Consider the following 250,646-nt stretch of genomic DNA (forward strand, 5'->3'; position numbering starts at 1 on the left):
TTCCCACACTCAACAGCTAACCCTGAGAGTTCAGCCAACACTGGCAGGCTCATCTTCCATTCCTCAGTGAAAAGTAAAAGTGCAAAATTTCCAGAATATATCCAGTTATGTACAGAGATTATAACACAAAGCTTATTTTTTTAAGATCAAATATTTTTTGCCACGCAGAATTTTATAATTGAGAGGCTCCAATAAAATGAAAGGGAGTTGTAGTTTGAATTCAAGTCCTAGGGAAGATACTGGCTGCTCCTAGCAGGAAGTTTTACTCCTAAAATACAGATACCCTGCATCTGTTTTATATATCTTAAATTCAAACAAACTGGCTGAGGTTATCTACTCTCATCCAACTTGATTAAGCTCAGCACACAAATTCCCCAAATCAATAGTTAATTAAAAAGAAGTGGCAATTTCTACATACTAAATTAGCTCATACCTAGCATTCTCCATTCCCTGTTCCAGTATATGTATAGCACTGGAGGAAAGACAACTAGTTCAACTGCAAGTTATTTTTTACATTTTAGGAGGCTTCCTCTGTCAGGGGGAAAAAAATTAAAAACACACCACAGCAACAACAAAGACAAAACAAAACAAACAAAAAAAACCACACCCAAAAAAACAGTCAAAAAGCAGAAAGCTTTACTAATGTTGAAGTTTAAAAAACAGATCACTGCTTGGTACAGCAAGACCGACAACTGGGGGCATTGCAAAGCTGTACAAGGCTTGACAAGCCTACACAAAGTATCCATATAAAACCAAAGCCGGAAAAATTTCATCCTATTCCTGGATTTCCTCATGAGCTGCTCTTTGGACCTTAAAGACATGAAAGTCCAAGAATGCAATGGAAATGTTTTCATTGCACTTGACATCCAAGTACAATGCAGGCAGAGGCGTGAGCTCGCCACAGAATCCCTCATCCTCTTAGGAAGGCTTTTGCTACTTTCTTGGTTTCTATATCTTACATCTTTTAAAGCTAAAGAAAATCATTATTATGCACCCCAATCTGGAGCTGGCAGATGTGGGGATTTGTGTGCTATTTGTATTTGTATTATGCCAACGTGAGCCGGTTCAAAATGCACAATTTAATTGCAAGTCCAGGAGGCACATTGGGCTTGCATACGGCACACACCCCTTCAGGTCTAACTCTCAGGACTGTTTGTAAATCAAAGCCCAAGGTCCTCCCCTCCCTTGCACTAAATAATCTAATTTTTCTTCTGCCAAAATTCCCCCAAGTTTTCCTGGGAGGCCAGAGGAGCTGGTGACACAGTGAGCCCACACCTCTGGCCTGAGCCTTGTCCACCCAGCCTGCTGAGATTCTTCATATTTTGTACATCTCAGCAAGATATTCCCCTTCCGACTTCTCCTCTGCTTGGCACCGGAATAATTTTTGGCTGGGGATGGGGGGTGGTTTGGGTGTTTGGGGGAAAGATTTCTTGTTTGCTTTTCCTTTTTAACCGTATGTGGAATAATGAATTATAAGTACCAAAAAAAGCTCTTTCAATATGCTCTTGACTATTGACATTGTCTCGTGCCAAGCCTGGCTTCATTCAAACCAGCAGCACTGAATAATTCCCAGCAGATGTTCTTCCCCCCGCCTTGTCACTCCTTCAAAGAAACATTTTTCCTTTTCAGAGGGCCTTTTCCCATTCTCCTGTACAGACTTGCAGGACACATCCTGCTGTGTGAGATCTTCCCCCCAGAACAGACATTTTGCTGCAGGGCTGGAAGACACTTGGCCCTTTCCTGCCACGACCTCTTGCAATCTTGAGATAAAAGAGGGAAGCAAAACCAGGGGTTGGAAGAACACCACTTTTATTCCTTCAGCTGATGCCAGCAGTGCTCTCAGCCATTCCAGAGGAAATCAGATATTCTATATAGCACAGTGCATTTGCCCCACCGTCACTTCACTCAGAGTTTGTCACCTTTGAATTATACATTTCTCTAATGCATTTAGGAAACATTTTTAAGGTTACAGACAACAGACTTCACATCAAAGAATGGGAAATAAACAAGGGAAATCCCTCTGGTTTTGTGCTTCTTTGAATTGCTCTTACATGGTAAGGACAAGCAGATTGCTTTTTTTTCCAAAATGCTTTAATACTTTGAGTTTCTGCACTTTCCATGGAAGTATGGAACTCAGTTTCATGGACACCCTTCACCATGTATTGTATCTGAGGATTTGTTTTAGGAAAAAGTCATGGCACCTTTATATGTGGATATATAGGCAAAAGTATTTCAGCTCTGAATTTAAAAGAAAAATATTTAATTGTTCTGAGGAAAATATATTTCTAGAAGGTAAGGCTGAGTTACAGAATATAAAACAATGTAGAAAGCCAGCAGCTATTATCCTGTGTCATCCTTATGATAAATATTTTCTCATATCACAGAACTGGCATGAAGAATTAGCACTAAAAATAGTTCTTTCAATACTTATTTCTGATTTATTTTACCTTCATTTGAAGGAAGACTTTAATTACTAAATAACCCAAATAAATTCACACACAATTTGGACAAGAGGGAAGAATTATTTCTACAGTATCACTGTAGTTGTTCCGGGGTTGTCAAATTATGCCTCAGCAGACAGAGAGGGACAGCTCTCACCAACCCAGTGAAAGAACTCAAAATATATTCAATTAATGGATGAATAGATCCAGAAACACAGTTTCGTGTTCTGCAAACAATACAAGCTCTCACATCACTGAAGAATACATGGGGCTGAAGAAGAGGGGAATTGCAAATATAATATAATATAATACATGTCATGTAATACATGGGGCTTGAACAAGAGAGATACACGAGAAAAATCATATTAGGTGATCAGAGCTCATTTTGTTTTCTTCAAAGCATGAACTTTGAGAAGAGTATTTTGTTCCAGGGGAACTGTGGTAAACAGGGAATGGCAGTCTTAGGTTCCAATCAGAGCAACACATCCAATGTGGGTGAACTCTGTAGACCAGTTGTCTTTATTTATCTACTTTTTGCTCAGTTAAAGCATTAAAAAAATAGACTACATTGGCTCCACTAAAAAAAATAATTTGGAATTATGATGAAACCCAGAAAAACACTGGTCCAGAAACAGAAACAAACTTGTAGAGTGATGAATGAACTGCAGTTAAAAAGGGCATGATAGGATTTTGTAGCACTGCTGTGGTGTAATGCAGAGTTCACCCTGCAAGGTACTCCTGGACAGGGATCATTGGTCTCAGAGGTTACTGTTTGCAGAAGGAAGTTTAGTCTGTTTAAAAGAAGTCATCATTAAAAACGCTGCAATTTGCACTTTAGAACTCAGCAATATTGACATTATCTTAACACTAACCATTCCTAACGCTGTCAGATCCATCTGCCTCGTGTTTTGCAAGGAGAGCACCAAAGGCCACCAGTCACTAAAGGTTTATGAAGGCAAATAGGTTTATTTAAATAAACTATGAGTCTACAGCTGTACTATGAATGATCTCTTCTTATGACCTCCTTAATCAGCAGTAAGGTTTGAAAGAGACTCAACAACATTTTGAAAATAATATTCTCTGGTGCCTGTTTTTCTCTTGCAAAGATATATCTTTACTTCAGTTGTTTTTTTCAGGCTGAGTAAGCCCATGAGGTATCCCCCAGATAGGAAAAATCTTCTCATTGCCTCTGAAGCACAGCCATGGACCTTTTTTACAGTTGGAGGGGTTTGCCTGCCACCGGCACCCCCATGCCAGGTCCCACAGCTCTGTCCAACCTCCCTCCTTGCCTGGCTGCCTGCAGGAAACACCAGGCTTTGGAGAGAAGTGTCACCCCAAAGCATCTGACTCCACAGGACCTGGATGCCAGAAAATCTTCCCAATCCCACTCTGTTAAGCTACATGGTAACAGTAAAAACTGAACAGCTCACGGTACCTTTCACATTTGTACAAAAACCACACCTCACACACCTTGTAGAGATTGGGAGGAATTTCAAGAGATAGTCTGCAATATCTAAGTCTTCCCAGTCAAAAAAACATAGCCAATGTTCCTAAGTTCAGCAGTCTTCTCACTGATTTCTTTAAAGAGCCATTTCTTGTGGCTCACAGATCAGACAGTGTCGCAGGGCAGCTGAAAAAAGCCATTTCTAATCTGACCTAAATGGCTGTGAATGCCCAAATTCCCGTGCCAGGGTTTGTTAGGCAGGAGATAGCCTGACTCTAACATGGTGAGTCCAGGAGGAGTAAGAACAGAAGGTTCATTTGTATAAATTAAAGAGTTCGAGTGAAGGAGACATTCATAATGTTTCTTAGCTCAGCCTCATACACTGTTTTGTCTAAAGTGCCATTCAAGAACACCATTCTTGAAATGGTGTTCAAGAGAAAGATTGGTGTGATTTAGTGGGCTATCCCTGCTAGTAAAAATCCTATAGGAGTGCTGTGTATGGATACTGCAAAAAATGAAAGAAACCAAAGATATATTTAGACCAAAGGTTACATGAACTAAAGCATTGGCAGCTACAGAACAGCAGCAAAACACAAATAAACATTGCAAACCTCATGTGTTGATTTTAGAGACATCTCTGTGTTTATACTCAAGAGTAAAGCTTGTCTAAGAGAAGGGACTTTACCATCTGCTACAAGTGGACTTGAACCTTCTTAAAATGAGCCTTTCTCATGGTGCATTGCTAATTCTCACTGGCTGTCACCTTTCACTGCCATTTGCTCCAGTTTAAACTGGGAATCAAGCTTGCAGATCAAAATGGCAACTGCAATTCCTCTGCTCTGACACAAATCATTAGATAAGAAAGGGCATTTGCCTCTTCCCATGTTTTGGGATGATTTGGGAATCAGGGAAGTGGAACTGTCATGTGCAGAGTGGATGTCATACATGACTGTGGGTACATATCAAAGCAATTCCTCTTTTGCAAAAGACCTCTTACAACAGACTGATAGAAATATCTGTAGGTGAATTAAAGGTGAATTGAAATATTTCTAGGTGAATCACTCCCCATGATTTATGGGGCAGAAGCAGGTTTGTCTAACCCATACAGGATTTTTTAAGTCGTTACATTCCTTGTGATCCACTGAGCAGGCCTATTTGCATAACTAGGTTTTAAATGCAAATCAGATAAAGAATTTTACTAAGTGGATGATTTGTACATTACAGCCTCTAGGTCTCTTGCAGAATTACTTTGATGAGGGAATGGTTCTTTAATTACGCTGAAGGCCGATTACCCCATTACAGCCATATTGTTTTGTGGATTGCATATAATTTTGCTGTTTCCAAAGATTCCCTGCCATAATTCTGAAGAAAATGCAAACAGCAAGCAGACACTTGAGACACATTAGGCAAGAGATGCTTTAGTGAATTCAATTTAAGCTGCAACATTAAAGTGATTTTGTTGAATAAAACATAATGCAATAATGAGCCTGTGTATGTCAACTCTGCAAAGATAATAGCTGGAAACTTCGCTTTGCTTTCCTCTTTTCCAGCTTTTCTCTTCTTAGGCTCATTAGTCAGAGACAATGCTGCAGCGAGAAACCTCTTCTAGTATAGGCTTTATTTCAGTTTAAGTAAATTCCCTACAATTGTATTTTACAGTTGAATCTAGAGTTAAAGGAATTCATTTGTGTCTGCTTCACATCAGCACTAATGAGATTACACATTATATGGCAGTTTTTTGTCCTTTTATGCCCAATGTTGGGGACAACATAATGTACAGATTTCCCTAGATCGCTTGGTGATGTTTGCTGCCTTTTTGGAGAAGAAATATTTACAAATTTATGCAATTAAAGGGAAATAATCTCAGTTGTACTCTGTACAGTTTTGCTCTACTTTGTGACACCCTTCTTGTCTTTACAGGTAACTGCACCGAATGTAACAAGGCAATAGCTCTTTATGTCCAGAGCAGGGGTTACTCATGATATTAAGGAGGCTCTCCTGGAGCTGCTCAAATCTGAATTACATGCAGGTAGGCTATTTATGACTGCAAGAATATTCACCTTTACCAGAAACAAAAGAAAGATTTAAAGGCAATATTAAAGAAAATAAAAATTATAAGGTTTATTTATTTATTTATTGCATCTTCCACCAGACCTCTTCTGTTTTCCAGAGCTAGCCTATTGCTTCAGATAGGTACAGCACAGCTACCAGGTTTTCCTTTCAATACCTACCAAAATGTCTATAATCTGCTGTTTGTAAGGGGAAAGGTGACTCCCAACACTTGTACCTGCCCTGGTTTTCAGTTATGGCTGTCTTGGGCTTTCATAGCTTTTATAGTTTTTTACAGTTTTAGTAAGAACTATCACACAGTTTGGTGACACAAAACCCTTTGCTACAGAAAACCCCTGGGATTCTATGGCTGTAGCATACTGGCAGCATTTCAGCTTTCATTTATTCGTGGAGTCATCATTTTATATGGAAAAGAAAGGTAATAAATCAAAATCTCAGCCATTCATCATTTGGAGGGGTGCCTCACCTTGTAAATTTGAATTGCTTTAATGGTTTGGCACCATTTTATTTTGTTTTCATTGAATGAAGAATGGCTGAGGAGAACAGCCAAGCTTATACATCACCACATATATGAATCAAAGGAAAAACCAAGAGTGAAATGTTTTATAAAGGCAAAGCAGTGAACGGAACAAAAAGAAAACATCATTTATAGGGGGGGGAAAGGCAGACAATCTTTGTTGCTTGAATTTAGACATTATGAGATGCTGTGCCTTTAGGTGATAAATAAAAGGCTCAGGGGTCTGCAGGGTGCCAACAGCTCAGTTTGGAAGTTGGGGATATCCCAGAGGTTTCTGGCACAGCTGTCCCTGGCAGAGCTGAACATCTCCTACCTTTGGGGGAAGATGGGTGAATTTGGTTGATGTGGAGAGTGGTTTTTCCATTTCTGCAATTAGGAAGTGCAAACACTTCCTAACCTGTCCCTACACTAAAGGTGTGCAGGAACTCCACGGGAGCAGCAACGCCAAAAGAGCTTTAGAGCTGATCAGATCTGTCTTGCAGCCTTCTTTGCTCTTATCTCCAGTTCTGTTCTCCTCACAAGCCCCATTTCTTTGCTGTTTGGGCCTGCAGAGTTATTTTCACTTAAAAAACAAACAATCATTTACATTCTGGATTACTGAGAACAACTTTATACCTTAGGTGGAGCAATAGGAAAGAGATCATGAATTCCAGGGGGAATTCTTAGGTTCTGCTAATTCAGAGAATGAAGATGTAGCACCAGAAATTATTTGCACTGCTAAGTGAAGGTTGTAGGGACTACAAATGACAGCAGATATGTTACTTCAGTGGAGAAATCAATGAGTGGGGCTCCATTCTCCTTTCTCTGTACCTTAATCCCTGGTGAGGGCTGTAGAGTTGGGTGAAAAGCATTCCCTCTTGTGCCAGAAAAGTGCTACATTTTCCCAGGGTAAAGAAGAAAGGAAGACTTTTCAATCAGGCATGTTTATCACAGGAAGGTGTAATCTACACTGCTGTCTATGGCATCAGATGCCCCATGCTGCTCACCTCAGATGGCAGCAGGAAAGAGACCTCAGCAATGGAAAAGTACAAGGGTGAGATCTGGGCATTAACCCCTTCTAAACAAACCACGGGAAAGGCTGCTCTGCCTCCTGCCTTGTGCCAGGTTTCATCTCCTGATTCTTCCTGTCTCTCTGAGCTGTTCTGAAAACCCTCGTGCTGCTGGCAGTCAGAGCAGGGCATTTGTGCTTTTAGCTCACACAGTGCCTTCAGCTGGGGTCAGAAATGGAGCAGGGACGTGAGCATGGCTCAGCAGCTGCCAGACAGGGCATCCCTGTTATCCCTAACTGCTCGTGTGTGACCCTTGGTAGTTGTGTCATCCCTGAATTGTTTTATTGAGGTAGCCCCAGGCCTTGTGCTTTGGTGGCTGATGGTTCAGACCTCCTGAGGAGTTACAAATTAATCAACTTTTTCCTTCTTCTACCATGTAACTGACTCATCTAACAGTGCCCTTTATTTGTACTCACAGTTTCTTCATTTTGTAATTTTTAGACCATTTTTTCAATATTTTAGGCAGTTCTAAGCTGCTTCCAGAGATCTTTGCAGCTTTACTGAGCACTTCTGATACCGAGGTAAAAATGTGTGGTCCAAAAAATGAACAAACGGTGCAGAACCAAGGCTTTATGAGTGTCCACCCTCCTGGTGAAGGAAACACAGGATGGAATCTGTGCTAATGAAGCAATATCAGCATCCTGGAGTACTTTTTCACAACATCCACAAATTGTTATTTTTCTTTCTCTCAGTTCGTTCACCCTACTGAAAATGCAGTGGCAGTGGCATCAGCACGTGTGAATGTCTTCAAGATTTTGTGTGCCTTGCTGTTTCACCTGTGAATCAAAATCTTTATTATTTATCACTAGCAAAACAAACTCTCCACAAGATTTAAAAATATGATATTAAAATAGGGAGAAAAAGCCAACAAAACCCTCCAAATTAAAAAAGAAACCCTGCGTTCAAAAGGAATCAATCCCATCTATGAAAGCAGAAAACGGGCTGCAGTTTGTCAGATATCTTTTTTTGGTAGAAGGGGACCCTCACACTAGAGGGATCCAGTGGTTGTTAGTATTCCACAGCAATATTCAGGACTTGGTAGACTATACAGATTTTTAGAGACTGATTATGCATTCTCTCTTTATTGGTGCCACGTCTGTAATATTTGTTTGTCCCTAGCTGACGCCACAGTAGGTGATATAAAAAAAGATGCATGAATAATTTATAAAAGTACTCAGTAGTCACCAAAGAGCACTGCTCTGATGATGTAGTGTGCACAAAGGCCTTGGATAATAATAATAGATTTTATATAATAATAGATTAGAGTGGAAAACATTGGAAGGATACATCTTGTTCTGTTTTTTGTGCTGCACTTCTAGAACTCTGGTAAATATAAGCACCTTAAGGTAGAAAGGAAATTTTCCAAGTAGAAGCATTTTGGAAGTCTAATAAACTTGAATGAGCTTTTGTTGAAGATCACTGAATTCCTATATTGTCTTAGCAGGTCCACTTGGACATCACCTGAAACCTTCCATCAGAAAGGTGTAATTCTGTTTGTAATCTGTCAGTAGAGACAGATGTGGATGGATGGTTATTTATAATCAGCAGGACCACATTTTTTTTAGAAAAAAATCCTTGGTATTATCCGTACTTTAAAATGGAAATAAATGGAGATAAAATGGAAATAAAACATGGTGATTTCAGTCCTGCATCTCCACGTTGCAGTTGCTGCCACTCAGAACAGTAAGAAAAGGGATTTCACTTCTGCACCGTTGATTGCAATAGAATTATTATTTGAGATGAAAATCTGGCTGGATATAGAAAATGTTCTGTTGGGACAAAAACTGCAGCTTCCTAGAGGGAGGTTCGTAAGAGTCTCCTTTCTGGTTCTTTCCACTTTGAGCCATAGGAAAGAGGTGTGGCACCATCAAAGACACCAACTCAGAATTTCTGAGATGGTTAAGCATAAGGTGGCCAGAGAAATCACAAAACTTTAGAGTCTGTATCTAGTCTAAATTTATTAAGAAAATGTCACAACATCTCTCTGTGCATGCAGTGTTCCTTGTACCTTCGGAGAAGAAAATGTGATCCTTTCATGAATGATTCAAGGTGGCTGAGGCTATTTTGAAACAGATCAATGAAAACTGACACTTCGACCCTTGGCAATTCAGGCTTTGCTCAAAGAGAAGTTAAGGTTGCCTTAACTTTTCCTCTTCTGTACAAATGTGAAGAGAATTATCAGGCTCCTTGAACAGAAGCCTGAGACAGAACTATGTTTCAAATTTTATTAAAGTCATTTCCACTAACTTGAATATCAAAATTCAGTGTGTTCTTGCTCATGTAGAGGAATGAGGAATCATGAAGCTTATGCCAAAGTATATTTTGGCTGTTTAAAGTGTGGGTTTGTGCAGTAGGGTTCTAACAGAGTGATGGTTTGGGCACCTCTTCTCTCTTCCCTTCCGCTTCTCCCCCTTTAATTACACGTCCAGTGTCTCACCTCCAGCCACCAGAGCAGACAGATGTCGGCAGGATCTGATCAATTCATTTAACTGGATCAGAAACTCACCCACTGTGCACAGGCAAGAATAAAAGGAATCAAAAAGTGTTGAACTTCAGCTCTTGTCCCATCAAAAGAAAATTTTGCCCCAGGTCAGGGAGTCCTGATGCTCCCAAACTTCAGTGGTGTGCAGCAAAATGGCATTCCAGGAACTGGGGAGCACTGGAAGCTGAAATCTACGAAGAACAACAACAGCAGAGAATCCAAGCCAACGTTCTTTGAGCAACAGGTATTAGAGAGTAGAGACTAATTAAAGTAATTAAAGACAAGGAGATTCCTGCCTCAGCAGCAGCAGGTTATGGAAAAGAAACTCTCCTAAGGGAAACACTTCATGTTCCAGACAGTTTGTGCTGGTCAGATGCGCATGAGCTGATGTAAGAGATTGAAGTAGGAAATATCGTAATTCTTAACTGATTTGGTCAAATTAATGGTCTTGCTTTTAAGTACATCTTTTAAACTGTTTAGAACACAATTTTGAATGCCAGAGGGATTATTCTTGCTGATCACAGCTATTTGATCTGACGTATTTCCTTTTCACTCTTCAGTTTAATTCCTGAAACCATCTTCAACACAATCAGGATTTGCTTCTTTAAAGATTCTTATCTTCTCATCCTTAGTCCCAATGACAGCTGAGCAGAAGTGTTTCTTGAGGTTATTTCCATATTTATCGGCCAATATCTGACCTTCAGGCCAGACACAGAATTTTGATAATAAAGGATGTCTCTCATATAACACGCAAATATAGGAATATTCAGATATCTGTATGCACCCTCCTGCATCTGCTCTGAGTATTCAGTATGGATGCTCTTACATGGCTTTGGAGTCTTTGTTTGTAGATTACTCCATAAAATAGCAATCTGTTCTCACCCATGGAGTCCCAGTGGATATCAGGCATTGTTTATAGTCTTGAAAGGTATACTGGGTTTAGTTTCTGAAAATCAGAGAAGTAACCCTGTCTTTATGGGCATGTTTTGCATTTACAGAGGCTTTCAAGTGCTCTAGACCTGCAGACAATAAGACATCTGTGATTCAAAAATCAGCATTGGTGATCTCACTATGATTTCTTCAGCCCCAGGCTGTAACCTCCTGTGGGAGTTTTTCCTGGCAACTCTGCTGAATCTGGCTGTGTTTGGAAAGAGCCAGAGGATGGAATTCATGCTTTAGAAAGTGACACTAATTAGAAGAGATGAACTTCAGAAAAACAAATAAATATGCACTTCCCATGTTAGCATCCTTGGAAATAAGCAGGTTAAAAAAAGAGATGATTAAGAAAAGAAACATGATTTACAGAAAGAATTGTCCCTTAGCAGAATGCTTACACGTATTTTCTGAACTACAGGAGGCTTTTAATACTGCAATTTGGCTCCTACACCAGCATAAATATTTCAAAGCATGCTTACTTCTTTCCTGTTAACTCAATTTTTCTTCAAATCCTTCTAGATCCCATTTCTTTTGACTTACACTTTCTTCTTATTTCCATACTTCTGGAAAGTCTAACATGGAATTCATGAAAAGCCACTGCTGTACACACAGGAAAACATTCATAAATATCTCACCTGACAGAAAGAAAAAATATTCTTTGATAATTGCAGCTCTGCTGTGGCTTTTCACTGTGCTTCAGTACCTCAGGCCAGTTTGAGACATTTAAACATTCATCCATACTTTTTTCAAACATGAAATTACTAATCCTCAATAGAACACACATTAGGTTTTTTCCCAAAATTAAGGCCCCCAGATTATCTTTTTGTTCTGAATTGCTGGATGTACCTCCTAGAGATTCCCATGATATAATCTAACAATTAAAGGTGGTTTATTTTGTTTCTCTTACTTTTACTGATTCTGGAGGGAAAAAAAACAAAACAGACAAAACAAGAACAAAACCCCAAAACCAAACAATCCAGGACTTTTTTCAATTACACTAGGCTTGCTATATTTATGATTCAAGAAAACATACCAGAAATCAAATGGTTTTAAGAAAAAAAAGCTCTCCTTTTTTGTTTAATCTCATGGACAGGTTTAACAGAGTGCCTGTTTCTCTAAAATGAATATTTTTTCTGGGTGAGCTGGGGATAGGTCTCGCGCAGATGTAACAGAAATGCATTCACCAATGTGTATTACAGCTTCCAAAGGTTTTGTCTTTGAAGTCAAAGTATCCTTGACAAAACAAGGTGCCTACAGTCATTTTGTGGAGCAACAGTGACATTTAGTGGTGACTGAAGCAATTCCTAAATTTTGTTGATCCCTTAATGTCGCTCTTGATCACCCCGGGAACATTTAGCATACGCTGTCACCCTCACTGAAATTCACACTTAATTTTCTCTTCCTTCTCTCCCCGTTCTTTTGTGTATTGTAATGCAGTGTTTGTAAAGGCATAAAAAGCTCTATTTCTATAACAAATCAACACAGATATTTTAAAAACAAAACTTCTTTGAGGATCTTCCTTGAAAATCAACTCTTTTGCGTATCATGATAAAACATTTAATAATCAGAGACATTTTTCCTTGTTTGAGGATGAGACTGAAGCAGTGCATCATACAGATCAAATTGCAAGGACTAGAGTTCCCTTATTTCCATTATTTCTCTTAATATTTCACTTGTTATGCCAACATTCTGGCATTAGGCTTGGATCACTCAGTTGTGGTTTTGCTTTGAGCCCTAAGCCAAGAAGGTCTTGCTCCTCCTAAGTCCATATTTCCTACTTCATAGCAAGTCCCTTTTGTGATGCAGATTTAAATCATGTCTGCAGAGCTGTGCACACTGAACTGGAGGATGAGCAGGGCCAGAGTTCTGCTGTCTGCCCTGCTCTGGCACCACAGGCAGGTCCCTTCCTGACGTCAGGAACACAAAGCATCATTTACCCTGCAGCACAACCCAAAGCCGTGGTCAGCCCCTCAGCACGAGTGAACAGCCAGCTCTGACAACGACCACAACAGTGCAAATTGAGTTGTTCTGGTTTAAAATAGAGTTTCCTTCTGGTGTAGGTTTTAGAAAAAACTTCAGCAGAGTGCCAAGAGTAGGAATGGTCCACTCTGAGCGTGTGCAGCCAAGGGTTTCAACACCAGGAGTACATTTTGGGACTTACACATCATTTCTCCCATTTCCATGGGAAGTTACAGCCTCTCTGAGTTCAGCATCCCCCTGACCTTTCCCTCCCTCATAATACTTGTGTGTGCATTCCCATGTATTGTGAGATGTCAATAGACCTCACTACTCACATAGAAGAAGCTTCTGTGAAGGTTAATATACCACTGCATGTGCAATTAAGCCTTTGAGCTCCTTTGGGATTTTAAGAATGAGATAAATGAGTGCTTCTTCTGTTTTGTTTCACTATGATTTCAGCCCTCCAGACAGGAGATCACATTTGGCAATGATCATATGGGCCTAAAAGGGCTTTTGGCCCTGGTTTCAAACAGAATTATTTAGTTTAGCCCATTGACAGGGTCTGCATATCTTCTGATGTGTAAACTCCAGAGAGCCCGTCCAGCGTCCCGTGCTGGATCTCTAATTCCCATGGAGAAAATGCTTGTTGGAAGAGCAAAGGAGAAAATCAGGCATCCAGGTAATGTCATTTTCAGCACAGCAGCAGCAGCTCGTGTGCTCCTCTTGTCCATATTGCAGGCTGCCATTCAGTGGGAGCAGCAAATTATTATCTACAGGATTGGAAGCACTGGAAGGGTAGTGATTAGAGACTTGAGGAAGAGTTGGATGGATAACACAGGTCATTTTGCTTTTTGACTAACCATGGGAAAAGGGACATGACTGCCTCTTCCTGAGACCACTTAATTAACTGAGCACATAATTCCTTGGTACCCACTTGAGCAAACATTTGCAGTTAGTGGCTCAGTTTGGAGAAAGCTTCAGGATACCTTTATGCCCAAGCCTATAAACAACTACAAAAACACAGCCCTGCAGCTTTCCCAGCCACGTACTTAAGCTAACATTCAAAACTCCTGAATTTAAAGAGCAGTTTGTTGTCTGTCCTGACCAAACTTCTCCCCTTTAAAGAGTTTTAAAAATGTTTTCTAGATACACAGCAACGAGTTACTTTCAGGTAGCACCATAATTTCTCTTAGAAGAGCTCAGCATTGTGTTTTATTGTAGTACTTCTCCCTCTGGTAATTTATTTTCTTCAGTCAGCCTTGTCCCCAGCTCGTGGTGCCCCTGAAGTTCTGGTGTGGCCAGATCAGTTCCCAGCAGCAGGAACCTCACAGCTTATTTGTGCTGCTCCATAAATACACTGAACTTTGCATTGCCCAGATAACCAGTTGGGAGGTCTGAATCACTCCATTCACAACCAGCCCAGCCAAATTAACCCTTCAGCTGCTTCCCAGCAGCATTGCAGCCACGTGTCTCCAAAAAGAGACTGGTTTGGAACTGTGAGGAGGCTGAAATGAGAGCAGTTCCTAGACATGTTTCCAATCCTGGGAATGGCAGCCACATGCTGCCTCCCAAAATGTGGTTTCCCACTCCCTCCACTCCCACACAAGGGATTTGCAATGTTGGTAAATCCTTAAACAAGGGTTCAGCACTATCAGCAAGGTCATGGAGAAGTCTCCAGAAGGCAGACCTTCTACACACATTGGGGGGTTTTGCAAGGCTTCAAGTCTTCTCCTAATCAGAGGGAATTTCTCCCTCAGTGACTTGGTCCAGATAAAATACTTTTCTAAATTTTTCACATTTATTTAGGCTCTTCCACAGATTGGAATCTTAAGCATATCACGATACATATATAAATAAATCAGTTATTAAAATGTTTTAGCATCCACCAGGATATCTAAGTATAACGGAGGATGTCATAGGGAGTTATATAAAACCCTGCCTAGTTGCTACTAAAATAACCGAGACCTTTCCTTTCAAATTGTCACCTGGGCCTTCTTTTTTCTGTTCCTTCAATCCATTTTCCTTAGAAATAACCTCACGTGATCAATCCAAATTGAATTAGGTGTGGATTCCACAGCAATCCCACAGCATCTTGGCTTGCTGGTGCAACCACTGGCCTGAATAACTTGAAATGCAAGGCAAGAGTTACGAAACAAAGTTAATCAGACAGATGCTAATCTTAAGAAATACGTTTAATATCTTTTATCTTTAGAAACACATGCATAATAACATTAAAATATTTCACAGGGACATAATTGGAACCATAATTGATAAGGAAAGTTATGAAAATATTTGTTTCATCAATTTCAAAAAGACCTGTAAAACTGGTACAATTCTGAAAGCAGAACAGTAAAGCTGAAAGAGTTCTTTTTATCTCTATAAAACCAAATATTTTCATACAGCATTTCAGAATAGGGGAAAATGTCAGAAGGTGTTTTTGCCACTTTTATTGCTGCTGTGATCTAAATAATTCTGTTCCAAGCCTGCTGGTTGGCACCCCTCAGCCCTGTGTGTGCACCACCTTCAGCTTCCACCCCAAGTTTTCTTCACACACACCACACTTGCTGGTTATAATTAAGGCAGGAAATATAACATGGCATCATCACAGTTTTCATTTTGGAATCTTGCTGATAGCTCTGGGCAGGTGCAATCCTCATTGTTATGGCAGACCCACTCTCCCTTTCACTGCTAATCATGGATTAACTGTGAAATGGGCCTGCATTCCTCTTTCCCACCCCTGAAAATGAAAAGTTCTCTGACCCACTCACAGACAGGGAGAAATCTTTGGAAAGCAAAACTTCCAGCTGTGCACTTGATTCCGGTAAAATTCTTGCAAACTGTGTGCAGACTCTTTGCTGTGCATCTGTTTGAGTCATAAGGTGAATGGTGTGAGGCACAGTCCTTACAGATCAGATGGGTTTTGAGATTCTTCTCAGCTTATGTCTGAATATTTACTCAAAATATTTAATCAAAATACATCCACATGTTTATGGCATGACAAGAACAACCCCGTGAAGAACCAGATATGCCACACAGCTCTAACTGAACAATAGTTCAAACTTCAGAGTTGCCTTATTTATAATTTCTTGGTACAACAAGGGAACAAATTGGTGGTTTCCCCCACTGACAAGTAAATTTTGCCTTTCTTCTGCAAATGTTTCTTTTGCTTCCCAGCAAAAAGCACATTATCCTATTGGTAATACTGTTAAACACATCCATGTTTCCTCTTGGACCTCATGATTTTCACAATTATAAAGTCACTCAGCACAACAGCCACCTTTTGGTTACCAGTACAGATATTTGATAAAAGTAGTAGGAGGCTGGGATAATGAAGAGCAAGAAGATGAAGATTACTTGAAAGGTATTTCAGAGAACATCCTTCTTCCATGGAAGGAAAACACAGCCAGGTTTGGGAAATGTACAGAGGCCTCTCTGTGTGCCCCAAAGATGGAGAGGAGAAGGAAAAGGGAGGTTGGAAGGGATGCAGGAAGGAACAGAGGTAGGTATGGAGGAAGAAGGGAATTGTGAGAAATTATAGAAAGGAGGAAAGGGAAAGGGAAAGGGAAAGGGAAAGGGAAAGGGAAAGGGAAAGGGAAAGGGAAAGGGAAAGGGAAAGGGAAAGGGAAAGGGAAAGGGAAAGGGAAAGGGAAAGGGAAAGGGAAAGGGAAAGGGAAAGGGAAAGGGAAAGGGAAAGGGAAAGGGAAAGGGAAAGGGAAAGGGAAAGGGAAAGGGAAAGGGAAAGGGAAAGGGAAAGGGAAAGGGGAAGGGAAGGGAAGGGAAGGGAAGGGAAGGGAAGGGAAGGGAAGGGAAGGGAAGGGAAGGGAAGGGAAGGGAAGGGAAGGGAAGGAAGGGAAGGGAAGGGAAGGGAAGGGAAGGGAAGGGAAGGGAGGGGGGTAGAAAGCAAAGGAAGGAAGAAATGAAAGAAAGAAGGGAGATGATGGAAAGAAGGAGAAAATGTGGGGATTTTTGATCGTGCTGGATGCAGCACAGTTCCTGCATGTCTGAGAATCTGGAGACCTTCACTCAAGAGAATATTATTTTATTCTTTCATAAACACAAAAAAAAGCCCTTTCTTTCCTTGGAAAATATGTACTAAACAAGTCTTGAGTGATCCCTTTTGTTCCCCACTGAAAAGAGGAGTCATGTATTTGCTATTTAAAGGTATCAGAAAGGAGAAAAAAATTTCAGAAACAAAAGCCCCTTCTAAGGTAGCAAACTGTGAGGAGGAGGAAGTAGTTTAGAAGAGAGATTTCTAATATTTGCTTTCATCAGAGCCAAAAATATTTGGTGGGATTTGGTGGGATTTGGCCTTTGCTCACATTATCTGTACAGTCAGAATTTCATTTCATTTTAATTACCTTTTGCAGAACATAAGGAGCTTCCACCTAAAGTTTGCCTTTCCCTTGGCCTCTGAAGGAACCAGCCTGAAGCACAAAGGGAGCTGCTGCAACCCTGGAGCCTGTGGGTGGTTTGGGTTCTCAGGTCTCAGAACTGCATCCAGATGAAAATCCTGCCTTCCCTCCAAGTGAGGTGGAAAGCAATGCACTCTGCAAGATGGAAAAAAACACAGGATACGTGTGCCTGCACCAAATCAGACCTGGAGACACAATTTCCTGCTCAGCACACAGCCAACACAGCCACCAGAGGAATAGTATTGGAGATAAATTGGAGCTCACAGGTCCCTTCCATCCGTCCAGAGGTCCCAGTCCTTTGTGCAGAGACATAAGACATTCCATAGGAATATGAGGAAACTTTCCTGGTGCTTGGAAGCATGAGGATTTATCTAGATTAGGGCTGAGCAGAGGAGTGAGCATTTACAGCTATATGGAAAAACCCAGCATATCCTCTTTCCTCCTTACAAGGCCTCTTTTTAAGCCATGTAATCGCTCAGAGTGAGACAGAGTTACCCCATCCAGCAGAGAGCTGCACAGACCTGTAAAGAACTGCTGGCAGCAGATTACCTGGGCACTCCCTGCAGCTACACCCTCACAAACGATGTTTGTGCACCTTCGGCACTCTGCAGGCAGGCAGAGAGGAGTTTCCACACTCCCCTGGGGTCTCTGCTCGCTGCCCACCATGGCTGGCTCGGATGAGGTTCCCTGGCTGGGAACCTGGAGACTTGAGATGTGTAACAGGATGTGAATGTGGGAAAAGCCTGAGCAAAATGCCACCAAAGCTCATCTGCCTCTTCCTCTGCGCTCTGAGTGCACCAAAGCTCTCAGGTAAATGACTGAACATCTTCACTGAGTTGAGCCAGAAGACAGAAATGTTGTGAGTAACAAAGTCTTTCGTCCTTTTGTTAAAGATGCCTCTGCAGCACTTAAGCCAAATGAGTATGAGGTCAAGTGATCTTGAATTTTAATTCTTTTTCTAAAATGAGTATCAAAATAAGCAAATTTCAAAGCAAATGGTTCTGTAAATTCTCTGTTCTGCAGGTCATTTATGAACTCCAAAGGGCAATTTCAGTTTGAAGGAATTTATTAATACTGTATTTATCCCTGCTCTTTTGCTGTTCTGTGGGAAGCTGAACTCTCAAGTCCTCTTTCAATGATGATCACTCTGAACACAGGGATGCTCTGCCTGTGGAGTGGATGCAGGGTCAGAGAGGAAGGATATAAAGTGCTAATTAATAGCTCAAATCGCTTCACTGAGGGTCTCCTTTACTCTGGAAGGAGGCTGTGCAATTGGTAATCTGCTTCTACAAGTAAATGCTACACTCCAGACACATCTCAGAGGAGCTTGGTCTCAAATCTCCTGGCTGCATTCCAGTTTGCAATGTCAGTCCTCTAAAAAGCAAACATGTCTTGCCAGTGTGCTTGGTTTTTCCCTAGTGCAGGCTTTTAAAATGTGCCATTTTAGGTTGTGACAACATTCTTCTTGTCTCATGCTCCATTTTTTTTCCTCTGCCTCAGAAAAAATCATTTTACAGCTGCCTCTCTATTTATCATTCTCAGATGCTAAGGACAGAACCCAGTGACAGCATCAAGTGGTTTCTGCTTGGAAAGTTAACTCTGTGCAATAGGGAAGATTATGGCAAATGTGTTTTAAAAGAGGACAGAGCTGGGCAACTATTCTTTGAAGAAATTTGGGCTTGCTTTTACTGTATTTCTGTTTAAGGCCTGGCTACCTGAGTGCTGTTTCCAGGCAGGAGCACAGCTGCCTGTGTGGGCAGTGACTGCCAGCCTCTCTCACACCGTGACAGAGAGTAGGAGGGAAAGGTGGCATAACTTACACTGTGTCTGTCACTCTCTTGGCCTTGACCTGAAATACAAAAAATTCATGTCCCAACCTCCTTTCTGAGCAAAGAACTTTTATTTGGTTGAATGTTTATGCCTTAAGCTCCCCCTGTGGCTGTGCAGAGCAGTGTGCTCCTGTCTAGCCCAAGAGTCTGGGCTTTGATGCCTGGGTGCTGAGGACAAAAAAAGCCCAGGGGGATGTACTGGGATCTTGCCTTTTGCTGTGAGTTTGTGTAATCACCAGATGAAGGAGGGGATGTCCCCAGAGCCTGCAGGTTGGAATTCTAGCCAAAGAGATTTTAGCATAATTTATTATCCCCTTCTAAATTGTTATTTCTAGGGCTTAGAGATGCATGGCTTTCATTTTCAACATTTACCTTACAAAGAAATTCCTTTATCTTCTCAGGATGTGATAGGCATTATTTTCTTTGTTAAAAGTATTTAGAATTCAGAATTCCCTTGTCAGATTCCCCTTCACTGAAATTTCCTCAAGTGGAGAGTCAGCCCATGCTCCAAGATATAAAAAGCTGGTGGCATTTTTGGCCTCCACATTAGCAAAAGAAGACTAAGCAATACAATGACTAAAAAGCCAATGCTTATTAGTGCAACAGGAAAGATTTCTCACTCTTACATATAAAATTTTAAGGCACATGCCAGGAAAAGCACAGATGAGGTAAAGCACTCCTGAACACTGTGCAGCACCAGTTCTGAGGTTGCTGTTTCTTCTTGTGTTTGCTGAACCCCTGAAAGGAGATGATATTATGAATAAAGAGGTAACTGTATTAATATTTTTACAGTGTTCATATACACTTAGCAGTAAGTAGTGATGATAGTAGTGATGAAGTAACAGCAAGTAATGAGGAAATATTATATTGTTCTATATTCACAGAGCAAGAAGGAGATCAAAATCTATCCCAGAGGAATGGAATTTTATCAGGGTTTATTTAAGGTATTTTAAACTGAAAAGTAAGACAGACAAATGTACTGGACTTGACCATGATTTTTTTTTTTAATTGTAATTCTCTAACACAAAGAGAATAAAAATACTAAATTAAAAGGCTCATCACCATTCTAAATGGAAATGTATTCTTTGTGTAACAAATGAAATTGAATATACTGCTGATAGGGTAGGAGACAAAAATGCTATTTACAGAGAAAATGTCACTTCTCTGGCATGACTGGAGACATTAGGGTGAGAGTCAATACCCTGGCTCGAGTGAGTGTAGTTTGGCTTGTCCTGTGAGGCTGCTGGTGAATCCAAAATCAGATGGAAATGTGGCAGCCCTGGGCTATCAGCCCTCCGGGTCCTGCCTGTGCTCTCTGTCCAGTTGGGTCCTGTACTTTGGATGATTGTTGTTCACTTCTCCTTCAAAATGAACAAACCAGAGTCAATGGATTATTTCAGCATTCAAACAACACACTGCACTGTTTATTCTCGGCGCTGTTTATGTAACCTGGAATTGTTAAACTTGCATTTGTTACAGTTGTTTTGTGGGCTGATGCAACAGATGGGTGGGAGAAACCATGAATATCATTTGCTTGGCTATGACACAGGATTATGTCTAGATCAAAAGTACTCTGGAAAAGCACGAACCTCTCCTCCAAATGATAACTTTAATGCCAAACAGAGACTTAAATCAGTGAACTGCTTCTGTAGAGGCACTTATATTGTCACTGGGTAAGGAGTTTTCCTAATAAAAGCAGGAAAGAATCCTAATTTCTGTATGAACTTTGGTGGTTCAGCTGAAGTGAGGTGACAGTCACCGTGCCAGTAGAAGACTCATTGGTTTTGACAAGAAAACAGTGCACTAAGCCAAGCATAGCCAGGAAATGAAGAGTGCTCTAACCAGATAGGAAACAACCCTTGGGCCATTAAAAAACTGATAGTCCAATTCAGAACTCTCTGCTTTTAAAATAGGTCTCTAGACAGTTTAATAATACAGGGTTTAGTCCTATGGAATGCCAAAAAATTTATATCAAAAATGTCCTAAAGTCAGGACTTAAAAAAATAGGAAAACATTAAGTGCAGTTCACCCCTGTTCAGACCTGGAACTTCACTGTGTCTGTGAGTCACGTGGAAAACCAGTGTTTGTTCATGTAAACGAAATCAGGTATGGAATTCACACACTCAGGTGTGCCAAGTCCCAAAATTAACATGGGAACCAAGCACAAGGAAAAGTAGCAAGAAATCTGAATGTTGAGAAGCATGGAGAGCACAAGAGACCAGATGGGTGGTTATGCTGCAGTGTGAAGGTCACTAAAGACTTTGCTTTTTTATTTTTTAAAGACTAAAAGTGCCTTGATTACAGTGCTTTGTGTGTATGGAGCCTCAGCCTGCCAGAACTGATAGAATGCTAATATGGCAGAGAACGGCTCTTCTGTTGCCTAAAGGACAAGGAAGAAAATTTCTCATGCCAGAGCAACCTGAATTTTATTTCAAAGAACAGCTGAGCATTGTGCCAACCTCTATGACTTACACCAAAGAATCAGAGTTGGCATAACAGTTCCCCACATCATTAGTGATTTTATGAAGATGTGATGCAGGAAATTAGACAGATGCTCGTGGACTTGTCAACCTGGTTTTGATCCTGGGTAGAACAACTGAATTACTGGTTAACTTTGAAAATATGGCTCAGAAGAAAACACCCTTTTTAGTGGCAAAGACTATTGGATGATAAACCTGGTTAAGTGAAATAAATTTAATGAAAAAATAATCTTCAGGTAACACACTGTGATAGCACAGTTACCTTGTTTTGGGAAGAGTGTTCACCAGTGAGCTGATAGGAACCACTCCATCCATTCCTCCCTCCCAGTGGTTCTTTGGGAACCATTCCCTGCTGAGCAGAGAGAATGGGATTCTCTTGGGACTGGAAAGTAGCAGAAGATGAGTGTTCCCACAGCGTAGTGCAGAGTGTGTCTATGGGGAATCCTGCCTCCTGTGCTCCAAACATTGCCAAGGATTTTACAGCAAGATACCCCAGGGTAAAATCAACCATCGCTCCGAAGTCGTGCTTTGGAGATCTCAGAGGAAAGTGGTAATTTCAGTTACAGAGCATGGAATAAGTTTAGTCTGTTAATAAGCTTTGATCACAGCATACAAGCCCTCACATTGTCAGAATCCTGCAATGTGAAGGGAGCTGTACCAGAGCTGGGATCTCCCACAGCAGTGAACCCAGCCTGGAAAGAAACAGCACATTTGGAACCACGGCCTCCTTGGAACAGTTTCTAGAGTGCAACAGAACATCTGGTGCTCGGCTTCATCAAATCCAACTGGAGGGCTTGACCTTTTCCTCACTGTTTTAGTGATACAGTGAAAAACTCTGAAATAAGGCAAAGGGACACTTTCAGCCGAGCTGCTCCATCCTTTCTTCTTCTCTGCAAAATACTTTCAAATACAGAAGTGACTGTAGGGAAGTGAAGAGTGTGTATTTCTGACGCAAAACACCATTTTGCTCTGTTCTTCAAAGCTTTTTTTTTTTTTCCCTAGTACATTCATTTTTTTCCTTTCTTTTGCTGGGAATTTTAGGAGGAGATGTGTTGTTGCCAGCACCTCAGAGTATCTCCATTCTTTCAACCAACATGAAACACTTCTTAACTTGGAGTCCTGTGATCGTCCAGGGAGCAACTGTGAGATACTCAGTTGAGTTTCAGGGGTAACTTCTGGATTTTTTTATTCTTTTTGCTCTTTGAACATTGTTTATCTCAACTTAAAGTTCTAAATTTTTGGATGGCCTGTGCATGTTCAGTTCACAAGCCTAAGAGAAGTTTGATGCTTTAGTACTGTTAACCACAAGTGGAGGAAAAATTCTTTTTGCTCCAATTCTGGGACAGTTTTCAGGTTAATAGATACCTGAGTAATCCAAGATGTGCATCAGTTCCATATAAGAAATCTGCCTCTATCCAAGAATTCAAAAGTTAAGAAGATTTGCAACATTTTATTTAGGAGAGGAAGGAGAAAACACCGAGATTTACTTTGTGTAAACCTTTTAAACATTTGACACACACCACAGGAGGTTTCTGACACATCTTGAGCTCTGACTTTTGTTACAAAATGGCTTTGGAATTCTGGTGTACCGGGGACGATGAAGTCAGAGGAGTGGGCAGGACCTGATGCATCAACACAGCATTAGCTGTCCCCACCTCCCACAATATTGTGCTGCATTTGGCTCATGAACTTGGCTCAGGGTGATTTTCTGCAGATAAGATCCAAAACACACCCATATGGTTTCAAACACCTGTGGTGTTCCCGCCCCAGTGTATCCCAGTACAGGTTTTACCTGGAAAGAGCCCACAAGCAGCCTTAGCTCATGCCACAGGTACATCTCCTGTCAGACTGCTGCCTGTCTTCTTCCTCTTCTCCTCAGGGAATACGAACGGGAATACGCCAACGGGAGCTGGATCCCCATCTCAGAATGCTCCCTCACCACAGCCACAGTGTGCAACATCACAGAGGACATCTCAGCCACCGTGGCCTACAAGCTGCGGGTCAGGGCAGAGCTTGGTGCCACAAGGTCACGGTGGGGCACCATGAAAGGCTTCTTCAACCGCGTCACGAGTGCGTCCTGCTCTTAAATTACATCTTTCGTGTTAAATTCTCAGAGTTAGGTGTTGAAGTGTTCTTCAGGTGCCTGTTTGTGTCCAGTGCATGCACAGAGCACACTCTGCTTCTCAGCTCCTCAAATTGGGTTGGAGGGTTTCCCTTCTTAGACAATGTTCTTGGACATGGCTTCGTCCCAAGGCAGAGCCAAATTCATCTTGGCTTGAGTTTCAAGGGTTTCCAAGACTGGCAAGATGACTGCAGGAATTTCTTTTTTCAGGTCAGTTGTTCTTACCCTTAAATTTAAAGATTTCTGATCAACTAGGCCTGTTGTCATTTTTAATCCAAGTCATGTAGTCACTTCTAAGGAGTCCAGAACCTGATCCTAAGGGAGCTTTTACTCTAGAAAACAGCCCCGTCACACTCTATCTGCTTTATGCTGTCCTGGAAATCCCGCTCCCTTCTGGGCATGCTTCCCCTGTCCCATGGTGTCAGATGTATGAAGAAACCCCAGAAGAGGAGAGAAAAATGGAAACCAGAGCATTCATTTCATCCTAGCAAGGCAGGACGTTTTCTCCATGTCCTTCCAAGTCCTGCAAGGCCTGAGGCCCAGCTCAACCCAAGGATCATGTTGCAGCCTAAAATGGGCCTATTCTTTCTAGAATTTCTCTGGAATCATTTCCTCTGTTCTCTGCCATGTAGTCAACTGCTTCCAGCAACAAAACCTGTGGTGAGAAATCTCTGCTGAGGTCACTGTTAGACGGTAGCTCTCAGTCTGGGATGGGCAGCATTCATCAGCTTTAGCCAGGCAAGAAATTGTCTGTCCTAAACCAGAACGGACCCAATATTAAAAATTCCTCCATCTTTGGAAGTTATTCACTACTTCATGGGGGAGCAGTCCTCACTCACGCAGAGGTCTTAGTCAAAGCACCATCAGAAGTGCCACCTAAGTTGGTGAATGTGTCTCTTTGAGTGGAAGTATAGTCTAGATAGTGCTTTAGATGAAAAATCCTTCCCTTTTCCAGCAGCTATGGAGGCACAGATAGAGGCACAGACAGCACAGTCAGGCAGAGACAGGGGAAGGACACTCCTGAGACCAACATGAACAAAAGCAGTAGCTTTCTCATGGTTCAGTGAAGTATTTGGCAGCTTTCCTGTGTTTTAGGGACCCCAAAACAGTCTTCTGACTAAGATGTGTCAGTTCAGAGGATAGAGCTTGCATTGGGATTCAATGTGAATATGACAGATGTTTAAAAGAGAAAGAAAAGTCACTCTTAAGTTCTTGTCCTTACACATTTTCACAGCTCACTTTGCCTTGTCCCTGCTCTCACACCTCTCAGGAAACCTGGCACTGAGTCTGAGAGGAGACAAGGGGTTCAAACACAGCCCACAGGTTCTGAAAGGGACTCACAGACACACAGCCCCCAGCACTTGAGACTGCACAGCCCCAGTGTCAAAGCCGCAGCATAGAAGCACATCAAGTATGGTAACTCTTTGATAACTCTGATAATCAAGTATAATCAACTTTGATAACTTTGATAATCAAGTATGGTAACTCTATGGTAACTCTATGGAAAACTCTTTGAAAAGATCTTCCTAAAGCCAACAGTTTAGTCAGTCTTCCTTCTTCATTTATCAACATTCAAATAGTTAGCTGGTATCCAGTGGGCCAGCACAGAGCTAAATAGAAATGCTCCTGTTTGTTTAGCAGTTGCATTTTGCAATGTGCTTTTGTTAATGCATTAGCACAATATTTGCCTTTAGCTTCCAAATGATATCAGTTTTTTAAAATTTTAAGACGTGGTGCTAAGGAGATTTTTACCTGGTTTTTTTTCATCATTTCATTTAAAAGTACAAAGTAGATTTCCAGGCCTCCCATTTGTGGCACACTCATCATGTACATGCTTGGATTTTATGTTTTCATATTGCTCAGTGTTAGTGGCAATTCACTGGAAATAAGAGCAAATTCTATTAAGAACATTTCTTCTATATGGCACTATGCATCACTCTCCTTCCTTTCTTGAAAGCAAAGAGGTTGAAACTGGTTTCAGCTACAGCAGAGGGGTAAAAAATGGCATAGATAATTGTGAATAATGGCACCAATAAATAGTGCAAATATGATCTCTGTACCACCTTGAACTTCCCAGTTCATAAATGTACAGTGCACAGGTCCATCTATGCTCGATTGATTCTCATTATTTCACTGATATTCCTCCCAGCAGAATGCCAGACAAAATCAAGCTTTGAATATCAAAGCAAGCAGGAAGAAAATCACCTAAAGATTTACTTGCATACATTTGCAAAACCTGAAGTCACAGCAGATCATCAGCCCAAGTCTACCTAAAACCATGCCGATACTAAAAGAAAGTCAGGATTCATGTGAATTATCCCGAGGCTCATAATGTTTTTTCCTCCACCTTTGAATAACTGCCAAGATTCTCATGAAAAGCAGTGGCTTCTCAGCTCCTGTTCTGTGTGTCAGTGCTGAGCTCATGCCCAGGAGCACAAGAGCTGACCTGCTCTGCTGTCCCAGCTTCTTTGGCCCAGCTGCTTCTGCTGCAGCTGTTCACGTGGGACCCTCAGGTCAGACAGCTCCTCCACTGGAGACAATTCAAAGCCTTTCAAGTTCTGTGCAGCTCAGCTATTGCCAAACTCCTGTTTGCAATGCCATTTATGGTCCTTCTCCTGGTGAGAGCCTGCTGCTGTATTTAGACACGCAGGGAAGAAGAGCAGACAGAAGTTTCTGCCCCACTGAAGCAGCCAGCTGTTCTTTCAGATTGTTATTCCACTGGTGATGGCAGCTTCTCTTCCTCTCCTGTCTGGGAAAACGGGGGGATTTAAGGGCTGTCTCTGGTGTGATAATGGGGGTCTCTGTGTTGGCAGCTTCCCTGACCCCACCTCTGCTGAGGGTCCTGGCAGATGGGTACCATTTACTGGTGGAGCTGGCAGACATGGGACCGGCCTTCCAGTTCCGGGTGCTCTACTGGAAGAAGGGCCACGAGAGCAGGGTGAGTTTGACCCCCAGGTTTTAGGCTATAACAGAGAGTGCCCAGAGGGAATGCACACAGACATTGCCCAGAGGTTGTTTGCCAGTCCCAGCTCCTGCTGTGGGGCTGAAGGTCCTGCCTGGAGTGGGTTTGCACACACCAGTGGGTTGCTGTGGTTTCCTCATGGAGAAGCTTGTCTGTTATTTCCACATTTCCTTCTCTGGGAAAAGGAATCCTCTCACATGCCTCAACTATAGATAGAAACCAGAAGTCAGGAACCAAAGGTGTTTGTGCTGACTTCTCTCTCTGAACCTCACCTGGTTTACTCAGACTGTGATTAAGGTGTCACACTGAGGTGCTGACAAGTTTTCTCCATTTTCTGAGCCAGAAATTGCAACATTAGTAGTCCTTGATGGATTTTTGTTCCATTTATTTATCTGTTCTGGCTTTCAGTCTATGTAAACTTCTAGCTTGTACGACTTCCTGCAATGAGGAATTCTGCAACATAAGTGTTGTGCTGTTGTCCCCAAAACTTGATTTGGGGATAGAGAGAACAATTATTCCCCATTCACTTCCCCTACCACTCTATTAGTTTTATATTCTACATCTTTTTCCAGGCCAAAGACTCCCAGGCTCCTTAGCTGTTCCCTGTGGAAGCCCTCACAGCTATTTTTGTCTTTACCAGGGTGGCAAGGGAGAAACCTGCACAGTCCAAGGTGCAGGAACAGTTTGTATTAGCACCATAAAACAAAACAAGTCTTCCCACTCCCTTGTCTCTCCAGCAATTGTTAATGTGACTACCACAGAGCTGACTGTCCCATGAAACCTGAACCCCAAGTTCCTGTTGCTGATGGAGGATGCTGTGAAAATGTAGGAGAAAAATTCTCACGAGCATAATTCCACATTTATCTGTGTTGAATTGCTTTTGTTGCTTTATTACAAGATCCTCCTGCTGCTCTTCACAGCTGTCTGTCACCTTCACTCTTGTGAAGCAGGTTTTTAGTACCACTAGCATGTATCAGTTTTCATTTTTCTTCCTGATCACCTCTACTAAAACGTGAGTCCCCACCATGACTTCCTGCCACTCTCAATTAGCAATTTATTCATACAAAAGTCTTTAGTCTACAAGAAGGCATCAGGAGCGGGACTGTTCCCTGTGAAATCCAAGTAAATGAGATCAACCTTGCCCGTGGGCTTTCTGACACCTTAAAAACAATCAATAGGTTTGTATCTGATGGTGTTTTATATCAGCTCTTCTTCAGTATGTGATCTTAATCACCCAAACAATAATTCCAAACTTCAGAATACTTTCTACCAACTGGCCTGTTGCAAACATTATTCTTGCTGGTCAATATGAGTCCTATGCTGGGACTCTTATCATTTTTTTAAATTATGGTTACATTTGGCATGTCTCATTTGATGCTTTTGCAAGAGGTCACCCCAGGTAGTCATACACCTGATTTTGGCCTTGAAATCTTTTCAAGCTAATGGCCCTCCATATCATGTTCTGTGGAGAAGGCTATTTTGGTGGTGGGAAGGACTTGCACTGCCAGGAGTGCCCTCCTGGCTTGTTGGAGTTTTTTATGTGTGTGGAGCTGGGGGCTGATCAGGCCTTCTGTGAGAGCAGGTTTTGCATCTGCAGCACAGCAAGAGGAGCAGTTGGGTAGCTGTTACCCATCCTCTCAAGGCTGGGGAGACTGGAAATAGCAACTTCATTTTGCTAGCAGTGAATGCAGACCTACTTATGGCAAAAAAAATAATGTCCTGCTGATCATATGCTGCTTAAGCTTTGCTGGAGTGTGTTACAGTTCACTCACCCCTCACCAGCCTAGTCCATCCCCTCTCTGAGCTCTCTGGCACAGCTCTCACACCCCATCACAGTATGGTTCTGGCACAGGCATGATTTTGGCACCCACCACACCCAGAAAAAACTCAGATCAGTTGAGGCCTCAGACATTCCCCTCCCACCAAGGCAGCAGGTTCTGGTCTAGTGTTGTGGCCCAGCATCGTCATTATGACTCTGGCTTACAGCTTCTTCCTTCCATCCCCTCCTGCCCTTCCAGGTGGGTGTGGGCTCATTCTGCACTCCACTGTGCTTTCTTGTTTGCTGCTTTTGTCCCTCTTTTGTTCTACTCACACAGGCCCCACTGACACCTCCTGCTGCTCCCTTCTTTTCTCGCTGGCCAAGCATCATGGTGATGTTAGATGATTTTCTGCGTTTTTCTTTTTTCTACCCTCTGTGTTCTTTACACATCTGTTTGGAGCTCTGTAGCCTATTATTGCATTTGCAGCTAGTTTTCCCAGTATTTCTCCCTGCCCTGATACACAGAAAGGCAAAACATATTCCAAAGTCCCTGTCCTATCTTGGTTCTCCCTGGGAACCAAGGCTGAAAAACAGCTCTTCCAGACACATTGTCATCAACAAAGTTCAGTTCCATCTGAGGGGAGAGGATTTAGAAGGGGCTTGAACTGGGGGGAAATTGCATCACTACTTGTGCTCCTAATTGGTGCTTTTTGTCAATTATGCTAATTTACTAAACTTATAAATCTGTGTTCACCCTTGGGGGGTGGGCTTTTGTGGACATTTTCCATATCTGCCCCTGGAGGCCTTCAATAAAATCAACCTTTATATCACCTCCTATGCTAATATTATCTCAAGAGTGTGCGTTGGTTCATTTATAGGCTCTCTAAGGCATCAGTGGTAGAGCTGCTCTTTGATGGCAGATCCTTGCCCTGTGTCCTGATGCTTTCTCTTCTGGGCCTGTGGCAGGTGCAGCAGAAGGTGATGAAAGAGGTGAACTCCATGGTTCACCTGGACACCATGGAGGCAGGAGCTGAGTATTGTGTGAAAGCTCAGACCCACGTCGAGGCCATCAACAGGAGCAGCAGCTTCAGCCCGACACACTGTGTGAGGGCTCAGCGTAAGAGCCAGCCTTCCCTCCTGCTCCCCTGCTGTAGTCATGCCCAAAGCCCTTCCCTTTGTTTCCACCCCAGTCTCCTGCCTTGTTTGCAGATGTGCTGCCCTTTTTTTCCTTGGGAGAGATAAAACAGGAAGACTCAGCAGTGCCACCCCCCGCCGCTGGCACTGGAGTTTGCCAGGGAGGGATCTCACCAGGGTGGGTGGAAGAGCAGCCACACAGGGTTCAGGCTGGCTGCAGTGAGTGCTTGCTCCCTACAGTCTCTCTGAGAAGTTTTGCTGCTTCTCTCGTTTCCAGGTGACACATCCGTGTGGCTGGTTACTGCCCTCACCTCCTCTGCTGGCTTTGCTGTGGCAGCTTTAACCCTGCCTTTCCTTACCTGGAAAATAAGCAAAATCTGTCAATATTCCTGCTGCCCCGTTGCTGTCCTGCCAGACACACTGGTAACTTTTTTTACTGTGCTTTGTTGGGTTTTAGTGTGCTGGGTATTCACAGGAGCATGGGGCAGGCAGAAAAAGCAGATTCCCAGGAAGCCTTGCCCATTTCCACGTGAGGAGCTGAGCTGCAGGGATCAAGCAGCCCTGAACTGGCTGCACAGCTGTCACTGCCTTTGGCCCAGAGCCCTGAACAGGGAAGATGCTCCTGGTGCTTCTGGGGAAATGGCTTGGGAGGCAGGGACTGACCCTGCCTGAGCAGCTGCTCCCTGAACCAAACAGCTGTGCCACTGTCAACACCGCTCCACGTCCCCTGCCACCATCCCTGAGCTTCTCAGCAACTTGCTAAAGATAAATCAATCAAAAGCTCCTCAGGAATATGTTTAAATGTCCAGTTCAAGTAAGAATGCAGGTTAGCAGCTTCTGTGGCTGTGGGTTCTCTGGGCAGCTATGGCAGGAAGGGTGAGAAGAACGCTTTTTGGGAAAAAGGACAAGTAGATTAACTCATTAGCCTGAGTGTGTTTGAGTGAGTGCATCTGTTTTCCAGAAAGAATCAGAGCCCCCCACCCAGCTGATCCTGCATGGCAGTGAAGAAGCTGAGAAATGTGACCTGATGGTGGTTGTGACGCCCTCAGAAGAAGTTCTCCAGCTGTGGATTCAAAAAACACTTTAGAGCACCCCAGAAAACAAACAGCCCCTTTGCAGCATCTTCATCCATCTACATCAAAAGCAAGTAAAGGTGACAGCTGCCATTTCCTGTCCTTCCCCTTCATATCCCCAGGAGCAGACATGAGGTGACCCACGCTCCCTTTCTTAGCCACATCGGTGCTCCCAAGGCAGAGCTCATCCTTCAGCCACCAGGATGTCACCAGAGCAACACATGGAGAGCCCAGTCCCTTAGTTCCAAATCATTTCAGCCTCAGTGCTTTTACCTCTGAGCTTTTTACGTGGCTAAACCAGCTGGAATGACCAGGGGGGAAAATGCAAACCCTGAAGTGAAAAGGGTGTTGGCAGTGAGTGGATGTAGCACCCTAACCTGTGCATGTGACAGGTCACAATGCTGCTGCCACCAAAACTTGCAGACAACACCATGAGGGATGCCTGGCTTTCACCAGTGCTTTGGAAGGAGTGATGTGGGAAACAGTCAGATTTCCAAGGTGGTTGGAGGGAGCACTGGGAACCTCCTGGGGAGCAGAGCTTTGCAAGACCAGCAGCATCACTGACAATGAATTGCTCCAATATCACCTAGTCAGGGTGTCAAAAATGCAAAAGCTGCTTAGACATGAAGGAAAAACCAGGACTGTCAGGGAGAAAAAAATTAGGGGTGAATTATTTAAATGAGAGACGATTGGAGTGGAGAAAGATTGGGAAAAGACAGAGAAAGGTAGGCTCCAGAAATAGCAAATGAAATGGGAAAAGAGAAAAAAAGGTGTGAATCGTGGTCAGGATGGTCCAGGGTGCCTGCTGGGCATCCCAGTGGTTCAACACCATGCCTGAAGCAGGACAGTGATTATTTCACATGAGGCAGATATGTTGCTGTGGTCAGGAGGACCAGAGTGAGGGGCAAATGCAGTGCTTATCTGGGCAAACAGAGGAATATCAGGCTGTATGGATCAAGCATCACAGCATTACCATTTAGTGACCGTTCCGGGCCTGATAACATCATTATCCTCCAGGTATCTGTCCTGTTAAGGAAGGAAATTGCAAAAGACAAGAGAAATTCCTTCTAAATACAAATAAATCACTGGTGTTGTGTACAATGCAATTATAGTTGTCACATTGGAAAAAAGTAATTTTTCACCTGTTAAGCAGAGACTTGTGTCAGCAGGGCATGAAAAGACATTGATCTGGGAAGCTTTTTTTTTTCAAAAGCTCTCAGTGGTTTTAATGAAATGTAAGACATCTCAAAGAATGTACCTTTTCCAGTTTCATTCTTGCAACCTTATGTGAGGCCATCAGGTGGCAACAAAGCACCGTGGAAAAGCAGAAGTGACTCGAGTCTCAGTACCGGTGTCCTGTCGAGGCAATGAGCTCCCTGGGTCCTGGCCAGCACCTCATTTTCGTGTTGCAGCCCACTTGCCCGGTTTATTCCTGTCTCATTAGCTTCTGTCTGGACAATACTGGAGTGCAGTGCTTTGGTGTTGAATTGTAAGATTGATTTTTTTGAATACTGGGCAAATTACAAGGTGAGAAAATCTATGCAGGTCTGGGCATTGAAGAATCACTGTTCATTACCAGTTTGTTGATAATTGGGAAATGCCTGGTTACAAGCACCCATGGGATGCTGGGCCCAGAGATTATTTGGAAGCAAAGAGGAAAAGGGCATCTTCATGGGCTGATATGCCAAGTGCCCAGCCCATCTCATCCTCCCTAAACCAAGCTGGAGCAGCAGTGGGAGGCAACCAGTGAGTGATTCTGGCAGCAGCCAGTGAACTGCCATGAGTTTGGGGAGGACAGACAGCACAGAACTTCAGCTCCTGCCAGGCTATGGGGCTCTTTGTCAAACACCCCCTTACACAGCTTTGCCCAGTGCTTGAATTTTCAAGAGCAGCTCCACATCACAGAGGCCTTGATAGTGAGGCTGGTTGAGGCAGCTCCTGTGCCTCACACTTACCCTTCTTTTATACCCCATTGATTCAGATGAGTTCAGTGTCTTCATTTCTAGACACCCCCCAGGGGTGTCCCCATGCAGGAAATCATCCTCTTGCTTGTCCATGCCGTAGGTCCAAGAAGCCTCAGCAACTCCTCCTATCTCTTCCCCCTGACACTGCTGCACTATCAGAATCACAGAATCAGAATATTCTGAGCTGGAAGGGAACCAAAAGGACCAACAAGTCCAACTCTTAGGTGAATGGCCCATTTGGGGATCAAACCCACAATCCTGGAATTATTAGCACCATCCTCTAACCAGCTATGGCAGTACCAGCAATTGTTCAGGGGTATATATAGAAAAGAAAGGAAATAAAAGGCCATTGAATATGAAGGGCTTTAAAAAAATATTTTAATGCATACTTTCCAGCTGCACATTAAGCATAGAGCATATGTTTCTTTCTCACTTGCAATAACAGATTTTATGTCCTTCCTCATTGCCAATAAAGCAGTTAAACTGTTGTAGAAAACTGCACAGACAACATTAAACAAAAGAAACACCCAAGAAAAAGTCCTTACAATGGGGACATGGGAGGGAATTGTGCAAGTACCAGTGCCACCTTAGCAGACTGTTCTCAGTTTACATCAGGATATTCCAGTTTATGGCAGTTTGAAGCCAAATTTGGGATGGTGATTGAAAATCCATGTTAGCTCTCTTATTTTGAAGTATGTGCTGCATTTTGCTAAGCCTGAAAATCAAGGCAGAGAACAAGAGCAACCAACTCCCCTGCCCGCCATGTACACAGGAGCAGGGTGACACTGGCGTAGACAGCTGCCATCAGGGACTCCTTAATCCATTTCTCTGCCATCCAAGAGATAATTTTGGCAGGGCAGCCACTGCCTTTGATTTTGCTCCCACCACCATAACACCACCTTGCAAAGAAGGCCCAGAGCAGTCCCCACAGCGAAGGATCTGTGCGGGTGAGCTTTGCTCTGCTCCTTTCCCTTCATGAGGTACTAAGTGGCTCCATTTCTTTCAAAATAAACTTTTCTACTTTTCTCAAAAAATGTTGCATGGAAATAAAGCACAAACCTGAATTGCCTTTTGAGTGAGTTTGGTTTTGTTCCACGTCACGTGTGGGATGTGACTCCAAAACCCCAATTTTTTCATGAAGACTTTGTAAAAACAGAAGAAATAGTAATTAGACCAGTTTTCAAAGAAAAAGTTATGAAAACCAGCATAAAAACTGTTGACCAGCATAAAAACCTTACCTGAACATTTGAGCAGAGTTACATACTGCTGCATTGACAAGAAAGCAAAGAATTCAATTATCTGTTCCATGACACTAACAGGCTGGAATATAGGTTAATTTTTCCTCTGGAGTCTATTTCATTAGAAGTACATTCCTTTTTGCAATTTTTATACAGTCCAGCATTTCCCTCTCCAATCAAACTGAGATCTTTAGCTTGATAAATTGCCCTTTTAAGTGTTTCCTGCATCATTACTTCATGTTTTGTCTCTTTTCTTACAAAATCTAGAAGTAACCAAACGCTCTACTTTGACTGCAAATCAGTTGAGTTGAGTTTCTTGTGAAGGTGGCACTCTGTCCTGCAAATGAACTGCTGCAAAAATAATAAACATCCAAAGCAGAGACAGATAATTATTGTTTAAAGAATTTGCCTACTGATGATTCTGTTGCTATTACAGTACAAAACTTCAGAAACAGAAAATTACTCAGTTCATGCCTCTTGTGGTGTTTCTCAATAAATGGAACTATTAAAAAAAATCCGAAATTACTAAATCAAGATATAAAAGCAATTAAAAGATGGCAAGGTTAAGTGAAATTGCCCAAGTAAATACTGCACATGGAGCCCTAATTTGGTTTCCTGCAGTGCACGGGCTATAATTTAGCTGTTATTACAGAAATGGCCCCATCTAAGGATTTTAACGTCCATGATTTGCCTGGGATCAACTCAGACCTTCGTTGAGAGCCAAGGACATGCTGTCCCAGTGCAGACAGTGGTCCTACCACAGACACCCTGCTCACCCCACAGCCCCAGTCCCCAGCGAGGGGCGGCAGCAGCTTCCACTTGATTTCCACATCTTCAGTGCTGGAATAAAGCAGAGACAGGAGGACACTGCCAGCCTGAGCTCTGCTGATGTGCCTGCATTTAATGGTGTTAAGGGCTGACTTGAGGAGGGTCTGGGTACAGATCAATATCTGATTTTTAATTTTTTTTTTTATTATCCTTTTTTTGATCAGACATCTGAGTCAAGAGCGTGAGGCCTATTTAAGGACTGAGCAGAGGTTTAAGTCAATACATTCCACCTGCCAAACAATTCACATTTGGCAGAACAGTTTTAACTGAGTGCTCTAAATCTGTATCAAATCCTGCAGTCTCTGTTAAGGGTGTTCTATTAACACACACAAATAGCAGGGGCCCATGAAACCTGAATGATTTGGGCACTACCAGCAGAGCACATGGTGGATGAAAGGAAGGTCTCTTCAAAAATGCACACAACCTTAGAGGTCAAGTGGAGAGGTAGAGTGTTACCTACCTGAGACCTTGCAGGATACTGAGAATAGAAATGACTTTTCTCCATCCAAAACCCAGTCAGGGAAGGGGTTGGAAAGAGAAAATATTCATGACCAGCTGTGAAGATGGAAATAAAACCCCAGCTCCCAAGCTGAGCAGTCAGTATGATACTGCTGAACATTTTCCTCCTGTAGCTTCATTCCCATTTGAGTTCCCCAAAGATTCATAACATCTTTCCTTTGAAGAATTGCTCTTTCATTTGCCCCTTTGCTGAGGCCACAGAGTTCACGTAGACCTGTGAGAGTGGGCTTTGATACCAGCCAGCTGCAGCTCTGTACTTTTTATCATATTGTGGTCTCCAAACCAGCCTTCCACTGCACCATCCCTCTCTGCTCTCTGCTGTGCTTTCATTCTGCTGAGTGTCCTGCTTGTCCTCCAGGTTGCTCATATATCTCCTCCCTCCTGCTGCTCTCCAGACAGGCTGATGGCTAACATTTTCCCTCTTTCTGCCAAGTCTTGGCCTTGACTCCCTCTTCTGCCATCTGCTACAACTTCATTGTGAAATTTGACATCGTTCCCAACACTCTGCTGGGTTTGGTGCTGCCTCAAAAGTCCCGCAGTTTGGAGGATGTCTCTCCCCATGACACTGTGTGTCATTTTGGGATAGTCTTACCCAGGCTTTCTCAGGCAGTTTGGCATTTTCCTAGTCACTTTTGCATACTCATTCACTTTTCTGCCAATGCACTGTGAAATGCTGTCCCCAGCCAGGCAGAAGCTTTCCGTGCACCAGCCTGTCATCCGCCTGTTGACCTTTTCTCTTTCCCTTGGAACAGTTATGCAATTACCTGGCTTTGCTCTGGAGAGACATCTTTGCCACTATGTTTTGCTTTTAGTATCGATCTCTTGATGTCTAGTTTGGTTGCTTTGTCTTCTGCTCTACTCCTGGGGGAGAGATTTCTGCCCAAACTGAGGTTTGGTCCTGAAATGTTTCAAACCTGCTGGCTGCATGTATAAATTTGTTGTGTTCTATAACTTCTCTCTCACTGTAGACCAAATGCAATGTCCTGTTACGTTCAGCTTCCAGAGCCAACCTGACCATCCTGTCTTCCTGTGGCAACCAAACCTTGCCCTCACCTTCAGCATCACTACCCTGATGTGATCATGGGCACATCCCAAGGGCCCTTGATCCCCTGGCTTGGAGTGCACCCCCAGTGACACAATGTGCACTCATTTTCTGCAGGTCTGCATAGCCCCATCAAAAAGCCACCCCTGCACATAAGCAGCCTCTCCTACTCTGCTCTGGTAAAGTTCATTTTCGCAAGTGCATTTTGCACAGGGTCCAATTTCTGCAGAGAATATACAGAAACATGAACCTCCAGGTACAGAGCTTGCTCATAAATATCTCCCTGATCACTCCTTTGTGAACTAAAATCCCACTGCAAATCATAATCTACCACTTAAAATGCCTGGACATATGGATGAATCCTAATTATGGGGAAAAAATACATGGACATACAAATAAGCAACATTATTCTTCATATAAATGATACCACATGCACACAGTTTACTCCTTTGCCAGGCAGAAACTGAAAACTACAGACATTTAAATGTTCTAACTTCTGTCCCTAAAAATATATTGATAAGAGAAGGGAAAAAAATGTCTTAAAAAACACAACAAGGAAGTAATATAAATTAATTCATCTGTAGTTAGTGGATCAGGCACTTCCAAAAGCACAGTGGGATATGACAATATATAACTTTATATGAATATGGAAATCAGATGCCTGGGTTATAAAAGAGCGTGTTTGGGTAATGAACCCTTTGACGTTTCTCAGCACTGCTCTGTTTGTTGTGGCCGCTTTTGCTCTGGGGCTGCTTTTATGCCAGGCCACGGTGTCCAGGAATATGGAAAGACTCACAAGCTGCCATTAAGGCTTTGATGTGCAAGAATGCTTCTTTAATTGCAGCAATAAAGAAAGAAGTGGGTTCTGCTTTTTGACTTCTTCTTAAGTGTGCCTGTAGCTTCTTGTAACAACTTAGACATATCAAAGTTAGCCTTAACAAAGAGTACTAAATCATAATTAAACTTTCATCTTAATCCAATCCAACTGTCAATTGTGAGGAAATAATTCTTGTGACTCTAAGACAGAAAAAATTTTAATTCAGGATCAAAAGTAGGATAGCATTACACCTAATTCACTCCCACCATAGGTGGACACATGTAAATAGCTCGTTGGGAATTGCCTTGGGAATATCTTGCTTGTTCAGCCCTGACCTTTTGGACTGCCTCTTCAGGCAACTTAGCCAGTCAGCTCTCCCAGACACGAATCAAGACATGACTCAGACCTGTCACTTCTTTTCATCTCCCTTCCTCTCCACCAGCTGCTGGAAGAATTAAATGCAGATAGCAGATAAGTACAAATCTGCTGGCATCCCAGTCGCACCCAGTTTTTACACAAAGAGCAGTGCTGGATGATTAGTCTGATGCTGTTTGGGACAGCCGGGGGCTGCAGGGACCCTGCTCGTTGCAGGAGGCGCCTGTAGTCTCTGAGTGGCACAGCCCCTCTGTCCCAGCCAGGATGAGCAATGCTGACAACTGATCACAACATCCAGAGCAGCTCCTCTGGAGAGGGCACTCAGGGATGTCTTGTCTACTGCCCAGTGACACTGGACCAAGGAAATTTTCATGGGTGAAGCAACAGTTTATTTTACCACTTTCATTTCTGTCAAGATTACTAAAGGTCTTTTCTACAGTACTGTCAGAAACCATTTTTTGCCTGGTTAGTTCAGGAACAGGGAGAATTTCCTGAGCAGTCTTCTTGTCCTTGCCTAAATGCCCATAAGCAAAGTAGATGAAAGACACACTCCAAGTCACAAGTTAAACAGAAGACCAAGATTTCCTGTGGCATCAATATTCAGGCCACCTTGACATGGACCCCAGGGGTCTGCCCCTTTGCTGAGGGCTTAATTTCTGTAAGAAAATCAGGGCTGTCCCTTGGCAGCATCTCTTAGATGAACAGGACTGTAAGGCCCAGCCTGTGTGCTCAGAGTGCCAAACATCACTGCTGAGCACAAACTGCTTTGGGTCAGAGCTCTGAGAAAAAGATAAAAACTGGGGTGAAAACGGCAAAAGGGAGCCTGAGTCTGGAGTGGAGAGAACACAAACTACTCCCAGGTGAGTAACACAATCTGGGGGAAATATGGAGAGTATTTCCATCCCAGCCCTCTTCTCCAAATAGAAAAATAAAAGCTGTTAAGTGAACTGAGGTAAGGAGAAACTTCCCATTTTGCTGGACAGAGCAGAGACAGGGGAGGTACGCTGGGGGCACACAAATAATTCATGTTTACCATGGCAAGAGAACAAGAGAAAGATGAGCTATGCAGAGGTCCATGTCAAGGGAGGAAAATTCCAACCAGAAAAGGACATTTTGAGCCATTTGCACAACAAATGAATTAAGCAAGTGAATTCTGTGGCTCTGTGGTGCTGAGGAAAAGCGAAGAGAAGCTGCCAGGAGGGGTCTAGTCCAAAGTGGCAGGAGAAGCTGGGAAGTCCAGTCCAGTGACAGCTGAAAAGGACAAAATAAACACACGAGGAAGCCTGGGAGGACAGAACTGTAAGAAATGAGAATTTAAATAAAAGCTACAGGGGTTTAAACTGTTGATTTAAATCTAGCATATAACCCCATGTGTTTGATGCTGCTGGTTCCAAATAAACACCCAGACTGAGCTGACCGTGTCCCCATCAGTACCAGAGGATCAAAAAGTAGGACTTCCTATCATTTTAGTGAATGGTGCCTCTGTTTTCCACTAGTGAAAAACAGAGCCTGATTGAAAGATTCCTTTTGCAAAAGCTATCATTACTTTAAATCCTCCGGGTCAAATTCTTTTTGTACACAAGTAAATACCGAGTAATAACAATTCGCACTGATCCTCTAAGAAATGCTAAAGGAAAAGGGGTTACCTATAACCTATGAAGGTAGTTTTTCTCACAACATCAGAGAAAAGTTATTGCTGCAAAAAGGTTTTTAAAGATTCTTGTAGCTACAGCCTGAAAACTACTCTTCTATAGCATTCAAACCCTTCTACGTTATCATTAAAGATAATACCACATAAATACTATTAAATCCAGGCATCTGAACTGACTTCTGCAACATATGTATGATCTTTCCATTTTTATACACAACAAATCTGGTAAACAGAGATTATATAAAGAGAAGTCATTGGAGTATTACAGCATGAGTATAGCACAGAGCAGTTTCCTTCTTTTCAAGTAATCCCAATTTATGCAGCCAGAGGAGTCTAACAATGAAAAAAAACCTGGTTTCTTTTAGGGAAAAAGAAAATTATTTATATTTTAAAATTCTCTGACTGAGCATACTTTACTTTGTGCTCAGTATTTTTAAATGCTTAAAATTCTAAAAGCTCTCTAGCACAAAAGAAATCAAACTCCTGCTTTACTTTGCCTTTTTTCTTTTAATTTACTGTCACCATGTCTGTTCTCAACAGCTCTGCCAGCCTGGAAAACAAGAATGAAGAAGATAAGGAGGAACAGAAATAGAAATATCTATTAGGATTAGGAGTAAAAACAAAATGTAAGAAGTATTTAGGACAAAATTATCCCAGATAACAAAAGTCTTGGATGCCCACCCCTCAGGGAGATAGGCACACAGAGAAACAGAGTGTGCAGGCGTTGGTGCTGCAGGCCAGAAAACACAATCCACAGGGCAATAGGTAGAGAAAATTTGTAAGAAAAGAGCTGTAAAGACCTGTATTCACACTTGGAGAAGTGTGATGATTCAGATGCTGGCAGCCACTTGAAAGACAGTCCTGAAGAACAACATCAGCTTTCTTGTGAAGGCTTTTTGTCAAAGTTTCAAGTGCTTTGTTTATTCCTCTTAGCAAGTGGATAACCCTGAGAAACACAGCAGTGCCACAAACACATTACTGAGTAAATGTCCTGCAACATAAAAATAATTGGAGTAATAATTCTGTGGTCCCCTGAATAGCTATCACCTCTATTTCTTGCAGGCAATTAAAACCAAGGAAGGCATGCTGATTATCTGCCTGCAAGATGTAATGCTGAAAGGGCTGGAACAGGGAGAAGTGCTGTGCAATTCCAACAGGACAAGGAGAGGCACGCTGCTAGTGCAGACCACAGGGGGAAAACCTGGCACTGAGGAGGTGGCACTCAGCAGGCAGAGGCAGGGGTAGGCAAGGCGAAGGCTCTTGGGTAGGGAAGGATCTGCAGTGCAAAGTTGTTTCACCAAACCTGCAGAGCTGCCATCACAATTGTTCTCACAGAGCCCTGTGAGTTTTCTCACAAAAGTTTTTTGTTAACTTTCTGGTTTTTTTATAACAAAAAATGACCAAAGCCAAGTGAGTGTAGAAATAGTGGGAAATCTCACTAAAGCTGGGCTCAGACATTCAGGACAGGCACCAAAAAGAGCCATAGCAAGTCCTGTGGGGGGGGCATCAGGAAGGCAGGAACAGGTCCTGGAAGCCTCAAGGAGAAACTTCACCTCATTCTTCCTGGACTTCTTCAAGGAGCTGGAGAAACTACCCCCACATGTCACGTCTGCAGGCAGCAAAGCACAGCACAAGCATTGCCTGTGGGCTCCATGAGCACTGCCAGTATGAGCCTGCTTGGCTGCACGGATATTCCCAGGGCTTGCTGGAAACCCACTGCTGGACTGCTCTGAGAGGCCACCAGCATCCCCACGGCCTTTGCAGGATGTCTAAACTAGGCTGGAAGGAAACAAGACTCAGAAGGCACAGAGAGCTTCTTCACCACAGAAAATTGCCTTCATCTACCAAGGAACAGAACGACTGTGTGACAAGTGTGGCCAACCTCAGTGCTGGACACAGGGGCTCATGGGTTCTACCTCCACCACCATCAGGTGCCCTGCTCCTCATGGCGCTCAGTGCTCACCAGAGAGCTGTGAGCAATGTGCAAAGGGGTCGGAAACTCTGTGAGCCAGCTGAACATTGTGAGGGCAATACAATTCTCTTTGGAAATGGGGTATTAAGTATTAAGTGTTCTCTGCTCTCAGCATTGCCATCTGGTGAGTAAAGCCCAGGGTTTGCTCTAATTAGTTCTGTCTACAAACAAGAAAATTTCCTCCAGACCCACTTCAACCAAAACATCTGCAAGCACTGTGTCCGGGAATAAAAGCCTGGGAAAGGGGCTCCACTTGGTGTTATGAAAGATGTGGGTTTCACACATCACACACTTTCAAACCCAAATTCCTCTGGGGCTGCCAGAGCAAGCCTCTGAAGAAAGAGATTTACACCATCATGCCAAAACCAGAATCAGCCCCTGGATTTACTACTCTCTAGCTCAGAGCAGAAATGCTAAAGTACCACTCCATCCCTCCTCCTCCTGGACGAATCTCTACCCTGTGGTACATGAAAAATGCCTTTCACAGCTCCACATAATAAAAATAATAATAATTCTTTTCGGGACTGAGCCGTGACGCCTCCCCCCAGCCCGGCGTGCTGCAGTGGGCTCCGAGCGGTGCCGGGGACGGTGGCAGCGGGTGGCAGCTGTCCCTGCCTCCTCCTGCCGCACGCTGAGCCGCTCCTGCCCATCCTACGGGAGCAGGGGACAGCGAGCCTGGCAGCCTGCAGGTGTCTCCCAGCGGAGGAGGCTGCGGAGCCCCTCGGGAGGATGATGTGTGGTAGCCGAGCAGATGTTCACTCGCCTCTGGTGCTCCTCGGGAGGCAGAGCCGCTCCGGTCCCCTCAGCGCGCTGAAGCTCCGCGGCTGCGAGAGATCGGCCCCGCTGCCGCGCCGGCAGCTGCTCCTTTAACGTACAAAGGCAGGGTTTCAAGTGAAGGGGAAGAATGGGAGTCTGGATGCAGAGCTTCCTTCACCGCTTCAGCAGCAGATTGGAAGAAGCTGAGAGTTTTGATGCCTGGACAACTGGATTCTGAATCGTGAGAAGCTTTGAAACCTCCCCCCCTCCCAAATAAAACAAACCCCTTTGACTTCTTCTCTCAGCAGGAGGGGGAGGGAGGGCGGATTTACCATGAAGACAAATCGAAGATGCAGAGCCCTGCTAGCAGTGAGTCTGAATCTGATGGCTCTCCTCTTCTCTACAACAGCTTTTATCACGACCCACTGGTGTGAGGGCACACAGAGGGTCCCCAAGCCGAGCTGTGGGAAAGAGAAGAAGACAAACTGCCTCAATTACGGCGGGAATGAGACTGCAAATGAGACGAACCAGAATGTGGTTCATTACAGCTGGGAGACGGGAGATGACCGCTTCCTTTTCAGGTATTTCCACACTGGGATCTGGTACTCCTGTGAGGAAAATATCAATGCTGCTGGTAAGTATAAAACAACTTCCTTCCAGCCTGTGTCGCTTTGTGTTTGCCTCAGTGTGATAAGCAACGGGCAAGCCGTTCTGGGCTGTATCTTAGAGCAGATTCGCCCTGCGGAGAGAGGCAGGATTTTAACAGTTCTTTGTTGAAAAGCAACCTGTTTCCTGCGAGAGCAGGGATTTGCTTGTTTACCTGCTGGCTGCTGCAGGGTCTGAGCTCTCCAGCCAGCTGAGCCCCTGAGCAGCAGCGTGTGCCACCCTCCCGGGCACTGCAGCCACAGACTGGGCAGCGCTTCCCCGCCAGCTGCTCCTTGGAGCGCTCGGAAGGCAGCGGCCGTAGTTGTTAAGGAGGTTCTGACATCTGACGGCAATTGTCCCCAGGACAATGGTCTGAATGGCAGGGGGAGCACAAAGGTCACGGTTTTTACCAGCTGTAGCCCAGCCTGCCTCTTTTCGGCTATCCCTGAAGTAAATGACCACCCGCGAGCCCTTCCTGGAGTGTATGTTCATCGAATAGAGAAATGCAGTTAAAGGGTAAAACTGGGCACAAGAAAGCTCTCTTCTGTTCCCTGCTCAGCCATTTACTTGCTGGGAACCACTCAAAAAGACATCTCTCCAGTTTATCGGGGCATTCATTTCCTCTGCTGTAGCCTGGCACTTCGCAAGAAATAACACACTGGAGGGTGGGTGGCAGGCAGCTGCCTTGGGACCAGTTTAAGTCTCAGCAGATGAAAACTGACAGTCCCTACTCCCAGAGCTGTCTGCTAGAGCTAACATCCACACTCTGCTTTTGAAAGAGCCCTTTTCTAGATTATGTGACGGAAAAATAAAGTTTAAAATGTGACACAGTATGAGATGATGGATTGTGGATATTTGTTCCTCTCTGGGCTGCTCCCACCCCATCCTGCCACTGCCCAAGGAGCAGACTGGGGAGTTGGTCCTTCACTGCTGGGAGAGAGGAACAGTTAACCATGGATGTGCTGTGTCTCTGAGAGCACAGCCCCTCTGGTAATGGGAAGTTTGTGGGATCATGGTAGAATTCTCTCTGAGAATGTACTATTAATTGGGGCAAACCTGGGAAACCTCTCAGCCTGTTTCATCCCAAGGGCTTGTGCATTCTCCCTGGTGTTTTTGAGGAGAATACTTGCAGAATTAGCTGCTCATTAAAACTCAATTTAATGTTAAAAAAAGGAAAGTTCATGAACTCCAACCTTGGGACTGCAACAGCTCCAGGCTGAAATGAGATCACCAAAGCAACACTCTTGATGTTAGAAAGAAAAACACAGAAAAGAAGATTATTTGTCTTACTGATTTGGGAATCAACTTAGGCCACAGCAGCCTGAGTGATCAGCCTAAGACTCTCTGAGCATCTTAGCTGGGGTTGGCACAATCAAGGATGCCCATATTTCTGGCAGATATTGAAATCTTTCCAAGTCAAGATTTATGTGTGAGATAAGTTGTAACTGTGTGACTCTAGCCCACTCAGAAAAGTGAGTTATCTGTGGGAGAAGAGAAACACAGTGATCTATTCTGTACCGGGTAAACAAAGCTGTGCTGTAGTGGGTGATTTCAGGAGAGAGTTGGAAGCGAGCTTTAAAAAGTTCTGGTGAAAGCAAGAGAGAAGGGGGTTGCTTCTCCCTCCCCACACGCCCACAGCAGCTCTATGAGTGTTTCCTCATTTGAAACACTAACCTGGGGGGAAGTATTCTTCAGTTAGCAGACTAGGAGTGACCAACCTTTGGAAATAACCCAAGCAGGTACAGGGATATTCTGGCTTAGACCGAGAGCTGCCTCTTTCAGATTTACCATGTCTTCTTCTGGTAAGGACGGGAACAATGTAATGGACACGGGTCTAAATTTGTCCCTAATAGTGCCAACATAAAATACTCAACAGCTCTTCACTCAGACTGATGGGTTTGTATTACCAGACTGTCAGAGTGTTGCCATGGCCTTTTGCAGCCCGACTGATGATCATTTCATCTGAGCCGCAGGGCAGCGAGGCACCAGCCAGCCCCAACTCAACAGCACAGGGACTGTGCTCACACATACAGCCCCCACTCAGTATATCTGTGGGGAATCCATCCCAGAGGCTCATCCCACCATCCTCAGCACACCTACTGACCCCAGTTCTGCAGGCATCACAAGTCACACAGTCGTGTGTGTATTAAATAGCCTTGTATTAATTCTGTTAAATAGTAGTGTATTAAATTAGTCAAAGTCCCCAGCTCAAATGCACTGTATGCTGCCAGCAGTATCTTTCTTACAGCTTTACCAGCAGCACACTGAAGTGACTGCAGCAGCCTTGCTCCAGGCAAAGTCCCTTCCACAGTCACTTACGGCCTCACACTTTGTCAGCAGAGCATATGGCCAGAGCCCATGGTCAGCACCATTCCCACAGCTCCCACCCCATCCCTGATTCCTCCCTGACTCATTGATGTCTGAATTTAGGCAACATGAGGAGAGACCTCATCACAGTCTACAACTTCCTCGTGAGGGGGAGAGGAGGGTCAGGCACTGATCTCTTCTGTCGTGACCAGTGACAGGGCCCAAGGGAATGGCCTGAAGTTTTATCGGGGAAGGTTTAGGTTGGATATTGGGAAAAAATTCTTCCCCCAGAGGGTGTTTGGGCACTGGAACAGGCTGCCCAGGGAACTGGTCACAGCCCCAAGGCTGCCAGAGCTCCAGGAGTGTCTGCACAGCACCCTCAGGGACAGGGTGGGATTGTTGGGGTGTCTGTGCAGGGCCAGGAGCTGGACTTTGATGATCCTTGTGGCTCCTTTCCCACACAGGGTCTTCTGTGATTCCGTGCTGGATCCCACCAGGCACGTGTGAATGCCAGTAACTCTCTCTGTGATCATGGTACTGCCAAAACTCTCCAGAGCCTCCAAACTTTCACAGCTATGAGCCCCATTCTTCCTCCAGCCACCAGGCTTTTGATTTCTCTCTCCTCCAGCCACACTGTCAAAACTTTCTGCTCCCTGCACTGGTGCAGCTGCAACACAGCAGATCTTGTAGTGCCACCAGGACCAGCTCCCAGCAGGCTGATGCTGCAGGGAACAGGATGCCAGGGCTCCCACTTGGCTGGAGGGGGTGGGACTCACACCTTAAAATGACATTTAGGCAGCAAGGAAACAAAATTTTTGAGTGTCTTCTCCTTCCCCCTGTTTATCTGCAATGTGCATTTAGATTCCAGAGGCTGAGGTGCAAGCAGCATGCCATCCACTTTGTGAAGAGCCCAGCGGAGCGTGCCTGCCTCTTGGTGCCAGTTTCTGGTTTCCACTGACAGCTCTAACAGAGATTGAATGCTGTGATTATTTCTGAAATAATTTGTGAATCTAGAGTTTATTTTTATCCAGCATGTCTAGGACAGCTCAAGAATTCAAAAAGCATTTAGTACCTGAGAAATGTAATTGTGAATCCCCTCTGGGAATAGAGGGACTGGAGCATTTATATTTCATTGGTGGGGGAGTCCTGTAATTATTTAGCACAGTTTCTGACTCAAAAGTGTGCTGAATCCCAGTCTACCAGAAGGAGGACAAGGTTCTCCCTTTCAGAGTGGGTTCAGTGCTTTGGATCCCACACAGGGGGAGGCGTCTTCTGTAGGAGCAACACACTCAGCCTTGGAAGGGGATGAAGATAAAGCTCTGCAGACTGTGCTGGCCATGAGTCCTGTTCTACCCTCACAGGCTGTACTTGGGGCCTCCTCCTGGGCTGTGAACTCCTTGACCATGGCCAGATGTCTCAGAGACAAGCTCACCAGCATTTAATTTCTTATACATGACTTTGAGCATGTATCTTGTTGCACACCCGCAGTCAGGGTCTGTGCTTGGGCACCACAGGGCACCTCACAAGGTACCACACAAGGGGTGCACTGATAGCAGCAGTGGTGAGCCAGCTGGTGGATTCCATGGCTCAGGAACACACATGCCATGAAAAAATTAACCCATGAAGTAGGCAAGGTGGCATATCATATCCTAATAGGGGAGTTTGAGAGCTGGGAAGCAATAACAAGTCAGTCAGTTTTGCTCAACAGTGTGTTTGCTTTGATGTTAATAGAAAAACACCATGAACTCAGACCTTGCTTTAGTTGCCAGTGAACAAACAAGCTCAGTATTGACATCCACAGTCAGAGGGGAAGAGCAGTGCCCAGTTGCCTTTTAAGACTACTGTCCCAATAACCAAGAGCTCACCATGCTCCCTAGAAATCGGGACACCAGGAATGGGTATGCATGGCTTGTTTTGTGGGTTTGGATTGACTTTTTTGGAGGGCAAGGGGTCTGTAGCTCTTTGTGTGCTCTGTACCACCTATTCCTCAGCACTGCTGAAGGAGTAGAGTGGAATTTAGATGGGATGCAAGGATGTGCCAAAATGGGCCAGAAGAGCGGGCATTGAATGCACCTTGAGGAGGAGCCAGAGAAGGAGAGGGGTTTATCCTGCAGAAATGAGTAAATCTGTGACATATAAAGACCAGAACTTGCCCCAGCCTTTCACAGCTCCAGAGTGGTTCTGCAACACCTTTGTCCCCCGCCCCCTGTGATAATCACACATCCCAGTGATTCACCACAGGTGGCTGGCCAGAGAGGGACTGGGGGAAAGCACCTTGTGAGTATATAATTAAAAGCAAGAGGACTTGGGAATTCTTGCTGGATTATGAGAAATACAATATAATTGGCATGACTGAAACCTGGCAGGTTTATTCGCATGACTGGAATGTAAAAATTGCTAGTTATAAATTGTTAGGAAGGAAAGAGTGGTAAAAGGAATGGAGGAGGTAGAGCTCTGTATTAAAGATAAAATTTCCAGTGTTGGAGGAACTGAACCCAGGGAACCACGATAATCTCCATCTGAGGATGTTGAAATAATTGGTACGTGAAAATGCAGGTTTAGAAGCAAGAACCTGTATATCACCTGTATTTAAAGAAAAGTGAAAAAACCTCTACAGGCCACTTGACCCAGGAATCTTAGGATAGTTTTCAGAGAAAGCACTCACTCCATGGCAACAAATAGGTTTTCTCAAAGGTATGGGTTTATTAAAGGTAAATTTTTTACCAAGATGAATCACTTCTCAGACAAGGGTAATGGATTAGATCCAGTCTCTGTGGATTTGCAAGAAAGCATTTGATGGAATGTCCCACTGAAAATTCTTTCCAGAAGAGCTGCAGACAGTGGGAAGGATGGTAAGGACGTGGAGAGAGAGGCAGGCAGGCTCCACAGTGGGGGTCACTGAACAGCCTGAGCCTGAGCTCCAGGATGGAAGGAAGGCCCAGTGCACAGAGTCGTCATGTTGGTGGGGACCAAGTGACAATGACAGAGCTCAGACAACACACATCATTGACTGCTTCCATGATTCAGGAACAAAAAGGCATAACAGTCAAAAATAAGTACTCCTTCCTGCAGAGCTCCCTGCCAGGGGATGTTGAGAAGGCCAAAACTGGGAGTTGCATGGATCCAGAGAGGAAACTTCCATTCCTGTTACTGACAGGACAATTTTAGAGCAATCCCAGGCTGGGAAGTCCTCAAACTGCTGCTGCAGTACTGGTGTGACAAGGGGAGTAGAGGAACAGAATCACCCTATGCCCATTCCTTCATTCTTCCCTAAATAACTGTCACTGGAGACAACACAAAGACAGTGGAGCAGGAAGACTTTTTGCATCAAATTGTGTTGCAGATTTACTTTATTTTATTGATTATCATGGGGGTAAACAGATTGTAAACTGACTAAAGAACAGTCTTACAAGGAGACTGTGGCAAGTAATACAAAAGGGAGAATTATCCCAATGGAGACCAGATATTTCTGGTTGTCCTCAAATTTGGTTTTGGGATGGATTCTGTTATTGCTGGGATTAGCAATCTAGGAAAAAAAGAACTAGGGATATAATTTGTGTCACCTAAAAAAATGAAGGGAAGATGAATCTTACAGCCAGCCATAAGCAAATGTAGGTGTCTGTGCCCAAACTGATCAACACCATCATTACAGTGGAGAGTAGGGAGCACTCCTTGGGAGATTACACTGCTCCTTCTGCAGGATGAACTAAAACCTGGGATTACATGTGTGCCTCATTGGCCAAAAGGGAATTTGTCTAAGATGTTGCAAGTCCCAGCACAGAAGTCTTAATTTGAAGAGAATAATCCTGCTTTGAATGTGCTTCTTATGTGTGCTGCCACACAAAATCTGGGAGTATTGGCATTACAGAGGAGAGATTTGTGTGCATAACTGGAGTTGTAAGAGCAGTGTTACATTTTACAGAAGGTTGAAAGCACCAGATGCCAAGGCCTAAAGCTCTGTGAGGTCACAGGTAGGCACCAATTGCAGGGAGAAGATAAGAACCAAGTTGGGAGCCAGTATTTGTCCGTGGGGTGGCTGAGAGCTGCCAAGTGCTGTGACATAAAGAAAAGGTTATTCTAGGGAAAAATCAGCACCACAGGCAACACAAGTGTGTTTTGTAAATGCCATTGTGCATAGGGATGCTAAGAAAAAGGAGAAGGTGAAATAGGTGCAGAGTGGGATTTCCGAGGTAGTTAAGGAAAAGAGAATCTCCTCCAAGAAAAGAAAGCTGGTGTTCTGTGCTATAACAGATTGAAGAGCTAGAGGGGATGTAGTGATACCTTACACATATAGGGATAAAGAAAGTAATATGACCTAAGCAACTCACAACTGAGGGGAAAAAAGTGACAATCCAAGGACAGGCTCCCAGACGGTGTGTCTGGACCTCACCTCCACAGAGGGCAGTGTGAGCAAAGGAAACCCATGGGCTGAAATGGAGGCTTCCAAAGTGCAGGAAGAACTGCAGGAGAGAAGAGGAAAGTTTCTGGCCTGAGGAACTTGGGGTGAGTCCTGTGTAGCTGATTTGTTGGTGTTTTAAGGAGGTCTGGAGGAGCCTCCTTGCCTCCCTGGCTCACACGGTGCCTGCTCCGTGACGTTCCTGCTCCGGGGAGGCTGCTGGGCACCAGTGGGAGCCAAGAAAAGAAATAGCTGCTGCCTGGGTGCCCATCACGTTTTCTGGAGGTTTTAATGCCTTGCCTAAAGCAGCAGGAATTGGCTCCAGGTGGAGGCAGTGTGTGAGGAGGCTGCTCTGCTGCTGCTGACATTATTACAGCTTCTCAGGATCTAATTGGTATGGCTGCTCATGCACTGAACATTAAACTGATGATCTAATTTGGGATCAGATGGGAAATCTCCCTCAGGCTAGATAACAAGGAGAGTAACAAATTTTTGCCTTCCTTTACAGCATGGGAAGGATCCACTGCAGAAAAGCACTTGTGAACTCCTCCTAACAAATCCCTGGTATTTTGCTTTCAGGATGAGATAGGCCCGGCCATAGGAATTTACAGATTTATTCGTGTTCCTCACGAGGACTCCTGCTCCCTTCCTGTGGTACATGATAGCTGTGATTTCTGTGGTGGTGATTGCTTTATTGCAGACATTCAGGTTTTTATAGGATGTTGGGGATATTTTGTGTCTGCGGTGCTCTGGGAGTTTCGGATTTTAGGTCCTCCTGATCCCGCTGGGCAGACGAGCTGTGTGAACATCTATCATCCATAAAACATGGCCATAAAGTCCCTGCAGGCTGAGCCTCATAACGGAGCAAAGTAAGGGGCCAGGCAGCTAACTACTGCTTATTAGATATGTTACTCTTCCTCACAAGTGTTTGGATGTGTCTGTTCTCAGACATTTAACCCAGTAGACTTAAAGGAAACATCTGAGGAGTTCTGGTAGTTCCTTGTAAATGGGATAAACTTCAAAGGGCTGGAAGATTAACACATAGGTCCCAGATTTCAAAGAGAACTGAGATGCTTTACCCCAGTGTCAGCGCAAAGTATGAACAGATGCATTCAGGGCTAAGGAAATACATAAGGGATGGAAGATCAATCATCATGGTATCCCCGTGGTTTTTAAATTACACCAGACTCAATCCTGATGTTAAAACTTTCCTTATGTGGAACTAGGGGAAGTGGCTGAGTGACAGATCTCAAAATTGGGACGTACAGGTTGTTGTGGTTTAACCCCAGCTGTTAATTAAGTACTGCTCAGTCCCTTGCTCCCTCCTGCCCATGTGGGGTGGGGAGGAGAGTCAGAAAAAGGTAACACCAGTGGGTTGAGATAAGAACAGCTTAATAACTGCAATAAAGTAAAATACAAAAACAAATAATAATAAAAGTAGAGGAAAGGGGAGAGAGAGCACTAAACCCCCCCCAAAACATGTTGCACAATGCAGCTGCTCACTGCTGCCCAGCCCAACCCAAAGCAACAATTGACAGCTCCTAGCAAGCTCTCCCCAATTTACATACTGAGCATAACATTCTCTGGTCTGCAGTATCCCACTGGACAGCTCAGGTCAGCTGTCCTGGCCATGCTCCCTGCTGGCATTTTGTGCACATCCTCAGTGGCAGAGCATGAGATGCTGCAAAGTCCTTGATTCAGATAAGCCCTGCTCAGCAACAACCCTACCACCACTGTGTTATCAACATTATTCTCATCCTAAGCCCAAAACGCAGCCCTGCACCTGCTAATAGGAAGAAAATTGACTCTATCCCAGCTGAAACCAGGATAGCAGGGAATAGGGTGCTTCTAGCAGGACCCTCTGTTAGTCCCAAATCGGTGAAATTCCAGTGTTCTTGTTGCTAGACCAAAAGGCAATATAAATCTTTGCTGATCTAGCTTAGAAAGGAATACAGAAGCCAGTGAGTAATAAGAAGCAGATGTAATTACTGTGGAATTACATGGCTTGTAGAATAGTCACAGGTAAACAGAATCCACTTTCATGTGTTCCTCCTTCTGTCTGGCTACGTTTGGTGGGGAGAAGGACTCAAACCATGCTTACAATGTGGAAAATCAGTTGAGAAGTAGAGACATTCCACCATGCTTAAAAAAACCCACATCATACAGCCTGATTTCACTGTGCATCACCCAGCCAGGCAAAAAACACTAATGAGAATTTGTTTCAGAGTTATTGTGTACATGCCTGGAAATAAGGTTCACAAGAGGAAATGCAAGCACAACTTTTTTTCACTTGATTTCAAAAACTGGATGTTCATTTCCAGTGTGCTGCAGTTCACTTCCTTTAAAAGTCATGAAGAAAAGGTTAAAGTTACCTGTTTCCATACCCCAAGCCAGGGATGCCTGCCTGGAAAAACAGGACATCTCAACTGAAAGAGCAAGCAGGGCAGGGACAGGAGGACAGGAGAAGGCTAGACTTCATGCAGTGAGGGACATACAGCAGCTGAATCCTCTGGGAAGAGCATTGTTTTTTGTCTTTCCCAGTTTTCTGGATGTCTCAAGGATCCTGGATTGCCAATATCTAGTTTATTTTGGCATATTCGCATTGGCTCAGGGTCAGCACAGTGTGGCAGATGGTCACCTCTGGGATGAGCAGGTGAAACCCTCCCCTTCACGTTCTATGGCTTCAAACGCTTAAAGCAACTCAGAGCTCCTTGATTTAATGAAGTCAGCTCTAATTTGACACCAAAATCATTGAAAACCTCTCAGCACTTCTGTTTCCATGATTTTCACAATCACTTGGAAACCAGAACTATTTTCCAGCTCTCCAAATGATGGATGTGTGTACACATCCTTCAGGTCTTACCAAGATAATCAGCAGAGTCTTGTGACTTGGCTGCGTTTCAATTAGACATGATTTGAGAGCAGCCTGTGGAGACATTTGCTTTTAGATGCTGTGTAAGATTATTCACGTCAGGGAGAGTTGCAGCCTGGAAGAAGCAGTTGCCATGGCATAGTCCCAGGCAGCACCGACAGCATTCCCAGCTCTGCCCACACTCCCTGCCCTGCACAGCCCTTCCCTGCTCCAACCAACCAAGAGGGAACCCCACGGTGTGAATGGGACCTCTCTGACAAAATTAGACACGTTCCTTCAGGAATATGCAAACTGAGGAAAAGTGCACGCCTGAAATGAAAAAAGTGGGAAGCTTTAAATTTTTCCACTTTTGAAACGTAGGAAGTTTGAAGGGATTGGATTTGCTGAAGGAGAACAGCAGTAGAGCATTCAGGTTTAAAAACAATCCCAAAGGCGATGCAGACTGTGAGTTGTCACTGAGAAATTGGGCAAATTCTCAAGATATTTAGAAGTAGCAGAAATGTTGATGGGCAGCAGCAATGAATGGCAGCTGTCAGACGAAGAGAAAATAATTGTCTGCATAGTTCAAGGCATATTTTTGTGCAATTCTGTGTGAATTTGTTTATTTTCCAGAAGAAAATATAGCTCTGGCAAAATCAACAGGGTCAACTGGAAAATGTTGATTTTACGGATTAACACTCAAATTTCATTAGGAAAAAAAAGTCAATTAAGTGCTCTGAGACAGCTTTAATCACAATTTGAATATTTCAGTTGGTAATTAACCTGATACAACTCTGTTTGAGTGAGCCCATTAACCTGCATTTTCCCTCATGTAGTACTTTTTTTCACTGAAGTTGTGTCGGAGTCCTCAGCCTCGTCTAGGCTGGGATCCCTTGAGGATTATGTCTTTTTTTAGACAAATACAATTATTTTACTCTCAGTAGATGATGTGGGATCTCATCAGAATCACATGACTCCAGATATAACTGGAGAGATAAAGATTTGTTAGGGCCTGGTGGGAAAAAAGGGGACCTTGTCTGTCATAGGCTGGGAGCCAGGGTGTTACTAAAAGGGAATGTTGTTCAAAAGAAATGTAATCATTTAAATTTCCATCATAACTGCACTTTTGAACTCATAAAATTTTATGCAGAAAAAGTGGATACAGACAGCGTTTTCTTTCTTCTTTTTTTTTTGGTGAGATGAAAAGCAGAGTTATAACAGAGTTCAGCCAGAACTACCAGGTTTCTTTTAAGTCAATTAACTAGAATATTTTCAGACCATGTCACTGCAAGACATACAAAATAGGATTTTTCAGGGTTGTTTTTATTTTGCTGCTCTCATTATTAATCAGGCATTTACCCCTGGCTCAGAGAGGAAAGAACTCAGGAATGCAGGACCAAAAAGTAGGATCCAGAACATCAACTTCTGCTCTTTGCTATGACAACAGCCATATTAGAAACAGAATATTGTCTTGAAGCTGAAGCGCTTTTTGGTGTTTTTTCTGCCCTCTTCCTGATTTCCAGTCTAAACCAACAGGTTCCTGACCTGTGTGAGGTCCTGAGGACAGAAACAAACAAACCACACCTTTTAGGTGGAAGAAGGAGCAGAATGTGGGTCTCACAAAGGCTTAAAGGCAGAGGGCACACAGGGCTTGGATGGACATCTGTGTGCTGGAGCTCAGACCCAGTTTATGTGCACCCAGACCTGCCTTACAGCTGCCCTGTGCAGCTCTCTAATTCCATGGGCCCAGAGAAGAGCTCTAACGCTGTCCACGTCATTAATTGTTGTCTTCCCTGATGGGGGAGACGTTCAGATGTGTGCCAGGAGACAAAAGGAGGCAAATGGGACTTCATGGCTTCTCAGTCTCCTGATAGGTGTTTATTAATTCTAATCTAAGGAGTACAAGCCACTGGCATGGCTTAGACATAGCACAGAGCAGAGAATGCAGCAAGAAGACAACTTAGCAAGATCTCACAGCCTTTTTAAAGGTAAATTACCCAATGAAAACTTAAAACACAAGGTATTTTCATTTTTTCACCACTGTCCAACAAGCTCCTAAATCACGTAGACAGGAACTGCGGAATTCTGTATCCAATCATCCCAAACCACTATTGCTGCAAAATATGGAGTTAGTGAAGAAGGAGAAAGAAGCTTTTAACTACAACTTATCCTCCATTTTGAGGTTTTCTACTTCTATCTATTTACTATGCAAATAGACCTAAAAACTCTAAATTTTTCACCCTGTGATAATCTCACATAGTATTGTATCACCTAATTCACACCATTGTCGATTCAAATTCTTCCCAGAGGCTAGGCAAATTTTCCCATGGACAAAGGTCAAAACCAGTACTGTCCAGGGGGGTAAAACCTTTCAAAACAGGCAGAGAAATATTCTTTGCATTCTAGGTTCCCACAGAGCTCCATGCTGGAAGCCACAGCCCGGCATGTGTGACGTACCCACAATATGTGCAGGGCAGGGCAGAGCAGGGAAGGCAGCCCAGGGCTCTGGAGGCAGCAAACCGTGTGACCTGATGGTTCTTTGGGACCTGTTTGTCTCCACGACAAGATGGGAGAAGTCTGTCTGAGAGGATGCTGAGCATGCCCACGAAGGTGAGCCTGGGGACTTTAAGGCCCAGGAAATTTCTTTTCTTTCATCCATTTGCTGCTGGGCCCTTCTCATCCAGGCTGGGCAAGTATTCAAACACTCACACACACACACTCCCACACACACACACGTGCAAGCCTGGCACTGATGTCTCTGACCACACAGACCCTCGGAGAGAGTTGTGCCTTCATCAGCAGCCACAGAAACATCACCCCCAGCACCAAACTTGCTCCTCTTCCTCCTCAGCCTGTCCAGGTCTGCAGATCCTGCTGAAACATGCCCACCCCTTCCCGCTGCAGATGCACGGGTACATCATTCTGGTGGTCCCTCAGATACTTTCATGGGCTGTACGTCTATTACTCATACAACCTCAAGACTCCTCTCCACCCACCAGCTCAGTCTTTCCAGATGTGTCTTCTCCCACGCTCTGGCTGCTCCAGTTTGAAGTTCCCCAGCAAGTTACAAATTCTCATAAACATGCACATATACAGAATTAGATTAATCAATCAGGATTAATTAGATTAATTAATCAGGATTAATTAGACGCAGATAAATTTTGGATTGGATAAATCTTACTAGTTCCCAGTCCTGCAGGTCCCTGTGACCCACATCCCTTTCTTGGGAAGGCCAGCAGAGACACAGCTGAGCCCGTGCACAGTCAGTCTGATTAGGAGGGAGTGTGTTTGCAAGGACTAGCACAGATGGTGTTTCCACCTCACTCTCGGGAAGTCACAGAAGAAGCTGGTACCAAGTGCTTTGCTTATAGCTGTTTAGGTGTTGGGCATCCCTCTCTCCTCAGCCTCCAGCAGCTCCCTGTCACTGCTGAGCTCTGCACGTGCACTGCTCATGGCCATCACTCCTGAGGGGAAGTGCAGAGAATCCAATCCAGGCCCCACCTCTTCTTTCTGCGTGAGTGAAGTGCAGGAGAGGTCACTCCTTGGCTTTCTTCTCTGACAGGATCACAGCTACAAACGGGTGAAGGCAGGACTCTCAGGGGATGAATCCTAGAGACTCTTCTTGTTGCTTCTCTGAACAGCCTTTTCTGTATTCTCTAAAGACTTTCCAGGAGCCTGGTTAGGAGGACAAGATGCATCTGGAAAAGGACAGCACAGCAGGATAAACTCTGCCAAGTCTAAAATTAAACTTAAGAGGGCTTAAGAGATCAGTTATACAAGATACCCAAAAATAACTTAGAATAAATCCTAAGAGGAACAGTGAAAGCACTGCTGACATCTTCAGTTCTCAGCGAGATGCATGTCTGCATGTGGAAGTGTGGCTGTGGTTTATAAATACCACCAGTGGTTACCACTGAAAACAGAGGAGGGTTTTCCAGTGCTCCAGCAGCAAGAACAACAAAGGGAAGTGTCAGGAACTGCTTGTGCAGTTCCTACCATGACCTTCAGCAGCAAGCCAGGCACAATCAGCCATCAAAAGTGAAGTGACATCCAGGCTCTTCTTTCCCTCCAGTCATTCTTTTTGCTATGGCTCCTAAAGGACTTTTTCTGGACACTCCAGCATTTTCTGTCCATATTATTTAAACTGGAGGCCTCACCACAGGGAGAGATGATGTTCTGGGCAAGTGGAATTTGAGGGAGGATGAGGTGCCTGTGACCACCCTCCCCACTGCCCTGCAGATAAGGCACCTACAGCCAAACACTGGTAACTCAGAGAAAGTCTGTCCCTTGCCAGGTGTCTAAAAGGCACCACCAGCTCTCAGAGCAGCCTGTGCAGTTTTTGTAGTTACAAAGGCCATTCCCCTGTGCCTGTCTTGGGATAACATTCTGGAGAGTCAGGTATTTCTTAAAGGTTTCCAGTTGGCTTTGGATTCACTGTAACACAAGTGAGGGATGATCAGTGAGAGCCAGTTAGCTTGAAGTCAGACTAAAACAAAACTGTGATAAAAGTAATAACTTACATCTGACAAACAAACAAACAAACAAAGACCCAAACCACAGATCCATATGGCTAGAATGAAAAATCCTGCTAAATCTGCTTATATCAAGTCCAGATCTAGAGGTCACTCTCCCTATATTCCCTTGTTTTCATGTCAATAAAATTCCTGGAGAACCTCATGCCCTAAAACTCAGAGGTTCTGGATGAGAATGTTTTCTACTTGCACCTTAGTATATTTTGTAGTCCACTTGTTTATCTGGATTTCTTGGTCAGGAGCCTGAAGTAAAGAACTTGGGGGAGCTGGGCTTGTTCATGTCCCTACAAACAGAGAAAGGATGAGTAGACTGGTGCCAGAGCAGCTACAGAAGTTTGGATTGGGTATAAGGAAACACTTCTCCAGATGTGGACCAGAGTGGGAAGAAACTCCATCTTTGAGTCACTAAGGGATGGGTATCACCATCCTTGAAGCATTTCGGAGTTTTAGTGGGAAAAGTCACAGCCCTGCTCTGAACAGGAAGTGTGCAGGGACGGTAATTTCTGTGATCCTTCAGTTATCTTTCCATCTACCTGCCCCAAAACTCACTCACTCACTCACTCACTCACTGACATTCCTCCTGCCCATATACAGCCTGCCCTGTCCACCCCTTTGGAAACAGAGATGATGCTTTGATAAGCCAAGTGTCCCTTCCTTTTCTTGGCTGTCCTCTGGATTCAGAAGGTAGAAATGCTTTCCCTGGACATATCAAAATGTTCATTACAATGTCAGGCAAACCTTTTCTTTTCTAGCTACTTATACACAGACTACAGACTATGTACACATCACTTCTCAGTGTACTTAGCATAGATTTAAAACTGCAAAAAGTAAATTTAAAGTAGTAAAAATAGCGTTAAAATAATAGATTCTTATCTCAGCTCAGCTATCATTTGAACGATTACATTTACCTCAATCTTGCCAACAAAGACACCAGAAAAATGAACACTTTATATTGGTTTTTACATATACTGAATTACAAATAAGAAAAAAATACACACTGACTTCACCATCACTGTGGCATTTCACTGTTTATTCTTTTTTAATGGATCACCTTTCCTAAATTAGTCTTTTCAACTTTGCAATTAAAAATGAGCACAGCTAATTAAAAACCCCAGCCTAGTCCTGTAGCTGCGTTTGCATCAACTAAAGTCTTAAAGAGCAAAATGGACTCTATTCCATGACCTCTGGCAGGACACCTTGGAGGACATCATGTCAAAAGGAACACATACACTTGGTAGATGGATGCATCTAGGGAAGAGGAATTATTTTATCATCTTTGAAGATACTGAAGAAGTAAAAAGAAAGGTCAAGGCATCCACCCTAAGATACATTTCCTGTTCAGAAGCTTCTCAAGAATTCCTGCAAAGCCAGAGGTGGGGTCCTAAACAGAGAGAGTTTAATTTACAGTGGAGCACAGGGAGTGGCACAGGCTGTGATGCTCAGAGCAAGGCATTTGCCTGCTTTTTAAACATTTTTTTAAAGTGTTCATACATTCGCTTATGTGCTTTGCTTTGTGCTTCAGGTTTTGTCAGTCTTAGCCACACGTGTCATCTGTCTATGGAGACCTCTGTGCCCGTGGCAGTGCCCCCCAGCCCTGGGATGTTTGGTCACACTGGGGGGGCACAGGCATTGTCTGGTGATGAGAAAGAGGGCAAAATTGTGGGTGAAAGAGTCCTGTGCCCTCCCAGTGCCACCCTTGTGAGGTGTTTGTCCCTGTGTCACTCTAGATAGAGTCCAGCACTGTTCCTGCCCTTGGGAAAGAGCAACACTGACCCAGAAGGGACTCAGCCAGGAAAAGATGTTCTTCACTCCCTGTAACCCAAATTCCTGCTCAAGGGACTGCAATCCCAAGGGAAGTCCAGCCCTTGAGCACAGCGGGTTTGGGCAGGATGGAGGCACAGGGAAATGTCTGTCCCCAGTGTGAGACAACCCCGAGGTCCTGCAGAGACTGGGCTGGGAGTGCAGGCAGGAGCCCCAGTCAGAAAGAGAAGGCAGAGCAACACCAACCAACTTCTGTCTCCTAAAACAATGCTTTTCTTTTAAAGGTGAAAAATGTCGAAGTTTTATTGACCTTGCCCCGGCTTCTGAAAAAGGTAAGACCATACAGCCAAGGCTTCTTCCCTTTTTACAAATTGCATCCGTGTTGTGTCTTGTTGTACCTGAGTGGCAGGGGAAGCACAGCTCCACAGGGACCTACATGTCATCCACATTACACACAGCCAGCTGAAACAAATACCAAGGGTTTATGACAGCTGTTTGCTCACTTTATGCAGGTCTGTCATTTATTTGGTCTTAACTCAGATGACTTTTTTCAAGAAAAATAAAGATTTATATTGTAAGACAGACATTTTCCTTCTTCCTCTAGTGAGGAAGAAAACACTGCACAGTCTCCTCAGGCCATGAAGACATTTATGATCAGAGAAATACAGTCACAGTACCAAACATCTTTTTGTGAGAGGAAATCATCCAGATGCTTCTTTGGTTGGTTTGCCCTTGTGAAAAGTTATATATTCAAGTGCACAGAAGCAGGCTGCAAACATTTTTCTCACCCTGGTATTGGCATTTAATTAATTAATTATTGAGATTTATTTCATTTTCAGGAGCAATTTACCCCACATTTGAAAATCCACAAGGGAAAAAAATATATGTAGAGTTCAATTAAAGTGAACTGAGCCCATCCTGGTCCCAGCTGCCCGCAGCTGACGAGATGCCCCATATATTTCACCAGACCACTTGAGACAATCCCAAAACCTTTCGGGCACAGGCTGCCTTCCTCAGGCTTGGTGGAGCAGCAGTAAGTGGAGTAAGGAACAAGGAATTTCCTTAATTTGCCCGAAATGCTGATCCACTGGAAAACAGGAAGAAAGTCAATTACTGCTAATAAAGCAGGGGGTTATTGCAGGGAGAGAAACAGTCACAGAGCCTCTGTGAAATTCATTGTAAGCAAACCCAAATAAATTACGCACACAAGGGAAGAGCAAGCCTGGGATTAGTGTCGCTAATGGGCTCCGAGTTAAATCTCACAAACAAATGGGACCTTGGGGCACAAAGGCTCTTACAAAACCACCAGCTCAACACTCAGCAGCCACCAGGAAACAAACTCTGCTAGAAAACACCACTAAAGGACTCAGGAGCATGGCAGAGAGCATCCTGTACAGTGCAAGCACTGCACACATCTGAGAGCTGCACTTTCCTGTAATCCAGTGGGGTATTTTGTGCTTTTTAGTGCAGCTCCCAGAACGGCAGCAAGGATATCAAAGCTCCAGAAAGTTCTGTACGAGGATGGGAGTAGGACTGCATCCTGAAGGAGAGGCACAGGAGATGAGATGGACAGTGATAAGGGTGTGAGAGGAGCCAAAGAGGCAGCTGGGGAGTGGAAGCTCCCTGCCCTTCCCATCTCAAGGGCTGTGGGCACAGCATGGGCCCTCCAGCACACGGAGCAGAGCAAGCACAAGGTGCCTGCTAGAAAGGCAGTGGGGTGGTTTTCTGCTTTATCCACTTTCTGTGGAACTTCATTATGGTGCATAATGCTTGGTGGCATCACCCACTCACTTTCCAAAACAGCATTTAGTGCTTTACTTTTAGGATTTCTTTTGGTTGTGTGAAATGCTGTCAGCATTTTTTTTTTCCGGGAGAATTTTAGAGTTGCTGCATGATGTCAGCACATATTTCTAGACTATTCTATATTTCTTTCTTGAGGAAGGAAGGATCTTACTGTGTAGTGCTATAAAGAAAATTCTATCTATTTCAGAAGGCTTTCCATGGAGTTATAAGGCATATTGACAGAAAGGGAGGGGAATGCTTTGCCAGTGATGGAAAGTGCTGACCCTCAGACTCATAAACAAAACGAGGTTAAATTCTCCAACTGTAGATCAAGTTGCACACTGCAACATGGTGAATCTGGAATTTTCACCATCAGTCTTGTACTCCCCAGAGCTACTTTCACCACATGTGAAGAGAAAATTGATGCCAAATTTACTTTCACTGAAGAATTCTTTAATGTCTTGACTTAATCTGCTCTTTTCCAGTTAGAGGGAACTTCCCATTCCTTTAATTTCTTCATCCCCTCACTCAACATTGACTTTAATGGTCAGAGGCTTATCAATTACTCAGTTCCAGCCAGTCCACATAAATGAGAAAGGATGAAATACTGTGAATAGCAGATTTGAGTTCAGTTCAAACATTGTGGTTTTCCCAGGCAATTGTGAAACTGGGAAATTTCGGACTAAACTTACCTTCACAATGAGATTGCAACTTACTCAGTTTCCGTTCATGTTTTTAGCTTCACTTACCACCAAAAAGTGCTTGTTTATCTGAAATGTCTCTATAATTTTGTTTATCTGAAATGTCTCTGCAATACAAGCTCCATTACTGCAGATGAGCACTCGGGTTTCCCAAAGTTTTCCTTTTAGTTGGTTTTCCCTGATCCAAAGAGGATCCCTGTCTGACCAACTTCTAAGCTAAATACAGGCTCTTGAAGCCTGTGCCTGCTTCTGAGCACATCATTTTTCACTTTTAAGACATGTTAAGAACAAACTTAGCGTAGTTGTACAGCCCATCTTTGCTTGAGTCCACCACCAATTAACAGCAAGGTGGTATTAAATTCCTCCAGATTATTTAAAACCTTCTGAATATAGAAAAAAAAAACCAAAACTATCATAAAAACTCACAGTAAATAAAACCATCTATGATGAGGTCTAGTCACATCCTTACCACAAACCTTGCATTCGTAAATGAGAATTCTTACAGTAAAAATCTAATAGTTTATGGCTGAGCTTCCTATCTTTATGCATTAGTGCTGGTCTCCAGTGTAGCTGGGAGGTGTATCTCTGATCAGTTATTGTACCCTTTTCATATATCTCACCAGTGACATGTACTAAAAGGAGGCAGCAAAATTTGGGGCAAACAGACCCACAGTATGGTATAAATAAGCATTTCCAACCCACACTATGAGAGCTTTTTCCTGCATTTAAGGCAGCTGCCAGCAATCTGTCAGAACCTCATAAGCCTAACATTGAATTTATTAGCTGTTGCTGGTTCTTAGTGCCAAATCTGCTTAACAAAATCAGCTTCATGATGGTAGATATTAACTAGGAAAAAAAAAAAACACAAAACATTTTCTCATTACAGTTTACATTTGCTATTGATAAAAATGATAGAGCAATAGCTGGTTACAGTGGCCAGGACTTTTAATGGATTCTCACAGAGCAGATGTTGGGGCCCACGAAGTGTGCTCTAATTTTCAGCACAGGCGTGAGCAGTAAGACAGCAAATATTTCCAAGAGGAGTTGGAAGGGAACTGTCAAAAAAAGTAGGCTGGACCTGGTATTTCAGTTCCCAATTGCTTCTGGGATATTCTCCACAGAACTTAATAAAAGTTTTGCTCCTGCTGAGTATTTTGCTGCCTGAGGAAGAAAAAGGTGAGTTATTCAGTGAGGGATGCTTTGTCCCTGTTGTGGTGCCCCACCAGAACACTGAGGCTGGGACACTCCCCACCACACTCCTCCTCCCACGGCAACTTCTGCCATCCCTTTCCCATGGTTTCAAATCTGTGCCCCAGAGAACTCCCAAGAGGCCATGGAGGATACATTCAAAAGGAAGAAACCAAGACCAAAAATTACATCTGGAAAACATGACACCACAATGGAAAGCAAAAGGTCCCATCAAATGATCAGATAAATGGCTTCAGGGATTTGATAACACCACAGCTGGACACATCCACGGGTGTTCCTCCCCTGCCTGGGGCTGTGTGGGGATTCCAGCTTCTGCATCCTTCTCTAAATTCATCACTGCCAGCTATCAGCCACGGGAAGAGCCGGAGGGTGAGCCCAGCCCAACTCCTTGTGCAGGGGAAGTCAGCTGGAAGCAGCACTGGTGCTGGAAGCATTTTGCCAGAGAAGAGCAGGGCTTTGCAGGAAATGTGCCCCCAACAGTTTTTGGGATGGTGCTCATGGAGGCTGTGACTTTCCAAGCACCTGGAGTGCCCACAGCGTGGAAATGAGGGGCTCTGGCCTGAGGAGCCCTGTGGGGAAGCTGCCTCAGGAACCGGCTCAAACGTTAGTGTTGGCTCAACACTTAGAGATGGCCACACAAACACAGGACAGGATTCCCAGGGCAAACTCTTCACAGGTGTGGCACAGCCTGGTCTAGGTTACTCCAATGCTCTGTAGCACCTGACTTTGTGGAATAATTGCCACAAGGAATGGCAAGGGAGCAGGCCGTCAGCAGCTGCCTGTATTGCACTGCTTCCTACCTATTGATAAACTCACATGCGTACAATAAACAAGACTTTTCACAGACCACAGAGGTAGAGGCAAGGCAAAACCCTGCAGAAGGAAAATGCTCATGGCTAGCAAGCACTTAACAGTCCAAAATCTTGCAGGGGGGCTTTTTAAATTAGAGACTGTCCTGGCAGAGGTAGGAGATGCTTCCTGCACGTCCTCTACGCAGCTCATGATGATGCATCCTGGAGAGATGAGGCAATAAAAATTCTGTATTGCCTAAAAAGTAGCTGGCAGAGCTAAAGTAGCACATGGCAAACAGCAAGTAAACAAACCAAGTCTCACCGAAACACAGCACAGGAAAAAGAGAAAGCTTAGCCAATTCTGTACATGCTCCTAAACCAGCACTCCAACAGCAATTAATGAGAAGAGAAAAACTAGATGCCTGATTTTAATGTATCCTGACATAATAGGTGTACCAGGAATTTGATGGGAGAAAGATAATTAGAGGAACAATAACATCTTGGTGCTGATTACACTGAAAGACAAAGCAGATGTCATGTACTAAAGCTGAATCAGAATAACGAGGTAATGTCATTAATGAGCAACACAATCTCTGTGGATGGATTCCATGTTCAGATAAAAAACACAGAATTATCTTAGTGATCACCCCTTGGGACAGCTTCAGTGATAGCAGGGTTAAACTTGATAGCAGAGAAGGTGTAAGGACAGAAAGCAAAACAGCAGGAGCTGACTCTAAAACCCCATGCACAGACCAAGAAATGTTATGCATGATGCAGAGACAAAATTTGGATTATGAACATGGAGAAATTAGTGGGAAACTTGTTACTCTTGCCTTACCCCTGCACTTGATTCAAAATATTAGGAAGAGATCCCTTGTAGGGTGACTAACAGATTCAGCAGCCTTCTGAAGCAAGAAAAGCGATTTTAGAAGTTGTGAAGAAGGGAACCCAAGAAAAGCAAGAGCTGATTAAAACACATTAAAATGCTCAGCTAGAAGGACAACTGAAGCTTGAAAACCTTAAAACCACTGGATTTACTGCAGGCCTCTGAACCAGGCACAAACCCTTCTCAGTCACTGACTGACTGAGAGCAAATGGCAGATAATGATCCATGTTGATAAATGCAAAGTGGGGAACATGAAGAGTCATCCTACCTTTACATATATACTGATGGGTTCTGAATTAGCTTTTCCCCTCAGGATAGAGTTCTTGGAGCGATGACAGACACTTCTATGAAAACATTAATTCATTGCTCTGCAGAGATTAAGATGAAAAAGAAATATTGGGATCGCCGTGGGAAATAAAGAACAAAACAAAAAGTCACCATGCCACCACAAGTACCCACAAGGTACCCACCTGCAGCTCCCTGTGAGCACCTCTCATCTCTCCCCTGCCAGCCTCAGCTCAAAGAACTTACAATAAAATTTAAAGACATAGAGAGAAGAGTGACATTTATGGTCAAAAATAGGGAAATACTTGTTTGTATGAGAAGGACAACGCAGAGCAGATTTCAGGCTGGAAAAGAGACAAACGAGACTTGTAACAGCCAAGTTAAAAAACAAACCTCCTTTTTTATGTACTGGGTAGATGTTCCCAAGAAGAAAAACAGAGGATCAATTTTCTAAGAGGAGCACTTAGAGACCTGCATCAGTAAAAAGAAATGTAACTGGGTCTCCCACAAGAACTGTATACTTTCCAAAACAGTCTCTATATTCTTCTTGAATGCTTCCTACTGCATTATTCTTCATGTATCTGCAATAGGGTAAATCCATACCCACACAGACAAATACCTGTGCACTTGTCATAGGAGAGCTATGATTAAGCATGCAGGAAAAATGTGTTGCCTGTATTTTATCTGTATTTTCTTACACTTCTGTTATGAATCTTGAAGTTAGTTTTAAAAGGCAATTAGACATACAAAGATGAAACCATTCTTACCATTCAAGCTAAATTTCTTATTCTTAAAGGAAGAAACAGGTTTTTTTTCACACTGGGGATGCCAAAGACATGGGGAACACTGGTCTGAACATCATTCATTTCTCAGCCCAGTGCTGAGGGTGGAAGTACATCACAGGCCCTGCACTGCAGGTCTGCAAAGGGAAATATTGAGCCCAAATATATTTAGTAAGGTACATGGGATAATTCTCCTTTAGAGTATTTTTCATCATCTTTTCCACTTTATTGCTCTACTCATTATATTACTACTACACCAGGAAAGAGAGAATATGGATACAAAGATAACCCACAGTCTGCTCATCATACACAGGATTCAATCTGCTCGATGCCAGAACCATCAGAAGCCGTAGAAAACACACCATCACAGAAAAGAGAATAATTTTATGAGTCACAGCTCCACCTCACCTTTCAAAATAAAGAAACTAATGAAGAGCTAAAGCTAAACAAAATCAAAACATGGCTTTTCCTCTCTACCCTCAGCAGGGGCAGGTATTTCTCCTCTGGCTTCTCATGTTCTGCAAAGCACAGTCTCTTGTCTGAGTGCCAGCCCCTTATCTATCCCTGCTGCCTGGTTTTGTTTACTAGAACAGGTATTTTCAGGTACCTCAGGTGACATTTAGGGTCATGCTTTGTCTCTGATGGCTGTGTGGTGTGCTCCTCGCAGTGTTTTCACTCTGCAGCACGGGAGGAGCGGGCAGATGGTCTGCTCTGATGTGATGCATTAACCAGCAGCGCTCAGTCCTGGTGCCAGCCACAACAACATGCTCAGGGTTTATTCCTTTCACCATTTTTTATTGATCACTCCGATATTTCTGGCTTGTAATTCCCAACATTGAGTAGCAGAGAAGAGCAAATGACTAAACCCATCCGAATGGCACTGGAAGAGAGAGGGAGATTTACATGAAGCTGACCTTGCTGCTCTTCCAAAGCAATGTGCACAACATTTCTCAGTGTGCACCCATTTGCCTTATTTTTACCTCTCTTCTCTCATGTGAAGAGGAGAGATTTAAGTGAGATCCAGGTGTCAGTTCCAACAAAGTCACTAAGTCTGAAAAAGCAGAGCAGTGACTCTAGAAACACAAGGACAGCAAAAACAGAGCAGGAGACACATGAGCAGAACATTTTGTTGCTGCCAACATGGACAAGGGTAACAAGTCCCCCATCTCCCTGGCTGCTGCAGCATGAATGGAGACCAAGGGGGAGAATGAAATGCTTTTGCACAAAGAAGAAATAGCACCTGCAGCAAGGCTTCCTCCATGCAAGTTCACACCACCCAGAACCAGGGCTTGCCCTCAGACGTGGTTCTTTTCCTCCCACATGGGGTGATACCTGTCTAGTTGACTCGTCACAGCCTCTTGTGGTTTCCCTATGTTTTCTGGCAGTTCAGGGACCTTGGGGACAATGACTGTGAACCTCAGGGTGAGAGGAGCGCTTTCTCCCCCAGGTAACAGCAGCAGTGTCTGGGTTAGCAGCTGCCAGTGGGGATGTGGGAAGGTTCCACGCTCTCCAGGACAGCATTGCTTGGATACTGATGTCTCCTCAGCTGCTCAGCAATGCAGCACTGCTTTGTCCTTCAAGTGCCACACTCTGGGTTTCATCTCAGTCAGGCACAAGAATCTCAGCGGTTGTTTAGGAGCACACGTTGCCCAGCTCCACTGCTTTGAGCAGATAGAAGGGGTTTTTGTCAGATATGATGCAGAAAACCCCCCAAAGCTTCTGCTTGCCTGCATCGGACTTTCTCAGACGGATCAGGGTTGAACTGGCAGAGGAGTGACTGGAGCTGGTGTCTCACCATAGCTCAGATAGACCCTGGCTGTCAGGGCAGACGTGTTACACTGAGTTATGAGGAACTCTAAACCTCTCCAAGAGTTCTCTGGCTGCCTGCAGCATGGTCCAGCCTGATCACTTGTTCACGTGGCAGAGTGTGAGAGCTCAGATGAGGTTGCTTTGGTCAGACCCCTGACCCTGTGAGGGCAGCTCTGCTCTGGGATAGGCTGGGATGCAGCAGCCACAGATACACAGGGAGCACAGGCTGAGGGGGTGGGTGGTCCTAAGGAGGATGAATTCCCACTGAGGCATTCTGAAGATGAGCTTGCCCCAATTAGGAAGCTAATTTTCTGTCCGAAAGGGCCCTCAGAAATCAATACCGATTCTGGACCATTTCCTCTTGGGCACTGCTCAGGAAGGCTGGGCTTTCAGCAGGCAGTGTCACACAGCATGGCAGGTAATACATTCATTTATGGGTTCCTTTATGCCGGATAATTTCCAAGCCACTCTCCAAAATGCATGGCAGACATTTCCAGGCACACAGTCCCTGCCTTTGCTGGGTATAACATGGTTAACATGACTCAGCAACATCATTCAGGAACAGCAATATGATTTTCCCTGAAAGAAATCCTTTAAGAGCAAACAGCTCATGTTTATGGATACAAAATGCTTTGAACTCACCCAGCAATTCCTCTGTTGGCCACCTCTTCAGTGTTTCCTTGAGAACATGCACCAACACTGCATCTTTGACAGTCATTTTCGTGGCCTGACCAGCCTGAAGGAGCATCCAGAAGAGGATTTCATTATTTCATCTGGAGATAGGACCTCAAAATTTGGCATCAGATCCCGTTGGCATAGTGAGCTGGCACCAAAACTCAACTTTTCTGATTTGACAAGTATGCATCAAACTCCATGGCTGCATGTGACTGTAGGTGGTAGGAGGTATAGATGTGGTTTAAACTCTCCAGAACTGGTTTGTTGGCTGCATTAATCTCAAAAACTCAACTGTAATTGAAATTATGGAACTTTGGTGTTCCAGAAACAGCAGCAAATGCTTGTTTATCATCCTGCACATAATCCCATCCAGGTGTTATCCAAGTTCTTGGTGTTTCAATCCAAATTGCTAACAAGCCTGGGCATGGTTTTAATAATGCAACACAAGAATCATCTCGGCATGTTGTGGGGAAAGAGCACAGAAGAACATTTCAGGCTTGACACGTCTCAGTTAACCAGAGCTCTCTCACGGAAAAGACGGAGTCAGAAACTGTTGCGGTTTTGTGTCAGGAAATGGCAGTGGATTTGAACAAGGAATGGACTTTGGCTGTCAAGCAGTCAAATTCAACTCAAAGCTCCTGGAAGTCATTAACAACGCTGTTCCTTGGGTTCCTTCATCAGGAACTCACTGAATGCCTCGAGTTCTTCTAAGCAGAATTCCCATGACTTTTATCAGAATCCCTGTTTCAAAGGAAGCTCAGCACTGGAGCTCCCTGACTCAGTGCTCCGTGGTGGGAGGTGACAGCATGTCCCCTTATAGTGCCTCCCTCGGTGGCCAGGGCTGACCTGAAATGATTTCAGGTTCTGTGAAGAACTTTGTGAGACTCATTTCAGGCAGAGGTAAAGATTCTTTATCTCACTGTCAGAAAAAAATGCTCCATTTGCTTCATCCATTCAGGTCTGTCTGCGATATCCTTTCTCTCACATGTTGGTTCAGGCAGATGCACTCAACTCGATCACCAGCTCTTGCAGAGATGCACTCAGATCTGTGGATCTTCTTTCAAAATGCTGCTGCTCCCTGCTGTCTGACAGAAAGGCAAGGAACAGATCTTGCCAGGTGGTTCATGAAGTACTCGAGTGCCTAAAACCCCAGTGATCTTGTGGGTAACAGTTCTCCTCTCAGCCATAATGAAGAGTGTGTTCACTTCACTGGGGAGTGCTGGAAAATTAATTTCCTTGGCATGTAACAATGCTGCTGCAAGGGCTGAGAGCTTGAGGAGGTGGCACTGGTGCTTCTCACCATGAACTCCACAGAGAAGACAGTCTCACACATTGATGAGGAAATAGCAAAGCTCAGACACAAAGTCCTGTAATGTCCTGGCTACTGTGCTGATCTTCTTCCTGCCCTGAGGTCTGCTGATATGAATGTGATATGATTCCTTCTGATGCAGGGGCCCTATAAGTTGATTTGTGTGAAATCTTTTGCTGAGTCACAGTTTTTAATCTCAAATTCTGGGTGAGCAACTGAGCCCAGGTCCTGTACTTTCAGGGATTTTGCTTCACAGGGAGGTTGTCCTGAAGCTGGTGACCCCTTTTCCTCCCGGAAAAGCCTCACAATCTGTGGTGCTCAGGTTCAGAGCAATCCCACCTGGGACTTACAGGATGTCTGTGGGGCGGGAGCAAAGATCCAAAGTGTCCCACAGTGCACAGAAGTATCTCTGTCATTGTCAGGAACACTGCTGAGGAGGTGACAGACTGGCTGGTGGAGAAGCACCAGGGACAAAAATGACAGGAAAAGATGTGTTAGAACAGGAGGTGGTGATGGTACTGATGTCAGTGGTCATCCAGATCGCAGTGCCCACCTCCCTGCAGCTTCTCAGACATCAGGGTGGGAGACACAGGACAACAAGCTGATGTGCCACAGAGATGTGACAGGACAGCGAGACAGGTCCCTGACACCTCCTGGCAAGGACAGAAAGGAACGTGCAAACCCAGCACATTTTTGTCACCTGAAAAAAGCCCAGCAGACATGAGGAGGACTTGACAGCTGGCATCCTCTGCATTGTTCCAGGGAATCCTGGAAAGACTGGCTGAATACTTTGTGTCTTGGTGCTTGCATGCTGGGTGGGCTCCTTGCACACACCCACCCTGGTGAGAACGTGTGTGCAGCAGTGCGACTGAAACCACTTTGGGTTTCGTTTTGCTTTAAAGTCGAAGACTCTCCTTTCCTGGGAGGTCTCACATTGGAATGCCCTTGGCACAGCAGCACATCCCAGCTGAGCTCCTTCCCAGCCCCTTCTCTGCACTGGCAGCTGTGGGTTTGTTGAGCAGGCAAGGCAAATGCATGGACAGGATGAAGACCAAGAGATGAATCTGTTGATTTATGAGATTACAGATCCTCAGTTACAGGCCATCCAGGTGGAACTCTCCAAGTGAACCAAGTACTGACTCTTCTGAAGGAAAGATTTTTCATGAAAGCTGAGTTAGGCCAGACAGATCCCTGGGGCAGAGGACACAGGCTGGAGGGGAGTAAGCAGACAGAAAAGATGACAGCAGAGAAGATTGGAAAAGAGAAAAATCCCCTGGAGAGCTTCTTTTCTGTCACCTGGAATGACTGAGGTCCCCTCAAGAGAAGGAGCTCTCTACTTTGCAGGTAGGAGGCTGTAAGAGATTGTGAGTGGAGATGATGCCAAGTGACTGCCTCATGAATCTCATGTTGAGAGAGGAGCAGTGGGAGATCACCACCAGCACAGAACAGAAAGACTCTGTCTCCTGAATTAATAACCTGAAGCAACTGTTCTGCTTCAGGCAGCCACAGGAAAATGCAAAACTCAGACGCAGGTTGCATTTACTGGGTGTTATTATTTCAGATGAAATTCAAAGCCAGAGCAGGCAGGACAGGACATAGAACTATGCAAACACCACATGTGGGACTTGCCTTTCCCCACATTAGATGTGCTAAAAAAAGGCACAGAGAAGGTATTCAGTTACCCCATGAATAAGACAAGAGAGTTTCCTTTGTAGATATGAAAAGGGCCCCCCCAAAAAGTAATAATTGACTGTGCCTCCAACAGCAAACTCACCCAGCCTTTGTGTCTGATCAGAAAAAGGTTTTACAGCAGAGCAAAGCTCACGTCTCATTGAGCTTTTCATCCTTTCCTTGCAAGGTTATCCTGCTGACAAAGCCACTCTTACCCCAGCCTTGTGGCAAGGGAAGCCAAAGCACTCCCTGTGACAGCAGCCACACAGTCAGGTGTTCCTTCCTCCTGTTCCTTTCTCCTTCCTTAGGAGGACAAAGGACACCAGCTGGGCCCCCAGACCCTCCAGGCTCAGCTCCCAGAGCCCTCCTGTCCCTCTGCACGTGTCTCCTTGCAATGGACACACAAACCCAGATGCTCCCACAGGGACATGTGCACCTCCCCAGCTCCCTGCTCCTTCCAAGCTCACTGCACTGCTGCCTGCAGCACCACCTTCAGGCACTGGTCCATAGGTGGGCAACAGGTAGAGTGGGCTGAGTACATCACCTGAACCCCAAGCCACCACCTGAACCCCCAAAACCATCAAGCAACCCTCCAGACCCCTCCTGAAGGGGTGCACTCCAGCTTCTTGTTCCCCTCTCCATAGGTACATCCAGGATTACCCCGTCCCAGGAGCAGAACCCAGCCTGTGCCCTTGTCAGATTTCATGTGGCTGGTGACACACCCAAATCTGCCAAGGTCTCTCTCTCTCAAGGGACTCACAGTCTCCTCCTAATTTAGGATCACAAGAAGCAAACTTCCTTAAGTGTGTCCAGGTCATTGATAAAAGCATCCAAGAAAATTGGCCCTAAAACTGAGCACCACCAGCCTGATATTATCCCATGGACTGCAGCTCTTTGAGCCCAGTTGTCCCCTCAGGGAAGCAGAGATGGAGCCACACCACAGTGGTGAGCTGCAGACACTGTTACAGCACTGCCCTGGTGTGCACAGACCACCAGTGGGTGTCCACAAGGGTTGAATCAGGGCAATAAACACCTGGGCAGGTGTGTTGTACATTAATATTCCAAGTGTGGGCTACATGGATTACAGCTCATTAGTTAGGGCTGTCTGCTGCCTCAGTCTGTGGGTCAGGTTTACGTCATCTAATTCTTCCAAATTCAAATCATTCCATCATTCTCTCATCATAGAAACTGATGGTTTGAGAAAATGAGGCAAAATGCCTTCTAAAGCCTGCTGTATCTCAGAACAACACCCTTGCTCTCTCTCACTTGCATTCCTTTTTGGAAGAGTGTGCCAGTTGCCTGATACCAAATTGACTAACAGGAGTGAGATAAGCAGCTGTTTGCTGTTGATAGATGCAATATTGCACACACAGCCACTGTGAGCAATTAAAAGCTTTATTTATTGCTATCTCTGTAGTGTGGTATAAGAACTCGAAAGGTCAGCTACAGTGGCAACAACGAATAGCACATACTAATTAGATGTAATTATAAAGATGAATTCCCAGACAAAATATGAGCTGGGATCAGCCTGGTCACCAAGAGGACACTCAAATGTTTGATAAAAGTGAGACTGCATATCTGGTTTTCTAAGCTGGACTGTAGGCTTTATCACACATGTGCTCTCACAGTGAGGAGAGAAGGTATTAATATAGTGAAGCCTGTAGCAGTCTCTATGGTTACAGCTAACATTTTCTAATATAAGCCATTGTCTTCAGATGCTTAACTTTCCATGTTTCAACTGCTTAGGCTGAAATTTTCCATCACTGCTCATTGTTTCCAGGTGAATTCTCTAGCAATCAGGTTAGCAAATGTACTGGAGAATTCCAGCAGATTCTCATGCTGAAACGGCAATTGGAAATTGGGCAGGGACTTAATTTTATCATCTGTTCCCATCCTCCCCAATTTACCCCATGGCTTGGTGACTTTCAAAGACTCAGCAGATCCTGCTGGAGGTTTTGAGCTGGAATTCCCAAGCATGACATCTCCTGGTGGTGAATCAGTCCCTGCTGGGCACTGCCCCGCGCTGCCAGAGCCCGTGCCCTGCACACTGCCCCCGAGTCCTGCAGAGCTCAAACAGGGCCCTGACCCTCAGGGCTGTACCCAGGGGCTGAGGAAACATGAGCCAGGCCGAGTTTTGCATCTGCAGCTCCTCATCTGAGCCTGTTATAAATATCTGTGCCCACCCTGCTGTAACTGTGGCAGTTTCTGTGTCAGCTCCAGTGGCACAAACCCTGTGAGGTGGATCCAAACACCTTGAGTGAGAACAGCCATCCTGCAGGACTCCAGTTTCTAACAACAGCCCCCAACCCTATGCTGTGACATAGGAATTTCAAAACCTGGACTGAAAATATTTTCTTTGTGGAAAAGAGGCATCCAAGCCTGTCCAGCTCCCAGCAGCACACAGACAGTCAGGTTTCCTGTGCCATCACCTCTGTGTGTGCTGGGCTCTGCTCATCTAAACTGTGGCACAGGGTGGGAAAATGAATTCTGTGAGCTGTGCCTTGGCTCAGAGGAGCCAAGAGGTTCTCACACATAACCTGCAGAGGTTCTTCAGCCAAGCTGAACAAGAACAAGCAACAGCTTGTTCTTTCTGCAGTCTCTTTACCACCTTGGCACTCTTCACATCTTCATTCACCACTTTTTCTATTTTTCAGAGTTCGGGCCATGGTTTGCTGAGTTTAAACTCTGTGAATCACAGAATCATTAAGGTTGGAAAAGACCATCAAAATCATCAAACCCAACCTTTGACCAAAGGCTCCCATGCCCACTAAACCACACTGGGAAGTGCCACCTTTACTTGTTTTCTGAACACTTACAGGCGTGGTGACTCCACCACTTCCCTGGGCAGACTGTGCTTAATAACTCTTTCAGTAAAGAATTTTGTCTCTATATACAGTGGGTGTGATAAACATTTTTTAAAAACCCAGATTACAGTTGGCAACCTTATAAACCAACCAACTTTTACAAAAAATTACACAGTTACTCCTAGATATTCCTGATTTCCTAATTAATTTTTGCCAACGTTAACCTCTTGAAAGTATTCCCCAAGTGATGACTGGTTGTCTCTCTTTGCCCTCAGGTGTGCTGTGGCTCTCAGTGGTGTCCGAGGTGTTGTACATCATGCTGTTGGTCGTTGGGTTCAGCCTCATGTGCCTCGAGCTCTTTCATTCAAGCAGTGTCATAGATGGGCTCAAGTTAAATGCCTTTGCTGCTGTCTTCACTGTGCTTTCAGGTAGGAACCTCCCCCTCCCTTTTCACCGCCTCAAAGCAAAATTCTGCAACTCTGAGAGAATAAAAAACCAGAGGCTCCAAGACTCTCTTATCCCCATTTCGCTATTGCAATTTTTCAATGTAATTTTTTGTTCCTTTGGCACAAAGACTGCATGATAAATTTGCCTCTTGCCAGGGAGAAGTGAATATCCTCATTCCTGATTTCACAGCAGCAACGCAGTAATTATCCTTCCCGCACAGCCATTACCACAGCTCCAGCCTCAGCTCCATTTGCAGCATCATCACACTCATTTTCCAGAGGAAACTTAAAAACACGTAACGCTGAAAATTCTTTTTTTCTTTGTTAATCCTGAAAGTAGGTGAAGGCTGGAAAACCAAAGAAAGGAGCTAATCTTGTTAATTAACCAAATTGAGAATGAAAAGGGTTCTAATAATGGCACTGAGGAGCAGCCCCAAGGGTGACCTGGGACATGAACATCTCTCACAACAACTGCTTCGGGCTATTTTCATGCTCGGTCTGTACTTGGGGCCTCTCACCATCTGAACTTGAGGAAATGCCCCTTTCCTTCTGTGAAGCTTTTTCTGGCTTGAACCCCCACTTTCCAGGATTCATACAAGCAGCCAGAGTGCTCATGTGAGCACTCCTGCATGGACCTCTCAGGCAAAAAGAATTCCTGCAATAGAAGTGCATTTTATTCTGCTGCATTTTATTCTGCTGCATTTCAGGCTGGAAGACGTTACAACAGGCAGTGTACATTCTGGGAAGGAGCTTGTATCTTCAGGGATAGCTGCAAATTGTGAAATAGTAACAAAAAGAAAAGGTCAGAAGTAAAGCTGAGTGACAAAAAAATCTGATAAGAACAGCCAAAGCATATTTTTCTGCTTTGGATATAATTTGGAACTTAAAAAAAAAAAAAAATCAGTTCCATTTTCAAAATCAAACTATGTGGAATTCTTCAGCATTCAATCAATTACTTCCATGCTGTTCCTCTCTCCCTTCACCATTAACTGCAGTTTTAAAGTTTTGTAAGAATGATGAAGTTTTCTTTCCTACACAACTTTCTATTTTTATTTTGGCCTTCCCTCTTCCTAAGTACATTGCCAAGATAGTCCAAATATAAACTTCAAAATTTACAGGGAAAAATGATAGAGGAATTGAAACAAGGATAAAACCCCAAACCCCAGCATGCTGCTAGCTGTTATTTTCAATGACGGGGTTATCAGAGGAAAGAAGAAAACTATATTTATTTAAGCTTAGCATATTTATAATGACATAGCTTAATAGAAATTAGGTAATGAAGGGGACTTTCCATTGGAGCATAACACTTCTCATTAAATTCATGCTTGAGTTCCCTCATAAAAGTTCAATGAGATCTCCACCTTCTCATAGCTCAACATCTAAAGGTTAGGAAAAAACATCCTAACAGTGTGGTCACTTATTGTTGTTCCTTAATCCCCTACCAGCCATTAAAAAAATACCCCACAACATCACAATTTTGGTATCCCTCTTAACCATACACAAACTAAAAAAATTACACGTCTCTCACGTAATATTTATAATAAAACATCTTAATTACTGTGATATATTCTATAAACAGCATTTCTAGTAAAAAATATCAGAAAATGGTTTAAAATACATTAGTCTTTTCCAAATACCCTTCATCTCCAGCTTTCCAAAGTTCCTTAACCTCTTCCATTACCAACACCTCCAAAGAGCTCTGGTCCTGCAGGGCTCATGATCTCAAGCCAGCTATAAATGGTCAGTGTTCCTGCACTGCCCCCCACTCCAGCACACCACCTTACCAGGATCTCCCATCTGCAAACACCTCTTGCCCCAGACCCTGGATGGGTGCAGGCATTGTGCCCTCCCTGCCCAGCCTTGAGCAGCCAGCTGGGGGAAAAGATGATCCTGTGTCACAGGCAGCTCATTTTAGCTCATTAAATGTACAGCAATATGGACCAGGGGGTATCCCCATGGAGAACTTGGCAAGGCACAGCTAAAATGGACCAAACCGAAAGTCAGGAAGCAGCACAACAAAAGATTTGCATTATTCTACTTTAGTTTGGATGTGGCACAACAGCACCAACAGCCCTGCCAGGTGCAGACCCAGCCCTGTCCCTCCCTGCCATTAGGCAGACAAAGCAAAGAACACCACGTTTCCAGGCTTTGGTGGTGACCTCCTCCTCACCTGGATCAGCGGACTGTCACCTCAGCCTCCCACACAGCCACAGGGCTGAACGTGGCTGAAACCCTGTGCAAGGTTTGCGTGACAGAACAGAGCAGCTCAGCCCTGCTGAGGCTCGTCCTGGCTGGGCCAAACCTCCTGCTGGCTCTGAGTGACTATGAACGGTCTCAGGGCAGTCTGTAAGATTTTATTAGGGTTGAAAAATTACTGACAGGACATACAGAAACAGTAAACCCTCAACTTAAGATCAAGGCACAGCTGTCAGCTGAAGAAAAATCCACTGATTTAAAAAGTTCAGCAGGCGCCCGGTGCATTCTGGAATTAAATACAACCAGAAATGAGCAAGGTGTGCAGCACTTTTCTGTGCTCCCATTAGGCCACCCACCCTGCCCAGATCTCATTTCTCCTGGAGTGAGTTGCTCTTTCCACCTCCTATCTTTGCAGTGTGTCACTCCAACAGGAGGCAGCTGAGCAAATCACCCCAGCTCCCTGTAACACAGTGTCTTCTCTCAGCCTCTGCCGTTGTTTGTATCAAATCTGACATTTGTCTTGCTGAAGGTCCTGCTTAACATGCCCACAACACAAACATTCCCCAGCTTCCCTCCCCCAGAACTGCCCTGAATCATCCAGGTGTCTGGGGAGACTAAGAGTGTTTTAGGTTTTGAAAGTAAGAAGGAAAGAAGAGACAATAATTCAGTATGGTTGGGGGAGGGAAATCTGGATCTTCCACGTACAGGAAGGGCAACCATGGAAAGAAGTAGGTGGTCAGAGAGAACAGTGAATGAATGGTGCAAAGTGTAACACACAGACCTCACTGTACCCACCAGGGCAGAATATGGGTGTTTCCAAGTGCCTTGAACTGCCACTGCAGCACAAGAGGCTTTTGCCCATCTGTAGGCCCCAAGAACTATTTGGGATATAGTGATCCAGCCCCACCTCCTTAGCCTGATCCCACACTTTCCTGAGCTCATTGGGGATCATCACCCTGCACTGCCCAGGTGCTATGGCAGGAACATCCCAAATTATTGTAGCTAGAAAATACTCCAAGCCTCAGAGCTGCTCCTGACCACCACTGCTTGAAAAGTGGGGTTTGATTTTCCTCAGAGGGATGTTTAAATATAAAGTTCAGGTGGTTTTTTCTGTTTAAACTGCAGGACCACACTGGCCAGCTAAAGGCAGAGCCACTCAGGCCACCCTGTGATTTACTGCAGCCTTGTTCTTTAATATCACAGGGCCTGAAGGCTCTAACACATTGTCTAATCCTCACCCAGTTGCAGTTCTCTCAGGGAGCTGTAACAGTCTCACAAAAGCAGCACCAGCACTGCACCATCAAAAGTATCCCAGTGGTGTCCTCTCAGCACACATCATCAGGAGAACCAAGCTCACTTCCTTGTGCAACTTGCAAGTGTTTTATGAGTGTTCAGATTCATAAATCTTAGCAACTACTGGGACAAAATATGGTTCTTTGGCATGAACACATTGAGTCTGCATTGCCTGCAGAAGCCTCTCTCCTCATTCTCACCTGAGGCCTGTCTGGGATGGGCTGTGAGATAGCTGTGGGTGGCACAGCCCTGGTTTGCAGCAGCAGGGTTGGTGGGGATGCTCATTGTGCAACATTTTCTTCAACAATTTTCTTCCTTCAACTCCTCTTTTAATTGAGAATTCAGTATGATGCAAAATATTGAGCTCTCAGTCATATCTTTCCTCTGCCCATGCAGCTCCCTCCTCCACAGTAGAACAGGAGGCATAAAAGTACAACAAAGACTTTTTTGCAGCTCTCAAAGCACTTCCAAGCAGTAGCTCCCTCAAGAATGAGAAAAAGCATTGGCAGAAAAATTCCTGTTCTAATCCCTGCTTCCCAGGTCTCTTGGGGATGGTGGCACACATGATGTACACTCAAGTTTTCCAAGTGACAGTCAGCCTTGGGCCAGAGGACTGGCGACCACATTCCTGGGACTATGGATGGTCCTTCTGGTAAGTGTCACCACCAGTTCCTCTCTTTTCTCTTTGGAGTTGTTCCATCACCCTGTTGGGAGGTGAATTGCACATATCACCTCCAATTGCCAGGAACACGCCTGTGGATTTCCAGCTGCCAAACTTGCAGGAGCACAAGCCCCCGGGGCTGTGCAGTTTTTGAGGTGTGGGGGACAGTTAGGGGTGGCTGTGCAGCAGCAGCTGTGCTATCAGCAGGTACAGAGCATTTGTAAATAAACAGCACCCACAATTACCAACACAGATTGAGCACTCTCATTAAAGTTCAATTTAGGAACATAATTGCCATGGCATTTCTGAGACTTTTAGACTTTTCTTTTTTTTCCCCCCTTGTTTTTAATTAATGTCTCAGTTGAACCTTACAGTGCAGCTTTTAACACAACTGCAGAGGAAGGTTCAGTGCTCCTGGCATGATGAGACTTCCCTGTGGATCATGGGGAGAAGGCTTGGGAAAATGGACATGGCATTTTTTTTTTTTACCTTTCCCATTTATCTTCTAAAATCTCATAAAACTAATTTGACCAAGACACAGCAACTGTGTTATATTGCTTGCAAGTTTATAAGAAGCTTAACAAGAGCAGGAGGCTGTGGAGAATAAAAATACCTGCAAACAACATCCCCATTCCTCCAGAGGCATCAGCCTCTTTGGATGGATAGAGAAAATACCTTCTTCTTGTCATTTCTAAATATAGCACATTATTTTCTTTCCATCTCAAAGCAAAAATAACAATCTTTGCTAACACCAGTAAATAAATATAAATACTTCTCATGCACAGCACTGCAGGGAATTATTAGTCTTTCCTTCTCACCTCTCTATGCTGTGTTTCATAGGAGGAGTTGCTACCATTTTAGCAACATGTTACGAAATACCAATCACATTATATTTAAAATACAGCTTATTTTGTGTCTCAATAATGAATATTTATTGCATGTGATGATGGACTTATAAATACATTGCATTCCCATATTTATAATATTTATAATATTTATAATATTTATATTAATATTTATAACAACTCTGTCACAATAATTGTATAATTTTCAATATATTTAAATAATAAGGCGTATTTGTCTTCAGTAATCTATTTTGTAATTTACTGCAATACTCAAACTTCGGAATGCTGTTGAATGTCTTGCATGAACAACACTCATTAGATTATTCTCCATCTTGTGCAAGCCAAGAGCCCCCATGGCTCAGAGTGGGCACCAGGGTCCCTCAGGGCATCCTGAGCTCTCCCTGGGCCCACTCATCCCACCCACACTCCCTGCTGGGAGCTGTGTCCCATAGAGATGGAGCTGGGAGCTGGTATCCCATGGGAGGTGGGTTTGGGAGCTGTGTCCCATGGCAGGTGGAGCTGGGAGCCGTGCTCCATGGGAGATGAAGTCCAGACCCCAGCCCTGTCCCAGAGCAGCCTCTTCCTCAGCTCTCCCTGGGCAACCACAGCCAGAGAGGGCACAGTAGGCTTTGGTTTAAGGACCAGGACTGCCCCTGGGTTAGGTCTCGCTGTGGAGGACTCTGGAGACACCCACAAGCAGGGAAATATGTGGGAGCAACATCCCCTCTGCCCGTATTGCTGGGGTGAGACCTCACTCCACACAGCCACTGTGGGAGCTGAGCTCCTCTCCAGCTACTGCAGCCACAAAGCTCCTTCTTGCATTTAGTAGTCTCCCTCCCTCCCTCCCTTCCTCCTTCCCTTCCTCCTTCCCTTCCCTGATGCTTCCAAGGCAGCACATTTATCCGTGCAGGATGTGGGGCACGGTGCAAACATTGGCTCTGCTGGGACGGGGGTGAGCAGCGGTGGCACTTTCAGCCTGCAGTGGTGCTCAGCAGCCTGAGGAAGGCCATGGGGTCCCTCATGCCACACTAGTGATGAGTAGCAGACCTGGAAAAGGAAGCTCTGGAAGGCAAATGAAGCAAAAACAAGGCTTCTGCCTTCCAGCTAACACTGAGCCACCACTGTTGTACAGACCAGAGAGCTTCAACCTCCCCTGACACCACCCAGACTTGAACATCTTCTTTAAGAAGGGTTAATCACAAATGCCCATCCAGCCTGGTGGAAAACCACACATGTAGGAATTATTTTCTGCTCCATCTGGGTTCTGGTGACATCCTGGAACATGAGCTTTGAGAACCCCTCACCCAGCAGCATAACCACCACCCTGATTTTCAGCCTGCTGTAAATGTGCCACTGCAGCACCCAGCCACAGAACACGGCCCAGAGAACTGAAACAGCCCTGACAAGTGAGGCCAGGGAACGCTGTCCCCATGGCCAAGAGTCAAAGGGTCTTGGGGATCCAGACTGCCATCCCTTTCCCAAGTGCCAGCGGGAAAACTAAGTTTTCTGTGACTCAACTTCCTCTCTATCAAAAGGGAATGATAAAAACACCCCTCCCCAAAATGAGCAGACTGTTTACAGTCTGCTCAGATGTCTCAGGGTTGGCCTCTGTTATCCTACCCCATTCCCAAGGCACTGGCAAAGCCTGAAGGTTGTTCTGGTCTCTGGCATGAGTCAGGAGTGGGCCAGGGGATTCTCCAGGCAAGGGATTTCAGTGCCTCTGAGGATCAGTAGCTGTTTAAGTTAAGACTCTCTAAAGAAAATAAATATTAAAAGCCTGAGCTGTTTAAGCCATGGAGGAACATGAGAGCCCAGCCCTGAGCGCAGCTACAGGAAGCTCTGTGGGTACAGTCCCACCACATCTGGGGCACAGCTGGCATGGACCATTAACAGCACTGCTGTTAAAGAGGTCTTCACCTAAGGCAGGTGTAACTCTTGAAGGTGGGACAGCCACTGCTTGCAATTCAAAATACATAGCATTTAACCAAGGTCCATAAAAACTAAAGCACATCTATCCTAATTGCCTAATTACTATAATTTCCCAAATGCCAGACACTGAGAGTCTTCATTCTGTATTTCCTTCTCTGAACCTTTCAACACTTCTGATTTCATGATTAGAAACCATCAGAAACATCCAAGAGAAGTTCTCCCTCAAATGTCATTCCCCAGGCACCTCCCAGGCACAGTGAGGTATGTGGATTTGGCTGGCTTCTTCCTGAATACTCTTTAGGAGCCCAGCTGGAAATGTTTGCAGCTGCTGGAGCTCTTCCACACACTCCACGTGGGAGGAAGACTCATGCCAGGAAGACTCAGGCCAGGAAGATGCTGTGCCTGGACACTCACACCTAGCACAAGTTCCCTTCCCACTTCTCCTCCCAACCATGGGAAACTTCAGGGAACTTTGTCACCCCAGGGGTCACTACATTTCCTTCTCATTTGATTGCATCTGGCAAACAGGTTCAAAAATGACAAGGAAGGAGCTGCCTCCACACATCTCATTGCCTCGGGAGTCCCTGCAGGACTTGTTATAAGCTGAATTTTGAAATCATTGAAATGAGCCATTTCTGTTTACTTGAGTCACTTTTTCCCTAGATTTTTCAGTCCATGAATATGTGCTCTTTTTCAAGTTTTGTCTAATTTGAAATGAGAAACTGCTTCCTTGTCGGCAGGTCCTTTGCAGAATGGGAAAATAGCTCATGCTGAGGGCTGTGTTGACAATGAGTATTTATAAGATAATGCTACTGGGGCTGGATTCTTTCTGCTCTGCATAATTCAGATCAATTTGTTACAGAAAAAGTGCAAAAAGGAGCAGGTAAAGTGTGTCACCATCATAGATGATGAAGTTAATCCAACTTAGTTAGGGAGCCACTGTGAAATATGTGTAGCCAGAGTTGATGGGCTGAGTGTGAAGCCAAGGGGAGCTTGAATGCAGAGAAGCTCTGCTGACAAAAGGAGGAATTCAGGGTCTTTTTTTGCAGCCTCATTTCATGCTCAAAAAGCATCTCAGCTCCTTGGGACCATGAGTCCCTCACCAGCCCCATCTGAACTTGAGGTCAGGGAGGGCAGAAGAACCTGAGGGGAAGCCCTGTCCACAAGCAGGGAACAGAGCACCTCCCAGCTGAGCCTGCTTGCCAGGAGACCCAGGACAACACCTGCTGCTCTTCCAGCTTTGCATTGGGCCAGTCTTCTTTTTTTCTTCCACTTTTCTCCCTCTGCCTCTCTGTGCTCCTGGTTGGTACTTGCAGGCATCCTGCCCCTGGCTGGCCAAGGTTGGCTGGCACTGCCTTCACACTGAGGGGGTCAGTCAGGAGACCCCCAGGTTGGGTGACTCCACAAAATGGAAGTGTTGTCTTCTATTGTGGTCAGGCTTTCAGAGACCAGACACAAGCCAGGAATGCCAGAAGTGTCCATGAACCAGGAAAGAAGGAAATACAGTAGTCTGATGAAGGCATGAAAAGCAGATTAGAAACCATCCCTGCAGTGGCATTGTGCAGCCAGTGTCCCATGGATGCTGGAAGACTGCTCCAAAAGACTCTCTGGGGCATTACTCCTTCCAGGAGTGTATGGATTTTAGGACTCGTCTGCAAGGCTCTGAGGCATTTCAGAGGGAAATCAGGAGGTGTTTGGCTCTGGTGTCAGAGTGCACCAAGTGTTCACCTTAGCACATGGTTCTCCATGGGATGAAGGCTGTGCCCAGCCCCAGCCCAGCCTCCTGCCTTCCTGAGCATGAGCCACAGGTCTTTCGAGGTAAGATGAGAAGAACAGGTTTGTCCCCTCCACCTTCCCTGCCTGGTCCCACCCTGTGTGTGTGTGTCTGAAATATGACATGAGCTGCTGTCTTAACCCAGCTCTGTCTGCTGGTTTCTCTCTCCACAGTCTGGCGTGGGGCTCTTTCACCTGCTGCATGGCGGCCTCCGTCACCACCCTCAACTCTTACACTAAGACTGTCATTGAGTTCAGACACAAGCGCAAAATCTTTGAGCAGGGCTTTCGAGAAGAGCAGAACTTCCTAGACCAGGAAGCCATCAAGTACTTCAGAGAAAGGTCAGTGCAGCCAGTCACTCGATCAGGGGAGGTTTCCACGGACTCTGCTGGTTTCAGAAAACCCAGGCTCTCACCCACTTCAGTGGGTGAAGTCTCTGAGACACCTGGAGAAGGCATGTGTGAAAGGCAAACGCAAAAGGTCCTCCTTGATTTGTTTTTTCTTAAATTTTGTGATGTCTCAGTGTCCACCCTTTCTCCTATACTCACTAAAAGTTTTTACAATATGCAGCCAATTCACAAAAAGCTGTGCTGCCAATGTAAGCTGATTTTCCCTCTCTAGAAAGGTAAAATTGTGGGGGTGTACCAAATGTGACATCCATCCTTTCTCAGCATGTGCAACAGGCACCTCCCAGTAATCCCAACAGCTGCTGAGGCATTTTCCAGCCACCACCAGGACACTTTGGGGTTGCCATCTCCCATGGTCACATGTCTACAATCCATCCCTGGCTTCTTGGCACAACCCATCCTCTGGAGCAAATCCACACAAACACAGCAGGAACACTGCACTGCACTGCAGGAACACCCACACGGTGCCACCCCCACTGCCACCGGGGTCATAGCTGGGCTGCAGTCCTGGTGCGTCCCAAGGCCCAAAGGTGCTCTGTCACTCTGCCCAGTAGCTGACCCCTGTGGCTGCTCCAGGGACCTGCTGCCCCCGTTCTTTGGTGAGAAAGTTAAGGCTTTGTTTAAAGCTGTGGATTGAGAAGAGCACACAGCTCCTGGGCTCACACAGCAGGGATGGGCTCCACAGGGTGATATACCTTCACAGGATGAAGAGCTGAGAAGTACAGAAAATCCTCACCAAAAGCCTATGAGCTGAAGTGATATAAAGATATTTTGGGGGCAGAAAATATAAGCAGGATGGATCTCTGTTCGTCAGACCAGTGGGGCACTTTCTCCGTGGTGGAAGAGAGTGGTTGGGAAGCTCTGAGGGGACAGAAGGTTTGGAATGATCAGCATTTCAGCAGCAGAGTGAGGAGCTCTCCTGGGAGGGCAGAACTAGAGAGCTTCCATGATTATAGCTTTTCCTTGGTTATCATGTTTGTTATTCTGTTGTTACAGTTATCCCCCTGCTAACGTCCAAGTTTTCACTCTACCTTTCAGACTGGAAGGAAAAGAGAAATGAGGCAAACAACCATGATTTTCCTAATTTTGCATTTGGACATGACAGTGAATTCTAAAATATTCTCTGTGGGAGAAAAGAAAGCCCAGACACAGTGAAGAGGAAGGGGTCAGTGTGTGCCTTGGGGTAAATCAGCACTCAGGGAGGGAAACCAGGCGAATTATTGAAGCGAGAATTGCAGATAAGAGCCCAGCAGAATTATAAGGAACAGTGTCTTGAGTTAGATTGGGAAATGCTAGGGAAACTTGTTCAAGTACCACTACTGCCCCTTCTGGAACAGTAAATAGCAAAATACATGGATGGCCCACAGGACAGTGACCTCTTTCTCTCGCATGGGTACTGTGGATTTGATTTGGGCTCCTCTTGCCCTCACAATATGACACAATCCCACCCCCAACAATTCCCTCCTCGGTCACCTCCTCCCCGCCCTTCCACACACACTTGGCACACACAGCTCAAGCATGTGGTGTTCCCAAACTTCATGATTATGACTTTCTTTTTTTATATCGTATTATTTTAATTGTTGTATCTGAATACATAATAGGAAGCCCAGAGACAGTGTTACCATGGGATCATTCTGGAGATTTAAAGCTGTGCAGCAATATACAAAATTTTTAATTTTTAAAGTGATCATATTCATGCCCAGCTTCCCTGCTGTGACCTGGGAATGCTCTGGCTGCAGGGGGTCCAAGGACTGTCCATTAGCAACACCCTGTTGCTGCATGCTGTGGGTGCCCTCAGTCCCACACAACTTCCCCAAGCTCCCATCTGCCTTTGCACAAATAGAAAATAAAATAAATCCTCTTTCCTTCCTGTGCATATACCCAGGGATACTTCACATTCCCTCCTACTCCTCCACCTCCATGTTCCTTTTCATACCTCATGAATAAAACCCTCCAGCCTTTCTTCCTTCCAGTTACTTTGCACATATCTTTACCCTTTCTGCCTGTTCCTTTGCCTCAGTGCACACTCAGCACCCCCTGGCCACACATATCCAACCTCTGTGCTGGACACACCCTGTGCAACAGGCACTTTCCTATATGTCTGCTGAAAATTAAAGCTTTATCATTATTCCCAACAGCTCCATTTATCATCTGGGACTCAAGGAAGGAAAGTGTCAGCCCCATTTTGCATGATAAAACCTTTTTGTCAGAATATTATTCTACAGGCCCCTGCTCCCAGGGAAGAAATTTGCTTTATGAAAAGTGCTGGCAGTAAAATGCTGCCAATCTTGCACGTGTTTCCTCAAATATATCATTGTATTGCACTTATTTTTAATTGCACGTAACTGCATATAACAGCAGAAGATTTGCTAGAAACGTAGATGTAAGAGCTGAAATGGTCCCTTGAGAGCTGCCAGCTGAACAGCTGTGCTCCTGTCCCCAGCAGTGCGGGAGGTGCAGGGGATGAGCCACATCATTCCATGGTTTGCTGGGCTGATCCCCCCTCCAGCAGCTCCCCATCCCCTCCCCTTGCACAGCAGCCTCGCCCTCTGTGTCCCTGCTGCTCCTTCACTTCACTCTCCACATCCCAAGGGCAGCCTCTGCTCTGAAGAACATAGGGAAGACCTTTAGAACCACATGAATGTCTGTGTACACTCCAAATTCTGCTCCACAGCCTGCTGTGACTCCACCTTAGCCAGCACATGGGGTTATCCAGCCCTGAGTCAGTCTCACAGGATCACATCCAAACCCTCTGCCTCCCTCTCCCCCAAGGCTCTGCCTCTCACCAGCCAAGCATCTCACTGTTCCTATCACTGGGAAAACATTTAAGCAGATGCTGAAAAATCAAAGATTCATGGTGTTGCATACAATTATTTCCTATCCGGACCTGGGATACTTTGAAAAGTCCAGACAAAACAGATTCTGTAGTTCACACCATGAAATCAAAAGATACTAGAGCTCTTCAGATATAACAAGTACAGTAGCCCTCAGGGTAACTCTGAGAAAAACAGGTCAATTGTACAGACTTGGAGGTATTATTCATGCTTTAAGTGTTCTATAAAATTATCAGAATTATCTGCAAAGTCAGCTTTCAGTCCTTGTCCTTTAAGTGTTTTTCCTTCCTTTCTTCTTGTCTTCCTTAGAAATGAATATTTGTCTATACCTTTGCTCATCTTTTTCAGGTTTTTAGTTAATTGTGTGTCAGTTCATAACAAGTATCTCTCTTCCATCCCACCCAGTTTCTCTTTCTGCTCTGTTTCACATGAATACTCTTGCCCCACATGGTCATGAGCACAGTCCCTTGTGTCTGGTTTACCCCAGCCAGGAGAGGAGGAACCCTCACTGCCCTTCTGCTTCCTTCCTTCCTGCTCTGAGGATCCCTCCAGAAAAGCCAAAGGGACAGGGATTCTTTGTTCTCTCCCATGGAGTCTGATAATCTCTGTGACAGCCAGCTGAAGGAATGGTGACAGACCTTCTCCGCTTTCCCTGCCCAGCTGTTTAGTAGCTGCTGCTTTAGCAGCTTTAGCTCTCCCCTGCTGCTTTAGCAGCTTTGTCCCTACGGCTGTGTAATAATTAAGATGCATTCACAAGAATTCTGCTCACACAACTGGCTCCACCAACACTATCATCACATCCATCCAGGCAAGGGCCAGCACAGCCAGCTTACCCATACTCAATGCCTTCCCCAAGTTTGTTCTCAGTTTCTTGCCTTCTTTTTTTCATATATTAAAGAAACCCTTTCAGCCACCCTCCCCAGCAGACTTTTCCCTTCTCCCAGGATTCTGGTGGATTTTGCTTTCAGGTAAAGAATGAAAAGTTTCCTCTCTGCTCCTTTGCTTTGCTGGGGGCAGGGCAGGAATTGCTGGTGGGGCAGAGGGAGCCCCTGGGCAAGGGGCACAGCTGCAGGGACAACAGCAGGAATAGCTGCAGGGATGACAAGGGAATGTCCGGGCTTGGGGTGAAGGTTCATGAGGACTGAAGCCTGAGGTGAGGGATAGGGGGCCTGAAAGGGTGGAAATCAAATCCAAGTGAGATCCTCCTGGAGAGCTCATCACTGCCTCAGGCAAGTAATGGAAAGTTTGTGAAGTGATGTGAGGAAACTGGAATTACCCATGGCCTTCTTTTAGTGAGGACAAGAGCAGCTTTTGGACGTGCATCCAGGCCGGGTCAGGGGTGCAGAGTCCCACTGGAGCTGAGGCCACTGCAGAGATGGGTCGGGGCTTATCCATGAGGGGACCCCAGAGATCAGCACAGCCCTGTCTCCAGTCTGCTATCCAGCTTCGTGCCCCTGTGAAGCAAATCTCACTTACCAGGGGCTGTTAAATCAACATATTTAGCAAGCAAATCTGGAAGATTCAACCTCCCCCAGCTCACCCATCCGTAGCACAGCGTTTGCAGCTGTCCATCAACACCCATTGTGCCACTGCAGCTGATTTCACAACATTTTTCTTGCTGACTGGGCCCTTACTCTGATCTGCAACACCAACATAAGCAGGCAGATGCTACTGGTGAGATTCTGGAATGAGCTGAGTTCAAACTGCCATCGATAGCAGTGCAGACAAAATGTCTCTGCAGGGACAGAAAATGTCGTTTTAACTGCTAGGAGCAGTTTGAAACAGACAGCAGGACCAAAGCTATTGCAGAGCTAATAAATCAGGACTATTCCCAACACTGTGAGAACCAGAACTTTTCAAATCATCATTTACACGCTATTTTTTCCCTCTTTGCACATTTCATATCGTACTCACAGCTTGCTTCCTCTAAGTCCATTGTGCCTGAGTCAGATGTGCAGATCATACCAACGCCTTCCAAAGACATGCCAGCCTTTTGCTCTGATTTCCTCCTCGGTCACCCAAGTACCTGAACAGGGTTTCAGTTACTGACCTAATGTCCCTCCCACTGGCAGAGTCAGTTCCTCTTCACACAGACACCGATATTTCCAATCTTCCCATTCCCCTTTCATCAGTGCACACGGACCAGCACAACCTCCTGCCTTGGCTTTTTTCTGTACTTTATTCTGCAACACAGGAAGCTTTATCCACAGAGCTGCTCCTCCTGGAAAATCACATGGACTGGCACTAAAATGGTGCAGCAGTAGCACCATCCCCACTTCCAACACACACATACAATGCTGTTGGTCCCTGGTGCTTAGATCCATCCTGAAGAGGGAAAGAGTGGAGAGATGCAGCCCTGAGCCCCTCATTTCTATTCCCCAAGGCCTCTTTACATGAGCTTTCCCCAAGAGGGGCAAGGCCAGGGGAACCAAGTCCTTCCTGAGCCCATTATGATCTCCGTGGTGGGCCTGGCTATAGATGGAGGAGCCCAGGTATGTTGGACTCTTACTGGTTTTGACCCTTCCGTTTGTGTACATTTGGGAGCAGCCTTTGTTTCTGTTAAAGGTGCTACTTCTATATTCTCTTTTCCAGGACTGAGGAGGAGAGGGCTGAGGCTGGGGACCTGAGGTTACAGTGCCTCCATAGCTGCTCCCCAAATAGTAAGTGACCATGGCTCGAATGTGTCCAGCACACAATGGCTTGTACTGTCCCCACGCTGGCTCCCCGGGGCTCAGAATGAGGTTTGGAGTAGGAAGCTATGGAAATAGAGGTTTGTTGCCTTCCCAGACAGCATTGCCCAAGAGATAACCAACCAGCATAAGAACAGTACAGAATTCTCCAGGATTCAATTTAGGATGTGCACATATCCTATAATTTTGTGTTATCTCAAGAAGCTGTGACTTCATAGTAGTTTAAAAATATGCTCTAATTTACACCTGTATAACTTTCATTATCACTACCTTTTTTCATCTATATTTATCACCAATTCATGATGATGCATGCTATTGAATATAAAAATGATTGAAAGCAGCTTTGGTAGACAATAACGTTAGTATAATTAATGCCATTTCTTGCACTTTCTCTGGAAATTGCTGTGCTTTTATTCAGTGTTTGCAAAAGCTCTTGCTTTAAGCTATGGGAATCAGTGGTTCAATGTACAGAGCAGTATTGGAGCACGGCTCCTGCCCTGCTCTGAATACTATACTTTTTCTTTACTCTCCAGGAAAGATGTGTGCAGTTTCATGCATCTATTTCCTTGGAAAGAAAGCAAGTGATCCTTCATTCAGCAGGAGGGAGCCTTGGGAGAGTGACTTGCTGGCTCTGCGCTGTTAAAATTTGGAAACCTCATGGCATTTTGCTGCCTCTGTCTTGCTGAGATGCACATCTCAGCCACATACTCATGGAAGCTTGGTGTCTGTAACCCCAACCCCTGAGGGTCCTGCTCCCTCACCAGACCTGCTGGAACAGCCCTCCTGTCCCATGTCACTGCAGGTGGTGTCCCCACAGGCATGATAGTGCTGGCACTGCTCTCCAGCTCGGTTTGTCATCAGCTCACTTGGTAACTCCTGCTCCTTGAAAATGGCATGTCAGTCATGGACCTTTCCACAGGCAGATCCATATCCTTCATTCTCACAGGCCTGAAAATGTCTATTGGTACAAAATTGATCTGGGTCATGTTTCCTGAGAAAATTCCTCACCTGCCAAGCTCCTGGCAGGTGCTCAAATGTGCTTATTTTATTATTGAAACCTGTCCAGAAGTCTTTGTTTCAAAGAACAAATAACAAGTCTTGACAATAGGTGTTCCAAGGAATGGGCTCTGCTGGTCCTGTGCCCAGCGCTGTCCCAGGTGTTTCAATGTTAAAGGACACAGAGCTCATCCCATAGAGTGCTAACAGTGCTGAGGAAGCAAACCACAAACGAGAAGCCCTGAGTCAGGTTAAAGAACAGTGGCCATTCCTCAATATTCCATCAGGCTCAGCCTCACATCCATTACCTTCTGTAATGAAATCAGATCAATATTAATGAAGTGACAGGAGTGAAGCCGTGCTCTCAGTTCACAGTTTACTTACAAATCCAATAGAAGCTGCAAAATGCTCATTATCCATGCTTATTAGGGAGGAAAAACCATTAGTTACTGCTGCTTGGGATGGCACAAAGCTTCACAATGCTCACATGAACCTCTCCTTCCTCAAGCAAGCCCACCAAGCCATAACTGGCCTGTGCCTGACCCCAGGATTCTCCTTGATGCTGGTTCCAGGGTCCCACACTCCCAGTCCTTGTCACATTCCCCATGCCAGGGACCCGTGGCCAGCAGAGGATTGAGAACGGCGAGAGAACGGTGTGAGAAGGGCTTGGCTGAAGGCAGAGCAGCCACCAAGGTCGCACTGACCCCATGGGTGGTGTGGAAGAAGGCGACATGTCATCAGGAACAGACCAACCCAGCAGCCACATGCCACCAGCAGAGGAAATGCCAGCAGGTCACTGGGAGCACTTCATGGACACTTCACACAGGGGTGGTCCTGTGCCAGCAGGACACCAGGAGGCACCACCTGGAGTTATTCCTGCTGCTCACCTCAACCAGCGCCTCATTCCCGGCAGGACCTGCCAGCTGCCCTCACCCAGGAGCACTCTGAGGAGGTTCTAATCTGAACCAAACAGCAGATAAGGAATACTGGCTCATCCTCAGGCATCATGAATCTTTCTGTCCTCCCACGAAGACAAAACAGGGCATCTGTCCTTGTTGAGAGGAAAGGACTTGGGGGAGTGTCGCTGAGGAGTGAAAGAGCAAAAGCTCTAAAGAGGAGAACAAGACTGAGCGATTGTGGAAGACAAACACTACCTGGCCAGGTGATTTTGGAAGAGAGAATGTTAAAGGTTTTTGAGCAGCCCTACAGCACTGTGGGAGCACAGGTAGCACAAAGGGCCTTATGCCAGGGGAGGATATCAGGTTCCTCTGTTGGCAAGACTGAGCTCTCCGTTTTGAGAAGCGGCCTTAAATTATAAATTCCATCGGAAGCTTGATTCCAGAGGCGCCTCAATCAGGACAATGCAATTATTCAGTCTTGATAATTCTACATTAAACCATTTAACGCCCATCACTAAACTATAATTTTCTTTTAACAGGGTTAAAAAGAAAATTATTTTATTAACTTTAAACCCCTTTAGCAGGGTTCAAACTTACCTGAGCTGGGCTGAGAGCAGCACCAGGGAGCTCTAACTATAACTTGGCTTCCTCTGCTCTCCCCAAGCTGCCTTCCTGTGCAAACATATGGCACTGGCCCCTATACATCTGATGCCCCCGGACATACCAAATTTAGCATTTCCAGACACTTTTAAAGCCTATTTGCTGTCATTTTTGACCTTGGAGGTCTCAACTTTTTCTTTCAGAAGTGCAGGGCTGGGAGATCTTGATGCTCCAGCCACTGCACAGAAATACAGAAGGAGAAGTTTTACATCGGGATTCTGTTGTTGTTGTTGTTGTTGCACAGTTATTTATTAGCAAGAAATGCTCACTGTTATTAGGCTCCAGATAGCAATAGTCCCTGATTTCAGACATCTGTATGTCCATGCCACTTCCATCCTTTCTTCCAGAGTTGTCCCACCATGAGGCATTAATATGAGGAGCCTGGATCCCACAGGGCAGGTGGGAGAGGTACAGATGGTAAATATAAAACAAGGGGCAAGAGAGAGGCAGTAGAAATATCACAAAGGACAAGGAGGGACAGGTGTGGTGGCAAAGCCAAAGAAGAGATAAATAGCCCAGAAGAGCAACAGCTCAGCAGGAAACAGCACATTCTTACTGTCTGTGGCTAAAAGCCTTGGTGTTATTTGAGGCAGATAAACCCAGGGTTCAGGACACCAGCTTCTCTTGTAGAAAACTGAAAGATTATTCAAAATTAATTCAGTGTTAAAGAAATAATATGTCACTGTTTTGGCAGCGTGGGCATTTCAGAAGGGTCACCTGACAAAGAGGAGGCCTTGAAAAAAATAGTTTTATTCTCATGTCATCACCCTGTAGGCATTTCCCCTGGGCCCATCCCACAGCTCCTCTACCATCCTCCCACCCCGGCTGTCTACAGTGAGATTTATGCAACCAGCCCTTCAGTGCTTCATTCTAAAGCATAGTGTAATTTTTTTCTATTCAGACAAGTTCATCAGAAGAACTCTAGGTTTAAAGCATGGTGGAAATGATTCATAAAAAACAAAGAATAACCACTGGGGGTTTTTTTTCCCTCAGTCGCAAGCGCCACGGAAGCAAAGTGGTGCTGGATGTGCAGGCAACTTTCAAATGTCTCCAAAAATTCTGTAGCACCAGCTGAGCTGGAGAGGGCAAGGCACAGACGGCAGCCAAGGTCACTGTGACAACGGGGAACATGCTTTATATGCTGAGCAGCACAGGCTGGGAGGCGGCAGACAACAAGGGCTTGACGCATTTGAAGTGTCGCTCAAAGTTGAGCCAAGGTTTCTCCTTGTGGAGGTACCTGACAGCTGCAATCAGCTGCCTATTTCATGTCAGCATTGATTCCAACTCCAGGTCTTGCAATTCTTCCTGTAATTTATTCAGTTCGTAGTGATTCACCACATTAAAAAACAGGTGGGGAAAAATCCCCTCTGATAAAGCACCATGGTTACGGGTCGAAGATCCAGCCTTGCTGCACTGACAGCAGTGGGAATCTCGTTCCTGTCTGCAGGCAAGGCCTTGCCCACTAGGAAATTCCAAAGCTAAAGGTCTCGGTTCTGTCCTCATTTACCTCTGCTAACATCCAGACTGACATTTCGCTTTAACATTGCTTCTTGAGCTACCAGTTTTTCTGCTTCTGAAGTAAGGATGATGATAAAAGTAAATGCAGTCCCATGGTGGAGCATGGCAGCCAGTGAAAACTAAGGGGTGGATAAGGGAAGCAAAATAAGCTGACAGTTTATAATACATTTTTGTTTCCTCCAGTGCACAGGTGAATTGAAAGGCTTCTTATATAAATTTCAGTGGGATTAGTTATGAAAAGTGCTTTCTGTCACTCTTTTAAATTGCATCTTTCAATAAATGCTTCATCTTCTACAGCTAATCCTGGATTTATGCAAAAAAACTCCCCAAACCACCACCCTGCTTCAAGCCAACCCTGTCCCACACTGCTAAACATGTGAAACAAAGTCTTTCAGACTGTATCTGCACCCTTTCATTGTGCATATTCTATTACCCCCTGGAATGGAGGTAGGGGCTGTTCTCAGTTCAGGTTCAGATAGTTTTACACCGTGGGATATTTGAGGATAAATACATGTAATTTTAACAACAAAAATGTTGGGGTTTTTTTTTAATTGCCTTTTTTTTAATTGCCTTAAAGTGGGGTTGTCTCTTGTCTCCCAAAAGGTCCAAAGCCTGAGCTACCGACCCTGACTTATGCAAGGAAGGGGCAGCAATCCCTCTGAGCCAAATAACTCTGGTTTTCCTGTAAAAACCTTTTCATTCATGAGGGACTCTCCGGCAACAGGCACTATAAAGTCAGTGGGAAAAGGGACAGCCCAGAGGCTCCAGTAGAAGAGAAGGATGGTGAGGTGGGACCCAGAGGGGAGAAAAGTGAGAGGACAAAGGGGAACTGGGGGAGGAGTAAATTCTTTTCATAGTTAGGCAGAACAACAGAATAACACAGTGTGGACAGGGACCCCAGAGGGCTCCAGTCCTGTGCTCCCAGAATGTCCAGGTTGGATCAGGCTGCTTCATTCATTGCCCAGTTGAGATTTGAACATGTCCAAGGATGGAGATCCCAATACCTCTCCTGGCCTCTATCCCACTGTCTGAACACCCTCAGGGTGAAAAGCTTTTTCTCATACAATTCCGGCCTTCCAGCCCTGTTCAGCCGGGTTAAGAAGGCAAGGCACTCCCAGGTGCTCCCTGGGACATGTATGTGCTTGTTTTCCCTCCTGCCCATTATATAACCCATTTTATGATTCCTTTTTGGCTTTGTTTTTATGCAGTAGCTCTGTAACTGTCTGCATTTCCAATTATAAAACCTTTATATTTGATTTAAACCTGATAATTAAGCTGTGATTTAGCAAATTAACCCTATTGAAGCCCAGAGGTGTGAGACATACTCTTTAGAACCTTAAATATTTGGTGTTTAATTGCATCCAACACTGAGAAAGGTGCAGGGAGGTGGAGATGTGATTGTGTAGCTAATTCAGGCCCCTAGTGCTGACAGGACAGGACCTCATACATCCCATCCAGACCAGGATTTGCTGCTGTCTTCCACCACGAGAATTCGCCAGATGCACAGAAAGACTCAGTTGGTCCCTGGCATCACTACGAAAGTTTGTCATGTCCTTTGGCTGTTAGAAATCCTGAACCATGATCTGCACTGTGGTTGCCTTTGTGTTCCCCTTCAAGGTCAAGGCATTTCTAGCTGCATTCCCCACCTTTCAGCACAGTTCCAGGCCACTAGGGTGGAACATCTTCCTCTCTTGCCATCAGGATTGACAAACTAAGAAAAATTTAGCCATCCCCTAATTCCCTGAGTTCCCAAGCAGCGCTCCCAGGAGGCTGAAGCATGAGGGCCCATGGAAGGAAGGCAGGTCTTCACAGTGGGCAGGATGGTCAGGGACAGGTGCTGTGGCCACCTGCAGCCAGGTTTTTATGTTCTCACAGTCATTGTGCCAGTAGCTTTCATCCCTTCCTGTCCTTCCCCAGCACCAAATCCTTGGTTCTCGCTGAGCTGTGTGACTTTTGGGGAGGAGAACGTGGATGTTCCAGTGATCCTCACACTGAGGATAGCTGACAAGTGCTCAGTTGGCAGCAGGGAGGAGCTGGTCCTGAATTTATGTGCCTTATTCTCAGATGCTTTGCCCTTGATCACGAGAAGCAGAGGGTTTTATAGGACACGAGAGGCAAATCAGCCTACGGGGAAATTCAGTTGTGGGAAACAGGCTTAAAATTGTCCCAAAACAGGCCTAAAATTGTCTTATAAGCCTTTAGCACAGTCCAGAGGAAAAAGTGTGTGTTTGTCTTTCTTCAGGGCTTCACAACACCCAGCTCTAAGTGTCACTAGCCCGCAGAGGAACAGGAGTGATCATAATGCTCAGAAAATACCCCCATTCGCTACGTCAAGCTCTTCCAGCAACACATCAAGCAGCTCTTCACTTTCATCAGAACCAACCAGCCAGATCTCCATGGTTCAGGATCAAACCCTGCTGGACATCACCTCCATCACTAGATTGGCCCCAGGGGAATCACCAAACCCTCAACCACTTGAGCAAAGAGATACAAATTTAGCAATATCGTGTTCCAGCCCACTCGGAGCAAGGACTATTCCAGCATCTTGCCCAGCCAGCCTCAGGCTCAATCTAACACCCAGCTCAGCCAAGCCACAGCAATACTCTGACTCCTCTCCAGTCAGCCCAGGGATCAACACAGCTTCCTTCTCTACCTTCTGTCCTCACACAGCACAAAACGTACAAGCTTCAGCTTCAGATCACACACTGACCCCAACCAGGACAAGCACAAGGCCTCCAGCAACAACAACTCCTGAAGAGAGTTCCCAGGCTCCTGGCTATTCTAAAAGTGAATTAAAGAATACAGGAAAGGGGTTTGAATCAGATCTGGAAGATCCTGATCATGAGAGGTATGTATCCAGACCACACAGGTGTCTAAGTCCTCAAATGACCCATGTTGGTATAGAATCATTAAGAACCCCCCATAAAAAAAATTAAATATCTTTATGATTCAGACATCCCCAGTGTTTGTTTTTCAGTAACTACCCTGTTCTTCCACTAAACCCTGTTATCCAGGAAGCAAAATGCCCTGTTCCCCAAACACTCATTTAGCTCTCCAGACCCGATGACAGACCTGGGCCAGGTCATCAACCTCAGCTCCTCCAACAGGGCACAGTTTTCAGGCGCCTCCTTTCCTTCCAAACGAGGCAGCACAACTTTCCCTTGTACCAGCAGAGAGAAGCTCTGCTGTCACTTGGAGCCTGACAGAGCAGAGCAGGGGATGGTGCTCAGCGACGTGGCCAGGATGTCCCTCCCAAACCTCCGCTGTCTGCTCTGACCCCAGGCAAGCTGGGCTGACCCTACTCCTCCAAGCCTCTGAACTCCACCCTGTCTCTGCCACTTCTTTCCTTGGCAGGAGATTTGTAACCACACAGGAATTCCAAGCCATGGAGAAAGAGCTAGAGGATGTAAAGGAAGACCTGAAATGCCTGAAGTGGAAGGTGAGACACATTGGTGAGACGGTGCAGCCCCTGGCCGAGGACAGCAAGAGGTACAACGGCTACACCCTGACGGAGCTCAAGGCCATGGTGCAGTTTGAGGACGACCCTTACAAGGCTGCCCACAAGATCCTCACTGCCCTCTTCAGCGATGTCTACTGGCCACAGCACCCAGCCACCGAGCAGGCCTGCAACTCCCGCTCCCTGCCCAAGCCCAAAATAGACCCAGAGCTGTACATGGTCTACTGTGATATTCTGAAAAGCATATTCCCTGGAATTAGCAGCCAGACCTTGAGGGAAGAGACACAACACATGCAGAAAAGCACCCAGAGAGCAGTGCAGTAGCACCAGAGCCCACAGATGTTGTGCAGAGTGCGAGGTCTCCGGTGACTTTAGAGGACTGGACTGTGCTAGGTCCCGTCGGCTGAGTCTGTCCCTTTTAGGTACGGATTGTCTGTAAAGGTGTTGGTGAGCTCTGAGCCCTCGTGCCACTTGCCCAACGACACAGAGTGGGAAGGCATCCTGGACTCTTCCCACATTTTAGAAAACAATTGCTCCTTTAGTGTCTCTTTCAATCTGTGGACGTTTCCTTGTTTCCAGCAACTACAAATGCTGACAAAAGAATCCCAAGAAGGTGTTGTACGTCCAAGCAAGGGCCTTCTCCCAGCCCCAAACAGACCAACCAACCAGCATCTGGGTAGTTTCTATTTTCTAGAGTGTATCATTCATTAAATGACATTACTTGTTAGAAAATAGTGCCTGTTCTTTTTTATTTATTTGTCTAAAAATGCTTTGCACATCAAATCAATCAGCATCATAACTTGAACATGCACTGGAATGAGACCTGGGCATTTCAAACCCTCCTCTGCCCAACTGAATCCTTGGTTTCAGGGGCACAAACCCAGGGCACGGTGGTGAGCAGCTGTGGTGAGACCACCCAAGTCCCCTTTCAGCTAAAGGGGGCCAGGGCACAAAACTCTGCCATGTGCTCCTAAATCACCAACCCAGCGGTGAGACAGGTGAAGGTCTGTGACCTCCAGCTCTCCCAGTCTGTGGTGACTGGCCTGACAGACCAGCTCAGATGTGTTAACCCAGATGAAAGGCTGGGGCCCCTTGCAAGGGTCCTTCAAGGGGAGCACTGCTATGGAGCCTGTGCCAAGGGATGGGAGCTGCTGGTCATGGAGGACACACAGGAAAATGGCCCTGGAGCTCCTTCCTCCCCACCTGGGAACCAGCAACTTGCCATGGATGAACAGTTTGTCCCCCAGGTTCTGCCCACAGGCCTGGCCTTGCAGCCTGTTCTGTAAAGGTGAGAGTGGAGGGGTGGAGGGATGTCCTTGTGCTACGTTGCTCAGTGCCAGTGGCAGCCACACTTCCCTGCCCCACTGGTTCCCCCAGTCCCTCTCAGAGTCAGTGACACTTCTTGGAAAGGGTCACTTCCCTGGTCTCAGTGTGACAAACACATCAAACCCCAGAACACATCCATCCTGCTGCTCCCTGCCAGGCCCCAGGGAGGCCAAGAGGCAACCTGAGAGTTCAGCCCACCTTCCCCTCTGCTGGGCTGCAATCTACCCCTAAAGCTTACTCCAAAAATAACAGGGAGGAGGAAAAAAACAATTACAAAAACACTGAAAGCAGATCATTCCCTGTGCCACCACAGATCCGGACACCTTGGGTGACGAGAAGGGGCCATAGCCACGCACTCTGTACCTGCTGGCCACATCTCCATGGGGACACTGGCTTTAGCGGCAGAGCTCCCATCCTTTCAGCAGGATGGTCTTTTTGGCTTAAGCTCCCTGTTATTAGCAATTTATTTCCCTTCCAAGATGCTGTGGAGACGCAGGCACACACACAGCCTCTCTGTGCCACACTGCAGCCAAGATTCACAGCCACAGCTGGCACCTCCAGGTACCTCCAGGGACAACAGGGCTGTACACAGCGTGTGCCCTTGGGACAGTGACAGCACCCAAAGGGACTGGGAAAAGCCAGCTCCCTCCATAGGTGGGCACAGGGGTGTGTAGGATGATCGGAGTCACTGGAGATGCAGTGTCCCCTCAGAGCAAATCACCCAGGCTGGGCCATCTCAAAACAAATGGAAGGCTCTGTGCACCATGGAAAAGGGGGTTTGAGTCTCACACAAACACCCCCCTGCATCCTGTTCTGCTTTCATGGCTCTTTCCTGTAGGAAAACATCCCTTTGGATCACATGGGTGGGACAAGGCTGATCCTCCTCCTGCAGAACTCACACAGGCACTGCTCCACACTTATTTTTCTACGGCAGACCAGACCCCCAGCTCTCTCAGAGGTCTCTTTTTGGAGCTTTCCATAACCTCCAGTGGACACTGAACTGACAAAAACACATTTAGCAATATCAATCTTTATACGTTGCATTGCCTGCCCTCCCTGCCTGTAAAACCTTAACACATTTGTTTCTGTAAGAGGAGGCTCTGTGGTATCTCATGTACACGAGGCCAGACAATATGCTCAGATTTTCTCTTTTAGCCTCATTCTCTTCATGCCTCAGATCCAGCACAAGTCCATGAATTATTTTTATTAGCCTTACATCATCAAGGCTGGTTCTGTCACATAGTGTCAGTTCTGGGTCCCTTTCAGGTTTCAGCATCTCCTTCTACAGGGTCAGTTGTGCTGTGAATCACCTCCACCACTTTGGAGCTGTGCATTAGGGCTTTTACCCTGATGGTCCTGGCTTTTAGCTATTCCAGTGGAATTTCCAGGTTATTTGCATCCAGCTGGAGCTGGCCAGTCTTGTCAGAGCTTCTATACATTATTTATACATTATTATTAGGTATCTGCACCTTCTGAGCCCTACAGTCTGTCCCAGAGCTTTGCCAGCCACAGCAGCCCAAGTGCTCAGCTGCGAGGGAAGGGGAGGAAAGCAGCAGGACAAACCCAATCCTCCTGTCCTTTACGGACTCCTCAATTCTTCCTTTCCCTCTGCTGCATTTACACCACTGAAGGCAGCTCTGCTCTGTGAAGATGTCTCAGTCTTCAGTTACTGCATTCTCTTTGTGACCCTTTCCTTGTACTTGAGGCACCTTTCCTGATTTTTATACAGGTAGAAAAATCCACTGATTTTCTACACATTTTCCTCTTGTTGATGTGCATTACCAAGTCCTTTCATCCTTCCACAAGTCTCAGCTTTCCTTGCTGCTTTGTTGCGGAGAGAAGCACAGCTGTCTACCCACAATCCCAAAGAGTTTTTCTGTGTCCAGCCTATTTTTCCTGTGTTCACCCACTCCTAACACAACAGGAGGGCAAGGGCTGGCTGCCCACACCTGCAGGAAGAGCCCTTCTCCCTGCAGAGTACAAAACTGAGTCAGCACAACCAAACCAAGACAGCAGTGTCTCAAATATACAGGCCTGAAAGCAATTTTTTTTGGCGTTGATTTTTAACATCCCGCGCTTGCCAGAATGTGCCCTGTTACAAGCTTGCTCTGTCTTAAGGCTCTAGGTCTTGCTGCCTGGTATTCAGACAGAAAAGCAATTATACAGCCCCATTATTGTGACAGTTAAAGAGATTCAGCCATTCTTGGACAATTCACACTGATTCGAACCCCGCCTGCATGGCTCCTTAGCATAGATTAGCCTTCTCTCCAAAATGTTATCACCTCCACTTGTATGGAGACAGGCAGGGCAGGCAATCAGACACACAGTGAAAAATTAGCCTCTCAATCCATGTTGCATTCTGTCTACTCTTCATTAAAATATTCTTTTTTCCTTGAACACATATTCTCAAGCTTGAATACCCAATACCCGACCAGATGACTTTCTTTCCTTTTTCCTCTTAACCACAGGCATTACATTTGCTATTTTGCAGCCATTAGTATCACACTCATTCAAGGGACGTGCTGGCTGTTAGGCATCCATCCCTGCCTGTATCCTGAGGGCCTCAGAGCCGTGGCACAGGCTGCCCTCCCCTGTGTCATCTCCCAGAGCAGATGTCTGGTCAGAAGTGTGAGGACGACGATACCTTTTCCAGCCTCAGGCAATCTGTAGTTTGCACTGATTGATTGCATTAAATAAGCAACCTATTAATATCCCCCCTGCTGTGGCTCGATGGGCTTCAGTTGGCAGAACAGATTCTACAGATAAGTTATGTTAAACAGAGGGTCCTGATGCATACTGCTCCTGGAATCAGAATAATTTCAGCTGGAAAGAGCCTCTGGAGGTCAGCTTGTCCAACCCCTCTGATCAGACAGCATTCCAGTAAAAAAACCTGAATAATAAACACTGTGCTGCAAAAACTAAACCATTGCAATAAAAACAAACTTCTAACAACAACAACAACAACAACAACAACAACAGATAAAAGAACTTAATTTACATCTGCATCAGTGGATAAAGAAGATAAATGGCAAACTTTTTGTAGCACTGGTTTGGAGGGCTCTTTGCTGGGGTTAGATCTACATGCATCACCAATTCATTTGTCAGCCTTCTCATTAATATCTCTAATGCATAATTGCAGTCAAAGTCACTCACTGAACCATGCATTTTATGACCTCATGGGTTACCCCTTCGTACTGTTAATAATAATATCCCTGCATAATGCAAATGCTTTATGCAAAACAAGTCCACCAGCTCTTCTGCTTTATGACTAAAATACAGCACAGCAAGTTTTAGGTAACTGTCTACATCTTGATATCAGCTATGGGTATCATCCATCCTGAATTGAGTCACAAGGGTTTGGGCAGTGCCATTAATTACAATTAATGCCTTCGCCATTAATCCTACCTGAATGCCTGCTCCTCACGATGTGTTCTCTACACATTTATACACCCAGTGCCTCTGGCACACTCCATTTCAACCTGACTTCAGAAATTTCCACAATAAATCTACAATCTTTGTTTTCCAAGGTGAAAGTGCCTCTCGAGAGGCTTCTCATTTCTCACATCCATCCGTTTCTGTGAGTGGTTACTTTTCCACTCTGAGTTGGAGCCCTCCTCCACGGACCTCTCCCCTCCTTGGAGTCTGACAGGGAAACAAGTGCCCTATAAATCATCTCTGGACCCTTATTCCCAACCCACAGGCAGGTGACAAAGGTGCAGATGTCCTGAGGGCCTTAATGCTGCTCCCCCAGGAACAACAGTGACACCAGGCCATCCCAAAGGGCTTCACACAAACACAAGGACAGAACACTGATCCTCCCAAGCACTGCCCTGAGAAATGCAGATCATAGCTTCTTGCAGATTTATTATGAAGAGTAAATTATCTGAGTGGCCCAAAGAGAGTGATTAAAATACACATCAATGTCTTGCTGGGTCAGTGGGTTCTGATCAGATCTCCCATTTTGTGTTAATATTCAGATACGTTACTACCCCAGAGAGATGAATAATAGTGGATATTTAATTTCTCTGACAATATTAAACATAATGAAAAGTCATACTATCATCCCACATCCTTCCCCATGAATTCTGGCCACAGACAGATCTCCTGTTGGTAATGGAAATGTCACTTTGATTTATCTATTCACCAACTAATCCTTACCAAACAATTTCCACTATACAGCAAGCCATCCCAAAACATTCCTTTGGAAACAAGCCAGAACTGACATTCACTGTAAATTAGTTTTTACCACTGTTTAGGCTCAGACCATTTCAGGTAGCTTTGCTACTTACTCTATTTTTAGCAGTGTCTCCAGCATACCAGGAATGAGGCAGATCATAAGACTTCTGCTAATCTGCAAATCTGAAATTATAGTTGAGAGATGGAATTTATTATTACACAGCTCAATGACAACAACAGAGATGACCTTTCTGCAATACCAGAAGTCTTATCCATGCTGATCTGGGCCTTTAATCAGGGCAGGGGAAGTACAGGGTATTACGTGTCAAAGGAAAAACTTTTTCCTATTAGGACAGTTAGGAATTAAAACAGAGTGCCCAGAGAGGCTGTGCATCCTCCATCCCGAGAGGTTTTCCAGGCCAAACCGATTGAAGCTCTGTGTAACCTGGTCTGACTTTTGTAAGGTTAAAAAAAAGGTGTGTAATTGCAGAAAGCAGTCAGGAACACCTTTGATGAATGGGAGCACAGAGCCAGGAATAATAAGAGGCAGGAACAGCCCCACTGGGGTGTTACAGGGCTGAGCCCCACCATGTCCCAGCACCCTGTGCTGGCCAGAGCATCCTCCTGCTGTGCTGGGGCTCCCTCGGCCCCCGGCCCTTTCTGATGAGACATAAAAGCTGTTTCCTGCTCAAGATGAAAGTTCTTTCCCCAGCTTGTTTCACACAGAAACCTCTGTTCTGGCAGCCAGCTCACGCTGTTAGGCAGAAGAGAATTCTCAGTGAGAGATAAAAGGGCTCATCTGTCCTGGCTCGGTGTGTTTACCACAGCAACCTTCTCTTCCCCCAGCAAAATGGTGCCCTTGGGTGAGGAGTCATTTCCCTGAGAAACCCTCCCAGCAGCTTCCTCTGTGTTCCCTTTCCCTTCTGCTGACCACACTTGCTCTGCAGCTCTGTTTCAGCTCCATCTGCACTGGCTGGGGAGAGTCTGGACACCAGCTCAGTCTGTAATTCCCACCTCCCTCCCTCTCTCAGGAGGCAGCAGCTGAGTTCCAGTCTCTTCCTGGCCCTTATGATGGCTCTGAGGTGCAGTGTCCAGACCTAAAACTTCCCCTTCCACTGCTCCCACCCCAAGCTCCTGCAGGGCCAGAAGACTTCCAGGTTGCCAATGCTCCTCTGCTGAGCAGGAGACTTGGGTATTTCTAAGTTCTTTTTAGCATTCCCTGACATTCAGCTTCACATGCTTAGCCCAGCACGATGTTCTGTCAAAATCCAGTGTGAAGCTCCTTTTCCAGTTAGATCCAGAGAAGCTGAGGAAAACAAGCAATGGAGCTCTGAAACGACAAATTCCATGATCCCAACCAGCACTGCTGCATTTCACTTCCTACATCCTGCAGCATCTTCTCTGAGAAACATGCTGGCTCCTATCCCCTCCCACTGTGTTTTTATCCTCCTCAAGCTCCATTCCATGTACCTCCTGCACAAGCAGGACCTTACCTCAGGTGCCACACTCCTGCCACTAAACTCCTGTAATTCTTTAATAATGTTGTTTCCCTCCATCATTCTTTTGGATATTTGATTTTACACTTGGGCGTGAGACCTGCCTGCTTTTGTAACTCAGGAGTTATGAATGCTCTGGTCTGGTTGACAAGGAGGTGATCAGTCACAGGTTGGACTCAATGATCTTGGAGGTTTTTCCATCCCTAATGCTTCTGTGATATCTTAGAGGGAAGAGTTGAGCGTGAGCTAATTGTATCTGTCTGATATATTTCCTTGGACTTATATTCCCCAAAAAGGCCCATCCTCTTTCCACAGATGGCACAAAAGCTGTGCATGCTGGCATTTTTGGAAGTCCCATGAGCAGTAGGACAGAGCCCAACACTAAGAGTTTGTGAGTCAAGTTGATTTTAGTCACACCAGAGACCTTGAGCGAGCTGAAAGCTAAAGGCAGGATCTCACTGTGGTCTCACTGCATAATTGAGACCTTCCAGAAATAACCAGAACACCTGGGGAAGGTGGCTCAGAGGTCATGAGGTGGATGTTTTCCTCTCCTAATTAGAGCCAAAGCAGTGAGCCATGGGAGGAGGCTTACAGGGTGTTGGAAGCAGTATTCCAGGCTGGGAAACTCCTACCCTGCTGCTCGGTGGGATGGTCAGTCCTCTCCTTCAGCCAGTAGCTCAGGAAGGGAACACCAGAGAGGTGTCGGACAGAAGGTCTACAGCCTGATTTCCCCCTTCTCCAGTAATTTCTAGGTCAATAAGAAGGAAGTCACCAATTGCAAATGTTTCCTTTTGGGCCCAGATCTTAACACTGCAGCACTTCACAGGGTCCTGAGCCAGGGTGATGGGAGCTCATGCTGTCAGACAAGGGTGGAAAATTGATCTCTTCCCAAGATTTAGAGGCCAGTTGGACAAGAAATTACTCCAGCTGGGCACTCGGTCCCCATTTCTCAGCTCTTCCTGCAGCTTGGAGATTCACTCTATAATTGCTTTCTTAGTCCACATTTTATCCTCAGCTGACAGAATTCCATTAGGGTGATACAAGCTGTGTGATAAAGGGATGTTTGTGTCTCACATGGGCTGTAAGTCATTTCTCAGCAAACAAGCAAATAGTCACAGAAATGGGCAAAGAGGCCACTGAGCCAGGAAGTCCCTTCCTGTGCTCTGAACAGCAGGGCCTCGGCCCACAGAGGGAAGCAAACAGTGTGTCACACCCCCCCCCTCTGTCTTCAGAGGAAACACCTCCAAAATGAACAGCTCTCCTGGAGCATTTTTGGGCAGACAACAGCCCAGCAGGCAGACACGCAGCACCGCCATCCCCAAAAATAGGGACCCCACACAAACAGGAGCCACGGTGCTGTGACACAGGAGTGGGAGACACCCCAGATCAGAGAGGAGGTACCCTTCATGTGGGAAACATAAGAAAGGAAACTAATCTTGCCACACATCTGAGCACATACGTCTGCAGAGTGTAACAGGTTGGTCACACCAGCAAGGCGAAGAACAGTGACTGAGCAGCACTTTCACAATGGATTTGACAGACAAATTGACCTAAGCATAATGATGCAGCTAAAAGATAGTCATGATGGAAAAAAAGCTAAAAAGGAACCCAGGAAGGTGCCTCAAATGCTGCAGTGTGCACAGGTTCAGTACCTGCAGTATGTGGTGAAGGACAATGGTGAAGCCATCACTACCTGGTGTGTGCTGGAGTTAACATTTTTTGAAGAATGTTGGAAGAGATTTGACTACTTCAGTGACTTTTACCAGAAGAGCAGTTCCTGTTGGAGCTCAGCCTCCTGGATCAGCAGCCCCAGAACACAGAGGGCAGCCTAAGGGACCCTACACAAGGTTTGGATTCCCATCACTCGCTGTATTCCCCAGGGTGGTGTGGAGCTGCAGCCAGCAGTGAGGACAGCAGAGAGCAGGAGGGAATGGGGATTGCCTCTCTTACCAATCAATCAAAGGAAAGCTGACTTCATCCCCCGCATGTGGCAGAACCCAGATGTCAACACAGCCCTTCATGTTTGCTCCTACCTGACTTCTGCTTTTCCTGGGAAGTGAGCTTTTCCTGGAAACTTAAGAAAGCTTTAAAACTCCCCATTCAACTTCCCTCACGCACTGCTTTCCCCCTCACAGCCTCACTGGCAGCAAGTCCTGTCTCTGGCCATTCCAGGGTGTTCCAAGACCTCCATCCAGTCTCACAACAGCCACTCATGGGCCCTGTCAGTGTCACCAGCCCAGCACACATCCCTGACGTGGTAGGGCTGGGCATCACCAGGGCAATGACACACCAGGGACATGGTAAAAATCCAGCAGGACCAGGAAATTTTACAGAGAACAGCACCACCTGAGCAGGATGCTGCAGTGCAATTCATGTCCCAGTCCAGCCTAAGCCATGAGCAGGGCTCAGTTTAATTTAGCTGCTGGATGTAGCTCCTGTGGGTTCATGGATGAGTGCCCTGACTCAGGAATACACAAGTTTCCATGTCTTCTATGCTGCCCTTTACACCCTGCATCACTGCTTGCTCCCTTATCCACGGACAGGTGCCTCTCCCTGCTGTTGAAATGCTCCCGGATTAAAGCACAAAAAGGCAGAAATTGAAAAGTTGCAGGCCTTCCCAGGCATTTCAGATTTCACTGTGAAGACTGACAAAAATATGTTTTTCTAGATCAGAAAGTAGGCAGCCTGGCATGTACTTCCTCACAGATTATTTCTTTATCCTCTGCCTTTCTCAGTGTCACTGTGGGACAAACAAACTCATTTCTGTTATCTTGATCCAAGCCCTTTAAATCCAATCACAACAGGTAAAGGTGAGCAACCATGGCATAAAGGTCTTTGCGTGGCCCAGATATTGAAACCGAGTGAAAGTTTATTAATTTACATCAAAGTCTTCAGCAAGAATTCATATTAATCCTTCCTTTTCCTTTGCTGTGCTTTTCACAATGTCAAATGATGTTACTGGGCACATCCTTGCTGAATTAGTCCTGCTGAAACTGTGCCTGACATTGACTCAAGTGCTCTGTGGGGATTTTCTTGATTGCATGTTTACTCTTCCTCTTGTCCCTCCTGCAAATGCCAGTCTGACATGAATGTACTTGTGAGCAGTTAAAAAAAAAAAGATGAAAAATGGAATAAACCCATTTTTTTAACCCTGATTCACTGAGGAAATGAGTCAAGTGTCTATGTTTGAGTGTATAGGGCTGACTAGGACTCTTAATTATCTTTGGTTATATAAAGGGTCATTACATCTCAGCTCCAATTAGGAGGGCAAACACTGACAGTTCCTACCCCGCAGAGATGAATGAAGTATTTTCTAAACATCATGCTGCTCTCTAGAATGACTGACTAGAACCAAGGACTCCATTAGGCTGTGCCTTGGTGGCTTTTGTCATCCCAGACAGCAGGCTGGCAAAGTCTTCTTTCACACACAGACACTGTAGGGGAAGACGTTCTACAACTTGACAATTTTTAAAAATATTTTCAAGACTATCATGGTCTTTCCACAGTGTGGCAGTTGTGGGGAATCTCTTGAAAGGGTACAAGGGCTGCTGGGAGAGGATGGTAAAGGTTGAAGCCACTGCACTGCCAGGCCAGCTGCACTGCATTCAGATTTCCAGGGGAAAAGGTGTTGAAAACTGGCTGCAGTCACCAACTGCGGTGAGGTGGCAGAGAAACACAAAGAGAACTGTGACCCATCTCAGCTTCACCAAATAGTTTGCAATAATTTCCAAAGCCTGGAGCATTGGGATTGAAAAATCATTAGTCCACCATGTGGGACTTGAGATGCTCCAGACAGAGGAGACAGGTGAGAACAGGAAGTCCTCTCAGCCTCACACCTTTCCAGATCAATAAGAAAGATGCTGTTTAGTCCCAGGAAACACAGCAGCTTTCATTTCTCTGCACACCCAATGCAATTTTCTTAGAGGAACAAACAATGTGACAGGCCCCATCCCATCTAGAGACTGCCCACATGACAAATCTGTGATTGTGCCTCCAGTCTTGAAAGCCCTGCTACACCCTCTCCCCTTCCAAACGCAGACATTTATATCTGCTCTGAGCACTTCCAATATCCCTCCTCTCAGCTCCTCCTATTTTTCATTTGGAGTTGCCTGTCATATGATTTGGAGCAAAAATTAGCACTTGGTTCTTGGTAGAACTACACCAGAAACAAACAAGGGGAGAGTTCTCAGAACAACTGAGGGTTCTTTAGTCAGTGCAGCTTGGGAAGAGTCCTTCAACAAAGTACACTGTACTCACACACACTATTTTACATTTAAAAGTAAAGTTTTGTATTTAGTACAAAATACATTTTTTTGCTCCATCAATACACAGAAATCTGGGAAATGCATTGTTATCTTGTGTCCTTTCAGCTCAGGCAACAGCAGTGAAGTTTTAATAAGCAAATATACAAAATATTACACTCCTGACAGGGCAGAAAGGGAAGCAGCACAGTTTGGTCCCAAACTGAGCTGCACCAGTATCTCTGGTTTATGTGTAAAAGCACATCCTGACTTCAGCATTCAGTTCTCTCTGGAAACAATCACAGAATCACAGACTGGCCTGGGTTGGAATGAGAAAGTTCTAAATGAAAATCCATGGAAGAAATGTACAGGTTGTCACGAACACCAAGTTTTCAGGGAAAAGTACATTTGCATAGCAAATCCTGCAGCATATTTATTTGGTTAGAGTTTTTATTTAAATTACTACATGTGCAGGGTATTTTTTGTTTAAAAATGCATTTCTCTCCTTACCTTCTGCTAATTAAAAGGCATTTACCATTTCTCAGAAGTGATGATCTGTTGCTGGCAACATCTGGTTAGTGCAGCACAGAGGCATGGCCTCGTTGTTCATATAAATTCAGGCAAAATAGGAGGAAAAAACATCGCTCTGTAGCAGGACTCTGAAGGATGTGCAGAGTGCCTGTCAATGGCACTCCAGGCAAAACACCTCACTTGCTTTTTCCATGGTAGTGAAATGATGAAAGAAATAATTATTTCACTGCAAAACATGAAAAGGTGACAGCTGAAATGCACTTATTAAACCTTGATAAACCCACTTCCTGATCTCCATTTCCTAAAAGCATCCATCACATTACTGCAAGCCCAGTGGAACCTGTCTAGGTGTCAGAAACAGTGTCAGCTCCTACAGACAGCCCTGGCATCAAAACATGCCCAGAGACAGATAGCAAAAGAGTATTTCCTCTAATAAGTGCATTTCCCAGACAACTATTTACAGGCATCAGAAATAAAGCAACACCTTCTAGTGAGGATCTTCGTGATCATCCAGCTAGGACCTAGGAATAAAAGCTTTAGAAATAATCTAAAAAACCTGTGGACCATCCTGCTTAACCTAAGTTCACAGTACTTGGCAGAACAGCTGTCAGCAGAAAGGTTCTCACTCTCTCCTTTATGTTCCTTCTTCCCTGGATTTTCAGTTAAGAGATAAGGGAGAAAATTCAGACAGATCATGACCAAAAGAACCCCAGGAAACTGAATTCATGCTTTAGATTTCTTTTTGAAGAAAACTTCCTGTAGCAAATAAAACTGCCTCTCACAAGAGGATGTGGTTCAGCAGCAGCAGACATGGAAAATCTTCCATTTGGAAATGCATATTTTGCAGATCTGGATTGCAACTACTTAGGGCCAGATGCATTCAGGACTTTCCTTGTTATCTTTTCCTCCTCTGCAGTCCTCTCTCACAGATGCAGGTTTTGGGGCGCAGAGCTGTCAGGGAAAATGAAGTGCAGCTTTAGGACTGTAGGCTAACAGTGAAACCAATGAGTAAAACGAGGAAGAAAAATGCCCATTTCCCTTTCCACCCCAGAATAAAGCCGAACTACTCTTTTCGGTGATGTTTCTTACATTGACAGTGAGTGCTGCCAGCTTTTTCACAGTCCCATGGAATTGCTTTCCTGTGCAATCTGCTCTGAATTCAGTGTTGACACTCTCCTGAGTAGGAGGCTGGACCCTCCCTCAGGGAGGGAACCCCCTGAGGTCTCCTCCAACCCAAATCATTCCACAAATCTGTGATCAACAATCCCTGTGGCTGATACCAGCCAGGACTACAGAGGGCAACAGGCCACCTTCAGCTGGTGACTTCAGAGGCTCTGCGTCCTTCATGCTGGAAAAGATGTGATGGCCATGGCAATGACAGCTGTTCTTTACTGGACAGGTCTGCTCTGGAACCCGGGATGACATTCCAATGGGCACAGAGATGTCCAGGACACTTTTGACAAGGCTAGTGTTAAATATAATAACTTTCAAGCTGGTTTTTTACAGGCAATGGCATTTCAAATCCTTCTCCTACAGAACTGTTATTAAAAGCCATCAAATAATATCTGTAACACTTTCTAGAGAACTAACTGGAGAAAGTGTCATGCTCAGGAGAGAAAACCAATCATGAATATACCAGCTTGGCTGAGAATTTGAGATGTATTTAGGGAGCTATTTTGAGTAATTTACAATGAACGACTTTCCTCAGACTATAAATACAATCTACTCCTTCTCCTTGGGAAAAAAAAGAGAGGTTGTCTTTTTAATTATCACTTTGTAAGCAAAAAGACCAACCAGAAAGACAGTGGGAGGAACAGAGTCAACATGTTTTCCCCCTTGTTACACTCACTGTGATTCTGGGTTTGCTCAAGGAGCATCAAGCAGCTGATTCTCAGACACATCTGCACCATCTCTAAAGCTGCTCAAAAGGCCAGTGGGGATGCAATGAGCCTATTATTCCAAAAGCTGTCAATGAACCTGCACAATTAACAGCCATTTCCAATTTATCTTCAGCCAGTTTCTTTGCTGAGGATTTCTGCATTTGTGGTGCTGTAAGCCACAACCACATCATCCCCTTTCAGATTTAGGTACAGAGTAGAAACCCACCAGGTGATGAAATTTGCAGTTTGTCTTTCTGTGACAGAAAAAGTAGAGCTAAATATACGTAAGACTCCCCACTTTTCCCAGTTTAAGTCCATAACAACGGTCATTATCCACACTGTGCCTGCAGGAATTGAGCAGAAGAAAAGCCTGGAAGACAGAACTTACCCGGATCAGCCACAACTTGTTTCTTTTTGCTGTTGGTGACAATCTCATTTTCATTCATCATTCGTACATCCTGGTCCTCCACATGATTGCTGAAAAGATTGAGATCAGCACAACAGCCAAAATAATCAACTTTGTGAAAAGTTATGAGAATCATGGACAAGGTTACCAAAGAAGTGATGTCTGGAGTCCTGGAGGCTGAAGAGCTCCACAGCACAGCCACACTACACAGGATTATCCAGACAGGAAAGGCATTCTGTCCTCATCCACCTGAAGGATTTCTTGCCAGTTTTAATTAGTGGCATTCATTCAGCCACACATTCAAATATAAATATCATATTCACTCTACAATTTTCAAGCCTGCATACACAGCTTGAACCACAAACCAAAGTGAGATTTTAAATCAGAGCTGTACAAAGGGGGTATAAAAAACCTGGTATGGAACTGCCACACTGCTTTGTAATTCTGAAATAGCATTATTTGAAGCTTTTCTGAACTAAACAGAATTCATTTACTGTGACAAGTTTTGCTTGCAGGTTGCTGCAAAATTTTAACCATTTCTTTTTGGGAAAGAAGTAATAACTTCAAAGGTAAATTAAACTAAACTAATTACAGGGGAAAACGTGAGCTGAATTGAAAGGTAAGGAAAACATCACTAATAACATCTCCCTTCCACACAGACAAAACATTTGTGCCTTTGCAACAAAAGAAGTGTATTTTTCTTTCCTCTCCAAATACAGCACAAAATGGGTTTCTACTGAAGAAAAATGTAATGTCTCTCAAACTGTCAGAGTGAATCAGGAGAGCCAATACTGAAGTAACCCAAAACTTACACTATTGATGATAATATCAGACTCAAGTTCAGGTTCATAAAATACTGAACAGTGACATGTGAAACAGAATAGGCCAACATCACAAGCAATAATACCTAAAAGCTCCAGAGCATTTTTAAAATGAAGGGATATTATCCAGCATGTTTTCCATTGCTGCTGGAGTACCCTGTATTTTAGTAGGGTAGGCAGTGGAAAAAAAGAGAAAAGATGATTGCAGACCAGGCTGGGAAGAAAGACCAAGAAAACTCCTGCAGAGAAGTCTGGAAGAGGAGAGGCTCAGCATGTTCTCTACTGGAAAACAGACCATGCAGTGAGTGTGACCCCAAAAACTCCTCTTTAAAGTAGATCAAAGGATGTATGTCTTATAAATACGAGCAAAGGAAGTCATGTAAAAAAGATCTGTAATTACAGCTGGTGCTTCCCTGCTTCCAATAAAATAATTTTACTCATAGAAAGATCTGAAGCTGAGGAAAGTAAAGGTTGATTTCCCTTCCTCCTCCTTTTTCTATCCCATTGAAAAATTTCTCAAAACTTTTATTTCCCCAAGGCATTCTCATTTCAGCAACTTTTTCACTTTGAGAAATTGTTCACCTCCAAATTTTACCATGACAACACAGCCACTCATACAAAAACATGAGTCTAACACAATACATCCAAACAATAACAATTTATTTAACCTCTGACAGCACCAGTGGCCAACAGCCAATGCTTTAGGGAAACACAAGAAAACAAACCCTGTAGGCAAATGTGAACTTCTGTCTCTAATCAGGGCATCTTATATTCTTTCTGCTTATTTCTAAATGTTTGAATATTCTTCTGAATGGATCCCACACCATTTCTGCCATACAAAACTCGCCCTTTCTTTCCAAGTGATGCATGTGCAAGACATTCTATTTGTCAGCTGTCCAACATACAAGAAAGTATTCATTTCTATGAGCCTTCATTTTTTTCACTTTTCAATCCCATTTAAAACAAATTATTCTTTCAATCTTTACTTTCCTTTCCAGGGACTGTTTTTTAGACCCTACCAATCCTGACCTTCTAAATGTAAGAGCATTTTTCACTGCATTTCATCACATTCTCCATGAGATTGCCAGCTTAGTGGTTTCAAAGTGTCATTACCCCAAACGCAATTTATTTCTCATTTTAGAAGTTCATTATTTTAGACTGTTTATAAAATAGTAGAGTTCTGGCTCCTTAATTAGCATCTGTGTCAAATCAGAGGAGTTTATTTTCTTTAATTTTGAAGCTTGTTTTTTTCATTAACTTTCTATTTTTTCCCCCTCTATGGAATGTCATTGAGATTTATTAATCCTCCTCTGTGGAAGCCAAACTTTTTTATTTTGTGTTTACAGGCTTTCATGAAAACATATGTAAATACACATCAGGAATGCCAGGAAGTGCTAAAAGATGCTTGCAAACAACGCTGGTAATTTGGTCCTCATATCTAAAAACCTACCTATTCCTCATCAAGTGAGGCCAAGGATGCTCTGGAAGGGGATTTTTCCTCAGCAATACACACATTGCTGGCATCAGTCACATAAAAGCAGCTTTTAAAGCCAAGATTCTTTGTCCCAGCCAAGATCCTCTCACGTACCTGATAACAGTTCTCCTCTCCTGATGGCAAACCCTCTCATCATCCGTGAAGAGGATGGTGTGGTAGGGGACCACGGGATCACACGTGGGGAGGATGCCTGACACCACATGGCTCACCATGTCCAGAATCCCATTGTACACAAGCAAATCATCTACCAGAAGCTAAAAATATTGAAGAAATCAACAAAAAATCCATCTAGAAATCAGGTCTTGCTTTCAGCAGTTGTCTCTAGCAATTAAGTAGAAAGCATTTTGCCCTGTTTGTTTCACAAGTCCGGTTATTAATTTAGCTTTTGTTCCTTAAAACTTCCATTTTTCTCTATTTGCTGCTGGAGTTGGATTTTTTTTTTCCTCCCCAACTTTTTTATCTTCTCACTGATGTTTTTTAATGCAGCTTTCAAGTAGGTAATTAAAAATGTATTTCATGTTTTACATAATTGCCATTCTATTCATTGCAGTGAATCACTCTTAAATCTAGGAATTAATGAATCTCACCTCACTTCAGCTGTCTAAAACTTGGGTTTGTAGTTCAAACTAGTCCTCCAGGCCTACTCTACAGTCAGTGGAAAAAGAGAAGTGTTATCCTGTCTTAAGACAATTATCTAAGAAAAAAATCAGATAAAGTTTTCTTTCCCTGGACAAAAAAAAGGGAGGACAGATGACAGGCATAGATTAGTCATTTTAATACTGAATGCAGAGTTAAATGAGATGAATCCCATCCTTTGAGATCACATGGAATGGCACTTCAGTAAACTGTGAGAACACGTACAGAAATGGAGCTGGCTGACGCACCAGGACATACAAAATGCACAGGAAAATGACTTACACCAAACTCTTTCACACCCCTCTGAGGCGTCTTGGCATAATTCCATAACTTGATCATTGACACCGTAGTAGGTACGTCAAAAATGACATATACCCTATTCACCTGTAAAAGAGAATTCATTTACATTTAACAGCACAAATTCCCAAAAGAAATTAAATTCTCATGCATGTTACATCAAAAGAGGTTCATGTTTAAAGAGATATAGCTGGAGGAGAGGTAACTGATGTTGAGGATGGAAGTTCAGCTATCATCCCTGCTGTAATTCCCAGGTGTTGGCTCTACCCCACAGCTGCGCTCTCAAAAGTACAGAAGATGAGATCTAGACTGTCCTCATCATCCTAGACTGCCTGGAAATTGGAAGAGGGGGAGAGAGACACTTTTACTGAGTATTTCATAAACCAAATACAGACGTGTCCTTAAGGATAAGACAAGCTGGTGCCTCTTCTGTTCTGTTCTATTCTGAATGGAGCCTGAAAGAAAGATGGAGAGACACCATCTACAAGGGTCTGGAGTGCCAGGACAAGGGGGAATGCTTCCCAATGCCAGAGGGCAGGGTTAGATGGGATACTGGGAGGGAATTGTCTCCTGTGAGGGTGGGGAGGCCCTGGGCACAGGGTACCCAGGGAAGCTGTGGCTGCCCCTGGAAGCATCAAAGGCCAGGTTGGACAGGGCTGGGAACAACCTGGTCTAGTGGAAGGGGTCCCTGCCCATGGCAGGGGGTGGCACTGGATGGGCTTTAAGGCCCCTTCCAACCCAAACCAGTCTGTGAGTCAATGATTTTATGATATTCTATTCCATTTCTTTCTACCAAATACGAATGCAATCCACCTTCCTATTGGCAAGACTAAAATTTCCCCTGTATGCTTTAAAGCTATTGCAGAAATGTTGCAATTTCTGTGTGTTATACTACCAGGAATTTAGAGACAATCCTCCAGATGCTTCCTAAACAATTACTGCTTGAGGTATTATTCATTTGCCTTACAGTGACGTTAATGTCAAGATGTTAAGACCAAAGATTAGGCTGCAGGAAACCAATCTTGCCTGTTACAGTTAATTCTATGCTTTTCCTTTCATGAGCCACTATATCAACTTTGGATCAACATAGCTTAAGCTTCATCTTTAGCATCCTCTGAAGTTTTAATCCTTTGATGTACTAGAGAAGATACTGTAGCTTATATTAAATCATTATGCTGGGGTTTTTTAACTGAAGAAAGAAAGCTAGAGTGGATCAATAGAAATGTTTGCATCTGTGATTTTCCACGAGACAACTGGGGCATTGTCTCCAACAACAACTGTTAGTCCCACAGCAAATTATATATTTGATTGAAAATCCATTCAAACAAAAAAATAAAATGACAGTCAGTAACAGGGGAACAAATAATTCAAATTCTGCTTATGTAAGTAAAGAATTTGAAAAACAGGAAATCACTTTTAGAATGAAAAAGGAAAAGGCATCTAGGAAGGAAAAGAAAGGCCATAATATCAATTCCCTTCAAGTTTTTGAACCTCCAACACATCAAAGAGCTACTGCAGCTTTCCAAGCAGCCTGCACTGAGGATGGGAGTGTTCACCAGCCCTGCTTCAGCAGCCCAGCTCCAGAGGCTGAGCATCAATAGGCTGATTGCCTCATCCAGCACCTCCTGGCTGAACAACCATCCCAGGGAAGATGGAGGAGGGAAAAGTACTCTGTGGATCTTACAAAGGTGTAATTTGTTACAGTTCAAGGACAGAAAACGCCATTAAATTGCTTCTGTCTCCTGCATTTCACATTATCAATTTACCCTTTAATGCTGGTATTTTGTGCTCTTCTGCAGTACTTTGGTGTCAGGCAGAACAACACAAAGCAGTGGCTGCACCTCTGAGAGAACTCCAAGGCCTGTTATTTTCCTTTTTCCCAAGTGAAACAGCCTCTGCAAGCATGTCTTTTGTAAGGACATGAGTACACTCAGATGGCTGTCAAATCAATCAGTCATCCTGTTATAATGGATATCTGAGCATCCCATCAAATTGCCAGGATTCAAGATATGGGATCTACACAGTAGGAGCCTCAAGCATTACACAGACTTTCCACTTTCCTAGGAAATGCAAGTGGTCACTATTCTCAAGTATATCTAAAAGCTTTACCTTAATTATAGCCCTGCATTACAACACATAATGATATAAATTAACAATTCCTGGCTTTTAATATTTTAATTAATAACTGCAACATATGGAGCCACGATTTTTCCAACACAGTAAGTGATAACTTACCACATGTCAGGTTTATACTTCGTTTTCTTTTCAAATCCATTCTCTTATAGGAAATAAAAAACACCTTAATTATGTCCATTACAGGCCCCTAAAAAATGTCCTTTCCCAAAACAACATCAGAACTCATCTAAGTTTATCTACTTTTCCTGTTTAGATTTTTGATATCCCATCTATTAAACATGGAACTTCTAAAAGGGCTGAATCACTTGTGGCCTTAGGACATGAAATGCTAAGTCTGCCATCCCTAATCTATAAATTTGAATTCAACACAGATAATGAGATTAAAAAAGAATTTCTCACTGCTGGAAAAACATTCATTGCATTTTGTAGAAATGAACCTAAAAGCACCAGAAAGGTGTTTATTGCACAGAAATCCTTCATCAGTATCGTCGTCACAGTAATTCAAAAACCATCTCTGGAAAATCTTCTGCTGTTGCCCCACGGAGACAGGAGATTACAAACCTGGGAAACCTCCATTGCTGCTGCCTGTGCAGTGCAGAGAGGCTGCACCAAAAACAACTTCTAAAAAGCAGTGATTTAGCATCACTTACTAATATCAAATTTAGCTACAAATTATATATGCTTCCCCCTTCCTCCATGCTTCCAGTTCCATCCACACACAGCACTAAAACAGAATGAAAAGGGAAAATGTACCAAACCAGGAAGAACTGGTGCCAGCCACATGTGTCTGCCATCAGTGGTGTCATTTACTCTGTCAATCAGTTTGTCTGGAGTCCGGATGTCTCCAGATACATCATCTAAAATGTTGACACTATCTGGAAAAGCAGCAATATCTGAAAAAAAACTTTAAGCATAAATAACCCAAAAAGGGATATTTCAGAAACATCATATTTAAAACTTTATGCTCTTCCCAACTCCATGAATGAGTTTCCACCACTACAGCAGTACTCCCAGGATTTCACAGCTGAGGAACTTGGGGGCACATTTTTAAAAGCAGGACAACCCTTAGATATTCTGGCATTCAAATTTATTTTTAAATTAGGAATCAAGTAACTAGCTGCATTTAATTTATTCTCAAATATGTACTTATGACTTCATCAGTAAAGTTCCATTATCAGTAATAGGCAATTCCCAGCTTTTTGGTGACAAAGTCCCATATTTTTACCATAAACTTGTGAAAATTCCTCATATAAAACATATCTCAAGAGAGTGTCTTTGCAGGAGGCAGTCATCACTCAGACTAGGTTTTGCTTGAGTTTCTCAAGGTTTGTGGTAAAAATCAGTAACTGTGTAATAAAACCTTTTTTCACTTCTTTGAGAGGGAAAGATTAAACCTCCATTGAACAGACAACCAGATTTTCTCTGTAAGAGAACATTTACATTTAAAACATATATGAATGTTAAAGACATGCAAAGAAACGTGGAGATGAATGGCACTGTCTTCAGAATTATGAATCCTGAGCAATCCAGTTTGAGGGACATTAATTTCCCCTTGTCCTGCTATCTAAAGTCTGTAAGAGTTTATAAAGAATTTAAGGAATGACACAGCAATGCCTCAAGTGTTTAAGAAAAGCTTGCTCCAGATTCAGTAGTGAATTATCACATTAAATACTGCACTAAGACAAATATGCTCTTTTAGGATCCTAATACATCCCATACACAACTGCACAGGCAGAACAAGTGATCATTCAAAACGAGCTGAGGTTTCTTTATCTGGCATTGTTTTGTACTGTAGAGCTGTACCAGGTAAGTTAAAAATCCCTGATTCTTAAAGACAATTTGTTACCACTTCTCAATTTCAAAATGCTTCTTGTCCATTGCAAATGTTTCAAGTTCAGGGTGTATCATACAAATCAAAACAGCACTTGGGAAAAAGCCTTTATTTCACTGAATTCCCTATTTATCAGGCAGTGAGGATCCTTAGAGACAAACGATTCCTGCAGCATTTGTGCTATTTATTCTTTCTAGGGGGCTAAGAATGTTCCTTTCCATGTACCTGAACTATGGGAGTTGTATGTTGGGGTATGAAGCTTTCAGCTCCTAAAAGACTTTAGCTGGTACAGAGCACCAAGTGTAACCCTGATGAACATCAATCTTCCAAACATGCTCTTCATTCCCTGCAAGAGTCAATAAATGCTGCCTTTGTAATACAAAAACAAAAGGGGGGACCTGATGAGATTGACAGCCAGACTGACAGTCTCACAGAATCACACCTGAAACCAGGCAGAATTTACCCGTGAGAATATGACAGTGAAATTTTGCAGCTTCAGTGAAACCCACAGAGAAGGCCAAGAAGATAATCAATGAGAGAAGATGTTCTGGACACCAGGAGAGGGTGTTCTTGTTATGGGACATTGAGAGTGTACAAGGAAGAACTCGTGGATAGTATGTAGCCGTTATACCTTTGCTTGCATAGCTGATTGTTTACTGCCTGAATGGCCATTGTTTGTTAGCCTTGTCATTGTTTGCTAAGCAGCCAATCTCAACAGGCCACAGCCATTGTGAAGAGGTATAAGAAAAGCAGAAGAGAAAATAAAAAATCTTTCTACCTCTCTTGACTATAGATTATGACTAGTGTGGCTTTTATGTCTGCCTCGACAAAGCCACAATGGGAGTTGTATGTTGGGGTATGAAGCTTTCAGCTCCTAAAAGACTTTAGCTGGTACAGAGCACCAAGTATAACCCTGATGAACATCAATCTTCCAAACATGCTCTTCATTCCCTCTGTTGGATATCCAAGGAACACTGAATCAAATTCAAACTCTCAGCCCTGATCTTCATGACTGCATTGGGTGTCTAGAACAGCCTAAATCTCCAGAACGAGAGTTATGAAAAATTTCTTTCTTGAGGCACAATGAAAGATTCCATAAAAAGAAAAAGCACTGAACTCAATGAATTTATAGCTCAGCAAACTTTCTGGTCTTTCCACACCACAGAAGAAATAAATGTCAAGAGCAGAAAATACCACGCCCTTCTTAAGCCTTCCCTTCTCTAACCTTGTCCTGCTTTGTTGGTGCATCCCATTCAGAGAAGAAATGTTCTGGAAGTATATAGAATCCATAAAAACATATGGAAACAAGGTTCATTGCCCAAAGACAGAGAAATAGAAGCAGAGTTAATCACACAGGACCTGGCAATCTGGAAGGGATGCCCTGTGACAAATGCCTGTGCATCAACAGGGCCAGAGGGGCTTGGTGTGCAAAGGATACTGTTTTCAGTCAGTAAGATTTGCTCTCCATGTTCATTGAACAACTCCAGTCCATTTAAACCAATGTAGTAGGGATCACCCCAACTCGTCAGGAGCTGAAACTGGAAAATAACTATAAAAAGCAAAATGCTATTAAGGAAAATATCGATACAGAAGCTTTGTCCTAACAGACAATTTAATCTGCAGTTTGAAAAATAATTGTGCAGCCCATGATGTCAGATGCTCTTATTTGCAGTTCAGGAGAAAAAGCTACCAGGGTATCTGAAAACAGGCCACAGATTCATATCTTATGTTTCATTGATTCATTCTTAAGCTGTACTTTATGGAAGCCTTTCTCATATTCTTGGTAGCTTGTTAACACCTTAAAGCACCAGAAAGTATTGGATTCAAAAAGCTCAGGACTCCTAAGCTTTTGGTATGTAACTTTGAAATACTCTTTATGACAAGGAAGATGACAGGGAAGGATACAACCACAGGGCATTAATGGTGCTTCATAGTCCATACTGGCTTGTTCCAGTGTCCTTGAAGAAGTCCTGCCAAAAAAACCCATGGCAAACCAGGTTTTTTATGTAGCCTTGGCTCATTCAGAAAAGAAGATAACAAATCCAAAGAAACAAACCTCCACAAATACCACTCTAACCACTCCACCTGTGATTATGGACCAGACCACCCTCAGACCTCACTAAAATCTGGTTATAGTTAAAACCCAGTGAAACTCTGCTCTAAGTGCTCCATGTTTTCATCCAGGAGCCTCACACAGTCACCTTCCACAGGGAATGTGAAATAACACTAAAACAGTGAAGAGAAATTGTTTGGTTCAGACAACAAAGACATCCGACTTTACCTCCTGTGTACTTTAGGAGCTGGCTGGGGTTGTAGATGGTCAAGAAAGAGAATTTCTTGGGCAAAGTCAAAGTGGCAGTTGCCTGGTCCCTTGCGGATAAGGAAGCCCTCCAGGGGCGAGATGCTGTGCCCATCCAGCATCACATGGACCACCTTAGCCTGGTTTAAAAGAACAAAACATAAGATTACATGACATGACATTACTTAAAATAGATTGCCAACCATTCCATTCACTTCAGTGACTGAAATCATTTCATTCGTTTAGCTGTACTCATTTCATTCCTCTATAGCATGACTTCCTTTGGAAAAAGAAAGCCTAACCCAGCAGATACCAGTTGCAATCCATAGTGTCCATGTCATCACTGACATTGATGGGGATGGGAGAGGTGAGGATTTGAGGGGGAAAATACTGAAAAAAAGTACTGACAGATCCTTCCATTACTGCATGTCACTAGATCTCAGGAAACTGAAGCTTCCCTTCTTCACAGAGAGGGTGGTCAAGCATTGGCACAGGCTGTCCAGGGAAGTGGTGGAGATCCCATCTCTGGAGGGATTTAAAAGAGGTGTAGGAGAGGTACCTGGGGACATGGGTTAGTGCTGGCCTTGGCAGTGTGAGGTTTACAGTTTGACATGATCACCTTACAGGTCTTTCCCAACCTAAACAATTCTCTGATTCCTGAGCCTGCAGCAGTATTTACACACATTAAGAGAGGGGGAAGCCTCAGCTTTCAAGTCAGCCCATGTCACAAAGGGGATTTGAGGAGACATCATGCACATGAATGCTCTGCTAAGGCAGCTGTGATTGCCCAGCTCTGGCTGAGGGCACCCTTCCAGAAATCCCACAGCCTGGTGCTCTCTCCAGAGCAGACTTTGGTGTCTGTGTTGCATTTACAGAAGCCTGTAATTCAGCAGTTCTATTTATCTTTGTGGCAGGTGGCACTTGGACTTCTCCAGGATCATGCAAACACATCTGCCAAGCAGTGCTGTGTGTAACCTAAGGGCATATGAATAAAGAAAAGGTACCTGTACCAGACAGAGGCAATTGAGCTGTGGCCACCTCAGAGATGTGAGCACACCTTATCCAGCCTCTGAAGGTTAAAATGAATAGTTCAAGCACATTTATGCAGATGAGGCAAGAGTCCTGGCCCCTTCACCCTCCCCCAGCTCCATATGGAGCTGCATCCATGATCCCAGGCACAGAACAATTCAATCACGCAGCAACAATTCATCACTGCACCTTGCTCTCTAATACATTAAATATAACTTAATGTTCATCACAAGCAGCATCTTTCACTAAGTACCAGTTTGTACTAGACTAGAGGAGAGGCTCAGTTCATTTCCATGAAGATTAATTAGGAGGGAATGTTTGTAGGACTACCAAGTGTGGAGAAATAACTATTTCTGGCTTCATCTTTAATACACTTGGGATCGAAGAAAGGAAATATCTTTTTCATATGAGAAACTCTTCTGCATGCTGCTTTCCAGCTGAATAAGTCTGCCAGGCTAAGGAGAGGAAGTGAGAAATCCACTGAAATACACTTTCCTAAACGGAAACTCATAGTGAATGGGAAGTCTGGAGAGTCAGAGATGAAATCTTACCTATTATACCACAGCTGCTTATATTTATGTGCCCTTTACAGCCCTCATTTCTAAGTAATTCTCATCATCTGAGGAGGCACTCAGCCGTCACATATTGCATTTTACAAATCGCATAACAAAGCTCTCACAAGGTGATTTTTCACAGAGCTGCAAATAGCACCCGAGTCTTCATTCTGACAGTCACTGCCATTACCCTCTCACACTAAGCTGTGAATAGAATCCCCCAGCCTGCAGCTGCCTAACAAATCATTCCATCTCACACCCAGGGACTGCTCCCTAGAAGGAGCAGCAATACTTCAAGAGACAGATGTCAGGATGCCCTGGGTTTACAGCCTAAAACCCCCTTTCCTGTGGCCCAGCAGACCTTGCATCTTTTGTTTTCCAAATAATTTATTTTATCCTTCTACAAGACTGCAGGTATGGGCTCCTCCTTTAGATGGTACCCACTAACCCTTATGGGACTTCCAGTATTCATGCAGGTAGACACCTGTATCAGAATCACTTTTTTTTTTTCCTACCTAGACGAGTAAACTGCTGGAAATACACATTTCTTCCTTTTTTTCTTGGTTTGGCCTCCAGAGACTAAATTCCATGTTAGATTTTAGAGATTTAACAAGCACTGCTCAGCAACAACTAAAATATCAGTTAAATTACCAACATTATTTTCACCCTAAATCTAAAACACAGCTCCTGGGAAGAAAATTAACTCTATCCCAGCTGAAATCAGGACATAAATGTCATTAAAAGGGAGTATATTTAGGTGGTAATGCTCAAAATGCTCCAGAACCCTCCTGTGTGTCAAATGTGCTGGGCTAATGCGATGGTGCAAAAAATCAGGGGCCCTGTGTTAAAATCTCTGAGTCAGCTGGGATTAATTGAAAGATCTTATGCTCTGGCCCTCTGGAAGTCTTTAGCACCACCAACCCCCATGCTGATATTAAAGGATGCCAGGCAGTGTTCATACTACAGCAATTCTTGGAAGGTAAATTGACATAAAGACACAGTCAGGCAACTTTGCCACTGTCATGCCCAATCCCAGGGATGATCCAGGCCTCCAACTTCAGTTCTAGAGGTTTTTCCAGAACTTTGCTGATCCTTTTTGTCCTGTCTCTCTCCAGTTTAATATGTGCCAACACTTTTATTCTTATTTATTGGCTGAATTTGGACTTCAAGAATGCAACAGTTGATTTTGGCATGGAAAATCTGGGAACAAGTGGATTCCTAAACTTTCTGTGCAATGAACAGCAATCTCTGGTTCATCATCATTATCGTTATCATTAAGTGTTATCATTACATGTGTAAGTACAGCAGGGAAAGGAGGGACAGCCAAACTCAGAGTGAAAAGGTGTAAAATTATCTCCATCAGGTGTCAATTGTCAATTCCAACAATTCGTCATGAAAAAAATATAAACCAGGCAATCTGCAAAAAGAAGAGAGGATTTAAGTTATACAATTTTAGCTAAATTATTTTAGCCAAACTGCTGGAAGGTGGCAAGTTTCCCTAATAAATGTTAAAATTTCAAAAGACTCTTCCTGGAAAAGGCAGTACTGAGTGACCTTCTGAACCTGAACTAAACAGAATTTCTTTGGAAGTTTTCCTCATATCACTCCCTGCATTTCAGGAAATACAGAATCATATGGCAGGTCTATATACAAGATACTGAGAGGATACCACTTCAGAATCATATATCCTGAAAATAATATGTACTACTGCATGTGTCTCCTAGAAAAATCAGCTGTGAAGATTTCTTTAAACCATCTCTGGCTTTTTTTTTTTTTTTTTTTTAATATCTGCTGTTTGTGGAGACAGGAATGCATTATACCTGCCACAAAATTCAGACTCAGACAATCTAGAAAGATTTATGATGTTCCATTAAGGCAGCTATATTCATTCATCACAGTACCAATTTTCCAATGCACTGCTGTATATTTTTGCTGGCAGTGCTCCTTTTCTTTTACTTACCCCTCTGTAGGTATCCTCTGGAGATTTATTGTAGTTCCAAAAGCGAAGCCCTGCAATACTTTCAGTTTTATCAAAATGGATTGTGAGCAGATGATCTTCTCCAAAAGAGAAGGGAATGAGCCACATATGGTCATCCTCCACTGTGATATTAGTGCCATCTATTAACCTACAAAGAGAAAAGTCCATTAGCTGCACAAAGGGAAAAGCTGGCTTCTCTCATGAAAAGCAGGGACTTTCCTAAGGTTCATTTCATTCTAGATGCCACTTTCAGCTTCCAGGGCTTCATGTGCCCTTGTGCATGCAATTAAAAAGCACAGTAAACATCAAAACAACATGCAAGTATTGAACTAAAGACAGTGGGGGGAGAAAAAACCAGTATTTTTTAGTTGGGTCTGCTTAAGGAAAAACAGCAAAATCCTTAGGTTTTCCCTGTGTGAACAGGGATGGGCAAAGGAAAGCTCAACTGCCTTTGTAGCAAAGTGGATGAAGGCAAAACTCTAAGCCCAGCCACAATATAATTTATTAATCCAGCTCCATGCCCAAAGCAGTGTATCTGGCACCCTGCAGGGTGTTTCTATGCCAACACAACTCTACTGGATCCGAGGAGGAACCGGATGGCAGCTGGATAACCCTGAGCAGGAGCAGGGTTTGCTCACATCCTTCATGGACACAATTAGGCACATCCCTGCTATTTTACAAAGCTTCCAACCAGCAGGACAATGTCTTTTCATAACAGCAAAGGCTTCAGGCTGACTAAATAAAGTTAAATCTGGTATTTTCTGACATTATATTCTCCTACCACAAACTATGCCACACAAAGATGGAGTAAAGGAGAATATGAATTAATTTTCCACTGTAATTACTTTGGTACACTGCCAAAGTAAGTATATACTTACTATTTATTTAAAAGTTTAATGGAAGAATGAGTGCCAGACTTGGCAATTCCTTAAAGAAAAAGATTTGAATAATGACTCTTTCACAGAGGAACTGATTAGGGAGTCCATGAGAGAAGACATAATTCTTGATTTGGTCTTGAATAGTACACGGGACCTATTCCAAATGCCACAGCTGAGAGCACTGCAAAGTACTCAAATTCAACATGTTTGCAGGAATACCCAAAGCCAAAAGAGCCTCTGTTTCTTGTGCCCAAAAAAGTTCTCAAGCAAAACAATCAAGAATGGAAAAAAAAAAAAAATTAAAAATATAACCCACTTACTAAGAAAGATGTTAGAAAGAAGGAGGACTTGAAACCTCAAAGCCAGCCTGGCCCAGTAGCAGGATAAACAAAGTTATTTTGGGCCATCTTTCAGCAAAATTCATGATCAAAAAAGCCCTAAAGTGATAGACTCATAAACTCTGGAAGGCTAAATTCGTATGCACAGGCCAAAAAAAGAGTCTGAAGGCTAGCAAGCAAAAGATACAATAAATAAAACCCCTCAAATACATCAGGAGCAGAAAGCTTGCCAGAAATTCTGTAGGATTCAACACATCACTAGTCTGCAAAAGGAGCATTCAGACAGTAGAAGGCACCAACAGAAAAGGTAAATGAATTCTCTGCATCTGGGTCCATCAGGGTGGGGTCTGGAGAGATTCCCCCACCAGAATCTCTTCATCACAGGGGATGTCATGGGAAGATTTCTTAGATCTTGGTGCCTACAGGAGAGATTTTCATACAAGATGGCAGAAGGAACAAGGAATTACCCACGAGTGAGCTTGATATCTGCATTAGTCAGATTAGCAGAAATTACAGAGTTAGTGTGCATGTAGATAAATACAACATTCTAAGGAAGATTCCAGAGCCTTTGCAAAGACAAGTCCTAATTCATAAACGTGGTCTCAGCCCATAAACACGACAGCAGACAAGATTACAACCAAAAATACCCTTTAAAATGGAGACATGACTCAGAAACAACAGGATGCAGCTTCAATAACATCCAAATGCCAAGTCCTCTCTAGATCTACAGCCTATAATTTCTATACTGCTGTCATTTAGATGCACAAGTTAATTTGAGGAAATATATTTGTCAATGAATAAAACTTCATTAGATTTGCCAAAAAAAAAAAGCTGCAAAATGGCCAAAAGAATGGCACCTATTGGTGCAATTCCTCAATACATCCTCACTCTTTGCTAACTTGAAAATTTTCCTTGAAATTATCCAGAAATCCTGCATAAATATCACTCAGTATGCACAGACAGATGCTATAGAACACCCACATTTCTTCCTGGAAAGTCCTTGGCAGAAATACCAACCAGGCATGTTCTCATCTCCCAACTCAAACACCATCTTTTGGAAACATCTCATTCATGTTTCTACAACAAGCTGTTCCTGGACAGCTTGTGAATTCCAAGAATGAGCAGTGATGGGATGAAAATCATGTTCACATAAACATGTGCTAACATAACAGAAGTCTATGGAAATCTGTCACTTCAGAAAATCTGATGTGAAATGCATCCCAAGTCTTTGGTTACTTACTTTTCTAATGTTCTGGAATCTCCTGTGTACTCTGGAAGATCATTTAAGTCTTGGGGTGAAGCAGAAATCTGTTCTGCATTTATTTTTAATGCTTGACCATCCTTTCCTATCACTTCAAGTCCTGTCAGCCCCAGGTAATGAGAGTCTCCCCAGGTCATGGTAAAGTTCAGTTGCAGGCCTGTAGAAAGGAATATACTTTTAATGTCTCTATAAACTTACTGGTTTGAAGTAATAAGCCAATATAAACATGCATGCAAACCCCAGTGATTAGCAGCATGTATATTTTGTACAGATTAAATAACTTTATACGCTGGAATTGGATATTTCCCGGCCTGTTTGTCCACCCCCATGTAACAGCAGCTTCTTTTCACCTGTGTCAGAGCCTTTCAATGTGCTACCAACACCTTGTTCACTTGAAATTACACAGCTGCTGATCAAGCACATTCCCAAGTGTCTCATTACTGGGACTGCACACTGACAGCCAGCGACACTCTTACGCAGTTACATGACAGATTTTGTGTATACACAGACACAGAGAAGACCCATTAGTCTGAAGTCTATCCATCATCTTTCACCAGCTAAGTGACTATGAAGATTCATACAAATCCAGCCTCTCAGAAATCCATACGTTTTTAGAGAACATCTACTCACAGCTAAAGCAAAGAAAAAAAAATTTGGTTTACTAATGTTTTAAAGTTATTTTCTTCACATCAGAACTGGACACATGGAAGTATTTTCTTGGCACAGCATCAGTGAAAAGGAGCAATATTGATTAGGCTGTATATCCAGAAAATAAACAGGGAAGAAAAGCTGGATGGACAAAAGGCTGAATGCGTATGTTCTGTTCCACCTGTTCTGTGCCTTACTGAAGAGATAGAAATAGCATGTACAGATATAACAAGTAATATTCCAATCGGATCAGGTTCCATAAAAATCCATCCCTGTAAATTAAAAACATCTTTCATTTCACACACTACAGAAACCCACAAATAATCAGGTTGGGTAGTGTCTAAAGAAACACTAGTAGTCATGATGTTTGTAAAACAAACAAGCATTAAACCTGTTAAGCCATCCAGCCCATTTACCCCTAAAAAGCCAGAGCAAATCTCAATACACACATAGATTCACGTGGGTGTAAGATCTCATTAGCATTTGCAAGGACACGAAGAAACAAAGAGTTCTGTCAGCTGACAAATCTGGAGCTACGGCTCCACTGACAGTAGATCCTATTCCCAAACCCAGTGCTAAGACTACACCTGCTCAGGGTACAAGCAGGCAGGAGTTCTCAGGAGAAATCAGTCTGTTCTCCAGTGGAAAGCTGCAGTGAAGCAGCCATCCACACAGATTTAGTATTCCCCAGAGTTTAGTATTCCTTCACAGAATCTGAGGATGACACAGGGGAAAAGGGACCTCTGGGAGGTGTCTAATCCAACTCCAAGCTAAGAAAAAGTCCAGCACCAAAGCTCTCAGGAACTTATCCAGTGGAAGTTTACCTGTCTCCGAGGCTGGCAGGTTCCAAACCCTCTCAATCCAGTGTTGGATTGCTCTCAGAGTGAAAAAAATTTCCTAACACCCTGCTGGAAATTCTTGTCAAAGGACCAGGAACTGCTTCTGAAGCTTTTGGGCTATCCAGAAACTCTCTAGATAACAGCTGAAAGGCCCACAGAGAGCTGGCTTGGTACAAGACAATAAATCAGGTACTTGAAGCAGGGATATAACACTCTGATCTAGCTCTGCTGTAGGGTTTCTATTGTCAATCCAATCTGAAAAAATCAGTCAGTCTGCATAAATACAAAGGATTGGGAGAGAATTGCTGGGTAAGGGACACAGCTGTTAGGAATCCCATTCAGGGACTAGGCAAATGGCTAATGTTATTTTTCTGAGATCAAAAGCCAACTGTTACAATATAATGTTGTAAATGCCATAGCAAACAAAGCTTCTGCCTTAAATATTCAATTACTCTTCTTTATTCTAGACCTGGCATCTACCACAAAGTGCTGTACAGCTCTGACAAATCAGATCCTCCTTGATAACATGTTTGGGAGAAGGCTGGTTAAGCAAGAAGTAAATGTAAGAACTTACATTTTCCAGTAAATATTCCTGTTTCCTTGGGTATGCATTCAGAGACAGAGGCTGGCTCTTGAACCTAAAAAGAAAGTCAACAGGTGCAAGGAACAGGTTCAATATTACACTTACACTGACTGCTTACCAAGTGTGATATTTGTTCCTGTTTCTTTTTGTATATCAATTTCCCCTCTGCCTCCCCACCCAGCATGTCCTGCAAATAATGAAAAACATGACCCAAAATGTAGAATATCAGGTGCGTTCTTAGAAAGCCAAGACTATTAGTGTGGCTTTTTGCTTAGTGCATATAGAAATGGGAAATGGGAGACTCCACAGTGTGAGCTACCTCTTCTCAAAGAGGCTGAAATTCTTAAATCACACTTATTTCCCTGCAGACTGCCATCAGCAAGTGATAATATGCTGTATTTGCAATATGTTGCAAATCTGTTGCAGAGACAAGAAGTCTGGAAGGAAGTCAAGACCAGAGAGTGCCACCACAATTTCTTGTCAAGAATTAAGAGGCAGAACAAACAAGCAAACTTGTCCAAAAGCTTGTGCTTGTGCTCTGGCAATGCTAATTAAAAATTGCCTATGCTATTCAGAAAAGTGAATAAACAGATGACAAAATTTGCTGATCACACTGGGGCAATCAGGGTAGTAAAGACAAAAATGGCAAAGGATTGCAGATAGAATTCACTTCACTGAGTAAGTGTGATAAAATGGCTAATTCTGTTCACTGTGGGCAAATGCAAAAATGTTACACACAGGGAAAACAATCCTAACTTCATATATACCAGTATTGGGCTCCAAAATAAATGATAGCAGATTAGAATTTTCATTCTTGGCGTTTTTATAAGTAGCTCTATAAAAACATCAGCTCAATCCTCATTAGTAGTCAAAAGGCCAAACAGGAAATTAGAAGTCCAGATTCCTTCTCTTTAATTCATCATTAGAAATAAACTTCCTGTCATCCACAATACATCAAATGGATCTACACTGTGCCTAAGAAAAATAAATAAAGACTTGTCAGCACTTCTCTCCTACTGTTGCATTAGATCCCTGCAGTTTAACCACTGATCTCCAGGATCTCATGTGTTCCCAGACTGCAATATCCTTCACAAGGCAGCAAATGTCCCTGGGGGAACCAAGGTAATTCAGGTGAGACTGAACAAGAAATGGGCTCTGAAATAAACCCACAAAACCCAGGAAGTGGAAAACCCCTCCCACTGGGGGTACCTCTCTCACAAACCAGTGACTCTATCTGGGATGTCTGATGCCTCTTCCTCAGAACAATTCTAGAAGACCAGCCTGGGAATTAAATTTGCAACTTTACTGAAAATCAAAACCCATGGACACAATAAAAGTCACTGGGTTTACAGATTGCAAAATAATGCCCTCCCTAGCAGACCATAAACCATTTGTGCCAAGGCACATTATCACCCCTTTTCTCCCTTTTTTATCTACTCAGATCCCTTCCTAATGATTCCATTCCACTGATGCCCAATGTATTTTCTTTCAGATATGGTCTGATTCTCTACTATTTTAACTACTTCTGCTAGTGGACATGGTCCTACCTGTGTTCTTCGAGTCTTATGGCTAAAACAAAACACCACTGTAATACAGGAGTTATTGGAAAAGCAATAAAAAGTAGAAAGTAAGACCATGGTCTTACACCTGAGCATACTGTACAGCACCTTCCCTGTGAGGAATAACTAAAGTAGGAGCAACCATTCTGGAAAAGAGAGATTTAGAAGACTAACACAGGGGCATAAATCTCTTGAGTGGCTTGAAGAAGGGAGCAGGGAATAATTGTTTAGTTTCTTCCAACACAAAACCTAGAGGACATTAAATGAAGCTAGCAACAAACAGAAGGAGGTTCTTTGTGCCATGCAAGCTCAGCTGGGAAACTTGCCACAGAGCACTGTAAATTCTAAAAGTGCACGTGGGTTCAAAAAGCTGGTGGATGAATGAATGCAATAAAATCTGTGGCAGGATATTAAACATAAAGGTTAAGTTAAAAAGTCCTTGTGAGACACATTTCTAAGGGCTGAATGAGTGTTTCAGAGAAACACCACTCTATGTTCGTGCTGCTCTTTCTTCCTCCATAAACACCCACTGCTGGCCACAGAGTTGAAGGAAGTGCAATAGTCACAGGTCTGATCTGCTATAAAAGTCAACATGTTAAGGATTCCTGAATTCATGGACAGACATTCATGGCCATGAATAATACTGACAGAAAAGTAAGACACTTCCCTAAGAGCTTTTGAAAGTTTCTAGTAAAACACACCATTTCATCTACTGAATGTGCAACAGGCAATAAAGGTGAATGATCAACAGCAGGGACTGTTCAAACTGGTCAATACTGGTCTGACAACGTTAGGCTGGGGAAGACAAATTGTGCAGTGGATCTGTATCATTCTGGTAGCATAAACATCCCCCTACAGAAATCCTGATGGTACCAGCAAATGCACAGTGACAGGGAGATCAATGGCTCACAATAGCTTTTGTTATTCCACCGCTGATACAGGAGTTGCAGAGTTAGAACAGGGGTGTGAAGGGCATCAGAGCTGAACAGCAAAAGGAAAGGCAGAGCCTATGTCTGAGCAAGGACCAGACAGTCCAGGGCCAAGCTTCTGCCATGGAAGAGGTCCTGGTGAATGCTTACAATAAACACATGATAAGGAAAAGATAGGTGAATTTCAATTTGTGTTCATGAAATCCTGCACCACGCAAGGCTCTGAACAGTTTCAGATACTGCAAGCAAAGATGGGATCAAAATTACTGGAGAAGTCCAAGGGTTAAAGTCACTCACTCATGGTCTTAACAGTGAGATCACATTCCAATGTCATTGATTTCCTTTTGTCTTGGGAGCCACAAGAAACAGAGGACAAGACAGGAGGGGAAGGTTTGGCAACCACACAAGGCTCATTAGGAACCATGTATCCCTGGGAACGTTTTGGCTGGAGCAGCTGGAAGGTGGATTGATTCAGCTTTGGATCTCCTGACAGACTCACACATAGGAGTGTGAACCCTAGAAATAGACAACCTCACTGATGCAATGGAAGGTGCTCAGGAAGATTCTGAGAAAGTAGAAAATTATAAGGAAAACAGGTCAAAGACTGCCGCACACCATCTTGAGAAAATCCTGTGGGATCTTTGCTCAGACACTGGACTGTTGGGCTGGACTGGCATAAGGCAAGAGCTCAGTGCTTGGAAATACAGCCTTCCTCCAAGGAGTGAAATAGCTTCTGCATGGAATAGAAAAGAGGCATTTTTATGCTGCAAAATGCACACAAACCTGTGACGATGCCAAAAAAATAAGAGAGGAAAAATAAGGGGAGGGTTGAGAGGAAGAGACCCTTCTCATCTAACATACTTAATTTGTGGAGGAAGAAACCAGCAATACGGAAAATATGGAAAATCCTTTGGTTTGGAGTGTCAGGGAACACAGCTACTCATGATGTGAGTAACTGTATGGGAAAAATCACTGATAGTGCAGAAACCTTCAGGAGTACCCAAATCAAAAATAACTTCCCCTAGTCTCTGTCCAAATAAGTAAAGAAGTAGGCTTGTTAATTAACCAGGGAAACCAAAATTTGGAGGACCTTTAGGGCATTAAAAAAATAGCATAAATTATTGATCTGGTGAAAAAAAGTATTTTAAATAGTCTTAACTGTGTTTGTTCTTCTGCAGTTTTACTCCAGCCTGGAAATGTGTCTATTACTTCCATGTTTCAAAAAGACATTTATAGAGAGTTTTGAACACAGAGGCCCCTACCTGTTGATCCTCTGTTCTCAACCCTGCTTGTGTAAAAGGTCTCTCATCTCCCTCCCTGTCAGCAGTTGTTGGCCTCTTCAGCTCTTCCTCGTATCTCAGGGAGCTGGAATCTCCCATTTCTCCATCATATGTCTCATCATAGCAGTAAATGGCTTCAAGAATGTCATCATCAGTAGTGAACAATATGGTATCCCCAAAGTGCTCTGGAGCTGAAGGCAACACACAGAAGTAAATACAGAAATCATGCAAAAAGAATCTAAAGACCAATAAAAATTTTTTTTGGTCCCTCTTTGCTTTTATTTGCAGCAGTGTTTAAAGATAATATATGGCAAACTGATACTGACTACTGCTATAATTAGTGTTTCACTCTCAAACTTATGCTGCACAATGGAAAAACCTAGAGAATTCAATGAGATTTCAAATACATATAAATTGAAATAGGAAAAAAGCTTCCCAATCACCTTTTCCAAAAGACCATGTCTGTGAAAACAAGCAAAAAGCTGTAACTTTGAAATTTCTGGTGCCTGTCTGATGTGATTGAAACACGGACTTGTTGCTAAGACATAGTTAAAAATGGTGATTAGGTCTGTATGCTGCTGAAATCCCCAGTATCAGTGAAGAATGCATTAGTGGGCTTCGTATTATGTTTTTAAACTAAACACCAGCTTGCTTTGAAGTGGAAAGTGATAACAAACAAGCTAAATGTACTTTGCTTGTGTTCTACTGCTGTTTCCACAAGGAAAATAAGAAATGATAGCCTACCTCCAGACAAGGTTCCTGAGGCTTTGGCAATCTCTCCTTTAAAGATGCACTGCTCGTCCAACAACATGATAATGTCTTTCACACCTCGGAACGAGTGTATGCGGGATTTATTGTAATTCCAAATCCTAATCATAGCTACCTGACAAGAATTCACAAAGTCAATAAAGACAAAGTGAGGTTTTCCAGGGGTAAATGGTGCCAGCCAGAGGTGCATATCATCCTGGGTCCGATTCACCCCATCTATTAGGTTGGTTACTATCCTGGGATCATTTCCATAAGCTGGTAAAATATTTATATCAGGGGGTTCAGCTGTTATTTTTGCAATCTGAACAGGCTCTCCTTTAGAACTGAAAACTTCAATTCCATTAAGACCAACATAATGTCTGTCTCCCCATGTTGTTTGGATGTCTATCACCAAGTGCTGCCCATAAGGTAAAACAGGGATTTTAAAATCACTTCCATCCTGTGTCTCCAAAGAATTTTCTTCCTCTTGCCTCTTGGATAGTGTTTGCAGTCCCTCTTTTCTCTGATATTCTCCAGGCCGGTTGATTTTTTGTTGATGGAGAAACTCATCAAAGATATCCCCTTGAAAATCCATGTTCGAGATCCGGCCACGGTGGGAATAATTAAATTTCACCAAGGAGTTCCAGGACTCCTGCAGAGTGTGCTCTTGCTCACTGCACCACTTCACTCTAGAGGTTGCTACGTCCTTGATGGGAAAGCCTTCATCTGAAAAGAACATTACAAAGGCATTTAATGTACAAACAGAACTGGGAGCAAAGCACTCCAACACTGACTTTGTAGAACAATGCCAGTCATATCCGTGTCCCTCACTGTGAAATTCTCTGACAGTAGCACTTTTATTTTGCCTCCCTATCATGAAGGCCACATGCCCCAGTTTCCCTTCCCCACTCAGACATAATGAACACAATCACTTTTAACTATGGAGGAGCAGAACTCCTGCCATGATACAAGCTGCAACTAAGTTTGAAGCTGTCAATTCTTGACTCAGCGCCTAAAAAAATTGGGATTTTTGCCCAGTGATACTTACTTGTGTGGCTGCCACAAGAGTTTAAATCATCCCTCTGCATATCTGCAGATCTTTCATACAGCTTGAAATGGCTGAACTGGTTAATGTAAAGCATTATAGAGAAAAGCTGATTCTTCCTCTCAAAATGAGCCACAAGTATATAAAGAAAAGTGGTGGGAAAAGGAGTAGGTTCAGCATACAGGGAGGATGAGGTGAGAATTGCATTCTGTGCAGATAATATCCAAATATTTTTCCCACTTTTCAGCAAGTGTGAGATATAGAAGGAGGATAATGACAAGATATCCAGTGGGAATGCAGTGAGGACAACAAATCAGGGGGGCACAGTGGGAGCAAAGCATGCTCTCCTTGTGGCTGCACTGGGGAACTGCTTAATTTCCATCTCAAAACAATTAAGAACAGATAATAACCAAGATTTTCAATAAAGCAGTCACTTATATATTTTCTTCAAATAAATGAAGAAAAGGAAGTGGAGTACTAAACAATTACAGGCTCGTGGGCCAGATTTCACTTCTGTACAATGTCCTTGGGTGGATACTAAAACAAATGATTATCAAGAATAAATGCCAATTGCTGTAAAATGCAAAAGAATGTTTTCTCAAAAGACTGCTCAAGACTAACTCTTAACTGTGTTTTTGGAAATACTGGAAGGAGGCAATGTTCCTAATCTGTCTGTGGTAAATAATCATTTACAGTGGGGACATGTGAGATAAAATTAAGAATTTTAAAGCAGATGGGAAACTACCTGGAAAAGGGTTGTCTTCCAGAATGAAAGGCTGGAGACCAACCTAGCCACTCCTCCTTACCCCACAAGGAAAATGCAGATATGAAGTAAAGGTTCATATTTCAGAGAACATTTGTAAGTCCCTTTCTTGCTCACACCACTACCAGTACAGATACTCAAGAGGTGGGTGATCCCCACCAACACCTCCCAGAGCCCCACAGCTCACCTGGAGAAGGCACTGTACATATATTCACCCCCTGAAATTGTCAAAGCTTGAAAAACTTCAGGATGAGCAGAGTACAGAAGAGTATTTGACATTCATTGACTTTCCTTGTTTGGGAGGGTTTTTCCCTTTTCTTTTTAAACATTAAATACTTCCAACAGTCCAGAGGTTTCAATTCTGAAGCCCCTCTAGGGCAGTGCAATGGGAAGTTAACAAGTTTGTGAACTCCATTAAGGAGTGGCAACAGGAGAAGTGGAGCTCTGAAAGGAAAGCAGAGGTGGTCCAAAAGCAGATGCCAATGGCTGAAAGCTTACAGGGTTTTGGTTTTTTTCTTTTAAGAATCTAAAATGCATTATTTATTAATGACACCTCAAACATCCAATTCTTCCAGGAATTCAGGAGTGTCTTGAACCATCAATTCATCTGTCCAGATTCTGATGGCAACACACACCACACAATTCCTCTCAAAACTTTATAGTAAACTACATTTTGGGGCAAGACTACACAGAAAAAATCACCTTTCTTCTCCTTCTGTTGTGTTAATCTCTTTTTTTACTCCCTGCAGTTATAAACAGCAATCATATTTCCATGCTGCAATCACATGCTTCATTTCCCAAATCATTCTAAAAGCTCTCCTCTGTATCTGTTCCACTTGGTAATCAGCTTTCCTGAAAATGGATGATCAGAGCTGCAGTTTTCCAACTGAGGTCTCACAAGTGCCTGTGTTGAGATATTAAGGTTTCCCAAGTACCCAAAATGCCTCTGCTGATCCATCCTGGGAGTGCACTGCTCCAATCACTGCTCACACCAGCATTTCAGTCAATCTGCTATCAGCTACTCAACCGTGATTCTTCTCTTCCTCGGTCATTTGCAATTGATGATTACCCAGCTTACAACTTAATTTTTGGTTATTAGTCCCCAAGTGAGCCTGCAAGCATTCTACTGAATTGCATTCCATTGCTCCAGTCCTCAAGTTCATCATTCTGTGCAGTTCTTCAATCTCCTTAACTCATAATAAACCAAATTATATGTTATTTGCAAATTTTATCAGCATACTCCCACCATTTCCTTTGCACATTAAACTGGTTATCAAAGAAAAATTGATGTTTTTATAGCAACATTAACTCGAGCCAAGCCTGTACGTGCTATTCCTAATTCCTTTTGTTCTTGTGAGCTTTTTAGTGACCAAAGCCATGCTGTGACATCCACATGAGCCTCCGAACCTTCGCTTCGTCCCACTCTCCACTGGGAACTGCCCTTCTCCCAGCCCCAGGCCAATTAAAATCCAGCACTCTCAGGGCAACACTTAAAAGGTTTCCCTGTTGTTAAAACCCACTCAGCTCCACTTTGAAGATGGCTTTACCCTGCACACACAGCAGAGAGAACAAAAGCTGCTGGGTGCCTGCAGTTTCCCAGGGACTAAAATACACTGGGAGCTTTAAGCACCACAGGACACAACCTGCTCTGAGCAGAATTAGAGGGCATTATAGAAAAAAATGACAACCCTCATCTTATAGGTGACAGTAAAACTCCTAATTTATTTCCATTTTTACAACTGAACAGAACTTCCCAAGCTGGGATTTATTTACAGTTTTCACAATGTTAAGGCTTTAATGTAACAGATACTGCAAAATGTGTGAAACAGCAAACGGGCTGCAGTGAGTGGGTGGGTGAAGGGCAGGTAGCACCTGTTCCAAACTTCCCTATTCTTCTCTTCTTTGAGGTACAACTTCAGATATACTGATGAAATTGCTGTTTGCTCCACAGAGGGTCAGACAAGGAAAAATTCAGACATTCTAAGATTAGAAAGAACCATTTTCCTCACCTTTGTCTGAAAAATCCCTGCAGTACCTGCTGTAGAATTTCAACTGGCACTCCTTCATTAAGGTACATTTTCTGTTTCTTATCACCATTACTTTAATGTAAACACCCAAATTCAATATACATTAAGATACATTTTCATGTAGATTGTTCTGATGTTAAATCACCCCCAAAATTTCAATTTGTAGTTTTGTAGCATCTTATTCCAATTCTCTGGGTCTTGTTCTTGTTCTATTAAACCCTTCATTTGAGACAAGAAACTGAATGCTGAAGAATTACAGAAGGCCAAGGAAGGGGCATGAAGGGTCCAAAAAACAGGAGTTAGAGTGACGTGGCTTGAAACTGAAAAAGGAAGACAAAAATATATCCCAAGCAATGGAAAGCTGGTTGAAAGAGAGACAAAGTAGAGCTTGTGGGTAAGAAACACTATTTTTCTGTTATTTGCACTTGTTAAACACAAAAATACTATCTCATGCCCTGCAAATTTCATAGCCATGGATTGGCAGATGTTGGGAGAGAGGGGAACTTGGGAAGCTGCACAATTCTCCTACTCTTCCCTGGGGACACACTGGATCCTGCCAGAGGCAGAACACAACTGCACAAAGCTGGATCCTGAACCTCCAACAGGAGATTTGGGGAAGGAGGACAAGGATGATCAACAGCACAGAGCAGACAACAGCCAAAGTTATTAGAAAACTCTTCATAAATAAACAAGATGTCTGAGGGAGAGGTTTGTAAAGTTATGAGCAGAGAAGGAAAATAAGGGTAGCTTTCCATTCACTCTGAATAAATGTATTGAGCATCTATTCTCACTGAGAAAGACACAAAGCTACTACACAAATAAACTCTGCAAATTTACTCACTACCTTGAGGACGTACTCTTCTTTATCTTTCTGCAGATTTTAATTGATATTAGCAAACATTTGCTGTCTGCAGGACTGTCAATTTTTAGAATATCATTTACTGGAATTTAGTCTTCCATCTGCTCCAAATAAATTAAAAGTCCCTAAATAAGAATGTAAATTTTTCTGAAGAGTACTTCATATCAGGTGTAGGACCAGGAGAGAGACTGAGCATTCTCATGAGGAAAATACCACAAACAGCCAAACTAATGTCCCCTGTCTATGCCTCCAGGAATCTCAAGAGGTCCCTTCCCACCTAAAATGAATTTGTGCTTCTGCAAAATGGAGAACACGTCAGTACTTGCACTAAGGTTGCTATTGTGACCTCTTACCTTTGAGAGCAGAATCATCTTCTCCAAGATTTATAGTGTTTAATCCCAGCTTTTTACCACACATCACACTTCTCCTTCCACTCGTAGGGTACTGTAAACTGCAGCAGTTTTTGTTAGAAAGGGGCTCAAAAATGTCCAAGTCCACATCAGCATCCTTTCTGGTCAGCATTTGTGATCTCCCATTTCCAGTTGCATTTCTACTACTGGGTCTTCCCAGTTCATGTCTCTGACATTTGACATCCTCATTTTTGAGATCTGAAAAGTTTTTCATTATTTCATCTGGCTGTGTTGTAAATCTTGAGTTTAAATTCTGTTCTGTAGCAAGCCACAGAGGCTTCTGCCTACTGGGAGTAACTTGATTATTCTGTGTTACCTGGGAAGATGACTGCAACCAAGAAGGAATTGCACCTGCAGAATCAGACAATTTCCTTCCTGTTAACTTTTCCATTTGCTCACTCAAACAAAGCTCATCATCAGACTGAACGTGCTCTGGAACTGCTGCTACTGCTGCCTCCTCTTTGGCATCTTTTGTACAAACTTGAGATGGGAACACTTTTAGATCATCCCCTAACTGAGAAAAATTTTTCTTTGTAAAGCTGATTGAGTTCATCTTAGGCTCAGGAAGATTTTCTTCTGGCAGAGCTTTCCAGTTCAGTGAACTACTGGTTGATTCTGAGCATTTAAAATGTAGGTCTGTTTTCTTGTCTGGGACTGCAGGTGCATTTCCTTCTTTCCTCTCAGTTGAGGGAGATGCTGAGGTATCTTGCTTGTGATCTGTAAGGTCAATTGTAGTGTTCTGGTCAGCAAGGAGATCTCCAGAGCCTCTCTCTAATTCACCATCAAATACAAGGTTCTCATCAACATACAACTTCACCTTCTTTGCTCCAACATCAAGGTCCTACAAAAATAAAAGTATGAAGATTTCAGTCAAGCTTTCAAGCATTAGGTATCACTGCTCTGGGCCTCTGACATTTGAACACTTAATCAATAGACAGATGAAAACAATTAAACCCTGTGTCAGTACGTGCCTTTGACTACTTTTTAATCTAAAGCTGAAACAACTAAAAAATACTGTGGAATAGATAAGATTTTTTTTTTAAAGGACTGAAAACCCTGCTAGACACCACTATGAATCATTTTGTCTGGCAAGGTTTGATTATTTAGAAAAGCTTGAGGGAAAAACCCTAGATTAAGTACAATTATATTTGATCAGGATATCAATTCCAGAGGCATATTTTGCTTCAGCATCTCTAACATTCACCACATTCACGACATGTTCCACAGTGAACAAACACCCAGATCAAAGCCACCAGAGTTAAAAAGAGTAACAAAGAGTTACAGAAATGCAGAGCTAGAAAGAACAGTGAGAAAAAAATTATCCAGTCCATCTCTCTCCACTGAAGAATGTAAAATAACCTACACCATTGTGAAGAAATATGGTTTTAACAGTTTTCAACTAATCTGCCTTGATAGCCTATTCCAACACTTAACTAGCCTTTTAAACAGCAGCCCTTTATCTCAGACACAATTCTGCCACTCACAACTTTATGTTCTTCTTCTCTGTGGCACCCACCAATACCTGATTTTTTTATTCCATTGAAGTTGGAACTAATGTTCTTTCTATTCTCTTCACCATTTCCATATAACCTTTTTTCCCCCTTGACAAAAATACCATTATCTTCAAAGAAAATATAGAAGATGAGACACAATCCATCTCTTTTCTGTTCTCTGACTTGTCCATCTCATGGAGTCTTTCAGAGACTCTCTGTTCTTTCCTTCTTTTTGTGAAAACTAAGAAGCTTTTTGTGAAAGTAAGAAGTTTCAGTTTCATCCCTCTTGCTCATCTCCTGCATGTCAGTTCTCCTTGAATACTGATTTAAATTTTCCTCTGCTCCCAGACTAAACCAGTCACTCCTTCCCTTCCAAGTAAAAATGTTGCTGGTTCTTCACTCCTGAACACACTGTTTAAGGCTTACAAGTTTTCATAGCTTCCATCCTGCTACCTTCCCAATAATGACATGCATGAGGCAAAAAAATGCAATATGGACCTACCCAGAGGGAAAGCAGAAGATGCAGGCATGACAAGAAAGCTACAGGTGAGGGAGGGGAGTAGGTGTAGGAATGCAGGCCACATTCCTGATAGGAAAAGATAACCTTCACTAAGTTCCCAGAGAACAGCTGTAAACCCACTTTAATTGGCCATTATGGCACGGCTGCCTGTGGTACTCCTGTAGGATCATAAAGTGCTGTATTTCTGTGCTGATGAAGTCAGCCATAAAACAGGGTATTTTTTCCCCTTGAACGAGGACACTGCTAGATTGATCTAACTGGGGATCAAACCACTTCAGTAATTACATCTATTGAAAACTACCTGCATGGCTTTGTCTGGAATTATGATGGGGAAGAGAAAGACTATCAGGATGCCCCAATAATGCTATTTCTAAAATTTCTGTATGTCTAAACTGCCAAAGTCCTCCTTAAGTGCTAGGGATATCAGATATTCACAGCTGAATTTGGGATAACTGGAACATTTCTCTGTAACATTCCAGCTCTACTGCTGTTAGGAACACTCAGCCTTTAGTTCTGCATTTTTACCTGGAAATTGGTATAAACTGAAGGGGACCACAAAAATATAGATGTACATTTGGAAAGTATTTGTCAATGTCATCATTTTAAATTAAAATCAGCAAATTCTTAAGAACAACTTGTTTTGAAATGAATCCCACTGCGCTCACCAGCAGCAGAGGAAGACAGGTAGACAGAAAACACTACAAAATGAGATAGTGGAGCTCATTCTCCCTGAGAAAAGACCAGTCAAGCCCCCCAAAAAAAAGGGCCAGTCACTTCAAAATTACTATTCCAGTCAGTGGGACACTCTGTTCTCTGATGCTTTGGAATGTCTGGGATAGGTATTTTAGGAAGCAGAAAAGGTGTCTGAACTGTACCAAGATGAAGCAGCCAGGTATTTCTAGGATAACAGAGACAGACTGGACTGGGGCAGACATTCCAACAGCTGATAGCTCAGAAGAGCTAATGAAAATCTTCTGCACCAAAATCCTGAGCAGACTGAGCCTCAGGGAGGAAAAATCTGAACAGATCTCAGAGACTCCAAGAACAAACATACACAGGCACTAGACTAAAAGCTGCTCTTTTTCATTCCCTCCCACCCCTCTTCTGAGTTTCCAGTTGCTTAGTGATCTGTTCTGGTGGAAAAGATTGACAGTTCAGCTTCCCCAGTACCACTGCTCAGCTCTCCTCCAGCGTGAGGAGGCTGGAAAAATCCCTTCCTCATGAGTAATCCCACTCTGTAAACAAACACTCAATACTTCATCCAGGGCACTGGTTTTCCCTCCTGGAAGGGGAGGTGGAAAGGGCACAATGTCTCAGAACAAGCAAGTAGGTAAGAGCAGTGTCAGAAAGAAAAAAGATTTTGTGAAAACAATTCTGGTTTCTTTGGATGTTCCTTCCCAGCTTGCACCCTCGGCCCTCCCACAGTGTCTGCTGAGATAGTGCTTCCCAAGGAGAAAATAAGGATGGTATTTCTGTCCCTTTTTGTGATATTTGTGCACAAAGGACAGAGCTTAAAACCAGAGGCACTTTTCTGAGAATTCCTCCTGGACAGAGGACCTGAAATTGCTTCTGCCTGACTTTTCAGAGAAGTGTGGAAAAGAAGCAGTAAAAAAGAAGTCAAGAACCAAAGAAAATTCTTCTACAAAACTAATTTGGAAGTTCCAAATTAGGAAGCTGGAACGAAGCTTCTGCATCCTTACAGATAATGCACTTCAGGGGTAATCCAGCACTGAAAAAACCCCCAAGAGAATGGACAGAAACATGTGCACAGGAGGAACAAACACAAGGGCAACCCCCTGAAGAAGAAAATTACTCAACTAAGACCTTAATGCATTTAAGTATTGATTCCATTCCCAGTTTCATGAAGACATACAATGGACATCATACTGGATCTTTGAAAAAAGTTTTAATAGCACCAAGTAAGGATGCAAGTTCAAGGCTGTATCAAGTAGTTACAAAATGTCTGACTGTTGCAGACAAACTTGAAAAGAACTGGCTGCTCTTACACTTGTTCCCTGCCTGCAGACTAAAAATGACCTCCTTTTTGCAGGTCTCATCTGAAGTAAATAAAGGCAAGATGAAGCATCCTCTGAGACCTTCCTTGTAATCCAGCGAATCAAGGAATGATGTCATCTGACTTTTTCAGCTTCCTTCAGACATATTTCTTCTCCTTCCAGGCTCAAGTTCTGAAATTCAAATATACGAAAGTACCGCCCTGACTTAATTTTTGGCCTATTTTTGGAAGCAGTGCTTGGACATCTCTCACTTACGTGGTTTTTGAGGGAAAGAAGGCAGTTAGAATGATTATCAAAATCCGCACAGAAATGTGGCTCTGGATTTACATTAGCAGGAAGAAAATTGATAGTTCATTGTATTTTGGGGTTTTATACTTCTTAGACAAAACTTCCTCATGACAAATTACAGAATTAGGCAGAACTGCTTTGTATTACTCTTTCATCTTAAGGATAATGAGACATTTCTTTAGCAAGCGTAAACTGCTGCATTTCCACCAAATTCCATAGGATTATACTCCCAATGGATTTTACACATTGCCTCATAGCAGGTTATTAAAGAAGCAGAGCCTTGAAACACAGACAAACATTTCTGTGTACTTCCTGCATTATATCCAGTAGATTTGGTAACAAATCATACCATTACCTCCAAGAACAGCAGCCCTTTCGCACACTCTAATGATGATGGAACATCCTGTAGACCACATTTTAGTGAGAAAAGCTATTAAAATTCCAGGAAAATAAATATAAATCATGCTGTAGTAAATTTGTTTTAAGCTGTCCCTTCCACGGCCATTTCCACATGTATAAATTACCATATGTGCTTATATAAGGACATGGATGAGAGCAAAACCAGAGGGATAAAGCCTCTTATTTATAATCCAGGACAGCAAATCCTCTTTGATCCAGTACCTGGGATTTTTTTCTTAACATCACAGTGTACAAACAAGTATAATATTCATGGTGACATTCAAACACACAGACAAGAGACCCTTTGCCATCTGCCATGATATGTCTCCCTTGGAAGAGCAGATTACTTGTTTTATTATGAGCACACAGTAGTGGACTTTTTAATTGTCCCTGGCCAGGGAGGGGGGCTGCAACTAGATGATCTTTAAGGTCCTTCCAAGCCAAACCATTTTATGATTCTCATTAAAGTGACAAACCCCAAACTGAGCAAGAGTCAGCCTATGTGTATTTATAGACACCAGAAAACACAGATTTAAACCCGTATTTATTTACACTGTGATTAGACAGCTGAAAGTCTTGGATATTAAGATGCACTTACCTTTGTATCTTTATTTCTCACCACACTAAAGGATTAATGACAGAACGTGCAAGCCTTTTATTAGGTCTTTAGCGATCTTTAATAGCTTTAAAAGCAAATGCTCCTTGTGCCCATGAAAACATTATCCCTACATTGTTAGCACTTACAATTAAGACAAAAGCAAATTTCACAGCAGACAGGGACACATCATAGCTCCTCTTTTATTACAGGAAATTGTATCTACTTTTATTTCATGCTTTTAGAAAGAAGATCACGCTGAATTTCCCTAGGCAAGGCAAGAGCAAACATACAGAGGAGTTGAGAAAAGACTACTTACACTGGGAGTTGTTGTGTTGTAATTCCAAATCTTGATCTTGGATATACCAAAGTCACGTGACCGGGTGGGATTGCGGATAACAAAGTAAAGTTGGACGGGTGGGTGGAAAGGGCACATCCAAAGGCAGCTTTCCCTGGGGAGCTAAAAAAACGAACAAGCAGACTGTCACTAATGCTCCTTCTCCTGGAGCAGGGTATTTTAATTAACTCCCCACCCCCCGGCAGAACAGGCAGCCATTAGAAAAGTAAAGATTTCATAAAATCTGCCACGTAAAGAGCAAAACCTCAGCCTCGTTTCCCAAGAGTAAATCCCACTCTCCCGCCTGTCAGACAGCTCCCAACAACCTGGCAATGAGCTAAAGGTCAGCTGCCTGCTGTCCCAGGGAGACATCTGCATGCTCAGAACACAGGCACAGCAAGCCCAGTTTATTTTAATCAAATTAATCAGCTTTGCTGGCACTAGGGGGGAATCACTGAGCACAATGGACACTCTACAATCATTTTACAATTTCTTCACTTCTGGTTCATCCTCTAAGGAGGGGAATCTTTGAGAATTTTACTTTACTGCCTGCCTCTATTTTAATCAGGCTTTGCAGATAATCAGCTTCACTTACAGGTCTATTCCTCAGAGCTATATTGGACTCTACACTTGAAATTTTCTAAGATATCACAGAATTCCCAACATTAATTTCACATACAACTGGCAATCGAGAGATTTGAAAGTACCAAAAAATGCCTCATTATGGACATTGTTAAGAACTGCTACCTCGATATGTTCAGAATGTAGGAAAAGGATATGTGACAGCTCAGAAAGAAGAGTTTCAGAATCAAAATGTTGAATATTAATATATTTGATGTCCAGTGTTACCCCAAAACGGAGATGAACAAGGCCACAAAGTGAATACACATGCAGGTAACGTTCCAGTGATCTGAAATTAGCTGATAAATTAGTTCCCCTTCTGTTCTCAGGGACACACAGTACACAGAAGATAACAGGAAGTATTTTTGCACATCTTTCTCTCTGGAGCGCTTCAGTTTCTCTTGAAGGCAGTAACCACAGAACTTTTCTCCAGAGTACTTCAGTTTCTCTTGAAGGCAGTAAGCACAGAACTTTCCTCCAGAGTGCTTCAGTTTCTCTTGAAGGCAGTAAGCACAGAACTTTCCTCCAGAGTGCTTCAGCTGTGTAACTAACACAAGGACAAGAGCCCTGCAGCCTGTTCAGAGCTATCATGAATAGATCCACTTCTCACCGTGATCATCTCTGTACTCCAGACTCTCATGGGTCTCTGCCCCAGAGCCTCTCAAAAAGCTCTGGGAGATTGTTTCTGCTTTCAGCAACAGTTTGGAGCACAAACAGCCATAAGAGTGCCAGACAGGTTTCATCCTTTGTACTTAAAAAGAAAGAAGCCTCTTGACATCAAAGAAATGAAGGACAGCCCTCAAATCAGTGTGAGCCCAACTCCAGGGTCAACTTCAAAGCTGCATCATGTTTTTGAAGCCATACTGTGAACAAGAATGGTTAAAAAACAATTTCCCAACCACAGACAACATCTGATCAGCAATCTAGCTGCACACGTCTCCAGTCAGGACCTGACTCCCCAGAAGTCAGTAAGTTCTGGTGTATATTGAGAGCCAGAGGTGCCTTCACAGGACCGTACCTGATTCAGCACCAAAATGGAAAGACCTGTTCCTGCTTCTCACTGGTATCTCTGTAAAACTGCACATGATGTTCCAAAAATCAGAGGTTTATCAGAGCCAGACCAAGGGTTGTGCCCTACGTGAGAGGCAGCCACAGAGATCATTTTGTTTATCAGTGGAAATAAGTGATAGGGCTGAGGTTACACAACCTCCCAGGTGTTACAGTCCCCATCAGGGCATCAAAGATCTGACACCAGAAATTGAAGGCACCTTGACGGATCCATGCCAAAACTCAAGAGACTGAGGAGGACCCTCATGTTTTATCCCAAAGAGTGATGTCATGTCTTTGCCTTCACAGGAGGTACTTGAGGCTGGGGTTACTGTCTAAGCTGAAAAGTCTAACTCAAAAATTCTTTGAGCCATCAGGGTGAACCTGATATGTTAAGGAGTCGGAATCACATTTGACCTGGACCAAGGAAAAAGGCAAGAGTGGAAACCTTTAGTCTTAAGATTTTGTGGGAGAATTGGCCTCAGGCACTGCTTCTTGTGGGCACTGAAGGTGTAAATGATGGAGAGTAAAGGAAGCCTCAAGCACTGTGAAGAGGAATGACGCAGGTCTAAGGGTCCCCCATGGTGAGGAAACACCTTTGTTAGATATTTACCTGTCCTTGTTATTCTGAGGTTTAAAAGACCTCTAGATACAAATAAGAATCAAAAGGTTTATGGAAAACAATTTCAATAAAATACCTAATGTATGACTTACTAAATATTATCACAAAATCCCAGCATGGTTTGGGTTGGAAGGGACCTTAAAGATCATCCAGTTCCAACCCCCTGCCATGGGCAGGGACACCTTCCACCATCCCAGGTTGCTCCAAGCCCTGTCCAACCTGGCCTTGGACACTTCCAGGGATGGGGCAGCCACAGCTTCTCTGGAAAACCTGCGTCAGGGCCTCACCACCCCCACAGTAAAGAATTCCTTCTTTATATCTAATCTAAAAAGTTGAGAGCACCTGATATTCTGCCAGGCATTTTTTTCTTTTACAGAGTACCGCAAAACACAAGGAAGGAGGGAGTTTAAGTGCTCTTCTTAAAAGTCTGCAAGGCTAATAAATAAACTAATAAAATAAAATCCCACACCTTCAGTAAGAGTATTCTCAAAGACAAAAGCACACCTAAATGATCAAAGATGGAAGTGTTTTAACCACGGTGAAATGAGTTTTCCACACAGTAAGTTTTTATTTCAAGTTTTCGTTCTGTTGAAAATATTCATTGCTTGGAGATTGATTAATTTATTGAGTTTTTAATGCACCCTAAAGCTTTCTTGTATGATCTGAAGTGTACACAAACTGGAAATGCTGCTCTGCCTTCTGAAGGAATCTGCAATTCAGGCACCACATACCCACAGCCTAAGAGCATATTCCCTGCCCAGATTGCGTCTTGGATGAAGCCTCGAGAGAGGAGATTGGAGAGTCACAAATCAAGGGGATATATTAATCAATGAAATATAAAAGCTCATTACTTAAGAATATTGGGATATATAAATGAATGAGTAATACTGAGAATAACAGGTTCATAATGGCTTAATGAATGTATTACTACATAATTTATAAATACCTAGAGAGTCTGAGAGTCACTACTACAACCACTACTACCACTGCTACTGAGTGTCACCTGCCAGACAGCACAGCCTAAAAAGGAGAATGGGTATTTATGAGATCCAAACCACAATTTTCACTAAGGAAGACGCTTCAGGTAAAAATATTTGTCTGGAAATAATACTCCATAAGGAGTTCCAACTAAATCTCAAAATACTGCATATTTGTCCTCCTTCAAGTCTCATTTACCTTGCGAGCAGAAAAGCACCATTAGCATGAAATGAGTTGTAATTTATGTTTTTAATAGGCTAAGTCCTTTAGTATCCTTGTCCACTAAAATCATACTAATTTTTCACTAGAATCCTTGCTCTGAAGGCCCATGACGACAAATGACACTGAGTGAAAGTGCAGCACAAACAGAACTATGGCTGTATGGAGGGCTGTGGACATTTGCTAATTCTTTCACACCAGTCACTGTCTTTTGTCCATTGTCATTAGTATGGGAGCACCTCGTATCTCTTCATCTTACTGTCTCGCACAAGAGCCATGAAAGACTTTTACCTGCCACATATTTTTCTTAATCTCTTGTTCAAAACTACCTACACAGTCTCATATTTGCATGATTCTTCCCTAGGTAAAAGCATAACAAGGGAACAAGAGAAAACAGGCATATTTTCTTTGAAAATTTACTTAGATTTGTATTATCCATCTGAAAAAAAATTAGCAGTGAAGCTCCTGTACCTTCAGACCACAAGAATTACTTCAGTTCTTAACACTGTCTGCATCATTAATTGTTGTCTTCCCTGATGGGGGAGACGTTCAGATTTGTGCCAGGAGACAAAAGGAGGCAAATGGGACTTCATGGTTTCTCAGTCTCCAGGTAGGTGTTTATTAATTCTAATCTAAGGAGTACAAGCCACTGACATGGCTTAGACATAGCACAGAGCAGAGAATGCAGCAAGAAGACAACTTAGCAAGATCCCACAGCCTTTTTAAAGGTAAATTACCCAATGAAAACTTAAAACACAAGGTATTTTCACTTTTTCACCACTGTCCAACAAGCTCCTAAATCACATAGACAGGAACTGCGGAATTCTGTATCCAATCATCCCAGACCACTATTGCTGCAAAATATGGAGTTAGTGAAGAAGGAGAAAGAAGCTTTTAACTACAACTTATCCTCCATTTTGAGGTTTTCTACTTCTATCTATTTACTATGCAATTAGACCTAAAAACTCTAAATTTTTCACCCTGTGATAATCTCACATAGTATTGTATCACCTAATTCACACCATTGTCGATTCAAATTCTTCCCAGAGGCTAGGCAAATTTTCCCATGGACAAAGGTCAAAACCAGTACTGACCAGAGGGGTAAAACCTTTCAAAACAGGCAGAGAAATATTCTCTGCATTCTAGGTTCCCACAAGTTCTAAAACAAAGTTGTAACTGAATACCAACATCTTGAACAGGAGAGCTGGATTTCTTACTAATAAGCAATGTTTGTAGGGCTTTTTAATTATCGGATAGTTGTTATGCAGTTGGGTTCAAAATGCAACCACATCTCTGAACAAAAAACCTGGTGATAGAGTATTACAGGAATATTACAATGAGAGATTTGAACATCCAGGACTAAGCTGTCTTACATTTAAGTCGTTTTTGACCAGGCAGCACAAATCCCCTGCATTGTCAGCATTTCGAATGTCCACATCGTGAGGAGACACAAAGATCCTCTCGTTGTGCAAATCAAAGAATTCCACCTGGCTCAGGCCCACGTTTGCTGGATTCCCCCAGTTAGAAAGAAGTTCCATAGTCACATAAATGGCATCATGCACTTCCATACTGGTTGTCATCTGGACCAAAATGAAATACGGTAAAAACGTAAGCGACAAACCAATAAAATGTGAAACAAAATAGATTGTTAACACTGCAAAAGTGATGGGTCAGAAGCAAAAAGATTGCAAAGTCAAGGCTATTTGGATGACATTCAATCAGTCATTCTGGGTTCCACCAATTCTGCCACACATCAACACTCTTAAAAAGCCTAAAGAGAAGGCAACTCTCTGTTCTTTGTCTGATTCCTTTGTCATTCTGATGAACAGTGATAAATTCTCTTCTCTCACCCTGCCATATGTTTATTATTTGATGTAGGGCAGAGTTGAGGGATGCAGCTCATTTAATGTACTTTTATTTCAATAATACTGGGAAGCACCAATTACAGTGCACAGATGCACAAACCTTCTCTCTCCACATGGAGTTTACTCCAGCTTTGTCACCAGCCAGCGATCTGTCATTGTCACAGGCAGAATGGCTCCCACGCTCCGCAAACGCTTTCAGGAGTCTCTTCTTTTGTCTGAAACAATGTATTCTGGGTTATTTCCTCATGATTTCTGCATTTTTAAGAAACAGTTGGTGCAAAGGTGAAGAGATGGTAGGATGAACCCCACAGGAAAATGCACCCACACAGTGAATGACAACTTTCACAGCATTCCACCTTAGATACACAGAGTTTTTAAACCAAGCTGGGCTCCAGTTCCCAGCTGGCTCTGAGGCAGTGTGAGAAGAGAATGCAGAGGTGATATGAAGAGAGTAAAGTGAGATGTTGGTAGATCCTGCTCCACAGAAACTGGCCCAAGGCTGCATTCCCCAATTTGCCACTTGCACGGTGTCTCAAGTATTTGATGATTACTGGGTATAGCAATTGGACTGGTGGTATTCTAAAAAATCTGTCTTCAAAGAAGGAAGTTATCCTGAAGCAAATATATATAAATATATACCTGCTTCCAAAAGGGCAGAATCTCTCCACAGCTCTTGTGACTGTAGTCCTTGTCTGGCATTTTTCTGGAGGTTCAGTCATTGCAGAAAGAAGAGATGAAACAGAAGATGTCTTCTAAGTAAGAAAAAGATGAATATGTTTCATTCAGATTGCTCTCACCAAATAGCATCAATCTGCATCTCTGGAACAAGTAAGAGTTTGGGCCCAGCTCATCTGTAAGCCTATACAAAGTTAAAGCACATTTCATGGAGTTGGTCTTGATTTGCAATGAAAGAGCTGAGCTTGGAGCTTGATCTGCTACATGGAAGAAAATGTAGAAGCATACTCTGAGGACTACAAAATACACACACACATATATATAAACATATCTATAAAATCTCACTGTATACATTCGGTAGGACTCAAGGTTGGCCAAAGCTTTGGCACAGGTCTACTAGACCTTCTCCTCGAAAAATGGATCATAAAGTCTCTTAAATCCCCAAACCCCTCAATTCTATTAGCACAAAATAATGATTTAATTTTTAAATACAGAGCTATCAGTAGGCTACCTAAGAGAAAACAGAGGAAAAGTGCTGCATTCTTACAATGCTATGGGCTCTTTCTCTGACTTTACTTCACTTTTTTGTTGATTTTTGTTGATTTCCTTGCTTATGAGTTTTTAATTGTTTTTAAACATGGTTGCTGGAGGTAAGAGATGAACACACACTGGGGCAGAAAACCCTCAGTGAGATCTAGCAGTGTACAGGACAGCTCTGCTCCGAAAGCAGAGCATGCACTAACAGGGAACAGTACCCATATTAATGAGTCCTGGAGGAAGGTAGGATTCATTGGGATGGAAATCACACATTGTCTTGTTTCAGAAGCTTCCAGGATGAAAATGGCTCAAGTGGGCCTGCAGCTGTGCATTTGACTGTATAGACACATCATATGGCTGGTCTATCAGTTGCTCAGTGATCCCTGTAATCAAGAGGGAGCTGTGGGATGCCATCCTGAGGAAGCAGATTAAAGAAAACAACCCTTTGGAAGAATAACACAAATTAAATTACACTTAGGGAGCATCACCATTCATTCATACACAATCTTAATGTGTAAGAGATTGTAATTCATGGGGGTTTTGCTCCTTGATCAAACAGCTCTCTTTTTTTTGCCATACCTTTTGGGGGTTTCTGGCAACTGTCTGCCTTTGCAGATCTCCCTGCAAGAATTCATTCTCAATCTGCACTGCTTGAACCACAGCTGAAACGGAGAGGTCAGGATCCTTCTCACACACACTCTTCCTAGTTACTGAAAGGGATGTTTCTGGTCGACTTAAAGGCTCTGCCACCAAAAAAAAGGGAAGAAATACTCATTTGTTCAGGACACACAAGTATGGAACATTCCAGCATCCGAAACATCCCATTCAGTTACTGACACAGGGCTTTGCAAGCAGTCTGTAACCATCCCAAATGAGGCTGAATTCCCCCAATTTGGTTTTATGTTAAGATTCCAAGTCACATCTACTTTAGGCAACAGTTAAAACATCATCATAAGAAGAGGAAAACTGACAAATGAGGAACATAATTTTTATGCCTTTAGATTGCTGTGTTCTGATATTTAGTGGAAATGCCTTGTAATAGTCCATTGAAAACAAGTATATATAATTTAAGCACAGCAGGAATTTGTAATTGGGGTGTTCAGCTACTTTGAAGGAATCCCCAGAGTCTTCTAGCAAAACAAGGGGAGTCAGGAGTCACTATTTACCAGGCAAAATAAATGACTTTATCACTTAAGCAGTCATCACAATGCCCACACGAATCCCAATCTTCCCAAACTTCATGGAGAAATAGAAACGTCACAGCCTATAAACAGGTTTGAGAGAAAGGAAATAAAATTTAACAACAGATGATGTGAGATTGGACTAAAAGAGAAGCACAGTGGTTGTACCTGAGAGCTTTAAAAGACAAGGGAAGAGAAGAGACTGAAGTTGTACAGACATTTAGAGTGAGGGGAAATACTGAACAGGCTGAAGTGCCAGTGTGCTCTCAATGCTGCAGGAAGGAGAGCACAGTGCAAGTAACATGAAGTCCACCTTGAAAAGACAAGAAGTTAAAACTGAGTTGAGATTTGTGTGCATTCACTCTTTGCACATACACCCATGAAAACTTTCAACAAGCATCAGTCATCTCTGCAAAAAACAGGGGTAAAGATCTGCTTGTTCTTCTGTACTGTATCATCCCCCTGAAATGAAATTAATTTAGAATTTAACATGATAGTTGGACAGAAACAGTTCCAACCAGCACTATTATAACCTGAGAAAATGCTGCACACATCTCTGGGAAGTCAAAGCAACATCTGCTGCAACAGATGGTGGGTGAGGGTCTCAGAAGCTACAAAGGGGATTTATTCTGGAGCCAAAAAGAATTAACTTCTTTTCCTCTGTTTGGTTTTCTGCTGATTAAGAAACTAATATTTTGGCTTTTCAAAACCACTGGCCTTACTGCTTTCTTGGGAAACATCTGGATTCTGCTTTTCTGAAAAGAGCAGCTTGACCACAGAGTATGGTGGGTCTGAAAACTTCACCTCAGACCTTTCAAAATTCAAGCTGATCACACTTGTTCAGTTAAGGACTGCACTGAACTACAGCTGCAGTCATGACTTCAGCCCTGACATTTGGGGTTTGGTGTGTTTTGTTGGGGTTTTTCCCCAGGTAAAGACCACACCTTAGCAGTAGATTTTTAGAACAAACAGCAGTGGCTTCAAATTATGTCTCCAGCCCAGGAAAAATATTTTCCAGTATGGTCCTAGATACTGGCATATCTACCCAGCACTGCAGCCTGATCTCAGTGTTTAAGGTGTAATTCAAGTACAGTCCCAAGCAGCCACAGAGCTCTTTTGTCATGCTGTGGAAAACCGTGCCTTTATTGTGGTAGAGAACTCTGAATTTTGTATTGTTACAAATGTGCTGTGTTAAACTCTTCCACCAAACATCAACTGCTGATTGGGAGAACACACATTTCCATTAATACCACAGGGAACAGATCTCCCTGAGGGAAGTGGGAAACAGAGCAAGTACTGAACAAGGACTGAAATGGAGAGGGAAAATCTTGTGCTGTGAAAGCAGAAAGAGAAGGAAAATAGTAAAGATGTGGCAGAAGATTAAAGTATACAGGATTTTATACTTTATCACAATTTCACTGAAGTCAGAACACTCAAGGTGTTAAAAACAACAACAAAAGCACAGAAAATTCCACTTAAAAGAAAACAGGCAGGGGAGTGACAGCTAAAAAAATCACTTAATGACAGATGTGTGCTGAAATTGCATCTGAGCCAGAGAGGGAAAAAGCATGAAAACTCTCCTTATTGGCATCATATATTCTTATTTCTTACTAGAACAAATTATTTCATGTCTGTCCTGGTGCAAGAACTCAGCAGAAAGTGGCCGAGTGACTTCATTTTTCAGCATGACTGGTTTGACAGGAATGTACACCTCAGCACTGTCCTTTCTTTTGGCTGAGAGAACTCGCACTGGCTTCACTTCTGCAAGATAAAAAGGAAACAGAAATGACAAACTTTTAAGTTACATGGAAGCAGCCAGCCCAGGAAAAATTATTGGATTTTAAATGCTGAAGTTTTGCCACTTTAATTATGTTGGCATAGCTGAAGTGATGATTTCCCTCCCTTTCACTGACACTGTTCTATTGATGTAGAAGCACATATGCATGGCTGGCACTAACTCAGTGAAACAAAATAAAAATAGTATTATAATGTACCAATACATCTCATCTCTGCCAGATATTTACCTGCATTACTGTCAAGAAAAGCAAAAATAAAACAGAAGTCCTGAATCACTCGTTAATACAGTTATACCAAAGTAAATTCTTAAAATACAGACTCAAATGCTGTCTTGTTTAGAAGTTTCAAAGGGGGAGAGGGTTGCTTAGAATAGTTCATATAAGTACTTCTTCACTTTTTGATCTGAGAATTATTAATGCCTCTGTTGCTTCCATCACACCTTTGAAATTTCCCTCTGGACAAAAAGTGATGCACTCTCCCAGAGATCTTGCTCTCACTGCAGCTCCATCCCTTGTTCCTGTCTCTTCTTCTGCCCTTCTCCCCATTCACACTCCACTCACATCTATGATAATGAAAGGAACACTCCTCTATTTAATTTATTCAAAGATTGTTCCTCTTAATTTATGCAATTAACTATGGATTAGGAAAAGAAAAAAAAAAGAAGTAAAATAAACAAAACCAAAAAACCAAAACCAATTACTGTACCTGAAATGAGCAGGGAGGGAATTTTGAGAACTATTGAAGGTAGTTCTAGGTCTGGTTTCTGCCTGAACTCTCCACCCTTTGTTAAAACATCTTTGAGACCTAATGACTGGTTGTGGGTTTGGACACTGAGGTCTCCAAAGGAGACAAAAAGAGATAAAAAGAGACAAAAAGAAGGGGCTCATGTCAATTACAGCCCACACTGTGACAAGTATCCAGCACCCTGGATGTGAAATAAAGTCGAGACTGGGAAGATTTGGCTTCCTGAATTAGTGCAAAAACGGTTCAAAAATATATTTTAAAACATGATAATTTCTTGAGAAATATCACAGACAGTCTGAGACAATCTTAGTTCCAGTGTCCAGACATGGTGATGCAGGTGCATTAACCAGTGCTGTGTCTTTGGCTTTGCAAAAAAAATTTTTATGAAGTACAAGACGATGCAAGTCTCCCAAATGAGGAGATCAAAACAACAGGTTTGCTGAAGAGCATGAGAACTTAGGAGGGTATGGAGTAACTCCTAATGATCAACCAGCTATTCCCTTAAAAAATTCCCTCAAGGAATTGTTATTGTAGCACTGTAGTAGTGTGAAAGACACAGACTCACTGCTTTGATCCTGGTTGAACTCCAGCACAGTCAAGGCACCAGAATCAAGGCCAGAGCATCTCCCAGCATCCTGATGTTCAGAACCTTCCTTCTGCAGTGCCCCACTGCTATCCAGCTGAAGGCCTTCAAAGCCTGTAATTGCTTCCTCGGTGGGAGATGGCTCTGAAAACACATCCTCTTCAACAGAGTCATAATCATCACTAAGGGAGTCTTCTTCCATCCTTTCCTCTTCCATACTGCACTGCAAGCTGCTTCTCAATTCCTGGTACAATATAAACACATCTGTCAGAAAAGCTCAAACTTGTATTTTAAAATAAACCAGAGTGGCTGCCTCTTCCTCCCCAGGAGAAAGAAAACTCTTCTCATGAACTCGGAGCTGTAATGCAGCTAAAAACATTCACATTCCTGTGTTACGTCTTGGCTCCTTTGATGAGGGCTTGTAAAGAAAAATCATCCCACAACTCCTGTGCTCCTTCTCATCAGTATCCAGCAGGAACATTCTGTAGACCAAGGAGTTTTTATGTGCAAAACCAATTTTTAGGAGTAAGTTACAAAAAGCAAGTAAGGGGGAGAGCAAAGGCATATATTTGTGCAGTCTCACAGTTGTGCCTTGCTATTTGAAGAGTAGCTGCAATCCAGAATTTCCAAATGCCTTCACAAGACTGTCAAGCTCATGTAGCAGCAACTCCTTTTTAAGCACTTGAAAGATGATAATAGTCCTGCCTTGTACACATCTGTACTTCAAAAACCAGTAGAAAAAGAGTTGGGGTCAAATGGGCTAAGCTCCCAGTTTGCATGGAGTTTTTTGAAATGGACACACTGTAACAGGATTTTATGCAAAAAATAACCTATTTTGAAATTGACTGTGGAAAAAACTGCCCTGCCTCTCTCATCATGCACCACAAACAGCACAGATGATGCTGGAGAGCTGTGTGCTTTTATGAATGCAAAAGGAAAAGACTTTGCATCTCTTAAATGCTTTTTTTCCCCCCCTGCTTTGTTGGTATTAAGAGTTTTGAGATAAATATAGGTAAGCAAACTGTATAAAATGAAAACCTGAAGCTAACTTAGGTACAAATGAACTGTGACAGTGTATATTCAGTTTGCAATGAAAGCTTCAAGCTGCTACAGATTACACTTGTTAGGAAATCCATGTTGACAGAAATATATTACAAAGAGCAGACAAAGTCAGGTTCAAAAGAGGGTTTATAAGCAACCTGAGCCTTGATATCGAGCATGTCTTTATGACAGTCAAAACTAATATTTCCAGCTCTTTGACAGGAAATTGTACAAGCTTTCTTTTCATTTGAAACCTCTGCATCTGCATTGTAACAAGACACTAAAAAAACCACATTACAGCCTCAGCAAAATCAAAATTATTTCTATCTTGACGAAAAGGAAAAGTGGGGGGTTGTTTTGAAATTATTGGCTTACTATTAAAAACACATAAAAGATATAAATATCCATCAGTGTAAACAAGTTACCAGTTTGTAGAGCAAAAAATAATCATCAATTCAAGAGCAATATAGGAACGAGAGAAAGATGCAGCTAGGAAAATATGCTTGGGAATTTTGTCTGATATCAGTGGTAAGATCTGTAAACAGTTTCATATATAGATGCTACTCCACTACCCAGAAAAGCTTTATTTATGTCGTTAATTAGTTAGGCAGAAAAACATTCATGAATTTTTGTTCATTATTTGTTTTCTTTCACATTTGTGAAGTGTGCTAGAACAAACTGCAATTAGTGATCAAATGGAAGGCTGCACAGTCAATATAACAACAATCCTTGATGCAAAGCAACTGCATTGATTATAACATTTTCAAAACTTTAGTCTGATTTTTGTTAGGTAAAACAATGACATGCAACAATTTTAGCATCATTATTTAAAGACTAACCTAAAGGGACAAAAAGCTGTTGTTTCAGCTTTCTCTAACCTGACACCCAGGAGTGATGTTCACCTGGACAACCATTAAGTGAACTGAAACAGGCTCCTTGCAGGAAATACCTAGATTCAACCTAACAGAGACAATATTCTACCTCCTAAAAATAAGGTTTAACATTTTGTAGTGTTGCTGACTGAGATTTGATTTTCCAAGAAGCTTTACTTTTTATTTTTTCCCTTTTTTTGTCACATCTCATCAAAGCAAAATTCTCTAATGAAGACACCACTACATACTGGGTTTGGATGCTCCAGCTGAGGCTGATAGCTGGGTTCACATTTCAAACAATACTGCCATGAACAACAGAAGGCAACTGCCAATTGTACCTGGGAGAGAGGAGCATCACCATCATCACTGCTGCTCTGCACACTCAAGCTTTCATAAGGTTCAAAATCGTCAGAGTACTCCAGAGATGGTTTAATGTAGAGTTTATCCCCCCTTTCTGTTTTGATCGCCACAGTTTTCTGTCAACAGAAACATTCAAAGGAATCAGATTTCTGCTGCATATCAGTGGTACAAAAGGAGTAACCATCACACTATATAACAATTCCATGATCAAGAACTGCTTTTCCCCTCTGTTCCAGAGGTTTCTGTCCTCCCTGAGCTCACCTTTGGGCCCTTGAGGTATGGTTTAACAGCCCTGGTCAAACTCCCCACCTGCTGCTGCTGCTGTGCCCAGAGTGGGCAGTGATATTAAACCTTGCTCTCTGTTGTTCATACACTCCTCTAGCATTTTCTAAGTGCCAGGGGCAGAGATGTCCCAGAGAGAATATCCTAAGACAACTTGGGTGAATTCTTTCAGTAAGTCTATCTTTCCCCCTCGCAGCATCCCTTAGCACAGCCCAAGTTTGACAGGTTTGGCCAGGAATTGCTGGGTCCTCTCGTTATCCAAAAAAATCCACATGGAAAATCACTGGCAAAGGAAACTGCTATTGAGGCACGACCTCCTTCTCAGTCTTGTGGTTGCACTTTTCCTTAGCTTAATAATTCCAGTTGTTCATTAGGACACGATAATTCCTATCCTCCCATCCACCTGGACAAAAGACTTAAGGAATCATCCTAAGCTAGGCCCAAGTAGCAACCACGTTTTAGTACAGAGCCACACATCTGGCAAATTTAGCAAAGAAGTCCTGACAGGCCATAATGTAAGCAGAGATCTACTGGGAGAAACAGCAGCTGAGAAAATGAACTCAGCTAAGCAGTAAAGGTGGTAAATAGAGTAATGCAGCCTTAAAGCTTCAATGTGCAGTATTTTCTGAAAGAAAAGAAAACCTGCCTAGCAGAAACACTTGATCCACACTGGCACAGACCTCTGATCCAATCACTCAAGCACAGACTGGACATCCAGCCAGGCCAATGGCTAATCAAGTAATTACTTAGGTGACATGTCTCCATTGTTCTGAATTCACATTTATTCTTTTAATTAAGTCCTTGACAGGTTAACTCAGATCCTTCTTTAGGCCAAAAGAAAATGGGTTTCTCTTCTAATGGTTTCTCTGGTGAAGCAACAACTATGTAGCTGATGGCTCCAAATTTCTTATAGATAGGATATTTTTATTACCTAGATGCATTTCCCTCTCTTATGATCTACAAGAATTTATCACAAATTACAACTCAAATTATGCAAATTACATTTCTTTGTCCCTCAATCCTGTTGCAGGGTGGAGAACAGCAGTAACAGCCAGGGATGTCTCTCCAAAATGAGTTTCTCCATCCTTTGCACTAGATAAATTCCTTAGGGTGCCATCAGAGATATCCAGCAGCAGCTACTCTGCTGGAGGACACATTGAGCCAATCATGTCCAGGCTACAAAAGTTTCTGTGATGAATGTCACTGAAACCAAACCCTTTCAATGAGATTTGCCTCTTTAGGCTTCCAAGCAGACAAAAATCTGGGCAGGGTAGCATTTCATGTTGTCAGTGTCCAGACCAAGCCACTCAGTCTCTATGAGAGTCCCAGCTGCCCACTCTGTTCCGCTTGCAACCAATTTCCCCTAAAGTTATTTTCAACCTAAGAATTAGTTCAAAGCCCCATTTCTTCCACCTGCCCCATACCTGAAGCCAATTCCTGCGTTGTATCTTGCCTGGGGCAGTCTGAGTGCTGTGTTCTGGCAGCCCACTCTCTTCTAGCTGGGCTGCTTCTTCACCAGGGGCACACAAGAATTAGAAGACAGGAGACAGAAAGCAGAAACACGGTATTAGACAATAAACGTACACCTTACTTCGTGGGTTTGTGGGTTTTTGTTTTCCCCCCCAACTGAGGACAGAAGAGTGAATCTGACACGTGAATGGAATCAACAACTGCAAAGACATCCAACATCAGATCCTGGCCAGTTCTAGCAGCAGGAGTTTTGAACCTCTTCAGGGGCAGTTATCATCAAGTGTTTTTAAGAGAATAAATTCTTTTAAGATACAATAGCTTAACAGTAGGGGAAGCCCCACCTTTTTTGCTATGAAAATACAGAAATACATTCTAGAACAGGGGTGCACACCATCCTGACCCCCAGCTGGGTAGAAAGTAACCTCTCCTAGGAAGCCAACTGAGCCCAGAACCCAACTACCAAAGGCAGACTGACAGACGGGGTTCTGGTGAACAACAGGTGATATGCTGGGTTTACAAAGGAATTGTGTGTATCTATTCTCAAAATTAAGGAAACATAAGGTATTAGCAGATTAAACAGAATCTATTAGATATTTAACATACTGTGCAGAGGATTCTTAATGTATAAGCCATAAATTAAGGACAAACAACCATTAGCCTTCATTTCTAAGGCAAGGAAGAGTTAGTTCAGGGACTTCTGCAAAAAATCTCTGTATGGTCAAGGAGAACTAAGGGTCCCTGTGCTGGAAATGGCCCCAACTTAGAGTGGAACAATGGATTTTGAGAAGATGCTTTGACTGAGAGAGACAAACAAACTTGCAGGTCACATCAGCGTCCTCAATGGAACAAGGGCAACATCAACGCTCTCAGTAGCATCCTAAATAAAGGCATCTCATTTCCTATGGCCAAGACAGATTTACAGCTTCCATTTCTTCTCAGTGGAGAAAAACAGCTGATGCAAAACCTTTTTTCTTTAAGCCATAATTTAATGGTCACCCTAAGGCTGCAGGAACTGGCACTACCAATAAAAGACGCAATTGTCCTACAAAGGTCATAGAATCACAGAAAGATTTAATTTGGAAGGAACCTCTGGGGTCACCAAGTCCAGCTTTCCACTCAAAGCAGGGCTTACTTCAGAATTAAATCAGGTTGCTCATTACAGCTCTCAATACCACATTTTCTTCTTTGGGGGTTGGACAACCCTCCATGCACCTGTGCAGTGACCTGTTCAGAGAATTGATATGACAAGTTTTAACTGTGGGAAAACATCAAAGATTCCTTTTAGTTGTAGGCCCTTGGGCAATCTGGTTCACCAGGAAACTGCATAAAAGCTGGTCCAAGCAGCCAGGAGGGAACAGCCCTGGGGTAGGACCATCCTGGGGGAACAGTGTTTGCTTATGTCCATTTGGAGTGATCACAACATTACAGAGCAGCAACAGGATGTCGTTGTATTGCTCCAGCACAAAGTATCTCTCTGTCTCATAGGCCCAAAACAGGACTAAACACAGAGGGGAAAAGGAAAGGACTGCTCCAAGGAAGAGAAACAGCCCTTCCAACTAGGGCTCCTGCTACTCCAGTAGGCTGTTCCCAAGTAACACCAGAAATCCTTTGAGTCGTTAGCATTGGGGCTGATTGCTACAGGCTCTTCTGGCACTGAGAGTGAACTGTCTTGAGCTTACACTGTGAGAAGCATGGCTGGACTCAGTCAGTGCTTTGGGAGAGAACTGGAAGCACCTTTCCCTTCCACTCTCTGAGAATCCATCTCTGCAAAGCAACTGCCCAGAAGTCCCTCGTGTGCTGCAGATGTAAGCAGGAAAGGGGGAGATGGCAGGACTCATGCTACCACTGCTGAGTGCTTCATCCTCAGAATTGCTTGAGTGTCTGAAGAGACTCTAAAAGTCAGGGGTGACAGGACAAGGGGGAATGGCTTCACACTGACAGAGAGTAGACATTAGAAAAAAACTGTTCCCTGTGAGGGTGATGAGGCCCTGGCACAGGGTGCCCAGAGAAGCTGTGGCTGCCCCATCCCTGGATGTGTCCAAGGCCAGGTTGGACAGGGCTTGGAGCAACCTGGGATGGTGGAACATGTCCCTGCCCATGGCAGGGGATAGAGCAAGATGAGCTTTAAGGTCCTCCCCAATTCCACAATTCCATTACTCTACTTAGTGATGGATTCATGTGACCAGGTCTCACTAAGCCAGGAAAAATGGTAATTCAAATCCCAGGCAGAGGCTGATACAGCTGACCGAGTCATCTGTGCAACCAACATTACTTTGGAACAAAAATATCCTTCCCATGGGATGGATGGGATGTGAATACCAACCAGTACCCATTTGGGCACACAGAACAGGTCCACCAGTGTCATTCCCTCAGAGACTTGAGCTGTCAGTGTCTATTTGAGTAGGGAAGGACTGAGAAATACATCCTCAAAATATTAGTCCTAATCCAAGGAGAGCCCACACTACCCTCAAACCACATATTTGTGACCACACAGACATTGACTGGAACAACAAACATAGCTGTGAAACTAGGTGTGGGTTATAGACCCAAAGAAATGACAGCACACCTAGAGCCCAGCTTCACTACCCCACAACCCATCATTTACTTTAATTCATTACCAATCCTAAGCATAGAAACTTTATCAATCACTATTATCAGTAATTACTCCTAGGGAACACAAAGAAAATAGTCCTGACAAATAGATTTATGATGACACTTTCAGGAACCAGAAAGAGGGATTTATGCCCATTCTGGATTATTAAGTATCACCCACTCCTAATCTTTCAATGAAGACTAATCCTATAGAGGGATGCTTTATAACTCTCAGGGGAGATGGATAGGGAAGAAAACTCAGTGCTGTATCTCAGCTAGGAATCATTTCTGTAAGTAAAATCATTTTCAATCATTGAGAAGAAATGTCTAGAAATGAAAGAGACCACAGAATTGCTAAGGTAGAACCCCCAGGCAAGAAGCTCATACAGACCAGCAGTGACTCCCATTCTGGACTCCAGCAGCAAAACCAAATGGAAGAGGAAAAATGACAGGATGTTGGTTCAGTTGGTATCTTTCACTGCAGCTTCATGTGTTTAAAACAACACCACTGGAGAGTTAAGAAACAGCAAAACACTGAGTAATCTTCTGCAGAGATGGTGCTACAGTCTCTAATTGATGGAGTTGAGGAAAGGAACAGAGACTGCAACTGAAGTCTTTAGAGATTCACAAGATATGTATCCTACTCTGACTGAACCAAAAGGCATTAAGGGACCATAAAAATAAAGAATTTTCGTTAAGCTTAGACATAATCTAAGATCTTTAAGATGAAATTTCTCTTGACAGAGTTCCACTAGAGCTGCTGCCACAATATCCCTTCACAATTTTTGGAGCAAAAAGTCCAAGACGTTGATTTACACCCTCTTTAGCTACCTGAAGGTTTATCAGCCCTGTGTGACAGAGCACCCAATTTCCACCATTTCCCAGAACTGAAGAACATGAACATTTTTGCATCATTACACACAAGGTTTCATTTTCACAGAGAACAGTGGAACCAGGTGACAAGCTGATTCCTCATCACCATCCCATACAACCTGCAGGAAATTATACAGCAGACAGCTAAGCTGAACACACCCCAGCCTGGAAACGAGTAGTGTGTGCCCAGTGTAGCAGGAAAACAAATTAAAGAGATTAAGTTAGAGCCACGTTTGGAACAGTTATTAAAGGAAAAGCTAGTTTCCAGTATTGTTGAGATTAATGAACTTTCAATCAATGAATTATCATACTAGGTAACTTTTTTAACTCTTTGTCTTCATTTTTAGGTGAAAATGAAGCTTAAGCAGGTTATCACATATTAAAAAACACTCTGAGATAGGTTGCAGCAAGTGTGAACATAACTGACTAAGGCTGATAAACTGCTTTACACAGGGATTCAGTAAAATCAACTTTCTTTTCATTATGCTAAATAGATTAGAAGGCCAGTAAGCTCATGCTTTATACTTTCATGCATGCAAAATTATTCCTGTCACTGCACTGCTCTCAATGACAGACTTAAATTAGAAACAAAATACCCATTTTTCCATAAAGCCAGCTAATCACTAGGAAAAAACGGTCTATTTTCTTTACTTCAAATATTTAAATAAAGATTAGCTGTCTTTTTAAGACAACTATTATAGCTTAAATGTAATTTATGAGCTTAATGAAGCTATTACTGGATATAATTTGATTACTGCCTATGTCATCAGATGTCATTTGTCCTCAGGACACCAGACTTGGATAACACTGAAGTCCATCAGATCTTAAATCCTCTTAATAGTGTTACGTGTCAAAGGTATATCATTATTTTCCACTGACAATTTATATACATTTCTAATCTTCTACTTTTAGTTAGAGCTGTTTAAATAATGAAGAGGCAGGAAAGTTAAATGTTGGAATTAATGACGGATCAAGTGAAACATTGATAGGGTGTTGCAGAGACCATTCCTTACACACAACCAGCTTAAGCACTCCGGTTTCCAGGGAATTTCATCCCACCAAGCCCCAGTGGTGCTGCCCCTGGATCACAGCCTGGCCAGTGACCTCCCTGAGTGAGTTCCAGCTCTGGTGCAGCCTCTGCCCGGCTCCCATGGCACTCACCCTCTGTCCTGGTGGGTTTGGGCCTGTTTTTCAGGAAGCTGTGTGGGGTGATTTTCCTGCGGTACTTCCTCAGCTCTGAGTTAGCTCCATTCACATACAGAGAAAATCCTTTTTCCAACTGCTCCAGTTTAATTTGCACGGGATCTTTTTTTTTTAACCGTTCCTGCAGCCTGAAGGAGAAAGGACAATAATTCATCCCTGCACAGCGTGTGCACAGATGGTCTGATCAGCAATAAATACAACAACACACCATGTCACTAACCTGAAAAATATGTTCCCAGTTCAAGTAACCCTTTCAGAATACACCTTCCAGGGTCTGTTCCTGTTCTGCAATGTGTGTATGAGCACCCACACACTGTGGCAGATTAACTTTGACCAGGCTTTTCCTTTCTGAGATTTTTTTCCATGTTATTTCTTATTTCACATTATTTTCTCCATTTGGTATTTTACACATTTAACCTTTCTTCTTAAGAATTTTAAGGAATTTCACTTAGAATTTCAAAAAGCTTAAAAATTGTTGAACTCTTTTCAAGAATAAAAAATGATTATTTGTGTTTTGAAACTGGAGGTAGAAAGCCTCCAGCCAATACCAGAAAACTAAAGGCTGGTTAAAATATCAAAATAATGTCCTTCCATGGGCTCAGCTTCAGTGAAACAGCTCCTCTCCCTCTTCCAACTCTCATCTTCTCTCCTTTCACCATGGGTTATACCCAGTCCATGCTAATTCCTTTGGACAGGTGACATGGAGGCCAGGAGGTCGGCATCACGTGGGTGACAATTTGTGCATTCCCCTGCACCACCTGGTTTCCCTCTGACTCCAGCATGGATCAATCCACAAGCCAATGTCCCCCACGTGTCTGACACAAATCACCTTTTCCCAAGAGAATGTCCCCAGCAGTCAGGATTAGAGCTATGATATCAAGGATGCAAGCTGGTTTAACCATTAAATAAACTGGCTTTATCCCTTTCCAAAACTGCTTTAGGATACTATACAGAAAAGAAACCTGTGGTCGCAAAAATTGGCTGGTCTTTTAACATAATTGTGGCCTTCAAGGTCTTTTTACCAAACCAGTTTGTTATAGAATTTGATTAGAAACCTTATGGCTTGTGGTAAAGGAAGGAATCCAGCAAGAAAGTTCTGTAGACTCCTCCAAATTAAGCTACAAAGTTCATCTGTCCAGGCTATAGCAACAGGAACACATGAACAAAGAGGAAAAAAATGTTTGAAACTTGTCTGAAAGACACTGGAGTTTTAAAGGCAACCTGGATTGTCCTTATTTCCCACTTTTCTGTACTTCTGACAACATAACAACTGTGCCTCATAACTACGTCCTCACACAGCACAAGCTGCCAGTTACTTCTGAATCTACAAGCTCTTGCTCTATAAACAAAAATCTTCCCTGTCGGCCGTGGAAAAAGTAACTATTTTATTAATAAATGTATTTATATTTCAAATGCTGAAGAAACATTGTGATCTCCTTTGGAAATAAGAATTTTTAGCAAACAAAGGGAAAAAGAGAGAAACACCTGAATGTTTTAAGGCACAGCAAGTCAGACTTTGCATCACAGCTGCTGATATTTGATACAGTACAGCAAATATTTCACACCCAAAGTGGTAACAAATGCAAATCTTACCGGTTTCTCTGCTGAAGGGATATTAAATATTCGTCATGTTTTTCATCAAAGTCAGTCACCATGTCTTAACATAAACCTGAAATGAGAATATAATGGTCACACTGAATGATTTATATGGAGTACCACTGGTTTTGCACCCTCAATAGATGAGGAGGCTATAAACTGAAAAACATTCCTGCTTCAACCACGCATAAAGCTGTCAGGCCTGTAAATAAAGCTCCTGAAGAACAGAGGGAACAGTGGTTGTTTTACTTATTTTTCAGAACCCTTCACAATCTACTGAAAAACCAAAAAACACTGAAAGTGGAAGGCATATGCTATAACAAGTTTATAATCCCAGACCTGGCAAGCAAGACAACCCTGGGGCACAGCTGAAGGGCTGTGCCCAAAGCCCAGCTGTGGAAGGAATTCTCTGAGCTGCTACTACTCGTTAGGTCAGTTTATCCTACAGCGTATTCACTGCAGAGGCCGTATATCTATAAAGTGTTTAATTAAAGATTTTACCTGGCTTGCCATTCAGGAAACCTGAGTTTTTCCAGCAATCCTCGCCAAGCCGCAGCTGCTAAGTTGTGCGGGGGTGCGCTCTACATTCTCAGAAGTTTAAATGTGCCACCAGCCCGTTTCGCTGAGCTCTGTACCAAAGAGAGAACCCCGTGTTTTGTGTCTTACCGACCGCGGGGCAGCTCTGCCAGAGCCCGGCCCCGGCCCGAGGCACGGGGGGAGCGCGGAGGAGCCGCGGGCACAGCCCCAGGCCGGACACGGAGCCGGGACAGAGGCCCCACATGGACACGGACCCCGCAGAGAACCCCCGGACAGAGCCCCCAGCGGACAATGACCCCCCGACAGAGCCCCCAGATGGAGTCGGGATGGACACTGACCCCCGACAGAGCTCCCGGACGAACAGGGACCCGGGACACAGCCCCCGGGCAGAGCTCCCGGACGGATACGGACCAGGGAGAGAGACCCCGGACGGACGGAGATCCCGGAGCAGAGTCCCCGGACACGGACCCCGGACACGGCCCCCGGGCAGACACTGACCCAGGACGCGGCCCCGGGCAGACACAACCCCCGGCGGCGCGGCACGGGCCGGGCCTGTTGCTCGGTCTCCCTGGCGACGGTCGCGCCGCCGCCGCCGTCAGTTCCTGCGCGCCGCGGGCCCGGAAGCGGCGGCGGGGGATGGAGGCGATGGAGCCGCTGTGGGCGCTGCTGGACGAGGTGGCCCTGGAGGGGCTGGACGGCATCACCGTGGCCGCGCTCTGGCACCGCCTGGCCGCCCGCTCGCCGCCCTTCCCGCTGCCGCTGGAGCCCGACACGCAGCAGCTGCTCTGGGCCGCGCTCAGCGCGCAGCCCGACGTGCGCTTCTACCTCCTGCCCCGGCCGCGCCCGCCGCTCCGCCTGCACGACCGGTGAGGGCAGCGACCGGGGGCGACACAGGCCCCTGTCCGCCGGGGAACCCGGGCCTGGTTGCTGGGCGAAACATGGGCTTGGTCGCCGGGCTAAACCCGGGCTCACTGCCGGCTAAACCCGGGCTCACTGCCGGCTAAACCCGGACTCACTGCCGGCTAAACCCGGGCTCACTGCCGGCTAAACCCGGACTCACTGCCGGCTAAACCCGGACTCACTGCCGGCTAAACCCGGCCCGGTTGCCGGGCTGCCCCTTCTCGCCCCGGCTTTTCTGCAGCAGCACTTTGGTGGCCGGTGGCAGCAGGCAGGGCCGAGGGTGGCTCTGAGCTGCTGTTTAGATATTATAAAAAGAATTTTCACTGTTCAGGGGGTCAGGCATTGGAATAGGCTGCCCAGGGAGGTGGTGGAGGCACCATGCATGGAGGGCTTTAAGACCTGGCGCTGGGTGATGGGGTTTAGGGGTCACAGTGGTAGTGCTGGTGGATAGCTGGATAATCTTAAAAGTCCCTTCCAATTTTGATGATTCTATGATTTAGGAGAATTTTTTGAGTCCTGACTTGATTTCCGTTCAAATGACTGCTTTCTGCTTAGGTACAGGCAGAGTTTATATGTCCTGGTTCAGCAGGGTGGACGTACCTGTGAACTACATGTTTCTCGTATTCCCACTACTTTTCTTACTCTCATATGCTTGACCTTTCAAAGATTAAATAATGCATTTGCTTCCTTTTGTCTCCTGCATGCTGAAAAGGTTTGGTCATGCTTGAGGAGTGCAGCTCTGCTCTTCGTGTTTTTCCAGTTTGGAGGTTTCAAAGGAGCTTCATTCTTCCAAGATACTTCTTAGAGGTATCAGCATTGTTTGTGACAATCTTGTATTTCTTCTTGCTTGGTTAAATGTTGGCTTTTTGCTTTTATTTCAGATATGAAGAAATAGACCTTGAAACAGGAATATTGGAATCCAAAAGAGATCCTGTTTCTTCAGATGATATTTATCCTGTCCACATGATTTTGGATAACAAAGATGGCATACAAGGTTCCTGCCAATATTTTAAAGAGAGAGTAGATATCACTGATCAAATAAGGAAGAAAGATTTGCAGCCTTGTTATACTTACAAAGAAGCTGTTGAAAAGTGAGTGAAATCCTTATATCTGGCATTAAAATATTTCTAAGTTTTGAAATTTAGTCCTTGCTCAGTTTGTACAGATTATGTCAAGAATGGTATTTGTGGAGAGAAAGGCATTGCTCTCTCTATTTTTATGGAGCCAATAACAATACATTACTTTTCCTTCTGTTTCTTAGATGGGGAGAGAAATTAGTCATTGTTGCTTCCCAAGAGCAGCGTTACAGAGCTTTAATAGGCTGGGAGGGGGACCCTGACTTGAAACTCCCTGACTTTTCCTACTGCATTCTGGAGCGCTTGGGCCGAGCTCGGTGGCAGGGAGAGCTTCAGAGGGACCTTCACAGTGGGGCTTTCAAGTAAGTTTGTATCTTGCTCTGTGGATTAAATCTAAAGTTGTTTTTAAATATTCCTGTGTATTGATTTGAACTCTCATCTGTAGTGTTTCATCCTTACTACCAGGAGTACTTAATTCTGGGAGCCTGTTTGCTAGAACTGGACTTATCCTTGAGTTTGTTATCCTTCCTGATATTTTCTGAGAGCCAAAAATTTGTCTGGTGGGTCAATACACAGGTTTCAAATTTGTGGAAGTTCTTGCTTTTTCTAAATAACTTTTTCTTCAAGTTTGAGATGGAAAAATTATTTTAATTTCCTTTTCTAAATTGCTGGCTAAGTATCTTGCACGAGTTCTGAGGGGATTCTTGGATGGCTGCCTTTTGTCTGCAGCATCTGCCTGTATGACATCTCCTCCGTTGAGTGGGAGCCTGAGTTACCAGCTCCCAAACTAGACCATGTATTTTGCTGATGGAAGAGCATTACACACCTTCTTAGGAACTTCTGGATGTGTTCTGAAGTTCTGGAGAACATCAGCATTGCTCTAAGGATTCACTGCTTTTAGGACATACATGGGTTGTAGCTTGCACACCACCTGGCATTGGTTTTTTGCCACTTAAGAAGCTCTTGTAGGTAACTAAGATGATGGGGACAGAGAGGAAAACTTTTATGGATGCTTTTCTGTCAGTTTGGTGGCCCAAGTCAGCTCACCAAGGAGGGAGATGAATACCAGAGCTGTTACAAGGAGGGCAGTGACTGCAGCATAGCCACGAGTTAGAAAGAGAGGACGGGAAAGGAGGGCATGGGGATACAATGCTGATTCAACTGCCTCATCAACCCATGTCATGATACTCTGTGTATAAAGGCTCTAGGTTAAAATCAGAGGTATTTCTCTGTTTAATTGGATTAACTATGAAAATGAATTTCACAGGTTTTCTTAATTGTGGCACTTCCTAACTTCAAGGTGTCACTTTGAAAATTGCCATGTGTCACTAAGGCCATAGGTAATATAGGTAAAGTGTTCTGAGTACTGGATAATTAGGATTTGTTTGCAGAAGTCCTATTCCTATAGATACCTTGCCATCTTTTCTTTAGAGTGGATGCTGGAAAACTTCATTATCACAGGAGAGTATTGGATAGAAGTGGTCTGATAACAATGCAGTCCCACGTCATCCGACTGCCAAGCGGAGCACAGCAGCACTCAATCCTGCTACTTCTGACTCGCTTCCACGTTGATAGGTATGGTTTAAGGGTCTCCTGGGTACCCTTTGACCTTTTACAATGATGAGGGATTGTTCTGTTGTCACAGAACCATCAAAGTTTCCCGGAATTGACTCTTTTCAGTTTCTTTATTAACTTCTCTTCCAAATGTCGGACACTTTAAAACTTGTCTTGGAGCTGTAAACAACGGGCTTTTCTAGTGCCTGTCACCTGCCTACATAAACATAACTCTTCTTTTTGTAGCACTAATCACTCAGTTAATTTGGACTGTTTTCACTTAAACACGTTTCTAGTAAATTCTTTGTTTTGTTTTTCTATCTTGTTTATGATTAGAACTTGTGCTTCTGTGGGTTGCCAGTGAAGTAACAGCTTGGGCTTAGTCATTGTTGCCTCATTTGAGGTCTTTTCCTAGAGACAAATTATCTCATGTGCTATTCACAGGAGGAAAAGAAAACTAGAATTCCTAAACGAATCTGAGAACACTTAGCATAGTTTCTCTAGTGACTGACAGTTTCTAAAGCTACAACTCATGTTTATGAAGTTATATGCATACTTACATGTAAAATAATTCTCTTTCTTGGTTAGGAGGAGCAAATATGATATTCTGATGGAGAAGCTCTCAAGTATGCTAAGTGCTCGTTCAAACCAGATGGAAACACTAGGAAACTTGAGGGAAGAATTGGTGAGATTTTCAAATTCTCACTCAGTAGAACCTAGAGAATGAGTATCAAAGGCCCTCATTCATACTACCTGCTTCTAAAGTTGCACAAAATTCTGGGGTAAGATATCAAAAGAAGGATCTCAAAAACCTACCAGATCAAGTTGCTGTTGGTGTTTGTCATGGGGGAGGAATTCTGTTCCAGCCACAGCTTCAGAAATGTTTTGTCAATGGATGTCATTGTGCAGTTCTTACTTTTCCAATGCTGCTGTTTGTGTGTGTGGCAGAGTTGGAGGGATACAACACGCTCAGGAGCATCTCAGGTTCTGCCCACTGTCTGCACTAAGTTTCAGTTTCTTTCATTAAGGCTTTTAAGTTTCTTATGGATATCTTACCCCAAAATACTGTGTTGTAAGAACAGGTGGTAGAATGCCTTTGATAACAGTCAGCAGCAGGTGAAGCTTTTGGGCTGCAGTGACTTTTGCCATTTCTCTTTGCATCAGGGCCTTTGTGAGAGAACCTTCAAACGTCTCTATCAGTACATGATGAATGCTGGCCTGGCCAAGGTCGTGTCTGTCCCCTTGCAAGACATAAACCCCAGTGGAGGACCCTACAAGACAAAGAAAGGTGACTGGAACAATGGTTTTGCTGTCTTTTTGTGTGATTACATTGATGCCATTCTATCTATGAGCTTCATATCTTAAAAGAGGTGTAAGTAAAAAATCTGTTCATGCAATTATGTAGATAAATGTGTTACTGAAGTTAAAATGCTGCAGCCCACTTGAATTAAGCATTTGCTACAGATTTTTAAGGAGTGAATGCCACCAAGTTTGTTGGATATCAGTGTAAGCTGTGGTCTTGGGACCTGATAAGACTGCTCAAGCCAATACAGAGTAGGAACAAAGCAGTCTGCTGACCTTTCAGGTTGAAGTTAAATGACAAGTCAATAAACTTGGCAAAAAAATACAAAAAGTTGTGTTGAAAAGAGGGATCATTATGAAGTTAAAAACCAGACCATTCTTGGTTACAACTTTTCCTGAAAGTCATGAGAATGCAAGGTTTCTCTGAAAAGTTTCCTGTCAAATTATGGAAGTAAGGTCTTGCAGCACTTGGAATTCACACAACACAGAATATTCTGAGTTTGAAGGGACCTCCAAGGATCATCGAGTCCAAGTCTTAAGTGAATGGTCTGTACAGGGATCAAACCCACACCCTTGGCATTATTAGCTCTCACCATCTCTCACCATGCTGAGCTGATATCAGCATTGAGGTAAGTGAGATACCCAAGAACTGCTATCCAAAAAAGCCTGCTGAGGGATGGTTTAATGCATAACCAGCTTTGAATTCCAATTTAATTGGTTCACAAGAACTGCTGATAACTTCCAAACAAAGAAGAGCAGGACTGCATGAGGGAAGAGAGCAAAAGAAAGTAACTGTTCTCAGAAAAAGCTACAGATAAAACTTGCACAGGGGAAAAAACTGCAAGAAATAATAATGGAAAGTATGAGGGAAGGTAGTACCACCAGTGGAATTAATGCAATTCCTGAAAGAAATCTAAACCAAATCCTTAATCACAGAAAATCCTAAGAGGCAGATTTGCAAGGTTACAAAAAAAAAAATAGTTCTGAAAGATGAACAGTGTCATTTTAGAGATATAATGAACTGTTTGTGAGAAAAAATAGTAAGTCTGATATGAGCTAAGCATTGTAAATTATATAATCGTTGTGAATAGGAGTGATCTTAAAGGAGCAAGTGAAAGAGCCAATAAAACCATGAAAAACTCCAGAAGGCAAAAAACAGTGCCAATTACATGGAGTTGGATTAAGGCTCTTGATAAGACAAATTCCTTCAAATCTTTTAAGTCCAGGGAAGGGAAATTCTCTGCAGGGAAAGTGTGTTTTGACCAAAGAGAAGCAGAGGCCAAAAATAGGTACAGCATCAAGCATGGCTGAGAGAGAAATGACCCAGGTGTTTCAGGGATGTTCTGATGAGCTGCAAACACTTGGAAATAAAACCCAAAAGACTAGACAGCATGCCTAAAAGACAGTTAACAGGCAGTGGTAAAAGCATTTAACTTCCAATTAAGGTATTTACTTAGAAGACAACAAAATACAAGTCCAGTTATAAACTTGGTGGCAGCCCCCATGGCAGTGGTGTTTCATGCTCTGTCTGAGACTGGCAGAACAGCAGCTGCATTTGCTGCTTAAGTTTGTTGTGAAAAATGCCACTGGGTGAATCTTTCACTTGAATGATAATTCCATCCTACAGATGTAAAAGCTGAAAATCCACAAAAATGCCTTAAAAACACTAGGTATTAAAGGAGGATGAATTAATAATAGCTGATTTTCAGCAGAGATCAAGATAGTTTAATCTCTGGAGTTATACAGGAAAGAAGATAGAAATATGTGGGATGCACTGAGGATGAAGCCAGAGCATCTGCTATGGGAAGAACATTGTTGGGCAGCAGGAGCTAAAGAAAAAGGAATTGGTTTGTTTTGGGAGATTTTTTTTTGTTGTGGGGAGTTTTTTTGTTTGTTTTTTCACATACTGCTTCCAGTGAAAATTAATGGGCTGTAGAAATACAAAGGATATAATAACAGTGCTTGCAACTCTACCAAAATGTCAGCACTTAAATCCTAAGTGGCATCCTGGGGAAAGGATTCAGCTCAAGGGAAAATAATGGAATCATCTGGCCTGGAGCACAGTCACATGGTCCAGTGACTGTGGGTTAACTTTGTGTCAGTTGCACATCAGTAACTGCTCAGATATATAAACACAAGATAAAATTCATCAGCTGAAACCTTGGTGATTTTAACTAAAGCCTTCACCTGGCATTTTCGCAGCATTCTGTAGCAGAGGAGCAGGGATGGCTGGAGGTGTTGCCCCACTGCTGCAGGATGAACTGGCTACTGCTGCAGCAGCTGCTGAATCACTGCAACTTGCTAAGGTGGCAGTGTCCAGTGACCCAGTTCTAGTTACCACTGCTCTGAAGTGGTGCAGCAGGAGCTCAGTGACACTGAGGAGAGCATCCTTTACCATCCTTCACCACGGAGCAGGATCTCAGCTCTCCTGCATCTGTCCTCACTCTACCCTTTGCTGGAAGGGCCCAGTGAGCGGAGAGTTAGCATGGCACAGCTGATGGACTGTAACATGCTAGGATGTGGAATTAAATCATCTACAAGAATCTTGTGGCTGGTGGGAAGCAGTGTGTTCTGTCCTTGTAAAAAGGAATGGGTTTATACCCAGCGAGTGATCTCCCAGTCAAATATGTGTTCTCCAGGTGTAATTCTGGGGATGAGCACCCAATCCATTTATTTATGCTGTTGAAGTTTCTCCTACTGGGCAGTCCTAGCATTGGCACAGATGTGAAGATTTGGAGCACCTCAAAAATTCAGCTGATTGCCAGATTCATACAAAGAGAAAAGCTGTTGCAGACCTTTCCTAGAAATTCCCAGTTGTCCTTAGTCGTTTGTTCCCCATTGCACTGCTACTTCTTCATGTTGCTGAAAGAAGTGTTTAAACCTGTGCACACCCCCTGCACTTTTTTAGGAGGTGTTACTAACACTCATTTTTCACAGGGACTGATGTCATGGTCCGTTGCCTCAAACTGCTGAAGGAATTTCGGAAGAAAATGGAAGATTATCATGATGATGATGAAGAGATCATCACAAAAGTTGTCCAGCCTGTGGATATTGTTTGTGAAAGGGATATGCTCACCCAGGCTTATCAGCTAAGTAGGTGATGTAAGACATCTGAAGACTTTTCCCATTACCTTCTTACTCCTTGTAGTATAAAAGAAATGTGTATATTGCAGATGTTTTTACATTCTGGTTGCTTTTGTATCAGAAAGTGTCAGTTTTTCATAGCAAAATGAGCTTTATGTCCATATCAGACTGGAGGTGCTGCTACCTGTTAGCCCTTCCTGGAAGCTTAGCAACTCTTCAATACCACCCAGCAGAAACTGGATGTTGTGATGGGATGAGAAAAGAGGAAGAAAACCACATTCCTTATTCTCCCTATCTCTTTTCCTTTCCAAATGGAGAAATTAATATCTAAGTGTGGAAAGCTGCCAGGGGAAAAAAAATCATCTGTGCTTCTAATTTGAATCTGTCACCTCCATACCTCATTCTGCTGGGCACTGCTTCATGTAAAATTGTGGTTTATGACAGTATTTGGCTGAATATTTTATGTGTGTGTAAAAATGTCTTTAGTTAGTGGGGAATCTTAAATTTAATATTCTGGCAGGTACTGCTGTTTGGGAAATATTAATGTATGTAGAAAAAAATACATATATAAAATTCAGTCAGGTTATTTCCCTGAGATATTTTTCTGTTTTTATTTCTGCAACAGTTGAAAGTAGAGGAACCAAAGGCATTTCTCAGGCAGAAATTCGCCTGGCTATGAATGTGGGGAAACTGGAAGCAAGGATGCTCTGTCGTCTTCTGGACAGGTACAAAGTTGTCAAGGTAAGGCTAAAATAAAATAATTTAGATACTTAATGAAACTGAAGATACAACTGTGCTTACTCTGGGAATAACGCTGTTCACCTCAAACATTAGAAGCAGCAGAGATTTGAGAGTGACAGTGAGAGAGTCCTGGTAAGATGGAAAAGAGAATTAATTCAGTTGAGTAAAAGGTGTATAAGGCAAGGGTTCGGTACTGTGATTGTAACCTGCTCTAATTAGAGGACTGAAGGATCTTCTCAAAGACCCTCTGTCCATGTAAAGTCATTAATCTACTTGCCTTTTGAAAATGCCAGGAAAATCTGGAGCAAAATACTTACTTCTCTAGGAGTTATGATGATTAAACTTCTTATTTCCAGATATTTCAATGTTTTCTTCATTTCACAAGACAAATCCAGCTGTCCTGTCTTGCAGGCACCCAACAGTCCCTTCCCACAAAGGCAGGATGATTGCCATCTTCCCTCAATGGGGAAGTTTTTTAGAAAAATCTTGTCATTTAGTAAAAAGTTCTGTAGAGTTAAAAAACAAGCTGTGTAAACCTTTAGAGTATCTTTACATATTTTTCCTTAGTCAGCAGTGAAAATGAAACCTTCCCTTATTGATTGATGAAGTGCTGGAGTTTGTAGATCCTTGAAAGCACCTGCTGTTGCAGACGGGGCAGCAGCACTTCCACTGTAGTCTGAGTCACTCAGAGAACTGCAGTGCCAATATTTCACAAACATTTTTGTTCTGAAAAAAATTGATTTCCACTCTGAATACACACAGTTTGTTCTTCCTCAGACTTTTCTCTGTCCCTCATACCATAGGAGTTTTAATCTAGTACACTGGTAATGCAGATTTATTTATTTTTCAAGCACAGAATTCCTTTTGATTTCTCAGTGTGAAGGTTAGGGACATTTTTGTTACTTAAAAAAAAAGAGTAACATGGTATCTTTTGATGTGGGGGAATAACATTTAGAGCATTTTCCCACTGTTGATGCTGGAGAACACTGCAAGAATGGAGAAGCAAGGTGGTAAAATAACATTCCAACTATTTCCTTAGGGTTTTATGGAGGATGAAGGTCGGCAAAGGACAACAAAGTACATTTCCTACATTTTTGCAGAGGAGAGTGATTTAAACCGTCAGTTTGAGAGGGAGAAGGCCAGGAGTGAGCAGTTGGCTACAGTTACTTTGGCTCTGGTGCCAGAAGATTCCCCACGTGTGGAAGATGTGTCTCCTGGGGAAGATGAGACTGTGGCCTCAGAGTCTGACAATGAGGAAGAAGGGAAAAACAGGAAGAGGAGAGGAAAAGGTCAAAAGACCAACTCTGGTTCTCCATTGAAATCAAGTGTCCAAGGTGATGCCCATCAGACAACACCGGCCAAAGGTAACTTGTGATTTTGAAATTTGGGGAACCTCCTGCATTTTTCTTATGGATCATTTTATTAAAGAACAAATAGCATTATATTAGCTTCCATTATGGTTTTTGGTCACATATTTATTTTTAAGCCTCTTTGGTTATTTCCCTGCTTTCCCCCCAGATTGCTATGGTTTGGAACACCCAGCGTGGTAACCTCTGGCGATTTCCCAGGGCTGAGGTGTGCCCTGGTGTCTGTGTCCCAAGTAGTGTTTGTGCTGCCTCTCCTGAGCCCATGCCATGTCCCTCCTTTTCCCTGTGTAAATGAAAAGGAGCTCACACACTGTGCTCCTTGGATATTCAGGGTTGGGATGACTTGACCCACAGCCTTAACTCACCTGAGTATTTTGTAAAGAAAAATATCTTGTCCCCTGAAGTTAGTTACCTCAGCTTTTTCTTAAGTTATTTGGAACATTTTGGTGTGAAAGCTACCAGCCTTTTGGAGGCATGTTTTAAAAAGATATGGTGGGGCGTTTTTTACTTAATTTTTTTTTTACCTAATTTTTTTTTTACCTATTTAAAAATGTTCCTACAACTGCTCTGATAAACTCCAAGGGAAGAGAGGGATCTCTATTTTTCTATGTAGATTATCTTTGGAGTAATACTAAATTCTTATTCTCATTCTGCTTTGAGACAGAAAAGTGAGGTTTCTGGCAGAACCTGAGAATCTTTGAGACAGAAACTCTCCTTTCTTCGGATAGCAGTTTCTGGATAAGCCCTTCATGACTTTCCAAGCTGTGAAAAGGTTTCTGCGTGGAGAGAATTATTTGATGACAGAGAGTTCACATTTTTTTAACTTTACTTTTGGAGGCTGAATGTGGTCTTTCATGGTCAAACCACTGCTTCCAGCAGGGCAGAATATGTGAAAAGTGTCGCAGAATGCTTTTAAGTGCAACTACCTGGGTGGATGGGACAATGCCTCTTAGAAAAGCTGCACAGGGAGAGCAGAACAATTACAAGGTTTTTTGCTCTCAAACCAGGCTCAAAGCCGACAGCTGTGAAGTCGCAGGGGAAGAAGCAGCCTTCCCCTCAGATTCTTGAAGATCCTGAGGAGCTCCCAGACAACGTTTCGGGGGAGAGTTCTACTTTGGGAACCCTAAAGCAGGAGTCCAGTGTTTCTACCTGTGCTCATCCCACGGATGAAGATGGAGATGTGGCTGTGGTGGAGGAAGTCAGACTTGAAGATCCTAAGGTAAGATCAAATGTCTTAATATCTTCTTTTTGTACAGCTGTCTGAGTTAAGTTTTATGCTCTTATAGCAAGACTTCAAACTAGAGTTTTGTATTTATTTATCAAATTGTTTTGGGGTTTTTTGAATTAATTTCAAAGTGCATTCATATTTTGGCTGCACTGCATTGTAGTTGTAAGTGAAAATTTTTCCAGGAGATAGGAGGGTAGGTGTCCAAAATACAGTTCTGGCTTAGTTCCCTGGTGCTCTCCAAATTCTGTGTTGACTTAATGCATGTCATTACTTAATGTAGCACACACTGCATTATACCATCCACTCCTGGGAAGGGGAAATAAGGGAGAATCTCCATCTGAGTAGTTGGTTATAAATAAACCCAGCCAAACTCAGAATTGCTCAGCTGTTCCTGTGTGAGGAGCCCCCGTTAGGCTGCAGATGCTGGCTGGTTGCTGTCCCATTTTGATTTGCTGTGCTGTGCCCCAGAAGCCCTGTGGCCACAGGAAGGAGAAGCGTTCCAAGGCCGCAGCGGTGGAGAGGCCCCACGAGACCTACAGGCTCCTGAAGCGCCGCAACCTCATCGTGGAGGCCGTGCGGAACCTGCGCCTCATCGAGAGCCTCTTCACGTGAGCCAGGGCAAAGCAGAGCCCGGGGAGGCTGAGCCCTTGGGGTGGGGAGAGCACTGGGTGCTTATTCCATTCTGCCTTTTCTTGTCCCTGGTGGCACTGACTGTAAGGATGGAGAGGCTGGCACAGGGAAGGTGTGGGGGGTTGAATCTTCATCAGCTGTTTGGAAGCAACAATAGTTCCATGCAGATAATGTCACAAGAGTGCTTTTATATGTCTCATAAATAGAGATCAGAGAACTTACTCATCTGTTCACAGTAGGCCAGACTTGGGGCCACACTGTAAGGTACAGCACTTCCCTGCTGCAGAATTCTTTCATCTGCATCAGTTTTATCTCTGCATGCTTTCAAAACTTGTTCATGTGTTATTCTGTATGGAGTGGAGAGACTCAGGTCTTCATGTCACTCATTACTGGTCACTGGCATCCTAGCAGGGCCCTCAAAGTTTGCTTTTCAGTGCAGTTTTATGTGGTACGGTTATATGTCTTCTCCTGACACCTTATCAGAGCTGGAGATACTTCCCTAAAAGTTACAATGTCTTTCAGCCCTTTAAGAGTTCACCTCCAAAAAGAAATGGAAATTCTGGTGCTCTGCTGGATCCTAAATTGGCAGTACTGTCTTGTCACAAATAGGATTGCACCATCCATCTTCTCTGTCAGCACAGAAGATCCTAGCATGCCAGTATAGCCAGGGCTGCTTGCTGTAGGAATTTAGTCAGAAATCATGGCCTTACTCTCCTCTGGTCTGAGAATTTTGAAATCTTCTGTCACCTTCTTTAATTGCTGAGTGTTGTAAAATTAGAGCCTCATCTGGCACCAGCCTCATCAGTGATTGATCAAGTCACATCCAAGCGCAGGCCTGGAAGATACTTCAGGTCTTGCTGACCCTTCAGTGCTGCCAACAGGTTGTTCACAGGTTCCCTCAGAATCAGTGGAAGTTCTGTCCCTCCCCAGCCTCTGCCAAGGAAATGTACTGGTGTTTGCATTCCATTTGTTAATTACCAGGATTTGGTAATCTTTGGGGAAAGTTGAAGTCCATGTGTACATTCAGTTATTGCTTCATTCCCTTATTATCTTCCAGGTCTTTTTCAGAATTGATTCCCCAGGATTGAAAGAGCCCAGAACTAGGGTCTGGGGCATTTGTGGGAAAGTGCATGGGGAGAGTAAGGTGTGAGCACAGCCCTGCCAGTGTGGCAAGGGAAGAAGGGAGAAGGGAGCTGGCTTCAAGGGGTGGGATATGTGGATCTGTATCTATGTTGTGAATGCAGGAGTAGTTTCTGTGCTCTGAAGCCACTGAATAAACCCTTTCTGCCTCAAGCTGAACTGAGCTCACAACTGCAAGAACAGACTGCATTTGTTAAATCACCACCTAAAAATGCTGTAGGTTCTCCTGATCTTAGGGAAGCTGGATTCATAATTGCACTGTAGCCATGCACAGAGGAATCAGGCATTGAGAATTTGCTGTCAGAACAAGCAGTTCTCCCCTAACAAGGAAAAGCTTGAGTAGAAAGAAAATAGGGCTGAAATGTAAAGCGAAGTTCCCAGTTGTCTTCAGCAAAAGGGAAGAGAGAGCAGGGACTGTAAGAAGTAGAGAAAGAAATGGCCATTCACCCCACATCCTCTAACAAACTGCTTAGGGAGTTTGGAGCATTGCTGGGCTTAAAATGCAAGGTATATGGCATCTTTCAGACTTCAGAAGATGGTCATGGATCAAGAGAAGCAAGAAGGTGTCTCCACCAAGTGCTGCAAGAAGTCCATTGTGCGGCTGGTGCAGAGGCTGGCGCGGGAGGGGCTCCTCAGGCTCTACCGCACCACGGTCATCCAGGATGGCATCAGCAAAAAGGTGACTGCACAGACACAGCATTTAGCTCATTTATCACAGCATCCTGGGCCTTTTTACTGGAATGTGTGGGTGACTTCACTTCTTGTGGCACAAGCCACAATGGAGCTACCCAGAAGCTTCATGTCAAACTAAGCTACTGTGAACACCAAATCATTGCTTTCTGTTATTGTGCTGCAGGTAATTGAGACCAAGGAATAGGCCAGAGATCAAAGTCTCTGAATCTCCCTTCCGAGAGGTTCTGCTGCTTATCAGTTCTGTGATTCATGGTTCTCTCCCTGCACTGTCAGGCTGCACCATAATTCTATTTAAACCCCTTTTGAAAGCCAAGAGTGTATGAAAAATCCTAAGTGATCTTCTGAGTTGAAATTTTATAGAATGTGATTTTTTTTTTTTTTTTTTAAACAAAAATCCACTGTTAGTGAGGTTTATGGAAGTCAGATATCTGTGGTTGTAGAGCTGAGACTTGTTACTTACTCTAGTGTGAAATGCTCATAAGCAGGGAATTAAACACTGAAAGTTACCTGCTGCATAATTAGTGTAGAGCACATATGAAATCTCACCAATCTGAATTGTGTGTGTACCTTCAGCAGCAATATCTGTTAGCTTGGCCTTATACCTAATGAGTTCTGACTTTTCATTTATCCCTCTCAGCCTAATATTTACAAGTCAAAGTATTTGTTTCTCAAATATTTCAGATTTTAAAAACCCAAAACCCAAGGTTTGTAGAAATGCCATTAGCAGTTTATTGGTACAAAGACCATGTGCTTTGACCTCTTGCTTAATACAAGGTAGCAACAGGAGTTTTCATCCAAAAGTGTTGATGTTCTGTGAATTATTAAAACCATCATAGGATTCATCCATTGTGGCTACTGCTAATTAACTGTTAATCTCAGATAATTTATGCAGCTGATTAAGAGCTGATATCTCCACAGACACCTTTTTTTTGTGTTCTGCTGCTCTGAACAGGTGGAGTTCGTTGTGCACCCCTCCGTGAGCCCAAGTGATCCCCTGGTGAAAAGCGCCATCGAGCAGGTGCGGTTCCGCATCTCCAACTCCAGCACTGCAAACAGGCAAGTCAGGGATGCCTGGGAGGCTTGGGATGGCTTGGGGGGAGCTTGGCTTATCTAGGATGTACAAATACATGCAGAGGAAGTAAACACAAGGTAAGCAAAAAAAACCCAAACAAACAACCTCTTTAGCAACAGAGGAATGGAAGCACAACGTTGAGGAGATGTGCTGATGTTTCCTGAAGTCAGGGAAGAACGGGAACTCTGCTTATTTTTTACCTAAGTGCTGTGTGGCTTTACTGCAGGATTAAAGTCCCCCAGACACCAACATCCCAGGACCATGGTGAGGAAGAAAACCAGGGGCAAGAGGCAGTTCCTGATTCAGGAAAAACGCAAGAAAGCTCATGTAAAGCTGATAATAATCGGGCAGGAAAAACTGATGAAAAAATGGGCATAACACAGCTAAAGAACTATCACCCTGTTACAGGTACAGCTAATTTTGGGTTTTCTGTCATCCTTCACCTTCCCACTTATTAGTAGTAATAATTTTCAGATACAAGTGGGTTTTTTCTTCTCCTATAGAAATCAAATTGGATTTATATTAAACCAGTCTCACTATCCAATGTTTTCTTGCTGCTTATGTTTTTTACAATTGTGAACTGGAGCATTTGTATTTACTACTCCTTCTTTACTATTTGTAACTTATATTTACTTTCAACTGCCCATCTTTCCTTCCAGTTTTCTTCACATTAGTTTCGCACAGGGAGCTGTTTCTCCTGCTCTAATCCTCTTTTTATTTCTGTTTGGTCTTTAATCTTCCTTCCCAGTTCCAGGACTTGGACGTTCTCTTGGCTTTCTTCCAAAAATGCCTCGTTTAAGAATGGTCCACATGTTCCTCTGGTACTTAATTTATGGACACCCTTTAAATGAAACACGGCAAAAAGGAAGTAGTGATGGTGAGAGAACACAAGGGCTGGATGAGAATGCAGCTGTAATTGAAGCACAACCAGATGGGACCTTAGAAATTGTGACAACTCTGGTGAATCCTGAGACCTCTGCACAGGAGACTGAAATAGATCTGTCTCATCAAACAGGTAAGAAGTGGCACATCCTGACTTTACTACAGACTTTGCCAAAAATAGATAAAAGTCTACTTGAGAAAGGTTTGAAAATCAATGGTTTAGAGAATTTTCAGGTCGTTGTAGATTTTAAGACTGTGAACTGTCAGTTGTGTTCTGCTTGAACACTCAGAGTGAAACTCTTGGTGTGGGTGTTGGGTATGTGGTGTGAGCCTGAGCTGGTGTTGTTGTTCCCAGTGTACGTGGATGACTCGTCATGGATGCGCTACATCCCTCCTCTCCCAGTCCACAGGGAGTTTGGATTTGGATGGGCTCTTGTCAGTGACATTCTCCTCTGCTTGCCTCTCTCAGTCTTTGTTCAGATTGTACAAGTCAGCTACAAGGTACGGTGCTTTTTTGTTTCCTTCAAAGTCTGGTGATATCAGCTGTACCTATAGGCTGGAAAAAATATCCTCTTACTCTGTTTTAGCAAAACTAGACCCCGGAGAGGAGAGGAGACACTGCAGTCTTTTACAGAAATAGTTGCTCTCACAGGTTCACTGAAAAAAAAATGTATAGCCCTGTAAAACTGCAAATTCTTAAGCTACTATTTTGCCAAGAGCTTTTTGTAATCTCTCTGAATCTTCTGCCTCATTGATTAACAAGAAAAATGTTTAAGGATTTTACAAAAGCAGTAAGGTTTGCTTAGAAAATATTTTAGTAGGCAGTTCTGGTAGCAGAGCTTTATACTTCAGGGGATAGTTACATTTTGCATTTTGGTTAACTTCTGAAATAATTCTAGGTGGAAGGTCTGGAAGATTTTTTAAATGATCCACTAAAAAAGCACACTCTGATCAGATTTCTTCCAAGGCCAGTCCGACAGCAGCTCCTCTACAAAAGGTAAGCAGATGAGTCAAAAAAAGTGGCTCTAGAGAGGAACCAGCAGTGGCTGATGGTTTTCTCAGTTATTTCCTGTTTGTGTCAAAGAGAACTTTGGCACATAAGACAAGGATCATCAATCCTCAAAGGATAGTGTGCCAAACTGTATTTTTCTCTCCCAAATAGAAGGTAATAAGAAACTAATAAACAATATTCATGTATGCTGTCAGGCAGTGCTTGAGAGCTGGGAGGTTCTGTCCTTCATAACTCACCAGCAGGATGTTGCTTCTGTATAAAACACGCTCCTGACTGCTGCTAAATTCAGAATTTAATAGGTTCTAAGTGTTGCTGTCCTTCATAAATCTTTCCAAAGGTGCCACATTTCCCACTTCCTGCTTCTCACACATTCATTTTCTCCTCGTACTCTCCGTGGCATGTCTGCCATGGTTTGCCATTCCTCTTCCAGGGATGTAAAACTTGAGACTGGACTGAAGAAAGGAAAGTGATTTGAATGTGTGGAATTGCGAGCACCATGTTAGCTTTCCCCAGAATGTCATGCTGACAGTTTGTGAATGGTTGGAGGTTTGTATGACATTTTCCAAACCTGCAAATGTGCCTTTGGTGAGGGAACAGGGCTGGGCAGTATCAGCTGCCAAGGCTCATGGGGAGCCCAGGTTTGCAATTTCAAACCTATTGCTGAATCTCAGAAATGAGAAAACTGGATTTATGGTATTTTCTGAAATCTGCAGGCTCCATCTGATGGGTTGATGCAAGACAATATGACACATAACCAAGCTGTCTCTTCAGCCTCTATTCACTAAAACTTCTTAACTGAGCCAAATTTCTAGGCTTGATCTTTCTGACCCTCAGAGAAAACGCCTGCCAAAATCCAACTCCCATTTAACTGCATTTAATTAGATCTTAGTGAAGGTAAACGTGGGCAAAGCTAAGTTTTTACAAACTGCCTCAGAAACTAAATCTTGCAGAAGGTTCCTGCAACTGCCAGAATTTTGCCATAGATGGAGTTATGCAGGATGGGAAATGTTGCACTTTTTGTCCTGCCAAAGCTTTGAGCAACTGAAAGCAGTTTCTTGGAGCAGTAATTTTAAACAACCTGAACTGCAAGAATCATTGCCCGGTTCTTCATACATACACATATGAAGGCCTGTATTTAGCAGTCATGTTTTGTTACTCCTGTCTTCTTTACATAACATGAAATTGTCTGCAGATCTGCTGTTGACCATATTTAATTCATTCTTACATATGTTATTTCTGGCTAATTTTCATTTCTGCAAGCAAAATTTTACTTAGTATTTAGCTAAATTATTGGGTTTGTGATTTGAGGAAAGGAAATTTGGACCCTTGGGGTATTCTATGTTTTCCATAGGCTGGTAATTCAAGCAAAAATACCACTTCAGAAATTCTACAGCTCGGTGGTTTGCTGAAAGTTCAGGTTGCTGCGTGGAAATGTTGTATTCTCTGGTATCATTTTTCCTGTTTTCCTGAGTGCTAATTGTAACACTCCTACCATTGCTACAGGAGGTACATCTTCTCAGTGGTAGAAAACCTTCAAAGATTATGTTACATGGGACTGCTGCAGTTTGGCCCAACAGAGAAGTTTCAAGACAAAGACCAGGTAATTAAAAAAAAGAAAATTTAAAAGGCAGTTGCTCTTCATTAATTTTTCAAGATCTGGGCTTCATAATTACCTTAAATGAAGTACTGATTTTTCAGATGTATGTGCAAACCTCCAGATCCAAGTGATATTTTAAGTTGTGCAGATAATTTTTCACCTCTTTCTCTGGAAGGGAACTACTCAAATGTATAATGCTGAACCCTGCACACAATAATGATCCAGGAGGTCCCAGACTGGCAAGACTTAATGAAAAATGAGTATGACACATTCTTTTCCATCAAGGTGTTAAGCTTGGATGTCTGACACAGAATAAAGACACTGTTCAGAGTAAAATAATGACATTCATATGCATCTTTTTTAAATAGAGAGCACCTGCAAAGGAGAAAGCAGACCAGACTTTATGAGGATAAGAAAGATGAATAGGCCCCCAAACACACCTATTCATATCCTGAGTGAGGACTTGTAGGAAATAGCCACTCTCTGTGGAAACTTGGACTATCCTGTGCACAAGGCTGAAAAGAAGCTGTTCTAAATCTAGAAAGGAAATTTCTGGATTGCTGTCAAGGGAATTTGGGAATACAGTGCAGTAGTGTGGGAATGGGTGTGGCCTCTATCAGAGCGGTGGCTAGGAACGGCAAAGACAGAAACTGTGCAGTTCTAAACCAGCTGGTGTGTCCTGCTGATGAGGCAATTTCAGTGATGTTTACAGCCTGAGCTGTGCTGTGTCTCACAGGTGTTTGTGTACATGAAGAGAAATGCTGTGATTGTGGACACCACCATCTGTGACCTGCACTACAACCTGGCCCAGAGCAGCCGCCCCTTTGAGCGGCGCTGGTACGTCCTCAACACCCTGCAGGACGTGGAGAACTTCTGGTTTGATCTGCAGTGTGTCTGCCTGAACACACCCCTGGGTATGGCACAGTTGTACCTCCTGAGCACCCTCAGTGCCCCTTCTGGGCACACCACAATTCCTCTTCCCTTCCTAAAACTTGAGTCAGGCTCTGTTTTGTCACTTGTACTGTTTTGGAATGTTGTCCTGTGCATCACAAAAAAAAATGTTGGGAGCAATGTCCATATAATTCTATGAAGGTGTGATCCACTTGTGTTCATGGCAAAGCACTGCTGCCCTGTTGGAAGTATCAAAATTGATAGAAGCCCTTTTCTGTGAGAAGCAAGCATGTTGTGTTGAGAAGAGGTAAAAATGGTAGTACTGTTTTCAAACTAGTACATACTGTTTGGGAGCAGTAGTTTGCCAGAGCAGGGTGGATTGAAGATAAGTTGAATTCTGAGTTGTCATGCTGAGAGTGAAACCCCTTTGTCTGTCCAGGAGTTGTCCGCTGTCCTCGGACAAAGAGGAGCAACCTTCCAGGGGAGGAGACTGCTGTGGATGTAGAAAAGGAGCAGGAGTCAGCAGTGAACAAACACAACCTGGAACGAAAGTGTGCCATGCTGGAATACACCACGTAGGTCACCTTGGCCCCTGCTTGGCTTCTTTAGTAGGGCAGGCAAAATGAACTGTTCAGGTGTTGAGGATGTGACTCAATAGCAACAGCACTTAAGACTCAAGCATCTCAGCTGGGTGTTCTGTGGAGTTCAGAGGTGAAGTGATTCACAGGGGAGGTAGTTCTGTTTCATGTTCCCAGTAACTTGTCTGCCAGGCAGGTTGTGGTGCTGGAGGGATGGGATAAACAGGTTGGGATTTCCTTTCAGAACAGTACAGATGTGTGTTGCAGGAGTCCTGAGGAAACCAAACTTGAGAGGAAGGGAATGCTTCCCAAGTACAGTGAATGCCAGCAATAACAAAGGTTCTCTGCCCCTATGCGTTATATCATGGTATCTCAAGTAGCTTCAGTAGCTCCCCAGTGCCACATTCTGAGTCTTGTCCCTTTGTGCTGTGCTTGGCTGTAATTGGTTGCAGGTTAATTTGTAATGTGGTGTTGGTGTGCACTGTAATATGGAGGGGATCTCTGGAGCATTTAATCTTCTGCCTAATCACACCCAGAATACCTGGGAGGATTGTACACTCACAACCTGTGACAGCCATGCAGAACCCCAGCTAAATTTTTTATATTGTGTTGTGCACTGTGGTTTAGCTCTGCCAATATTCTGTTCTGTTTCAATAAACAGTCTGTTTAAAGGTATTTTCAGTTAGTTCCATGTTGCAGGTAGATATATCAAGTTATCTTAAAAAAAATAGTGGAGTTGAGGGACCCAATTCCACTGATCCTTGCTTGAACTTCTGCATACGGTCTCTTGGTGTGGCAGTAGATCTTTTAAATTGAATATCTGGTGTTTACTTGCAGTTAGGCTGGGGATGACTGTGACATCTTTAAGGTCAAGAAGCAGTTTTGGGATGTAACTGATGGTGTAACATTACCCCCTAAACTGGGAGGGCAAGGGGAGAGTTCTGCACGTTGCACACACACCAGTTAAGAGCACTGAGAATGCATCTGTACAAAATAATTACTGTGGGTTTTGTTCCTCTTGCTGGTAGAGGCAGCAGAGAGGTGGTTGATGATGGATCCATCCCTGGAGATGGGCTGGGAGCTGCAGGTCTGGATTCCAGCTTTTATGGGCATCTGAAACGCAATTGGATCTGGACAAGCTACATCATCAATAAGACCAGGAAGGTGGGTATTTTAAAATTTATACACTGTAGTGACTTCTCCAAATTTTAATGTTACTAAGGTTGAGATAGTGACACCAAATTCTTACCGTTTGCATGCTCTCAGTAAGGGTTTGCATCACTGGAAAGAAATGAGTGCCATATGTTCACAAATCTTGGTGCTGAGGTGAATGAAAGAATTGGACATAAATTTTATTTGAAAACTGAATTTGACAATAAATTTGTTTGTACATTCAACCAAAGGACAAATACTTCATTGAGCAAGCAGTTCACACTACTCAGTGGTACCTCTTGCCTTTCTGGAACGTAGAAGTTGTCAGACAAAAAGCAAAACATCCAGAATGAGGAAATACAAAGGAAAAAATAAATAAATAAAAATAGGGAGCCCAACGTTTGCAAATCAGAATTCTGGCTAATGTCCTGTCTCTGATGGAAGGTTGTAAGAGCAAGGGATATTCCCTCAGGATACTCTCCCAGCTGTCTGCAATTTTGGCTCAAGGCCATTCTAAATCTGGGGCTGATGTTTCAAAGCAGTAATAGCTTTTTTTCTTCTAGCATTAATTTGTCTGGTTTTTGAGCACATGTAAGTCTTTACTGTCCCCAGCCTCCTGTGGCAGTGTTTCAAATTCCTGTCATGTGCAACCACTTCCTTTTGATGCCTGAAGCTCCCCAATAATTGTAGGACTAAGGGAAAGCTGTGAAAAATACGTTCTCCATTACTCTTGCTGTTTCACTTGATTTTTGTAGACATCTCCCATGTTTCCCATATTCATATCCTTCTCTTAAGACTGACATCTACTATTCCCAGCATGGAACTGTCCTGTCTTTAATCATTCTTGTTGCCTGTTTTTTAACCTGTGGTAGTTCTACTCTATGCTTTTTAAGGTGGAAATACAATCTTGACAGTGCTTTAAGGCTGTGGCCAAACACAGATTTTTATAGCTGCTTAGTGTTGCTTTACTTCCCTACGAATTCCGTACATCTCCTTTGCTTTTTCACCATTACCAGGCATTGAACAGGCACTTGCACAGAACTGCCTGTAATTACTCTCCCCTGAGCACTGGACAAATCAGAGCCTATCAGTGGATATAAAATTAGAGTTGCTAATTTATTCCCCTCAGGCAGGATCATTTCACTCTTAATTTTGTCTGCTGTTCAGTCACCTCACTGTTGAGCAGTAACACATCCTCCAGCAGTTCTTCAGTCTCTGTTTACCTCTCCACATCCTGTGACCAACTTCTGTCCCCAGTGAACTCCACACAAAGGAAATGGGTTTAGCAGAGAATGGCAGAACTCCTGATACATTGCAGTTGGTTCAGGCTCAGATTTAGGATGGGCAGAATGTGCTATAGGAGGCATTTCCTCAGTGTGTTTGCATTCTGGTTTTGTGCTTTTCAGCAGGTCCTTTGGAATGTAAAATGCTTTGGAAAAATACTGTTTTACAGCAAATTCTGCTCAGCCTCTGTAACAATGAAAGACTTGAGCATTTCTTTTACAGTAATTACTGCTTTTAAACTTGAGATTTCTTACCTTCACAGTCTAGTGGTCATTCCAGTGTGATTTAAGAAAAGCTCTGGAGCCATTCTAATGTGTGGTAGTAATGATACAAGTGAGTTCTTTGTTATAGCCAGGGATCTTTTCCTTTAAACTGAAAATTTATTTCTGACACTACTCAGGTTATAACGTAGATTGTTGTTAAAACCAGTGCACCCCTTTTGCATGTCACCTTTTTTAAAGCTGTGTTGTCTTAGGAAAATACAGTTTCTGAAAATGGACTGACAGCAAGACTCCAAACCTTCCTGACCAAACACCCCCTGCCACTCAGTACTGGAGGTAAGGGCTGAGACTGTGCCACAGCTCTTCCTGCCTTTGTCAAACCCAGCATGAAGGGTGTGGGTTGTTCTTGTCTCCCTCCAGTAATCTGGGATGCTCCTGGGGCAGTAAAACAGATAAATGATTTCATTCCCTATTAGGGGCTATATGGAACAATAATTTTTAATCTAGTATTGATGACATGGGTTGGTCCTGTCTCCTTACAATGATAGAGGATACTTCTGGGGCTGTAAAATAGATGTGTAAGTAACTTCTTACAGAACAATAATTTCTATCCTTTGTAATTTCTGATGTACAGTTTGCAGAAAGTCCAGAGGGACCAATGTTTTGTAGCACTGTTATCCAGCCTAATGTTTGAGCTAAGGAGGAGAAAATGCTTCAGTTTGAATGTAAAACCTCAGCTCTGTTCCCTTGTGTTTGTGCACTATAAACTAGACTTAATTACTTGATGATTCCTCATTAATGCAGGAGTTTATTCTGTGAGCTGCTGAGAAGGGGCATGAAATGACAGGACTAACAAAGAGCAATTCTGAGAGGGAATTTTAATTTAAATCTGTCTTCTAATTTGCTGAAATTTGTCATTTGGTCTTTATACCTTAACATTGTAGAATGTCATTGTTATAAAGCTCCACTGCTGTAAATATGTGTCATTTTAGGTAACAAAATTAATATTTTGGGAGAAGCAAAGGTAGGATCAGAGTCACTTATCCATAAAGAGGAATATATTGAAATAAGTAAAGAACCAACCCAGGATCGAACAAAACGAGTGAGAGGTGGAAAAAGCCAAAAGAGGAAGAGGCTTAGGAAAGATGTTGGAAAGAAGACAAAGAAGAAAAAGAAAGGTAAGAAACAGGAAAAAGCAGCATTCTTTACAATGCCTAGGCCTGCTGGAAGCTGCTTTGGAAAAGAGGGTGTGTGACAGGGCAGCTTTCTGGCCATGTCTCTGGGTTGCCTCTGTCAGTGAGGAGGCTCAGGTGCCCTGGGGAGAAGCAGCAGCACGCTGTGCCCATGAGCTGTGTGTGAGCCACAGCTGCACTGCTGGGCTGCACGGGCCAGGGGAATCCTCATGGTGTCTGTGCCAGAGCAGCTCCCTGCAATTCATCAGGCTTAAAGATTCCTCATGGAAGGATGCTCTAGGTTGTCAAGTTTGCCAATTAAAGTGTTTGTCTTCTCATGCCTGGGAGAGGTATTGCTGCATTTCACTTTCTAGACTGCAGCTTCCTTCCCTGCTCATCTCTCATTCTTACGAGCTTGAACTGGTGCTGAGCCTGTGATAGAAGTTTTGAGTCAATCAGAATACAAAGTGCTGAGATAAACGTCTTTTTTTGTTTCCCTGGATTTGTTAGAAGAGGATTCTGTAGACAAAAGCAAACGGCTGCGCTACCATGACAAGGCTGACCAGAGTGCCCTGCTGAGGATGACGCGGCTGCGCGTGACCTGGACGGTGCAGGAGGACAGCCTGCTCATGCTGTGCAGGATTGCCAGCCACGTGCTCAATGCCAAGGTGCTGAACACACCCAGAGCAAGGAGCTGCTGGCTGCTGCACACACATTTCATCAGCCACCACTTCATCCTGCTCTCAGCATCGTGGTGCACAGAGAGGGAGGTTTAACTGCAGATCCTTCTGTTCCTCCTGCAGGTGAAAGGGCCCTTTGTGCCCTGGCAGGTGGTGAGGGACCTCATGCACTCCAGCTTCGAGGAGTCCCTGGATAAAACCTCCCATTCTGTGGGACGGAGAGCCCGATACATTGTCAGAAACCCACAGACCTACCTCAATTACAAGTAAGAAGTTTTCTATGTTCTAAATACAGGCTAAACTCTCCTGAAGGGACATGGGCCTCCTACCTATTTCTTTTGTTTCATGTAACTTAAAAATTTCATCTTGTTTGCACCCTGCTGCTGTCAGATCTGTTTTGAACTGGGAAAATTTCAGCTCTAAGCAACACCTTCAATTGAATCTCTTGCAGAGTTTGCCTTGCTGAGGTCTACCAAGATAAAGCCCTCATCGATGATTTCATGAATAGAGAAAATAATTATGAAGATCCACAGGTAGGAGGGAAGTATTCCAAAAGTTCATAGAGTACTTTATGCTGTTTGGATTACTGAGTACTTGCACTGTAAGAATTACTTTTCTCTCCCTGGAACCTTTAGCTATTTTAAAAATAGCATCATTGTAAAAATGCAGCATCATTGCTGGTTTGGGAGCAAAGTGGACACAGGGCAGCTTTCCAAAGGCACATAAACAGCGCCCTGTGCAACAACCATTGTGTTTTCAATGTGCTTGTTTATAAACAGCCATGACTAAACATCTCTATCTGCTGATTCTTTTTTTATCCTTTGAGCCACTTTATTATCTGAGCAAGAAAACGTTCTTGCTTTGTAATTTCTAATTTTTTATTCCAGTTGTGTGTTGAAATGTTGCCTTAGCTTCTGTGGATGAGTGCAGGAATGCAAGCAAATTTGATAAGACTTGATTTGAGCAGCCAAAAGATTCTATTTCTTTTTTTTTTTCCATTTAAATGAACCACAATTTCAAATTGAAAAGTTGTTTACACTTTCAGTGCAAACAATTCCATTTTGAATTTCAGATTTTTTTCAGAACTGGAACTGTGTCACAGCAAGCTCATTTTTATCCAGGAATGACAATTTATACCATTGTCAGAAAAGCCCATCAGTTCTGTTGTTAGATTCATGTTGTTTAAAGGAAGAGTAGTTGTTCATTGATGAGACATCACTGAAATAAATATGTGTCCCCATCCCCAAAGTCTGTCTTTGGAAGCAAATATAAACTTGTTTCCAGAGAACATTCCTCTCATGTAACAGGTGTTCTCCAAGCCATGATTGTGCAAACAGACTTAATGGAGAACATGGAAAAGCCTGAAGGGCTTGAGCAGAAGTTTAAACATAGCTCTAGCAAGAGATCTTGCTGTTAAATCAGGAAATTGTCTTAGAACATATGTTCATGGTGCTTGGCTTGTAGCTGTGAGCTGATTACAGATGGAACCTGCAACTGTTCACTAAACCAGCAAACACAAACTGCAAGAGCTTTTCCCTGCCTTCCCTTGGCTGTTGGACTGCTTCTGACTTCATAATTCAAACCCAGCTATTTCTACAAGAATTTCCATGAACACTTGAAAAGTAGAGGGGTTTTTCCCACTCTAAGAAATTGAGGTTGATGACATTTCTGTCTCCTCTTTCCTAAGGTTTGTGCAAAGGAGTTTAAAGAGTTTGTGGAAAGACTGAAAGAGAAATTCAGTTCAACCCTGGGGAATCCCAAACTTGAGATTCCTGACACTCTGGAGGAACTCTTTTCCAGGTATTTTAATTATGGTGCTTTTGACTTTGTACATGGGGTGAGGCAGTGAGAGGGGGCAGCAATTCAGAGCAGGTCTCTTCTCTGGGCATGATTTACACCCTCTGTACTTGTACCCTTAGTAAGAAAAGAAGTTTTACTAAACACAACCAGCAGTGTTTCTTTTATATCCACACTTCGTAAATATATTTATGTGATTTTCAGTTCTTTGCACAATTTGGCTGGTTTCAAACCATTCTTATTGCTAAATAAGACTTTTAAACCAGAAGTTCACTACAGCAGATTTTCCTAAATTGTCAAGCTCTCAACCTTGGTGTTAGAGATGTTGCTACTCAGGTGTAACTTTTCATTGCAATAGAAATCTAGCATTTTCCAGATTAACTGGCCCCATTTTCTATCACAATTTGTAGCTGATTGCTCAGATGAATGATCTCAGTCCTGCTAAAACTATTGATAAGGAAGAGCACTCAGCCTTGTACAGCATTCTCCAGCTCCAGGTCGTTAAGCTTTTTCATGATGAATAACACTTGAAGAGCAGTGTGGAAAAATTGTGTCTCAGACCATTTTATGATAATAAATTTATCACCTTTGTTATTTTTCTTATTTTGGGAAGAGCTGTGCATTACAGCAAAAGTGCTGCTGACGGTACCTAGAAGTCCAAAACCTCAATAAAATGAAAAATCCTTCCAGTGCTGGAACTGTCTCCTGTCCATTGTTTTATCTCCTTGTCAACAGATATTTTAGTGGAGATTGATGTGGACTGTTCTTTTCCTGTCTGACCCTTGTGCTGAGGGCTGCTGGAGCAGACAGTCCCCTGGGCTGGTCCAGCACTTGCCTCGTTAGCAGTTGTGCTCATCAGCCTCTGGGCTTCATGGCTGATGCAAAATCACAGAAAATCACAGAAAAGCTGCTTCCAGTGTTCTCCTTTCCCTTCCCTTAACTAGGTTTCGAGTGCTGGCAATCGGAGAAGACACAGATCAAGGCACAAGAGAGGATAATCTGAGCAGGTGAGTAGCAGCAGCACCATTTTCCTCATTAGGGCTCCCAGGCCACATCAGCCCCTCCCATCTGTGGAAGTCGTATAAAGAGTGTCCTAATTCATTGTTTTCATCTGTTTGTTGCAGTGTATAAATTTATTAACAGAAGAACACTTTAACAAGACTGTAGGGACCTCTGACATAGATTGGGTAGATAAAATGATAACAGAGATGACTTCAAAATTATCTTATCACTGGGACAACAGTGTACGTTTTCTGTGTGGGTGTTGTATCTTAAGAGGAGGAGATGTTATCAGGGAGAGCTTTGTGTCAGATTATCTGGACTGATCCAGAAATTCGGGGTGGAAGGTCAGGGAGAATGTAACACATTCCTTTACATGAATAATGCTCAACTGTAGGATCTCGTGCCTTTATGCTTCTATTTCAGAAGCAGGGGATTGAGTTTGTAGATTTTTGTGCTGGTTTAATGGGTACCTCATGTTCAAAAATCACCAGAATAAATGTTTTTCTCTTCCTTTTTTTCTTTTCTTTCAGTATTTACGATATTCATTTTCTAGTGCTGCAGAATCTGATTCAGAGCACACTGGCACTCTCAGATAACCAGATGGAATCTTGCCAGTCATTTCAGGTACAGTGTCTGGACCAAACTTTACTGCTCATAGAATCACGGAATTGTGTAGGTTGGAAAAGACCTTTAAGATCATCAAGTCCAACCATCAGCCCAGCACTGCCAATGCCACCACTAAACCATGTCCCCAAGTGCCATGTCTGCATGTGGTCATACAACCCTAAAGTTTCTCCTCCCTCCCTTGGCACATTCCTTTTTCAAATAGAAGAAACCCAGAAAGTTGGATTTGTTCCATTCTGTGGGAATTATTCTGCTTTTAGCAAATTGTATAGATAGGAAGGAAGGAATTGTAGGAAGATTTTCACTTTGTCATTTTCTCTCTGAGGATGAGATTGCAAGACGTGAGGATGGGAGGTTGAAGGCATAAAACCATATGAAATAAGCTCCACATCACTTCCAGTGGGTCAAACTATACCATGCTTTAGTGCCCACCTGAGCAGTGGGAATGTTCTGGAGGAGATATCACAAAAACAATCCTAATACCCAGCTGACACTGGTGTTGGGGGGCCTCTCCTTCAGCGTTGGGGACTACAGAGAGAGATCATCAATCAATCAATCAAGTGCTTAAGGTCAAAGTTCAAAGGGAGTTTAACAGCTGATAAGCAAGAGTGGAACCTCAATAGCCAAGCTCACAGAACCAAGTGTTCCTGCTGAAATGAGGGGAAGAATTTACCAAAATGTGTGGCAGAGGAGCATTCTTCACATCTATAATTCCAGTGGGAGCCTGATCCCATTTTGAATATCAAGTGTTCTGTAGTATTTAGGTAATTTAATTGGCATTTACCATGGAAAGTCTGGAAGGCCATAAAAGGAACAGAGGAGTAGTTAAGTGAATTTATATGCATCATTTTCATTCTGGCTTGTGGCTTCCCATCCACTGAGGGCCTGTGACCTGGAGCAGGTGGCTCTGGCAGTGGATGCAGAGCTCTCACTGAGGGGTGTCTTGCAGACGTTCCGGCTGTACCAGGAGTACCAGGATGACATCCTGGTGAAGGCTTTCCTGGAGTGCCAGAGGAGGAGCCTGGTGAACCGGCGCAGGGTGAACCACACGCTGGGGCCGAAGAAGAGCCGCGCTCTGCCCTTCGTGCCCATGTCCTACCAGCTGTCCCAGAGCTACTACAGGTGGGTAGCAGAGTGGGCACTGCTGGGCTTTAAAGCAAAGGAAAAAATCTACTCAAGCATGGCATGGAGGTGACAACACATGAGAAGTGTCCAAGCAAAGAACCTTCAGCTGTGGGTGCAGAGGAAGGTGATGGTGATGTGAGGTCAGTCCTTATGTAGGGAGCAGTCAGGGCAGTGAGGGAATAGAGCCAGGTGTGCTGGGCAGGACTTTAGAGATGCATGGAGAAGGGAGGAGATGCAGCACCACAATTCTGGATGTGGTGGGAAGATTTCTTTAGCACTCCTGTGAAGCAGAAGATGATACCTTTGCTTTTCATTTGCTGTATGCTACCTGACCTTTACACAGTGCATAAACACCTAATGGTCTGGAAATAGTAAAAGGACTGTGAAAGCAGGTGTGGGAGGTACTTGGTCATCAGCTCTAGCATGAAACTTCAACTGTTTGGCTCCTTTGTGATACCATAATTGTAAAACTCATTCTCAGTAAGAGCAGATTTTGAAGGATTTGTGCTTCTTTGTGGTTTTGTGCAGAGTTTTTACGTGGCGGTTCCCCAGCACCATTTGTACAGAGTCCTTCCAGTTCCTGGAGAAGCTCAAGGATGCTGAAAAATCAGACCAGCCACACAACTTCTCATTTAAAGATGAAGAAAATGCATCATCAGAAGGCATGGTGGCATTTCCCATGGATGGCCCTGGTGGGCAGTGTGTGGCCATGCTTTCCCTGTTCTCCCTGGGACTGGTGGCTGTGAATGTGAGAATCCCAGAGCAGATCATCGTGGTGGACAGCTCTATGGTGGAAAATGAAGTGATAAAAAGGTAAATGCTGTTATTTCTATTAGAGAATACAATGTGGGGATAACTTGGATGAAATTGGACAGGAATTAGCACTTCCTGCACTCCACTGTTGCATTTTTACTGTGCTATTGTTTAGATTTTTATTTCTGAGGAAGTGCTCTGAAGGCTTAATGGCACTTAAGTTAGTGCCTGTCATTATAGCCCTGGGCTGCTTTTGCCTTGTGACATTTCAATTGCTTGGCACTTCAGTGCCATCAGAGCTGACGTGGAAAGGAGAGCACTGGGTGCTACAGGAGCATTTTCATCAACATTGTGCCTTGGCATGTCACAGACTGAGAGGGTTGGTAACAAGGTTTCACCTTTATCAGTGAAACCTCTCACCACAGCAGTGCTTCTGTGCACTGTCTGCTGCTGGATTTAATTCTCCTGTAAGCCTGCAGTAATGGCATAAACTGAAACTGTCCCCAGGCAGTGTGAACCTGTGAGCTCTTTTCCTTACAGTCATTTTGTGCATTCTTGAAAGTGCAACTAAAATTTCTTAGTAATTTAACCTGCTGCTTCCTATTGTGAATCCACATGGAAAATACTTTGTTCTCTTTCTCTTTAGAGCAGCTTTATACCTGTTTGCGGATTGTTATTGTGGTCCCTCTCCCATAACATGCTGCTCTTTAAAATGAGCAGCTTCAGTTCCTTCACTTTATTCATGTTATCCAGATCTCTGGTTTTCTTATTATATTCTTCTGAACTGTGATGTCAGAACACAAGTGCCATGCTCTTGCTGGCAGCTCTGTGCCAGTTCCATCCTGTCCTATAGGTGAAACACCTGCTATTCCATCCCAAGATGCTGAGGGCCATGGCTTTGCCAGAAAAAAGCAGCCAAACCACCCCAATGCAGAGATCCATGTACAGCTTATGATTCTTGTGACTCACTCTAACAAGCTTCTTTTCCTTTATCTGGTTAATTGTTTCCTGTTACTGTGGAGGGACAGATGCAGAGTACTGTAATATAAATAACATGCATTTGTCATAGGAAATTGCTCCCTGCTCTTCTCCAGGTTGACTCTCCAGTGTGCTGGAGATATTCTGAATGGAAATCCCAGCTTCTCATATACTTGCAGTGTCCTCAGTTGGGTGATGCTGTGCAAACTGAATGAGCTGTTTTATCAGCCAGGTCATTAACAAAAATGGACTGGTCCCATTGCTGAGTAGGGGCATCTTGAGTTGTGTACTCATCATTTTTTCTAAATCATGTGTTCCCTTTTGACTTTAAATATGCTTTAAAAGAAGGTACTTAAGGTCTAACTCGTCTTAGAAAAGGTTGGAAGGAACCTTTCATTGTCCCTGGCATAACCTGCTTAAAACAGAGGCAACTTCAGAGTTAGATCAGGTTGTTCAGAGCCTTCAGCTTTATCCATAGTGGCTCTTGTCATGTCCTGGAATAAATAGTGTTGGTTTGACTAAGTTTGTTTCTGGGAAATCCATCCTGGCTGCTACTACTATTCTTTTCTTTACTTGGAAGATGTCTGCAGTTCGGTGTTTGGTGGTTTTTTAATTACTATTTTTTAAAGTAATGGAATCTTTGGTCTGTAACTCTCTCTCCTCCTTTTCACCCTTAAAAATTAACACTGTCTGCCCCATCCTGCAGCATCCCTCGTGCTCAGTGTCTAACAGATGATCCCTCAGGATGAAGCGTCCACTGAACCAAAGAGCTTCAGCACTAGAAGCTGAGATATTTTGGATTCATTTCAACACATGCAAAAAAAAGGGAGAGTTTCCTTTCCCAGGGATCTTAAGTGTATTTCCTTTTCTGTAGTTCTTGTTCTCAGTGCTTTAAATCAGCCTGGTGTGGACGTTGCCCCAGCTGTCCACGACTAAAGCCCAGAATGCAGGAATGCCGTGTCCTTGCTCTGCTCAGTGTAACGAATCACTTTCTTCTTTTGGGAAAAAACCCAACAAACAAATCAAACCACCTGTGTTTGCTGTAGCTTGGGAAAAGAAGCACTTGAGGATGATGATGATGATGATGATGACTTGGATGACAGCTCTGGAGGCAAACGCAGAATCGAAGTGAAACCTCGTCAAGCCTCTCACACCAATTATTTACTGATGAGAGGCTACTACTCCCCTGGCATTGTCAGCACACGCAACCTGAGCCCCAGTGACAACATCGTGGTCAACTCCTGCCAGGTGAAGGTCAGGCTCAGATGTACCCCTATCCCAGGAAGGCTCAGCTCTCCAGGTTAGTTCTGTTTGGCCTAAAGTGCACAGAAGTGGCTTGGAGCAGGAGAGATGGTGAACTCACCTGCTGAGGAACTGATTTAAACAAATCCCCTTAACAGGAACATTCTGTTTCCATTACAAATCAAGTTTGTAAGGCTTTCTCCCCTGCCTTAACACAGATGGCTGACTTAGGCTTTTGTTAGTAACAAGGCCTTGCCTCTATTTCATGTTGTGTTAAACTATTACTGCAATCTGTCCTCTGCTCTGTTACCCCTCTCCAGGTTTTTCAGTCCCTTCAACAATTTAAAATACCATATGATATCACAGCCAGGCTTTCTTTTCTGTGAAGAGAAAAGAAAACCTTTCAGAGCTCCTTGAATGGAAGGATTTAACTTGTCTCATGCAAGTGCCTGAAATAGTGGTGTCCAATGGCTGGCCTCTTACCTCAGTAATTGCAACATTTTTATAATATTTAGAGCTTGACTGTCTGCAGTTCATCAGTACTGCCCCTTCTGACAGAGCACCCTGTTTTCAGCTGTAATGCAAATGTATCCAGAGCCTTGAGCTCTTCAGCTGAAATGGTCTAGTGCTGCCCCTGCCCATTTCCATTGCTGTTGTGACAGAAGTAAAACAGAAATTCTTTCTCCTGTCTCTGCTGCCTCTCCTGCCCTCCAGCTGTGCTGAGCTGACTGCTCATTACAGCTGATCCCATGTTTCCTTGGCAGCTGCCCCAACTGTTCCAGAGGCAAACGAGGAGCAGCCTGCAGGTAAAAGGGAAGGGAGCAGGAAGAGCAGTGCCAGAGCTGCCCCCTCATCAGCTGCAGCTGGGATAGGGGTTACAGGGCTTCAGTTCTGGATACTCTGTACAGGGGGGTCAGTTTGGGGCAGTGATGGACCTGTCACTGAACACAGAGATGCTTTGTTGAACTAATTGTCTAAAGTATTGTCAAGTGGTAGTTCAAACCATATCTGGCCAACAGCTTTCTGCTGTGGATTTTTTGATTAAAAGTGTCCTCTACAGCATTTTCTTGCCCCAGAATTTTCACTTGACCTTCTTCAAGAAAAAGGGAGAGGATTCCCTCATTAACTCAGAGCTAAGCTGACCCAGTGTTAGAGAGAACACCGTTAAGTGCTCACTGCCTTCCAGCCATAATTCACTTTTCTGGAAGGGTGAGCCCTTGTAAACCAGTTTGCTCTTCTTTACAGGCCTTTTCAGAGACAAATATGTAGGGCAGAAAGAAAAAAGAGAACTGCAGTAATGAAGAGGGAAGACTGAGCTCTGTTTTTAATTCGTCTAGAATATCTACAATCTGTTTGTCTTTCTGCAGTGTGTTGCACAGTAACTGCTGCTTCACAGCTTAAACTCCCATGGTTTATTTGCTTTGCAGCTCCTTCCCTGCTCGATCACATGGCTGTGGGCATCTCCTGCCTCCCTGAAACTTTCACCAGGTTGATAAAAGTCCAGGAAGAAAACTATGAGGTGGAAAAGTTTCTCCATGAATGTACAGAGCATTATGGGTACAATCCCAGGGATGTGGCAGCTGTTCTGGAGATCCGAAAGGCCATAGAGGCCACTTCCCACTTTGGGATTTGCAAAGCTGAGCTGAGCAAACACTTCTGTAGCTATGAACAGGTGGAAGCTGAACGCAGCAGGAGCTTGGAGCAGTACATTCAGGTGGGCTTACAGCCAGCTGCTTTCCATACATTAATGTTTGCATGCTTAGTATTCCCCTTGAACAGGATGAGCTTCCAGCCTGTTGGAAGCAACTATAAATTGAACAGTTATTTATGTTAGGCAGGAGATCACACACCACACCTGAGAGCAATCTTTCCTCAAAGTTAGGAAGGCCAAAAATTAAAGCAGCACTTATTCAAAGATTGGAATGAACTGTTTAAGAAACCTAGAGGTACCAACATCAACGTTTTGGAAGCAAACTACTCTTTCCCAGTTATATTTTTAACTTACTTTAAGCTGAAGAAAAATGTCTCGTGCTATAATTTCAGGAAGCTTTAAGGGGTAAAACATCTTTTCAACTTCAGTGCAGCAGGGGGCAAAATTGAATATTCTACTAAGCTCTTGCTCTTTCCTTGCTGCCAGTTAAATCATGAGAATTCCATGACACTGGGTTAAAGTGACACATGACACTGAGTTGAAGTGACATTTTTCAGTGAAAGCTCCCAAAATAATTTGTTGTGGGGTTTTTTTTGTTTGTTTTTTTACAGGACCTCATCGAAATGCAGCAGGTTTTAGAAGTAGGAGGCCACACTGTCAGACTGGTGGCAATAGTGTTTGCCAGGCCCTGGCTGTTACGCTCAGTGTGCCTGAAGAACAAAGCAGAGGATGCTGATCAGCCAGGGGCAGACACTGCTCTCCCAGATGTGCCACAGGAGCACCTGCCTTCAGAGCCAGGGAAGGGACAGGAATGCCTAGGAGAGGAGGAGCAGCTGGGAAAAGACACACAGTGTGCCAGTGATGAGGAGCCCCCGAGAAAGAGGTGCAAGACTGATGTCCTTCAGGATGACCATCAGCTCTGCCAGGGTGCACAGCCTGCTCTGGGAAGTGCAAATGGCAGGAACTTGGATGCAGCTGTTCCTGAGCCTGTCACAAGGAAGGAAGCTGTTTCTGGGGGTGAAGAAGCTCCAGGAGGAGGCTCCCTGGGAGGGCAGGCAGAACCCCCAGCTGAATTCCCAGAGCCTGCTCCAGAGGCTGTGGATGTGGACACTTACAAGGAACAAGTTGAATCTTGTTCTGAGGACAAAGAACTCGAAGTAGATAACGATGAGCTCAGCACTGAGCACAACAAGCAGATCCCTATCACTGAACAATCAGCCAGTGAGCAGGATGATGATCTTTCCTACTTCCAGGAGAACCCAGGAGTCTCTAAAGGTATGGAGGAGCCCTCTGCATCCCTGAAATACAAACCAGCTCATCAGCAGTTTATCCCAGACCAGTAGCTCTATTTTATAAGCAAATCCTAAATTCTTTATGAAGCTGTACGAGAGGAATTGTCTTCTCTCACAGATAAATTGGCCTAACACTAATTCATTTGGAAGGTCTCAGAGTTTTCAAATACATCAAGTAATCCTTCCTGTGCCTTCTGCTGGAATGACTAGTCCAGAAGTATGTTTTCCTTAGAAACTTATTTCCATGTCTTAAACTTCTCCAAAATAATTTGGATCTGAAGTTTCTCATCTCTGGCTTCAGTCCAAAGGTCAGACATCTCTAAGACTAGAAAACACAGCACTGCTGGTGTGCATTTAGATGGAATGTCCATGGCTGAAAGTCCTAAACTCATTAAACCATTCACCAGGAAGCAGCACATGCCAGTGAGATTAACAGCCTCATTTGTAACCCAATTGGACCTCATTTTCATTTCCTTTTTACTGCCAGTTTTCTAATAGCTAGTAGTTCTTGCCAGGCTTTACATTTAGTAGTTTGTGGGGGATTTCATTTTGGTTTGGTTTTTATTAGCTCTGATCTCAGGCTGAGCCACAAGCTCAGTGTTCCTGTGGTACCTTGCCAAGCCCTGCCAGTACCCAGGTCCAGAGGGTGATCCCTAACATCCCACAGCTTGGGATTGTTTAACTGGAGCCTTCCTGCAGGAAATGCACTCGAGGCTGTCTAAACAGCAGAGACCTCAGCAGTTCTTAAATTAAACTACTGAAGTACTCTCCTGGATTTAACGTCCTTGACTTGTTTGTAGCATAGGAAGGAAAAAACAGGAGTTCTGTTATCAAACACACAGTTCTCACTGGCCAGTGAATGTTTACATGTGCTTAAGCCAAAGCTGTTACCCTCTGGGTGTGGTAGGAATACCTCATTAAGTAATTGTCTAATTAAAACCCATGACATAATGTAATGGGAGTTGCAGAGGCAGCCTTTGCTTTGAAACTGAGCCCTGCTGGAATCCTGTCATTCTCATGTCTCCAGCCCCTTGGAGTTGTGCCCAATTTCCCTCTGATTTCCAGGAGCTTTAGGTTACCCAAACCCCTGGGAGAGCTGCAGGCTGAGACCCTGCACAGCTCTCTGTGAACCTCAGTTCTTTCAGCCCATACAATCACCATGGCACAGCCATAGCATCAGACTTCCAGGACTAAAATCTGCTGGGACTGGGAAAGGAACCACAAAAAGTGGGGTTCAGTAGAGGGATGTGGCTGTGGGAAGAGGTGTGGGAAGAATGTGCTGCAGGCAGGGCAGAGGGGCAGCTCAGAGCTCCCCAAAGCTGACAGCAGCACATGGAGTAGTTTGCTCGTGTGGTTTCGTAGCAAGCTCTTACACTTCACAGCTTGGCCACCTTTAACTCTCCTTCCATCAGATAAGGAGTTTGAGTTAATTAGAAAATATGTGTCCTTTTCTTTCCAGGAAGCTCTATGACAGATGTCTCCCAGGCAGCCAGGGACCGGTGAGTAACGGAGGTGTCTGCAGAATACCAAACACTTGGCACTGCCAAAATAATACTGGAAGCAGTGGCGTGGAAACCTCAGTTTTATGCTCTGATGGGCAGTGAACATTGATGGTGGAGAAACCCCACTCCATTGTTCTTGTTAATGTTACTTGGGCTGCTGTGCATGCTGAAACAATGCCTCTGATAGATATTTTTACCCAAAAACCAACGAGCTCCAAATATCAGAGGAGCAAAATTGATGTTACTGCACTAATAAGCCCAATGCCAGTTTCCAGGTGCCCAGGAAGGGCCTGGAGAAACTGCAGTATGAGAAATGCAAATTTCCATGCAGGGTCTGTCTCTTGGACACCAAAATGCTAAAAATGAGGAATTTGCTTCCCATCAGAGCACTGTTGCTGCATGGTGCAGGTCTCGGATAACTTCTGGAGGATATTAGAGCTAATGCCAGACAAAGCTTCCCTGCTCATCAAGACCCAAGGCTGCTGCTGGGTGTGTAATGATGCTAAAAGGGGTGAACCCCTTGTGACAAATGCAGATTTGGTAGAGCAGCACCAACCCCTGCTCAGAGCAACCACAGGATTTACACCTGCGTTAAAACGGATGTAGCGAGAACCTCTATTAGGCAGAAATCACAGCCATGGGAAACCTATCCCAAAGAATTCCCAACAGCCAAGTTTTAATTCTCTTTGGCAGGGCCTGTGAGAACATTTGCTTCATTGGGAGGCCGTGGAGGATTGTGGATGGGAACCTCAACAAGCCAGTGTGCAAGGGGATGATGGAAGCCGTGCTCTACCACGTGATGACGAAGCCGGGCGTGACGCAGGCGGGGCTGCTGCAGCACTACAGCGGCGTCCTGCAGCCCGTGGCCGTGCTGGAGATCCTGCAGGTACAGGCCTGGCTCTGTGACACACCCAGCCAGCAGTGACAGCACTGCAAGGCCAGGAAACGGGAAAAAACCGACCTTCTCCCTCTGGCATAAATTAACCACAGCCAGAGCAAGCCGCCGCTCACAGGGAGGGAGGAGGGAAACCTCATTTACCCGTCCTTGTTAGTGATTGTACAGCTTGAGCTTGCTTCTGAAATGGATGTACAGGGAGGTGAATTCTAGGTGGTTACTGAAGAATGGGGGCTTGTCACCATGAAATGCTAGGTTGACTGTTTAATGCAGTGGTAATCACTGGATCATGGAATAGTTTGGGTTGGAAGGAACCTTAAAGATCCTCTAGTTCCAGCCCCCAGTCACCACAGATAATCCAAGTATTCTTAATTTTTTTCCTTATATACCTTTTAGATGGGTAATCTGCCATGAGAATCAAACTGAAATATGTCTGTGCTAGACAATGTGTAAATCAGATCTTCTGTCCTGACAGACCTGCCTACAGGTCCTTAATTGTCAAACAAAACATGGCAAGAAAATTTTGAGTTTCTCATAATTTTGTTCCCACATTTTGACATTTGATTGCCACCACTGCTACTTTGGAAATGGACCTTCGATTTCTACTTTTTTTCCTATAAATATTCAAAATCTTAAGCAGAGCAGTAATCCTGCAGGCCTTCCCAAAAGCATGACTTCCCTGCTAACTGGAAATCAATTTTCTAGTGTCCATGTGCCACTTCTTCCCTGGGGCTTGTACCCTTTGGTGACAGTGGCAGCTGGGAGTGTTGCCAGTCGTGCATATCCTGTGTTCTGGGTGTTCCAGTATGGATTCCTGGGCAATGTGAATTCAAACCCACAAAACCAAGCACTTAATTACCTCTACATTTTACAGAGTGGAGAACTTCGATCTGACTTCTGTACCAATAAATTCACTAAGAACTGGTTTTGAAACCACAGACAGAGCTTGTCATATACCTATTAACCATTAACAAGAACTGGCACAGCAGTCTGGGATTGACATCTAGAGCAGCCTTAGAATTTTTAGTCCTAAATGTTGCCATTTCTTACTGAGCACCTTCTGTGTCAGTAACCATGTATCAATCACTGTGCCTGAAAGTAACTAGATATATCCAGCTATATCCACAGCTTGCATGTTTTTATTGTGTTATTTATCCTTTTAACCTTTTGCTGTAACCAGGGGCTCAAGTGAAGCCACTTCTGGTATAAACTGTCCAACATTTCTGAGAACACTGTAGATAGAGCACCATTCACAGCATTTTTCTTTCGCTGCAACTGCCCAAATTAAAATATGTGAATTTTTTTGCAGGGTCTGGAAACTCTTGGCTGCATCAGACGATTCTACATGAAAAAGCCATCCCCGGTGTCACTCTTTTCTCAGCCAGTTGTGGAAGAACAACTCAAGAATCCCAAACTGAGTGAAACCCCAACGATCTACTACGAGCCCACGATAGACTGTACTCTCAGGCTGGGGAGAGTGTTCCCCTGCGAAATGAATTGGAATAAATGGGTGCAGATTATCCCCGTATAGAAGGGGTAAAGCTGAGTCATATCGAATTGGCTTAGCCTGTGGGAGAGAGTGTTCATGCATCATGCAGATTAAATGTTACCATTTGTGCTCTGTCATGTTTTTATTAAGTTATTTATCCTTTTTACTTCTGAATGTATTTAAACTGAGAATAAAGCTTGATGTTAAGACACAAGTAATATGTGATCCTACTTGAAGTATATTCTCTTTTTATCAGTAATTGGTTGCAGTGTATAGTTTGTAGTTCCTGCTTTAACTGACAGGGTTTTCACAGGTCACAGCAAAGGCCCTTTTTTCATTTTTGGTTCTCTGTAAGGCCCCAGTGATAACACTTCACCTCTGCTTTGCCTTCTGTGCCGTGCCACAGCAGCTGGCTCAGGGCTGGAGTTTCCTCACCGTCCCTCAGCTCGGTTACCTGCAGGCCTGTTTCTGTTTCCAACACTGTTTCTCGCTGTGAGTTTATTACTCGTGCTTCAGCAGAACCCCTGCACTGTGTGAATTACGGGCCCCCAGCACGGGCACAGCACCCTCCTGAAGCCTGTTTCCTGTCCCTGCCAGCCCCAAAGCAATCACGCAGCAGCCGTTTCCTTGCCCCCAGTGCCACGTTTATTGCAGGAGCAGGATGCCCGCTCCCCGCGCCCCTCAGCCCGGGGCGCTCAGTCCCGCCAGCGGTGCCCGCACTGCGGGTTGCAGCACTTGTAGAAGGTGGTCATGGGCTCGTCGGCCGAGCGCGTCTGGATCTGCATGAAGTAGGCGCGGGGGTGTTCGCACTTGGGGCACGGCTCTGCGGGAGAAACGCCGTGAGGGGCGGCACGGGAGGCCCGAGCCCCGCGCGGCCCCTCGGCCCGGCCCGGCCCTACCTGCCGTGGAGTCCACGTTCTCCCAGGCCGCGGCGCCGCCCAGCACATCGTCCACCTCCTTCAGCCGCGGGTATTTCCTGCTCGTCACCTGCGGAACCGGGACCCGGGAGCCGGTCAGCGGCACCGGCCAGCGGGCAGTAGTCACCGAGCCCCGGACACAGCGGGCCCCGCCGCCCCCGCGCCCCGGTACCTTCCGCGTGACGTTCCGCACGTAGGGACAGGTGGTGCAGGCGAAGCGGTGGCAGCGCGGCCCCTCCTCGGCCACCAGCACGTTCCCGCAGGCCGGGCAGAAGAGCAGCATCGCCGGTTCCCGCCGCGCCGCCCGCCCCTTCCGGCGATGGCGGCCGAGGAGCCGGCGGAGGAGCCGGCGGAGGAGCTGGCGCACGCCGAGGTGCTGGAGCTGTTCCAGGAGGCGCTGGCGCGGCTGGTGCAGGACCCGCTGCTCTGCGACCTCCCGCCGCAGGTGGGGCCGGGGCGTCGGGGGCCGGGCCGCGCCGGCGGGGCTGGGCTCACGCCCGTGTCTCCTGCCCGCAGGTGACGGCGGAGGAGATCGGCTCGCAGGTGGCCCTGGAGTACGGGCAGGCCATGACGGTGCGGGTGTGCAAGGCGGACGGCGAGACCGTGCGTGCGTGCGGGGCCGGCTGCGGGGCGGGCGGGCGGGCGGGGGCCCGGGGCGCGGCGGGCCTGACCCGGCTCTCCCCGCCCCGCAGCCGTGGTGGTGGTGCAGAACGCCTCGGTGCTGGAGCTAAAGAAGGCGCTGCGGCGGCACATCCAGCTGCGGCAGGCCCCGGCAGGGCGGTGTTCAGCACCTCAGCTGGTGAGCGGGGCCGGGCGGGCGGCTCCGGAGCGCATCCCACCCCCATCCCTCTCCTGCGGCTCCCCCTGAGTGTTTTTCCCCCAGGAAGTACATATGGAGGACGTACCACCTCACGTACGCTGGAGAGAAGCTGGCGGATGACAGGAAGAAGCTGAGAGAGTGAGTAACTGAGTCAGTGCTGGGGGCTGAGAGGGGCCCACGCAGCATCCCCACGCAGGGCTGAGGTGGGAGGTTGTGCCCTGGCTCAGGTGGGTCCTGTGCTGGAAATTGGCTGGAAGGTGGGACAGCACTGCCCGCAGAAGTGGGACGGGCAGACTGAGAGGCTCTCTGCAGGGTAGGATGGCCTTAGGGGGTTCTTCAGGCACTACCATCCTGTGCTAGGTTCAGCCAGTTCAGACCACCCCATAGTTTGGCCATTCATCCCAAACTCCTGTGGAATAGTTACAGTTACTCAGCTCGGCAGAGATGCTGACCTAGGATAGGAAAGAGCAGGGGACAGGAACTGGAACAGGTTGCCCAAGGGAGGCTGTGGATGCCCCAGCCCTGGCAGCGGTCAAAGCTGGGTTAGATAAGGCTTTGAGGAACCTGGTCTAGTGAGAGGTGTCCTGTCCATGGCAGGGGTGTTGGGACTGGATGGTCTTTAGGGTCCATTCCAACCCCATAGCATTCTATGATTCTATGAAGAATGCCAAGCAAAGAGGAAACCCAAGGATACATGTTGATCTCTGGAGCTGCTCAGCCACCTCTCAAAGACAGTCTGGTAACAACACTGACAGGCGACTCCCGTGATTCCCTGCCCATTCTTGAGGCGAGGAGGGATGAGGCACTTCCAGCAGTGCTGGGTCTGCCAGCCTGTTGCAGACTAGCAAGAAAAGGTGGTCTGAAGTACTAAAAATCCAGCAAGACAGCCCTAATCAAAGCTGTCCTTGGAAGAGTGAGCCTGGGTGATGCAACAGATGTTGCATTTAAGGGGTTGTTGCAGTTAAAGGCAGGTGAGCAGATCCTTCAGTGCTGGCAGCATGTCCCTCCCACATACACAAGTGAGAATTTTAATGTGTCCTCTAGCAGAGCACAGCATGTGACTGTAGGAGTCTGTCTATCCCTGGGAAAGATGAAGCTATAGGGTTTCACAGGTGTTTTTTTCTGGGAAACTGGCATATACCAGTGTAATTCTCTGTTCAGGTACGGCATCAGGAACCGGGATGAGGTCAGCTTCATAAAGAAGCTTCGGAAGTAAGATCCACGTGGGGTAAGTCCTGAATGTCCTTTAAGAGCTCCCAGTTCCTCATCTTCCCCAGGTCATCATGTTCAGGCTCAGAGCTGATGCTGCTGCTCTCTGCTGCCTGGCAGAGTATTTCTGAATGTCTGCACGAGGCTGGGGCCTGTTTCCAGATCCTGGTAGTGTTGTTTGTGCTCCTCTCAGGGCAGGGAATGATAGTTCAGCTACTTCAGGTAACAAACACTGGAAGCAGCAGCAGGAATAACTTGGTGCTAGCCATGGTGTGTCTCTAACTCTATATTTAGACTCTCAATCTGTTTCTACATTGTCTTGAGACTATTAAACACAGAGTTCCTTCACTGCTGTGATTGCTTCTAGGACCTTCCTTTCTTTTAGGCTTTTTAAATGTCTGGAAGTCATTGTCAGGAACGTGGCTGGGTTTCTAACTCATAGAGACATAATTCTAGTATTAATACTGCTATTTTGAGAAACTTGTGCACACAAACACAAGATGTGGCCAAGACTCTCAGGCTTAGTAAGTTTTAAATTATGCCTCTAAAAACACAGTCACAGTGCCTGAAGAACAGGGGTAAGAGCAGCTTGTCCAAAGCCTTGTGTTGTTTTGCTGCTCCAGGTAGCTGAGTTAAAAACTGCTCCTTTTTGACCACAGTTACCTTTTATTCTTCTTTCAACACTGCCATATTTTCAAGATCCAGCATAATAAGATGTGCACCCTAACAACAGCCACCTGCTCCAGGGTGCCTGTGAGCAGCAGTCACCTCTGGCACTGGCTGATCCCTCCCAGACCATCATGGCAGTGGGGTGAGAAGAGCCCAGCATGCAGTAATTATTGTCACTGACAAGTGTTTTCTTTCTTTAGCAGAGAGAGCAGAGAATCCAGCCCTACCAAGACCAGACAGTGCATTCAGCACCTTCCTGGAGGAAAAGGCTGTAACACTTCAAAGAGGAGCAAACTCCATAGACTGGACATTCTCACGTTTTTTACAGTTGCTGTTTGCGGTGTTTGCCTCTGAGCTGTATGTGGATTCAGGGATTAAAGAGACCCTCTAGTTTTCTGAGGCTTTCCAGGCCCTTATTCCCAGCTGCAGATCTGCATGTGACTGGTCTGGGTGCTCCACAGGGTACAGGAAACAGCAGAAGTGAGATTAAATAACAAAAACAGGCACGGACTACTCAGAACAATTCACAGTAGCTAAAACGCTACCTCACCATTTAATCACCACCTTAGCAGTAGTAAACAACTCTGGTTAAAAATGTAGTATTGAAACTAGTGTAATAAAAATAATGGCAGCAGAAAAGGTTCAATACAATTGAACAAGGCACAAATGTTCTGTTTTTCAGAGTCTTCTGAGATAAGGCAAACCATGCCTGCCAAGTGCTAAGGAGACAGTTTAAATTAACCACGGGCAGGGTTAGAAGTGTCATTGGATTAGAGGCTTTGTCCCCATGGAACTGGCACAGCAAATGCAAAGACAGTCCATCTCCAGGGCCTGCTCGAGAAGCCAGTCTTTGCTGTCAGTGGAGCTGTGCATCCAGGTCATATTTCTCGCAGAATTTGTCTGTGAAGGGTATACAAGTGAGGAACTCGCACCACTCGCACTTGATGGGGTAGAAATAGAACAGAATCACCAGTCCTGAGAAGAGTGCAATGAAGATGAGCTGGAAAACTATAATTTGGCATCGTTTCCTATATAAATCAAACTTCCCAAAGCTAATGTAGGGCAGGAAGGCAAAGGAGAGGAAGAAACCACTGATAAATCCTGAAATGTGAGCGAAATTATCAATCCAAGGCAGGAGGCCGAAGGCAAAAAGAAAGAGCACCACAGCCAGCAGCTTGAAGAAAGCCCTCCATGGGCGTGCCAGGATTTGCCAACTCTGGAAGAGCTCCACAAAGAGACAGGCCAGAATTCCAAACTGGGATCCTGCAGGGCCAACCTGCAGAAGAAGAGCGTTACAGATAATGTCAGGCTCATGCCACCTGCCTGGCCTCTGCAGCCAGCTCCAGGCATAAGTTACTTCTTTCTCAACTCCTCCCTCAGTGGTTCTTGGGAAAGAGACTCTGCAGCCTGCAACTTCATCCATAAATGGGGTGCCAGGAGTAAAGGGGCCTGGTTGGACTTAGGATCAAGGTGTGAGGCCAGAACAGACTTCATATTTAAAGAGGGCAGATCTGGTTCACATTGCCAGAGGGCAACCATCACCTCCCTTGAAGGCAATCTCCTGGCTCCCCCCACCCACCATGTAGTTTTCCTTATGAAAAGAGGTGGAAGGTAGTCCTGCAGGTCCAGCCATGCAGTCTCCTGTGGGCAAGATGAGCTCTGCTCTTTGCCCCTCTCATGCCTGCCACTGTCGTGTGGAAGGTGTCTGACACCAGGTACTTGATTCCCAACCTGCCTGGGACTCCTCTCACTCCATGGTTGGACAATCCCCCATTTGTTATGAGAGGGAGCCTTTTTCCTGCAGCCAGCCCAGGCCAGGCACTTGGAAAGCCCATGGTACCCCAGGGCATGTTGCTGCTCAGCAGTTAAATGATGGTGTGGTGCCACCTTTGAGCTGCAAGTGCCAAGGCTGCAGTGGTGAGCCCAGCTCGGGTGGCTCTGCCTCAGCCACAGAGGCACAGGCATGTAGAGAAGGGTTGTGTTCAGGGCAAGTTACCAGGACCCTGGGCTGCAGGAGACCCACCTCTGCTCTGTAGGGTAGAAATATTGCACTGGCAAGGTTCCCAGTGATGCCACTGAGAAGGTAGATGATAGAGATGCGGTGCCATCCTGCCAGCTTCTCTAGGTCCCGCAGGATCGTCATTTGGAAACAGACTGAAACCAGACAGTGCAGGATCCTGCCAAGTGCAGAGTACAGGAGCTGAAGCAGCAGCCACTGAAGTCACCCGTGCTCGTGTTCTGACCCCAGCCTTGCTGAGAGTTCCGTGTCTGGCCTTGCCCATGCCGCTAATCCCTCCCAACAAACACAGGATGGCAAACCTTGGCAGAGAGCACAGCTCAGCATCCCTGTGTCCCCCACGAGGGACAGCCACAACAACCCTCACAGCAATCCCTGGGCTGAGGGTTCCCCCACCCCGCTAGTGGAAGTTTTACACCTCTGCTTACCCAGCGTGGAGGAAAAGTGAGAGCCAGAGGCGGTAGAACTGGTCAGGGACTTCTGGATTTAGGAAAGGAAGAAGCCCACAGACATCATCCATGCAGTGCACCTAGGGCAGAAGTGGGTGTCGAGAGGGGCCCTTTTCCAAGCCCAGGGCAGGCTGCAGGTAGCTCTGGAAGAGGGGCTCTCTTCCCACTTCTCTGTTGAACCAAGTCCCAAGCCTTGTCTCCAACACAAATTTACACATAACCTCATCCCTTCCCTGTGGCAGCTTTAAGCCATCATTTTTCACCCCAGCACCCAGAGCTGAGGCATTTGCTTGCCCATGAAGCTTTCACAGTGGTCCTGTGCTAGGCGTTCACAGCTGCCAGCCCAAGTCCCCAGCTGGCCCCCAAAGGGGGACAGATGGAGCCACCTCTGCCACTCCAGTCAGGTTCAGCAGCTTCTCCCAGGCTCAGGGTGGGACAGGACACAGGACTCCCACCTACTCTGCAGCACTGCCACCCCAGACCCTGCCAAGCTTCTGAGGGGACCTGGAGGGAGAAGGGCAGCCATACAACCCCCCAAGTGCACACTTACCTGAGAGCAGAGCGTTGCCTCCTCATGGAAATAGCCCCGCATAAATTCACAATACTCCCGGGAGGTTATTTCACACCTGCAGGAGGCACAAGTTGCACATGGAAAGCACAAGGGATCATTCCTGTCCCCTCCAGGCCACCCACTCTCCTTTTCTCATCCCATCCATGAGAACTGGTGCCTTCAGCTGCTGTAGTGTCTCAGCAAAGGCACAAACATTCCCATTTGAGCCCAGTGCCACTCTGCACACACCCCTCCTGCTTCTCTCCTCCAGGAAAGCCTCCACAGACCTGCATGCCAGGGCTCCAATGCAGGTCCTAAAGCTGCTGTTTAGAGGTGGGAAGAACCACCAGAGCCTGGGGAAGCTGTGTCTCAGACTGGGGGAGTCTTGTGCCTCTGCAGCTGGCAGAGGGGAAAGGGCAGGGGGGGGGCTATGTCAAGAGTGTCCTGGTCATGACTTCCAGAGACAGAGAAACTCCCTCATTTTTCTCCCAAGCCCATGTACTGGGTTACTACTCAAGCTCAGGGATGACACGAGAAAAACAGCATCTTTCTCTGTTGCTAACCCAGAGTGGGTCATTTCCTGGCATCTCCTTTGAGTACCCAGGGAGTGCAGGCTGGGGACAATGGAGTCTGTCAGGACCAAGCTGGCCATTCCTAAGGAAAAGTGCAGGACTCCCCAGCAGAACTGTTGAATCCCTACAAACTGGTACCCAAGTCCCTCCAAACTGCAGGACCAGTTGAGTGAGATGCCCTGCTGTGCCACAGGCTGGCTGTTATCTCCTGCTCATCCCAAACTCCTGCTCCATCTGGGAGACCTGTCATGGCTCTCTGTCCAGCTCCCCTTCCCAGCAGGGCTCTGGGCTGTGTGTGGAAAGGACAAAGAGGGCAAATGGCTGTGTCTACAGCCTGAAAAGGCCCCGTGTCTCACCCTAACACCCAGCCCCTCCATGCAGGTAAAACTCATTACCTTCCCTTGGTCCCAATGCAGCAGGGCCGGCCTGTAATCACACAGTCCATGTGGAGGTGGTTGGTGTAATTCCCAGCACTGTTTTTTGTGCAGATCTGGAAAACAACAACAGGCTGCAGTCAGACAGCCACAGCTTTGCTTGCTGGCTTGGTAAAGTCAAAACAGCCCCTTGGGAAGAAGCCAGATCCCAGACACAGCTCCCTCTGACAGCAGGATGGTGCCTGATACTCCATCTGCCTGAGCATCAGTTGACACCTCCTCTCCAGCCCGAGGCTGAGCTGGTTTCCATCTCCCTGTTACCCTGACAGGACCCAGGGCTTTAGCTGACACAGGACAACTTTTGTTGTTGGAGTGCTTTCAGCCTTGGCTGGGCAGAGCACAGCTGCCCTGAGCTGGTGTTTGTGACAAGCAGCAGAAGCTGCACCAGGGGCCCAGCCCTCCCACCAGCACAGCTGTGGCTCTGCACAGTGGGATGCAAATGCCACATTCCAGCTGCCCATGCAGGCCCTGTGCCTCTGGCCATGCTCACCGGCCACTTGGTGATGTCATCTGGCCACTCGTGCGGCTCCATCGAGGCTGGCTGCTCACACACCCTGCAGCAACAAAGCACACATCAGCCTGAGAAATACCTTTCCCTAGCACCAGGTAGGATTTCCACACTGTGCCTGTGCCCACGCTGCCATTCCACAGCTCCCTGTGTCCCTGGGTGGTGACACTGACACACTAGACCAGATCAGCCAAGGCCAGACTGGTCAAAGCCTCAGTGTCCTTCCAGCATGCAGAGATCACAAAGGCAGAGAGCACACAGCTGCCCAGCTACAAACTGGATCCCTTCCAGGTGGACACACCCCAAGGGTGGGAATTCAGCTGGTTGCAGCTCTACATCAGCCCACAGTGACTGTGTGCCATGGCATCCAGCAGCTGGCTGGGCTCCCGGACAGAAGTGTGCTGGGATCATGACTGCTGCACCCCAAGCAGGGAGCTGTGCAGGGAGCAGGGAGCAGGTGAGGAGGGGGACAGGGTTGAGGAAGGCACCCACAGCTCACAACAGGCCACTGTTTGGGTGGGCAGCCCACAACAATGGAGACCAGGGGTGAGCAGAAATACGATCACACCCTGCATCGGCCTCCCCTGCAGTGTAGGGACATCACCGCTCCATACCGCTCCAGAGCTGCCTCATGCAGCAATCCACTGGCCTGGGACTCAGACTCTACAGCAGCCCTGTCCCCCCAAGGATGGCAGCTGGGCCAGGCAGGACCTACCTGGGGTCCTGATGACAAACAGAGCCAAACTGCCTCTTGTTTCCTGCCAGCATCGGTGTGCTGGGGTGATGGGGCCACTTCACCCAGACGGCCAGCGTGGACTGCAGGAGAGAGGAAAGGTGCCACCATGAAGCCCAGGGAGAGAAGCATGGGCAGAAGCGGCCCTGAGCCTGCAGGGCTGGCAGGAAAAGGGCCGTGGCACTCACTGAGCACTCCTCCTCCGAGGTCTGCACGCAGCCTGACTTGTCGTTGCGCACGCAGCACGCCGAGTGCTTCTCCTTCTCCCGCTTGGCACTGATGAAGCTGTGCACCTGCTGGTCCTGCCTCATGCACGGGGAGAACTTGGCCCCCAGGTGGATCAGGGCCTCCTAGCAGAGATAGACACAGTCAGCTCAGCCAAAGTGCAGGCCATGATTGCCTGGGGCAGAGCAGGCTGGGGGAACTGCGAGGGGTACCCCTATACAGACTCAAGGGACCAGGGACAAATCCTGTGTGATGAAGCCCAACACACACCATGCACATTCTCCATACTTGCTTTGGAGACAGGTCTAGAACAGAAGTTCAGGGATTCCTTTGCCCATAGCCCCAGAAAGGCCAGCACTATGGCTGGGAAAGAAAACTTTGTGACGTTTCCTCTTCATCTTTGTCTTTCCCAGGGGGAACAGCATCAGGAAAGCTGTCACACACCATACAACTCCTGCATTTTTTCTAATCCCATGCTTGTCCTTGCAGGAACAGGGTGCAAAGCAGGAGTGCCAAGGTCCACCCCAGCCTCCAGGCACCCCATTCTGCAGGGTGGTTGGGGCTGGGAGCACTGCTGCTCCCTGACAGTGACAGCAGATCCCTGAGCTCCAAGCAGCAGAGAGCTCTGGTCCATGGGGTGCCACAGCTGCAGCACACAGTCCCCCATCCACCCACTAACAGTCCCACCAATGGCACTCACTGAGCTGGGGCCGATCCAGAAGTTTTCCTGCTGAACATATTTGACATTTTCATAAACCCCTCTGTTTCGCAAGACCTACAAGGAGAGAAAGCAAGAGCCCTGTGAGCTCCAGCCCACAGGATCAGCAGGGCAAGCAGCAGGGGCTGATGAAAACAGCCCCCAGGATGAACAGACATCCCCATAGCCAATGACAGGGCTCACAGCTCTCTCAAACTGGTCTTTTGCAGGTAAACCCCAACAAGATGTAGGCACCTTCATGTTAAGATTTCATTTAAAATGTCTATCTCCAGCTACTTCAACTTTCAAGAAATCTCAGGGTCTGGAGCCCTTGGAGCTGCCTGAGCCTGCACAAAGCTTCACAGAGCTGAGCAGCACAGGCAGCACTCACAGCCAGTGCAGGCCCAGGTGCTGGTGGCAGGGCTCTGAAAGCTGTCAGATACATAGCTGAGAAGCTCCCCAGGGCATCTCCTGCATAGAGCAGGGACACGGCTGTAGAAATATCTGTACGCCAGAAACCTTTAACAACGTGTGGAAAAGCTACGAACAGCTTCAAGATCAGCTCTCAAAGTCAGACAAGTCAGTTTTGCTCCTGTCAGGAGCAAAATCCTGCAACTACTGCAAAAACTTAGCTCAGGTTTGAAGTATTTCTCTGCCCTGACCATCCTTCTGGCCTCCACCAGGAGGGGAACAAGCTGTTTGGAAGTGCTGCCAGCACAGCCACCGTGCTTTGTGTCAGATATCTGGCATCAGGAGCAACGTGGCTGCAGGGGGGAGAGAAGGTGGTGTGGGGGCTCCCAGAGACCCTCCAGGCAGCCCCCAGGGCTGGACACCAGGCACCCAGCCAAGAAGGCAAGGAGCCAGTATGGTGAAGAGTATGACCCAACAGCTGAGGGCTGAAACTCCATCCCACTCCAGGCATGTCAGGGGGATTCACTTACTGAATCAACAGTTTCATGTTGTGAGAACCCCACAGGGGCGATGCCGTAGATGCACACAGCGAGGATGGTGATGAGTGAATGCACAAAGGTGACCCAGTAAGTAAAGAAAGGCCTGGATGGAGAGAAGGGGAAAGGATCAGAGGCAGAAATACAGGCATATTACATCTGCTAACAAAACAGAGGGGAAAAGCTGCTGTTTTCCCCCAGAAGCCTCACCAAAATCTGGGGTACATGACCAGGATCACCTAAGAGTGCACAGGGCAGTTGGCAATGACCTAAGGTCTTGCTGGCTGACAGAACCTGTTTACTCTGACTCCCCCATCACACTGCACAACCGCCCTTTCCCAAGAAAACATCCATGAGAACACAGAAGCCTGACACCGAACTGTGCTGTGTGTCTAAAATAACGACTCTAGGGTAATGATCAGAGGCAGGGATAGCTGAGCCTTGCTGTTCACCACAGGACAGTGGTGGTGGGGCACAGACCTGCTCGCCAGGTAGCAGAGGTACAGACACACCGTGAGGAGCTGGGTGAGGTCCCAGCGCACGGTGACACAAACACGCTGCTGTCGGCTGCAGCTGCCTCTGTGCTCCAAAGGATAAAGGCTAGGGGGGCTCAGCAGTAGCCAGTGCCCTGAGTCCCCAAGGGCCAGCAGCGATCCCTCACTCAGCAGTTGTGCTGGGAACGCCCTGTGAGCGCAGCTCTCACCTGTGGTCATCCATGTCCTCGATCTGCCGCTTGACGTAGCTGTCGATGCGCTTGCGGTAGGTCCTGTTGGTCAGCTTCCCCACCATGCCCAGCCCGTAGGGCCTCTTCTCCTTGGCAAAGAGCTTTCTCACGGGGACAGCGATGCGCTGGCCTCGCTTCTGGGGGCTCACGCTCACCACCTCCTGCCGCAAGCGCACCTTGGGCTGTGCCAGGCCCCCATCCTTTTGCTTCCTCCAGCCTCGCTCCAGGGGGCTGAAATCAAAAGCAGGACAGCAGTAGGGACCAGCCTTTCCCTGGTCTTTGGCAGCAGCAGAGCCTCTGTCTGTCCCACCCCCTCCAGGCTGGGCAGCAGCTGAAGGCAGACAAGGTGCCCTGAAGTGGGAGTTGTATTTCAAAGGGTTACACAGAGCCAGAAAATGAAAGCACAGAAGTGGCAGAAAGCACAGGAAACACAAAGAAAGTGGCACAAGGCAGCTGTGCCAAACTGAGCCCTGCCAAGGAGCTCTCGAGGCTTTGAAGTGTTTCAGCAACAGGCTGAAACGGGGAGGCTGCAACAGGCACCTCTGCAGCCTCAGGCACATCTATTTGCTCCCCTACTTCAATCCTCTTACTCTGCCCTCTGCTATGAAATGGAAGTGGAGTTTAGCCCAGCAGTGGAAATACCCACCATTAAAGCACTTCAATGTGACTGGACTGGCAAATTGGACATAAGAGAATCCCAGCAGCTTCCCAGACCAAGAAAGTAGCACTTTCACATGCTGCAAGCTGTACCAGCTACCTCTCACAATCTCTCTTCCATTCTTCCCTTTATTTGTACCAATGTGTGCATTTTTCAGAATAAAAAAAAGCAGGCTTCAACAACACAATAAAAATCCCAAGCATCCCGAGCTAAAAGAAGGCTTTTTTGTCAAAATAGATCTGACAAACATTGCACAGATTACTGCTGAATAATAACTGCTTTTTAGGTCTCCATCACATCCACATAGTTTTGTATTTCTTAGCTCTTTAACAGCAGTGTGAAGGTCACATCTGCAGCACTGAGACCTGACCACAAAAACCCAACTACCTCCCATTTCACCCTCCTCATTGCCTGACACTGTAGTAGGCCAGAGCTCCCAACATGTGCTCTAGTCTAGTGTACCTCCTCTGGCTTCCTAAATGTCCCACTCTGCACAAAGACAGCGCTTCTCAGAAGTGCTGAGAGAAAACAGCCAACAAACTTTCTTCTGAAAGATGACTAGAGTATTTGGAGAGATCATGACAGCTCTGAAGTATGGGCAAGCAACAGGATAAGGGAGAATCTGAACCTCTGTAGCCAAAATACTGCTGGAAACTTCAGCTCTTTTCATATTGCACCTCGCAGAAGATGCATTTGAATATCCCAACTTCCCCTTGGGAAGTCCTTCTCCAGCAGAAGGTGCAGATTCCACTGCAGCCTGCTCTTGCCCAAGAGGTCAAGTGGTTTCTGTGTAGCGGACGTGCTCTTTCCTGGTATTTCCGGTGCCGGAAATCTCCCCGTGCACAAATAAACACCTCACCACGTGAAAGGACACCCAACTGCGACTCTGATAACAGCTCTCTAAAGTGTGAAAGAAATGTACTTTCCTCAATAAATAAAACTATTTAAGGAGATTCAAAGGGAGCCAAGAAGACTGAAACCATCTCAGAGGAGTGACAACAAACTCCCACCATTTGTGCTTCCCCTTATGTTAAACTGAGTCAAGTTCTTGGAAACACTTAAAGGGAAAGTGCCAACACAGCAAGATGGGCTGAGAGCAGCAGAACCACAACAAGGACCTCCCTGTCTGCTCCATGTTCACACCCAGCAGAGCTCTCTGCTGGGGTGAGCTGACTCGGAAGCAACACAGAGCAATTACTCAGTACCAGTTACTCAGGTGGAAAAAACCTAGGCATACAGTATAGCACCACCCACATATTTGTAGGGCTCTCAGCATCAGTGCCACACCTTTCTCTCATTTCAAGTGAGGAATGCAGCCCAGCTTGACACTCTGCAATGCTTCACACTGCTCCTTGGAGCATGACAACAGTTACTGGTGACTGTGGCAATGGCAACTGCTTTCTCACTTTGCCATGCTCTCCATAGCCAAAGGCTGGGCCCTCAGCATCCTCACAGCCAATTTAAAGTGTCTTTTGCTTCCTCAAGGCATGAGACAATCTCTGAAACACATTAGTGTGAAGCTGGAAGCTGCTGGAATGACTGCAGAAGTGGCCTCAGAGTCATCTTTCACATTCATGGATAGCTGTGGCAGGAGGTCTTCAGCTGGATTTGAAGAAAGCTCATCACTGCACTGCTCTGAGCTCTGCACCAAGCACCCACAGCACCCACAGCTTCCTCCACACAGGAGGCCTCGCTCCAAATGGGTTGGCCACCCCATATTAGGCTATGGCAGCTACCATGAAGATACTCACAGTAGTAAGTGGCTTCTTTCGAGCTCATTTTTGTCCAAGGCACCTCCTGTGAGATCTGTTTGATCTGGAGGTTTCACCTCAGCATCTTTGATTGCAGCTTCTGATGGCGACTCGAACACTTCATCTGGGTAAGTAGAGAGCTCCTCATGAAGGACTCCTTCCTGGGCAGAGAGACAGAAGTCCCATCAGAAGAAGCCAACATCCCATTTGGGACACCAGCCCTGGCAGAAAGCAGTGCTGCTCTCTGCCACACACAGTCCTGCCAGAACCAGAGTCCTGCTGTCTCTGGGCCAGCACCATGCCAGACCTGCCCCTCACCCGAGCAAAGAACGAAGTGTCGAGCTCATCTGGGAAATCCACCGTGTCCTCCTCCAGGAAGCTGGCGGGGGTGAAGCTGCGCCGCTGGGCCCTCCTCAGGGTGCTGTCCTTCACAGAGCGGCCCTGCAGCCAGGGAAAGGGCCATGGAGGCACTGCCAGAAACCTGAACCCCCAGCTCACAAACCCACCCCAGCCAGTGCACAGGGAGCCCAGGTGCTGAGCTCGTGCTTGTGATGGAGCACAGCAGACATGATGTGTGACACCTTTCTGGTGAGACACACAGCTGTCACCCCACTTCTCAACCCACAGCACCCACCTCCAGGCTTGCCATGTGCTCCTCTACCACATATTGTACAATGTGTCTGACCAAACCACAGTGATGACTGGTACTGGGCACAGCAAAAAAGGTCACTGAGCCCAGGAAAGCAGGCACAAGGCAGGATGAAGAGACTTGTATAGCAAGAGCCTCAGGTATTTCTGCTCTTCCATGACTGCCTACCAGGTGCAGATTGACCACCCAAAGGTCCAGACAGGCTGAAACAGGCCAGCTAGAATGCTCTGAGGCTGCTGGCTGTGGGAATCAAAGTCCCCAGGCCAATGAAGAGAAAGCAAAACCTGTACCAAAACTGAACCACCGTACCTGCTTCTTGCCAATCCTGCCTCCTGTACATATGGCTGAAACACAACAGGAGGCGACTTCATTTCCTCCCCCCACCATGGCTGTCCCCATCCTCTCTGCTCAGCAGCTCCTTCCCCTCCACCCTTCCCTGGGCAGCACCTCCACGCTGGTCCCTGCCCTCCCGCAGGCAGTACCTTCACCAGCGCGGCGGCCGCTCGGAAGCTCATTTTGGCCACGGACTCGCGCTTGCGGCGCCGCGGGAGGCGGTTGAAGCCCGAGCGGGAGCTGGTGAAGGAGCAGAGGGACGTGGCCCCCGGCGTGATGGGCGTGTGGGGGATGCTGCAGCCGTCGGTGTCCTCGGCCATCCGGAACGCTCGCCCGCGGGCCAGGGGGTCTATGATCTGCCAAGAGGAGCAGCCCATCAGTCCATCCACCCCCAAACCCTTCCCTACCAAGCTTCCTCTCTCCTCATGAGACCATGACAGGGGTCTGGCTCCAGGGATTGACCAAGAACAAGGCTGGAGGGACCAACAAGCAATTGTACAATAGGGAGATAAGGAATAGCCTACGGGGTTTTTTTCTCTTTTGATAGTATTGACTATTGTCAACCAGTCTGTTCCAGTATTTCACATAAGACTCCAAATCTCCTCCAGCCCTTCCTAAGCTCTTGGTTTCATTCTCTCCCGTGCCAATGAGCTTAACAGACAGAGAATGTGCTGTCTAAACAGGAGTTTCAGAAATCCCTGAAAACAGAAATGTTCTTTCTTCAGCTAGTTTCCTTCCTGATACTGGACAGCCCAGGACTTAAGCAGTATCCTGTTATCCTGTTGAAACGTTACTGTATATTTACATCTGCTTCCATTAATTAAGTTTAACAGCTGGATAAAGCAGGCAAGCTTCCAGGAGCTTCAAGCCCTTCGTTGGGACTCCTCAGGCCAATGTTCTCACTTATTCCAAACATACAAATCAACGTAATGAAAATATTGCCTTCAGCTACAAACCTTGCCTCTGTCCTTACATCATCACAGCTGTGGTTTCCATAAGACCTCTATGCTTTATCCCAATGTTTTACGAGCTTTTTTAATCCACAGTTGCACACTCAACAGGAAGCTTGATGGGCTCACACCTACTGACATCACGTTCTGATTTAATGTAGCCCACACAGAGCTCAACAGTATTTCTAAGTCTCCTGTGATCAAAGGCTAGGTGCAAGACATTTAACAGAAAAGAGGACAACAAGGTGAAATGTGATTTAAAAATGCACTACATTCTCCTCTGCTTTAGTGATGCCACCAGGCTGCAGGTCACAGACTGACCTGCTTTGGAAGGAATTGTTTTCCCACTCACCCAGTGGTGCTCACCAAAGCACAGTCATCAACCACACCAATTACTGTCACTGAGTGAAACAATGGGAAGAGCTGGATATTATGGTTAGTTCTGGTCACTGGATGTGCTCAACTGGGCTCTGCCCCCTGGGGTCACACTTAAAGGTAACGAGCAGGGGGTAGCACCAAACCCAGGTGCCCTTTGCAGGCACTCAAAACAACTTCTGAGGACCCATGAGCAGAGCTGCAGCACCACTGATGCTAGAGACACTTCTCAAAGTCCTAAAACATAACCAGGTTTCTATGGGAACAGCAGCTGTGCTACAGCCTGCATTCTGCTTGGGGCAAGGCAAGTGTCCTGAGTGATTCCAGCCCTGCTACTGTACATTTGGGTCTAACACACTGGCTACTCTGTGTACAACACAACTCTCTCCTTGCAAAATGGCAGCAGAAAGCCTGAGCTGAGAGCTCCTGGACATGCTGCACACCCCTAATCACCACCACAGCATGACAAACACGGCTCCCAGCCACGGGCACAGCTGAGGGACCTCAGCCAACGAGACCAGAGAGAGGCTGCTGGAGAGAGAGCTGCCAAACTGTACCTGAGACGTGAGAAGCATCTGAGCACAGAGCCCAGCCATGTCAAGGCAGAGCTCAGCCCGCAGACGGGTCACAGCTGCCAACGTGGTGAAGACACCAAGCAGGGAACTCAGCGCTGGCCTTGCCTCTGTCCCAGGTTACTCACCTTCTGCATGCCCAGCTGGCAGGGTCCCACATAGAGCGGAGGAGGGGTCTCTGTGCTTGTCAGAGAAATATTGTCCTGACTGGGCAAGTCCATCTCCCGGATGACCTGAGGCTTGAGCTTCCCATAGCGCAGGCTGCAGTGGCGGAGGCTCTTCCTCTGCCATTTCTGAGTAGCGTCGCTGTCTTTGCTCACCCCAAACCAGTCTGCCGTGCCTCTGAAAGATGCCAGCAGACAAGTGCTAAGAAGCATGATGTTTGCTTGGACTATGCACACGAAAAGACAAAACCCTGGTGGTCACTTCCAGCCCACCCCAGTTCAAAGCGAGAACTCTTCCCCAGGAGCATCTCGCAGCTTGTCCTCAGCTGGTTTTAGCAACCTGACAGATGCTGGCCAGAAACGTTTGACCATCAACAGCATTCTGTCTCTTAAGACAGAAGAAAATTGACAGGAGAGATCCACTGTGGGTAAAGGACAGCTTGTTCTGAGTTTTTCTAAAAAATAAAGGAAAAGAAATAGTACAGAAATTCAGGAAGTAACTTGGTGAAAGGTGGTTTTTTGCTTTAAAAACCACCTATTTCAAACACTTACCGTCTTCAGGCCAGCCCTAGGTCCCCATTGTGAGACTGTACTGTTTCATAGCTCTGTAACTTCTCCCAAAAGCTACCAGGAATCACCCTTCTCTCACAGCCCCTCCTCTCCATACTCCCAGAATCTCCCTAACTTCTCCATCTCATGCTGCAGGATTTCTAATCTCCTCAAGGGTACCATTAACAGCAAAACTTGCTGCAGTTCTGATCTCTGCAAAGGTGGACACAGTTCTAAGCTGCTGGTTGCAGAAGCAGGAGCACAAGGTTGCAGCCATGAGGCAGGTTTGCTGCCAAGTGGCTGCTGTCACAGAAGAGCAGTGGATCAGAAGCAAAATCCCAAGGACAGCAGGGAGGGATCAGGATAAGTCAGACTAAAAGTCTATTTTAAATCCTGCAAGACAGCTGGTGCCCTAAACTTACAGGGGTCGTGGCAGCCCTGCCAAGCCTTTCCCACCATGGTTAATCCATCCTCAGGAGGTGACAAGCTGCCTCAGCCTACAGCTGTCTGGCCCAGGTGTTGAGACCTGGAAGTCCTTCCAAGCCAAACCCAAATCCCTGGCCTCAGCCCCCCTGCTCAGGGGCAGGATCTCCAGCTGCTGAGAAGCAAGACCTCACAGATCACAAAGTGAGCATTAAAATACACACTGGAGTAAAGGCTGGGATAAATCTAGAATTAGGCCACACAGGGGAACTGAGACAGTGCACTGGAGACAGGAGACCAGTCCTGTGATTTTGCACCCTACCAAGCAAAAACCCCATCAACCAACAGGTGAAGGTGCTCTGCCACCATGCCAAAAGGTGCATTTGAAATCCACAGCCTTGCTGGTTAAAACTTTCCATATGCAACCACCACACATTTTCCTCAGCCCTCCCTGTTCTCACAGTGCTACAGAACAGACCCTTCAGAGGTCATGAGGGCCATTGCTGGAATTCACCTGACCTCACTGACCCAAATGCCACCAGCAAGTCAACGTGCCAGCCTTCGGAGATGGGGCTGTGTGCAAGTGTTGGGGCACCTCTCTGCTCCCCCAGACCCACATCTCCTTGAAGCAATCTTCCTCTCCATGCAGAGCAAAGGGCCCAGGGCCAGCCCCTGCCCTGACAGACTCACCAAGCCCAGGGCACAGAGGTCATGTTGCCAGTTGCTCTGGCACAACACACACCGCAGAACAGTCTGACAACTCAGAGGGCTCCCACAGATGGCTGTAACCAGTACTTCAACAGCAAGGTGACCTTGGGTGACAAACCCACGCATGAGGCCTCAAAGGGAGAGGGGCTGAGGGTCATTTGGGCCCATATGAGCCTGCTGAGGAATGGCCCATTGCACCACCAGCAGCCTCAGACCCCTCCAAAACTGTGCTCCCACTAGTCTGGAAGGACAATCACCACCACAGCTGTTGGCACTGTGAGGAACACTCCAGAACTGCCCAAGACCACTACTGGTCCAGGGCCAGGGTGAAGAGCTGTCCTTCTCCCTGATCATAGCCAAAATAGTCCACTACAGAGTTTAGAGCATCTGGAGAACCCTGGGAAGATGCTGAATGCTTCTGTTCAGCTGGGGAACCCCATCACGTCCTACGGAGTCCCCAGGGCACTCTAACAACCAACATCAGCGTCAGCTGTCACTCTTCTGTCATGATGAGCCAACCAGCCCTGAAAGCCCAAGGCCAAACACGAGCAGCCCCAAAGGTGGCCACAGTGCCAGAGTGGCAGCTGGCCAAGGGCAGCAGTGAGGATGGCAGGACAGGAATACAGGGCATTAGGTCCAGTCCCTGCCATGCACAAAGTCACACAGTCTGTTCGATTTACAAGTTTCCTGGGCTCCAGACTCGGGGTGATGGTCAATGGGCCATTGTGCCCTGGACTTCTGGAGTGGCTCATCTCCTTGGTGCTAAGTAAACAAAGACCTCCATCTCAAAAAGAAGAGTCACATTTGCATTAGAAAAAAGCCGTGATGCCAACAGGGAAAGAGTAGATGCTCTATTCCATTCACCAGCTCTGAGCCCCTCTGGACCAACGTGACAGTGTCTGTTTGGTGCTGCTTCCTCTCCTCCCCCTCCTGCCCCAAGAAGGCTTTGGGGCCAACATATGCTGCACTGCTGCCAGCAAAGGCAGGCTGGGCTAAGGCTGCCCTGGGGAGATATTCCAGCTATGGTGAACACCAGGAGGTTGACAGCTTGTTAGGAAAGGCAGGAGGGAGTGAGGCTGGCGGGTGGACAGCTTGTTAGTCCATGCTACTTATTGACAGCTGCCTACGCATTTAGTAGGAGTGACAATTGTTTTTTGTTAGAGGCACACATGAACTTTCTCACTCCGCCTGTCTGTAGGCCTCTTGGACAGTCCTGGGAAGGCAATGTGATCTCAGCAACAGCCAGACTCTGTGCAGTTCACAACAGCCCTGGCACACACATGCAGGGGTGGGTTTCACACTCAGTGCTACCAGTACCTGAAAAACGATCGGGGCAGGGACTGCCGCTTTCTCAGGGAGCTCCTGCCCCCCCGGTGCCCACGAGCGGGCAGGGTCTGACTCCTCTGAAACCGAACCTGTCTGCTGCAAAGAAAAGAGAGCTGAGGGGAAGGAACCTCCAGGGCTGTGGAGGGGAGCAGCCACTGCATCTCCTTCCATAGCCCCACGGGCAGCAGTCGTGCCCCACTGTATGTGACAGTGGCCTCCAGCTGAGAGCACAGTCTAAGAGAAACAACCAAGCTCAAGCCACACAGCAGCATCTTTGAACCCAGGAGGCTGCTGAATCCTCTTGGTGCACCTGCTCTTCTTGACGTGTGCCTCCCATTGCTCTTGAAGGTACCAGGGGTACTGCAATCCCCCTCAGCTCCCCCTCTAAGACCTGCCTTCTTCAGCCCAGACACTCAGCTGCAGATTCCACGGCTGGCTTCGGACACCAGTGTGAAACCATGGAGGTGTCAGCAGGCTGAGATATGATCTGCTTAGGGACAGGTGACTGATGCCCTGACAGGATCTTGCCTAGTGCACAAGTCTATCTGTGCCACATCTGCTGCCTTGCATGAACATCTCAGACACTCTGGGAGACTGGAAATGGTGTTAGATGCTTTCATAGGAGTCACTCCCATGCCATGTTCTGGACTACACAGGCTTGACTTCATGTTCACACTTGATCTGTGTCCTCCGGGGAAGATGGTATGGAGTCCTCATGCAGTTTCACATTCTGTGCATTCTGAGGGCTGTGTTAAGCAGGAAACTTGGCAGTCCTTCCTGGACTCACAAAACAAATCCCAAGACACATTTAGGGATGTATGGTCTGCGTTCTCCACTGCATCCCTAGCTCTGCTAAACAGAAAACAAGGGTTTAGGCCTTGGTACTTTCCAGTTCCCTGGCCTTGTTTCTGATCCACTCATTTCATGCTTTTATTGCTAGTGTTGTGTCATGGGTGCATCTCCTGCAGTTCTGCTCCTTGTAAAGTCCTTCCCAAAGTAAATTTGTCACACCAGCACCAAAGCGGTTCACAGTTCCTCACTCCCCTGCATACAAACTGCATGTTGTGAGGACTGCTGGGGAAGGTTACCCTGGCCCTTCTACCCAATGCTTCTTGTCAGGGCTTCCACAGCACCCTCCCAGGATATCCCCTCATCCTTGACATGCTCTTGCCTAATTGTCCTGGCAAGGAACACGTCAAAGGCAGGGAGGCAAGGGAAGAGACAGTGTAGGTGTGCAAGGACAGCCTCAGCAGGCCCAGAGGCTGCCCACAGCCCTGAAAAGAGCAGACGCTGCTTCACAGGCTCAGCCCTCCCAACCTCACAAGAAGAAGGATCAGAGTGGACTGCTGAAGGAGAGCTTCACCACCAAGGCAGCTGGGGAACATCTGAGGCAAAGGAAAACAGTGTGTGGGAGATCTCCCAGAGCTGGAAAGCTGCTCCTTTGTGAGTGGGCGAAGCCTGGCTGGCTGAAAGTACCCCTGACCCGTGGAGCTCCAGGGATGCTCCTGGGATCCAGGCAGGCCTGACACACTGCCAGAGATAGAAGAGAGTCATCTCAGGAGAGCAGCTGGGAGAGCCACTCCCTCTGGGCAAACTGCGATAAGCCTTTGCCATGGCGAGGGAAAGAGCACCCAGCTCTGTGTGGCCATGTCTCAAGAGACTCCTAATGACAACCCTTTGTAGGAGTGGGACACAGGCCCAGAGCAGCCTCTCCCTGCTCTCCACCACCCCTCAGAGCCATCTCAAGGACCTGCCAACGAGCCAGTGCTAGGAGCCAAGCTGCTAAGAGCCCTGCACTGCTCCAATGGGCTTCTGCCTCCCCCAGCAACCATGTGCTCTCAGACACTGCACCAAAGCACGCCCAGCACCACCCCCTCTACAGTCACAGAAAAACATCAGGGCCTGAGACATCCTGTTACTGAGAAACAGCCCCCCCTGGGGCATGGGGGCAGCCAAAATCTGTCTGTAAGTGGCAAACACCATTCACTGCCCTGGTCACCAGCATCTTCCTGCCAGGACTTGTCTCCTCACGTGCTACAGACAAGCTATACAGCACCACTGGGCTTCTACATCGGGGACCAATCTGCACCCACCCTTCCACAACCTCGTGAGGTAATGAGGGAGTCAACCTAATCCTGCTGTGACAGGCAATGGGATGAGCAGAGCAGTATAAGTCCACAACTCTGGGCTGGCACTGGCTGGCAGAACGCACTGCAGCAGGTTCCACGAGCTGCGTGCCTCACCTCTTGATGGTCTGGGTGATTGAGGTCTGTCGTTGTAGCACCGGTCTCCGGGCAGGGTCGTGGGGCAGGGACGGCACGCGGCTGTTGTCGGCCGGCATGCTCACGCTCCGCAGGAACGCCTGGCGCCGCGTCGCCTGCCGAGGGAAGCAGGAGGGGGTCAGTGTTCTGGGAGTGAGGCTCCACAAGGCCAGCCAGGCTGGGGAACAGTTAGCAATTCAACATGTACTGCATGAGCTCCAGCAACATACCCTCCTGGCTGTTGCCTAGCCAGATCACACTCTCCTAGACCGCTCCACAAGGTCAAGAGAAGCACAGTCAGTGGGATTTGCTTTTTAAGTGGCTCTGGATCTGCACTAAAAGCCTGTGAGAGCTGTGGGTGGATCTGTAGTTGCTGCCTGGTGCAGCCTAAGCAAGCTGGGAAAGGCTTTGTTCATAGCCTAATTGCCTGGGCACACTCACATGTCTTGGCTAAACATCACCTACCAAATGTGACACCACTCACCAGGCTGTTCTCAGCTGATAGAACTGCCTCCCCAGGGCTGCTCTGCATTACATTTTTATCAGCTCAGCAGAGACACCATCTCCCATTTGTACAGGGCAGGCTGAGCAGACTGCCCCTGTGGCAAGTGAAGCTCTGATCGATCCTCTGGTCAGACACTGTCTCTGCCTCGAGACTGCTTTAGCCTCTCTAGCCCAGAAAGCTAATGATTTCCACTTATGCTATCAACAATTTTGATATCTTTTATGTAAAAACAGTGCACAGATACTCAGGTTGTAAGCCAGAGGAGCACAGAATGCACTCTTATCCTGACAGCCTGGGCTGCGCACACGAGACCCCCAGAGAACATCACCTCCACCAGCTTCCATCATAAGCGCACAGTGTGTCTCCAGGTACTCAGCTGGATTTAGAGATTTCAGATAAGGGAAGATCCATCAAAGCCTTAAAAAATTGATTCAGAAGGTTTCAACCTGCACTGGTAAAACCCTGAACTCCACTTCTAATCCCTACAGACTGACCCCCAAACTCTTTCCTTCCAAGGGAAGACCAGAACCAAGATTTACCTGCCAGGAGCTGTCACGTAAGTGAAGTGCATTTGAGTCCCTGCATCACGGAATGGTGAAGAGAGCAGTTCTTGCTGTCCCAAGTGCAACAGAAGTTCCCTCTTAAGCTTGTCCTCAGCCTCCTCTAGGGAAACTGTATAACCCTCCATTTTTCTGATGACTTAACTTTTTTTCACATAAGTGACTGAACCCAGGCCCTGTACCCGCCTGTGGGAGCTGGGCAGCAAGAACCCTCTGGCTCTGCCTTCAGTGCACAAAGTCTCTGTTTCTACAGCAAGGCCACACAAGCAGCCAGCGTTCATACCCAGGCCTCACCCCTACAGCAGTTTTTAATACCTTGTAGCAGGTATTCCTGATATTCCTCCTATTCCCAGCACAAACAAGGATGTTTTACTCTCATGCTTTGCACGGCTCCTATTAACCTATCACCTCATCTCTACTTCAGCACTCCTCAGTGCTATGTATTTCTCATCCCACATGGTTCTCTTATGTTCCTCATGCTGGTAACAGCTTTGTGTTGCCAGTAACTGTTCTTTGCTGTTACTGATGAAAGTCTGTCATTATCTTGGCTATTCATAAGTCAGATTCATACGCTGCTCATATCAGCACAAGCTCCAGCACTTCCAGGCCCTCATGTTTATCTGGGAGATCTTCAGTCCTCCAGTCCCCTTAAGAAATGCTTGTTTGAATACCTCACTCTCATATCCCAGCCAAGACACTTTTCACAATGCCCACATCCAAACAGTCACATCCACTGATGCGAGCACATCAGCCACCCACCCTCATCCCTCCCACATCCCCTTCAAGGAGAGTTAATTACTGATCATAAATTTACTCAAAGGCTCTGCCCCTTCTTATGTGGCCTCATGACCTGCCATCACACGCTGCTTTTCCCTCAGCCAGGACTGATGGGGACCGCAGGCACAGGGATGCTCCCAGCACATCCCCCCCATCTCCACAGACCCTCCCTCCTCCCCAGCACCTGTACCTGCACGGGCTGGAGGGGCTCCTCTGGCACGGGCATGGGCACCGGTACCGGGATGTCCAGTTTTAACCATGGCGGCTTCTTCCGCTGTAAACTGCTTGTGCTGTCGTGCCGTGCCTCCGACATCGTCCCACGCTTGTTCTCAGGCCTAGGAGAGGGGAGACATCAGAGTCAGGAGGGAATCTGGCTCATCCCTCCCAGTCCATGCTGGCAGGGCGAGCAGAGAGTCCTCCTCCCCGCTGTGACTGATGGCCCCAAGCCCCACGTGGGATCAATTCCCAAAGTGCCTCATGAGGGCTCAAGGGTCACAGCTTGTGCCCACACTGGTCATTCAGGACCTGACACTCGGAGGACATGGAGCGTTGCTCAGGGCACGGGATTTCAAGCCAGGTACACAGACTGCAGTCACAAGTTTGAGTCACCTCCCATTAAGATTTTTGCTGAGACTACTGTGAGATCCAGATTCCTTAAGAACAAGCCATGAATTAAATCTTAATGAGATCTGGATCCAGACCAACCAGCTAAGTAACTGCAGTATCAAAAGCCACTGACCTCCATCTAAAACCAGCTTGTGACTCACAAACACCCTTTTTTGCCCACCCAAAGCCGAGCACCACACTTTCTAACCTACCTACCACTTAGCAATTAACAAGTGGCCGCTTCTCATTGCTGGTTCTAATCTCTTTTAAATGTAGTAGTGATTTTCTAGAAACACAACACGGCGCACAGAGCAAGACCAGTATAGCATGAACATTAGAGAACTGGCACTAATCCTGAATTGAGTGGTTTTCATACATAAATAATAATGATATGGTATTTAAATAAACACTGCTGTGTAATCAAAAGGCCGCAGTGAGCAGAGTGACTCGCTGTCATCTTGCCCACTCTGCTGCAGTTTTCCCCACCTGTTTGCATCACACACAGTGGGACACAGAGACCACAGAGTCTTTCAGGCTGGCAGAGCATCCACTTCACTGTGCACACTCAGAGAAACAATTCAGAAAATAGATTTCACTGGAGGCAGATCAGCGCAGATACCTCCACAGGTACCGTCCAACCTAAATTATGCTACGAGTTTGTATTTCTTCCTCTCCTAGCACACACACAACTTCAAGTGAACAGTGGGAAGCATGTGTGCTGAACGGGACAACAGATTCCATTCCCTCCTGGCTCTCTCCTTGCGTTGTCCTAGCCTGGCCTACGGCCCTTAGCCACAGGGGACAAAAATAATCAAGTGTCCCAGCCTCTTCACCACAGTGGACAGATGGAATAAGCAACCAGTTAAATCAGCAAGCACACATGTTTTGAAAGGGGGTAGGAGAAAAACTCAGTTGGAATTAAAACTTAGTGTTCTTACGGTGTTAACACAGCCCATTTATTTTAAATGCAGAATTAGTTTAACACATAAGGATTCTTCCTTGTGAGAGGCCAAGTCCTAGGCCAGGACCAGAGGCAGAGAGATCTCCACCCTCGGAGACATTTGGCACTCAACAAAACAAGGCCCTGAGCTGCCTGAATTATCCCAGCCTTGCAGTGGATGAGCCAGTCAACCTGCAAGGGTACCTCCCAACCTAAATTAGGCACTGGTTCTCTGAAACGTGCACTGCCTTGCAGGGATTTCCACCATATTCCCACAGCTCCCTGCAGCTGCTCTGCAAAGGGAACTGCGCACACCACGCGAAAGATACAAGGCGGGGGGGCAGGCAGCGGGGAAATAGGTCAATAAAAGGGAGTGGGGGATGATCTGGATTGGGTTAGGAGAGAATCTCATCTAAAAGGAGCTGAAGGCCAGCTGCTGGTTCAGTCGCGCGAGCTGGGCCGGCTGCCAGGAGCGCTGTGCTCAGCTGAGCCGGAACGACAGAAAGGGAGGACTCAGCTGTAGGTGGATGAAGGTTGGGTTTCAGCAAATACCACAGGCCCCCAAAAGTCTGGGAATTCTTGATCTAGCCTGTACAGACATGCCCTTCATACATGCACCACAGTCCTGTTGCACAGATGCAGTGCTGTGCATGAGAGGGACACAAATCCTTCCTTCCCTCCCCGCCGAGCTGCAGGGGTGGCTAAATACAACTGTTCTAACTTCCTATAAGATAAGGACAGTGAGAGTTTTAGGGGAACTCCTGCCTGTGCTTGGTATGAGTAAATCCGCTATGAGACACGATTTACTGAAAGGTCTTGCAAATTTGTCTTCATGGTGAGGTCAGAAAGCAAAGCAGATTTCTCATACCTGAAATACTCCAGCACAGAGCTCCAGCATTTACCGCGAGGATCACAAACACCACACCACGTCTCCCTGAGGTGCCCTAATCAGAGACCAGCCAAGAGAGACAGAGCCATCACTCTGGCATGACCAAACAAAATCTATTTCACACAACTCAAGAGCCTCCTTCCTGTGTCTTCAAGGGCAAATTCAGAGCATCTGAAGTAGCAACTCTGCTTTTTCCAACATCTCACCACTGAGCCACCATCACTCAACATCCTTCCTGTCTACCTACAGAGCTGCCTTTGTGAGCACAAGCTCTGGGTGTAAAGAATACAAACGTGTAAGATTTGCAGCTTTATCAATCAGTGAGGCCAAGCCAGGAAGGGAGGGGATGAATCACGCCTGTATTGCCCGAAAGTTGCTGCAATAACGTGAAACCCTGTGAAAGACATCCAATTAAATCTGTTTTCAGTTTCCCTTCCTAAATTGCCACAGACCACAGACAGTGATGTCCACGTATCCTCACTGGCTTCCTTGCCACCCTTGCAGACTAGCACATGAGATCTCCAGGGTGTACACACATGCCAAAGAGGACAGGGCATGCACACACAGGGGTCAAGCCTGTGGCCTTACAATTACCCCCAAAGTTGTTTCAACTTAGTTCTTTAAGCAAGGTGAAGATCTCAAGATGAAATTCACATCCTAACAGAGCAATGGAATGCTCTGCTTTCTCCCAGCTTCAGCAGTTAAAGAGTTCTTTAGATAGCAAAGCATAAAAATGCATATATAATAATTGTCTAAATGCATTCAGTATTTAAACCCCAGCTGAGTTTCAAGGGTGACTGCAAACAGAGTATGTAGAAGCAAATCCCTCTACCAGCTCAACCTTCTTTACTCACTAACAGGTTCACTTCCCAGTAGAAGGATGCAGTGAAGGCCGAGCTGTTCAGCATTCCCAATTCCCTGTGTGCATTTGGAGTGGCCAAAAATAAACCTTACAAACACCTAAGACTGGATCAGGCCCTGCCAGGGCAAGCACCGTGAATTCTGTGTGAATAGTCAGCCACAGCACAGGTCAGGCAAGTGCCTCTGCCCCAGGCACAAAAAGGCCTGTGGTATGGTCATGAGAGACAGGTCTCCAGGGGGTTAACGGGCAGCCTGAATGTGGATCCAGCTGAATATACAGATATATGGACTAGATGAGCATCAGTGTAGGGCTGTGTGCACAGATGTACAGCTACATGGTCAAACAGCCTTTGCATGGCAAAGGGGTAACAGCCCTCATTACACCTGGCCCTCACTCCAGGTGCTGCTAATTTCTGTCTCAGCATTGCAGTAAAAGCACTTGCTGAGTTTCACGCTGACCCCTTGGTTACTTTTAGGGGCCAATGTTTCAAGATCCAGTGTCCATGTATTTCATCAGGCCAGTGGGCTTTGTTTCAAAGTTGACTGAATTGATACATACTTTGTTTGAGTGGTCCCATACCATCAATCCCAATTTCTTAATACTGTCAAGAGGCCACCAACAGCAGCAGGATGGGAACACACACACAGCACAGCTGTGCAAGGTCAGGCTAAGTGTCCCTCTAAAGCCTGTATCTCATTTCCAACCAAGGATGCCTGGCACGGGGCAAGAGTACAGGATCACTCGACAGTCCTATCTCCCAGGACAGAGCCATGGCATGTGCTAGGAATAAGTCACAGGCTTCTTGTGCCAGAAATGCCTTTACATGTAACAGCTCTGTATCCATCTCTATATCAATCCAGTGGTTACTATTCCAGAATTTATCCAGCTCATTTTTTAATCCAAGCAAACTTCTAGTATTCATAACTGCACATGACAAAGCTCCAGAGCTGAAACACGTGCTGTGTGACAAGCCTGCTCCAGTTCATCTGCAAACCTGCCATTTCCTGGGTTCACCTGTTGCCCCGTAGTTCTTGGAATTAGAACAGTGATCAGCTTTTCCCTATCCTCTTTCTCTGTGCAAGTCCTGACCCTACAGATCTCTTCCATGCTGTTCGTACCATGCCCTTTTCCCACACCCACATCAGCAGCTCAGTCCTTGTACAGGGGCTGTTTCAGACCTCTCACCTGTGCTGGCTTAGTTTGGACTCTGTTCCACCAGCACCACAAAAGTCAGGAATATGAAAACACAAGGCTGAATGAGAGGCATTTGCAGATTCAGCTTCTTCTAACTGATCAGCTGGTAGCAGCATAAAAATTATTAATAATGTCCATTTCAATTAAAATAAACAAAAAAAAAGAAAAAAATGTATCAATTGCAGATAGTCTGGAAAATTCATCTTCAAAAGGCCTGTGCCAAAGCAAGGTCACAGAACCAGAACGAAAGGCAAATCCACTGCGCTGTGGATCAGGCTAAGAAAGGGGAGAGCACATTAAATATCAAAGTTGGCACATGATCAAGGAAAGCTGCTTAGTGAAATCTACTGACCCAAAGAGCAAAGGAAAAGCTTTGTCCAGAAGCTTGAGCATGTTCCTAAAACTGACAGGCATCCTAAATACATTTAGAGACTTGCACAGTCATTTCAAAGACAGACCATCCTTCCACTTAAACAGACAACTGAAGCTATTCCAATGTTGATTTCTTTTCTTCCAAAATTTCCATTTTACCAGCATTCCCATTTAAAATAAAGCTGGCTTTTTTCCCCCAAGAAACATTCCAAACAAAAACCAAAACAAAACCCCGACTTAATTCAACACTACCACACAAACAAACAGCATCTGCTTTTTCCAGCATCACTGCTCCTCTCCAGCACAGTGTGTGCATGCTCCTACAGACACCCCCAGGAGGTAACAGACACCGGGGTCATTCCGCTGCAATCCGATCGCCACATTCTGTGGTCAGACTCCAGCAATTTTTCTCCATTTTTCAAACCCCATCACTGCAACAACTTTATTTACAGTGCCTGCTACACAAAGTGCCAGGCAAGTCCCATGTACCTGAAGGGGTCTGTCCACGCAGCTGTTCTGGATGAGGTACAGGAATCCAGGTGGACACAGCAAAGAAACCGGGATCCTCAATGTGTTCTCCAGACAGGACAAGCCAGAGGAGACAGAGGAGAAAGCTCCTGGCTGTGCCTCTCTCTCCAGGAGGATTGCTGCTGGCAGAGCAGGGAAAAGGCAGGAAGTCCAAGGAGAAGAGGAGCAGTGGGGTTTCAGTCTCGTGGCTGCCAATAAAACCATCTAGCATGGATCAGACCCAACGAGTTACAAACAATATCCCAAACACCAGGCATAAGCCAGCCCTTTAAAACAGGCTAGATGGAGGGGCTGAGGGCAGGCAGGGACGGGGAAGGTGGGACAGGCCTGTGGCCTTGCACTCTCGGGGAAAGCTGTTAAGGGCACAGCAACACCCAAGCTTTGGCTGAGACCACCCCCACTGCCCACCCTAAGAAAATACCTGCGAAACAAAACAAGGCCATCAGCACTGCCCAGGGCCCTCTCCTGCTTTCCCAACCCTGGCTGCTGAGCTGGGAAATACTGTAAGGCTTTGCAGACCCGCAGGCTGCCATAGCAGAAGCTGGGTCTGAGCAGACCAGGCACCTCTGAGCACAAGCCTGGCAGAGAGCTGTGCAGACACACTGCCCTTTGAGCCCTGCCCCGCAGGGAGCTGGCAGCACTGCCATTCCCACACACATCCCACTGTCCCTGCTCTCTGCCATGCACAAGCTCTGCCTGAGTGCTGGTAGAGGCTGATGCTGCTTCCAAAAGCCTGCACCAAATCACACAGGCAACAATTCCTCAGGGCTCTGGCTTCTGCTCGCAAGCAATCCCATCTGCCAGCTAGCTGCTGCCCAGGGAGCAGGTTTGCCTTACTCCACTGAGCCACTTCAAGGTGTTTTACCAGCACAAACTAACCCTAGTAAATTATTTCCTGTTGATCTGGCATCCTGAAGAGGCTCAGACAATTTCAGATAAGCCCTGGAGAGGAAGGGTAGGACCAGCCTATTCAGCGATGGCTCAGCATGACAGCAGCTCAGGTGAGACATCAAATACAGCCCCAAGCTGTTGTCCCCTGCCTGTGTGAAATTGTCCTGCTCCATCCCCACTAGGTATCTCACCATGAACCATTTAATTGAATTAGCTGAGAAATATCAACAGAAACTGCCTGGTTTGGAAGAGGCCAGGCAGACCCCTAGACAAGAAATGGGAAGCTACATTGGGTTAATATTTCATGCCAAGCCTTGGAGAGTGATGGTATTCAAAGAGGCACAGCAGGAGTGCAAAGCTTCAGCTGGGACCCAGTGAACTTGGAAAAGGTTCAGCTGCATACAGAGACAGAGGGTTTTAAGTACAGGTAATGAAAACGTCTGCCAGTGAAGTCTGAATGTATGTGAGCCAATCCCATGATCAAGAAAGCAGACCTGATATCCCTTTGAGCAACTGATTTTCTTGATTTTCAGAAAAACACGAAGGTCATGATGGAAATCAAACAAAAATCAGTTCCAACTTGAACACCAGCACTAAAAGCTTTCAAAGCAGCTTCACCTGGGACCTGAAGGTGTGGTGCCCTCATATAGAAGAGAGAGGAAAAACAGGAAGCTCAAAAACCCTTTTTGATTTCTGTTAGTCCCCAGATCTGTAGCTGAACTCCTTCAAATACAGGTTAAAAGATGACCCCCAACTGTAACATGCAGTCACAAGCAACAGACTGATCTTCAAGGTCCTTTTGTTGCAGCAGACAAAGGGCAAAATAGTAACAGGACCTCAGAAACCAAAGCTCAAAATTCAAGCTAAAAAGATGTCACAGACACTTGAAAGAGATGCAAGCCAACAGAAGAAGCAGTGACCCAGCCTTGTTTGCTGCCCTCCTCCTCCTGCTGGCACCAGCATCCCCACAGCTGTTGGGTGATCCATACTGGGAACCAACCCACATGAGCTCAGCAGAGAAAATGGCTCGTTCCAGCCTCAGCTCCTTCCCACATGGCTCCACAAACACTTGTGCCAGCAGAAGGAAAGGGGAAGAAGCAGGAACAAACAGAAGCAGCTGGAGCCAAATGACTGGAGTGCTTCTCAAGGCAGTATAGTTTGAAGTGATTGTTGAAAATATGGCCAGAAACTCAGATCTGTGGGAAGCCAACAATTATCCCAGGGAGGTGGTGGGTTCGGCACCTCTAAATAATCTTCTGAGAAGTGCCTTTAGTGCAGGTGTTGAGTGCAGCAGGAATAAAACACTACCGTATCACCAGAGGCAGAGTGAATTTTCTGGTGGGGTCATTAGATGGGAAAACATCCAAACCATCCACAGATTTCTCCAGAGCTGACAACCAAGCCTCACGCACGGGCAGCTTCCACAGAGGTGCTCCCAAGGGAGGAGTTTCCCCTGCTTACCCATGGCCTGGAGCACCCACAAGGAAGTAGGTGGAAGGGAGCCAAGCAGAGTAAGCTGGGCAGAGGGGCCTTTTCCATCTCCTCAGCACGTGTGGCCCAGATGGCAGAGGCAGGTCCGCAGCACCAGCCAAGCACACCCAGGGCCCACGCAGGGCCTGGGTGATGAGCGATCACCAACTCCACCATCCAGAGCAAACCCAGCCAAGAGCCATCAACAACCTACTGAGATACCAGCAAAGGCAACAGCCTGCACATAAACCAACCAACAATGAGGGGGGAGCAGTGGAAAACCTTCTGGAGTACTTTGGCATCTTCACCCTGTTTATGTTTCTCTGTGAACACACCCTGTGGCTTTGCTGCCACATCCAACAGCCACATTTCCAGCAGCCACATCCTAAAAGTCTGGTCACAGGCTGTCACTTATAGCCTACGATGGGGCACAGCATGATGAGATACCTGCCAACAGCTCCAGTGATGGCACACCAAGCTCTGAGCAGCATTCCCATTCCTTAGGGAAGCCAGCAGAGTCAGCACTGCCTGGTCCTCCAAAAGAGCTGTTTCTACCAAGAGATGCATTACCAGCCACCAGAAGAAGGATCATCTATGCAAGCCTTGTTCCTGCACCCTGTTTGAGGGCTACCACTGCTGCCTGTTGGGTGAGTGGTGCCTGGGCTGAGCCAGCAGAGCCCTTTGCTCTGGGGTCCCCAGCAGCCCCAAAGCACAGTTGTCTCAGTGCTCTGCCTGGGTCTGCACCTTCTTCAGGAAAGAGTGATCACAGAAACTATTTCAGTGCATTTAACTCATTTAAATGATTCAATGGGGCTTCAGAGGGCCCTGTTCCAGATTTATTTCCATTACTAGTAAAATAGATGCCTGGTTAAGTTCTGTCAGACCCACAAGTACCATGGGCACAGTCACTGCCTCAATTATACAGCAAGGTAAGAGTCACAAAAATGCTTTTGTCAGTACAGCCATGACCCACATTAGGAAACAAAAGACAAACCCAACAAAGGTATTATTTTCAATGAAATTCTGCATTTTGAAGTTTTTTCTACCAGCTCTCATATTCTTCACAAGTACTGTAAGGGTTCAGGACACAAGGAAAGCTGGAAACACAGAGCTGGGATGACACTGAGGACAGAAGGAAACACTGGCTCTGGTTGATTTTGGAATAGCTGCTGTCTGTGCACCCACCTCAAGAGCAATTTTCTTGGTAACATCTCTTAGTGATTACAACATTGTTCATTTAGAAAATACAATATCAATAAACAACTGATGGAAAAGCAACTGTCAAAACCAGCAACCTCCCCTAAAAAGATCACAATAGGCCAAACCAAAAATTATGTTAGACAAAAGCCACTCATCTTCTACAGCAAAGACTCTGGGTACTAAAAGCAGCTAAGAATCACTGTTTGTTGTGCTAAATAAAAACGTTTCAATGGCAAAAGAGATCAAAACTGCCACAAATGACAACATTTCCTATGGAAAGTTACATAAAACCATGTTGAATAGCAACCTAAAATAAATCTTAGAGGAAGTAACAGTAACAAATGCTGGAGCCACCAGAAGACAAACTTTATATTCAGGAAGGATGGACGCCACAGAGCCATTCAGAACAGCTTTCTTAGCATGTTCCTTTGAAACTTGGAGTATCCTCACTCCCCATCACACACCTGCTTTCTCCAGCACCACTACAGTTCTGCTCACCTGGGTACGAGTGAGAGAATAAAAAACGCCCACAGAGGCCCGGTGGAGATCCTTCAAAGGACTAGTTAAACAGCCAAGGACTCAGAGCAGAGCTGGTTTGGCTGGAGCTGCTGTTCCTCACCATTAGCTGATGCAGCCAGGGACACAGGAGAGCCACTCTGCTGCTTTAACTATTCTCCCTGGCTCATGCTTGACAGCCAGGCACACTCCATCTCCTGCTGCGTCCAACTGGAAACAGCTGCAAGAAGAGCTTGTCTTGCTCTGCAGGTGTGCACACCTCTGCATACTCACTGTGTGCCCAGTGCAACAACTCAATAATGCAAACAGAAATAATCATAATTCTAACTTGGTTTAGCAAAAAAAATATTAAATTTCTAAGTGAACCACACTTCTTCAGACTGAGTGAATGGCACATTCTTGCTCGCTGTTCTCCCTGAAATTACAGTCCCAGAACAGCCAGAGAAAAGGAAGGTATACTCACACTTTTTGGCAGAACTACTCACAGTTTTATACAGTTCACTTTAAGGCTTTGCATTTAAGCAACAGAGTAACAAACCTCCCGTGTGCTGATTGCTACAGGGCAGTAACTCCTGAAATACAGAAGGTGCATTTGTCAACCCAGCCTTCTGAGCCCTCCAGATTTTAAAATCCAAGCAGTTCTAACTTTCACTGAGCCAAAGCCAAGTAAGTGCCAGACCTGAAAGACTGTAAACGCAGCGTCCTGTGCAGTTTCAGGATGACCTCATAGGGATTGTTCCTTCTTAAAGGAAAGAAAACCTTCAAAGCAGGGATTGCTGCTGACCAGCAGAGCAAGGGGCTGGCTCTGAGCAGAGTGGAAACAGGAAGGGGAGGAGGCGGCAAAGGTAGGCTTTCCAGAAAAGGCAAGATCAGGCATGGCTTGCTATCTCTTCTCCCCCTGGGAAGGCTCTACCGTGCCAGGGAAGTATTGTGCAATGATACCTCAGACTTCACTGAGAAGAAATTACATTTCCTTTAATAAACACTGTGCTTTAGAGATGCTCTGATTACTAAGGCAAGGTCTGTTTGTTGCTGAAGGCCCCAGAACTTAAGAACTTATCCACAGCTCAGGTCTGTATCACCACAGTTCCAACATTTCTTCGGTAGGCAAAAAGGAGCTGTAATTATATTTGAAATAAATTGTTTACCTAGATAGTTGAAGAGTGCATCCAAAGGAAATTACCGCAAAAACAAGCCCTATGTCAAGCTGACATTTGCTGTCTGTGCAGCAAGTAGAGCACACAAGCAATGAAACTGCACTCTTACAGCTTTAGGAGATTTGACAGGTAAGGTAAATGTGAAGAATAAGCTCTGTCTTCACCCAGTGGGAAACAGATACTGTTACTCAAAAGGATTTGACCATAGTTTGGATGATTTGATCAAAAACTCAGCTGCTAATTTGCTCTTCATGGCATCATCCCAACACACATTAAAAAAAAATCCCACTTCCTCATTCCTACAGCAGCATGGACTGAAACAAGGAAGAGAAGTGTGATCTGAAGCTTCAACCAGTCCTGGACAGCAGCAAGATGAGTAGGGACAAAAACAGGAGCAAACTGCCGGAAATCCCTGAAGTTCAACTCACAAGGATATGACAATAGGCAATCTCAGCACAGACGCAATTTCCACTTCTCCCTGTGGAAACTTCACTTCGCAGTGGCACAGACATTCTGTGAGAACAGAGAGGTTGGCTGGCAAGCCCTGCCCACCTCAGGGTGCACTGGAGGGAGGGTCTCCACAACTCTGTGCAAGCAGACCTGGATGGTCTGAGCACACATCACACACCAAATTAGCCTGGGGTTCTTCAAGGACATGGAAACAGAGCTGCCAGCACGACCACGGGAAATGCTGCCAAACAGATCCATTTCCTTCCAAGGTTAAATTTTGCCTCTTGCCTGCCTAATCTCTTGGGACTAAGAGCTGCAGGGCTAAGACTGTCCCTTTTAAATGTTATTCTCTCAGAGGGGAGTTATTGAGGACTAGTAGAGTAAGCAACCTGATGTCCATTCAGGTCTGTTAGTTCTGAACAAGGCAAAAAAAAAACCAAACAAAACAACCAACCACAAAGCTAAAAAAAAAAAGCCTACCACTGGGAAGAGAACTACCTGCACAACGCTGGACATCTGGGCTTCAGCTCCTCTGAAGAAAGAAACCATCTTCATCCTAATTTCCAGCAGCACTGAGATGTTTTCCCAATGATCCAGACACAAGTCCCATGAAATTCAGGCTGCAGCACCCACAGTACACACTGAGATATTATCACATAGCAGAGAGGATGCAACACAGCTCCCTGAGCAGACAGGCAACACATGGGTTCCTTAAAACTCCAGCATGTACATACCCAGCAGCTGGGAGGCAACCTCACAGCAAGTGTGAGATCTGCACATTTCATGTCCCTTTCCTTCCAACTAGATGATGATAAATGTTAAACTTGGAGTCCAGAACCTCTTCAGCTGAAAAGAAAGGAAACTAATCCATGTCTGAACTCAGGGAAAATGTTAATGAAGGAACCCACCCTTGAGTTTTAAGTATTTCTACTGAAATGGGTCTGCAGGCTACAGGCTGGTGGCTGCAGGAACAGCAATTAATAGAAGCGTCACATCAGGTCACAATTAACGCTGGAACCTCTGAGAAAGGCGCATGGTCTCCACGGGGTGCCAAAGCCTCCAGAGGTAGCTATGGAAGAAAGGCAGCAACCACAAGGGAAGAATCTTATCAAAGACTGTTCTGCTGGATAAAAGCTGTAAAGTGACAGACAAAGAAATGTCAGGATCTTCAGCTCACAGCCAGTCCTGCTTGGCAAGCACATCCCCAGCGACATGGGGTTCACACAACACACGCTCTGCTCAACTTTTTGCTGGATACACTGAATGGAAGAGGAAAACAAGCTGGTACTCCCGGTCATGTTGCCCATCTGAGGTCTTCAGCACTAACCTGGCTGTGTTTGCACTGCACAGAGATCCAGCACACTGAAGAGAATCAAACCTTTACTAATTATATCTGAGCATGAGGGCTCTGTGCCCAGAATAAACTGTCCTATCATGCCACACGCAGCAGACCCTGCCTCTTTCAGGGGAACATGTTGGGACTTGCTGGCTACTCTCCGGGGATGGATTCCAGAGGAACAGGACTGATGACCCCAAAAGGAATTCCTATTCCTGCCTGGCGACCTCACACAAATGCAGCCTCGCTGCATTCCCCACCACGAAAGTGAAACGAGCTGTCTGCCAAGTCCCGTGATGAGGTGCTGGCCCTCTCTGAGGGACACAACTCCTGCCTGAGGTGACGCATCAGGGTCACAAGGTCTCAGCACCAGGACACAGTGAGGACAAGCTTGTTGGAGAAGAGGTGTCTGCTGTGCTCTGCAGGTCAGCAGCACTCTCCGCATTCAAAGCTCATCCCCACCCCCCCCCGAAGCCTACCCAGCACAGAGCAAGACATTCCCGAGACCAGGGCCAGCCCATGGCTTTCCCCAGAACCTGAAAAGCCAGTTTGTAGGCAGATCTCTCACAAGTGGATTGCTTAAAAAAAAAAAAAAAAAAAAGGCCTGTCATGGGAAGTCCCAGAGCAGAACTAGTTTTGTAGGAGTTGCTTTTACACTGCCCAGCATCAACCTCCTTTCATGGGAACGCACAGAAGCAGGAGCAGCACGGACACACGTCCACATGCCAGAGCTGCTGCCTTCCTGGGGACTCAGGACCAATGAGCACAGAGACCGGGACAAAGCTGGGGACCTGCTCCAAAACCACAGCACCTCCTGGAAGGCTGGCAGTATCCCAGCTCAGGAATGGCACAGGCTCCCCAAGAGCCTGCACACAGACAGGGGAGACCTGGGCTGAGCAGCAGTAGCCATGAGGATTTAAGGACATAAGTGATGCAGCAGGAGGGAGGGATGATAGCTGTTATTAGAGCAACTGAGAGTTAAAAAAAAGGCAGACAAGCCCTTTCATAAAGTCCATTTAACAATCAAAGCTTGAAGGAAGTATCTAAAATTCACCTTTTTCTTCCAACTATACCAGCCAATCTAACACTAGTCATCACTTCCTCCTGCAAAACCTGCACCACTGAGACAGAAGAGCTGGAGAGCAACATCCTTCCATACACTGTAGTGGAAATCCAGTTCTTCCAAGGGTCTGCTCCCCAGCTTGTCCCAAGTGGGCCATTTTTATCCCCGTGGTCACAGCACACAGGCAGCTATTTGTCCTTGCTGCCCTATCAGCGTTACTGCAGTTAACACCCTGTGCTCCTTCCTTATCCTATGTTTCATTCAGAAGCTTTGCTGCCTTGTCCCTTCCCGTTACGTGTGACTATTTTTTCCCTTTTCTGCAGAATGCACTTTTCTTCCCAGAGGAAATTAGCAGGCAGGGGGACAAAAACAGGAAGAAAGGAAACAACTTCCTGCTTACTCCAAGACCCGGCTTGGAGACATCCCCGACCAGCACCGTGCACCCCACCACGAAGCCAACCTGCAAGAGAAGCAGCAGCCACAGAACTGAGTCGTGCACTAGGACGAGCACCAGACAAAACTCATCTGTGCTGCCACTCACCCCTCCTGAGTTACACTGGAGAAAAACACAGGGCAAAATATCCACATGGCGCACTTTGGCACTGCAGGGATGTGTGTGGCAGGATGGGGGGAAGGACAGGTTGCCTGCTGAGGAGCCCAAAAGGACTTGGCACTGAGGGTGCAATCCTGCAAAAGCTCTGGTCTTGCTCGCGTCAGGCTGCCGTGATCCCCTTGCTTCGTGCCAGCAGTGCACAGTGTGAGAACTCAGTTCAGGGACTCGATCCAGCAGGAAAACTAACCTTAACATGTAAAAAGCCATATATTTCCCACCAGATCATCTCCCAAAGTCGCTGCCAAACCACGGGTGCCAGCATCAGGGGAGGGACGGGTGGGAACGCGTGGAGATGGAGTGGACTCGGATCAGCTGAAACAAGCCGTGAACGCGCACCTTCACCTACAGCCGAAACCACCGAGATCACCAAGCTCCCAACATCCAAACGCGGGGGTCGGGGGCGGCACCTGCCTCCGGCGACGCTCTTACCCCGCGGGCCGCCGAGGGCCGCTCCCCGCCCGGCGGAGCGGCGCGGTCCCGGTACCTCCGCCGGGCAGGGAACGGCCCTCGCGGGATGCCCCTCCCGGCCAGCCCCCCCTCGTCCCTCCGGCCCCGCACTCACCGTGCAGGCGGGCGAAGCGCAGCGGCCGCTCGGGTCGAGCCGCCCCCCAGTGCGGCTTAAGGGACCGGCGCCGCCGAGCTCGGCCCGCGGAGGGCGCGGAGACTCCTCCCCCGTGCCAGGGGCCGGCCGGGCGGGCACGCCATTCACAGCCTCGGCATGCAAATAGGAGCCGGGAGCCGAGCGGCGCTCGGCGCTGAGAGTCCCGGCGGGGAGCTGCCAGCGCCCGGGGCCGCGGGACGCCGCATCCCGCCGCGCCGCCCTGACTCACGGGGTAGGAATGCGCCGCGCCGGGCGGAAGCCACCGGCCCGCCCGCGGCCCCCCGCAGCCTGCGGCCCCCGCCTTCCCCGCTGCCTCGGCGGTGGGCAGCGCCCTTTAGCCCCGCTGCTGGGCTGGGGTGGCGGGGTTGAGTGCCGGCTCCCGTTAGCACCGGCCCCGCGGCTGCTGGGAACGCTGCCGTGATTCCCGTGCCGGGAGTCCCCTTGGCTGGGCACCTCTGAGCTGCCAAGCCCTGGCCCCCCTGCCGCCCACGGGAGCCTTTGCCACGAAGCCTCACACACGCTGGGCTACGATGCTCCCAGTCCCCTCACTCTTTCTTGCTGTTTCACTGTACTTTACCTTCTCCTCGCCCCATTCCCCCACACTTAGTGCTGTGTTTCCCATCAAGTCTTCACACCTCCTCTTCCAGCCATGTGGTTAGCGTATCATCCCTCCTCTAAGCTGTTTCTTTCCTCCCAGCTTAAACATTTTCCCCTTCTGGAGGGCATCCTCCCACCTCAATTGCTCAGCCATCCTCGCCTTTGTCCTGGGATTGCTGCAGAAGATTTCTCCATCCGTCCTCCAAGGAGCATCAGTCAGCATGTCTTGCTCACGCAGAGGTTTGCTGGAGCTCCAGTGAGGCCTGCGGGGTGCACATCCCTCTTGCGCAGCACCAACCCTCAGCTCCTGATGCTTTCAATGTTAGCGGTAACTGGGGGGATGATGTTCCTTTACCATCTTACTGCATCTTCCCCACCAACCTGCGTGATCCAGACAAGCTGAGCTCATCGGTACCGCACCCAGCCCTGCGCGTGCCCACGGCAGCCACAAGTCGAAGGCAGCCCCCAGAGAGCTCTGCTAACGATATCATGTCTTGTTAGCTAATGAGCAAACACAGAGCAGCCCCAGCTAGTCCTGGCTGAGGTGGAGACCAAATCGCACGCAGAACCCTGACTGTCCGCAAAGCTTAACAGGCACAAATTGTTTTCAGATGTTTCTACCACATAAACAAGAAAAAGAAGCATCCAGTAATGCACTTGCAAGGCCCTTCAGCATCTCCCAGGAGGAACGCTCTGGAGCTGGAGGGGGAATCTGACCCACCCCTGCTCGTTCTTTTCCTCCTGCCAATAGTATGTGCATTTTGCAAGAAAAGCAAAGCTCTCACTGAAACGTGACTTCTTGCTCCTGTAGAACACTCTTGCAGACAGCGCTGTTAACCCCATCCCACAAATTCTCGTTCCCGAATGCTTCCCTGCCCAGCTCCCAGACTCTGGATTCTTTTACTCAAGCTGCAGAAATCTGCAGAGCTGGATAAAAGCTACCCTGTTGGTAAAGAATACCAACCTTGCTGCCATCACCAGCCAGCGTGTTTCTCCTTCAGTGTGCTGAGTCCTCCTAGCCTAAAATAGATGGAATAAGGTGACTTAAGGCCAGGTTCTGACTGCTCAAGCATGAGATGGTGAATGGCAGCAGTTCAGTGGAGAGGACCCACCATTGCTGGCTTGGAGCAGGTCATCCAGCCCAAAAACCTTGTTTGTTTTCTCCCTCTTCAGGGAATACTTTTATTTGAAATGTGGCCTCTGAGGACCAGCTGAAGGAGAGCTCTTTCCTGGTGCTTGTTATGTGTAAGGTGAACGTGTGATTACATGAATTTGCTTCATTCTTCTCTGCTGGAAACTGGAATTTCCTACTTTTTTGAAACCCATGAGAAGCTGTGATCTTGCCACAAGACATGGTTAAAGACCCAATGAAATAGATATCCATCAGCATGTGAATGCAGCACTTTCACTGCTGCAGCTTGCTAAAACTGCTTCAAGGCCTGGTGAGCCACACACCTGCGCGCTTCCAGCCAGGCACTACTGGGTCTGCACCAGCCAGGAGTGGTGCAAAATGGCCCTCAGGTACTGGACAGAATTGTTCAACACCTCATCTCCAGCTGCGTCCCCTCCTGCATGTACATTTTGCATGCAACACTCCTTGGAGCACTGATCCTGTGTCATCAAGTGTTAAATTTGGGCTCCACTGAATGCAGATTATAATTCAAGCAGGGAAATGGTGGTGTTACTTGGTGGTGCCTTGCCTGACAGTTTTGTGAGAACAGCTGGGACACACCAGGAGCACAGAGGTCTCTTTTTATCAGGATCACCGGTTCCCTAGACAGATGATTTGATTCTGACCTGCTTTGTTCAGTGTTTAGGCCAAGAAAGCATCCCAGTACCTGGCAAGCACAGCCGAGAGCATCAGATTGCATCCTTGACCGGGAAAAACAGAGCTCCCCTTGCCCTCTGGAAATACATGGGCTTTGCAGTGCCTCCTGTGCTGACATGAAGCAGGAGCACACCCCTGGCAGCTGTCCTAGCAAACAGGGAAGAGGTCCAGAAAGGCCTGGGATTTCTTCTGGGGAGGATTAATAACACAGAAACCCAAGCAAAGTCCCACGGAGTTTCAAACACAGGTGGCCTGGCCAGGAGCCAGAGAGGGAACTGCCAGGAGGGAAAGGACGGGGATTCCCTTTGGGGAATGCCTTTCCAGGGCAGATGGCTGGATCTGCAGCCCCTTGTTGGGGAGCAAACCAGGTTACTGGGTACCAGCAGCTGATCAGGTTTTCATCCCCAGCTGCACATGTGTGTGTGGGATCCTGTGGATAGGAGAAGTGGGGATGGTACAACGGGCTATCTGCTGCTACAGAAATATCTCCCCCTCTTCCTCCCTACCCTGCAGCTCCTGGTGTGCAGCTGGCATCCAGCTTTCTGCCCCAGGGAGAGCAGTGAGGGCTGCTCTGAGCACCCAGCCTCAGCAGCACCCTATCTCACGCACCGTGGGAGTGTTGGTGCAAAATGCTTGGAGTGCAGATGCCCCCAGAGTGGATGCCACACTGGGAATGGTGCTGCGGACCTGCAAAAAAAATATTGACATTTTTTGGAGTGCAAATGAAATACCTTTCACTTTCCAAAAAAAACCCAAAAAACCAAACAACTTCTGTTAACAAGCAGCTATGTCGCAACTTCAATTTCCTGTAATCCACTCAATTTACATGAAGTTCAAAAACCTAAAACTGGGTCGAAGGTCTTTTGAAGCCTCTGTCACCCTCAAGCAGCAGCAGACAGTGCAGACATTATTGTGTGGGATCATGCCCATGACAAGGAGGGACACACAGGTGACTTTGGCCTGGCAGTTCCATGCACCTGCTCAGGTGCTGGATGTGCCATGGGCTGAGCTGGCAGCAGGCCTGCAGGTAATGGGGGTTTAAGCCCATGGAAGAGGTTCAAAAACAGAGCCAAGCCCGACCATCCTTGCCTGTAGCTTATTCAGCCCAAATCAGGACAGATAATTCCTTTAACAGACATCATCAACGAGTCTACCTGGGGCAGGAGACAAGCAGAGAGAAGAGCCGAAATGTTGATCTGGGAAGATGGTGGTATCCCAGACCACTCACAGCCACAGGAGCTGCTGCCCAGCAGAGCACAAGGAAATCACATCAAAACTCAAGCCCTTCATTTTCTGCCCAGATTAATTGCAATTGATCATTCCTGGCTCTAGCCACAGGGAAAGTGTGTGCTTGCAGTGCCAGGAGGAGTGGAGGAGTGGAAATGAGATACAACTAGGATTTCCCTTACAGAAATATGTATTTTCAATTGTATTTTACCCAGAAAATCCACTCAGACCAAAATGTCAATTTTCATTTTGGTCAACTCATTGGGAGATTTGACCAAAAAAAGGGAGGAGAAAAAAGAAAACAGCATGTGTAAAGCAAGCTATGATTTCCAAAATATTTAGGAAATGTCACTTAGCAAAACAGCTTCCTTCTCCCCAGTTTACTTCAACACAAAAAGGCACTTTTGACATACATATATGTGTGTTTCATATGGAAGGAATGAAAATGTCATGGAAGAAGTAACTCCCAAAATATCTCTTATGTAGCCTGAAAGACTCTTATCATTTTCCAATCCACTCTTGGCAAGAGATGAAATAACATTGCTTCAAAATTTCAAAACTGGGCAGATTTATTTTCGAGAAGCACACAAGGACTCTTATAAAGCAGTCAAATAGGGAGAGCAGTGGCCAAGGGTGTGATCAAACCTCCACTATTGGAATACAGGCCTGGAAGAGCCTGAATTCAAATTGCACAAATTACCTTTTAGCTGTTGATCTGTAATTCTGGGGTGCCTGTGTTTTGAGCAGGGACTTTCATTTAAATGTCCTGTTCTCCTAACAGGGGAGGAGTGCCAGAAAGAACAAATGAGCTCCAAGGAATGTGAGCTGGATGTCATGGTGGCATTTTAGGGTCTTTCTTTGTGTCCCCCCCTGGGGCTGGGTATCAGCCACTGGTGTCATACTTGATTCCAGTACTAAGAGTCGCTCCTGTTGATGAAGAAGAGGAGCACGAGAGGTAGGAACATGCACATCAGCCTGCAGGTGCCAAAGAATCCCCAAAAGCACCATGAGAGATTTTCAGGTGGAGCAGCAAGGTTTGGTAGTCTGCAGCCAGTAAGTGCATCCTCCAGGTTAGCCCAGGTGGCTTCTAACCTGCTGCAGGGGACAAGCCTTGAAGGAGAACATTCAAAATTGGCAATAAGCAGTGATCCAGTTCAGACAGAAGAACATTGCAGAAAGGACTCAACCTTGGCATTAGTCACAGTGAAGCTCACCATCTCCTAAATCCCTGTATTAACTAAAAGAGAATTGAATTGAATTGAATTGAATTGAATTGAATTGAATTGAAAAAACAACCCAAAACAAAAAAAACAACCCCAACCAAAAATTTCCAGTTCGGTTACTCATAAATGAACTCAAGGAGTTCATAAATGAGCTGAGGAATTTTGGTTTGTCTGTCAGCAATAAGCTATATTTTTGAAGAAAGAGCAGAGATATGATATCTTGATGGAAAAATATGAACTCAGTAACTGGAGAAAAAATAATTCAGTTACTGACAACAAGCTTGTAAAGAACTTGCTCAGCTAAAATAACAGGGCTTTGTGTAAATCCAGCAAATCTTTACACAAATCTTTAAGAACAGTTTTGGCATAGGCAAGTAACAAATTAAGAAGCTGAAATTTCAAAGTAACGTCAACTCTCTCTGAGAGTCAGTAACAGAGATCCTATCTCCAGCAACAACTAATTTAACCATGTCACCCTGCAGTTAGTTAGACTTAAGGAACAATAATATTTAGTGTCAAAATTATTCCAAACAATCTAATTTCATGGATTCTGATCTAGACTTTGTCAATCCCCCTGTGCTGCCAGGAAATGGCTCCTCTTCCCAGTCTGTCACTGCTTTGCTGGTTTGTTCCTTCTCCACTATTCCTGGTTTTTCAGGCTGAAAAAGGAGCCATGGAAGAGAAGGGGATTACCAACTTCCAAAGGTTTTATGAGCTCTGTCTCTAGCATGTCTGGAGTGCATCCTTGCCGTTGGATTTCGAAGCCTCCAAGGACAGAATTCCCACCACCTGTCTGGGTCCTGGGTCCTGTCCCAGGGCTGGGCCACTCTCACAGGGACAGATCCTATCCCAATGTGCAGCTGGTTCCCCTGTCACTCCTGTGGCCTCCTGCCCTTGCAGGGCCCTTGGGTCTCAATCCCTCAATCCCTTCCACCTCATCCTGCAGGGAGAGCAAAGCCACCCTCTCAGCTCTCCTCCCAGTGATCCCAGTGGCCCTTCCCCGGGCTCTCCAGTTCCCCTGCCTCTCCCCTGTACAGAGGGATGCCGTGGTGTGCACTGAAACACTGGTGCTATGCAAACAGGAACAGAAGGATTATTTGTACTTTAACCCCATCAGCAGTGAGCCTACAAACATCTGTCAAACACGCTGAGCTGTAAAGGCTCCCTGTTTCCCAGCAGAACTTTCGGTGCAGGAACTAAGGAAGCTGTAGCTGACCTTAGATGAGGAAGCGCTGGTGGAGCTCTCTCTGCCTTTCCAGACCTTCTGCAGGACATGGCAGAAAGAGGAAGCTGCCAGCAGAGTTTTTAACAAATACTGTGTTTGTGATTGTCATAAGATGCCAAACAAGAGGAAGGCAAGAAAGGAATGAAAGCCCAGAAAAAAAGCAACTGTTAATCTTGACTCCCACCCAAGCCTACTGCACGTATTACATTACATTACAAGCATTTCTTACAAAAAGTCCACACGTGGATCAAATGATCCCAGTGGAGTGATATGGTTCAGCACTAGCCAACCTCCTAATATCTGTCTTGCTTAGTTTTCCTTTTTCCTGGCACGTGAAGCACTTTGAAATCATCTGGAGCTTCCTACTGCTTCAGGACTTACGAGGTCCCAAAGCCAGTCATTCAGAAGACTCCTAAGTCACCCTTTGGAAAACTTTTGGGTGTATGTGGGACCAAGCTTTTCTCTTGGAGCCTCAGCTAAGGCAGACTGGCTGTCCCAGAGACCCGTTTCCCTCTGTCGCTGGATGTGACAATTGCACCAGTAAATGTGGTCAAAGCTTCAGCTAGGCAGAAGGCAGGCAGCCAGCATCCCAAAGGGTTTGATAAAACAGAGTGTGTCTTCATTCCAAATTATGACAGAGCCCCTGGATTTCAAGTTGCTCACAAAGGAAAGATCTGTATGAAATATCTAAGCCTTTCCAAAAAAAAAAAAAAAAAACAAAAAACCCAAATCCCGCAAATGCTTGGACACAGTCCATTTTTTCATGTAATATACAGAAACTTCTCAAAAACTGGATGGAGAATTGTTTCAGAAAAGGGCAAAACCTTCCAAACTGCTTGCTTCCAAAAGCCCTCTGAGCCCTGTGGAGGAGGTGGACAGATATTTTGCTGGAGTCCCAGTGGAATCACCTCAGGGCGCACGCGATCAGCCAGGAAAAGGCAGATCTGGAGTCTGGCTGCCCCAGTCCAATTTCTTCCCAGCCAGGCTGCAGCAGGAGGGACCAGTGGGTCATCGTGGGGCTCTGCAGCTTCCCTGGAGTGGGGTCTCTCCTGTGCTCCAACATCAATGGTTTGGATCACAGACTTCAGTGCCAGAAAGAGAAAGAAGCTGCTCACTGTCCCAGTCCTATTCTCCCCTGAATAAAGCCTTGCAGGAAAGGGAAGGGATCGTTTAATTTCTTAAAGGGCAGCTGAATCCCCTCTAAATGGCCACATTCTTGTCCCTTTTGCAGAGTGTGGCTGGTGCCAAACTTGGTCACAAAGGCGTATTCACAGCTTTTTCCTTCCTACACATTCAGGAGTTGAAAGCCAGTTTGGTACAAACTCCCCAAAATGACTTATTCAGCAGCTGCTTGCCAGCTTCCTGTTTGCAGAGCGGGGGGGGCTGGAGCAGGGGCATGAGCCCTGACACCAGGCACACTGCCGTGGGGACCCTGTGCCTCTGGTGCTCCCTGAGCCTGGCAGAGCATCAGCCACGGCTGACCGGGCTCGGCTTGGGCAGAGACCCCATCACCAGACTGGCCTTTTCACCTCTGCTCTTGGTTTCACCACCAAATTTGCTTTTTCTTGAGGTCACTGGTCCCTGGGATATGTTCCAGCTGTAATGAGGATCTTTTCCCTAGTAAATAATTCGTTCTCTCACCAAGGGAATGGAGCAAATGCTCAGCCTCAAGCTACTGAGCACTGAGGGCAGCCAGCTCCTACCCTTGCCAACAGCCATGGAAGCGATCATCCTCCCTGAGATCAAGAGACTCAATGTCTTGTCTAAAAACCTACAGGAAGACATTGAGGGAACAGGGACAAAGCCGTTCTTCAGCTCACAGGTTCATTTATAGCAGCAAAATCAGAAAAAATGGACGAACCTTGCTCACTACAATGCCACCTTCATACTGGCAGTCACAGATCATTCCTTGTAGCCTCTCAGGCCCATCATGCTTTGGAGAAGTGTAGGAAAGACCAGGACACAGGATTGTTCAGATGCTTTTTATCTGGGAGCTGAGCTCCCAGGAATGGTTTGGGGTGGCAGGGTGTCACCATGGGTTTGCCAAGGAGAAGGAAGCCCTGGGTCTGCAAGCTCACGGAAAAAAAAATGCCTGCTGTGAACAGGTCAGTGATGACTCCTGGTTGCAGGGGGAGGTGGTCAGGATGTTTTCTCAAGGCTGGCTTTGGTTCTATGGTTTTTTCACCATCTGTGACTGCCAGCAGTATGCTTTTCCTTCTCAGCCTCCTACATGGCCTTTTGCTGGAAAACACCCCTGTAGTGTCTGCAATCCCTGCAGCCACGCTCGCTGCTCAGCTCCCGGGGAGGAACCGCAAACTTCTTCATGTCCGTGACATCTCCAGTAAAACAACTTGCCTCATGCAGGAGACAGCCTTCCCAAGAGCAGGCCACAGCCCATGGGGAAGAATCACCATGTCGGTGGATAAAGTCATATTTCTTCCACAGCACCACCCTCACTCCAACTCACGTGTTGTAACTGAACAAGTTGGGTCCTCATGCTCTTTCCCAGCAGGCTGGTGGTAGAAGCCAGCAAGATTTCACTCCAGTGGCCCCACGCTCTTTCACAGGAGCACATGCCACACTGGTAGCCAGGTAGGGGTTAGGCTCTGCTCCCAGGCAACCAGCAACAGGATGAGAGGACACAGTCTGAAGTGGCACTAGGGGAGGTTTAGATTGGACATTAGAAGGAATTTCTTCACAGAAAAGATGATTAGACATTGAAATGGACTGCTCAGGTGCGTGGTGGAGTCACCATCCCTGGAGGTGTTTAAGGAAAGACTGGATGTGGCACTTGGTGCTCTGGGCTGGGTGACAAGGTGATGTTTGGTCATAGGTTGGACTCAGTGATCTCATTTCCAACCTAATTGATTCTGTGGTAGGCTCAGGCTGTCTCAGCTGCAGCTATTTAATCAGCAACATGCTGATAAGCTGACCACCAAAGCTGCCCA

The 250,646-nt window shown here is 45.0% G+C and overlaps 7 protein-coding genes across 20 annotated transcripts; 4 read left to right on the forward strand and 3 right to left on the reverse strand.

Annotated features, from left to right (window-relative positions):
• Window positions 1-17,890: 17,890 nt before the first annotated feature.
• On the forward strand, window positions 17,891-33,701 carry IL20RB (interleukin 20 receptor subunit beta). 2 transcript variants are annotated; one of them, XM_019281550.2, is made up of 7 exons: window positions 17,891-18,169; window positions 22,661-22,787; window positions 23,499-23,689; window positions 26,555-26,679; window positions 29,429-29,579; window positions 29,874-30,019; window positions 30,558-33,701. In XM_019281550.2, the coding sequence occupies exons 2-7, from the start codon at window positions 22,714-22,716 to the stop codon at window positions 30,681-30,683; spliced, it is 813 nt and encodes a 270-aa protein (XP_019137095.2). In that variant the 5' UTR covers window positions 17,891-18,169; window positions 22,661-22,713; the 3' UTR covers window positions 30,684-33,701. The 2 variants fall into 2 exon arrangements, with proteins under 2 accessions (XP_019137095.2, XP_010390462.3); XM_010392160.3 differs by having other exon boundaries at window positions 17,891-18,120.
• Window positions 33,702-39,882: 6,181 nt separating this feature from the next.
• Window positions 39,883-96,366, forward strand: GSG1L (GSG1 like). Of its 4 annotated transcripts, XM_039560675.1 has the most exons (8): window positions 39,883-42,465; window positions 58,608-58,655; window positions 73,303-73,455; window positions 77,503-77,614; window positions 82,345-82,512; window positions 88,005-88,072; window positions 88,636-90,260; window positions 94,418-94,503. In XM_039560675.1, the coding sequence occupies exons 1-7, from the start codon at window positions 42,165-42,167 to the stop codon at window positions 88,743-88,745; spliced, it is 960 nt and encodes a 319-aa protein (XP_039416609.1). In that variant the 5' UTR covers window positions 39,883-42,164; the 3' UTR covers window positions 88,746-90,260; window positions 94,418-94,503. The 4 variants fall into 4 exon arrangements, with proteins under 4 accessions (XP_039416609.1, XP_039416610.1, XP_019137094.1 ...); XM_039560676.1 differs by lacking the exon at window positions 88,636-90,260 and having other exon boundaries at window positions 39,891-42,465; window positions 94,418-94,541; XM_010392159.4 differs by lacking the exons at window positions 88,005-88,072; window positions 88,636-90,260 and adding an exon at window positions 95,530-96,366 and having other exon boundaries at window positions 39,910-42,465; window positions 94,418-95,023.
• Window positions 96,367-105,479: 9,113 nt separating this feature from the next.
• Window positions 105,480-164,856, reverse strand: KATNIP (katanin interacting protein). 5 transcript variants are annotated; one of them, XM_039560668.1, is made up of 27 exons: window positions 164,771-164,856; window positions 164,237-164,364; window positions 163,733-163,808; window positions 162,098-162,267; window positions 157,426-157,511; window positions 155,698-155,835; window positions 153,429-153,690; window positions 151,934-152,083; window positions 149,721-149,884; window positions 148,569-148,681; window positions 148,030-148,144; window positions 147,438-147,644; window positions 142,560-142,700; window positions 136,874-137,771; window positions 131,824-132,552; window positions 131,062-131,270; window positions 127,303-127,366; window positions 125,221-125,398; window positions 122,747-122,912; window positions 119,186-119,343; window positions 118,810-118,874; window positions 118,343-118,453; window positions 115,827-115,966; window positions 112,923-113,024; window positions 112,098-112,258; window positions 109,671-109,759; window positions 105,480-108,353 (listed from the first exon to the last, which is right to left on the reverse strand). In XM_039560668.1, the coding sequence occupies exons 3-27, from the start codon at window positions 163,792-163,794 to the stop codon at window positions 108,298-108,300; spliced, it is 4,734 nt and encodes a 1,577-aa protein (XP_039416602.1). In that variant the 5' UTR covers window positions 163,795-163,808; window positions 164,237-164,364; window positions 164,771-164,856; the 3' UTR covers window positions 105,480-108,297. The 5 variants fall into 5 exon arrangements, with proteins under 5 accessions (XP_039416602.1, XP_039416601.1, XP_039416604.1 ...); XM_039560667.1 differs by having other exon boundaries at window positions 164,684-164,814; XM_039560670.1 differs by having other exon boundaries at window positions 157,426-157,508; window positions 164,611-164,811.
• A 15-nt stretch (window positions 164,857-164,871) lies between these two features.
• Window positions 164,872-203,096, forward strand: GTF3C1 (general transcription factor IIIC subunit 1). 2 transcript variants are annotated; one of them, XM_039560665.1, is made up of 37 exons: window positions 164,872-165,138; window positions 166,054-166,263; window positions 166,434-166,610; window positions 167,680-167,823; window positions 168,391-168,487; window positions 168,967-169,090; window positions 172,042-172,197; window positions 172,814-172,929; window positions 173,969-174,293; window positions 175,304-175,515; window positions 175,996-176,132; window positions 177,820-177,973; window positions 178,940-179,043; window positions 179,286-179,467; window positions 179,808-180,074; window positions 180,297-180,442; window positions 180,841-180,938; window positions 182,457-182,553; window positions 183,287-183,464; window positions 183,881-184,016; window positions 185,048-185,183; window positions 186,931-187,012; window positions 187,669-187,854; window positions 188,359-188,516; window positions 188,652-188,794; window positions 188,980-189,061; window positions 190,216-190,328; window positions 191,270-191,332; window positions 191,858-191,951; window positions 192,901-193,073; window positions 193,605-193,889; window positions 195,854-196,107; window positions 197,477-197,763; window positions 198,312-198,975; window positions 200,452-200,491; window positions 201,188-201,380; window positions 202,699-203,096. In XM_039560665.1, the coding sequence occupies exons 1-37, from the start codon at window positions 164,909-164,911 to the stop codon at window positions 202,918-202,920; spliced, it is 6,465 nt and encodes a 2,154-aa protein (XP_039416599.1). In that variant the 5' UTR covers window positions 164,872-164,908; the 3' UTR covers window positions 202,921-203,096. The 2 variants fall into 2 exon arrangements, with proteins under 2 accessions (XP_039416599.1, XP_039416598.1); XM_039560664.1 differs by having other exon boundaries at window positions 164,873-165,138; window positions 175,993-176,132.
• A 404-nt stretch (window positions 203,097-203,500) lies between these two features.
• Window positions 203,501-204,217, reverse strand: POLR3K (RNA polymerase III subunit K). The gene is made up of 3 exons (XM_039560678.1): window positions 203,968-204,217; window positions 203,778-203,865; window positions 203,501-203,701 (listed from the first exon to the last, which is right to left on the reverse strand). Exons 1-3 carry the CDS (start codon window positions 204,076-204,078, stop codon window positions 203,574-203,576), a joined length of 327 nt encoding a protein of 108 aa, XP_039416612.1. The 5' UTR covers window positions 204,079-204,217; the 3' UTR covers window positions 203,501-203,573.
• Window positions 204,096-206,889, forward strand: SNRNP25 (small nuclear ribonucleoprotein U11/U12 subunit 25). Its single transcript, XM_039560677.1, is given in 7 exon segments — window positions 204,096-204,240; window positions 204,312-204,402; window positions 204,488-204,561; window positions 204,563-204,594; window positions 204,679-204,753; window positions 205,777-205,843; window positions 206,694-206,889. Coding segments are annotated over 6 exon segments (453 nt in total). The 5' UTR covers window positions 204,096-204,114; the 3' UTR covers window positions 205,832-205,843; window positions 206,694-206,889.
• Window positions 206,890-207,011: 122 nt separating this feature from the next.
• On the reverse strand, window positions 207,012-242,603 carry RHBDF1 (rhomboid 5 homolog 1). Of its 5 annotated transcripts, none has more exons than XM_019281734.3 (19): window positions 242,333-242,603; window positions 227,101-227,245; window positions 225,051-225,184; window positions 222,799-222,900; window positions 219,766-219,979; window positions 217,890-218,096; window positions 217,077-217,199; window positions 216,759-216,919; window positions 214,329-214,580; window positions 213,620-213,731; window positions 212,682-212,756; window positions 211,945-212,106; window positions 211,739-211,839; window positions 211,006-211,069; window positions 210,477-210,571; window positions 209,510-209,585; window positions 208,939-209,039; window positions 208,517-208,670; window positions 207,012-207,769 (listed from the first exon to the last, which is right to left on the reverse strand). In XM_019281734.3, the coding sequence occupies exons 1-19, from the start codon at window positions 242,416-242,418 to the stop codon at window positions 207,350-207,352; spliced, it is 2,784 nt and encodes a 927-aa protein (XP_019137279.2). In that variant the 5' UTR covers window positions 242,419-242,603; the 3' UTR covers window positions 207,012-207,349. The 5 variants fall into 5 exon arrangements, with proteins under 5 accessions (XP_019137279.2, XP_039416605.1, XP_039416607.1 ...); XM_039560671.1 differs by having other exon boundaries at window positions 222,799-222,903; XM_039560673.1 differs by lacking the exon at window positions 242,333-242,603 and adding an exon at window positions 241,560-241,804 and having other exon boundaries at window positions 222,799-222,903.
• Between the last annotated feature and the right edge of the window lie 8,043 nt (window positions 242,604-250,646).

This window comes from Corvus cornix, chromosome 14 (assembly GCF_000738735.6).
Source record: "Corvus cornix cornix isolate S_Up_H32 chromosome 14, ASM73873v5, whole genome shotgun sequence".
Classification (NCBI taxonomy): Eukaryota; Metazoa; Chordata; class Aves; order Passeriformes; family Corvidae; genus Corvus; species Corvus cornix.

Excerpts from the sequence above, each read along its gene's own strand:
- IL20RB (XM_010392160.3), top strand. The coding sequence starts at position 17,988 with ATGAGGTTCCCTGGCTGGGAACCTGGAGACTTGAGATGTGTAACAGGA. Across the intron at positions 26,680-29,428 it reads AGAAGGGCCACGAGAGCAGG|GTGCAGCAGAAGGTGATGAA; the intron begins GTGAGTTTGACC and ends GGCCTGTGGCAG. Across the intron at positions 29,580-29,873 it reads ACACTGTGTGAGGGCTCAGC|GTGACACATCCGTGTGGCTG; the intron begins GTAAGAGCCAGC and ends TCTCGTTTCCAG.
- GSG1L (XM_010392159.4), top strand. The coding sequence starts at position 42,165 with ATGAAGACAAATCGAAGATGCAGAGCCCTGCTAGCAGTGAGTCTGAAT. Across the intron at positions 42,466-58,607 it reads GGAAAATATCAATGCTGCTG|GTGAAAAATGTCGAAGTTTT; the intron begins GTAAGTATAAAA and ends TTTCTTTTAAAG. Across the intron at positions 58,656-73,302 it reads TGCCCCGGCTTCTGAAAAAG|GTGTGCTGTGGCTCTCAGTG; the intron begins GTAAGACCATAC and ends CTTTGCCCTCAG.
- KATNIP (XM_039560668.1), bottom strand. The coding sequence starts at position 163,794 with ATGGTGACTGACTTTGATGAAAAACATGACGAATATTTAATATCCCTT. Across the intron at positions 142,701-147,437 it reads TGGTCAAAAACGACTTAAAT|CTCCCCAGGGAAAGCTGCCT; the intron begins GTAAGACAGCTT and ends TCGTTTTTTTAG. Across the intron at positions 115,967-118,342 it reads AATCTTACTGACTGAAAACA|ATATTGCTGCTTTTCCAGAT; the intron begins GTATCCTTTGCA and ends GTTTTTTTTCAG.
- GTF3C1 (XM_039560664.1), top strand. The coding sequence starts at position 164,909 with ATGGAGGCGATGGAGCCGCTGTGGGCGCTGCTGGACGAGGTGGCCCTG. Across the intron at positions 172,930-173,968 it reads ACAGGTACAAAGTTGTCAAG|GGTTTTATGGAGGATGAAGG; the intron begins GTAAGGCTAAAA and ends CTATTTCCTTAG. Across the intron at positions 180,075-180,296 it reads AGATCTGTCTCATCAAACAG|TGTACGTGGATGACTCGTCA; the intron begins GTAAGAAGTGGC and ends TGTTGTTCCCAG.
- POLR3K (XM_039560678.1), bottom strand. The coding sequence starts at position 204,078 with ATGCTGCTCTTCTGCCCGGCCTGCGGGAACGTGCTGGTGGCCGAGGAG. Across the intron at positions 203,866-203,967 it reads TGCGGAACGTCACGCGGAAG|GTGACGAGCAGGAAATACCC; the intron begins GTACCGGGGCGC and ends CCGGTTCCGCAG. Across the intron at positions 203,702-203,777 it reads GAACGTGGACTCCACGGCAG|AGCCGTGCCCCAAGTGCGAA; the intron begins GTAGGGCCGGGC and ends TTTCTCCCGCAG.
- RHBDF1 (XM_039560671.1), bottom strand. The coding sequence starts at position 242,418 with ATGCTGACTGATGCTCCTTGGAGGACGGATGGAGAAATCTTCTGCAGC. Across the intron at positions 214,581-216,758 it reads GAAAGAAGCCACTTACTACT|CCCCCTGGAGCGAGGCTGGA; the intron begins GTGAGTATCTTC and ends TTTTGATTTCAG. Across the intron at positions 211,840-211,944 it reads CCTCGGAGGAGGAGTGCTCA|TCCACGCTGGCCGTCTGGGT; the intron begins GTGAGTGCCACG and ends TCTCTCCTGCAG.